The following is a 288358-nucleotide window of genomic DNA, read 5'->3' as shown; positions in this document are numbered from 1 at the left end:
CATGTAAAGCGCTTTGGGTACCTTGCAGGTATAGTAAAGCGCTATATAAATACAGACCATTTACCATTTGACCCTTTATTACTATTTGTCCACAGACATAACATGCTATTGAAAACCTGTTCTGCTTTGTCTTGCACTTAAGGACTTGAGACATTATTTGAAACTTGACTTTGACTTTCTTTGACACTAGATGAGGCTGGACTTTCCTTACACTTCCAGCTCTGGTGTTGACTCTCTGCGACTGCAGTGGACAGAGGAAACCATAGGTTTTACATCATCTTTAGCTACTTAGGACTTGACTCCCCATACACTTGAGACTTGACAGGAGAAACATTCAAATGTCAGTATTTAGCAATAAAACATCCAAACAAGAACAAATAGAACAATGTCAGGCTTCCAATGTACTTTTGCTTGCTATACCACAACTCAAGACTTTTCAAGACTTGCCCTTGAAGATGTTGAACTTTATTTTCTTGAGACTTCTTGGATACTAGATCATTACCATTTGTTACAATTTTCCCTGAAGACTTAATGCCTACTTGAGACTTGTTTCAGCTAGGACTTGCCCTTAAGGACTTGAGGATTTACTTGAGACTTGACTTTGACTTACTTTGGAATGAACTGAGACTTGACTTTCCCTAAAATCTTGCAGCTCTGGTGTTGTTTTCAATCATCTTTAGATGCTGAAGACTTGAAACTTGAAAAGAAACATTCATGTCAAAATTTGTCTTGAAAAATCCCAACAATAACAAATAAAACTGCAGCAGGCTTACAATTTACTTAAAACTAGCAACATCATAGATTTGATGCATAACTTCTCTTGGACTTGCCATTGAAGATGCTGAACTTCTTCAGACTTCTTCAAGACTCAAAGTTACTTCACCATTTCCATTTGTTACCCTTTCCCCAGAGGAATTAACACACTGCTCAAAACTTTTGTCAGCTTGGAGTTGCCCTTAAGGACTTGAGGATTTACTTGGGACTTGACTTTGACTTGCTTTGGCCAAACGTGACACTTCCATCCATCCATTCTCTATACACCGCTTTATCCTCACTAGGGTGCTGGAGTCTATCCCAGCTGACTCGGGCAAAGGCAGGGGACACCCTGGACAGGTCGCCAGTCTGTCGCAGGGCTACATACACAGACAGACAATCACACTCACATTCACACCTATGGGCAATTTACAGTAGCCAATTAACCTCAGCATATTTTTGGACTGTGGGAGGAAGCCGGAGTGCCTGGAGAAAACCCACGCATGCACAAGGAGAACATGCAAACTCCATGCAGAAAGATCCCGGGCTCAGGCATCGACTCGAACCAGGGATCTTCTTGCTGCAAGGCGAAAGTGCTAACCACTACGTCCACTGTGTAGCCCAAAAGCGACACTTGACTTTCCAAAAAACTTGCAGCCCAAGTGTTGACCTGCCTCTTAAAGATATTGAACTTGATTCTCTTGAGACTTCCTCAAGACTTAAGACTTGACCATTACCAGTTGTTACCATTTGCCCTGTGGACTTAACATGACATTCAGGACTTGTTTCAGCTTGGACTTGCCCTTAAGGACTTGAGGATTTACTTAAGACTTTAACTTTCTCTAAAAAAAACTCAGAAGTTCTGGTGTTGATCCTCTGTGACTGCTGTGAAAAGAGGACATTATAAAACATCTTGGATCCATTTCAGATCCAGGGAATTGTCGGTTTCCAGATCAACTGTTATTTTTCATTGGGATTTCTTTCACCTTGACCAAGTCATGGGCGGCCACTCTGGCCCGGTTAAGCCTGTTTTCATTTCAGCGTCAAAGCTCTGCTTCTCCAAAGACAGCAAGAGCAAAGGATTGGACGTCAAGTTGCATTACCTCTCCCAGGCTTCAGACGGTGGTCGTGACACGGCAGGTTGTGAAGTCTGAGACGTCAGGGTGGCAGCAGGAGGTATTAGGGCAGCTGTAAGAGGGGGGATTATGTCCCACTGACCCTGCATTCTCAGGTTAGACAGGAGGAGGTGAGGGAAAGGCTGAGAGGCAGAAAGGTGTTGGTGGTTAGGGAGGGAGGTTAAGGATGAAAAATGAAAAGGAGTAAGGAGAGGACACAAGGAGAAAAGGGGCTAAAGTTTTTGATGAGATGGCTTCCGACAGATCTTGGCAGCATGTCCGATAACTTTTACAACTACACTGAGAGACATAGCTCCCTCTGCTGCCATGTCTCCGAATACACTATGACCGAAATAGATGGCTTGAACCTTGATTTTACTGGAAACTGGTCTCAGTCAATAAGCTATTAGACATCATGACAGACTTATGGATCATCATTTGGCACCAGATCATTTACACACTTGGAGCAAATGGAAGAACTTAGAGGCTTATATCAAGTGTGGTGGATATAAGATTTTAGAAAAAGCTCATGGCGTGCTTGTGTTTAACATTCATGCAGGATTTCAATCAAGAGTGCATCTTCTGATAATATTGTTATGCATCTTCTGATTGTTCCTTTTAGCTTGTGTGAGATTTATGAAGTTGATAAAATGAATAAATTAATACCGCAGACTCTGACTTATTGATGGGGACATGAACATGAGATGCAGCAATGAAGTTCCTCCAGTTTAAACAATAACTGCCTGATGGTGCAGCACAGAAAATAATAGAAATGTAGAAAAGGCCACCTCCAGCTCCATGATTACTCATATAACCACCAGTAAGGTGTTGTTTTTCTGCATGTTTCAGATACAAGTCAGACAGATGCACTTTGAACTATAAGCATCTCTTCCTGTGAGTTGAAGTATCTGTGGTTTGGAAATTTTTTTATACATGATAAAATCCTAGAATGCAAGTGATGACAGTTTACGTTGTTTTGAAGGTTACTAAGGTTACTAAAAAAAAAATTCACTCACACAGTGCCTCCAATACAAGGGCAGTACACTGTAAAAAGAAAGACCAAAACCGTGAAAATCTTTCATCCTAGCAATCAGAAAAAATACTTAAAAAAATAAAATAAAATAAAGTTGGAATACTATAACTTTAAAAATCTTACAATTTGTGAATGTTATGGCTAATATCTGAAAATATCGACATTTTCAGAGGATATAACTACAGTTAAATGGTAAATTTAAGATCCCAGATTGGAAGAAGAAATTTCTATTTTTTTAAGTGTGACTTTTGATGTGGACATGAAGTACGTAGATTAATTTTTTTCTCTAATTTTGCTAGATATTATCTGTATTTGAACAAAACAAGAAACATCTGTGAAATAATATTTAAAGAGTATTTACCATTTTCAATCCTTTGTATACACAATTTTAGTCTTATTTTGAATACATTAAAAAAAAGTAGGGTAATTATATGCTAAAACTTCTAATTACAGATTTTTGGTGTGTACATTATTATAGTTTTTACCTGTACTTATGGTTAACATGTAAATCAATACATGCTTTTATTAGTTGTGATCTGAAAATGTAATAAAACAGGAAAAATCTTTTAAATAACAGTAAATTGTTTAAAAAAATACAATTAAATACTGTAAAAGAACCCTACATTCTTTGTAATAACAACCCACAGCTGTCAATGTGTATATCCACAAGGAGTGTATAATCAAGTGATAAGTGGCAAAATGACACATGAACTTTAAGAAATTTGAATTACTAATATAATGATGTCTGCTTTGATTAATGCCATGTATCAATGAGGTATCACTTTATTAACAATTTGATACATAAAACATGCAAATTTGCTTCCAGCTTTTGTGCAGCTGTTTGAGGTATTTTTGCAAAAACAAAGACATGCTCATGGAGGGGATATATGGATAATTGAACATGAACCAACCGTGACATGAATAACGCTCAAACTGAAAACCTGTCTGTTTAGAGTCTGCAGTATGTCTCACATCTTCCCCTCAGTCAACAGTTGTAAAAACCTCACAGATGCAAAGGAAGGAAAAATGACTGAGGAATGTGCATATGGGGCCGAACGTGTCACTCACCACGTTTCTATAGCAACACCATCAAACACAACCGTGTCCAATCAGCAGCCGATCTTCAGAGAGGGAGAGAGGGGGAGTCTGGGAGCTTCTCCAGAGGGTTTCCAGAGCATTAGAGATTGAAGACTAGATTGGGGCTTTTTTTTCCCCTTTTCCTTATTGCTGTAGCATTGGAGAGCACTAGGAAAAGTGGTGCATGCTCCTAAGCCATCCATGAAGTAATTTGGTCCTTAGTTTGGGGTTATTATTACAAGTTTCTGAGGGTGACCTTGTGTGAAAACATGCGTCAGAGCTATTTTAATCAGTCCACACACATACAGTATGAACAGACTTTGTGAAAATAACATTGCTGGACTTAGTTTATGGGTCATTCCGTGTGGTTTCATCAGATGGTGAACATTATTGTTGTATTTTTAAATTAATCAACCATAAACTACAACAGAGCTCCCTGAATTCAAGTTAGTACATGTAATTTGTATGTGTATGTTTTTGTGTCACAAGGTCCAGTTTAGAGCCATACCTGTAGATATCATGACATGTTGACACCCATTTGCAATGCATACATGTAATTATAACATACACATACAAATTACATGTACTAACTTGAATTCAGGGAGCTCTGTAGTAGTTTATGGTTGATTAATTTAAAAATAACAACAATAATGTTGAATTTTACAGTATCAGTGTAGTGGGATTAAACATGTTAAATTTAACTGTACAATGTCATGTTACAAGCAAAAGAACCTATACCTAAGTTATAACTTAGGTATACCTAAGTTATACCATTACACTTTTTGAAGGTAACTACAAATATAACCCTGCTGCTTTTTTGTACAGCGATAGAAGACAGATGGAACTGTCTTGTAGAAAAATTTGGGGTCTCTGGTACCTGTCCCACACTGAGATTTTTGCCACCAAAAATAGCCAATTAAAAATCTCGTCCAACTTTGGGAGCTCATATTTTCCAAACTGAGGTACCTAGAAAGCTCCAGTTTGCTAAGTTATCACACAAGTTTGTGTAGAATGGAACCCAGGGGTGTTAGAACACTTCTGTGCAGTATTTCTAGTACTTTTAAGGTCCCAAACCCCACTCGTGAGTAGGTATCTCTTAATTTGTAGCATTTTTAGCAAGCCCCCATGGCCTGCAGAGTGTAGGGAAACACCTGGGGGTGTTTGTGGGGCACTAGCTACATGCAGAGGCTTTGATTACCAACTCACAGCTCTCTGGTATGTCTAGAGGCTGAGAAATAACCACTTAAAGATGAAAAAAAAAAACACTGGCGAGGCTTTTTATAGCCCAAATTGTGAAAATTTCAGACCCCCACAACTCAGAAACTATTTGAGCTACAGGTCTACAATTTTGCATAGAAAGTACTTTTGTGACTATCTAATGGCATGCAAATTTAGGACTAATTTGAAAATGGTGCAGCAACACCCCCAAGGAATATCTGGTCTTTTCACCTGGAATGACCCTTACATGCAATTTTTTTCCATGGGATGCAGGAAAAGGTTTACTACAGACACAGAGATGGAAATGATGTATGGTATAGGAAACAGCCAGCAGGAAGGAGATGTGGCAAAAACAAACAGAAAAGAGAAAGATCTCTGACACACTGGAGAGAGTGATTCATCAGTAAGCCTTTACAGTGGCTTTAAGAGGGAAAATGTGAGGAAGAAAACACAAGAAAAATGAATTAAGATTTATTTAATTGAATGGAGTAAAATGTGCAGCAGAAAAAATGCAAATTTTTGTGAGTGAAGGAGGGCTTAGGTCAAATTTAGGTTGCGAGAATTTGATAACCTTGTTCAGCATTTGCCTGCTGCCTGGTTAAAGTGTACAGGCTGACTGCAAATTCGACAGATTTGTAATGTTTACAAGACAATCAGCTGCTTAAATCTGTGCTATAATCACATTATGCAAAGGTAAAGCATCTGCAGCTGATTCATAGTGTTCAGTTGTGGGGAAATTTGTTGTGTAAAGCTGGTTTAGATAGAATATCTGGACAGTAAACTTACATTTCTGGTTTTTGGGCTTCATCCTAACAAGTAAATAAAGATTTTTAGCTTTGAGAAAGGTGATATATTTAATCTCTAACCAGATGTTTTAGTTGGATTTGTAGTTCTTGGCACCGATGTCAGAGGGTTCACTATAGGATGAAACCCTCCGATTGCTCAACAGCGCCAAACTTCAGCGCATGACAGTGTGAAGATTGATGTTTTCTGATATCTTAGACAGCTTCCTGTGTCATGTTGGTTTGATAAAACCAAATAGCCTCCACCAATCATTATTGTGCCATTTCGTTCTCGCCTGGCAGACGCTTTCTATGTTTCCATCAGACAGATAACTGCAACATCGCCTCCATCAAAATGTCACTGTCTAAGAGAGCCGTGTCTGCAGATATGAGTTGTGGTAAATGGTTAGAGGCTGTTGCTGCAGATAAATCTAGTGGTTAATTGTTCTACTGACAGGAAGGAATTAGAGAACGCTGATAGCTTTTTGCAAAGAGATGCCCTGCAAGAATAACTGATGCTGCTGCAGAGAAGACAAAAGAGGATGAAGAGATGAATGCTTTCCACTAATGTTTGTGACGGAGGAAGACGTGTGGACCATGTTTGCATTTTTGTTACTCTCCTTTACATTTATCTGGCTGAGAATAGTTAGTAACAGGTTTCATCAACTGTTTTCCTCAAGAGCAGATTTTACACCAGATTGTAGAGGGCATCGAAACCAATCACAGTGAAATAGAAACTGACTTAAAAATCATGATAAATATAAATCTCCAGTCACTCTTTTGGAAAAGAGTGGGCGTTTTGTAGCCCAAATCTGGAGTGAGCTATTGCAGCTTTGTTGTAATTTCTGTAGAAGCTACCCTTTGTGAAAGCTAGCTGTTTTTCAGCTCAGTACATGTTTTCATAGAATTGTTTTTTGGGAAATATCATTGAATAATAACAATAATAACTACACATACTTTGGCTGACATGGATAAAAGCTGTACATTTTTTCGAAGAATATCCCTATATTTCATATTTCAATGCCTGGTTACCATAATTGCAATATTAAAACAACACAATCTGTTGTGCTGCATCACTCGTGTATGCATTGTCTCCTAAAAATGTGATCACATGTGTATTGCATGATGCTAATCATCACATATTCTTTTTATGTACTGGAGGACTTACAGAGTGTGGATAAATTTAACTTGCACAGCATTTTTCAGCAGATAAAGTTTTCAGGGTGAGAGCGTTAGAACACTGCGGCTCTCCACATGTTGATAATGAGATATGATGAACTGCTTGGTACGAAACAACAAGTGGGAGAAACAGAGAGGAAGACTGAGAAAGAGAGATGATGAAAACATAGAAACCGACAAGCCACTTGGTGCTAATTTTAGCCCAGCGACGCCACTGTTTCTCCTCCACGGTAGCTGGAGCTCTGCTATGGCAACAAAGGCTTTCATGACTTCTGTGAATGCTTACATTTGCCTCCATGTGTGTGTGTCACTGTGTGTAAGTGTGTGCCTCTTTTATGGCGCAGTGCCAAGAAATAAACAGGACTGTCCATTAGTCTCCTCTGGATGACCATCTTCAAACACATGAACTTTCTCCTCCTCAAACACACTAATCCAAAACTCTGACTTTCATCTTCTGCTGATCTGCTGAACATAAAACTATCTCATGTTTCCATCCATTCATTATCTATACATCGCTTAATCCTCTGTACAGTCACAGGGGGCTGGAGTCTATCCCAGCTGACTTATGGTGGACAGATCACCAGTCTATCACAGGGCTACACATAGAGACAAACAATGACAGTAACATTCACATATATGGATAATTTAGACTTACCAATTAAACTGAGCATGTTTTTTGGACTGAGGAAGGAAGCAGGAGAACCCAGAGAAATTCCATGTAGGCACAAGGAGAACATGTAAACTCCATGCAGAAAGATCCCAGGCCCAGGCCGGGATTTGAACCAGGGATCTTCTTGCTGCAAGGCGAAAGTGCTAACCACTACGTCACTGTGCAGCCCGCTGCCACAGATGTTCACTCTAAATTAAACATGGAATAAGAAGATCCCTGGTTCACGTCCAGCCTGGCATCATTCTCCCTGTGCATGTGTGGGTTTTCTCCGGGTACTCCGGCTTCCTCCCACAGTCCAAAATTATGCTGAGGTTAATTGATTACTCTAAATTGCCCGTAGGTGTGAATGTGAGTGTGATTGTTTGTCTGTATATGTAGCCCTGTGACAGACTGGCGACCTGTCCAGGGTGTCCCCTGCCTTCACCCGAGTCAGCTGAGATAAGCTCCAGCACCCCCCGCGACCCTAGTGAGGATAAAGCTGTGGATAGATAATGGATGGATGGATCTGTGGCAGCAATGACAATCAACTGTACTTGATTTGTAAGTGATGAAAAATGACCTCAAGTACCAGTAAGGTAAAACATTGAAACCACTCCTAGATACAGTGAAAACTTTGATTATCTTATGACAATACCACCTGTTGGAGTCAGAAAGTTAAGTGAACTTTTAGTATGTTTTGTTGGATTCAAGAAAATTTAGCATATGTCAAGATCTGAGCAACTTTGGAACTTGTTATGACTACCTGACTGAGTTGGAGTTTCTCCAAAACTGCAACAATTACCTGAATTATATGATCTGCTCCTAATTTCTTAGTGCTAGACACCTTGTGGACACCACACCTCAGCATGTTAAAGCTACTTTAGTCATAATGTTTTGACTCATCAAACAAACAAACAAAAAATCATAGTTATCTTATTTTATTTATCTCTCTGCTTTGGTGAAGGAAGTTTACTTTTGTGGATTCTAATAACGAGACGTTTATCTTATCTTATCTTATCTTATCTTATCTTACAATAATAAAGACAAGAAAAGAACAATAAGTCTACTGACAAAATCAAACATTCTATGTTTATACTTATATCTACTTAGGAAATTGGAAAAATTGTATATTTTTAAGTTGAATTTCCTTAAAATGAAGTTGTGATTTCAGTACATCTAATTTAAACCAGTAACACTGAGTTTACTTGTTAACTGGATAAACTTAACTCAATTGCTTGCTACCAACTGAAGCAATTCATTTAAACTGATCCAGCAGTCTTCTTTTTTTAGTGGAAATGTGAATTTCGCAGCAGTCAAAAAGGCTCTTAAAGTAAATAGTGATTAAACAAATAACGACTGAACCTGTTTCCATTTTCTGCTCTAAACTTTTACTGCCTGGAACGTCTGTTCTGGGAAAAATTCCTCAAAGTTTCAAGATGTGCATGCTGAAGGAAAACGGAAGAGCTGAGGGTGGCTAGCATGAGCAGTGATTGAAACCATGGTTGAATGAGAAACGAACACGGCAATGCCCACAAAAACTCAAGCTCATTGCCCCACATTCTGCATTCAGCTGTTCACTATGGACACGAAACTAAACCTAAACCTAAATCAATTCTAAATGAGAAGAACTGTCCTTTAAAAATCTGGAAATCCAAAATTAATCTTGTCAATTCTTATAACCACCATATATTAGTGACTTTACAGACTGTGACCCACGTGACCAGCTGCACACGTGTAAACATCAGTGTGATATAAGGTGAACCAGGCAGCTGTTCCAGTCTGCTTTAGATTCTGTCAGGCCCTTGGCAACCAGTAAATACCTTGTTGTGTCAGAGAGATGTGCAGTAAGTCATGAAACGTCCTCTCATCACTGCTTCGCTGTCACTCTGATGCATTTCCAGTGCTGCAGCTGTAGGTCTGACAGTTTCAAGAAGACGTGAGTCAGACTTTTTAAAGAGAAGTAACAAAAGCGTGTCCTCCCAGGCTAGTAATATAGAAACCAAGGCTTCAGCTTGTTAGAAATAAAACAACTCTGGCCTGAGCAGCACAACTTCAAACTTCAGCAGCCTCAACGTATCCCTTAACAGTGACATATCACTTTTTCTGGTATTTCTGACCCCTTTTACTTGATTGTATTGAAATTATATTCTCTATTCTATAGTCCTTACTATACATTCTATATTTCCTAACATGCTTAAAACACAGCAGTGTTTACTTTAGCAGAAAATGGTAAGATTCTCTTAGATAATAGGCTAATATTTTAGAATAAAGTGTAGAATTATTGAGCCATTTCACTTGTATTGTAACTAGAAAGCATACAAAGTTTGCCCAGAACATCCTCCAAGTTCTTTTCATGGGAATTTTATGTCTTTATTCGGCAACTGACAGTGGACAGATGACAGAAAATTGAGGGACTAAAGTGACCCGGAATTGTTTGTTGAGATAAGATACCTAAAACATTACACATAATAAACATTAATATACATGAAAATACATCTGATTTTAAAGAAAATGGACGGACGGACGGACGGACGGACGGACGGTTAGGGTTACCCTAACCCTAACCCTGACAGACAGATAGACAGATAGATAGATAGATAGATAGATAGAACCTCACACATGTTGCGTTTAATAAAAATGCGTAAAATAGTGATGTGCAAAGTAACGTGCAGAAGAAATAAGGTGCTAATTTTTATATGTGCAAAATGACAATTTTACTGGACTGTAAAGCTTTTTTGTGTGATGATTTGAACTAATGGAGAAGCTTTATTTCAGGACACTTTATAGAAACTTTAAGACTCTGCTTTATATTTAATGCTCCACCCGTTTAAATGCTTCAGCACTCATGGATGATTAACCTGCATGTTTTGCTTTGCTGACATTGAAGCTTCTAAATTTTGCCACATAGAGGAACAATAAGCTGTCATTCTGAAACATATTTAGAAGAAACTAATTTATTCCAGGTTTTAATATTGACAACTGCGTTTTGAAGTCATACTTTGGCATCGGTGAGAGTTCAAGCAGCATTTGTGGAAAATGCGGTTTTGTTTCAGTACATCTCGTCATCTTTGTTTCGACAACACACTGAAGAACACGTGCTGAGCATCCCAGTTTCCAAACATACTCTCTACTGTCTAATCATAGATGGTAACGTTTCCTGAGAGTGAGAGTGGTGATGGTGAGGATGGAGGTGTTTATCCAACATAAAACCAGCTACACATTCAAACATACGCACCGATGTTGACACAGCACGGTTGTGTTTCAGGGCGTCCAGCCAAAACTCCTATCTACAGTTGGCTGTCGGCCCCAGCTGCACGTTTCTTTACCACTGTGTTTTGACAGCACACATGATTGAATGTGCAGCAAAAAGTGATTACAGCACTCATGGCTCCATAAGCAGCTCTGCAGTGACTTTAAAAATAGCAACAGGCGTTCCCTGCAGAAAGCAGAGAAAGTCAGAGAGTTTCTACGTGCAACTTACGCATTTTTGTGACTGTGATCGTGCGTAAGTTAGTGATTACTGGGTCTGTGTGTGTGTTTGTTATGCCGCACAGACCCGGTTTGTGTATTTGATCTTAAATTAAGGCGGGTTAATTGTGGCGAGAAAATGGAAAAAGTTCAACATTGCAATTCTGGTCCAGATCCTGTTTTATTTTTGGCACCGTTGCAGCCGAGACGTGCCATCTCATTAAAACACACACACACACACACACACACACACACACACACACACACACACACACACACACACACACACACACACACACACACACACACACACACACACACACACACACACACACACACACACGAAACTTTGCCCTCTAATAAAATCCAGACCGTTCCCTGCCAGTTTTTCTAGGTTTAGTGAAGCAACAGTGGGCGAGATCACGTCAAACTACAACTTTACAAAGGAGCTGCCTCGGCCTCCTGTCAGCTTTTCTCTTCCTGAGCTGTCAGAAAAATCTCTTCTCCTCTACAACCTGAATGTTTTAGACTAATTGTTTAACCACTAATGTTTATTTTGTAATTAAAGGATCAAAATACCTGAATAAACTGATTATTCCAATCTACCTTGTCTTCCTGGAGTGGCAACTAACGTGAGAGTATTTCTGCTTTATGATACTTTATAGCCTTTGAGCGGGAAATATTACAACTATTTATTTCCTTTGTATGAGGTCATTCCATGCCAATTCATCCAGATTTCAGAATTTTTCCCAGTTCATGTCATAGATTTTTTAATTTTATTTTACAAAACTCACAAAAACTTCTACCTAAACCAGTGAACCTTCTAAAATCAAGCAGTGTTCCCTTCAAAAAGTTTCAAGAAAATCCAAACAATCCTTCCTGGAAAAAAAAAACACTTTTAAAATATCCTACAAATTGAATTCTCCAGTTCCAAAGCGAATTTTAGGAAGACCTGTCTCAGTCAGTTTTTGATGCAGTGCCAAATGACATTTTGATATGACAAAACTAGATTATTTCTACCCACAACAAAAATTTGATTGTGAAAATTAATGATTTTTTATTTTGGTGATATATTTTTACTATTTCAGTTTCTGTAAAAGCAAGAACAAAAAAAGAACATATATATATTTTTTAAAAATTTGCATAAGCTATCGACATTATTACAAGTTCCAACTTTTTCTTGAGGTTTCTGGGTTAAAAAAAATCTGCCAAATCCTGTGAAAAATAAGCACTTTAAAGAAACTTTTATACAGTGATCCTCGCTGTTGTTCTTTTTTCTTAGAAAAGCCACATTGTCAGAGCAAAGTCAAGGCGAGTGCCACTTTTATGACAATATATCATCTACACAGATGAGCATTTCTACATATATAAATCAGTCATCTCACAATAAAAGTAACAACACAGCCAGTATATATTAAGATAAGACCATATGCTTAATGCTGCAATGAGCGGAAGCAATGAGTGGAACAGGTCCTCTGTTTCTTCTTAACAGTGGTCATGGCTGAAAATATTGCCTCACAGGTGTATGTGCTCATAAAGAAAAACATCACTTCCTGTATAAGTGGCTTCAAAGTGAAAAAGTCCTCCTCAGAAACCTGAGCTTTGAGTTGAACTTAGAAAATGTCATTTGTTTGCAGTTCAATTATTTCACTTTCCAAAGCTGCATGATTATCAGAGCAGAAAAGTTTAAAGGAATCGCTGAAGTTTTAAAAAATAATATCAAAGGTCGATTTTTAAAAAAAAGTTTAAAAAAAATCATAACTGAGACGGTATTTGAAGTAGAGCTATGGGATTTTGCAGGATTCCATGTGTTAGGTAGAAATTCTTGCCTGATTTATTTCAAGAAAAGCCATGACCTCAACTGGAAGGTTGTAGGTGAGTTGGCATGGAATGATCTGTCGTTACTTCTCAGGCAAAGAATTTAGGTACAAATATTATATATAATAAAATACTGAATCCCTAACAATCTAGTTTTGGAATGGATTGTGTTAGTAGATTTTTTTATAAACCTAACACTCAAAAAGTTACATAAGTACTTTAGCCTTTGAAATGTTTGACTGATCTGTCTGACCAGCCACAATCCTGATCTTAGAAACAGGCTCAAACAAATCCCTCTTCCTTCAGGATTAATAAACGTCTATCATATCCTATCTTATATAGCACGGCAATACCAGTGTTAGAATGAACTTTCTTCCATCAGTGGCTGTCTGCATTCGTGTATCACTGTTTCACACTCATGTGCAGCCCACAGTCTTCTTCCGCTGCAGACCTCTGACCTCTGGATTATCGTCCGTTTGAGATGTTCGAAGCTCATTCTGCTGTTTTGCTTTTGACTGGAGAAAACTTCAACTACACCTCTCCTCTTGACTCTTCATTATGAGCTCAGGATGCTGACCTCCGGTGGAATGCAGGTTCTGACCTCCCGACCTCTGACCCCCGTCGGACTGATAAGACTCGGCTAGCAGCGATAGCAGCTCACACTCAGCGACCTGCCAACGCTGTGAATGACGGCGCCGAGTGATGCGACACACAAATGCACACAAACTCTGGCAGATGGACGTCACACACACACACACACACACACACACACACACACACACACACACACACACACACACACACACACACACACACACACACACACACACACATACACACAGCAACACCAGAAGTGATAAAAGGAAGAGTCTGCTGACTGAAGTGTACATAAACACACTTATCCCTCCTCTAAAAGTTCCTGATTGATTAGCTCCCACTCATCTGTCCTCCTGCAGGGAGCGAGGAAGGCAAGCTGTGTCATGAATCCCTCAGTGACTCTCTCCTTCTTGCTTTCTCCCTGCTGTGCTTCCAGACACTTTATTGACACAACAACCTGATGTATTCAAGAATAATCAATGACTTTAACAGGAGATTCACAGTAAAATTAACCTTTTATGCAAATGAATGTCCAGTTGCATCACTGTGACGTTGTTGTTAGAATACAGCCATGGCCATAAGTTTGGACACAGCATGACTTACTATGTCTATTTTGATGTCTATTACAGAACATAACTAATATTTTTTGACAGCACCAGTTTAATTAGTCAACAAATCAACAAGGGATATAATATTATCAATAAATTCCAACAATTGGAACAACTTCGTTCCCAAAACATAATATTAGAAGAAAATAACAAAAAAATGCAGGACTTTCACAACCGAATTTGGTAAGAATAACAAAATGACACCAAACTCTTTTGATGTTTTTTTAAAATATGAAACTTAATATAGTTCTCAGGAGTTGTGTACTGTATTGTAAGTGACAATTTTGTGGTATTTTCTAAGATTCACAAGCGTCATGGTACTTGTGTCCAAACTTATGGCCATGGCTGTAGACAAGTGGGCTTTTCCATTTGTTGTTTCCTTTGTAGAATATAGGGAAAATATGTTTCTTTTTTGGGTTTGAACACAGTGTCAATTGAAATCAGCTTACGTGAAGATAGGAAAATGGAAAAAAATTTTGGTGAATTTGAGATAGTAAGTTGTTTCAGTCTCTGCACAACTAAATACAACAGACTGTTCACTTAACATGAACAAACTGGACAATCTGGGAAGAAATTAAAGGATAATTATGTATTTTCTGTAACAGTAGAGGTGGAAAATTTAGGATTGCATTGCGAGAAATGCAGATGAAAGCAAAAACCCAAAGTTCTAATTTAAAAAAGTGATTTCAAGCTGTTCTGGGCATTCTGACGGGACTTTAGATGACCATGTTGACACTGAAGGAAGTGATATTTCCTATTGAGTCTTATTCTGTCAACCTGTCAGACACGTTGCTGATGGGGTCAGCAGCTCAAAGCCCCCTCAGAGGACCGGATATGAGCACATATTAAATAGCTTTGTCTGTTTGGCGACATTATTGCCTCTGTGAGCTGATAGCAGGGAGGGAAGATTGATTGTTTGGATGAATGTGCTGATGAAAGAGGAAAATTTGTTCCAAAACTAATTGCAATAGTAACAGTCCCCTCGAGTTGCCCTGAGTTATAGCTTCTTTAAAGTGATGATACAGAAAGCTTTGGCTGTTTTTCTCCCAAAACCTGAGGCAGAGGGAAGAGAAATAGTGATAATTATCATTATTAAGGTTTTTTGTGTAGTTTAAAATACAAAACAGTTATTTTTTATGAGAATAAATCAGCAAATCCATTCATTGAAGAGACTGTGACCAGCAAATGTTCCTGTTTTTGACCAATAAATGACAATAAGAACCAGTTAAGTAATGATCTTCATTCAAGCAAGTGGATTTAAAACCAGAGATACACCTACATGCCTGCTGCAGCCTTCAGCCCTGACAACCCATTCACCACTCAGACGTTTTACAGAAACCTGAATAAATGCATGAAAAAGCTCCAGCACACCATCTCTAACCATCTCTAAGGTCAAGCAGCTCGAGAGCAATCATCGCTTCAGGCTTTCACATTTCAGGGCTGCTGTGACTGATGTGGAAAACGTGACCGCTTTGAGATCAGCTCTTTTAAATTAGCCAGAGTCTTGTCTGCTCTCTCCCGTTGTAAATCTTGATAATTTTCCTTTTAGTCATTTTTGCTGCTTTGCATGTAGTTTCGGGGTCAAAAGCGATCGCATTTACATCGGGAAGAAATGTTTCTTGGCTGACTTAAGGACGACCATTAGCGTGAATGCTTTATAATCATTGTTCGGAGGCATTTTTTCCCCAAAAATTCTTCCTAAAAATGCAAATACTAGTCTCAAAATATCAGTCAGTTATACCAGAAACTGCACCAAAGACTGACGTAACTCCTGTCAGTTTTCTGTTACATTTAATCAAAAATATCTGCACGGTGTTGGATTCTTTGCATTGCTTATGGAAGTATAAAGCTGCATGGAGCTGGTAAAGAGTTGTGCAACCACTGTCTGATAATTAGAAGATGACCTCTGTTTGAAGCTGTCACTGTTTGGCTGACGGGGTCACGAGGGTCAACCTACAGGATTGCCAGCCTGTTGTTCCAGTACGTGCTTCAGAAACAGGCGACGGAATCAGCATGAGAAGGTGTAATTAGTCTTAAAGGCAGACAGACGATGGACTTTAGAGGGATTTGTGCTTCTATTATTATTTATTCCTGCAATATTCAGCAGTAATATGTTGAAGGCGCTGTTAAAGTTGGGGAAAGAGTGGAAGCATCAAATATGACCATAAGTTTGCAATGAGATTAGATCTGGTTATTTTACATTAAACGCTAGTTTCTGCATATTGTTCTGAGCAGGAAGTAACAGGTATTACACTGAACGTGTTTAAAGCTCTGGTGAAATCATGACAGTCTACCTTGTCTGTGTACAAGTGTTAAATGTGAGCAAGTTTTAATGTTGTTAACTTTATCTGTTGTTTACTGTTTTTAATGTGATTATGCTGATGCCCTCTTGGCCAGGTCTGTCTTATAAAGGAGATTTCTAATCTCAATGGGACTAACCCGGTTGAATAAATGCTAAATAAGGTATCTCACTCATCTACATATCCTGAGTATCTTACTATACAGAATGTAACAAACACACACACACTCAAAAACACGGCAAACATGATCAAATTAGCTTTTTGTGAGGAATGAGGTGGGGCGAGGACACACAGAAGACTCCAAAACTTTCTCCCTTACAGATAATCATCGTTATCTGCTTTATTCAGTCTACTGCATGCAGAAAAAAATCCCAGTGTCCTCTATCCACCAGTTGATTTGTTGATTCAAAGTGCCACAGGACCCCTGCCGCTCCGACATGGGAAACCCCGTCTGGTTGAACCTGCTGCCGACACCAAGGCGACCCTGTGGCTGAAACCCTAACAGTTATGTCAGGACATAACTGAACCTGTCTTGCTGCATCCTTAAAATGACTCCCGCCTTTGGTTGAACGTGCACAAACACATCAGTGCTAATTATGCGTGCATGCTTCCACATATGTACGTATGCTCACAAGGACACACAAACACTTTGTTCAAAAGCAAAATGAGAGTCAATTGCAACCTTAGGGAGCAAAATAAGACGAAATTATTATGATGTTGTTTATGCACCACCTATTAAAACAACATACATGAAGTTATAGTTCAAGCCAGTATAATGTAATAACATGTAAAGTATAAAACAAAAGCACCTAAAGACACGTAAACATTCAGAATATAATACTCAGTTCTTTGTTGTGGATCTGTGTGTCACTTTGTGTCTTTAACGTGTGTAATGTAATGCAAACAACAAATAAATTCTGCTGCATGTCACAACAACAACAACAATGAAGCACAAATGTCCAGTATGTCAATAGCATCCGTCACTCTGTAGGGACACTGTGCTAATCAGATTAGAAGTGTTAGAGGGTCTGCAGGGAGGAGGAGGAGGGTCTGTACATGTGTGTGTATTCATGTGTGTATTGGTAAATGTGTGTGTGTGTGTGTGTGTGTGTGTGTGTGTGTGTGTGTTCATGTGTATGTGTTTGGAATAACAGAGCAGATGTAACAGGCCATCAGCCGGGCTTAGACCGTCTGTTTCTCTGATTTCTGTCTCAACATCTCTGACTGACTGACTGATCGTCTGCCTGGCTGCCTCATTTGAAGTTTAGGTCAGAAAATGTTGTACGAGCACTTCCTCTAACTTAAACCTCTAGTCTGTGATCTAAACCAAAATTCAAAGCAGTCATTGGAAAATGCGCTTTTATTTTCCACTCACTTTTATTTATATCTAGTCATGGACAGAGGTTGTATTGTAAGGATTTGAATCATTTGTCTCTAAGTTTTCTGCAACTACCTCAGTAGCTGTTAAAAAAAATCAGTTGTGCATTTAAAATCTATGCATAATTTCCCAGTGAAAAGCTGTTGACACTGAGATTTGTGCAAAAGCAATGAAGCAACATCAATAATTTGTAGAAGTTTGTGGTAAATCTTATGTTTTACCTTGTTAAAACATCCATGTGGTGTTACTTGATGAGCTAGAAAACACAATATGAATGTAAAAAGCCACAGCTGCGTGTTTCTGCCTTGAAAGTGCAATGTACAGATGGCTTTAAAAAACACAGATTCAGACCTTCATGGTTGTTTAAGTAACAAACCTAAAGAATCAATCTGTCAACTTGCAGAGTGGAACTTTGCGTATAATTCTTCTTCTTCAGAATCAGCTTCTATGTGAAATTATTCCATTATTGTAACTTACCATTGGGTAGTAGTTTAACAGTGTTTGAGCAGAGTTTTAGGGTGAGATGATGCGCCCGAGCTACAGTGAATGCAGAGAAATGGTTGAAAATAGAGGTGGAGACTTCATAGATCGGCACATTCTAAAATAAGGCAATTATGTAGAGTTGTGTCAAAGCCATTTTAAGGCAGGAGGGGATTATTTTCATGTAAAAATATGTCTAAAAAGATGTAACTTTGATACACAGAGATGAGATTTTATGAGCTTAATCGTGGCCAGATGGTAGATTTAACTGAAAAAAGTTGAAGTGCATCCAGACAAGTCCTTTCAATTTAGGATTTATTCGCACAACTATTTCATTTTTTAGTTTTCTTTTCCCCATTTGTGTATCAAGGAAATATTCTTTGAATTCTGGTGACAATAATAAAATTGGTAGCTTGTTGACTTTACCACAATTTGTGTACAATATCAATATAAAATAATATGAATGTGGAATATCCAGAAGTGCAACATCAATTACAGTACTGTTATAATTCCTAATATGCTAATAAAGCTCTCCTCAAAAGAATAAGCTAGAGATACAGTTGTACATTCTATTTCTTTCTACAGTGTGTTATATTTTATATTTGCACATTTCTTATTGCACTTTTAAAACCTATGATTGTGTAACTGCACTGACAGAATTGCTGCTTCATGTCGTACCCTGTGAAACGACAGTAAAGGAATTCTATTCTATTCTGCAGCAGAATGTGAGGTTAACTGTTTAATGCTAGAATTGCACCAATATTATACTTTATTTACATAGTTTTGCCATAGAAATCAACATTAACTGGAACTATACTTACGTGTAAATGACAAAAATCTTCTTTTTTATTGTGAATGGCACACATTGCTTATTGGTTTGCACAAAATCTTTATTCTGCCTTTGCTGTTTTAACAGAGTAAATGTGACGCTTTTGCAGTCAGGTTTACTTTTATTCAGTTATCATAAATATAAGGAGAGTTGACCTTAACCTGAACTGCAGAAAACTTTTGATTTGGCAAAGTAAAAACTCTCTGAAAAACCCTTGAACAAGAAAAAAAAGATAACTACAATAACACAAAAATGAGTCAGTTCTCTAAAGAAACTGGGAATAACTTTATTTAGGCTCTTTAATTTGACAGGATGACAGGTTGCATAAACTGTCCAATGAAGCAGCTGCTTTTAACTCGCAGTGGACAATCACTGTAATTAACCAAACGTGGTTGTAATTCACTATAGTGAATCTGAAACAATCAGATGAAAAAAAACAAAGGAAACTTTTCCCAATTTGGCTCAAAATAAAGAAAACAAGCAGTAGGTCAGTTTACATATTACAGTTTGTAGGGGACATTATCTGGGTTCTAATGTGATGAAAAATGAGCCCTGAACCAGATCTGTGAGAGCCGGTCGCCGGCAAAGCCACAGTTTCCATCTGCAACACAATAATGTTTGGATGCGGTCCTTCGCTCTCCTCCACCTGAGTCACTCCCTCCACCACCGCAGGCTTTTGTCTCAGTCTGCTTCACGCGGCCGGCCTCCGTCTGTCTCCTCCACATGTCTCCACGGCCCTGAAGCGCCTCAGCCTCCCAATGCCACAATGTTTAGACAAACCCAAAGAGACAGAGACACAGTGACTGTGGCAGCAGCCGACGCTAGAATTCCTGCCTCCCTGTTCTCTGTAACTAACCCTGATGTTTGTTCTCACGGGCTTTAGAGGCTGCGTCCCAGAGGAGTAAACAGAAGATAGACTGAAACACTGGAAATGAGTCTTTACTCTCAATTTTTTTTTCAGGGTTCTCCTAATTAATGCAACATTATACTGTAAACAGTGACAGAGCATTGTGCAATCATTTGAGGAGGTTTAACTAAAAACCACATGAACTGAACTAGAATTTGGGCTTTTTACTGGTTCAAGTATGACCGAATTTGAAAAATGACAGATGTGGTCCACTTTTTAAACACTTACCGCACATATTAACATGATTCTAACAAACAAGCTTCTGTGGTTGGGTGTAAATGTTGGGAAAATGTTGGAGGTACAAACCTTCAGCTACAGTTTGAGTTTTCTTGCATCCTTCAGTGTTCTCAACCAGGATCATCATTTTTCTTTAAATAATGAAGCATTTAGTTGCTTAATCTTACCCAAACTTTAACTAATGAGTTCATTGGTTAGTCAGGAGTCATGCAAATATAGTGACAGTTATTTGAGGGGATTAGAAGCAGAGTTTTATATCATTTCTGCAATATCTTATGGACTAGATTTTAGTGGCAAAGTATTTTAACCCACAACCCAAATACAGCGTTACAGTGGTGCTTGGAATGTTAGACCATTCTTGAAAACATAAAACCTTGAACCCATTTTTCCTCAAAAACTACAGAAAGTGGGTTAGACCACTCTGCTTCTAAACCTTTACTTTTTTCCTGAACTGTCTTGAGCAATAGGGCACTACTTACAACAAGTATGCTACAGATTAGTTTACATTGTGTAAGTGATTACAGTTTGGTTCAATGCTTACATTACTAATCCCAGTTATGCATTGTTAACATTACTTTGAGGTTTTGCAGATTTCAACTTGTTTGCGGTCTTATTTTGACTAATCTAACACATAGATTCATTGGGTCCAACATTTATTTTGCACTCTTAATGCTACTTTCTCCTCCCCTTCCACTTTCTATGTCAAACCATTTTCAAAAATCCTCTTCGCTACAGCGAACAATAAGTAACAATAACAACCTTCGAGCAGCTAAATATGATGATAGTTGCAGTCAGACCATTCTGCAGCACTGATGGAAACACGTCTGGCGAAGTAAAATCCGATTTTAATGGAGCGTTGAAGTAAACCCTCTGATGCCCAACACAGGTCAAAAGTGACTCATATTTAATGGAATATGGGTATCTTTTGACCCATGTTGCGCATCAAAGGTTAACTGTTTAACGCGATGATTCCACCAATAACATGCTTTATTTACATAGATTTGCCACAGAAATCAACATTACCTGAAATTTTAGTTACCGTAAAATGGGGCTATATGTTGAGCAGGATGCGGTTTTGTGTTACAAAACCGCATCCTGCTCAACATAAAAACCGCAGAATTACATTTAAAACATTTTCCGGAAAAATGTCCCTTATTACCCCGCTGTCCCTTATAGCCCCGTTTTACAGTACTTGAAAATTACAACAAATAACAAATGACAGCATTTCTTCTTTTTACACACTACTGTGGATTGCTTGTAGATATGCACATAATATTTTTTTTTGCCTGCTTTTTGCCTGTTTGAGTGAAGTTTGATTATCAAGTCACTTTTATTCAGATATTTCAATATCACAAATATAAGGCAAATCAGCCTTAAGGGGATTTTACTATCTGAACTGCATGCGACACTTGATTTGTAAAGAATAAATGCCTTGAACAAGAAAAACAGAAAAACAAAAAAACAGAAATAAGACAAAAATAAGTCAGTATGAACACTATAGTGAATTGTACACATAACACATATACCTTAAATAGCAGGGTGTTATGATTTTTTTATGATCCTGAATTTACATCTACTAGTGACTATTGTAGCTGGAAACGGCTGATTTTTAGTGGAATGTCAGGGCTACAGAGTAACATTTCCAGCAACCATCACTCTTGTGTTCTAATGCTACATTGTGTTAGATAAACATGTTGAAAGGCTAACTGATGATTAGAAAACTCAGAACTGAAATCAGAACTGATTGGTACAAACTGTACACAGACTGCATGTTGACCTATAATAAGTTGTTTTTGATGTTAAACAGAAACGTGACATGTTTTTGACTTCATCTGATTGAGCTGCACTATAAAAAGAAATGAAATTACTTATTGTTGGTCATATGTAGCAAGAAATACACAACTTTTTTCTGGGTTATCTGCTAAAACGGGCCTGTTTAGAAGGAACTGCAAAACAGACTAATTTGTTTGGAGGTTTGTTAGGTTCTTTATTGAGTTAAATTTGATCAGATTAGGCATTCAGATTGTTTTGGAAATATGGACAGAGCTGAGACACAGGGCAAATAAAGTGCAGCAAACAGTTTATTGTGGTGGAGTGGTGGGGTTTTTAGGTGTTCTGAAGCTGTACAGTGTGTTTCGAAACCACGAGGTGTCAAGAAAGTAGAATCATACACAGCACTAGGTTAAAAAAAATGTCAAAAGAAAGTTATTTCCCACCCAGATGTCATTTTTTCCAGAATTTGTGCAGCCATACCTCAAACATTTGTCACCCAGAAACCTCTGGATTATGTTGTTCAGGGGAAAAAAAGAAAAGGGAAACAGTAGGTCTTTATTTTTGGCAGGCAACGTGGAAGTCTGGCTTCTTAAATTAGTAGCAGTGACAGTGTGGGCAGCGGTGGTGCAGGCGTCCAGGCTTTGGGTCACAGAAACTCCCTGTCTGTCATCCATCATACATCTTTCCTTCCATCTATCTGCTCATCACACCAGCCTCTCTGTATGTGTTTGTTTGCATGTGTGCTCTTTAAATAGATGCTCAGCTATGCACAGTGAAGGTAAATCTGTGCGTGTTTACAGTGCAAAGTGCATCAGAAACACCCAAACCCTCCTCAGGATGAGAAGAAATCCTCCATGTGCTGCTCCTGTCAGAACTTTGGACCGTCTCCAGCTCATTTTCTCTCTTCTGGAATCGACTGTTTGCCGTCCAAGTCGATACTCTCCTCGGCTTCGGGTTTTTCAATAGCCTGCCTCCCCGGGCGTGACGGAGACATTCCCTTTCAGACGCACTTCAAAGGAAATGTCAGATGATATTCACAAGGACACATATTGATTCTCTGTCTTTCGTTGGAGGGGGAGGAATCGCTAGCTGCAGATTAAGGCTTCCTATTTCTCCCCTGACCTGAAGTCGCTTGGCCGAGCTCGGTTCAGGCATGAGGAGAATCTTGGGAGTTTTTTGGCTGCGAGGTGTATGACCCACTTTGGGTTTTTGGGCTGAATAAAATGTGTGCTTTTTTAAAGTTATTATGTAGAAACGTGTTGTTTTTGCCATGGAGATTGAAAAAATAAACCACTCCAAGACACTTTTTATTATTTTTATTGTTGCAACCCCAGCGTCTACCAGAGTGGAACATTTAGGAGGCAGAAACACAACAGTGCAGCAGCACAGAAGCAGTCATGGTCAACCAGTGATGTTTCCAACCACAGTTCTGACACACCCTCACTTAAGGTTTTCTTTTTTTTTGGGTCCCTCCAAACAGCAGGAAACAAAAGATTTAACCCTTTAAACTGGGACACATGAGGTGCAGTTTAAGTTCAAGAAGAACAAATACGATTTGGCCTCGCTCGGCCTTTGATGAAAGGATGATTGAGTGACAGAGTGGAGGAATGTTGTTTTCTGTGCATCAGCAGTCGGAGTCATTCTGCAGACAGAAGCCAGTGTTTCCCTGCCGTTGGTTGATGCGGCTTGTGACTTGATCAAAGAGGATGGTCGGGTGCTATCAATGTCCTTATCATCCTATGCAGGCCACTTTTCAGAGGTCAGATAAGATGGAACAATTGGTGCATACCTTTGTGTTTGTGCAGAGGAGACGATGACCTGCTGTTGGGAAAACTCTTGTCAGGTGGACGCGGTTTAAACCTTGGGAACATTTATGCATCCACAGACAAGTGTAGCTTCATTTAAGATAATAAAAAATCTTTATTTTTTAGGTTATCCACATCCACATTGCTCTGTAATATCAGCGCGCCAACTGTGAAACCAATGCACACAAAGACTTGGTGCAAATTCCAAAAAACTCAACAAATCAGTTGAATTTGACGGAGGTGTGAGCTCTACAGTTACCTTCAGGGTTTTAAAAGTAAACACCCACCCACTCAGGAAGGTCTCCTACAGTGACTTGTACTGTAGCTGCACCTATAAGTCAAACGTGTCATGCCTATGCAGAAGAAGAAAAAAGTACTCCTGTGGACATTCCTCCTCATCAGTCATGTTATTCTTGGCCCTGGAGAACATTCTTACACCTGGACCAGACCCTCTGCAAACCGCATTCCTGTACTACAAGAACAGTCGGCTTCTATGTGGCACGAACTGCCAGACAAAGAAATCACGACGGGCCCTTCACGTAGAAACACACGTTCACACAGGAGTTAAAACCGAAGCGTGCTTTCAAGTGCAGGAGCTGCGTAAAGACGCGCAGGGTAGGCCGAGATTTGTGTGGAGGTTGCACCAGTTTTCAAAATAAAAGGACATAACGATGGGTAAAATGTGATTAAAAACTCTTCGTAACATCTACATATTCTGCGGTTTTTTTTTTTCATATATAGATGAAGAACTCTGCCAGATTTTCACAAGAGGTCTTTTTTTGTTGTGCAACAGTTCATATCAGGTATGATAATCATGCAGAGATAAAAAGGTTAAATTAAATTTGTGGCATCAGACTGACATAGCTGCTTGTAAATGTGAGATTTAACCTCTTTTTTGAGAAGCATAAATTGCAAACCAGATATTTCCCAACCGGAAGTGGAGAGAGGTCACACAGGTCAGAACATGACCACAAAATTACAAACATATTTGTAAGTTCAGAGTGAAGCCCAACCAAGGAATTTGAAGAAATACTTGCAAACCAGAAGAGCAAGATTTTCATGTTCATAGTATTTTTGTTTTACTTTATGGGTATTGTTTTTTTTTCTTTCCAGTATCCACCACATGTTACATTTAAGAAAATAAGGATAATATGGTGCAACTCGGTCTTTAGAAGACAGAACTTGGTCTTTAGAAGACCAAATTCAAGTGCAAGAAAAGACAGATGGTGCTGTTATAATATAAAAAGAGTATTAAAAAATATAGTAAAGAGAAAGTGTGTGATTTCGAACGCAGCCTCACATAACCCAGAAACACACCTGGGGGCAACTATGATCTTGATCACCCCAAACAGGAACTTGCAGACTAAAAGAGAAACACTCATTCATAGTAGAATGACCTCTAAGGGGACTCCAGGAATCATCTGTGGCAACATGTTATTTGAATGAAGCTGCAGTTTAAAGCCTTCAACTGGTCAAAGGAGTGTCTGTGTGCTGGTCACATCTGAGCTGTCCTTTAAAGCCACACCTTGACTAAATTTAACCCATTTCTAACCAGAATAACAGAAATGAGAGTTATATCTAATTCTGTAAATCTGAAAATAAAATCATTTGCATACCTTGTTAATACTTTATTCCAGTGCACATGAAGTAAGCTTGACTTTGAAGGTCACTTGCACACTGGTGTCCCTTTGGTCCTTTTTAGTGTAAGATAATGGCAAAATTCCACTTTTATTGCACAGAGTACAACAAAACGCAATCTTTTGGCATATCCCAGCTTGTTAGGAAGCAGACTGAAAGAGCAGATAGAGTTAAGATCCCAAGCCTTAACCTCTTAGCCAGTTCTACTACTGTTTTGCTTTTTGTAGATTAAACAAGCTTTACTGATGATTTTGAATAACATTGCCTTCAATTCCTACTTTAAATGCTTTGTTTTCATATTGGTTCTGCACATCACCTAGACGTTGACGTAAAACGCTCTTAGTTTGAAAAACAAGAGCGGAAGTCTTGTGTTTCTTCCACTCTAACTTGACGTCAGTGGATTCAGATGAGGCGGTCCACATTCTGAGCGCCCAGACCAAACAGAGCTCTGACCAGAGAATCACAGAGCAGAGTTTAGCGCGCACGTTTCACCGCCTCTTCCTCCGGATCGACTCCTCACCGTCATGGATTCTCCTCGGACACCTGCGCTCCTCTCCGCTGGATAAACTTTTCCGCTTTACGCTCGTATCATGGGAATATACCGTGGATCTGTACAGCCTTGATGGAAACCATGTCACCGCAGCAGGGGACCATGGGACAGAACAGGTCCGACTCTCTGACGGGAGACAGCAAGGCGCTTCCCGACAACAAAAAGGTACCAGTGACGCTTCTCTGTGGGACTGTTGGTGATGATGGAGAACTGACTGGTTGTGTTCTGGTCTGTGCGCTTTTACGCACAGCCTTTCCTGGTGCGCTCATTAAGGACCTGATAATAAATTCAAATTCCACTCTTGGAAGATGTAAAACCGCTAGTTCAGGGCACGATTATAATGTTCTTATGACATGCCTGCAAACACTTTAAGAGCATATGTCTATTATCGGGACTTTTCTTCCATTTTATTCTTGGTTTGCTGACTTACTTTGCATTATTTTCTCAAAATCATTGCTGTATTTCTCAAATCTGAGTTGTTTGTTGTGCGTAAAGTGGAGATCAGTTATTTGGATTGGACAGTGATTAGGTTGTTTGTGGTTTGAGCTTCGGGTCGTTCTTCGTGGGTTGTGTTTTAACAAGACAGTCCTTAAAATGTTGTATTTACGTTTGTTTTATTTGACTTTCATCCCAGATTTAGCACTTTTCATTGGTTTGGTGCCCCCCACCCCACCCCTCCTCTCTTTAAAGACTCCTTTGAATGCGTAGTGCACACTGGGGAATACTACAATTTGAAGTATGTGAAGAAGAAAACTAAATATTTTCTGCAGTACTACAAGTTTGACGAAACTAAACACGTTTTTATCCAAGAAAAACGCCTGATCCCCATATTTGTCAAGCAGGTCTTGAAGTTATGTTGAATAAGGCAACATTTAACTGAACCGAGGAGTCAAAAATCTGATTATTTCTTCATTTCAAAGGCTGAAGTCCCTTGAAGAAATTCACGGGAATCATTTCTGCAGCTCCACGACATCAGTTGTTTAGCTTCTCTAAATATGGGCTGCAATAAAAGTAAAATAAAAAAATAAATAAAACGCATAATTTCACATGTGACTGACTTTGCAGTGACTGTATTCCTCTACATTGCAATTACTCTCAGCATGCAGGGCGGACAGAAGAGGTGATTCCCAGCTGCTGCTTATTTAACTTGCAGTTAAACAGCGCCCCCTCCAGCAGTTGTTCAAAACCTGCCATGACCAGTTCATGACTTTACAGCCAACACAAACAAAACGAGTGATATCCTCAGGAAAACCTTTTCTGATTAGAATTAAATCAGCTTTTCTGCTCTTATACCCTGCAGTCTTACTGACAAACTCACCAAACCGATCGTCAGATTAAACATAAAAACTGGTGCAGCTGCTCATAGTAAGTGCACTAATAGAGTTCCAAGCTCTGAAACAGTGTTAACCTCCAATTCTTTGAACCCAGTACATCACTTTTTGGCAGCGGAATGCAGTTACTTGTGTTTTTCTACCAGAACATGTAATGTTTTTGTAAGTATTTCACCACTTTCCAGGCCTGGGGTTGTTGTTGGTGAAAAATGACCTCATGGATCTACAAATATTGTTCCTGCAGCCCTTTTTTTATGTCGAACTTTGGCCTGATTTGCAACATTTTGTGCTTTTTTTTCTGCTCAGCTTTGAGAAGTTATGAGACATGAGGTGTCAGCCGGAACAGAGAAATGTTTCTAATGTGTTGTTTGTTCTAAAATGCTTGTGTCAAAGTGTTCGTCTTGTGCCGTACGTGGTGGCATGTGTTTGTACTGCTGCGCTGGCTTCAGTGATAACACTGGTGTTTTTCCAAGGTGGCATCTGCAGTCCAGGCTTCCTCTTTGGTGTCTGCAGACACTCAGCAGAATTTGGATTTGTTTCTTCTTTGTGGTTTCATGTTGGGAGTTTTTCATCAAGCTTATGAATGTTACCTTCGAGTCTGATATCACGGAAAATGTCCTTGAATGTTTTAAAAAACAAAGAAATAGTATGGAAACTTGCTGACTGCATCAATTTCTTGCATGAGACTAATGAAAAGCTCACCCTCACTTGAGCCATATTCTTATATAACTTAACTAAACCAACCCAAAAATATAATAATATAGTTGTCAGGGAATTGGACAGCTGTTATGTGATGCACATCATGTTAGGTTTTATGCTGGATTATAGTAATTTTGGCTCTTATGTGTAATACGTGAGGAATGCTACCCATAAGTCAGTGCAAAATGAGTTCAGGAAGTGGAGTTTTATTTTATTTGTGTTGCTACATTGGGATTTTTTACATTTTTTTCCTGATTGAATTAGTGTTTTGTATGACGGTGGGGGTGGGATGTGCTCACGTGGCTTTTGGTATGTTGTAAATAAATTAGGTTTAATTCAAATAGCTAACAGCCACCAGGATGCCTGTCATACTTCTGCGGGGGAAGCGTACAGTCGATCAGGTTACAGTGAGGATATATGAGCAACCATAAACATTACACAACTCTTATATTTCACTCATTCAGTTCCCCTTCTGTGTTTCTTCCGTATTTTACCATTTAGCCCATTTCTTCTCTTCCTCCTTTGCTGCTTCTCCTTTTCTGTTTGTCCTCCTGCTTCTCCTAAATGCTGTATTTCCTGCAATGACCACAGCGGACAAGCAACCTCAAGCAGTGCTGACTGTGCAACCACCTGATCTCTCTCTCTGTTAAACCCCAAAAGAATGAAAGACAAGAGTGCAAACTTTGATTCACTGCTTGCATTGACCACCTTTCTGTCTCTGATTGTTTGTAGAAGATGAAGACTTTGGCCCAGAGACGACAGTCGGCTCCATCGCTGGTCATCAGCAAAGCACTTACCAGGTCGAGAAGCACGTCCAGGTATCAGCCAACAACCTGCTTTCATAAGAAAGAGCTGCTGTGGTTCTGACGCCATTGTTGACTTGTAGTTCCTCAGAGAAGCCGTGATTGCTCTTAATGATGCTGCAGAGAGGAAATAATTTTACTGCAACTTAAGGGTTTGCTCAAACCCAAATTTCTCACAGTTTCTTCCTGGTTCTATGGAGACATTTGGTGCTTATTTAGCATGAAAAAACACTTTCCCGAGTGTTTATCCTCCTCAGCTAGGGCACTTGCTTAGTCTGTGTAGTAGGACTTCTAGATAAAAATCCATTTGCTAATGCTGTTAAAAGATGCAAGTTTTTGAGAATCCTCCAGTTGAATCCAACTTAATGATACTTGCTCATACTTAACATGCTTACATTGACTTACAAAGCTCTATTTTTCTCGTTGAATTCTCCCAGAAAACAGTGATTCAGGGATTTAAGTGGCTGATAGCAAAGAGATTAGAGAAGTGAAAAAAACATGAAGCTGGGAGGCCTAAAGATAAAATCACCAGACTAACTGGAAAATCAGGATGAGTAGCGTGCATATGTGGAATCCCGTGGTTGTAAATCTCAGGTCTCTCAGACACGGCTCTCCAAATGACGAAGCTTAAATGTTTTTATGAGATTCAGACATGCCAGATATGCCTCCCACCTTGCCCGAGAACTAAGAGGTTTTCTTTCCTGACTGATTCGATGTGGAGCTTTAAAATTCACCCAGAGCTATCAGGCTTTTCATCACCCTCGTATCACTCCAATCCCTTCCGCTTCCTTTAGCAGGGTTCGGAAATAAGCCATTGCAAACCCTTTGGGGAGGGTATTTATTTACTAGAAACTTGGTTTAACTCTTTGTAGTGTGTTTAACTGAAGCTTTTTGGGGAGTTTGAGTGAAAAAAAAAATGGAAACAAGCTTGTCCTCAAAGAACTTGCAGACTTTGAAATCTAGGTTTTTATGCCATGAGAATTTCCCCACTGAGCAGGATGTGTTCCTGCTACCTGACGTGTTTCTGCTGTACACAGGCAGGGCTAGGGTTAAGGTTAGTTATCAGCCTAATTATGGTTCCCGATATTTGACATTTTCCAGATTATAGTTGCTATTTGATGAATTAAATGTGCCACTTCAAGTGTAATGCAGTCTCCTCTCTCTGTTGTCACTCTGTGGTATCAGAAATATCTCTGAAGCAGCAAAAACTGAACAAGAAACACAAACCAGGAAATTAGCAGCAGCTGAGGCTATGCTAACGGCTAACGGTTAAGTTAGACAGCAGCCACAGAGTAACTTACAGTCTGGAAAACAGTGATTGATAAAACTTTAAGATCTGTACCTTAATGGGCAATAAAAGTGACAGAAAAGTGAAATATTAAGAAACAGATGAGAAAAGCAAACTGATCGATCCCACTTAAACAAATAATTTAATCCCTCCTATTTCTATTTTACATATTCAGTTATAATCATTCTTATTAATGAAGGAGTCTAGTTACAAATGATTGGTTCTCTGCCATCACATGCTGCTAAAACATTGCATTCAATATATGTTGGTTCCAAATTTCATTTATCCTTCTTGAGCACAAATGATCTGCATTGCTATCGACCCTGGCAGTTTGCAGAGGAAAACTTCTCCGTTTAGACCAGTGCTGATGGGAAAACGCTCCACACTGTTAAATGGGTCAATGCTCTCGGGGCTAGAAAGTTGGAGCTCACATATATTCTGTTTGCAGTTAGAGGCTGAGACAAGCAGCGTATTGAGTGGAAGACAAATAGAAACCGAGTCACTTATTCCGTCCAACTCTGACCGGTCAGTGTGTTTGTTAAGTAAGAGGAGGTGTGGAGCCAGGATTTGACACTCTCAGCTGTCACCCTTAACCTCTGACCTCACATCAGGAGGTTTGGGGGTCGGTAGAGGTCACGTGGAGTCATGGCCTCCCATGTCAGAGTGTCTGTGAGGTGTTCATTAATGTCCGGATGCTACTAGAGTGAAGTTCTGGTGCTTGGATGACTCCCAGTAGGTGAGGGTCATGATGGTGGTTGACTTGTGTGCGTATTAAACCATATGCATGCTTTGGTAGCTGCTGGATTAAACCCTGAAGCCCCATAAATGCAGTTAAAATGGATTTCTGTGCAGTGCCAGCAGTTACTTGGCAGCAGTTTGCACATCATTGCATCACTTATGTGCTCTTTATCCAAGTAAATCACAACGACTCAGGTTGCTGCAGAGACGGGAAAGAAACAAATATGCTGCGTCTGCTATTCTTACCGAGCGGCTTTTTAAGTTTTGATACTTTCCACATTTACAAATCGACAATCTTGTTCTGAAATCTGGGAAAGACGGCGTCATGATAAAGATCTCTGCCGAGGAGAACTGGTGGATTCGTGCTGAAATGGTGACAACCACAAAACCACAGTGGTTCTTTTATCTTGACCATATGGAGCTGAGTAGCTGTTAGTTACAGTCTTGCTGGATTTTTGTTTGATTTTATGAAGTAGCAACAGGTCATAAAGGGATATATTTCTTATGGTTTGAACATTTTTTAAACATTTTTAGCTGGAAATTCTAGTCTTTCTTCCTCATTTTTACCAATTAAAGGTAGCAATCAATTTACTTTCTCGCAGAATTTAGGTAGTTCTGAATTTGAGATTAGCTGTGTAAGAATAGTTTTTTAAAGAACAAGTTTAAATAAATGCAAGCATCCAATGCCCACAATCAATTATTTATCAAATTGATTATCAAATTGATAATCAATTCGAGTAAGAAAAACATACTAATTCTCAGATCACAGCCTCATAAATATGAATACTTTCTGGTTTCTTCACTCCTCTGTGATAGTAAATTCAACATTTGACATCATTTTGGGCTTTTGGGAACACCAATTGACTTTTTTCACCTTTGTTTCTTGACTAAACAAACTGATTAGTCGAGAAACTAATGTACAGATTAAAAAATCAGTGCTTGCAGCCCTACAGAGCAGCTATTTACAAAGTGAAAACCTCCCCAGACTTTGATTTTTTTTTTTTTCCGTTTCACTTCTTGTTGCTCTTTCCCTTTTTCTTTCTTGCACTTTTAACTGGTTCAGCTCTCAGTGCTTGTTAAAATAATAATGTTGTGATGAAGCCAAGGCCTTGAGCATGGAACAAAACAATGGAGGATTTATTCAGATATTCCATGTATGATCACATCTTGCGGTTTATATGCATTTGGATTGTTCCGTTTTTTGCAGGAGGCGCTTATATTTCACAGCCTCCACTTTTTCCCTTCTATCTCTGAGATGACTCCCTCGTCATTCTGCGTTTCCCATCAGGCTGAGGGGCGCTGAAAGGGTCTCTGGACCTCAGCTCAGCCGTTTACATCACCTCCGCTCACAAACTGTTACACTTCATCCAGAAGCATAACCTCATCGCTCAGCCTGCAGGCTCACAGTGGAGGGTATTATGGGCCGCCCTCCTCCCTCCGACAGTGAAATCTATACATCATGGAGGAAGGTGGCTGCAGCATAAAACATAAAAACATATGACTGGCTGACACTCCTGACCTCACACTCTGACTTGCTACCAGCCACAGTGCCACCACAAAGTAACACACACACTCAAACACACACATACCGAATGTAAAAAAAAAACACCTGATGGAAAAAATCTGTAAGCCGACAGCAATTCAAAACGCAGCTTTCCATTTACATGCACACACACACTGAAACAGCCGCTCGGTTCATTCTTCAGACACGTTTTATTAATATACCTGTCAGGATATTACTGTCTTTGCTTAATCCTGATTCTAATCTCATCCTGAAACTTGACTCCTCACTTGCATTAAGCTCTCAGAAAAATGAATTTCTCTGGCTGTCTGGTGTTCAAACACGACAAACACGAGAACGCATCATGCAAAAGACATTTCCTGGTTTTAATAATGAGCACTGCTAAGGACATCATGGCTGACAGCCGCTGGTCACTTCTGCTTTACAGACTAGGAGGAAAAAAAGGGGAAGAGATTCAGTATTCTGACCTCATCCTCAGTGTGTGTGTGTTGTGTGTCCTCTGGCTGTATAGGGAGCATTGTGTGTCAGCCAGGGATGACATTGTAGTTTATCTATGGAAATGATCCGGTGTAGGCAGTTCAGGAAGCAGGAAAGTGACAGAGAACCAGTTTGATTCTAAAAGTTAGGTCACATTTTTTGGTGTTATTTGGTGTTATTTTTTGGAGTTATTTGTTTTTTAGCACCTAATTTCTAATTCTATAGGGTCTTTCTAACCGTATTTCATTAGTTAAATTACTCTTTATAATCTTATGAAGAGTATGTATTGCTATGTAGTAAAGTAAAACTGTAATATATATGATTATTGCAGGGTTTTATTCCTAAACATGTAAATTACTCATGTAAAATTCAACATAAATAAAACTACGGTGTGTTAACCCAAATATTTAAGCTTGTTCATTCAAAGCACTTGGAAAACATGGAAAAGCAGTGAAGTTTAAGTTTTTGGAAGTTGAACCTCTTTCCAGTTTGTTCTCAGTGTGTGTTAAAACCCCATACACTCAAAGTTAAGTGCGTAGAGCTTTTTAGCCTCTTTTAACTTGTTCTTTTGGCATGTTTATGAACTTAATTTCCAGCAGCAGCAAGGAAACATTTGGTTCTTGCTTCAGGTTTTAACTCATGAAGCTGTTCTGTAAAAAGCTCAATATACATTTAATCAGCTTTCAAGAACAGAGAAAAAAATCCTGAAAATATCTTAATGTAAGGCTGCGACTAGCAACTATCAATTCCTCTATCAGTTGTGTTAGAATTATTCCGTGATAATGAAGAAAAAAACATTTGCTATAATGAATTGAAGTTTTAAAAAAGCCTGCACTGGTTAAAAATACTGCCCTTTCAGGGTCGACAACTACGCAATCTCATGGTAGCAGTGCTATTTCCAGGTTTTTTTTAAAAGAAAATGATTAAGTTAGTTACATGTGTAGGTGGAGTGTAAGTGTCAGAAAAGTAATATTAGCGAGTAGCGTCCTTATTGTCGCTTACTGCAGTTTTGTTGCAGAAATGAACAAAAGTCGCCACTGTTCATGTAGGAGACGGTACAGACTGGTGTCGTCTTCTTGAATCTGCATGTTAACAGACACTGTTATCAATCGCTGCTTGTCTGGAGAAGCTTTATCTGGGACAAGGAGGTCAAGCTGATGCTGATGTAATGTTTCTTATGCAGAAACATACACAAAAGTTCAGTGGGGGACACACACAGACTGGCACACACCCTCTGACTTTCTTTTCCACAGATTTATTTCTGACTCCTTTTTTACAGGGTTTTTTATTATTATTATTATTATCCCGGTCAAAGTTCACATAAGAAACACAGCTGCAGATTTCTTCTATTGCTTCAATCCTTCTTGGTTTGCTTCCATAAAACCCTGAAATTGTGCTGGTGGCCTCGTAGTCACATTTGGCACCGGAGGCAACTCAGCTGCAGATGAACTAATGACGCTGATTATATAGGAAGACACATAAATATGCTTTTTTCGTTGTTATTAACAAAGCAGAACAGATGGATACGGTTACATAAGTGTGTCATTTCTGCCCCGAGGCCGTCCGTCTGTTCCGTCTGTTCTTTCAGGGTTTGACTGTTTGACAGCTGAGGTGACGCTTCGCTGTTATAGCAACACAGGAATACATTCAATTTATATTAGCCCTCCAAACCGGTTCAGTCACTGTGGGCTCATTTTTCACCACAATATAAAGTCCTGTACCTCTATGGAAACAACACAACCATGGATTGAAATATAAATAACATAAAAATATCTTCTGTGCAGTATAGAACAGTTAAAATGGCATAAATCAGAAAAAAAGGTCACATTTCTTTGATCATTTGTTTTCTAAAATTTAAAAACATGGAATCATCATTTTTCCAAGGGCCCACAGGTGTTACCAATACTGGGAAAAAGGTGAGTCTACAAACTTTAAATATTTTACTGTCTTTATTTTTAATGCTTCCATACATGTCTCCTATCTGCTTGGTGTGTACATAGCCTGCAGGTCAGCCTAGTTAAAAGAAAGACAAAAAAGTTTACTGTGCCCAGATGCTAATGGTCTCACTGTTGTTTTTTGCTTTTTACAGAATAAATAGAATAAATGATTTATTTTTTCAGCAAATGTTCCTGTCGCACATGTAGAATAAAGAGATTTGGATGAAATGTCATGATTTTAAGCTAAGACTTTGCACCGATGAGTAGTTCAAGGACTGTCGGAAAGTTGATAGTCCTTTTCTGGTTGGGATAAATGGTGTAATTATTAAGTAGAACAACCCTTTTAAAGCCACTGGCAGGTTTTGGGATTCTAGTGGTTAATGTCTACGGAGTTATACTTAGTGCATTTGATGAAACTGAATGAGCAAAAGAAAAAGAGTAAAAACTGAGTCAGAGGTAAAGAGAAAGTTCTTGCTGTTTGCCCAGCTGTTGTCCTTGGGGTTTGTAGACCTTACAGCTGTTACATCATAATTGCGTCTATGACTAAGACTTTACTTCTCTTCCCCATTTCACTCATGGTGAGTCAGATGTAAGTCTTTCTGTGAATTTTTGCTGCATGAACCAGGTTTTGATGCATCAGGCTGTTCGTTGCACCTGTTTCCCTCCAGTTATATCTGTTGCTGGTTTCACATTTTATAATTGTGTCAGCTGTTTGCAGTTGTTGGTGTTGAATTCTAACTTTCTTTCTTTTGTGTTCTGATTTCTTGTCTGCCAAGAGTGTAAGATCCTTCGTGGATAAATTTGTCATTTTGGTCTGAGGAGACAAAACTGACTTGTCAGAATTGTACTTTGTGATTTATGCTGTTAAGATGTTCGACCTTTATATCCGAATCTTGCCCAGTGCTGTTTAAATATTCATTCTCGGACATTAGTATGCGGTGTTGTGCAGTTCATTGTGCGCCGGCCTTGTATTGTGTACCAAAAAGTCAACAGTCTTCGCCGCGACAAAGGTGGCCATGTATTGGCGGGCGGGTAGGTCTCTCAATTTATCAACATCACATGATGCACAATGGAGCCATTAGCTGTTCATCCATCAGATTCAAAGGGCAGCCGGCTCAGCTGTCAATCTCACATTTAGGAGGGAGGGATGTGCAGTGAATACGGAAGATGTTGTCCTTTTTTGGGGGCAGCGAGATGTGAAAGAGGCTTCACAGGAAGGTTTGTCCGTGTGTGTCAGAGTGTGTGTGACCTCTTCTGACAGGTTTCCCGGACTTGCATTGACTTACAAGAACAAGAGGAGAATGTGTTGATGAAGTCAACGGAAAATTTTGAGGGTTTTGCTCAGTGATGGTGTTAATCCCAGTGCAACTTAATCAAGGAACCCCAGAAAAGTGGTCTTTTAAAACTGAGCCGTCCTCTTCCTGTGGCACGAGACATGGCCATACAGAAAGATTCAAAAAGGAGTCAAGCTTTGATGCTAATACTCTATAAATTTTGTAAATTTGCTTGCAGAAATTTGGCCAAAGCAAAGGAGAAAAAATAGAGATGCATCACATGAAGCTGAGAGAATTTGCATCAAAACAGAAATTGCACTAGTTGTTGCCTTTATCTCTTAAAAAGAAAGCAAAAAATAATCATCATAGTTACTATTCAGTCCTCTAAACCCAATTTTTCGGGTGTTTCCAGAATGTTTTAGAGTTTTCAAATCCTGATCTTCCAGGGCGACGTGTTCTGCAGAGCATCAGCGCTTTATTGGCAACATTTGTTGAATTTAATTGAATTTATTCAGCCCCCTTTGGATTTATTTTTGGATGGCACACAAAGACAGACACAGACAAAAAGGGAAGTGCTCCAGCTCAGTTGTCTGTTCTCTCTTAATTAATTACATAACCAATCACTTATGCAACGTGGCTGGAAAGATTTCAGTGTATCAGGGAATCTGGACGACTATTCTGAGCTTTGCTATTGAGATTATAAACAGAATAATGTGTGTTCGTGTTTGTGTCCTCGGCATCAAGGATGTGCAAGTAATAAAAAGTAGAAAGTATGCTAAGCGGAGGGTGTGTACATGCATTAGAGAGCAGTAAGCGCATGTTTGTGTACATGAAAGAGACACAGAAAGGCAGAGCAAAGACAGAAAATGTGCATGCAAGCGGAGATTTTGGGCTTTTATCTGGTTGTGAAGGATAAACAGGAAAGGATGGAGCGCTCAAATTATTTCCTCTTCCTCTAAAAAAAATCCCCTGTTTACATCTGTCCATCAGTGAGACATATTGACAGCAGATAATAAACAGTAAAAACTAAATTCTAAGCGATTTTTGTCACAGAGAAGCGAGTGTTTATGATCCAATTTTTTTAAATCAGGCATTAGAAAATGCCTCCTTAAAGCCACAAACAAATGACAACAAACAGACCGACTGGACGCTGAGCTGCAGAAAAACAAGACACAAGTCAAACCATTCACATTTACTTTACATGTGAGCAGAAGTTGCTCTGAAGCTGCTGGATCGTCTGTATTCCCACTGTTTAAGATACCAGAACTATCTCTGTGCACATCTAAAACATGCAAATAATTCCTAACAGATTCCTCCAAGTGGCTTATGCAACATTATTTATGATTTGTAGCGAAGCGATTGCGCTCAAGGTCTAAAAGCTTAATATTTATTGTTACCGATGGCGCCTGTTTACATGTGTGGATGCAACTGTGAAGAATCAGGAAATGAAATCCGGGAAATAATGACATGCATATTCAACTTTTGGGCTTCAATTAATTTGCGTTTGGAAGCTGAAGCCTTTTCACAGATGTGTGCAGGCCTCATGTTTTCAGTTACATAACTACCGCTTGACGATGTTATTTCTGAATGATGGAGAACATATGACCATCCAAATGTGTCTTTATGTTGGTATATTGCAGTATAAAGTTCTGATTTTGCGTTGAGCATAAAGCTTAGTACAGAATGTTCAAGGTTATTCAGGTTTAGCTGCTAACTATACCTTGTTGGACTCTAAGTTTTGCTTCTAAATCAGGAGGGATTCTTCAATGTTTACTGAGAGTTTACTACTTTCCTTTCATGTTTCCAGACTCACATTTTCTACCTTAACGCCTTCACGGTGGGAATCCAAGTTTAATAGCTAATGTTTAAATTACAACCCATTGAGTTAATGTGTTTTCTGGTTTAATTGCTCTCTCACAGTTTATTCTTGAGGCTTCTTGAGGTTCATCGCGGTGCTTAGAAGTTAGAGAAGCCTGGTCTCACCGTAAAGTTTGAATCCTCCAGGCTGGAAAAGTAAGAAAGCTCCACAGTGTCTCAATCCTTTGAATCCCCAAACCAATTGGCAAGTTTGAAAAACTTTTTTAAAAATGTCAAAGTTACACTGTTTATCAGGGCCAGAAACTGTAAAACAGAAAGAAAACATCAAAATCCCTTTATTCTACATCTCTCATTTTTTCAAATCACCAAAACTAATCCATTTTATCAACCAGATTCATTAAAAAACAAAAATATTTGCGCTCTTTGGTGCAGCTAAAAAGCCATGTTTAATTCATCTCTGACCAACAGTCACATGGCAGAATTCAGGAACTTTTCAAGACAAGAGACAAACTAGGAAACAAATTAAATATTTACTGACTAAAATATCTGTGCTATGTCGAGCTGTGGGAAAAATGTTGTTCATGTTGATTCCAGGTTTTTAAAAATGTTTTAAAAGACAGTAATCAAAGACTTTTAACAAAATGTTTTACTTTTTTATGATTTATTTTTTCTACACACTACAAAAGACAGTTTTGAGTTCTCTCTACTATAAGTTGTGGTTGTTCTGTTTCCATAGAGGTGCAGGATTTTATATGAAATATTAGCCCAATGTGAGTATAAATGTGACCAGACCAAAAAGCATCCAGTTTAATACAAGTAAATTTTTATATTTTACATTCTTCATCCATGTCAGCTGCTTTGAACCATCCAGGAGTGCAGTGGTTTGCTCTATTTTTCTGTAGTTGTTGACGGACGTAAAAAGAATTTGAATTAAACCACAGCCAACGCTGGTGTTCCAGACCTGTTGTTCCATTCCCTCCAAACACATCCAGACCACAAATGTCTCCTTTGGGTATTGATAGTGTATTTCATTCTGTGTTGTCTTGCTTTCATTCCCCAGGGAAAGCTGCCTGACGCCAGTCAGCCCGGAGTCGTGTCCCCTTGTCCAGGCCTTCCTGGCTGAGTGTCCGGGCCGCCTGTTCCTGGGTCACGCCCAGACACAGCTAAAGACAGGCCTGCAGACCCAGGAGAGACACCTCTTCCTCTTCACTGACACTCTGCTCGTTGCCAAGACCAAGTGAGTTTCCTTCTGCATGGAGAGAATGCAGCAATGTTTGTTTATGTGGTTGCATGTGTGAAAGGGACACAGAAAATGGACCTGAAGCAGGAGGAAATGTCGTCTCAGTCACACTGACAGCTAAAAAACTATTTGTAGAAGATGGAGTTGCATCCTAACTTTCCCTTCATTCTCTTTGACTTACTCTCCTGCTTCTTCCACTTCTCCGTCCCTCATTTTTTCCTACTATATAATTATTTCCCAGCCAATTAAATCCATATGAAGCCTGGCTTAGATCAAAGCCTCCATTGGCCCCATAGTACAGGGTTCCCCACCCGAAAACTGCAACACAGAGGCGTGTTCAAAAATAGAAACTTAAAGACCGCATCGACATATTTGAAGTCCGCACACAGACACACATAGATGCTCATAAACACAGAGTTATACACTTACTGTACACACAAACCCCTGAGTGCAGACACAGCAGGAAGTCTGTGGTCCATCCTGGGAGTCATGTGCCGGTGGGTGGAGCTGACCCCTTCAGCACAGAGACTATACGCTATAATTGGCTTTAATACATTGTGGGTGAGTTGGAGGAATGTGTGTTGGTATGTGTGTGTCTGAAGGAAAGCAAAAGCAAGAGGGAAAAGAAGCTAAATGATGTGTGCTCGTACGCCTTTATATCCATATGATAGCACAGAGAGTATGTTTGTGCGCCAAATGTGTGCGTTTGGATCTTAACCCACCATAATTACAGATGTTGGGGCAAATAAGTACACGTCTGCTGAGCGTGCCTGTGTTTAACCTCTGGAAATAGCTGGAGCTTTTAATATTTTGCTTCTATATTAAGTGTTTTTAAAAAGATTACCATATGTCAAAGGCTTATGGAAATATGTCATTTAAAGAAAAAGAGTCCAACTTTAAGGGGATCCCTATACATTCCTTGTGGGATGCCTTGGAGTTCTGAAGCCACTTAAAAAAGTGAATTCATCCATATTGTACAGAGCAAAAATGAGAACATAATCAACTGATTAGCCACTGGATAGAAAATGATTTTTTTCCTAACAAATATGAGTTTTTAGCAGAAGAAAACACATGATTTGGGGACATCATGTTTGGGAAACTGTAATATAGCACACTGTTTTGGATTTTCCTGCAGATCTCCTACTCATTTCAAAGTGAAGGCTCAAGTCCGAGTTTGTGAGATGTGGACGGCGAACTGTATGGATGAAGTGTGTGAAGGAAGCACAAACCTAGAGAGGAGCTTCGTTATGGGATGGCCCACCTGCAACCATGTGGCGACCTTCAGGTAAACGCTCACATTCTCACATGGTATAGCATAAGTTTTGCACTTTAAAGAAGAGGAAAGCCTGGATTTTCTTTTCCTTAGTTTGAAAGGTATGTTGCTTTTTAAAAACCGCCATCATTTTACCATCAGAGCCAGAAAAAGTGAAAACAGAAAACAAAATTATTGGATATTCAAATTTCCTATGATCCTTAAACTCAACGTGTGTCACTTTCAGTTTTGTTCTGAAAACGAATATAATGTAAGACTAAAACTGGGATATTTCATTCAAAATCACTATATTAGTACATGTCCCATGTAAAAAATTTTGCTTAAAATAATCAGTTTTCTTGAAATAAATTTGATAAAAAACAAAAAAATCAGCTCTCTTTGGTACAACTATGAAGCTATTAATGACTCGGCTGTAACCGTCATGTCACAAAAATTCAGTGAGTTTTCTGCTAAACTGGATCGAACTGCAGGCAGAGTTTACACAAAGCAGACAGGAGACAATAATGTGAACAAAAACATATGTAACTGTTAAATTCTCTGTAGTATATAACCTTTAAATTTATCATGTTTCCATGATCACTTTCAATTTTGTTGGAAAAACAAACCAAATCTAATCTTAAAATATTTGAAAATCACTTTAATGATACACATCTCATGTATCAATTCACCAAAAATAAATAGTTTGCTCTAGCCAGATTCTGTAAAAACTAAAAAAATCTGCACTTCTTGGTGCAACTGTGAAGCTATTATGGACATGCAACCCACCGTCATTTGACAAAAATTCAGGGACTTTTTTACTAAACTGGATAGAACTGCAGGCATTGTTACACAGAGCAAATAGGAAACAAGAATGCAAACAAAAAAAATATGTAAGTTGGTGGATTTTCTCTCTGTGTGTTTTGTGTTGTTTCTTTATAGATGTAGGGCTTTATTTTGCAGTGAAAAATGAGCCCACAGGGACAGGAAAAAAAAGAAAAAATGCCCATGAAGTGCTTTGGGCTGAGAAGGTTAATTTGAGTGATTTAATGCACATTAAACATCCTCTTATATACCTTCACTCAGTGCCTCTACATGCGTTGCCTGACAATTATTCATGGCCACCCCCACTAAACATATTTCTAAAATGCCTCACTGAGTTTCTCGAGTGTATTTCTGAAAGAGTACATTGTGTTCTGAGGTGCAGATGCACATTATAGACTAAAAACTGAGCACGCAGCCACAGAATCCATAAACCCTTAAGCGCGAAGGCAGTTCCCACTTGTAAAGCCGCTCAGCCGAACCTCAGTAAAACTTAGAGGAGATAACCACAGACACAGCAGGCACGAACATGCAACACACACACACACACACACACACACACACACAAATACGTCCATACCGTACAAGCTGTGCTGTATATTTGCACCTGCTTTAATGACCTGCGCACATTTATACCGATTGGCACACACCCATTATATTTTCCCAAAGGAATCCAGTCGTAGCTCTGGGTGAAGTCTGCGGTTTATCTGGCAGGAGTTGCATAACAGAGCGAAACAAACAAATGCTTTTCTTCTGATTATCACTTTCATTGCTTCATTTTTAGCTCCGAAGAGCACAAGGATAAGTGGTTGGCGCTCGTCAACAGGTAATGTGTTGGTTATACTTCCCGCTTCTTTGTGTGCAAAAGTTTATTTTTAGCTGGTAGTTCATCTTGCAAATCAAAATTTAGCTTTTGGGATGGAAATGATTGGATGCAGATTAGATTAAAATAAAATTTAGGTGTAAATAAGTAGAAAATAATGGCTCTGACCGTAATTATGGGATGAATTTATAAGTTCTTAACCACTATGTCAAGCATAGCAACATGCACTGCAGTGCTTTAAACTTTGACATTACCTCCAGCTCTAATGCTTTCTCTTTCACAATGCTTGGCCGGCTAAATGATTTTAACTTATTCTGAAATGTTTTCCATATTTCAACATTAACCTCTGTCTTTTGTTTCCCTACTTACACACTTAGCCGGATAAATGAGGGAAAAGAGAAGGATGACCCCAAGACCATCCCTCTGAAGATATTTGCGAAGGATATTGGAAATTGTGCTTATGTAAGATTCTCTTCTTTTTTCCCCCACAAAAAAATAGTCATTCGTGTAATTACTAGCATCACTAGCAGTACTTAAATTTATGTAACATGTGAAAAACTACCCATTTCCATAACATTTTCCCAAAATGTTTCCACCAGGCCAAGACACTTGCGGTCAGCAACACTGACAGCACCACTGATGTCATCCGCATGGCTCTGCTGCAGTTTGGCATATCAGTAAGTAACCAAAGGCTGCTGTTGATGCTCAATTTAATATCTAATGACCATACAGTGATGTGATCTGAAAGAAGGCCACTTGGAAATGGGAAATGTAGCATTTACGGTAATATTGTGAATAAAAATGGCTAAAGTGAAGCATAGCCTTTGGAATCCTGACTTTAAAAGTTTTTTGTTTTTTTTTTACACCAGAGACATGCATTTAGGAAGGTGTATGGACAGTTAAAATGCAAAAAAGTAGCTGAAAATGTAAAATAGACTTGTTAAACCTCCTTTTCTCTGTCTAGGGTTGCGTTAAAGACCACCGGTTATGGGTGAGCTCCAGTAAGGACGACCCTCCATACCCCCTCATTGGTGAGTCCTCACAGTCATGATCTGCAGAGTCTGGAATGGGACATACAAATATTAGAAATTTTAGAAAATATAATGGTCTCATGTGGTGGAATAGAGGAAAACAAAATGTGTTGAGATCTAGGAGTTTGTAGGCTTGTTGCTTGAGCTTCACTTGTAAGATTATAGTGCTTTTGTGTGGCTTTTGTGTGTTTTTACACTTTAATGGGTCAAATAGAGTCAATAGAGAGAAGCAGAACAGAGTATTTTTGATATTGCTGTGTGTTCAGCTTGAAAATGCTTTCACTTTAACAAAATGTGCTTATTCACTTTGTTGCTTAGAGCGACAAACCCCCAGAATGCAAGAATGTAAAGCCTTCTTGCTCAAACAGAATCATAAAAAGGTGTTTAAAATACATTTTCAATTTGCTCCTTTGAAACCTCAACCAGAGTGTGGGTAAAGATTTAGGTTCATTTCCAGACAGTGTGTTGCAGTTAAATCTGTCATGAATTCATTCAAATTAAGCAAAAAAAAACCCCTCTTGTTTCACGCTCCCATGATGAATATTTTGAATAACCAGGCAGTGCCAATGCAATGAATACCCACAGTAGGGTGGCACTTCTGTGCAAGCATCATCAAAAACTCTGCATCTGGGAGCGTTTTCGGAGCAGCTAGTTGTTTTTTGTTACGGTGGTATTTCTGTGCCACAATCTTTTGTTGTTTAGTTCACACCAGATTCCTGACATCCCAATTCAGTATGTATGATTCACTGTTGCAGCAGCTCCAGCTCATTTTTATCATGCTTTGGCTTCGCGTCACATGCGCAGACGGCACATACCAGCCGCTGCACCTCTGACCTCCGCACTACGACCTTTTTTCCCCTCAGGCCATGAGTTTCCCTTCAGCATTAAGATGAGCCACATTCGGGATGGCGGGACTAACGGTGGAGGACTGGGAGGAGGAGGAGTGATAGGAAGGGATCCACTCAGTCCTACAGACTGTCCAGAGGTCCGGCTGCTGGATCAGTGTCTCCCTCCGGACACCCAGTGCCAGTTTATCCTCAAACCCAACAAGGTCGTCCCTGGACACACTCAGCTTATAGGTAAGGCAGCTTCAAATAACATTGAAGTAACGGCACCAAAAAGGGTTAAAAACAAAGACATTCTCTAACTTGAGTGACAGGAAAAGACACAAGCATGGAATTTTGCCATTTTCATTCTTCTAACATTAGTATTTCCCCTTATAAAGACTTATTCTGTTGGTGTTTTGGCCTAGTTTGGACAAAATACGTTTATTTATGGGTAAATTGCAGCATCAGTGTGTATTCCATAAACCTGAGTAGCATAGTAACACACAATTCAGTGTAAAAATCGTAAAAAACAAGATAATGAAATACAAGTAGTAAACTATGGGTTGTGAAAAAGAGCTGTGAGCAATATCAGTGTCTTTTCATCAACATGACAGTTGGGGTTTGGTGTTTTTACTGACTCAGCTGCATTCAACAGTCGTGACAAAAATTCAGGAACTTTTTTTTATCTAAACTAGGCTGATCTGCTGGCAGTGTTCACACAAAGCAGATAGGAAACGTGAATGGAATCAATGAAAATCTAGGTAGTGAAATACTAATACTTGGTAGAGTCACCATTTTTTCCCAATATCTCTATCACCTGTGGGTTCTTGGAAAAATGTTGTTCAAGATGATTCCAGGTTTTTTCAATTTTTCAATTTACCTATTTTTCTAATTTATAGCATTTAAGTGTGCCATACTGCACAGAAGACATTTTTGAATTCTGTTCACTTCTAGCAAAAACAATCTGGTAAATATATTTCAGTGCTTTTATGCTGTTTCTGTAGAGTAGAGGTTCAGTGTGTATTCCATGAACCCAAGTAGTAAAATAACACACAATTAGGTCTCAAAGTGGTAAAAAAACAAGACATTTTTGCAGGTATATTTATGAAATACAAGCAGTAAACTATGTGCTGTGAAAATAAGCTGTGAGCAATACTTTTTTTTTTCCATCAACATGACAGTTGCGGTTTCTAAGTACATGGTTGGTCAGTGTCAGGAATCCAACCATGAATCTAATTCTCTTTGAAACCGCAAGAAGAAATATGATTATGCAGAAGTATTAATGCAGTACAGAGAGTGCTTCCTGGAATTTGTTTCACTTACATAAACCATTTAGACCCTCGCAGGCTTACAGTCAGATGCGAGGATGAATCAATAGGTGAAGGAGAAGAAAAGGAGTCAGTGAGAACGGTGGGAAAGGAGATCTGAACGGAGAAGGGGTTACAGCAAGGGTTAGGACAGATGATGTATCAAAATAAGAAAAACATCAGATAGACAAAGAGGAAGAAACCCCAGAAGGGACGGAAGAGTGTGAGAATAGGAAGATGGAAAGTGAAAAGAGATGACACAGCTATTGAGTAAGCCTGGAGGCCAGTGGAGGTGAAGGAAAAAGAAACAACCGACTGCGGCCGATGCAGAAAGAGGAATTTACCGAAGAAGAGACCGAAAAGGGGACCTCAGGAGCGAGAAATGAGGAGGAGGAGAAAGAAAAACAAGATGACGGTGGACAGGAGTGAGGACTAACTGCGGATACAGAGGCCGGGATGGAAAAAAAGGAGGAGATGAGGTTTAGAGGAAAACAAGCCGAGAAGAAAAAGTGTGTGTTTTCCAGTCAAGGAGGCTCCAGTTTGCCAACCACAAGCTTCGCCACAGATTCCTTTGCTTCAAGCATAACAGCTTCTTACAGAATCCCTCCTTACCAGCCCTGCCACCACAGAGGCCTAATTGCTCACACCAAACCCGAAAACTAATGAATGTATGTGTTTATTGGGTGGTAACCATGGCAGAAGCCCCTTTTCAGTCATTTATTCCCAAACAATCCTGCATGCAATTCAGCTTTGGATGTTAAAAACCAATTGGTGAATGTTAGAGAAAACTCCAATGACCTTTCCTTCACATTTTCCAAATTGCACTCGTCCATTGTAAAATTTCCTACATGTCCAATTTGTGTTAATTCATTGCTTTTTAGCAACGATTGTCAATTCATATGGGTTACTATGGCAGTTTCAAGGGAACAGAAACTGCCGATAAAATTCTCTAATATGACCTGCTGCACTCACAAACACACATTTACCTCCACTGTTTCAGCCCTTTCTAGTCTTTGGTACATGGCAGATGTTGGCAAACACTGAAACATTTTAGCTGGTACCAGAAAAATATAAATATCAACACTAGACCTGCTCACAATTGATAATCATGCCAGAAATTCAAAGTAAAGACAGTACTGTGCACTCAAATGTAGCAGGAAATCTTGTTCATACCTACAGAATTAGCCAAAATACTAACTTGTTAACTCCTGGCAGTAGCTAAAAGTCTGCTCGTCAAAGCTTTTCACGACCACCACTAGCCTCATCCTTAACAGGAATATATCGACCAGATCAGGTGCATCTTTCTTTGGAATGACAGCACTCATTAAAGCATTGATTAAAGGTCACATATAGGTTTGTCCAAATCAAGATACTTGCCATGATTCCATCTGGAACATTTCGTATCTAGCATCTGCCGATACCTGATATAGTTTTCCTTGATTATACACACTTCAAGTATTGTAGATTATACTGTATCAACAAGAGGAGGGAGGCATTTTGGCTTTTTTGACTGAAGACAGACATGCCGACATGTGGTCAGACAACACAGGTGCACATGGTGACTGTGCAGCACTAAGAAAACACTGCCACAACCTTCAGAGACACAAACAAGGCCTCATTGTGCATTGTGAGGGTTTAGCTAGTAAGGGGGCACCATGACAAAGTCTGTTGTGGCGTTTAATGACCTCCAACCAGCAAACATAGGTTTAATCAAGTCATGAACAATTAAGGTAGAGTTTCCCTTTTCTTCTTTTTGTGCCCTGTATCAAGTATTCATAAGTTAATGCAGCAATATTAGTACAGGAGAATATCCGGTGTACTCAAATTAGATTGTAAATTAGTCAGTTATCAATTGATGATGCTCCATTTATGAAGAAAATGTGTCAGACACCAAAAGGATCAGGCTTACATTTGTGTTGATACTGATCAGTTATAAATTGCCCTAATCGGCACATCCATAGTCCCATACTATACTATCTTTTAAAAAGTTAGTGCTTGGATGTTCAAAGAATGTATATTTGAAATTTCAACCAACAATTTTTTGCACGTCTACTACGCCTATAACACTACCTGCTCTTACCTCTGTTTCAAACGAACTGCAAACCATCTCACTCAGAGACTTTCTGATCTTTGGAGACAGGAAAGAAACAATAGATCTTAGGTCTTTTCTCATGCTTTGTGAGTCTGTGTAGACTGGGGACACGTAATCATGTGCATAAACAATGAAAAAATAAATTTGTCATGATTTGTCACCTTCAAGTTTTGTTGATCTGGACGAACTGAGTCTGTTTATTATGTTAAAATGATCTTGACTTAATGTAGAAGTAGGTTTCCAACTGTGATGTCAATCCAAAATTGGTTCTCTATCACTAAATAGGGTCTCTACTTCAAATATATTTTACAAAATGTTTCAATTACGTTGTCTGATGTGGTTTGGGTTAAAACGACTGCTTGATTATGATTAGAGAACGACTGTTGCAGTGGTTGAGTTAAAGCCTATGAAAGTTAATCACTGGTCCATCTAAACTTCTGCCTGGAGTCATATTTTAATACCCGTGAGGAGAATAACTCCATCTAGCACCTGTTTTATAACACCTAGCAGAAGATTACAGTAAGATGACAGATGTTGCCCACCCAGTCGACAAGTAGTCTGTCTCTGATACCTCATTCCCCCCCGGCAGCTGCTCTAAAACTATTCCCTGCCTACAAAGCTGTAATGATGTAACACCTGATTTAAAGTGAGGTTGTGTTTTTGTTTTTCGACGCTGGTGAGGCCTGCTGAGAAGTGCCAGAGAAAGATAGTATTTCTGTTAGCACTGAACTTTGTTCCAGGGTGTATTTGGGCATGACGCCACAGCAGATTGTTAAATAATGAATTCTATCTGAGGTATGCCATGTATTTTTTTGGGGCCTTTTGGGGCCACGGGGCCCTCCACCCTCCAAAAGAATCTTTCGTTTGTTAGGAGAGTCCCACCCTTGGATACAAATCACAACCGCACAATAACATAAATGTCATCATTTCAAGATTGTTGGCAGTTTGAAGTTGCTACGGCTACATTTCACTACAACGGCCCTTTAAAAGATTTATTGCCGTGTTTGCAGGTTTTACCGGTTCATAGACGTCACCGGCTGCAGGTGATGATTATTTTAATTATCAATTTATCCACTGAGTATTTTTCTGATATTAATCAAGATTATTTTTTAATCAGTTCATCGTTTATGCCTATCAGCAGCTCCAAGGTTAAAGTCAGAAGGTATTTTTATGACAGAAACTGAGAGAATAAGTGAATCATCACATTTCAGACTCTGAAATCCTTTAATGTTTAGCAGTAAATTACCTTAATTCTTCACCAATTATCAAAATAGGCATCAGCCAAGTTTAATTCTGTCCATCAATTTGTCAGTCAATTGACAATTTTTTTGCAGCACAGTTCCATAACAGGAAATCAGCCTGCAAGAGTGTTTCCAAAGTTAGTTGCTTGTTTTCAGTGTCTCAGAAAAACAAGGGCTTGATCTCATTTGTTTTCTATCATTTTGCATTGACATTAGATTACAGATGTTTGTTGCACATTCTTATGAAAACACACGTCAGTGCACACGCAGTATGCAGCTTCATAATTTCAGGAGCACACTGAGCTGTTCTGTCACGTCGACAGGGTGAAGACAGACATGCCGACATGCGGTGAAACAACACAGGTACACATAGTGACTGTGCAGCACTAAGAAAACACAGTCACGACCTTCAGAGACACAAACAAGGCCTCATACGTTCTTCTAGACACATGCATGGGCACACAGAGACGTCTACATATACACACAAACCACAAATGAAATGGTGTTCTCAAGCATGAACACACGTCGGCATACGTTCCCCTCAAACACTCACTCATTGGGCCTTTCTTGCTCTGTGTTTCTGTGAAAATATCCCTAATGAAACTTCAGTAAGGTGGGATTACTTGGATGAAACGTAGCAGACAGACTTTGATTTTAACTGCTATGTGCATGATTAAAAAAAACAAAAAAAACATCTGAAACTTTTGTGGCTGTTAAATAATTCACAACAAAAATAGATAATACATAAATATTGCAAAAGTGTGACTGAAGCTGCACTTTTGCAATCCGGTTTGTTTTGCTGGAGGTGCGTTATATAACGGAGCGTGATGTGGTCAATTTAACATGTATTTCTCAACCGGCAGTAGCCAGATTAAATCGGAAACCGCAGCTCACCTCTTCCTCTTCTTTGTCCCCCCACAGAGCCTGGTCAGCAGAAGTCCTTCAAGAGAAAGAGGTCTCTGATCAACTGGCCTTTCTGGAGAGGCTCCAGCACACAGCTGGACGGCCTGCCTCTGTCCCCGTCCATGCTGGCCCCCCCTCAGGGACGCCTGTTCGGTCGACCCCTGAGCTCCGTCTGCCCTCCGGAGGGTGGCCTACCCAAGCCTGTCATGGTGAGCCGGGTGGGGGTTGCGTAGACCAGCAGGAAAGGTCAGGACCCCAACCTGAGGGGTCACAGAATTGAGTTTGACTGTGGGGTGTGGTGGTATTTTTAGAAAGCAATTTTCTTGGAGCCTTTCTCTAATATAGAGCCATCAGTACTGCTGGGTTACTCTTCTGTGAATTAATGACATTCACTGAATGTTTCAGATAAATGCCTCAACTTGTGAACTAAAAAAATATAGGCATACTGGGCACCATGAGATTACTAGAGAAGAGAAAATCTGTCTGTTGAATAAGAAATCAAGATCCCGCTGCTAAAATAAACCAAAACATTAGATTTTTCTGTCTTGCCAGGTAAAATATTTGACAGCTTCATTTTCCAGTTTCATTAATTTGCTCCAGGAATCACAATATTTATCAAATCACATAGTTTTACAGGTTTATTCCACCTAATCCACTTAAAAGAAAACATTAAACTACTCTCCATTTTCAAGAGGGAGAAAGTACTTCAGGCAGGCACAAATGGAAATCTGGTTTTAAGAGATGGTGAATTAAAAAGAAACCGAACAAACGCACAAGAAAGATGAATTCACTCAATCCTCGGTTGTTGGATTGCTTTTGACTTGAAGCATCACTTTAATTCTGACTGGATTTCTGAGCAATTAAGAGCCATTTTGTAAGGAAAATGAACCAAATTTCAGCTTAAGTTAAGTTTTACCAACATCATTTGTGGTGTGAAACATTCATTGTTTTTGTTCTTTTCCATCAGTTGTTGCTGTCAAGCTCATTTCAAATCCTCAGTTCCACATTTTAAATGATTTTCTGGAAAATGAACCAAATTTCAGTCTATATTCATCATATTTTCTGACAATCATTGGTGGTGTGAAACATTGAATGTTTTCTGTCATCAGCAGCTGTTTCCAAGCTAATTTCTCTGAGCTTGATGTCCTTAGTTTCATTCCAAACATTGATTAAAAAAACACTTGAAGTGATTTTCTGTAGTTACACTTCTGTTTCCCTGCTCCCTCAAGGACATGCTGGTGTTTCTGTACCTGGAGGGACCGTACACTCGAGGCGTCTTCAGGCGGTCGGCTGGAGCGAAGGCCTGCCGGGAGCTTCGAGACAGACTGGACAGCGGAACGGAAGACCCGGAGATCTCGCACCAGTCTGTGTTCGTCGTCGCCGCTGTCCTCAAGGTAAAACACCGAACCGCCACATGCACGTCTCATGCGTTTGAACCCAGACAACAGAAAAGCAGGCACGACTGATGTGTGTCCAAAGTCATCTAAGTCCAGACGGGATAATCTGTCTGTGCACAGCCAGGCAGGCGGCCAGTCGCACACACAAGGTGCAGCATTGTTCAGGATCCAGGCCAAACAGCCGCTGCGGAGTCCAGGGAGAGCTGCTCAGGTGTTTTCCTTTCACAGAGACGATTCATCCCCATGTTTGTTGTGCTTCACCTGTTGGCTGCACAGGGGACAGGGGATCACCTGGGACATAAACTGGGCTGTTGTTGGTCACTTTAGACCATGAACACCTGAACCCCAAAACCACTGGGTTTTAAAGGTCAGAAATTGTACAGATATAAAGAATAAATGGATCTGTAACTGTGAAATGCCATTCTGTCAGGAAAATTAACCAAGTTTCAACCTAAAATCCTGAAAAATCCTGCAAAAAAAAAACAAATAAAATCCTGTGCTCCTTAATGCAACGTAATGAATCAGCTTTGACCAACAGTCAGCAGAACTGGGCTGAAGTGCAGGCAGTGTTTGCACAGACAGAGAGGTGTATGGAAAGAAATGTAATATCTATAGTATGTACAGCTACCTTTTTTTGTAAAACAAATGATCGATGAAATGTAACTTTAATGTTTTTCTTTTTTATGGTTTATAGCATGTAGTTTTGTTACGTTGCACAGAAGACATTTGTGAGTTCGCTCTGCTTCTAGTCATGGTTGTTCTGTTTCCATAGAGATGCAGGACTTTATATTGCAGTGAAAAATGATCCCACAGTGAATAGAAATGTAACAGGAGCAAAAACATGCCCAGAAAAACAGCGACTGAATAGTGCAGGTGCAAATACAGTGACATGAATGGATTCATTAATGATGAATCTTGGTCTTTATTCTCTCATTTACAATGAGAAGATAGTGTGGATGTCAACATTTATTGATTTATTATGTGAAAAGTGCTATTTAGGATGCACTCTAAATCTGTATCTTTGCGCTTATTTCCATTTTGTCTCTTTAAGTCCTTGTGTGACAGTGTGATATTTAACGTTTTTGACCTTGTTAAACAGGTCAAAAAGTTTCTGTTTATGTTAGCTCCTATGTATGTGGATGACATAATTTCTGTAGCACTGACTGAATGATTTATTTAATATCTTTAAAGCTAAAATGTTGAATGAAATAAGTGTGAAATGACCCAACAGTGAAACAATATGCAGACATAACTTAGGCTGTTGGGAAATGATCTTGTTTTTGCATTTTATAGACAGAAAGAGGAACTCAGATCTGAAATATTGAGGTCAGGATGTCCTTTTGAGAAAGAAACAGTCAGATCTGAATACAAAATAAACAAATAAAAGTCAAAAAATTTCAGTGATGAACTGAAAACTGAAAAACCATTACAGATACATCAAAAAATGATACAGCAAGTTTAAGCTTGCCTTTTTCTAAATGCTCAGCTCATAATAATGTTTATTCTAACAGGATTTCCTGAGAAATATTCCAGGCAGCATCCTGTGTGTCGATCTGTATGAGCAGTGGATGGATGTGATGGAGGGCGAAGCAGGGGAGGAGAGGATGCCGAGTGTCCAGAGGTAAGAACTTCAAAACCTAAAATCTGTGATATTTAAGACCAAAATCCACCTGCTAATTCTAGCTGTCACTGTCCTACAAGCGAACACATAGACACCACAAATCATCCAGATGTTTGTTACACATGTGGGTGACAAATTAAAGGAAAGGCTTGGATGAATGAACGTTCTGGTGGCTTGTGGTGCGCCAACACCTTACACTCTGTCGGCTTTTCCATTAATTACACTCTGTTTATGTCTAGAGAGAGAAAGAAAGACAGAGAGTGATCATTACTTCAGCTTCAGGAGCAACAAACAAACGGAATTCCTCTTGCTTAGGAAAATAAAAAACAAATGTCAGTTTGTGGAAGAATTCCTGCGGTGCCTGAAATCAGCAACCAACATGGCAACACAAACATTTAGTGAAAACAGGGAGCCGGTGTTTTACGACGTGTTTTATGCGTCGCTGTCGTCTCCTCTAATTACAGTTAGAGGAGACGACAGCTACCACCTGAGCGGCTGTGGATCAGGTGGAAGAGTGGGTCGTCCAATGATCGAAGGGTCGGCGGTTCGATTCCTGCTCTCGCCTAGTCATGTGCTGTTGTATCCTTGGGCAAGACACTTAACCCACCTTACCTCCAGTGCTCTTCACTGGTGTATGAATACGTGTGAATGTTGGTGTTGGTCGGAGGGGCAGTAGGCGCGGATTGGCAGCCACGCTTCCATCCGCTCCAGAGTGAGAATGCATGAGCGTATGGTTGAATGGAAGCAATTGTTGTATAAGCGCTTTGAGTACTCTGATGAGTAGTAAAGCGCTATATAAGAGCAAGTCCATTCATTCATTCATAATTGTTCTTACTTTCTGTCGCAGGTTGCTGCACCTTCTGCCGGCCGAGAATCTGCTTCTGCTGCGTCACGTCGTCGCCGTGCTGCACTGCATCCAAGGAAACGCAAACGACAACCAGATGAACGCCTTCAACCTGTCCGTTTGCATTGCTCCCAGCATGCTTTGGGCTCCGGCACCCAGCAGCCCAGAGATGGAGGGGGAGGCCACAAAAAAGGTGGGACAAGGCATTTTTTTCTAGTAAAGCTCTCTGATGTGGCAGAACAGATGAACTGAGAGGGTGGGGAATATGCTTTATCACTTTCTTGCAAAAAGCGGAAGCTAATTCTAAATGTTGTTATGGACTGATACAAAATGAATTTCTTTCTTGAACAACAACCACATTCCAAGTCACCTGCTCATCAGGTAGATCTCTCTTTTTGACTCTCATCTGAGTCGGGGAGGGTGGCTGAGGAGGCTCAGCACCATCAGCTGACTTTCTGTGGGAGTTTGAATGTGTCTGAATGTGAGAATCAAGTTATTCTTAGCTTTTCTTTTTTTTCAAACAACCCCTAACGAACCTCGGGTTTCCCTCATAAGTTGTGTTTTCAGTACAAGCTGCAGCCATGTGCTTGAGGTGTAGCCAGTAAAAAGATGCATTTCATTTTACATGTGCTCAATTTATTTGACGCACAAAATAATAATAATAAAAACAACATCTCTACATGAGCATTTCTAAAATTCACTTATTGAATTCTATGTGTCTTGTCGTTATCATGATTTTTATGTCAGAGAAATATTTTTGGGCACCACTTGTAAAACCATAAATCTCAAATTTTTTCACTTTGATTAAACAACGTGGAAATGAGTGAGCTTTAGAGCTGCTTCAGATTCATTTACCTTCAGACAGAAGCGGGCTCCCTTGTTTCCTGCCTTTATGCTTTAATCCATCCGTTTGCTGGCTGCGGCTTAGTGTATAGACACCAGAGTGATATTGATCTCATCCTCTAACTCTTGGCAACAGAGCAAGCGAGTGTATTTCTCAAAATGTCAAAGTGAACATGACAGATGTGTGTGTAGGTTCGTGTGAGACTTGCCGAGACAGCGCTGGACCTCTGAGGAATGTAACATTTCAAGTGGAGCAATAGAAGCAAACTGGAGTGTGTGTGTGGTGGTGTGCTGCACGTGTGAGCAGACAGACTAACCTGAGTTTGACTGGCAGGTGAGACATTGAGGTTTTGCCGACATACAGGAGGTGTTCACATGCACGTATAGTCTCAAAGGTTTGTCAGCAGACAGAAGGTTTCCCTGTGGCTGCGAGTGCTGACCTCCAAGCAGTAGCCGACACACTAACACACTCAGTCGCATTGACTTGTCCTCGCTGACAGTTACTCATAAGCTCAGATCACAACAGGCTCAGCGTGAATCCCTGCGCTTAGAGGAAGAGTTAATGGGAAAGAGGGAAGTTTCCTAGTTTAGAGCAGGCTTATGTAGAAAACATAAATGTGTAGTTTTGAAACTATTAAAGGATTAATGCTCCAAAATTACACTGGCTACATTTTAAATTTCTGCATACTTGTATCCTATCTGCTCTATGTAAACACAGCCTGCAGTTCAGCCAAAGAGTCTTTGAACTTCTTTGTGACTGTTGGTTGCCACCGAGGTTACTAATACTTTCACAGTTGTGCCAACAAGTGCAGAGTTTGTTGCTTTTTACAGAATCCAGTTAGAGTAAATTATTAGTTTTTTTGGCAAATTTCTAAATAGCACATGTAGAATAATATGATTTTGATGAAATATCATGATTTTAAGCTTTAATTTGGCACTGATGAATAGTTAAAGGACTGTCCGTAAGGGGAAAATCAGATTCTTCCTGGTTTTTAAAGTTTGTGGTTCTGATAAATGGTGGAATTTTTGAAGAGAATGATTCCTAAAAAAATTTGTTTGAATTTTTATTTTACAAAAACTTGCACAGAAACATTTTTGAAGTGCCCTTATGTACTACCAGTATTAGAACAAAGTTGACTTTATATACAATGGATATTTTACTATTCACATTTTAAGTTGTTTCCATACGTTCCTCCTGCTCCACTCGTAAACACTGCCTGCAGTTCAACTGAAAAACTCCTTGAGATTTTGTCAATTGACGCTCAGTTGAAGCTGAGTCACTATTGGCTTCTCAGTTGTATGTAGAATTTTTTTGTTTTTTGTAGAATCTGATGAATGAAAGCGGTTTCTTTCTGGCTATTTTTTTAATATGACATGTAGAGTAATTTTCACGAAATATCACAATTTAAAGCTTAGATTTGGTTAATTGTCCTGCTATAACTGCCTGTTACACAAGATTAGTTCAAAGTCTGTTTGAAAGTTGATAATCCAGAGATTTTCTTCTGTTTGTTACAATTTCTGGCTCTGATAAATAGTGTCATTTTGCTGACTTTTTTTTTAAAATCGTCCATTGTAAACCCACCTTTTCAGTTTTTTGGGGTTCGGAAGGTGAAGTGAGTTTGTGGACCATAAACTTCTAGGAATTTTTGCTTTTTGGTGAATCTAAAGTTAAGTGAGCAGTGAAGCAATGCTGCTCACTGTTTCTCTGTTGTATCTTTGCGAGCCAGCAGTAGCTGCAGCCAGAACCCACAGTGGAAGCCCCCATGGGCCACCAGAGCCCATCATGGAGTCACTGAGAAATCAAGCAGACAAAGCGTTATGATTTGTGGTGTGTTTGGAAAGTTCCAGTTATTGAGTTACACACCGTCTCAGTGGGTGGCTGGTTTGCTTATCTTTGTGTGTGTATGTGTGCGTATCTTAAAGCGGTTGAGGTTCATTGAGAAAACACGCAAAGAATTTCCAACAGAATCCTGAGGCCAAGCGCGTGTTTTCTGGAAAACTGTCGCTGAAACACCCCTTTCACACACTGTACATACATACATACATACACCCACACACACACTCACACATACACACACAACTCCCCAAATATCTGTTTCACAAATACTCCCCTGATGTCACACTCCCCCTTTACACACTGCATGTTTGTGTGTTCACTTCGAGCACAGTCTGCCTTTTTCTGGGGAAAAAATCTCAAAAATAACAAAGTGAGATTTCGACATTTCCCACCTTGCGGTCGGAGCCAGGGGCCAATTTAAACCAGTGTGGGCCCCTGACTGGGTAATGGCTAAATTCCAGCCTTGTCTGGAGGCACATAAACGCTCAGTTCTTATCCAGTCCCGTTTATTTTCTGTGTCCCTCTCTTCTTCATGCAGTATGTAATTTAGATGCTTCTGGGTGAAAATAGCTTTTTAGGAGGTAAATGCAGCTTTTGTGTAACTTTAAATGGAGACAGAGAGACAAATCATTCAAAGTTGTTTTTCTCTCAAGCTTGGAAATGTGGACGAAGCTCAGACTTTTCAGTGACTTTCATACACTACAATAAGGATGATGCAGAAAAGTGATGCTGACATTTGTAATACTCAGAAATAAGATTAAAACTTTATTAATCCCTAAATAAATTATTATGCCAGATATTGCAGATATAACAAAACAAAAATGACATAAAATGAGAAAGGCAGTGTTTATAAAGGTAGTAAAGCAATATGATATAAGTACAATACAACACTGACATAAAATAAGTAAACTAAGATAAGGCTAGAATAGAACAATACAAAGTTATTCTGGCAGTTTCTGATGTCATAAGTAATATCACACATGATGATGAAATATTGCTGCTGAAAAAATCAGTTGAAAATGAAATATTGTACTTTACACTGACAGTGTTGTGCATGAAGGTGAAATTTTGCGTATGTAATCAGCATATTGCACATGATAGTGAAATATTACTCCTGAAAAATGAGATGAGAATGAAGTAACGCACATTAAATTGACATTTTGTGCATGAAACTGAAAAAAATTGCACATGTAATCAACATATTGAAATGCTGCATGTGATACTGAAACTAATATTGCACAAACTACTGAGAAAAGTAATATTGCAAACAATATTGATATTATTGTTCACACCTAAATGACCTACAAACATTTTTTTAAGGTCTGTTATGCAAGATTTGGTATTTTTTACAAGTGGATGCTGCCCCAGTGTGGGAGCGGAATTCATTCTTACGCTGCGGTCATAAATATAAATCGGGCGCTGACGTCTGACCTTTTCATTCACAGCTGTACGCATGCATTTCTGACAAGTTATTATTACCTACTGCTCCAGCAGCGAGAAGGCCAGCTTGCCGTTTGTCTTGCAGTCTGATTTGTCTTTTTATTTTGCAACAGTCTGGCTAAAAACTAAAAGCCAGTCTGAGATTTAGTCTTGTCTGGCTTTTTCTGCTCTTAGTTTCCTCCATCATTGTCTTCTTCAGTGTTCATGTTTAGAGTATGGGCTGGCTTCTTCTTAAAGCTAACCAGAGTGATTTGTGAAGTATTGTCTGCCCAGCAAATCGAACCAGTTCACCCAAGTTACATGAGCAAAATTATGAGTTTGGGATGTGGGCAATAAATAAAAGAGAAGCCATTCACCACAATACAAGCCTGCGCACCATCAAAATGATGCTGAACCTGTTATTTTAAGGTGAAAGTGCTGCACAGTGTTGCTTTAAGGCACGTCCACACCCTCGCATACGTGCAGATCTGCTTCACATCCTGCAGTGCTGTATGCTCAGCTCGCATGCACGCAGCACACAGGTAGTTTATGAGTGATATATAGCATTCAGTTAATTCACTTCCTTTTGTTCTGAATGGGTGAAAGAATCTAAGATAACATCCTAAAGCTAGAAGAAGAGGCTTCTCTGAATGGGCTGCTGACGGATGGATGGATGGGTGAGATTGTCCTGGATGCCCACGGACTCCCGACAGTGGTGCTCTGTGTCACGTAGCAGCTTAAAGTGAGTGACAGCCAGGAAAGCTGAATAAGAGATGGATGGAAGATAAATGAAAGAGAGAGGCGGACATGACAGGTCAGAGGAGTAGACGGGGAAGTAGGAAGGAAAACACATGAGGAGAGGAAATAATTAAGGTGAAAACAATAGAAGAAAAAATAAAAAATACACCTGAGTGGGATACATGGTGAGTTGTGCCATAAACATGTAATCTGTCCTTTGGTTGTTTTAAATAGATGTTTCAATAAATAAAAAAACCTCACACTTTTATTCACATTCTGGAGAATATGGAATTGTAAAAGTCAAATGTCTACATATGGACTTAAGGACATTAGCTTAGTATATATTTATAGCTTATTAGCATAGATTAAAAAAAGGTCTAATATTGGACTTTTATGACTTTTATTGTTAAAAGTCTGGAATTTTTCATTTTTTTGACAGTATATTTCTGCTGAATGTGTCATAAGAGTTAACTTGATGTGGTTGTTCCCAACGAAAGATGGCATTTTACTTCAATTTTAATAATAAACTTGCCTTTATAGTCATTTAGTGAGACTGGAACAACTGTCCTCAGCAGGAGAACCGGTATTTCAACAACAATGTGACTCAGCTTCTAGTCCTAGGACCTGATTTACATAGAATCATATACATATACAGATGAAAATGCAAGCAGTGCATTTGAAAACAGCATCATCTACCCAAATTAGACTGAGTTTCATTTGAGAGGTTTGATTTAGAGACATGTGATTGTGGATTTTTGTCAGTATTATTATACACTGATATTTTCCAAGTCATTTTGGCCAAATTCAGATGCCGGTGCCAAATTATCCACATATTTTTCCTGCTAATTGAAGAAGACATTAGTAGTGTATAATAATAACATATTAATATGTGCACTCTTCCTGTGATGGCCCACTGGAAGGTGTTGACACGGAATACAAAGAGTTTCAGATTCGCACATCCATTGGACAAAAAAAGAAAACGACTTCAACTTACTTGGAAAATGTCCAGTATTTATTTTGAATCCTAGGAGCTTATATTTTTGGCTTGACAGGTGTCACTTGCTTATTAATGTTAATTTTGCCGATCATCGTACGTCCCTAGTTTCATCTCTACATCTCTAAATGTGCAAAGTCTGGATTTTGTGCACAGCTGACTGATACATTTTGCTATTTGCACCACTGATTATGTAGTGTTTTCTAATAATCAAGACATATTTACCAAGTTACACGTAGAACAGGTAACATGCTGTTGTGCAGGATAAGGAGAGACAGCACACAAATGAATGCTTCTGTGGTTTTTCCAGTGGTGAAGGTAAGCAAAAGCTGCAGTAAGGTGTGCATATACAACAACAACCTCAGCAGATTTTAATCTACCTGCTGACTTTATTGGCACCTGTCATGTTGGAGGCAATGAGGACAGACAGGTGTGCATTTGCATTTTCTTATTGAATAAGTATTAGCGATCTGTCGCTGCAGGATATAGAAAGCAGAGCCAAGAATTAGTCACAAACCAAGTCAAGTATGGCCTGTGTGCTTTCATGCAGCAGTCGTTAACACATGAGGAGAGTTAGTGTACATGCAGAGAAGCAAAAGGAGGGATTAACTGTTCCTGACTGCTTGAATGAAACTTCTGCAGAGCTCATCCTCGGAGAAATGTGTCCAAATGGATCATAAGTGGTAGCTTCGATTGCCATGAAGTCACGTATCAGGTTGACTTTACTGGGAACAGATTGAAATAGTCTGTCCACACTGTCAGATTTCTCAAAAACTGTGTTTAAGAGTGCCGCCTGATTGCGCTCTGTTTACACAGACAGACTCTTCTTCTGAGAACCGACTCGTTAAAAGCGTACGGGCAGCATTCAGACACGCGAGCAGACAACATCTGGCCCACAAACAAACATGGAGTGTGTTTATCTCCGCTGTGTTTCCATAGTGTCACAGAGGCTCATCGACGGCCGAGGAAAAACAGCACGTTCATAAACAGGACGGGCAGGATTTTTAGTGGAAATTAAAACAGTCGGAGAGGCTCCAACGTTTCCGAGGCGCTCTAGTGTTCGCTGACTATTTGAGTCATAAGACGTCATATGTGTTTTAGTACATTTCATCTGTTTAGTTTTAAGAGTTGGCGGTTTGAGCCAAGTGGTGTGATTTGTTTGAGGGTAGCTTCCAACTGGATTGATACTGTCGGTGTGTTTTAACCTTCATCTGGCTTTAAACAGCAGACATGTCAGGTTGGGCTCCTCAGATATATCGTAGCATAGGTAACTTTTGGTATTTCCTCCTAAATATGACAAATACGATGATATACATTTTTCTACAGGACATAAAAATCATTGTAAGAGCTCTCACGCTGGTGGTTCCCAGAGTTTTCATTCAATACGCACGTGAGCAGCTGATAATCGAAGCTAATACGTGACATCATCCATGATTATCAGGACGTTTTCCAGGACTGGGATGACAGAGTTGATGTTTTCTCAGTCACTGCGGAATGCAAATACTCTTGCAGGGGCTTTTTGGAAAGTTGATATCAGCACAAACAAACGAACACAAACATTTCTCGAGATGATAATATGAAACGCCAACAAATACAGCTCTTGTCAGCTGTTTGAAACCCTTGTCACAAAGCTATTTGGGTCATGATTTTGCGAAATGAAGCGGGCAGCTGCTACAGTTCAGGCACACACGGGTTTCAGCACATCAAAGGGTGAATAGAATGATTTCAGTTCATTGTTTTGTTTACTTAAGAAAAACGTGATTGTGTTTGCATTAGAATAAAAGAATGGACCTTAAATGAAGAACTGAAGGTGATTTGCTGTTGTTAGTGTTGCTTTCTGGATAAATACCAAAAGGGAATATTTGGCTGCTTGCAATAGTCTGTTCTGTGTCTCATCAGAAATACTGTTTACGATATTCTGAACCAAAAAATGAACTGATCTACGACTAATGATCCTGTCCAGTTTGAGAAACTCAAGAAAATCAGGATAAAATACTGACTTCACACTAGAATTTAATCAGTGGGACAAATTTCTGATATCGTGCAGGCTCATGTATAAGCTAAGATTGTTTCAGACATATGAAATCAGAAAGGTGATAAAAGAAAAAGCAGCATCTTGAGAAACTGGTCAATATCTCATTTTGATGTTAGTATGATATGGTCCTAATGGAATGAATAATGAATACAATCCATTATTTGTAGCTTTCGGATATTCATTGTTTTCTTCTGTGTTTTCCAAGAACATGAAAATCTCTTTTATGAGGTTGCGAATATCGAACATGTTTTTCTTTTTCAGTAAAATTTTTCAGACTTTAGTTGTCTGACTGTAAAATCTTGTAAACATTGGGATGCCTATAATGAATTTTGATACATTAAAGATAGATGGTTGATCTACTGAATGGATTCCACAATTTTTCACTGTTGTACTTTTTGTTTGTGCGTTTGTTTTGATATATTTTTGATCGGTTAAAGCTGTTTTATCTGAGGGCTGCACAGTTGTATAATGGTTAGCACTCTCGCCTTGCAGTAAGAAAACCACTGGTTCAAATCCCGGCTTGGGCCTGGGATCTTTCTGCATGGAGTTTGCATGTTCTCCCTGTGCATGCGTGGGTTTTCTCCAGGTACTCCGGCTTCCTCCCACAGTCCAAAAATATGCTGAGGTTAATTGGTTACTCTAAATTGCCCCTAGGTGTGAATGAGTGTGATTGTTTGTCTGTATATGTAGCCCTGTGACAGACTGGTGACCTGTCCAGGGTGTCCCCTGCCTTCGCCCGAGTCAGCTGGGATAGACTCCAGCACCCCCCGCGACCCTATTGAGGATAAAGTGGTGTATAGAGAATGGATGGATAGATGTTTTATCTGATTTTAAATATAAAAATGTGTCTGGATAGGTACATATACTTTTTCTTCCTAAATTTATGATTTAAACCTTTTTTAAGCTGGTTTATTTGTTTAGGCTCTTTTTGTTGGATTTCATGGCTTGTGCAGTTGTGGATCCACAAGTGGCATGTTTTCCATAATATTCCATAGTTTCTATCTTTCCTCTTGTTCCAGTGCCTGGTGATTATTGATTATTGGTGCAGCACTCATCACCTTAAAGAGGCTCACCTGTGTGCTTGCTATTAAAGGTCTCTTCTCTCGTGCATGAAAATTCCTTAGGGATTTCTTGGCATTAGCGTGAGCCACCTGTGTCATAATACACAAATATAATACACTAATACTTATGAGTGTGATTTAAATGCTACATAGAGTTTTTTTTGTGAGTTTATTCTGCAAGTTCAGATGACACTAAATTGCTGCTAAATCTTGGCTGCTTCCCTGAAAAACTATTTTAAGTGAAACGCTAATACACAACTTTATCCAACTGTATGACAATGAATACAAATTGTTAGCATCTGCAGCACAACAGAGCAGATATAATGGAAAGAATAATGGCTGCATGATGTAACCGGCTGGTTTTTTTGTGTCTGCAGGTGTGCGAGTTGGTTCGCTTCCTTATCGAGAACTGCAGCAGCGTCCTGGGAGACGTCGCTGCGCTGTTCAGGGCCTTCAGCCAGAAGAGCAGCAGTAGCGACCATGGATCAGGTAAGAACCCAGAGTCAGCAGAACAGAGCAGAGTAGATGGAAATGTTTTAAAGTTGAAGGCCAAGTCTGTGGACTGAATTCCTCGCCAGGATTCCCAAATTCTGTTCCATTCCCATTAAAACCGCTAAAATGGCAGGCACCGTCTCCATCACATCATTTGTACTGCCGTGTAATCCAGCTTGGTTACATAAACTTGTGGAGATGGATGAGGCCGAGTCAGTAACATAACAGCAATATTTTGTGTCCAAAATCATTTTTCCATAAAACAAAGACACAGTAAAGAAACATGTATGGTAAATTGATTTTAGCCCTATAATTCCATTTGTCCATATGAGACTTGGCAGGTTAGTTTAGTTTGTAATTACAGTAGAGGAACTTGGAGTTCTGTACTTTTTGGTGTTTTCAATTTTCTGTCATAGTACATGCTGTAAAAGTACCCAAATAAGTTCATAAATCAAAGATGTGCGTACAGAAAATGTTCTACTGGGTTTCTAATTTGTTATGAAGGTCAGGGTCGAGTTTGAAATCCTAATTTAAATGTGTGTGTGAACAGATCCTCTATCTGTTTAACTAATAAAGCGTCACTTTGTTAAAGGTGAGTGGTTTGAGGCTCTTAGTGTTTGTGCACAGCTGAACTGTAGAGGCTCTTTCAGGCTCGTTGATTGGGGTCAGCAGACTGACCTGCAGCAATTTCAATGATTGCAAAGGTCGCAGCTGCTGATTAGGACACCACTGAATCTCCTCATTCATATATTTATAGGACTAGGTTTGTTCTTCATGCTGTAAATAGCCAGTGCAGAGGTGAAAGAGGGCAGAGCAGAATGATGCTTTGTCCTGTGTTCTCCTCATCTCGAGCCATGAACTTTGACTTGGTTCGTTCAGATCAGTGGTTAAGCTTCTCTCACACTAATAACAAGCTATTTCTTGGTCCTCTTTAGGCTCACTTCAGATAATTTCACCCACTACCTAAATAGAGCTTCATGAGAAAGCAACTGGACTTTTCTTTAATGGTTTGAAAATGTTGACGAAGCCTATTGGATGGGAGGTGAAACATCTTCATGAATCTAACAGAGAAATCCAGTTGCTTTCTCCTGAAACTCCTATGGTTTCAGTTTGCCACTTGTTTAGTCTCATAATAATTTTCCTTCTCTTCTCTGTCTTTCCTCTCCTCTCAGATGTGTCGTCCTTCCAGATGAACGACTCGTCCTACGACAGTCTGGAGAACGAGTTGAACGACGACCCCGAGTCTCCCTATCAGGAGCAGCTGCCTCTTCGGGACAAAGACAAACCAGACAGTCGCAGCCGAGACTCTGTCATCACCCTCAGCGATGGTGACCCCGATCCCGATCTGGAGACCGACCTTCTGCTGCAGCTCCCCCCTCTGGCCAGGCCCAGGAGGTTCAGTCCGGCGGTCCGACAGCCTCGAACCCGCCAGGCTAACGGATCATCGCAGGGTCCGAGAAGGCTGAGGAGGAGTTCGGAGCCCGCCTTAGCCTTAGTGAGCACGCCGCCTTCGAACACAGTGACAGTTCATGCTGATAACCACCACCTGCCTGTGAGGAAGGCGAGCTACGACGCTGCTATGGAGGGGGAAGGCGAGGAGGACGAGGTGTTTCTGGAGCAGGGTCTCAGTGGGCTGCAGCTGAAGGAGGAGAGAGCTGATGGGTGCGAGAAGAGAGGAACCAAAACCCAGAACGGTGAGCGGAGGAAGATGAAGCACGCCCCTCCGCCACCTCTGCGACTGGACGCCAGCTGTTCCAGTCTGTCGTCACCGGCAACCTCCCCAACAGGCTCCTCCCTCAGCTCATTAGACTCCGCCTTCTCGCAGTACTCTACTGACTATGCCACCAATGGGGCAGCACCACTGACTGAACCTGCTCCTCTTTCCCCTCTGTTCCCTGGACGGCCCCAGCAGTCACCCAGAGACTCCCCCCCTCAGAGGGAAGCGCTGCCTCATTGGCCCACCCAGTCTGCTCGGACAAGCCAAACCCCTTCACATTCGCATGGGCTCCACCCAAACACGTGGCTCAAGAAGGACCGCTGTTTGTCGCTAAGGCAGGCTGATGGTGGGCACACAGAGACAGACTCGCCTGTGGTGAACGGGAAATCATACCAAACTAGTAATGGCTACTCTGTTGCTGGCCAGGAAGCCATGATGACGAATCAGAACTGCCAGCGGAGGTCCAGCAGCCCTCCATCCTACCAGCAGGCTCTACTGCAGCTGCAGCGCAACCGTTCACCTTTCTATAGGGGTACAGAGAAACCTCTGACAGTCAGAGAGCTGAGGCAGCTCCATGACCAGACCTGCACCTACAGATCCTCTCCAAACAACCCCAAACCACAAACTGATGCCACACAGAGACCGACTGGGGGTGAGTGCGTTCAGCCCCCACAGGGTGTTTTCTATGGACAAAGCACCACCACTCTTGTAATCCAGAGGCAAAAGTCCCACTCGCTAACTCCAGCAATGGAGGGCCACAAAGGCAGGAGGACTCTTCCCCGCCGAGCGTCTGAACCTGCCAAGGTCACTGCTAACCCCCCCACCAGTCTCACCTTGGGCAGACCTCGTGTTTCTAAAGCCCAAGATGGCGGCTTACGAGTATCCGACGTGGAGCCCAACCACGGCAAGCCACACTACTGCCTTTCCCCCTCCGCCACTCGTGCCGTAAGAGACTACTTTTCCTCGCAGGGTCAGGAGGATGCGGATGCCTGCCTGCGGAGGAGTCAAGAGGTGGCGTTGGCGATCGTGCAGGGAAAGAAGGAATGGCAGAACCGCCGGTGCAGCGATCCACGACTGGAGGACTTTGAACAGCTGTTTTTTGCAGAAGAGTCATACGTGTAAATAGGAACTTTGTACAGACCACCTGTAAATGGGAGATTTATCTGCTATGTTCACTTGTAACCACCTTGTCTTCAATATTGATGTGATCATATGCCTCCATATACAGTTTTATCCTGTTGCAGATTACTGTAATGGTACTTCCAAGGTTTAATTTTAAAAGGTACAGATGTGCTTCGTGATTCAGTGGTTCAGCTCTTTATAATCTACATATTGAGACAGATATTTGGCAGAATTAAAAGTTGAATAGTGCTATCATGTATCTGACATTGACGTTGCCTTGCAGTAAAGCAGCTGGGGTCCTCAAATTGTTTACAGAGCAGCGATGCCGTTCCAGTAAATTCAAGACAAAGACGTTAAGAAACAGTTTACTTGGACATCGGAATCCATAAACAGTCATTGAAGCTACTGTCAAAATGGGTCAGTGTTACAAGTTTTGTGCCAAAATCTGGTTTCCTCCACAAATCTGTTATCCTTTTGTCGTGTCCTTGTTTTGCCTCTGAGATATATTGTTGCTTTTTCAGCACGTGATGAAATCCTGAAGGAAGTTTGACATAAATGAACTTGAAAGGACAAAGAAGCATTTGTTTCTTGTCCTCATAAAGCTTGCAAAAAGTTTGAAAATACATTTTTGCTGTTCCCAAAGCTGAATAAAGACATGTCGGGAAGTCAAGGCCAAGGCATACTAGTCACGTACAGAAAAAATAGACCAACATCAGATTTTGAGTGCAGCTAAGGCAGAAAAAAAAGGTCCATATAATGTTTATTAATCTCCATCTCTGCAGCAGTAATAACAATAGGGCCACAATGACTGCTATGACTTTGTGCAGATACTATTAAATGCATTTATCTTTTCCTGGAGCACATGATGTTTGCTGAAGTGTCAGAGGAAGGACTTTTAAGGACAGATGCTAATGCTGTACATACGTATTCCTTAAACAACATCTTCGATCGTCTTAGCAGCATTTGTACCTTTTATGACCAGTTGCATCTATAATGAACTATTCCTTTTCTAGACAGTGCTTTTTTTCCTGTCTGAATCAGTGAATCAATGGTATTTATTCATATAAGCTGCGTTTCCAGACACACAGCACACAGTGTTGTCCTCGGCAGCTCTGGTTTATATCTCTGTGACCTGGGAGGGAAGGGAGGCTGGACAAAGAGGAAAATCTGTCTGTCTGTGTGTTTCTGTGTTTTATTTTGGTGAGGAAAAATTCGTTATTGAATTTGAGGTAGTCATTGACAGTGTGTTCCGAACCAAAACGTGAGAAAACCTGTGCCACTGAGGAAGAATTCTTTAATTGTTGCTTTTATAGCACTTCATTATTGTCATTAAGGAAGTCTCACAAGGACACAGCTTGTGTGTGTGTGTGTGTGTGTGTGTGTGTGTGTGTGTGTGTGTGTGTGTGTGTGTGTGTGTGTGTGTGTGTGTGTGTGTGTGTGTGTGTGTGTGTGTGTGTGTGTGTGTTGAGCTAAATGCACAATTTTAAAAACGGTCTTTCTAACTGTTGTATGTTTTGTCCATAATAATATGATCTCTTTATTCCAGTGCTGCTTGTTATTGCAGTTCTTAGGTGACACTTTGCAAGAAAATGGCCTTATTTCACTGTTTATTAATGTAATGAAAAGCATATAATTACAAAGAGTGCAGGAACAGTTTTAATAAGTATTAAACAGTGTTATTACTACCATAACTCTTTAACAGTGGAATAACGCCATTGTCTTGTCAAGTGTTGCTTTATTAATGGTCTCAAAAAGTACTTTATCCTGTATTATTAATATTCTAATTATCTTCATTAACGTGAATTGTGTTCAACCTGTATAGTTCTGCATATTTATGATACAGATAAAAATATATTATCTTGTTACTTTGGTATGTTGTGTTGTATGAAAAAAATCAAATGTGTATTTTTGTACATGCCAATTTTGCTGCTGCTGTCTCTATAGAAAATATATTTGCTACAAAACGCACCATTTGTATATTGTGTACATCTGATGTCCACCACTCACGAGAACAAAATATCATTGATTTTAATAAATGTTGCTCTTGTGAAACTACCTTGCAGTTTGAATGTGAGTTTGTTTGCCAGTGAGGCTACATGAAGCATGACGGTGTTGTTGCTTTTGAAAAATATCCGCAGGGTGGGATGCAGGAAGGGAGATTAAAATCATCATTAACATCGCAAATGAATGAAAATGAGACAGTTTGGAGTACTGCCCTATGAAAAAAATCCAGCTGGATTTATTCTTGGTTCTTGAAGACACTTTGCCTCTTCAGTTCTCAGTGACTGATGAAGAATCACAGACGTACAGTTACAAACAAACATTTACATACTCTTTTAAAGGCCATACATGTTGTGGCATTCTTGCGTTTCCAATGATTCCGATAACTCTTCATTTCATGCATTTTAGTTCATTCATAGATGCATGACTTTCTGGAAATATGACTAAATCTGCTTGGTCAAAAAATACATACAGCAACTTGAATTATCCATTTTGGTGATGTTGAAAGCTGTGCTGATTTAAATTTTCTTTCAGTAGCATGTCCTGTTTAATCATTGTGAGTGATTACAATTGACTACAGCTGGTGACTCCTGAAGCAATTTAAATAGGTCCCATTTTACACTCTCAGAACAAGCACTACAATGGGAATATCTAAGGACCTTAGCAAAAGTCTGAAAAAGCAAATCATTGATTTGAACAAGTGAGGAAAGTACTGCTGAGAAACAGTTGGCTAGGCTGTTCAAGAGTCACCCAAGAATCATGAAAAAGCAAGTCTGAATGAATTAGAAGCTGTTGGAACACAGATGTCAGTGTCCACACTTAAGTGTGTCTTACATCAACATGAGCTGAGAGGTTGTGCAAGAAGGAAACTCTAGAAACAGACCTTAAGGCTCAATGAAATGTGCTGCTGATCCAACACGGTCTCACGGGGATTCGTGAAACTGTTACGTAAATTTTTTGTTTCTTTTTCGTGCGCACCAACACGATTTCGTCATGTTTTTCGTGCCGCTCACCACGAAATGTTTTTCGTGTTGCTCACAACGAAACCCGCTGTGGTAATCACAGCTGAAAGTGGTTTATACCAGCGGATTCATGACGATCTAAGCTGTCCATCGGCGTATACTGCTTGTGTGATCGCGTTTGTGGCCGCCAGCCGCCGGACATTCTTTAAATTCCTATGCAAATTGGTAAGTGTACCACCGGGTTATGGTTAGGTTATGGTTAGGGTTATGGTTAGGGTTATGGTTAGGGACGATGTCATGCAAAATATACCGTTGGATTCGCCATGGTTTTACATTAAAAATATAATACACACATTCGTTTGAAATACGTTCTGGGTGGCACGAAAAGTCCGCCGTTTAAAATACATTGGTGCGCATTTCGTGGTGAGCGGCACGAAAAACATGACGAAATCGTGTTGGTGCGCACGAAACCGAAACTAAAACTTACGTAACAGTTTCACGAATCCCCGTGAGATCGGGCTGGCTGATCACAAGGGCAAAGAAAAGACCTTCTGGAGGAAAGTGCGTTGGTCAGATGAAACAAAAACTGAGCGATTTGATCACAATCACTACAATATTTGTTTGGAGGACAGACTGTGAAGCCTTTACGCCAAAGAACACCAAACCTTTAGGGCCAATAAAGATATACCACTTTCACACAAACTGAGTAATATTGTATATGTAGTTCAATGCAGTGAGGAGTGCACAGACCTATATGGGATGCAAAACAACAACTCTACAAGTGCAACAGAGGACAGCAGCTAATCAGGACAAGACTCAGTAATCCATCTGCATATTAAGAATCAGGGAGAGTCCTTTGAGAAACGAAATGCACACATTCTGGACAATGAAGACAGATTGCTTGAGAGAAAGCTATCTTTAAACAGAGCAGGGGAGCTGCAGCCACTTTTCAAGTATTAATAACACAGTCTTGAGATTCCTACATAGAAGGTTTCACCACCATAAACACCCCAAATCCTCCCAGTAATTTTACACCTTCCAAAACACAATAGAAAAGCCATCAGTTGAAGTATATCACATTTCATGAGAATTTTTTTGTCATCACTCGCGAATGAAAAAAACATAATAAGGAATTATTCTAGTTTCCACTTTTTTGGAATTAAGTTATGGAGCATTTTCGAATAATATTAAAGATAATGTTGGGTGCCAGCTTTCGAGTCTGCTTTTGTATATTTGGGCAAACTGGCATGACTCTCAACATTAATGCCAAGAAATTTTTCCAATTTATTTTCGAATATCTACAATATTCAGATAATAACAGGCTACAACAGTTCAAAGTGGATTCTAAACCTCACAAAAAGAACCTTTGTAAGGGGTTCCTTGACTAACAATTTTGAAATTCAAATGTTCTTCTATACTGGAAATTTGTGAGGAACCCTAAAAGGTTCTTCTGCTGCTAAGAGTGTACATCCCTTGGACAGCCATGGTGACACTGATAGAATAAATTGGTATTTCATCTTTATATATACTGTATGTATTTATATTCATATTAGATATTCTTCAAGGCAACAACAAATTTCTGAAGGCACTGATACTTTTAAAAACTGCTAAACATAAGAAAACTCACTATTTACTTAACTGACTATAAATTCTGCCATTCACGAAGAAAACTCCTAAAACGCAAAATCTTTGTAATATGCATATTTGTGCTAACCCTAAAATCTTGCTGAAACTACCAAAGATTACACTGGAAGTTTAGTTCATTCTGTTATACACATTTCCTTGTAACTCGGCCTGACTAATAGTGTTTGTTATGTCTGGACACCTTTAAAACTCTAAGAGACTTTGAAGATAAATGTATTTGATGAGCAATTCTTGGTCACTGGGTTGCATAATCAACATCAAAGTTCAAAAAATTATTTGTAGAGGAATCTGAGAAGGGATCCCTGTGCATTTCCCACACACCCACACCCCAAAAAACTCCACTGTGGCTTTGTAATAGTTTCTCCAACCTTTTGTTTATCATCTTTTGTGAAAGCCGTTACCGCACATTGTAACGAGAAACAGAACACAAGCAGCCAGGGTTGACTCGTATATTTACAAAAAAACTTTGTGAGATGTCAAAACCAACAGAGATATGGCTGTAATCATCAAAAAACCTTCAGACTTATGGTCCCCACATTTTCCACCAGAGCGTGACACTACGATATACAGGTACATATTGATGTGGCTCCACCGGCCTGAAGATCTTCAGGGAGGCAGGTTGCTTAGCAGTTTGGGTGATGCAATCCAAACACCACTTTGTTGCATAATGTTGTCCCATAAAACCCACTTCACAAGTTTCTTTACAGAAAAGTGTTGTAGACTGCATGAATTCAATGGAGAATGACAGGAAGGGCGTGTATTACAACAACTGCAGGCGGGAGTTTTTCTTTTCCCTTCAACTTCTCTCATAACTGTTTTAAAGTGTCGTTAAAGAGCTGGGAGTTTAGTCTTTTAGCCATATTTGTAAGATCACAGGCACTGTAACACCTGCTGCACAGTGGAGTTGTGCAGACCTTCAGCTGATGCAAACAATGCTCGATCGCGGGAAAGAGTGACGTAGTGCGCTGGAGCAGAAGAATGTAATCATGATGTAATGCATTACCTTGTTGCAGATAAGAATAATAAAACTTTCCCATGAGAAGATTCTGATGCTGAAATGCTTAGGGATCTTGGTTTCCTACTTGTTGCATCATGAGGAGAAGTTGAATGTTAAGATATTAAGGTTTGAAGTCTCAGATTGGCCCAGTCAGTCTTGCAGTACAATAAACTGTTGTATTATATAACCTGTACTGAGGTTAATTGACAGTAGCAGAGTAGATCTTAAAAGACACTCAGGAATGGTTTAGTTTTAGACTAGCAATAAGAATAACAGTGAATTAATAAACTAAAACAGAGACACATGTTATACATCAAACCAACAACAACAACAACAACAAATGAAAACATTGCAGTTGACATTTAAAGCAGATGGCAAAGGAATGATGAAAAAAACCCTCATATTCCTGTAGTGCCAACACTATGAATCATAAAATGTTTTTGACACGAAAACCTAGAACCTACTCTACTTGTAAAAAATGTAGGGAGCCTAGCAACATAGTCTCTTCTTTCTATGTAGATGTAACTTCATATAGTACAAGTAACAAACTCGTGATTCGGTGTGAGGATGCTCCAGTAGCTGCAGGTCAAATATATTTTCGGATTATTTTGACTCACAGTTTGGTTGTGAGATCAAAACCAGCACTTGTGTCTGCCTCCTTGGAGGATCAGAAGCCCAAATATCAGGATACGTGAGAAACTCCACCCAAGGTCACAACCTGAGAAAAAAAAAGGGAAAAAATGTCCTGTACTGATGTACGATCTGATGTTCTGTGGGTAGCTGAAGTCAAAGAAAAGCCAGTTCAGAGCATGTAGCAAGCAGCTGTTAAACAGGATTGGTGTCAGTCAGCGCTGTCAGATGACAAAAAGAATCCTTTGAAAAGATCCAAGAATGCTGAGAATGTCCAGACAACTTCCGAAATGTATTCACCTGACAGTAATGTTAGAGGTGAAACCCTTTTCTGTCCTCGACCTGCAACCTGAAAGATGGCGTCAGCAGAAATGGGAAGTTTTGTTTTCTTTGGTATTTATATAGAACATACTTAGAAGATATTTTAGCCACTAAAGTGAACATTTGTGTAGCTTGTTTTCTCTGGTTCACATTATGTGCTCGTTCAGCAGGAAATCACACGAGTGAGGAGTTCAGTTCTACTTTTGGCAAAGAAAGCAACATAACTGATAAACTCTGAGGTCCTGTGTGTCTTATGTGCTGAGTTTGTTGGCCAGCAGTTGAACCTTCCACCTCATAATCATCCACTAGTGCTTTTTACTCTTTCTACACCAGGACGTCTTGTACCAAACTGTGACTTGCTCCTGTGCATGGTAACAAAAAAATGTACACATTGCTGCTGTTTGTTGCTTGCACAAGAACATTGCAGGAATTTGCAGGTCTTCTGTATATGTAGTGGCAGCAAAAATCACCCCTTTCAGGTCATTTTTGGAGAGGAATCTGACAAACTGCAGTGTAATTATTAGTGTTGATGTTGCAGCGACTTGTTGCTTTTACTCTGCACCGAGTTTCCGCGATCGAAAGCCACCTGTAATTAGCTTTTTGCAATAGCTAACCCTGCTTTGCTGTGGTCTTTCTTTTAGGAGCATCCTGGCTACCACTCAATTCTCCACAAGATGACGTACAAGTTTAAACATTTGAAATTTTACTTTATTCTTCTAAGAATGTTTTAGGAACATCTATCCTTTTAAAAATGCTTTTAAAAGGTTAAAAGTTACTTCGAAGGAGGATTTTGTGAGATGGTGTCAGTGATGAAAGGAGGGAATGTGAAATTAAAACTGATCAAATCATCTTAGGTTTTCATTTAGTAGCTGTTTGTGCATTTAGTGTAAATGTATCTTTGTTGTGGGGAACAGTTTTCATGTTCGTAGAGTAATTTCCATGTAGCAAAATTATGGATGAATTACCACAGGAGTAAGAACGGTTAAGGTTTGAGGTCAGTGAAAGTAGATATATTTACACTTTTAAAGGGGATAAGATAACCCAGAGGAAAAGAAAATTCAAAAAGAGATCTCAAAAATGTCTCATTTACTTCTCCTAGACAACTTTGAGATCTGTGTGACACAAAACTGAGACTAAGGCTTATTTCTCCTGTGTCTCATTTTTTTCTCCTGAGCAATAAGATGCACTAAATCTCAGTTTAGTCTCCTTTAAAGTTTCAGAAGAGATCTCAACAAGCTCTCATATAATTCTCAGAGTTTCTCAACTTTTGTGTCTCTTTGTGATCTCAGGCAGAGAAATCAGAGAGCTCTCTCTAAGAACTCCATCTATTCTCATCCCAGCTTCAGTTCATGCATCTCATACTAAGCTCAGAGAGAACAAATGAAGAGATCTCCACAAGCGCTCATTGAATTCTCAGACTCAGATCAAGGTTTTGGTTGTTTTTAATCATCTATCATGTTGACTTTATTGTAATCCACATGATATTTTTTTTTAATTAATTAATAAAGATTCAGATTACTTTATTCATCCCGAAAGGGAAATTCATTTGTCTGTCAGCTCATCTACTATTTGCTATAGAATTATAAAGCCTGATCGCTGTGGGTACAAAGATCTTCTATATCTCTCCGTCCTGCAGTCCAGAGAGAGGCCCATCACGATATTATGAGTGGATGATCCGTGGTGTTTAGAATGATAAATCCAGTCAAGTGGGAGGAGAGGGTGACATGATTGAAGTCACCATATATTATTATAAGTGCCTCAAGATGTTTAGGCTGTATCCTGGCAACTTCTTATTTGTTGCAGCATTTGTAAGGTGTGTGTGTGTGCAGATTAATATATGCATAGGGTGGCATAGCTCAGTGGGTAGAGTGGCTGTCTCATACCCAGAAGGCTGGCGTTTGATTCCAAGTCTGTTGTGCTCATGTGGAGGTGTGAGTGAGTCTCACATATTGCTCCACTATTGTTCATTTTCTTTTCCAGAGGAGAAATAAAGGAGCCATTAAACACACTGTATTGAGATTAGCAAGGTATCTCCCACAAGTCTCAAGTATGACTCCCTCTAATTATCCTGTCTCACCTATTTCTCCTAGTGAATTTTAGGAGAAACGTATGAGAAACATTGAGACAAAATAGAAACTAAAATGAGGCTGACATGAGAATCTCAAATTTGTCTCCTGAGCTGTAGAAGAGCAAGCTTTGAGCAGTAAAATTTTCCTCTGGGAAGATAAGATAAGATAAGATAAGATAAGATAAGATAAGATAAGATAAGATAAGATAAGATAAGATAAGATAAGATAAGATAAGATAAGATAAGATAAACTTTTTTCATCCCACAGTGTTCACCGGCAGCTCATAAGTCAGGGGTAGAAGGGAAGTTTCAAATTATTTTTTACACTTTTTGGATTTAGAAAAGAAGGACTCATCGCTTCTTCGTGTGGATACTAATATTAGGGTTACATTTACACCTATGTATCTTGACCAATGAAAATGAATTCCTGACTGTTTGTTTACCATGAAAACTGTCGAATTTGTGCCTCTCCTTTGAGAATCTGGACAAACTCTGTTATTTTCCACTTTGCATACAATATTACATTTGCAAACAACACAGCAAAGTGCTTTGTGAGTTTAATGATATCGCATCAGACCACACATTATGTTATGTGAAAACAAAGAAACAACATTCTCACACCAGTGTTTAAAAATGGTTTCAAGATGTTATTGAGGCCTCTGATGACAGAACATTTGTTTTAAATGTTACTGTTTGCCTGCAATATTTTGATATTACGTTACATAACAGGTTTGGGGATATTCTTGATACTCTAAATACATCTGTAGTTAGACCACCCTTTGGAAGAGCATTCTGGGAACTCGAGGAGAACTTCCCATTGAAAACACTACTAGACCTTTGCAGAACATCCTTAGAACATTTTCAGAACATTCATCAAAAAATACATGCAGCTAGAATGTTTTGAGAATGTCAAGGGAACAGTCTTACAACAGTCTAGCTGCATGAACCTTTTGATCAATGTTGGGTTTAAGTTGACTACAGCTGCTGTTCTTGACAATAAAGCAAACTACCAAACCTTTGGGCGTCACATCTCAAGCTGAAACACGGTGTTTCATACCTAAAAACACATGGCTGAGTGTTTTTTTTAAGTGTGTTTTCTTCTAGGACTGTTCAAGGCTTGTTGTTGGTTTTACAAGTGCGGTTCACACTCTCAGACCCTCAGCTGCCCTCCTGGTAACGGAGCAGTTTGCTTTTATTTTCATAGGGACGATAAGGGAGTTTTAAGGCCGCTTGGCTTCTCTGCAAGATTCCTCAGCCAATGCGTAGCTCTCTGTGCAATGAGGTCACGGCTGATACAATCTATCCCGCTCGTGAATTTCAGTCAAAACAGCAATTAGTAGTGTTTTCCTCCCTTCTATCATCTATCCTGTTGACCCACTCTGAAAAGCATACAACTCCTTGGAAAAACCCTCGTGATATTCCCACGTGTTGTTTTTCTGACACACATTCTGCAGCTTTGGTGAAAAGCAGGCGTGAGTAAACTCCCCCTCTCAGCCTCACGGGATTCTGCATCTGATGTCGATTAAGTTTCTATATAGAAAACACCGTCACAAAAAAACAGAGGAATATATTGGTGCCAAGTTGAATTTTTACAATCCGGTCCCTTGTGATGGGAGTAGCTGCAGTAAAAGAACCACCAATCCGAATCCCACAGAATATGATCGGGTGGTAGTTTATGGGACCCCGCAGAGGTGCAGAACCACAGAAAAACATGTCAGGTTTTTTTGTTTGACACTTTTACATCTAAATACCACAAATTGCAGGCACAGTTCAGGAGAATTTAAGACCTCCAACAGAATTCAGTTGCATAACGGGAGAGAAGATTTATGTGTCAGGACACTGAGGACCGAAAGGAATCTGGTGCAGAGAGACTAGGACACCTGTTAGAGGAAGTGAAGAAGAAAATACTATAAGTATGTGAGCATATTAGTGTGGCTGTTCAAATACTGCACACTTTTCGGAGTAGCTACAGCTTCCAATTTCAGCTTTGTAGGCTGCATTTCCTATACTACAGTTGACCAGATAGGGAAATTGGCTTACTTTACTTTGCAGAAAATTTGTGATTTGGATGAAACCCAACTATGAAATCAAACATCTCCCATTCTAATTTGTTTCCTTAAAAGCTGCCCTGTGCTTAAACTGCAGCTACCCAAGTTTCTGTGACACACCCTGGATAAAAGCTTCCATCATTAAATTGCTAAAAAATGACCCTGCAGACTTTCCTCTCTCATCCATAGACTTGACTCTGGCCCCACAGCTTCCTTTACAGAATTTTACCCCTTATTCTCCAAGTTTGCACACCCAAACACACACCTTTTTTTTTCTGCCAAATAAATAACATCTTAGCACATGCATTTTATAAATCTCTCATTTATCTGCAGCAATCTCCGGACAGCTTCCACGCAGCTTTTCTACATGCTGGTGTGTTTGCATTTGTGTCCTCTTCATGTGTTTGCTTGTGACGGTGGGCGGAAAATGGCACGAGTCTGACCTTTGCTGGCATTTAAAGAAACGGATTAGAACCAGCTTTCATCTGCAGTCTTTTTTATTACCACCAACGCATGTTCCCCGTGAAATCAATAAATAATGCTTTGAATGTCCTTTATTTCCCACTGCTGCAGGGGAATCCCAGAATATTCGCTGTGAATCCAGTAGAATATGGGAATACCGAAGCACTAAGGTTTCCTTATAGTGCACAGTTCATAGTTTTCTGTATTTCAAAGGCAGGAAGAGTAAGAAGAGCACTACAAGTTCAGTTTCTAAAACATAAATATTGTGCATTTATATAGAATTGAATCAACCTAGCAAATTGCACTTGATAAAATCAAACTACCATTATCCCATGGCAATAGTGGTAGTTTGACATTTAAAGGTTGTTTCCAAATTCATCAGCTGCAAGAGGACAGTTTTTGTGACTTGTCAAAAATCTGAGTTTAAGGTCTTTTGTGCAGGATTTGTGACATCATCTTTTGTCAGATATTATCAAACGATTTAGTAAACAATATAATTGTGCATCATACCAACACATATGGCCATTAGGGACTCCCTCCACCTTCCAATAGGCTCAGGTGACCATTACCACCCCATTTAATGGTACTGTAGCTGTTATTTTGCACTTACAAAGACAAACCAAAGTCCACATTGAAGGCTGACAGTGTCGGGAATGATAAATGGCTTTTAGCCAGAAGACTGTAAATTAAAGCAGTATTTCTTGACTTAAGTCTCATTTTGACGTTCCTTTTCACTTGCTGTTTATCACTCGGTGTTTACTTGGGTTTTTAGTCAGTGTTTGGTTGTGTTTTAGGACCGAGACTACTTGGTTAGGTTTAGAAAATGATCATGATTAAGTGATAAACATACACTTTGTTGCTATGTTTACCACGTTATCAAACTCCACTTTGTGCATTTTACATGAGGTATTTAATGTTATCTTCATTTCTGTGTATTCATCACAGATCAGAAAGGATGATAATGTTCCTACTGAACCTACTAGAAGGTGAGCCAGAGCCCTACAGGTCCATATACACTACCAGTCAAAGGTTGGAACACACCTTTCATTCAGTGGTTTTTGTTTAATTATTTTGTACAGTTTTTGTGCAGTTTTCTATATCAGTAAAAACAGTTTTTGTACAGTACATTAATACTGAAGACATCGAAATGTAAAAGGATACATATGGAATTATGTTGTAAACAAAAAAGTGTTATTCCTCAATATTGATCTACAGTGTAGAAAATAATACAAATATATAAGTAAAAAGCACTGAATGAGAAGGCGTGTCTAAACTTTTGACTGGTAGAGTATACGGGAATGATTTGCAGTTTAATGGGTTGATAATATCCAGATTAGGTGTCACAACTAATTTGGAAGCCGGTCCTGGTCCACCTGGAAACCTGAAATCTGCATTGCACATAGACTGAGAACAGTGTTTCAATGATGCAGGAGCAACTTTTGAAATGTCAAGTATTGTTCATGTATGTTGCATGTGGATGTAGATTATTATTCATTGTCATTCATTTTTATATATCTTAAATCATGTCTGGAGGGGCACTTGCAATTGGAATTTGCATTTCTATGCTCATACAAAGCAAATGTCACAAATTCAAATGCAGAACATGAGTGAATGAGAAGTGAAATATTGTGTTAAGAAACAAAAATCATTAGTTGAATTGAAAACAACATCCTTTACTCTCTTTGGAGTGTATTAAACACATACTGGTTGTGCATGGTACATAAATTGTGCACATGGAAAGAGTTTGGGTGTCATGGTACAACTATTTCCTTCCTTTATCCTTGTGTTTCTACTGTTTTTTTCTCTCTTTTCTTTTCTGTTCTGTTTGTGAGTGTTTCTGGGCATAACTACCTGATTCTCTCCTGGTGTAAAATTATCTGCCACACCTGAGATTGATCCACCAATCAACTTGCTGCAGTATTTAAACACCGGCTGGCCACTCCACTTCTTGCCACATTGCTCTGCATGTCTATGTGGTAGTTTTGTTGTGGTCAAATTCTGCTCTTGGTTCAAGCTATTAAGTGTTTTGCTCGCAGACTAACTTTGCACTTCCTCATGCCTCAGTTTCCCAGTCTCCTTCTGTTGTGCGATTGCCAGCCAGCCACTCAGCTCCTTCAGTCTCCAAACAATCAGTCACTGAGCACAACACGCCCCCAGTTTGCAGGATTTCATCAGATTCAGCAGCCCAAATATGGGAGTACAAAACTTTACAAAGACCAGATGATAAAATCTCCTTAAACACCAAATTCCCCCACAATTCATTGCTTGCTCTCCCTGTTTTCGGTGCAGCTGAACCTTTAAACGATTCTTTAAATGCCCTCTTTAGTGTGGTTTGCTGCAGACAGTGAATCATGGGAGGTAACATGAGAGACGGGGGGAAATGGCAGGTGAGGTCGGGGGTGCTGCCGTGACCTATGAGTAAAACCGAAGACATCAAGAAGCACTGATGTCCCCTGAACGACATCAAGGCTTCAAAAGCTCACGGTCCCCTCCTCCCCTTCAACACCTACGCCCCATGTCGCTCTCTGATGACTGACATGCATGTGAGTTATGTCTGGGGCAGGTCAGTGCTATTCACGTTGGGGGGAATGAAGCTTTTGTTCCTATTTATGGATCAGACTGTGAGTATTTCTTCTTCCAAAGGTTTTGAATGTGGCAGTTTATCATCCATGGACTGTTCTGTGAACCTTTACTCTTAGAGTGTAAGCTGTGGAGGTGGATTTAGAGGCCAATTCTGATCGTCATAAACTTTATTTCTATAGCACTTTTCAAAGTAAAGTACTTCACAAGATAAAACAATACAAGAAATTAAACATCAGTGAAAACATTGCCACCTTAAAAAGACCTATAAGCAAGCATCAGAGCAGGAATGAAAACATGATAAAATTCTTTTTTGTACAGATGAGTTTTTGAAAGCTTTTAAAATTGAGGAACTAGCTGAGGTGTTCCGACCTTCAGGGGGAGTTTGTTCCATGATACTGGAGCTAAAACAGTAAAAGCACAGTCCTCCTTTGTTTAGAACATAGATCATGGGATGTTTAGAAGTAGATGGTTTTCAGATCTCAGAAACTGAGGTGCAGAACAAGATATTAAAGGTTCTGATATATACAGAATGTTCAGACTGTGTAGAGATTTCAAAGTATTAAGCGAAATCTTCTACTGAATTCTACACTATATAGGCAGCCAGTGTAAATGTGCCAGAACCAGTGTTGAGTGTTCCCTACGCTAAGTGTTCGTGACAATCCTTGGTGCCGAGTTTTGAACCAACTGTAGCCAGGTCATTGTTGAGTTGTTGAGGCCAGGAATAAAGATTTTCAATCGTCCAGTCAGGAGAAAATTACAGTGCGTAATAAGACTTCAGTTATGTTTCTGGTTTATTCTTTGCAATATTTCTAAACTGTATGAGGCATGATCAGACTGGAGTCTTGATGTGCTGGTTAAAGTTGATTTTCTTACTGAATGTGTTATGTTGTTTGAAAGTTGTCTTGTAGGATCTCTTGTGTAGGATTAGATGTTGATATTCCTTCTTGCATACATAACACACTTAACACTCTGTGGGATGGTCAAATGATTGAGGACATCCTCTGGGTTATTAAGTAGGAACCCTCCGTCATCTGTGATTAGCTGATAGGCCCATGACACCTTCAGAGGGTTCAGCAGTGAATCCCATTGTTCCAGGTTTACCCTCTAGATGCCATCTACTCACCTGAAGGCCCTGGTGGAGTCCCTTCTCTTCATCCACAGCCACTGACTTCCCTTTTCAGCAGCTCTGGAGAGGTCCTTGATCGCCTGCCAGTGGGCCTTCCTGTGTACTCCCGTCTCCTGGAGAGGCCTGGATGTCAAGGTGGCTACGAATTCTCTGGAGCCTACTTCGACTGGTCGGACCCTCACCTTCCAGCCTCTCTATTTTGCACTGGCGGAAAGCTTAGTATACCTCAGTTTCTTGCGCTTATAGGCCTCTTCTACCGAGCTCTCCCAGTTCACTGTGAGCTTGATGATGAAGACGTGTCTAAGCAAAGCTGACTACAGCACCAGGTCTGGTCTCAGGTTGGTGGATGCAATCTCAGGTGGGAAAGAGAGCTTTTGGTCCAGGTCTACCAGCATCCTCCAATCACAAGCCTCTCTCAACTGCCCACTATCTGGGCAACCGAGAGGGGAACACCCAAGAGGACCCTCATCCTCCCAGACAAATGCTGTTTCTTGCCATCGGGTCAACGCGAGTGAAAGTGTGCTAAATGTGATTGGGGTCAGTAGTCAGGACTTTAGCTGTATCTGCGTTTAGTTGAAGGATGTTAGTTGCCATCCAGTCTTTGATTGCAGAGAATGTAGATTGTCCTGATTATCTGGGGTAAATGGCATGTATACCTGGCACCCTCGTCATCAGCATAGCAGTGGTAGAGACAGGGGTGAAGATGTGAATGAAATGGTCAAGGGGCTATAGATATAGACTGATCAAAATGGGTCCAAACACCGACCTTAGAGGGACCCCACAGGACATAAAGGTAGATGAAGATGAAAAATTGTACACTCTGACTTTGAAAACTGTTTCCTGCAGTTAAAATCAGTTCCACAGATGCCAACCCAGTTCTTGAGTCTGTTTAAGAGTATTTTATGGTCTGCTGAAGATTACCAGTAGACCAGTTCCTGACACTCGGTGTGAAAATTTCACTGCTTCCAATGAATCTCTGAGCAACAATTTGTAACTCGCAAGACTGCTCTGGGTACATTTTGGTGAGATTGTGACTTCTTAATTCTCTTTTTTTTGTTACACTTCAAAGACAACCAAGTGGGATAACACTGAGACGGTCACTGCCCTGTTCACCGAGTGTTTAATTTACACCACAAAAGCGATCCGTCTTACATATTACGCCTTATTAACAATAAAACCCTCTGATGTACCACAGACATATTGCTGCACATAAAACATTATATAATGCATCATAAATTCAACAGTGAATCACTGAGGGTGAGAGAGTTTATAGTATCATTTTAAATTAATGAGATGCTTCACTGTTTTCTAATCCACGCCTGCTTTATTATGCTATTTGCTGTTACTATAATGCTCTGTTAAGCAGGAAAGAACCTGTTTTTACTGTAAGCATGTTCAGACATAAGGCTCTTCCTACAGCTGAGTTAAACAAAGGTCAGGATTTGAAAATAAAAGTTCAGTAGAAATTAATAGATTGCTGCAAAAGCTTTGTATTTGCAGTGATCTCTTGACCTGTCTATAATATAACAAACAAAGAAGACAACTACAATAACTTATGCCTAGAAATATGAAGCATATTTACTTCTGTGTGTGCACCTCTTTGTGTGCAGGGATGTGATTTAGCAGCACCAGCTCAGAAAACCTGGCAGGCGTGTGTTGAAGTGTGAATGAGTGTGTTTTCCGTCCCATTACTTGGTCACAGGTGGCCATTATATTCTCGACCTTCGACCTCCTTACATAAGCTTTCTTGTTTACTGTACTCAAAACTTGTTAAGGTTCCCAAGCAGGACTCTGCTCAGTCTTTGATATGGCCAAAATATGATTGTGTTTTTGGGCTTTTTGCCATGAAGTGACTCAGAGCTGATTTCAACGTGACATAACACACCTTCTGCAACCCCCTTGGAGGTCTGCAGCTCTTGTGCAACAGCTAATTGTGGGTTCTGAGTATTACTTGTGGTTATGAGCTCTAGGTTTTTGTCACTGAGTGCAGATGTGTCCTTACAGGACTCTGATCAGAATTCCTATTTAGGTACGGTAGACAGATCAAATGGAGACAGTCTTACTCACCAGATGTAGACTGCAGGTAGAATTCATCATTAGTTGGATTTCTGATGCAACATTCTCCTCCTCTTCCACTATCTGCGTTCTGTAGTTTCAATATCCCTCTTGTTGCATGAGAAATAATCTCTTAGACACAACCTACATGCTGAAAAACATAAATTTTGAAGAACATCTGGCAGGTCTCTAGGATCCTTCAGTGTATTTTACATTTGATGTTTACAAGATGTTCTTTCTTGCTTTCCCATCAGGTGTTGAAAATGTTTAATTTCACCCAAAAAATTCCCCTTTGATATTATTTAACACCAAGCACCATTGCTGCATCCTGGCTTCAGCACCATCCAAGACAATTGTGAGTGGTTTAAAAAAAAAGTAAGCACAAGCCAGTGTTTTTTCCCCTGTAGCAGAATGAGAACAGGTGCAGTCAGATCATTCTCCAACGGGGCTTGAACCTAACGTTAGATCAAGAGTTCTGACACAACTCAACCACATTAAACTTTACATAAACTTAGAAAAGTAGGCCTCTATTTGTGTTTTTGATATTTGATTTGACTTTAACAGTATCAAATTATATTTTCATTTTTCACCATTATGCTAAGTTTATTAGACAATGTAATCTACAGAAATCACACCTTTGAAGCTCTGAACTCATCCATTAATAGGCATAGCACTGCAAAAGCTGCTTATTCTGCGGCTGCTTTCTCCTTACTTAGCGATGTCCTCCAGCAATTTTGTTTTTACCTTGATAACATATCAAAATGGTGATTTTTATACTAATCAACACCATGAATCAGTATTTCCACCTTTAAACTACGGCACACCAACATCGCTCTTTAATGGATTCAACATCAAAAAACCTAAGCAATCATTTCTGTGAATTCAAAAAAATACAACTGAAGTACAATAAATGAAGACAGATATAAAAAATATTTAGAAACTACAATGTCAGGGCTCCCTCCTCACCCCCGTCCTTCCCACCTGACATCCCCAATACCCCCTTTCCCATCTGGTTCCTCTCTTCCTCTCATGCTCCTCTCTCCCACTCCTGCTCTACTCCCACTCATGCTCCCCTCTCCCTCTCTGTCCCTCGGTTTCTCTGTCTGTCTCTCCCCTCTGTCTTCCATCTGTTCCTCTGCCCCTGGCTCTCCCTCTGTCTCCTCTGGGTCTCCCATCCTCTCCACTGCCTCTGCTCCCTTCCCAGTGCAACACCTGAGTAGAGTGCAGGCGCATACCTGCCTCTACTCAGGTAATCTGCCTTCCCCGTGGGTCCCGGACTGCTGAAGGACATTCACCTGATTACTCCTCTGCAATAAGAACCTGCTCATCCTTCCACTCCCTGCCAGATTGTTGAACATGACTGACTTGTCAGTTCACTCTCTAGCCGCACAGTAAGCCAGTTGAAACTTTTGTAGTTTTTAACACAACTGTGTTTCTCTCTGCCTAGACTCTGCTGTCCGGAACCCTGCCTCCGAGTCCCTTGTCTGCGTCTCCCCCGGATCCATTCGGTACCCTGCAACTCCCCCATGGACCCTCCAGTCAGCCCGGAACCCCCCTCCTTTTCCTGAACTCCCTGCCAGTCCATTCACACCTACCCGGAACCCACAGCAGCACGCCGGCTGCTCTCCACCTCCCGACTCCTCGCCCCGAACACCAGCTGGACGCCAGCCGATCCCAAGCTGCCGAACACCTCGGCCGCCTGGTCCAAAACCACCCAGCCCCCCGAACCCACTCCTTCTGCCGCCTTCCCTGAATCTCCCCTCTCAGTTATCTCCCACCTGCCATTATCCACCAGCTGCAATAAATCATTCTAAATCTCCTCCGGTCTTGGTAGTGTGGCTCTCTGCTCGGGTCCAGTCCTCCCTAGTTCGTGACATACAATTCTTTGTGCCCAACTTCTATGTACATTTAAATGAGTCTCCTTTGTGTTGGTTCATTGATAATGTGCGACAGACCGTTTTATTTATCTTTAGACTTTATTATTAGTAAATCTGCAGCAGTGTCAGTGCTGCAGCACCCAGCAAGATTAGCAAACATCACTGACAAATTCTAATTGTGTTTTTAAGAAAACACGTTTAAGTTTTACAAAACATTTTAAGGATATTTATCATTTAAAGTAATGTTTCTAATGAGGTTAAAAGTGAACTAAGACAACGTAACAAAAACCAACACTCAAAAAATGGTTTCGAGAGGCCTCAGATGATAGAATGTGTGTATGTGTTTGTAGTTATAAAATATTCCTGTAATGTGATATTTTAACAAAAGTGGAACATTTTCTGTGCAATATCCTGAGGATGTTTTAGGGTTATTGCTCTTGTTCTTCTATAAAACATTCCCACAGAGTTGCACGAATAACAAAGTGTGACCCTGTTGTTGATGTTTTACGATCATTGCCTTTAATAGCAACATTCTGGAAACTAAACTAAAACTTCACATTGAAAAAATCACTTGAACTTTGCGGAAACTTTCTCAGAATGTTTTCAGATTTTATGTAAATTATTTGGACAATGTGAATCTTTCCTGTACAACAGGAAAGCAGAAAAGTCTGTGTAGCAACTGTCAATCAAAAGATTTCTTTTATTTAAACATGTAACTCCAGCTGGAGTCTAGAAGAATCCCTCTGTTCTTGTACTTCCAACTTTGTGGTAACAGTTTGAGGAGTTTCTTTCCTGTTTTAACATAATATTGCAGCCAGTTCCATAAAGAAATGTTTTTCTCAGTTTAATTCTGGACTGCACAAACTCTTTTAGAAAACTTGAAACCAGAGGAGCTGTAGTTGTTTTAGCAGCAGATTAAAGCGGTTTCGGGCACGTTCATGGCCGAGGGGCATGAAGTTTGGCTGTCTATAAACTTTGGCGGGTGTCACATTTTTACTGGTTGTAAAAATGTTGCACTAGAAACAGCATTAAATGTTCACAGGAAAATAATTTCTGTGTTGTCGCATCACCCTGAGGTTGGGATAGTGACATCAGAGTCTCTCCTCTCTCCCTGCTTCTAATTATCCGATTATTATCAATGAGGAAATGTGATCTTTGACCTTTTGTTCACATATAGAGCAATGAGCTCACTAAAGGCATATTACCACTGATTTTAAAAAGCAAAACCTTACTAAGGGCAATAGAGAAAACAATACATTACACATTCATTTGTAAAGAGTTTGGAGAATAGAGAATACCCTACTGGATTGGATTTTTTAATGACTTGTTTTCAGATCTAGACCCATTTTGGAATTCAGAAGCCGCCATCCAAGACACATCCAACTCTATCCTTTTCCCTTCATATTTTCTGTATTTCTTGATCTTTCAGGTTCACCCTGCACATAAGTGCATCCTCTGTGAACTTTGCTTCGTTCTTTACATCTTTCCTCCCATTTGAATGGCATGTAGGAAAGTTAGCCAGATTCTTTTCTGCTTTTAATTGCTTGCATTTGTCTTCATGATCTTCTGCCAGGATTCTGCTGACAACGCGGCCAATCAGACGGGCTATCATAGCCCACAGGGCGCTTCGCATACAGTATAAATGCCATATGTTATGTAACTAGTGATGTAACTCGTTGGACTGCTCCAGTTCAGTCGAACATTATTTTCATAAATGAAAAATAGAGCGCCATGCACACATCCACCAATGACGTAAGGTTCCCCAGAGAGGACTGCTGTAGGAACCGCTATAGATGATATCATGGTTGCATAACATCAGTCAGAATTCGATGGCAGCACAGAAAGGGGAAGTGACTGATTGGGTCACCGATGTAGCTGGTTAGGAGCTTTTTTAATGCACAGCAACAACTGATGAGCTCAAACATGTTGGTCAGCTTATTTCAGTGGAGGATGATCAACCAGTGCGTCTACTTCTTCTATTCTATGGATGCATCTGGAAAAATTAGAGTCTGACCTGCAGTTCAGGTTGTGTCCTCCACGCTGAAAATATTCCCCAATCAAGTGCTTTTCTTTTCTTGGTCGCTTGGTTAAAGGACAATTGATTAGTATCTATTAACATTTATTCATGGCTTTTCTAAAATCTGAAAATCAAGCAAAAGTTACAAGTTCTTCTCATATATATTTTCCAGAATTCCCATATCTATTTATGTTTGTGATGGACCAACAATCGCATTAGTTTAGAGAAAGTAGAGCATCTGCAAAAATGCAATAGAAACCATTTTGTATCTCTCTGACATCCTAATATGATGAAAAATGATTAAATAAATACATGCATGTTGCAATTTCCTTCTATATGTTTAAAAATTCCTTGTAAATTGACAGTGTAATATGTAAAATGTTGCATGTTGTTGTCTTTCAAATGAGTTAGACGTGAGAGAAAACACAAACCTGTGATATATTTTTATTGTTGTCAGACTTTGTGTATGTGTGTTTGCAGAATTTTGCTGATGAAACAAGCTGAGAGGTCCTATATTGTGCAAATGAATGAGTCTCACATGTTCCCAGAATGTGTCTTTTAAATATCAGCTCAGAATACTGCAAAGATGGTTAATTTCACAATGACCATATAACCCTCTTGTTAACCACGCCTGACGTGTACATCAGCGGGGTTACTGCATTCGCTTTGGTATCTGGCTGGCTGGGTAAGTATGTATGTGGGTGGGTGTATGTGTGTGTGTGTGTGTGTATGTCCGTTCAGATATCTCTGCAAGTGCTGAAGTCAGGATAATCAAACTTGGCACTGAAGATCGGTCTAAGGTCCCCTGCTCAGTTGTGGAGTTAGAGGTCAGCAGATGAAGGTCAAGGTCACAGGGGTCACTTAGCACATTTCTTGCATATTGCATCGTTTGTATAGGAAGGGATATATGTAGGATGATCAAAATTGATACAGAGTATCATGCATGGGCGTGGTTCTGCCATCTACTGAGGGCTCGTTTAGTTTTATTCCTGTTGTGAACAGGTTGTTTTATTTTCTGTAGCTTTAAATGCTGCTGAGCTGCTGCTGTCGATGCTCCTTTCAAGAAGAAGACTCTCTCTGCATCTGTGTTTGACAGCAGAAAGCAAAACAGTCATGAATCAGTGTGTCAAACTAAGACTTTCTATGGCTTCTAACGTTCTCTTTAAGCGAACATATGACATGGAAATGCGGCAGAATTCACAGCACAGGCATGGTTTTTAGCTTGTGTGTTTGGTGACTTTGTCAGACAACGTTGCGATTTAATAAAAAATCTGTATTTTGCAGAGGCACAGGTTGGGAAATGGCTTAATAGGCTGTTTTTTTTTTAGTAGCCATTTTATATTTGTTTCATCGCCTGACGACAGAAACATAAAAATGGAATTTGAATTAAATTTCTGATAAAATAAAGTATATGTGAGTACAAAGAGCAGGAGAGATGCACTCAGATGTAGAAACCCACTAAGTTTAGGTTGCACAAGGTGACAAAAAAAAAAGAAAAAAACAACAACTCGGTAATCTACCCAGTCCTTATTTATTGGTTTCACATCGCTTTTTAAGATTCTAACACCTTTACATCGGCAGCTTTACAGTGTCCATGCATTTCTGACCCACAGGCATACAATCAAAGCTAATGGTAAGTTTAGCTGTGTTAGCCACACAACACACTAATACGAAGGATTATCCCATTGCACGGCAATAATGCCATCAATAATTAAAAACTAATACTCTGGATCTTTAGTTCTTCAGATGCTGGGAGTGCATGAAGACTCTTGTGTTCACTGTTGCAGCCAGCAGCAGAACATTTAAGGTGCTTTGTTATGTCTGAAGACTGGCGACCTGTCCAGGGTGTCCCCTGCCTTCGCCCGAGTCAGCTGGGATAGGCTCCAGCACCCCCCGCGACCCTAATGAGGATAAAGCGGTGTATAGAGGATGGATGTTATGTCTGACACATTTAGAGTTAGCAGAAGTAGAAAGCTTTTTAGCTGTAGGTGGCACTTGAGGAATGTAAACTTAAATGTCTTATCTTAAGAGCTTTCACTTTACACCTCCAAGTTTCACAACCTTAAAACACAGCTAGAACTTTTTTTCCACACGAGACCTTTAATGTAACACCAGCAATAGATGTTTGAATATTAATAAAAAGGTTTCTCAGCCCTTCAGAAATGGTTGTACCTCTACATTTTACACCATAATGTGAAGGTAACAGGGTTAATTCTGAAAAAATAGGTGCATATGAGTTAGTTGATTTATCACCTACAGCTCTGAGCCATTTGTGGGCACTCATTTGTATTTCAACATCACTTGTGCGTCTACATTATCAGATGACTTCAGCAGCAGCTACTACAATAAGTGGAACAATTTCGAGTTTTCATCAGCTCAATAAATCCCTCAGAGGGATTTGGTTTACAAATACCCTCAAATCTGATTAATATAATCATTGTAAGTGGCTCTAAGAGGCTTTGGCCCCATTCGGTTCATATCTGACTAACTGAACAATAAGAGGAGGAAAACTAATATTGAGGCATGGCTTCATCACTGATGAGAACGTAATCTACCATGCTGACCCAATTTCTGATTTTCCATTGGCTCACAGCCCAGAAATGATTCGAGAGACAGAGTTCACCAGCTGTCATTCACCAGCCTGTTTGCTGGGATACAGCTCAGATTATCAGCACGCTTATTCTCCCTATTACTCCTGTTGTAGAGACACATCTGTCTTCATAATGTAAATCATACATTTTTAGGATGAAAGCTGGTTTAAGGTCGGGGTGAGGTCAGGGCAAAACTCCAGCAAATGTATGTGAGTCACTGTGACTGTGTGTGCAAAAGAGAAAGAGTCAAATAGTCTATAACAAATACAGTGTGTTCTTCTCAGCATGTCCACATTTTATTTCAGTATTGGGGAACAGTATTGAGTACGTCTAAAAACTGATGAGAAAGGCTCTTAAGGGCTTTCTAACTTTGGATTAGTAAGTCAAAAAATGTATTAAGTAAAATAAAAGTGACAAAAGAACTTTGTATTATGAAGGAAAACCTCACTTGGGGATTTTTAGACGCAAATGTTCTAAAATACACAACCTCACTAACTGATATTGCTTTTTTAAATTAAAAAGTAGGCAGTTTTTCTTAAATTAAACATAGATAATGCAAAAAAGGAAGATGATATTACTGAAACCAAATAAATTGAGATATATCTAAAAGAAGACTTCCAGAAGTTCCAAACACCTACCTCCTCTGCATTATTTTTTTTTAAAAGAGCTCAAAATCAATTTCTGCTTCATCTTGTCTACCCTCTCCAAAACAGAAAGAGCTAACGGGAGTCACAGCCCTTTCTAGCATTAACACACATTTGAAATCATGGAGGGGTCTTGACCCAGGACAAGGTCACCTAACTAGCCCCAGCCTCCTTCCAGGAAACTACAATATTCAGCACAAACTAAGAAATGTGAGTGAGCAGCACTTTGAAAACTGAAGCTCATTTTATTTCACTAATTTCAGCTCCCTTGACTCCCTTGATATTCCTAAAATGCATACTGAGGATCAAGGAGGCTGCTGGAAGGGAAAGATGCACAAATGTGTCACACAGCTGGACTATAGGAACCACGTTGGCAGCAGGACGGATCATGTCACACTTTATATAGTCCAGGGTGTCCCCTGCCTTCGCCCGAGTCAGCTGGGATAGGCTCCAGCACCTACGTGACCCTAATGAGGATAAAACGGTGTATAGAGAATGGATGGATGGATGGACACTTTATATTTATAATATGTGTGCCACCACTGTTTAGTACTTCACATTGCACGTGTGTTAAATAAAAAAATGTTTGGCATCCTTACATTCTACTGTATTGTGACTTAAAATATATGTAAAAATATATACTATATTTTACCATGAACACTGCTCAGATGGTAAACAGAGATAATAAAACAAAGTGGCAGGGACTTAGATACCAGATTAAGCATAAACCCAAAGAGATTTATCCCCACGAAAGGGAGAATTAGGCCTTATCACAACAAGTTATTAAAAACGCGTTGCAAGAAATCCACTTATCAGCAACTGTATCCAATGTTATGCTAGCATACTGGGAAACATGCAGTCTATTTAAGATATTGTTGACTAGCAGATATGCGATGTTAAATGTAGTTTATATATTAAAAAAATTATACCTGCTGCACAGTCAAGTCAGATTTAGTCATTTAGCCCAACTTCACAACTCACAGATTTTTCTCAAGATGCTTTACAGTGTGTACACATAACACTATCTTTTCTTAGATACTCAGAAACTCTCTCCAAATAGGTGGAAGAAATCTCAGAAAAAGCAACAAAGGCGAGATCCCTGTAGTGGGATTAAAATAGATACATAAAGTGGATTAATCATCTGTGGAGGTCATGGCAAAGTTTCACACGCCGTTTGTTTGTTTCCTGGAACACAAAATATGAGAGGAAAAAGTAGTTCTGGGTCATAATAAATAGCATTTCTAATTCTGTATCATATTACATCAGCACTGGGGGCCTGGCCAGAGTTAGACGAAACTATGAGTCAGTGATGAGAGAAGTCCATTAACGAGGGACAAGGCCAGAACAGAATTACTCCCACTGTGGTTCACAGCAGGTGTTAAAGGCGATTTAAAGGGTGATTTCACTGATTTTTAACCAGCTTTCTGTCATTATAAAATGGGAAGTGTATCATACCTGCTCATTTCTCTGCAAAAATCCTGATTCTACTCAAAACCACAAACTATATTTCCTTAATTTTCAGTCTTGAGGTTCACAACATCTTTAAAAAGTTACTATTGAGTAACTTTTTGTTTAATCGAAAGTCATCCAAAGCTTAACAAAAGTAACAAAATCAAAAGATGAAAGAGATCAGATTCAGAGGCATACGACCACATCAGAAATTCCACAGTTTGTGTTGATTTTATATTTCTTTGTCAAAAGGAAAGAATAAGTCAACAATAAGTATATTTTAGCCCCTATAAATGCTATTGTTCACATTTAGCTCAGCTGATAACAAATCCATCAACTTGCTTTAACATTTTTGGAGGTGTCCTCTGCTGACCAGTTAGTGTATTTAGAACAACATTAGGTCAGGATCTTTCCCTAATGTGAGATACTGTATCCACAGCACAAACAAATAATTAAAACTAGAAGGAAAAGCACAGAAGCCCTGCAAACTCATTTACCCACACTTCATCTCCTAATCAAGGTTCATGAAAATCAGCCTGGCAGTGTTCAACTAAAGTAGGGTTTTGACTAAATCTCACTTAACTTTCTGTTTTTAAGAAGTTCACTTTTGTGGATTCTATCAACTTGAAATTATGCTTGGTCCCTTTAACCTAGTACTTGAATTTTACAAAAGTGCAAAATTAGCTTTAGCGTTGTACTTCTAGTCTGTTTCAGATGTTTCTGCTACAACTCAAACACTGTATTCTTCCTCTAAGACTACAAAGTAAAGAAAAGAAAACAATGACAGAATATTGTTTAACATTTTTAATTTAGGCAAAGTGAATCCTGAGGTTTGAAAAAAATGAAAATTTTAAGTTGGCATTCCTCAAAATGAAGTTGTCGCAATGTTCATTGGAGAGGAATTAAATGATTAAAGGAGATCTAACTTAAACCATTATTTTGGTTGTTAACTTAATTTAGATATTCTTGAATCAGTTGCGGGCTTCACAGTGGCTTGGTGGTTGGCACTTCCGCCTTGCAGCAAGAAGATCCCTGGTTCGTGTCCCGGCCTTCCTAGGATCTTTGCATGTTCTACCTGTACATGGTTTTTCTCTGGGTACTCCCACAGTCCAAAAACATGCTGAGGTTAAACAGTGTTTCTAAATTGTCCGTAGGCATGAGTGTGAGTGTTTGTCTCTCTGTGTAGCCCTGTGATAGACCTGTCCAGGGCATCCCCTGCCTTCAGCCTAAGTCAGCTGGGATAGACTCCAGCCCCCACGCGACCCTAATGAGGATAAAGCTGTGTGTAGATAATGTAATGGATGGATGGATGAATCAGTTAAGTGTCACCAAATGAAGCAAGCTGATCAACAAATCTCTATGTCAGTGTAAAGACACTAAAAAAAATCTTTCTAAACATCGTGGTATTAGTCGTTGGAGCAAAAATTCAGGTAAAAGACACAGAAATAAGCCAAAAATCTTAACCTCCACAGCAGAGTAATGAACTTCAGTCTGCTTCCACTCCCACTGCACATTCCCAACACTGGGATCTCGTGCATGCAGGAATTCTATCTTCAGCCAGCCTTGGTATGCTTCAAAATGACTGTTACTCTCCCTTTTGGTTCTTGGACTCTACAGCCAGGAATCATGGAGGAGAGACATACGAGGTCATCCAGAAACCAAGCCACCCACTTTCCTGACCAGAGCGCTCCTTGTAGGATATGACAAACCCAACACGACTCCCACAACTTCCTCCCGTCGTCTGACAAAACCAGACAAACTGTCCATGAGCGTGGCGATGGTCAGCAGAGCAACACATCTGAAAACAAAGACAGAGATGGAGAGCAAGGGGATAAAAAGCTTAAAATTCCACCAACTATTTCTCTCTGTTTAACACAGTTTAAACAATCTGGCATTGAAAAACGTGCTGATCAGGTCTAACTTACTATAGATTGGATATAAAGCAACATGTATCAAATGTCTTCCAATCCTTTACAGCCATGTCATCCAAAAATGACATTACTCACCTGTGTTCTCAATTTTGTTGTGAGGAAAATGTATTTCCTGCCAGATTACATTTGCTTGTAACTAAACACAAACACTTTTAAAACATCTTTTAAAATTTCATTTTAAATTACACACAATATTAATTATAAGAATTAAGTTAACGCAACCCATCAAAACAACTTTACAGCTTACAGCTTACAACAAGGTTTAAAGTTTACAACTTCAAAGATTTATCCATGTCAATAAATTAGATTTTTACTTTTAATCTTGAGATGTCCTCTAATTTTGATATAAACAAAGAGTGTAGCTAAATGCAGCTTTAAGGTATAAAAGGGATGTTTCTGCCGCACACTTTCCATTTTGCCCGCAGTTGTCTACATCCACACAAACAATATCAGCAGATGTGTCCCTCCAGAGGACATCAAGGTAAACATCTTAATCAGCAGAAGGATGCAGGAATGTAAATGTGTGCACTGAAGAGGATGACTGCCCACCAGATTTGGTGTCTTGGGAAAATTTTGAAGTGTGACTGATGGTGGATATTTCCTCTATATACAGTTAATGAGAGGATTTGGCTGAGACATCACATGGCAGGTTGTTGCTCAGGCATGCAGGAGTCAAGCAGTATCAAAAGGTCATTTGCAAATACGTACGTCTCCGTTCCATTTATGCAAATAATTTTAGTCCGCGGTTAGAATGCAGCTCGTCACGGCTTGTTTGGCATCCAGCTCACGTGCTCCTGCAAAGAGCCAACTGAGGTCCGATCCCTGTTTAACATCTGCCATCTTGGATCTAACAGAAGCACAGGCTGTTTGTTTCACCTCCTGCTGCTCGCTTTTGACATAAAATTGGATGCTGTGTTACAAATTTTGTTTAAAATGAGACAAGACAGCTCTGGGCAAAATGACAAATTCAACATTCCACGAAACACGGGGGAGAATATACGTATTGGAAATGAATAGTGGCAAATAATTTGAAACAAGCAAAAACAAAACATGAAGAGCCGGAGGTTGAAAAAAATGAAGTGAGCGTGGAAGAAAAAGAAAAATGAGTCTACACAAAGTGAAGGAGGTGTCAGGTGTCTTTAGTTGAGAGCAGCAAAGCCTTGAGTCCTGGCAGAGGTGAGAAAAGGTGAGAAGAATCTTCCAGTGGCTAAAACTGCAGCGTTGGACTGACACTGAACCTAAACTTCAACTTCCACTTGAGGTGAAGTCACTGCAGACATTTAGCCTCACTCATTTGACTGACTTGCAATGAGAACTACTGTGCATTATGAACTTAAAATAGCTGTGTTTTGGACTTCTCATTTCAAAAGCTTTGAGTGATGAAGCGATGAAGGAAGAAAAAACAGAAGCAACAGTGTTTTATTTAGCCGGCCTGATTGTGGATCTGTTCAGACTCAGCGGTTACAACAAAGCCAGAGCAGGAATCAGTGGATCTGAAGACAAATGTAGCTTTTGGCTGACAGAACAATGCTAGGTCTCCAAGCTTCCAACTGTATTTTTTTTAAACTTCACTTTTCATTTTAATCATGTGCAAACAGGTGGACACACAAACCAGGAAGCACATATATGTATATGACACACTGGGACTGTCTACGTAGACATACTGCAGAGGGAAAAAAATGCATACACAGTATAGACAATGTGAATGCAAACATGTGCAGGTTCTACATGCTGGCCAAGTCAAATATGAAGCTGACATTTAAAAACAAACCCTCATGCTAAACTGCCTGGAGAGCAATAAAAGGTCACAGACAGAAAAGCATTAGCCTCAGCACTCTACATGGGGTCCGATTGTTTCTGAATATTTTGGAAAACCTCAGATTTTTGTTGTGTGTGAACTTGTTTGCATCAACTGTGCTGTTTTTTTCCAGCATTTTCCCTAAATGTGACACATATTATCTTTAGTATGTTAAAGTGTGTTGTTTTTTCAGTTCCATATTGTTGTGGAGCTCACAAAACGCGTATTAAAAGCAAATCAAAACTGGAAAACTGGAAGGATAGATATCCTGCCTCTGGTTTAAGACAGAAATAGCATTCACCAATCTTTTATTTAGAATCAGACAACACTTTCAGCCTTCCTGTTTGTTATCATATGCCCTTTTAAATCCTAACTTTGGGATTAGAATGAGATTCTTTTATACAAAATGAGTACAAGTGGTTAAGAAAATATAAACGAGGCCTGAAATCCCACCAGATATTTCCAATCTCAACTTTCCTTACAAATATTTACCTAATAAATGCTATTCTTAATACAACTCTAAATAAAAATGCTCCACTTATGTCTGCAGTCACGTTTCTGTTGAAGTTTACTGGCAGTCTGAGCTCATATCCACTGTTTCTTGTAAGTTTACAAAAGAGGAATATTATCTTTTAAGCTGTGTACATTCACACTGTTTACATGTGCACGCTGATTAATTTAGAAAACATTTACAACATCAACAAATGCAATGGTCCAGTCTAAACACAAGGAACAAGATGCTAAAAATGTAGCAAAAACAAACCCCTTGGATCGTTGTTATTGTTATTGTCTTTTGTATTCTTTTTACACGTGCTAGTGTAGTGTGTTTTTTTTTAAACTTTATCTTCATTTCACTTTAACTTTTTGGGGGTTTTTTGGAGTCCAGTTGTTATATTGCCTTCTGCATATCCTGCTTTTGCTCTGTTTGTCAGAGCTTTACACTATATAAATCTGTTGTATGGATGTTATATAAATCAGTTTCGTATTATTGGTCATAATATTTTCATCATTTCAAGTTTTATCTCTTTAGTGTTTGCAACACAGCCAAGCTGCAAATTTTGGGGCTGAAACATGAGGCGAACACCAAAATCTGCAGCTCCCCAAACGTCCACTAGAGGCTGACTCTAAAAGTGAGTCAGTCCCCATAGACCCCCATGTTAAAATGTAAAACTTTTCAGCAGACATAAAATGTATATCTGGATTTGTTTATTTATTTTTACATTTTGTGATTGCAAGTTTAGTGATTTTTTTTGTAACTTTATCTTCATGTCAGTTTAGTTTTGTTTTGTTTGGCTTTTTTCCAGTTGTTATATTGTCCTCTGCATATCCTGCTTTTGCTCTATTTGTCAATTCTTTATAAACTCCATTGATAAATTCGTTATATAAATCAACTTGGCATTATTGTTGTTGATAATTTCATGTTTTCAAGTTTCATCTATTTAGTGTTTGCAGGATAACCAAGCAGCAAACTCTGGGTCTAAAAATGAAGTCAGTACCAAAAACTGCAGTTCCTCAAATGTCCGCTTGAGGATGACTCCAACAGTGAGTCATTCCCCATAGACCCCCAATGTTAAAACACATAGCTCTCCAGCAGAAATAAACAAGTTTACAGCCTTGTACAAGAAACAGTTTTGGTCTCTATAGCTGATTTATCCATTTATGAAAGTGATATGGGGGATAAATTCCTGTGTAATGCACTTGGTTAAATTGTATTAAAGCTTGGAGTTATGCATAATGAAAGGTATAGGACAGTTCATGGTCCATCTCAACTTCACTCATGTCATACTTTTTTGCTCATTTTTGGATTAGATGATAGGTAGAGTTAAGCACTACTGAGATGAGGACAGCATGAAAATTGCTGTTCTGGAAACCTATGAGTTGGTCTGTTTTTATATTAAGTACATATAACCTTTTGATCATCTTGGCATTTTAAAAGTGAGGCACCTTGTCTCGTCTCAGAATGCAAATTTGACTTTTTTACAACAACTTTGTGTCCAGTTTTGCTTTTTGTGATTGTTCCTATCAGTAATAAAAGTTAATTAAAGAGAGGGAATATGGAAATGCGGCCACCAAGAAGTCTGCTGTTGCAAAGACAGGAAGAGACAGGCTTTCAAAAAAACCTCCAGTTTAACCAAATAAAACTGAGGAGAAAACGGTTGGTTTAAAGTGCACTTATTAACCAAAGTATCTGCCATAAACATCCATGACAGCTTAGGAGCTTCTTGGTTCGACTTTAACCTGCAATGCCTCGGAAAGTTGTACCACTTTAGAAAATAAAATCAGGCCGAAATGTTTTCCTACTCATTTTAAGCAGTGTTGGGAGTAACGCATTACTCAGTAACGCGTTACTGTAATGGATTACAATTTCAAATAACGAAGTAGTGTAACGCGTTCTACTGAAAATACTTATAATTAAATTACAGTTACTAACTAAATACTTGGCTAGTTACTTGTGGTTTTTCTTCAGGAATGCCTGAAAGCCGCACAGGACGTACACTTCCGCTGCCTGCACGCCTGCGTGCTTACGTCATGCCGAGCACTGTAACTGCGAAGCAAAGAGACAACAAACAAAATGGCAGAGGAGACTAATTCATTTATTCGGTGGAGATACACACACTATTTTAACTATGTCACCCAAAAAGACAAAAACTTGGTCGTGGAGTGCAACCTTTGCGTCAGCAGCAAACGTTTGTCAACGTCAGCCAATTCATTCTCCAATCATCCCCACATAATATGTTGCAAATGAAAGACAAACTTATCCTTCCAAATATGAAAAGCATTCCAAAGTGCAGCTGCAGCAATATATTGAAAAAATAAAATATAGATCTGCTGTTTAATATAAAATTCAATGTTGTCAAACCTTCTCCTTGCAAAAATATAATCCATACCTCCCAAATGCAGTTGTAGAAAACACACGTTTTATCTAAAAAAAAATCAAGAAAGATAAAAGTTAAAATGTATTTGTATATCTTTAGCCATTAATTTCTTCATGTCAAAAAAGTGAGTGAGTGCTGTAGCTCTAATGGCTGCTGTACTATAATTAATCGACTAATCTATGCTCCATGTAATGATCAACAGATGTCAATTGTTAATTTGCAAATGTTCTTGTTAGGTATATTAATCAGCAAAATCATCAGACTGAGAAGGAGTTGTTAAAGGCTTACTTTACAGAACTTAGGTTCCAAAACTTATACTGTCCCTTTTTTTGCACTGTTTGCACTTTTTTTATATGTTCAAATGCAATTCATGACTTGTTGTTTAGCCTGAGTTTTATTATATTATTTGGAAGGTTCCAAAACGTACTGTGCCTTTTTTGTTTGCACTTTTTTTATATGTTCAAATGCAATTCATGACTTGTTTAGCCTAAGTTTTATTATATTATTTGCAGTTTTGCACTACCAGCCAGTAGTTTTGAAGACTATACTAGTTATCCTGGCTTATTCATATTAATAGCGCATTGTTTGAGCTAGTTTAATAATTTAAATGACTTTAATAAAACAAACATATACCTTTGACTCTCCTCTTTTTATTTTTTGGGACACGAAGTAATCAAAAAGTAGTGTAACTTAGTTACTTTCTTGAGACAGTAACTAAGTAATATACTCAATTACTTTTCAGAAAAGTAACTAGTAATTTGCAACTAATTACTTTTTCAAAGTAACTTACCCAACACTGATTTTAAGTGATGTTAATACTTTTTGTTGCTACTAATAAAAAGGAAATTATGAAAATAAGACGCAACATGTCTTACTTTCATGGTTTTCCTATTACTAGCTACAACAACAACTATTAAAGTAAGACATATTATGTTGTATCAGAATATGAAGACACTATTTGGACTGTGGAACCTCTTTAATAGCCTAGAAACTCTGGGACACATGTCTCAAAAAGTCTAGTGAGTCATATTGTTGAGTTATTCCCCCTCTCCTCTCCTTTACTGGTTTTTCTTCTACTCATAGTGCTTCTTGTCACTCTGAATTTCCATTGGATCCTCATTTTTACGTTTCATCTTGATCCTCATAGCCCACCACCCTCCTGCTTTACCTCTTTGTTTCTGGCCTGGACTCTTTGAAGTTGTGATTCCACCATATAAAGCCATGGAAACACTGAGGGTCCCGGGTTGACGACGACACGTGCCACTTGTCACTGTGACTGATTGGGCGGCATGTGAAAGTGGCCCCCAGAGTAAAACTGTGAAATACAATCCTACAATACCTAATATGGAGAAACAATACGTGAATGGTGTTGGCTTCATGGTGCAACGAGCTTTACGGTTTGCCATTTATTATACTTCAGGTTTACTGCACTGTAAGTGTATCATGCTAGACCAGGAATAAGAGGATATTACAATGTAATATTCATTTAAATACAATAAATACAGTATTTTCTGGTGTCTTGAGCTATTTAAATATTGTTCCGCCTCATATGCTTTGTCATAGAGGCAGAATTTTGTCACCATCTCATAAACTGGGCACATGCTGTAAAATACTAAAAAATATCTTAAGATGCCACATAGGACTGACTGATGGAATATGTTTTATTTATTTCCTGTAATATGGCTTAATTATTCATTTTCCATCATCCTGACACAAGGGACATTTTCATCAGGCAGCTTTGATTTCTGTCCCTATTTTACATCAGAGATGTAGCTGTGGGACACAAAATTATGCCAAAAGGAGCCACCAGAATGACGACCAACTCAAAATGGCCTTCATGAAGCCACTGAAGATAAAGACTTAGCAAAGACTAAAGTGCTACTGACCAAGTTTGAATAACACAATCAAAGATTACTGTTCTGCAGCGATAGTGGGTGGTGCACTGTTTAAATATAAGTTATGAAACTGGAGGCAAATATACTTGATAATCAGCTGTGCTATATACACAACATGACGAAAAGCACTACAATGCTGTATAATAGTGTGACGTGGACGTTATTTACAGTTTTGATCAGTTTTTTAAATGTTTTTTATAATTAACATGCAAAATAATACTGTAATTTCTGTGACTATTAATTTTGTCTGTATTTTAACAAAACAGAGAATATCTGTAAAATAACTGTAAATTGTTGAAAAAATTACAGTTAAAAATGTTCAAGTTTACAGTGTATGTACACTTGTGACTCTGGTAAGCCAAATGTGTAGTGTTTTTCATCATGATGTTTTAATATAAGATAAAATAATCCTTTATTAATCTCAGAAAAGGGAAATTTTCAGTGCTACAACAGCAAATGTAGTGAAAACATTTAAGTAATGTGAAACAAAATATACCAAAATATATACTACCGCTCGGAATTTTGGGGTGACCCAGGCAATTTCATGATACTCACACTTTGATTTATGTGCAAACAAAATTGCACAAGGGCCTATCTTATCATCAATTAGCCTTTCAACACTGAAAATCCCAATTTTCATTCTCATTAGCCAATAGAGCCACAATTTGATTTATTCAGCATTTTCCCAGCCTCCAGTCTGTTCCTCCACCTGCATAAGATTTCATCTGGCATTGCTGCTGAAAACATCACGTCACTTTGTAGTCAGAGCCAAACTCTGTGCTGACTATCCAGGTCTTTGTTGGCCTGGTTGCCGGAGCTGCTCGATACCAAACAAAACTCGCTGAACTGACGTTTACAAGACGGACTGTGTCCAGCTGATAACTGCAGTGGTGAAATCTGATGAGAGCTCCGCTCATATCTCTAAGAAACAGCTAGTTACACGAAACTTGTTTTCTGGCAGGCGGTGGACATGTTAAAGTCTACGAGAATGTAAAGCAGAGAGGTCCTGCACTTTCACTCACTTTAGATGTTTTTGAGTACATTTTACAAGACATGTATGTCATAAAGATGCTATCAGTCACATTTTCCCAGCAGCAGTATTTAAACACACTGTAAGCACGTTCAAATTATTGGTTTTTATGTGTATTTTGAATCATTTTATATATATATTTTTTAACTTGCAAACACTTAAGCCACAGAACAAGTGGATTATTTGATATTTGCTGCCTTTTGAAACAAGAAAAAACAGAACAAATGCACATAGAAGCACAATATTTTTGCTCTTCCAGGTGATCTGCGGGGTGAGAGACACAAAGACGACAGAAAGAAAAGAAAATGTGGACCTTGTGGACTCCAAATGTGCTTAGGAAAAAGTCTGCAAAAGCAATAATTCTAAGTTCTACATGGACAACATAGTCAACATTTAGATCTAGAAAAGTTACTGAGCATTAGATTTTGCAAGTTTAAGAAAAACGGTGGAAAAGTTTCTAAAGTCTTCTGAGGTCAGAACAAATCAAAGCGGCACAATCAATCACCCAAAGCATCTTATTTTGCTGTAAACTTTACATGCCAGAGAGTTCAATCATGGTCAGGCAGCATTCAGTCCCACTATTAACAATAGAAAACCGCCTCCATGTGTAAACACACCGCCTATTGTACTGTACTCTGCTGCTAAGTTAGTCATAATCAGGGCAGAATAGGAATTCCACGCTCTGTTGACTCTCCTATTAAACAAGTTAAACCCATGTTTGCTTTAAACTTGAAGCAATCAATAGGCAAAGAATGCCGCGTGCAAACATCAAGATTAAACCCTTCAGTGCTGTTTGCTTAATATTTTAAATGACAGGAGGATTCTGTGTGCAGCAGCAGGCGGTGGTTTGCTGCTCTCATGTGGTCATGCAGGAAACTTCACTTCAGATTTTACACCAGTGCTGCTGTTTGAAATGTCTTCTGCTTAGACGTACATGGCTTTATTAATCCACAGAGGGAAATTAAGTTGATTCCACAGCATGGATATTCAATAAAGGGGTAAACAATAAGACAAAACAGAGTATTAGGGTATAAAGTCAAGATAAAATCAAATAAAGTGAAGTAAGATTTAAAAAATAGAACATAGAAAAAATCTACAGAATATACACTACTGGTCAAAAGATGCCCCCTCCATCCATCCGTTATCTATACAACACTTTATCCTCTTTAGGGTTGCAGGGGGGCTAGAGCTTATCCCAGCTGACTTGGGAGAAGGCAGGGGACACCCTGGACAGGCTGTCAGTATGTTGCAGGGCTACAAATGACCAACAAGCACACTGGCATTCACATCTACGGGCAATTTAGAGTGATCAATTAACCTCAGCATATTTTTGGACTGTGGGAGGAAGCCGGAGTGCCCGGAGAAATCGAACGCATGCACAGGGAGAACATGCAAACTCCATGTAGATCCCCGGGAAAGCCGGGATGCAAACCAGAGATCTTCTAGCTGTAAGGCAAAAGTGCTAACACCACCCCACTGTGCAGCCCTAGAATGTCCCAGGTTTTCCATTGTTTTTAAGATAAGATAAACTTTGTTGATCCCACAGTGGGGAAAGTTCACTGTTACAGCAGCTCCAAGAAGAAAAAATAGTATAAAGGCAGTACAGAATAAATTAGAAACACAGTGCAGAAATACAGAGAATAATATATCCACAGTTTTTTTTTATTTTTTTAAAGAAGACTATTTACAGGAGGATGAGGTTGAAACAGTTATTGCACTTAAGTGATATGCATGCATGAGGGAAAAAAGTGCAGCAGTGACAGAGATAGAGCAGCTTATATGGCGGCATTAAAAAGTCTGACTGATGTTGGAATAAAGGACCTGCAGAAATGTTCCTTCTTACATTTAGGGTGTACCAGATCTGTTGCTGAAGGCCCTTCTTAAAGAGTTCACAGTCTGATGCAGAGGGTGGGAGGTGTGTCCCATGATAGAAGACAGTTTGGCCAGAGCCCTCCTCTCTCCCACCACCTCAATGGAGTCCAGGGGGCAGCCACAGACTAAGCTGGCTCTTTTTATTATCAGTCTGTTGTGTCTGTTTTTATCACGCTCAGAGCACCCTCCTCCCCAGCACACCACTGCATAGAAAACCACCGATATTAATTGAAATTCAAGTAGTTCAAGTAAAATGAATAACTTTAAATTAGTACAAAGGTAAAAAAGTGAGTTGTCAGAGGCTAAAAAAAAGTTAAGGTTACTCAAAGTGAAAAATAATGCACATTTCAGATTTACACAAAAGGCCTTTTTCAGGGAACAAGAAATGGGTTAACAACTTAAAGCTGTTCTGCAGCAATGGAGGTTGATCAAGCCTTAAAAGTTGGTGCTACCCAACCTTTCTTGATAACTTATTACCCCTCTGTCTGCATAAAAGTAGCGCTGGAACACACTGTGGCACCGTGCCCTCCAGAGCAAACAAGTTTCTGAGAGTCAACAGCTTGCGTGATAGGCGGCTCACAGGACAACAGCTTCAAGCATCTTAATAGTGGTCAAAGCGAGCAAGTCTCAGTTTCAACTGTGAAGAGAGGACTCCGAGTTGCAGCAAGAAAGGCATTGCTAAGACATCAGAATAAGAAAAAAAGGCTTGCCTGAGCCTTTTTAGTGTACCAGAGTGAAAGAAAATTCAAATGAGAATGTGAGAAGAATTTTAGAACTTTACCTCACACACCTACGATAACTGCATGCATGTTGAAATAGTTGTAGCAAACAGCACATGCCAGGAAGCCACAGACTGTGGGCTGCAGTGGGCAAATGTAACTAAGTACATTTAGTCAAGTGCTCTACTCAACTACAGTTAATTGTATTTTTACTTACATACTTCCATTTGATGTTGCTTTATATTTCCACTCCGCTATATTTCAGACGGAAACTTTCCAATCTCTTACATTGACGTGAATGCTTGTACGATCAAGATTATACACAGCAGATAATAGAACAAACGTTTTAAATCAACATATTGTTAATTTTTTACTAAAGCATTGTCCCTACATACAACTTTGAGAGGTTTGATATTTGTATTTTACTTGAATATTTCCATTTAAAATTACTTAATATTTATGCTCCACTCATTTTAGAGAGAAATATTTCACTTTCTACTCTACTGTTTATGTGACAGTTTTAATTACTCTTAGAATAAAGATTATACACAACACATAAAATAACAAACTATTAATTTCAACACATTGATTAAGATAAAAAAAACAAATTTAGTACATTTCAAAATGATATAAAACTTGATCAAAATAATCCAATAAAAGAAGCAGAAAATATTTTGCATTTTTTTCTGATAAGGTCTTGAATTAACTCACAAGATTGCTCGTAAATGTTCTTTTGTCGGCTATTTGACATAATTTCTGCTCTTGTATCTACTATTCATAAAACAGCAACCTTGTTCTGAAATACAGGATATCTAACGTGTTAATCAGTAAAAAGTGAATCTGTTGTAGAATAAACTGAACTTTCACCTTTGAAACACATTTACCTTGTATCTGCAGGGCTGATTTGAGGGATTGTCCCATTGTTTGTGCGAATCAATTTAAATAAGTGAGGTAGTCTTTACCCTCCACAGCCCTGATTTCACCTTTTGTCATTTCTTGGGGGCAGTTTTTGTTGCTTTGTTAATCAAATGTGCTTTCAAAAAGTCATTTCTAATATCAGTGGGAGTTAAATAGAGTTTGAGCAGAATGTTAACTTTGCTCTTTTGTAATAACGCTGTGGGACTGGAGGGGAATGAGTCCCTGCGGATCTTTTCCTGATATTCTCTGCACGAAGACGCAGACCTGGCAGCATTAATCATCACATGAAAAGAGCCACTGTTTGGACATCGCTGTGCAGAAACCCTTTCTGTGGGTTTACTAATGAAACAGGACAGTTCAAAGACTTTATTTCATGCCTCATCATACACTCACTGCAATCACAAACAAGTGCACATCTCTGCAGATGTTTGCTCTGTCAACTCCTGATGTTAAGGGTCATTGTTGAACACTGTGAATAATTTAAGCAATGGATTAAATTATTCAAAGATGATTGACTATAGATGTGTCTCAGAAAAGGCAGAATTCTACTTAAAACTGATTCTGCACACACTTTGCAATTTTAGTTGCCTTCTATCAGTAACTTAAATGACATTACAAGCACTGCTTTAATGTAGACTGAAGCTTTAATTGTACAGAGACAGTGTTGCTATGGAGACAGAAATAAAATCACTGGATGCTTTAAAAAAGATGCACAAGGCCTAAGAATGTCTGAAGTGCAGTTCATTGGAAAAGAAGATGTCAAACTACGCCCTCTGGTGGTTCCATGTTTCAAATCTTTATTCGAAAAAGAAAAAAGAAAGGAAATAGAAACTCTTGATTGGATCAAATTTGCATTTATTCCTGTACTACCAAACTGGCAAGACTGACTGTAACACCATCAGGAGGAAAGTTAAAATGTGTTCCTACTTTATACTTCTACTATGTTGAGTGTGTTTCACGTCTTTCCTAATTTCACGCAAGGTCAGAGGTCAAGATTATCCAAAGAATACATCTTTATAAAGTCCGTCTCAACAGGACACGTCTTTCAAATAGGATTTAGAGAATATTCTGCAGCAACAGGTGCACTCTGCTACACAAAGCCGTAGTTTCATTTCACTTTTTTTTTTGCATTTCTTCACGCAGAATACAACAAATGAATTTGATATTTGCTCTTAATTGTTAAACTTAATCTACAAATAACAGCAGAGTAAAAAGAGACAACTCCTTTGCATGGACACTAATGTTTCCGTTTCTTTAGGCTGTGTCTGCAGGTGCAGAATTGAGGGTTAATACTTGCATAAGCTCCATCTGAAAATACAGATTCCTGTGCTATCACACACCCAATACACTCTGTGTGCTATTTACATACTTGGATCCTATGTTGTATGGTTTGTCTGATTTTTTTCTGTTTGTTTGCTGGCTTTTTGGTCAATAAATTAAGTTTACTCAGCTACCAACGTGTATTGCCACCCTAATGTGGGCTGTAACAGCAGGTTGAAGCACACAAATTAGGGACTCAAAATGAATGAGAGAATTCGCCACAAAACACTATATTGTACTCTACTCTGTTAAACTATTCTATATCTTCTCTCCTGTTAAGAAATAATACACCAAAAAGCAACAATAAACCGAGCAATACAGACAGAAAAGTCCCTATGTTTACAGTTATTGATTGTTATTGATAAACCTTAGTAATCTTTTTCTTCATATAAAAAGATGACTAATGGACTTAAGAATGTAAGACATGACAGTTGTTCTCTAATCTCTCTTTTTCTCCTCAAGAGAAAACGAAACATCTGACCCCAAATTATGACGCAAAGCAGCACCATCCTGCTTGTGAGGAAAGTTTTTACCGCAGTGTCTTTGTACCTCTTGTTGCCCGGGAAACCAATAAACTGCTGTAATAATGCAAGTGGACAGAGGGTGTCAGTGTTGCACAGCAGAAACCTGATGTCGTTATACACTCTAATGTCATTCAATCAAGCAACAACAAAAAAAAAGCGTCAGAATAATAATATTACAGAAATATATGCATACTTTGCATAAAATTGAAAAAATAGGCATAAAACTGATTAAAAAAAAGCAGGTGAAAAGCTGCAACTGAACAAAGGAGAACTTAAAAGCCTAACAATCTACTAACAAACTCTCACAGAAACCTTAAAAACAAGCATATAAAGTTGAGTCTTTAGCCGTTTCTAAACAAAATGTAGTTACTGATCTTTATGTGCGGCTGATCAAAGGTTTTATTTCCCAGAATCCACAATCATCAGTTCAGTTTGCTGGAGGTTTTACTTCACCTGTGAGTGGCAGAGAATCACAGAGCTGTGTCTCCAGAGAGCATCCCTCAGATTGTAATCCCATTTAACGTACTACATTACTTCCTAAAAGTGCTGACTGGAAACTTGCAGAGTGAAAGTGAGAGGTCGCGTCCTGGTAGAGGTGGGAACGAGAAGAAGAACCATGTGTGGGAGGAATGTGGACAGCGTTTAAAATGTGGAAGGCATCGAGTGTTTTTCCTGCAGAGCTGATGAGCTGAATATTCAGTTCCAGCTTTTAACTTGGAGAAATCAATCAATATCAGCTGCTCGGGCTCTCAAACCACCAGCAGGTGAAGGGAAGAAGAGGAGTAGGTATTTATTAGCAACTTTAAGTCCTCTTCTGGAGGCTGGTGTACAATGAATGCCAGTATAGTAACATATGCTTTTAATAATGCAAGATAAATGTGTGCTCTGTATCCAGATGCCATTATAGCTTCAAGCAATCTTACAGATAAACATATTAATCAAATATAATAAGCATTTATGCTGAAATTTTTATATATTTGCATTTTTGGCCTGCAGCGTTTTCAGTTTCTGCACAGTTTTTCACATTTAGCTATGTCAGAGACGTTAAAATAGGTCAGAGATGCAATCTGGTGAATCAGCCTCCCAGGAGGTCTGTCATTATAATCTGGCCTCCACATTCAACCAGCTTCTCTTCACTTTCTCCTCAATGCTGGTGTCCCACACGGCACCACACATTCCTTTCATTTATACTGCAGCCTGTATTCAGATCCGATATTTGACCCCACACAGACGGACAACTCCCAAATATTGTCTGATCAGAAGGATGAAATATGCACACAATAACGAGGATGAACACTGTATATTATATAATTCTTAGTTTTTCATGCACATTCATGTATCAAGCTGGTATTTGTGCCCAACAGAACCTTGATAAATAAGTATTAATCACCTTTAGTAACCAGCAGAAGGGAGATATTTGCAAATAAACTGCTATCAGAGCTTCATTTTTGTGACTTCTAAAGGCACCAGTCACACAACAAGTCACTGATCCTCGGGTGTTTTCCTCATCGGGTTTAACCGAGCTGCATGCCGCTGACTCAAACATGACACATCTCTCCTCCTCACAACGCAGCTATTTTAATAAGAGCGCTATTTACAGGCGCTGATGAATGGGGAGCTTTTTCAGGAGCTCTAGACTGGCAGTGAGGCCTGCTGAGGTGGAGAGAAAACTAGAGAGACCAGTGTGGGAAATATATTTGATTGCTACTTAATAAAAAAAGTAAAATACACAGATGAAATTATAGATGTTATGATTTTAACACCTGCTTTTTTTTTTTTTGCATCAGCTCATGGAAAACCATTTGTGTTGAGTCTTATTTTGAAAAACTTCACATTGAAAAAAAAGCCATTAACATTAAATGTAGCTTGTGCAGCATTTAAATTTCACGTTCTTTAAAACACAGTTTATTCTATAGTAGTGTCTTTTCTTATGTTTGAGTCTCATTAAAAGCTTTGTGTTGTCGTTACTGAAGCCTTTATACAATACAACAATATTAATATCTGACCTGGAAGTCGTTCAAGCAGCAAAATTATTTCAAGTTGGCATTGATACCTTAAAGTTACTGTTCTAAAACCATCTGCTAGAATGAGGATGTTTCAGAACAACGTACAAATACATGGAAGATCCCAACATGATGTTTTCCATCACAATCCCCCCCACACACACACACACACACTGTGGCCCTACTGTGGTTCATTTTCTAACATGAAATACTGTTCATTAGCCAATTATCATCTCCTACAGTAGGTTTTTGATCATTATAGGTGGCAGTTAGAGCCAACAATCACATTAAATTCATTGCAAAGCCACAAATGATGCTACACAACATCATATAGAACAACAAAGAAATCGTCTGTCTGTCAACAGAGACTCTGTGGGTTTGTGATGATACTTAATCCTCAGAGCTTCAGTCAAAAGCAATGTTAGACTACACTTGATTTCAGAATGCTGGAGCACAACGGTTAGCATCAAACATTTTTAGTTACCCTACCTGGAAGAAAAACATTCTGGGAATTTAAAGCAAACATCAGTAGAACTTTAGTGAACTTTCTCAGAAGATTTCTGGACCTAAAACAAATTCTAGCTGGCCCTCCAGTTCAGACAAGAACCAGAAACACTGAGGATTCTTGTTTTTACAGATATACTCAGGATTTTTCATTTGGACACTGCAACTTCTACATGTTTAACTTTGTCAGTGTGACTGACTTTATTACTCTTGCTTCATGACTTTGCTTTTTTGCTTCATACTGCTTTTCCACAGCAGCATAATACACTTTCATGTAACTTTCACTCTGCCTGCACAGCTCACCACTGGTGCAGATGAGGAGGTTTTACTGCAAATATCACCATATTTGAGCCAAAACTGGCTTGCAATTGCATCCTTGCAAACCCAATCAAAGGGACTTATGCAGAAATATTGAGGAGTCTTGTTTTCACAGTAATATTTTGGGCTTTTTCATTTGTAACTTCTCCATGTTTAACTTTGTCAGTGCATGACTTCATTACAAAATACTCTCATGCTGAGGCTGATTCAGAGGGAGTTTGAGCATCACACCTACTTTTCTCCCGAAAAATAATATATCTTAATGGAACTTTTACTATTCTTGCTTGTGAGAGGTTTTACAGTAAATGTCACCATATATGAAGCAAAGCTGTGGCTTTCAACTGCATCCTTACAAACCCAACCAAAGAGACTTGTGCATTTTACTCTAAACATGTCTATAAAATTTGCAGTGACACGTTATATGCTCTCTATATAACATGCTCTGAGGTACGAACAGTCTAACGATGCTATGAAACAGAACATCTTAGGTAGCCTTCCTTTAGAAAAAATATTCTGGGAACTAAAATAAAACTTCTTGCTGTAGAACTTTCTCAGATTTGAGCTGTGTCTTCAATTCTATTAAGAATCAGGAATATTGAAGACTGTTGTTTTTGCAGTCATATTTTGGGGGTTTTATTTGGACACTGCAACTTCTACATGTTTACCTTTGTCGGTGCATGATTTTATTACAAAATACTCTCATGCTGAAGCTCATGTTGAAGGAGTTCCAGCTTCATACCTGTTCTCTTGACGCTGCTTTTCCACAGCACTAAAAGAAAAATTCCTCCAGCAAAACTTTGGCAAACTTTCTCAGAACATTTATGGAACTAAAAATAATCTGGCCACAGGTCTTTAGTTCAGTCAAGAACTAGAGATAAAAGTCAAATGAGAATCCACACAAAGGCTGAGGATGCTTGTCTTATTGACTTATTTGGGGTTTTTCATTTGGATACTGTAACACCTGCATGTTTAACTCTTAGTGAATGACATTTCAAAATACTCTCATGTTGAAGCTAACTTTGAGGGAGTTAGAGCTTCATCAGTGTTCTTTTAATGCTCTTTCCTCACAGAAACATGTGGAACTTTTACAGTGCTTGCACAGGTCACCACTGGTGCAGATGTCGGCTCTTAAAAGTGGGAGGTTTCCCTGCATATATATATCACCAAATTTGAACAAAAATGTGTCTTGCAGTTGCATCTTTGCAAGTCCAACCAAACAGACTTGTACATTTTACTCTAAACTTGTTAACTTTGCAGTGTCTGTCTATAATACTCACTGAGGGATGTAAGGTGTTGTCTTTGGGTATGACAAAGTTTGCCTCACCCCGCGCAGCAGGCCGCTCTGCAGAGTTTCAGTCACGGGGTGAGGGAGGGGGAGAGCATGCAGGACTCGGCTCACCACGCCTCGGTACGGTGAGTCCGTCAGCCATATTGACTACCTCCTCTCCGGTCTGTGGGAGACTGGCGGAGGAGCCTCCTCTGCTGCCAGTGTCACCGAACACTCTGAGTGCGCACCGCGTCCGGTAAACCGCGCAGAGGACGGGCTCTATTTTTACCCCGCTGTGGATATATAAAGCACCGCGGCCGGCTGCAGGGAGGACAGTTGGAGACATCCTCAGCGCGTTAGAGGTGAGTTTGATCGCCTTCATCTCTCTCCCTGCCTCCCCTTTTAAGCCGTTCAAATGAGGTGGGATTTATTTTCCTCTCCTGGCTGGAGGACGGTAACCGGGCTGTTTTTACGCAGTGCACGTTAACGAACGCCGTCAAACTTATTCCACAGCGTTTTTCTGACAGGCAGGTTGGAGGCGGCGGCGTGGTGACAGTTTGGTCGCTTCACCTCCGCTGCAAAAACCGGCTTCTTCTCGCACGTTTCAGGAGGGGAGGACGGGTGAGTAAAGCGGTGTCACTTTGCGCTGAGGAGCCGTGTGTCAGGTACAGTGTTATGCAACAGAACCGGGTAATTAGATGCTAGTGTCTTTTCACAGAATGACCTGGAGGCGCCTCATGATTTTTACGCTTCCAGATTCAAACCAGACACACTGGGACGTTTGCTGACTAAATGTTTCAACCTGGACGAGCTCAACACGTTTGCTGTTGGAATTTGGTGACGTCCTGTTTGTGTTTTTGCGTCTCTGGTGTTCAGACAATGTTTCTTGCGCCGTTTGCAACTTTGCTGCTGCTGACGATGCGCGTTTGTCTCTGCAACAATGTGCCAGACACACGATTCATTGCACAGAAACAGCGTTGGCGTCTGTTGCTGAAATTTGGCACCGTATGTCTTTTGCGCATGCCTCCAAATCATTTACATACTGCAAGGTAAAGCCAAGACAGCTCCCTCTCTTTAATAATGCGAATAATTTAGTTAAAAGGCGCGTTTTTACACCCGTAAACTCGCGGTTGCTCAGTAAATACACTGCAAACTCTCTTCTCTAAGTTCGCTCTTGGGCTGCTTTTGCGCGTAAACTTCGCCGCTGCTTAAAGTCTCATCACCGCGCCCACACTTGATGGTTTGAGGTCCATCTGGCACCAACAGATGCTCCGCCGGCGTCAGGGGAAGTCCAGAGCTGCCGATTGGTGTCATTACAGCAGAGGAAGTGAATTTATTGGCTGATTTCCCCGTCGCTCAAACCCTCCTGTTGCGCTCGGACCCGCCCCCCTCTGGGACCAAATTACAACTCATTTGAGAAAGAGGCGCTGCGCATCATGACATGAGATATCGCTGACTGCTGGTTTTAGATTTCTCTCTGCTGCGCTATTTTTTGTAACCTGTTGAATAATCTCATGACTTAAGACCAGAATTTTAACCTCTCCTGACCTTACCTTCATGTCTGTGTTGATTTAAGGCCTAATTTACTCTTACAGCTTTCTAAAAACACTTAAAACAATTTATTTTTTATCTGTTACAGGAAAAAAACAACAACAATAACTTTTTAATACTTGGGAAGCGTTTGTCTGCCATTTAGCTCAGGCTCAAGAGATAGTGTCCCGGTGTAATCGGTGGGCTTATATGTTGTATTGGTTAAAGAGAGATGCTGAGACATAAGGCTGGGCATGAACACTGTAAAAAGAATTGGTGAAAATCTGTCAGCAAAGGTTGAAGTTGGTTCATGCAACTGAACTTTGCATTTTCTGTTATTGCCAGTACATATTACTGCTGTTTCATCACCCAGGACGAAATCCATGTCTATCTTAACATCATTGTTTTGTGCGTCTTTGAGAAACTTAATGCGTGTTCAGTTAAAGTCACTCTTGCATTCTTATAGAAAAGGCCTTAGAACTCACTTTTCAAGTCATTTTTTAGCCAGGGCTGCACAGTGTCGTGGTGGTTACCACTTTCGCCTTGCAGCTAGAAGATTCCTGGTTCACGTCCCGGCCTTCCCAGAATCTCTCTGCATGGAGTTTGCGTGTTCTCCTTGTGCATGCGTGGGTTATCTCTGGGCACTCCGGCTTCCTCCCACAGTCCAAAAACATGCTGAGGTTAATTTATTATTCTAAATTGCCTGTATGTGTGAATGCATGTGTGATTGTTGGTCTCTATATGTAGCCCTACGACAGACTGGCGACCTGTCCAGGGTGTTCCCTGGCTTTGCCCCAAGTCAGCTGGGATAGACTCCAACCCCCTGCGACCGTAGTGAGGATTAAGCGGTGTATAGATAATGGATGGATGGATTTTTTTAGCCACTTTGAATGTAAAGGTCAATTTTTGTAGTATTTGGATAAAGTTTGGCTATCATTTTTGCAGTTTAAAGTGTTCAGTGTTCAGTGTTGTGTTGTTTTTTGCAGAACATGCTGTGACTTACAGTGATCTCCTGCTGGCGTCCTTCATATATTTTGACAATGTTAATTATCACTTTATTTGTACAGCACAGTTTGTACAGAAAATGCAACTGAAAGTGCTTTACAATAACAAGAGTTTAAAATAAAACCAGAATGTTCAAGTAAAAACGGAAAAAAATCAATTCTGATAAAACTCAAGACAATAAAATGCAAGAGGCCATAATAAAAGTAATAGATCTTTCTGATACTAGTATATTGCATGAAATTGCATCAATTCTGCATAAATGCAAACTGAAAAAGATGTGTTTTAAGGTTTTGTTTGAAGCTGTCAGGAGCTTGTCCCTTTACAGATTTAAAAACTTAAACTAACAGCAAGTGATTGACAAAAATAAAATGTGATCAGCAACTCCTTGCCCACAGTAGAACTGTACAAAAGAGTGAATATTTACATGTTTTATACCAAATACAAACTCATATACATTTAGACATACCTGAAAATACCGAGTGGTATAGAAAAAAACACTACATGATAAGCTGCTTACTCCAACTTCTGTGCAAATAGAAAAAATGGAGAGAAACTTCGCAGAAGTTTGCTTGATTTAGCTTAAATTTTAAGACAGTTAGGCTCATCTGTTAAAAATCATTCTGTAGGCAAAAATGTTCCACAGTTTCTATTTTCACAGGCAGAAACAGATACAGTGGTGATGATGATGGTGGAAACAAAAACACTTAAATACTTAAAACTTGAACTCTATAATGGTTTTGATATCATGATTTTGATTATAAGATTTAAATAAAATGATTATTTTCTGGATTAATCAGTTAGTTGTCTGAAAGTGTTGAATGTGTTTGCCAAAATGTGTTGTTTTGTCTCGCAGCTAAAGATATTCAGTTTACTGCCACAGAGTGGTAAAGAAACCAGGAGAATCTAGACTTTTTTCTTCTTTAAAACATTATTAAAGGGTGCCTATATAGCTCAGTTGGCTGAACAGGTGACCCATAAACAAGGGCTGTAGTACCTGACATAGACCTAAATGTAAAAGAAACACTTTGGTAATAAAACCGGTTTTCTTTCAGTAGAACTCCTAAGGTTATGATTTGGTTATACTAGAAGCTATACCATTGGTTTGGATTTCTACACGCATCACTGTGAAGGATTTTATATTCGTTTAAAAAAAATCCTAGTTATTGCCTCCTCTATGAAAGTTAACTGAATCTATTTAGACTGTGGACAAAATAAGACATTTGGAGGTTGGGAAATAAACCCCTTTTGCAGTAAAAGTGTAACTGATAGGAATGGAAGGGTTTTCACCTCTAAACTAACCTCTATCAAGCCACATTGACAGCAGCATCCCTCTGTCATGGAAAGAAACAAATAGGCCAAAGCTTGCTTTATTTAGCTGCAATTCAAACTAACTTGCAGCAGCCAATAGACGTGTTAATGGTGAAAGCAAATTGCCAAATGTGCCTCAGATTCAGCATGTGAAACTGGCTGAATTCAGACAAATGCTTCACACACCAGTTGCCACTGTGAGACTGAAACAGCTCTCCAGTTTCAGTTTTATTTGTGTAGCACCACTTCAAATAGTACAGTCAAGAGCTTGCAGAATTATATTATGTATAGAGAGAGCCCTGTTCGATGGTTCCCTTTGGTAAGTGGGGAAAACTCACATCAACAGGAAGAAACCTCCAGAATGTTATGATGTTGGTTGTCTTCATACTGAGTGCAGATTTGTCTTTTAGACTTTGTTAGAGGTGATTTTTGCCGCTCTTTCTGGTATTTTGTCATTTAGTGTTTCCAGATTCCCTTAGTTGACATTCGCACTTCTAATTTTGAATGAAAATCTTTGAAATGAGTGCTTATTTTGCTCTATCAAATATGCAAACATGCTCTGTCCAGTTGAACCAAAACCAGAAAAAAGATTAGTGAGTGTACCAGAAATATCATTCCCTGTTTTGCAGAAGTGCATGCATGCATTAGTAATAACAATAGTAGGTCAAAGTTGAAGCGGGAAGTTTCTCTGCACTGCGGTTCGCATTAAAGTGTTCAGTTTGGTTTTAACACCCAGTGTAGTTATCCTTTTCAAATTAGTAGTTTGGAGAATTGAATGAAAAGGATGTTGAAAAAGTGATAGCTCATGAACTTGAGAAGTTTAGTATGAGAATCTTCACCCTGACCAGTAAAAATAATGGTAAATCTCTAACTGTACAACACAGACTGTAAAATGAGACTCATTTTTAATTAATATACAACACAAATCCACTGTGAAATAAATCTCTCAAACTCTGTTTCATGGGCACTTATGTTCCTTTTTCTGTTCCTAAAAATACCAGATATTTTCAAAGTAAACTGTTCCACTTTTGACTACTTAAAACCATATTTGACATTTTTGGGCATTTTATATATATAAAAAAAGAATAATTGGTAAATTAATACAACAGTCTTTAATTTAATGGGTAATGATAATGACTAGTTGTAACTCTTAAGCATGTGTTGTTTTAAACAATTTCCTTCACCGGTAGTTGGTCACACTATCAATCAGTATTTAATAATCAGTTCATCTTTAAGCGAATGAAATAGTGACTGTTTATTCCATTTGAAGCCATTTGTAACCACGGATACTTGATGTTTTGCGCAAAACTGTCTTGCCCTCATTAGTCACATGTTTACGAGAGTGATATCTTGGTAAACCTTGTGGGTAAAAGTTGTTTTCTGCAGAAAAACACTGACTGGAAACCATTAACCGCTACAGAAGTCTTTGTCATGGTGGCCTGGCACATCAGATGTATCAGACATTTTGCGGTTTCTCCTCCCCTTTTGCTATCTACATGAAACCATGTTCACAGTTTCCCCCTCACGACAACCTCTAGCAGCAACCTACCATAGTGAAAATGTAATGTTCCGAGGAAGGTTTGGATTGTGCAATGAAATATCAACATTAATGGCAATGCTTGCCTCTCTTGCGTACAGATGTTCCCACAAAACAATTCCTCCGATCAGTGTATTGAAAGAACACTGCTATCATCTGCACGAGATGACAGTGATTGGTTTAAAGTAGGAATAGATAGACTGATTACTGGCCTGGTTGATTATCATGACCAATGTTTGCCATATTTGCAAGAATCATTTTTATTTGACTGATTATCGTTAAATGAAACGCTCTGCTTCAGGTCAGATGTAGCCTCCTCTCTCTGCCTGTCGTCACTCTGTCGTCTCAGAAATGTCTCTCAATCAGAAAAACTGAACAAGAAACACAAGCTGTTGCCATAAAAGAGGAAATTAAATTCTCTTGCACTGGCAAAGGCTATGCTAACCGCTCGTGGCTAAATGAGAAGGCAGCCACAGATGAACCTGAGACAGAGTCTGGACAATAACAGAAGTGATAGAACAGTGAAAAATTAAGAAAACAGAGATGAACAGTAGATGTAACTTCAAGAGACAAACTGATGAATCAATACATCCCACATAAACGGAGGAGAATGTTCTAATTTAATCAAGCTTATTTCTATTTTACATATTCAATTACCGTATAGTCACCCATATTAATGATGAAGCCTAGTTATGAATGCCACATTCTCTGCTCTCATATGCTGTTAAACAATTAGATTTAATGCATTTTGGTTCCAAATATTTGTTATAGATCGATAGATAGATTGTTTATTGGATCCCCATTAGTTGTCACCATGGTGACGACTATTCTTCCTGGGGTACCTAAAAAAATAAGACAATTCCCAAAATAGAAATCACGAAAATACAACATAAAATATCAAACAAGCAATTAAATTATTCTCATAAACTAACTCAAATCTTAAAATAAAAATAGATATAAGCATACGTCATAGCGTGTGCGTGCACACACCCTCTCACACACATCAAATTCTTAAAGGGTCATATAGTATGCATACACAGTACAAGTATAAATACATAGTACAAGCACCTACATGCACATACACATACGTATGCACACATGTGCCTAAGCATACACAGACACATTCAGAGATCAGCTCATTAAGAGCTGTCTATACAGTTTAAACTAAAAATATTAAAATAAGGCACTCTGCAGCTTTACAGACATCAATCAACTAAATTTAACCTAATTTCTTTACTCAAACCCACTTTTTTCAATTCCCTTCTAAATCCTGATCTTTTACACTTAAGAATGAGGCAGTAAGGAAGTCCATTCCAATATGCAATAGCTCTGTACAATACAGTTCTTTTCAGTGCATTTGTCCTAGGTCTAGGTAGTCTGAAACGACAGCTTAAGGCCTGTCTGGTTTCATAATCATGTGTGATCTTGATAGGTACTAATCTAGAAAATAAGCTACTGGGTTTACATGAAGTAGAGATATTATTCAAATACAAAATAAGGCTGCGCGCCAATCTCTCCTCTACTTTCATCCAGGAGAGTTTATCATGCATAGCAGTTACATTATTCCTAATAGAACAATGAAGTGCCAGTCGTGCAGCTCTATCCTGAGCGAGCTGGAGTTTACCAAGTTCTTTTTTTGAGGTGCCAGACCATATTACAGGGCAGTGGTCAAGGTGGGATAAGACTAATGATTGAATAACAAACTTGATTGTTGTGTCAGTTAAAAAAAAAGCACATTTTCTTATGTTTGAAATACTTTTACTCATTTTACTGACTATATTGTTTATGTGAGTAGACCAAGATAATGTTTCATCTATAGTAATGCCCAGCAGTTTGGCTTCTCTTACTTGCTCAATAGCTGCACCATGTAATGAGAGGACCAACTCTTGATTAGATCGAAGTGAGTAGTTAGACCCAAGTACCATACATTTTGTTTTAAAAATATTCAACTTTAACTTGTTTGCTGTAACCCAGTCAGCTATCAGTGTTAGCTCATCTTGAAGTGTCTTATTAACTTGTTCAGTACTGTTTGCAGATGTAAAGATGGTTGTATCATCCGCATACATTACTATACCCGCATTTCTTAACACATATGGCATATCATTTACAAAAATAGAATAAAGGAGAGGTCCAAGGCAGCTCCCCTGGGGAATACCACATTGAAGTGTCTCTATATCTGAAAAAGCACCATTAAACTTAACACATTGTCTCCTGTCAGTCATATAACTTCTCATAAAATCAATCACAGAGTTATTAAAACCATAGGCTGAAAGCTTCAAAAGTAACAATTCATGGTCAATCAGATCAAAGGCTGCACTAAAGTCCAGAAATACAACACCTACCACTGACTTCCTGTCTATCTGTGTAAGCAGGGCATCAGTGAGACATGTAAGAGCAGTGCTAGTGGCGTAGCCTCCCTTATATGCATGTTGGACATCAGAGTTCATATTATTTGTTTCAAAATAATGCTGAATTTGCTTAAACATGATTCTCTCCAACAGTTTGCTTAGTACAGGTAACACGCTTATTGGCCTGCTGTTATGCCCTGTGAGTGAAGACAGAGGAATGACTTTTGCAATCTTCCACAGATTTGGATAAATAGATTCTTTAAAACATAAATTGAAAATATGACATAGTGGTTTTGCTATTACTTTTGCTGCAAGCTTTAAAAGTTTGCCATCTAAATTATCCAAACCGCAAGGTTTGTCACACTTAATTGTGAGAAGAAGTTTTTCCACATCTACCTCCCTAAGAATTTTAAATTCAAAACAACAATCTTTATTGACCATAATGTGATTTCTTATATTATCTATAGATGACCTGTAACATCCCGGCAACAGTTGATCCCTAATTGAATTAACTTTTTGTATGAAATATTTGTTGAAATAATTAGCTATATCATAGGGTCTAGTAATTAATATCCAATTGTTTTCTATAAAAGAAGGCATTTTACCATTTTTACTTCTGCCCATAACTTCATTAATTGTTCTCCATAGTCTTTTACTGTCACCATTGCACTCATTGAATTTAGATTTATAATATTGTTTTTTCTTCTGTCTATTTAATTGAGTTACCTTATTTCTTAGCCAGCGATAAGCTTTCCAATCTACTAAACAACCAGAGTTAATTGCATGCTTTTTCAGTTGATCCCTTCTTTTCATGCAATTTCTTAATTCGTCATCCAGCCATGATGCTTTTTTTCAATCTTACAGAGAGCCTCTTAATTGGAGCATGTTGGTCACATACTGTAGAAAACAACGTCATAAAGGACTCCAATGCAGTTTCTGCATGCACCCTCTCAGATTAAACCTTTATTGATCCCACAGCGGGGAAATTTACAGTGTAACAGCAGCAAATAGAACAGTTATTGTCCTTCCTGTATTACTAATAGTCAACATTTATATCGACCCTGAAAAACAGATATTGGCTGATCCCTAGTCAGAGAAATACAAATGAGCGTGTTTGCAGAATGGTACTGAAGTGCAACCAGACCATTCTACACAGCACTAGAGAATGGTATGGCTATGCTAATATATTGTCATTGCTAGCTAATCCACACAAATACCAAAAACCACCTCAACCATCCCCAGTAATTAAAATTCAAACACGACTGAAATAATGATTACAAAACAACTGAACAGTTTTGAAAATCAACATTCCCATGGTCCTTCCCAGCAAATTGGCTACAATAAGAGGAACCACCTGGTGGTACAACCAGGTCCTACATCTAATATATAATGCGTTTTCTCGCTTTTAATCTCCATCCATCCATTCTCTATACACCGCTTTATCCTCACGAGGGTTGCGGGGAGCTTTTAATCTAATAATTAAAATTTTAACAACAATTAATCAATTAACAATCAATCATTAACATCCCTCGTCATGTTTCACCTTGTCCGTATCAGTTGGTGTCTGGGAACAAACACTTCAGCTTCAGAAGCCTCATCACAGCCAAGTTCACCAGCAGATGAGTTCTAGTGTCTCTACGGTCTTATCTTTCACTTTCTGTTACCAAATCTGTCTTTCTTGTGCTGTTTAAAATTAGATTCAGTCATTTGGGATGTGAAGTGTTCGTGGTTTTGAGAGGAACAGACGAAGGAAAACACATTTAATTATTAGGATCAAGATCTCCTTTGAGCTTCTGAGATTCTTTCATTCATCTCAATATTAAACAGGTTGTTTCAGGTTCAGTCATCAGTGCTGCGTCTTCTTGAGCTTGGGGTTGTTTTTCACTGGTTTATTTCATCTTTTGGAGTTGACGGTCAAGATTCAGAATTCAGACTGATGTGCTGTATGTTCCCTATATCCTGCCCATTCTGTCCTCTTTTTCTTCCCATCTATGAGCTTCAAATGTTTGGAGGTGACAGAGAAACAGAGTTACAGATATAAATATGACAAATTCGCAAATTTCACATTTTGTTTGTAGCGTCACAGCAGTGTTTAAGTTTGAACTGCTGCATCAGTTTGCAGTATGTTAATGTTTGTGGTTTCACACTCGTTTCACACTCTGGACAGGACATTTGTGCTGTTTGACAAACACTTCCTTCCTCACACTCCTCTCTTAAGTGGTATAAGTTGTCAAGTGGAACAGTTGGTACAGTTTCCTGCTGTTGTAACAGATGTTGAAAGTTGAGTTTTTGTGTACAGATGTGTGTCTTCTTTTCACTTACAACAGGACACTTTGTAACATCTGCAAACACGTGCAATTGTAGACACAACACAGAAAGTGACAGTTTTCTCCATTTAAAGTATTTTTTTTTAAGCACTGATAGCCTTTGAAATGTATCTATTTAGTCAACAAAAAGAAGAACAACCACACCCCAGAACAACCACAAGCCAGAGCAGCTAAACCTCAACCAGTCAACCCAGACAATGTTCAGTAGCCACAAGGCTTTCACTTTCTCACTGAAAGTTCATTTAGTTCACACACTTACCAAAACAGAAAGTAATAAGATATAATAGTTAAATTACAAGAAAAGAGACCAAATACTAGTGTGTGCATGGATTAAAAAGCCACAAAGTAAAGCCAACAGTCAGAGAAGTACAAAACTAGAGATAACATTCGGACAAAGACATAACCGCAGCTGCTGATGGAATTGAATGAACTGGGGGAAACATCGAAAATCTGATGGGTATTACAATTTTACTTGACTGAAATATTCTCTCTGTTCGAGATTTAAGAGAGTTTATTTGTCACATGTTCACAGTGTGTGCAGTGTAATCCGAAGCTCACGAAACTTTGCGATTAAAAAAACAGAAGAAGTCCTAAAAGTCATAAATAAAGAAGCGGTAGAAAATACGAGACTACAGTGCAGTAGTAAATGTAAAAAGTGATGGAGCGCATGAGATGACTCTGTAAGTGTGACTGCCATACAAGGAGGACAGCATGAATTTATAAAACCATCAACATGACCGCTTAAACTGCGGGTCAGACGTGCTGCAAAATGTACGAGGTATAGCTATTAAATAACAGGACTGAGCTCATGTCAGTTGAACCGAAGCATTCGTGGCTGAAGCACATAGTAGACATTGATCAATGAGCAGCGTAAACAACCACTGAAACTTTCAATCTGCCAGAAAATACAATTGAACTGAATCACAGCATTAGTGTAAATAATAAATTCTCCCACTTCATGTATGTTTCTGTCTATCTATTTCTGTCTATCCCAGCGTCATATGTGCACTTGAAATGTTTGTTTTTAATCTTGAACATTCGTAGTTGCAAACATCAGAAGTTAGCATATCCAGTTACAGAAAAACAATGGATTAGCACTTGCCAAGCAGATAGTGATTAAAGAAATACAAATGGGCCAGAGCGTTTTGCCTCCTCCTATAGCAGAATATTAGCCTAGCCGCGCTAGACAACCCACGGCAATGAATTTAATTCTCTGCCAGGGTGGGTCTAGTTACCCTCGGTAAGCCTCGAGGTTGGATGCTCCTAAAACTTGCCGACGAATCACCCTGAAGTGTAGAGTCAGAAGGCGGACGTAACTAAGTGATGACAGAGGCGCGACGATTCTGACAGAAACAACCGGAAACAACCATAGAAACAAGGCTAGACAAGAAGATGGCTGCGCACAATAAACAGTTATCTTTCCACTCGGCTTTGGCCACAGCCCCTAAAGATTTCTGTTAACATGTCTGTAATATACTTGAGCTTCACCCATAAATAAGGCTTCACCGAACTCCTGCATCCTCTGATTTCCGGCGCTCTCGGAACTACGTTAGCCTATTTGTTGCGCTGATTGGTTGTATACCTACCTAATTGCTGCAGAGTGATTTGAAAGACAACCTTTTAGCCCACCTCCCTCCCTGTCAAGAGTTCCTAGATCCTTGCGTCTTCAGACCTGGGTCTAGCGCGGCTAGGCTAGCAGAATATATATAATGAGGTGAAACCAGACCATTCTACACAGTACAGCATCAGTGCTAGAGAATGGTCTGGCTATGCTGATGTGCTCTCATGGTGGCCTGTTGCTAGCTAAACCCCACAATGATTCCAATTATAAACAGTATCCATCCATTCATCCATTGTCTGTTCACCGCTTAATCCTCATTAGGGTCGCAGAGGGGCTGGAGTTTATCCCAGCTGACTTAGAGTGAAGTCAGGGGACACCCTGGATAAGTCACCAGCCTGTTGCAGGGTTACCCACAGAGACAAACAGTCACACTCACATTCACACCTACTGACAATTTAGAGTTACCAATAAACCTCAGGATGTTTTTGGGCTGTGGGAAGAAGCTGGAGAAAAGCCATGCATGCCCAGGGAGATCATGCAAATTCCATGGGACCAGGAATCTTCTAGCTGCAAGGTGAAAGTGCTAACCACCAAGCCACTGTGCAGCCCCAACTAACAGTATTTTAAATGTAAAATAGAGATAATCCTTGCGTTTGCATTTTAACCAGATTTATTTCTGTATGCATGGACAGGTTTTATCAGCCTCAAACGATTGTGCGATTGGCATAGTTTAGGTGATTTCATGGCTCAGATAAAATGTCATAAATCAAAACAAGACAAAAGTGAATAGGACAATCAGAACAGCATCTTGCTGACTGAAACCAGACCTGACCAGCTATACAGAGCTGAAATCTGTAAAGCAGGACTATGCAGGTGCTTCTCTGAAAGTGTGCGCAACATGCAGCAGTGCAGATATTGACTTGGAGAAAATAAGGGACATGAAAGAGCCGTTATGTGCACCGAGCAGAGTTTCTCTCTGCATGAATGGTGACCTGGAAGCTGTATCCGCCTGGGAGTGACCCTCCGGTTGTACACACACACACACACACACACACACACACATCCTGAAGGCTTTATACATCCAGGTTTATGAGATAGCGGACCTCTACACAGAGCAGACCTGTGTTCTCTTGAAAAGCCTCCTTTGTACTGTTGCTTTACAGCAGCCAGTAAAGGTCACCCTTAGGTGTTGGTGTATATGTATACGTAGGCAGTGGGAGGGTCATCTGTTTCCCTAAAGCCTGGAGCATTTAAATCTATTACATTTTGCACATTGTGGTCGTGTTCACCTTGCCGAATGCAGAACAAAGCTGATGTTATCGGCTTTCCCTTGGGCCACTATTATTCCAAAGCAACACCGTTTAAAACGCAACAGAAAGGGAGCTTGAAAAGGCATTTTCATCCAAAATATGTTTCATTATATGACCAAATAATAGTCAGGATGAGTTAAAGACTCATTATCTCCCTCTGTCAGCATTGCAGTTTTTAAATAAAAGTCTGTTAGTTGCTTCAGCATTCAGTGTCTTCACCTATCTCCTCACTGCAGGTATATGGGTCAAGTCAGGCTTTGAATTCTTATGTGCCTCCCTTTTTTCTCCCGTCAGTGCACTATTCAACTCCTCACCTACTTACTGCCATTGATAAGGTGAAACAGAAAGAGCAAGCAGATGGAGATGCCGAGGTGGAGGGAAACTGCATAGTCTGACCTGGCTGATAAACTCAATACAGGCTGCATATTGTGCAGTTTTATTTAATCTGCCCGCTTTAAATAAAACAGTTTAGTCGAGGGACTGATAACACTTCAGTGTATTGTACGTGAGGAAGATATTAAATTAGGCGCCAAGTACACATTTTGGACAAATGAAGATTTATCAGTGAAAATCCTGCACGGTTGAACTTTTAACTTAATTTAATTTCTTGCACTGATTAAAAATGATTAAATCGATAGACTTACTAAAAGAGAATCTAATTCAGCTGTAATCCTATAAAAAGAAAAAAATTGCAACAATCTATTCGAGCAGAACTGACTCCTTTGCTGGAGCTACAAAGTTTAAGCAGGATTTAAGATGTTTTGTTGCATTCACATGTGAATATTTCTGCTCTAGCTGCTGCCACATTGCTGCTGTTTTTCACTTTTTACTATTTCTAGTGTAAATGCTGGTGTAGAGGTCATTGAAAGAACAAACCAGGCTTAGTCAAACTACTTTTACGCCCTGGGAAAGAAGCCAGTCTGACTGCTGGAGCACACTAGGGCCTGGTTTACCTTCAGGATTTGGCACCAGAAGGACACTGATAGATGACGGAGGGTCCGGCTGAATGGTGCTTTGATTTTGCAGGACATGCCCCACAGTTATGTGACACATCAAGGAGAATTTCTCAGGGAACTAATGTGAAAAGAAGAATTAGAGCTGAGTTTCTCCATAGCATATGCTCTCTGATGTGATTATAAAATTTGCAGTTTGCCCTGAGAATATTCATTTAAAATATGTAAAAATCCCTTTTCAAAGCCTGCCGTCGGATTCTGATGGAAATGTGGAACATTTAGAAGCATTAAGAAATCTGCCAGCTACACTGAATTCTATGAGGTACAAAACTAAAGTTAACAGCTAGTAGTTTAGAATCTAAGTTTCATGGAGGTATTGGAAGAGTTTTCCCCACACTGCATGACTGTGATATACCAGCCAAGAGCTGTGCATGAATGATTCAGAGGGGTCGACTGATAGTGGTTTTCTTAGGGCCGATAGTGATTATTCGTCACCGACAAAGATCATCAAACAATGTTTGGAAATTATCTACACTCCTGTTCAAAAGTTTGGGGTCACCCAGACAATTTCATGTTTTTCATGAAAGCTCACACTTTTATTCATGTGCTAACATAATTGCACAAAGGTTTTCTAATCATCAGTTACAACACCATTAGCTAACACAATGTAGCATTAGAACACAGGAGTGATGGTTGCTGAAAATGTTTGTTTGTACCCCTATGTAGATGGCCATTTCCAGTTAGAACAGTCATTTACCACATTAACAGCATTTAGACTGTATTTCTGATTAATTTAAAGGTGTCTTCATTGAAAAAAACCTGCATTTTTTTTTTTAAAAAAAAAAGGACATTTCAGAAAGGGGCGGCATGGCTCAGTGGGTAGAGTGGCCGTCTTGTAACTGGAAGGTTGCCGGTTCGATCCTCGGCCCGTCAAGCTCATGCCGAGGTGTCCCTGAGCAAGACACCGAATCCCTAATTGCTCCTGGTGGGTCGTGGTTAGCGCCTTGCATGGCAGCTTCCGCCATCAGTGTGTGAATGGGTGAATGTGACGTATCATGTAAAGCGCTTTGGATAAAAGCGCTATATAAATACAACCATTTACCATTTCTAAGTGACCCTAGACTGTTGAATGGTAGTATATATTAAATGTTATACTTTAACACCATTCGATAGCATGGAACCTGTCATTTATAACTAGGCTTCTTCATTATTAAAGCAGCTCCTAGCAATAGGTGTGATACCTTCAGAACACCACAAGATGCAATGACCCTCTATACTGATTGATCGATTGATTTGGAATTGATCAATTTGCGTCCTCTATCTGCTGTTCTTCAGTTTTTAAATCTTTCCGTCTTCTGTTACTTTTATTGCTTATTAAGGTCCAATTAATTATTGTTTTCCAGATTCTATTTCAGCTTAATCTGTGGCAGTCTTCTAACTTAGCTGCTAGCTGTTAGCATAGCCTTGGCCACTGTCAGAGAAGCTAATTTCCTGGTTTGTGTTTCTTGTTCAGTTTTTGCTGCTTGAGAGATATTTCTGAGACCATATACATGACGACAGATGGAGAGAGGAGGCTGCATCAGACCAGAAGTTGTGTATTTAATTTATTGATAATTGACCAATAAAAATACACATACTGATAATCGGGAAAATGCCAAATATCTGCGGATAATTGGTCTTTCCCTAATTCAAAGCATTTCAATTATATTTCTGTATTATATTTTGATTTCCAAAATGTTCAAGCAAACTTTGTGTGACTTTACAGTGACTTCTAGGGCATTAATAGTTAGATCTAAAATATTATAGTCTGTGCTATGTGATACTTTGAATTGCTTTATATTAATAAGAAAAGTCACAGTTTGTGGTGGACTCATTTAAAACAGCCTTTTAGAATTGAAAATATGTAATTGTGAGGCTGTCAGTAGAGGCATGACATGGGCTGAAAATGTACATGTTAGATAAATATCCCTCTTTTATTTAAGTAAATGTTCAAAATCAATACGATCTTGCATATAACCACTAACAATATCAGAAATTGATATCACTATCATTATTACTATTATTATTTAGTATTTATTTAAGTGAATGCATACAGAATATGATAATTATGAATGATTAAACATATGATTGAAATGTGAAAAAAACAAGAAAGAACAAAACAAAAGCAGCTCATAATCATTTATTCATTCATTCCCTGTAATCTACAGTTCTTTGCTGATATATTCTGATCACATTATTCGAGACAATCCTTCTGAACAACTCTGAATAATTTAGATTCTAAAACCCTTAGTTTCTGACCTCAGAAAATGCTTGTTATTGCATCTGGTGTAATTCTTTATGCCAACAATTGAGAAAAATCTATTTCTGGCACCTGTGGGGCACTTCTAAACTCTATATTTTACATTCTGATCATGTAAGGTAACAAGGCATTACTAATAACACCACGCTCTTATCATGAATAGAAAAATCCAGTTAAAGGGCCTGTCTCTAAAAAAGAATAAAAAGGACAAATTAGAGCAGCGGAGGAGAGAAGTGGAAGCTACTTTTGTCGTCCTACATTTCTGTTTCCATTTCTCTCTCTGCGATATCTGTGTCTGGTTTTCTCTTGCCCAGTTCTCCCTGTAGCAAACCACTTTTTGCTCTCTCATCTGATGTTAACGTTGTGTTTCATGGCGCTGGACTCTGGAGAATCTTCTGCTGCAGCCAAAGTAGTAGAAGCTCGGTGGCAGCTGCTGCTTGATAACATGAGATGAGTGCTAGCTGACTCTTAATATCACCTGTGGGAGTCTCCTGGTTCAAGTTTAGGTCACTTGTTCTGCTCTATGTTCTGTAACGTATCGGGATATTGATGGTAAAGATCAGACGATTATATGATTTAGCCTGAAAATCAAGCTGAATTGGCTTTTTGTCCTTGTTTACCAGATATTAGATTAATGTTGGGGGGTGTTTTCCTCTTTTTAAACAGCAGAAACTGATAAATCTGTCTTGTCTGCATCATTTCCAGTCATGTGGTTTTACTCTGAGACATATAGCTAAAGGTTGAACACATACATGAACATGAGCAGCAGCAGCAGCTTCAGTTGTCTGACTACACAGGATGAGCTCAAAGTATTGAGAGTAGGTCAGCTACAGCTCTGCAGCTCTCACAGCCCGACACACTCTCACTGTAGCTCTGTAAAAATAGACTTAAAGCACAAAAATATGTTTCAGGTTAGTTTACACACACATACATATGGTGCGACTCAAAATTGAGCCAGTGTTGACAGCTACATTGTAGAGCCTGGCAGATGCATCCAAATTCTGTTCTTCTTGGGTGAATTTCTCTGGAAGTTTTCATTAGAGCGAGATGTAAAACTGCTAAACTTGATCTTCCAACAGTTCTAGTTGCTTGTCTGTGTGACAGTGTCTGCAAAAGAAAACAATTTAATAATATTTCTAACCTGCATACAGTTGTGCGTCCATCTCTACAGCGATAACTCCATGGATAATTATTTTGATTATTGTGTCAATTATTTTTTGATTGATTAATTAGCTATTTGGTCTATAAATTGTCAGAAAATGAGAAAAAATGTCAATCACTGTTTCCCAAAGCCAAAGATGATGCCTTCAAATGGCTTTTTTTGTCTACAACTCAACGGTATTGAGCTTACTGCCACTGAACAGTAAAGAAATGAGAAATTCTAAAAATTTTAGAAGCTGAAATCAAGGAGTTTTAACTTTTTTTCTTTAAAAATGCTCAGATTAATCTGTTATCAAAACAGTTGTTGGTTAATGTATCTTTAAGCAGCAAATCGATTCACTGTTGCAGCTCGATGACAAGTAAACTTGTTATTTCATACATATGCTGTTAAATACATTGCAGTTATTGCAGAGACGTTAGCATGTCTTTGCACAGATAGGTTAGCATCCGATCATAAGAAGAAGCAGAAGTGGAGCTTTGCAATTCTGCAGTTTGAACATATCGAAGTAATAACATTATAAACGTCTGTTAAGTCATATTTTTATTAGTTTCTTCACCCATTTTGATCCATTTGTTTGGTTTGCCTTTTCTGGAAACAAGGCCACTGTAATGGAACACTTCAATTAACAAAATAAGGACATTTATTTCCATGTAAATATTCTTAAATTTGTGTTCTTATTATGATAGAGGTCTCTGTTCTTCTCATTATCCTTGTGTTATTCTGTTTTTCTTATTTATATGGTGTATTGTTTTGCGTATACCTCACCTCTTTAGTTTTTTATTGTGTTTTGTCTTGCTTTTTTCTTTCACTTTGCTGCTGTGACATTGCAAATTTCTCCTTGTGGAATTAATAAAGGATATTCTATTCTATTCTACTCTGTACTATTCTATTCTAAACATATATTTATTTCCACTTTCTAACTCATACAGTGTAATGATCATAACTGTATTCATATAGCAGTCCAGCAAAGGGCAAACAGAGACATAGAGCTCAAGATTTGCAAAATGAATCTATACAAAAACACCAGATAAAATCATAAAAGAACCAAAAATGCTATATTCAAACATTATAGTTCTGATTTTGCTAGATTCCAGACAAAGTCCCCTTTACAATTCTATAAGTCCATCTCTACTGGCAGCATTTTATGATGACATGCATGTAACCCTTTATTTACAAGCTAATATAAAAAATCTGCTACTAATATCATATCAAATGATGTAAGATCTGGATAACTTTGACTTTCCTAAAAAAAAAAGGGAGATATAACACATATGGTGAGACATAATGACCAAGATACAGTCAGATCCATTAATATTTGGACACTGACACACTTTTCAGCATTGGTCTAGCATTAGTCTACCAGCTATAGATTTGAAATGAAGCAATGAAGATGTGCTTCAAGTGCAGACTTTCTGTTTTAATTTAGGTTGTTGCTAGAGGTACGGACCCGTATCCGTAGCCTGTGGCCTACGGATACGGCACTTTCCATTTGCCAATCAGATACGCGAGATCTGGTCACGTGACTCCCGGTAGACTCCAGAGGTACGGACCCGTAGCATCGGTACTACAGGTACGGATCCTAAGCCTAACCCTAACCTTAACCTTTGCTTACCTTTCAACAGTTTGCAGTGGTTAGCAGCTTCTTGACTCGCGAGACTCGCATACGGGTCCGTATCTGTCGGCAAATGGAAAGTGCCGTATCCGTACGGGTCCGTATCTGTAGACATTACCTTTAATTTAAGGGTATTTACATCCAAATCAGGTGAACGGCAAAGGAATTACAGCACAGTTGAAACACACGTGGACAAAATTGTTGGTACCCCTCAGTTAAAGAAGGAAAAACCCACAATTCTCACTGAAATCACTTGAAACTCACAAAAGTAACAATAAATAAAAATTTATTGAAAATTAAATAATCAAAAACAGCCATTACTTTTGAATTGTTGATTAACATAATTATTTAAAAAAACAAACTAATGAAACAGGCCTGGACAAAAATGATGGTACCTCTACAAAAGATTGAAAACTATTTGACCAGAGTGACATGATTAACTCAGGTGTGTCATTTAATTGACATCACAGGTGTTTCCAAACTCATAATCAGTCAGTCTGCCTATTTAAAGGGAGACAAGTAGTCACCCTGCTGTTTGGTGAAAAGGTGTGTACCACACTGAACATGGACAACAGAAAGCGAAGGAGAGAATTGTCCCAGGACATCCGAAAAAAAATGATAGACAAACATCTTAAAGGTAAAGGCTATAAGACCATCTCTAAACAGCTTGAAGTTCCTGTGACAACAGTGGCTCATATTATTCAGAAGTTCAAGACCCACGGGACAGTAGCCAACCTCCCTGGACGTGGCCGCAAGAGGAAAATTGATGACAAATTGAAGAGACGGATCGTTGGAATTGTATCCAAAGAGCCCAGAGCAACCTCCAAAGAAATTAAAGGTGAACTCCAAGGCCAAGGTACATCAGTGTCAGATCGCACCATTCGTCGTTGTTTGAGCCAAAGTGGACTTCATGGGAGACGACCAAGGAGGACACCACTGCTGAAAAAAACTCATAAAAAAGCCAGACTGGAATTTGCAAAAATGCATGTTGACAAGCCACAAAGCTTCTGGGAGAATGTCCTTTGGACAGATGAGACCAAACTGGAGCTTTTTGGTAAGGCACATCAACTCTATGTTCATAGACTCAAAAACCAAGCATACGAAGAAAAGAACACTGTCCCTACGGTGAAACATGGAGGAGGCTCAGTAATGTTTTGGGGCTGCTTTGCTGCATCTGGCACAGGGTGTCTTGAAAGTGTGCAAGGTACGATGAAATCTGAAGACTATCAAGGCATTCTGGAGAGAAATGTGCTGCCTAGTGTCAGAAAGCTTGGTCTCAGTCGCAGGTCATGGGTCTTCCAACAGGACAACGATCCAAAACACACAGCCAAAAACACCCAAGAATGGCTGAGAGAAAAGCGTTGGACTATTCTAAAGTGGCCTTCTATGAGCCCAGATCTGAATCCCATTGAACATATGTGGAAGGAGCTGAAACATGCCATTTGGAGAAGACACCCATCAAACCTGAGACAACTGGAGCTGTTTGCTCATGAGGAGTGGGCCAAAATACCTGTTGACAGCTGCAGAACGCTCATTGACAAATACAGAAATCGTTTAATTGCAGTGATTGCCTCAAAAGGTTGTGCAACAAAATATTAAGTTATGGGTACCATCATTTTTGTCCAGCCCTATTCCATTAGTTTGTTTTTTTAAATAATTATGTTAATCAACAATTCAAAAGTGATGGCTGATTTTGATTATTTAATTTTCAATAAATTTTTATTTATTGTTACTTTTGTGAGTTTCAAGTGATTTCAGTGAGAATTGTGGGTTTTTCCTTCTTTAACTGAGGGGTACCAACAATTTTGTCCACGTGTGTATGTGCCCTCCACTTTTTTAAGGGACTACTCCATTACATGCCATGAGATGGTAAATCTTAGTTAAATCAACAAAAAGACAACAAAAAGGAGGTTGGAGTTGTGGAAAAGAGATGTGGTACAAAATTCTTGTCTTTTTCTCTTTTAATAGTGAGACTTTTTTTTTATCTTTTACTGAATGTACAAACAGAAAAATGGGAGAACTGAGTATAGAAAAGCTTGCTGCATGATAGATGTTGTTTGTTGGTTGACATTTATTTGTGTTGTGTTTCAGGCGCTGGTGCCCCGGAGAGAGGCAGGAAGACGGAGGACGACTTCTTTCTGTTTTATCAGCAGCAGGGGACGGGCGGAGAAAGGCGAAAGATGCCCAAACCGGTTAGTACCGAACATGCTGAGATTAATGTACAGATTAATACTTGCAGCCCTGTCATGTAAAGTGTTCCTGCTGCTCTTTAATCCCACATGGTTTTTCAGAATCAGACTGCAGGATGTATCGCCATAAATTTACAGTTACCACAGCCTGTCAATTCCTGGTTGTAGAGGATTGTTGCTGGGGAGATCTCTTGTTTCTGGAGCACATGTGGCTCCTGGGATGGTTTTTTGGCGCTTTTTGCAAGTACAATGAGAGAAGAAATGACTTTCCGATCTTAGAGCTGAAATCTCCGACTGATCTTTGCTCTGGGTAACAGTTTGCTGCTGCTGCTGCTGCTGCCTGCTGAGCTGCCAAGAAATTCTGTTCAGAGAGGAAGCTTTGGAACTTTAAATGCTTTTTTTTTTTTTTTAGATTTATACCATTGTGTTTGATAAAGAGAACTGGATACGAGTGCCACAGTCAGTCAGGCCTAATCTGCTCAGAACTAATGTTGTTTTTTCATCGGTCGTCTACCTGCTGATTACTATTTAGATTAACTGTACAGTTGTTTGATCCATAAAAGGTTGGTAAAGAGTCAGAAAAGGGCTAAAAATATGAATCCGTGTTCTCCAAAGCCCAGGATGACATCTTGTTGTTCTGTCCACAACCCAAAGATATTCATTTTGCTGTTAAGAAGCAGTGAAGATGAGTCTGAGGCTTCATCTGCAAAACTGAATTCCTGCCGCATCTCATACACATGAATGGAACAAAATATTTTAATAGTATGCCTGCTTGAAGACTATCCAGATTTTAATGGATGGAATGGATCAAATTTTGCTATAATACAAGACAGTCTTTTCTGATGGCTTATATTTCTTCCCCCAAGATGGAGATATGAGATTTTGGCAGTGTTGACTTTGTGCAAATTTAAATGATTTCAGTTTGCGCCTAGCCGCGCTAGACAACCCACGGCAACGAATTTAATTCTCTGCCAGGGTGGGTCTAGTTACCCTCCATAAGCCTCGAGGCTGGATTCTCCTAAAACTGGCCGGACCAATCACCATGAAGTGTAGAGTCAGAAGGCGGGCGTAACAAAGTGACGACAGAGGCGTGATGATTCTGACAGAAACAACCGGCGCACAATAAACAGTTATCTTTCCACTCGGCTTTGGCCACAGCCCTTAAAGATTTGAAGGTAAAATTCAACTTGAAAGATAAACAAAGGACGGCACTGAAGTGTTTCATTGAGAAGAAAGACGTATTTGGACTTATGCCGACGGGATATGGCAAATCCTTAATATACCAGTTGGCTCCGCTGGTTGGGAAGCTAATGGGACTTAGCCACAATCCGCTGGTGCTCTCGGAACTACGTCGGCCTATTCGTTGCGTTGATTGGTTGTATACCTACCCAATTGCTGCAGAGGGATTTGATAGAGAATTTTTTAGCCCGCCTCCCTCCCTGTCGAGCTTCCCTAGACCCTTGTGCCGTCAGAAACATGGGTATAGCGTGGCTAGGCTAGTTTGCACCTACATTTGTTCCTGAACTGTAGAGAAAAGTGCTCATCTATACTCTTTCCGTTCGCAAGATCATTTGTTGCTTTCTGTTCCATATGTCCGTACTACATTGGGTAAAAAGGCTTTTGTTTGCTCTGCACCTTTGCATGGAATATGTTGCAGAAAGATTGGAATTAAACTGAGTTGATCTCACTGAGCTTTTAAATCCAAACTGCGCGTTTCGCTCAATCTTGATTCCACAACATGCATTGAATAATTTGCTTATAAATGTAATCTTTTACTAGTTTCTTTTTGCTGGTGTTTTAATTGTGCTTTAAACGTGTCATTTTGTAACTGTGTTTTGTATTTGCTGCTGCCTGTCTTGAAGAAGAGGTTCTTATAATCTCAATAGGATTTCTCCTGGTTAGATATCAGTTAATAAAATAAAATAATAAAGAATATTAAAGTATTGTCAAACTGGAGTTTTCTCTAAAATATTGAGGGACATCAGCAAAGCTCTTGTCTCTTTTCTTCATTAAACCAAAGGAATTATTGCTTAAAGCTAAGATAAGATAAAACTCTCTTAATCCCTAAGGTAATTATGGTGCCAGATATTGCTCAGAAAACAAACAAATGGCATAACCTAAGAAATGCAGTGCCTAAAAGTAAAAAGCGATTAGACATATGTGCAGTACATTACTGAAAATACTTAAATTCATGAGCTCAAACAAAATTTAGGAGCCGATATTGCGTCTACCATCAGGTTGTTGTCAGGGTTGTTCACACATTAATGCTAGTTTTATGTTCCAGCTAATTAATTTAGTTCAGCATACTGTACAAGCAGGCAAAACAGCTGATTTAAAATATATTAAAATCACCAGATGAAGTCACAGCAGCAGCGATTTTTTTCCATAAAGGTAGAATTTAAAAAATATAATTTAATTAAGCATTATGGTGCAACAGAGACTAATAGGACATGTTTATTTAGCACAAATCATTTTATTCAGAAGGAAAATGACCATTCACACTGAAATCAGGACTTATTGCAGTCGCAGTATCTGTCAAAATAGTTTATTTATTGCATTGTAAGAATCTGGGGTTGGACTCTGATGGAAATAGAAACACTTAGAGGCATTAAGAAATTAGAATTAGTAGTTTTGAATTTAAATTTCGTAGAGGTATTAGGGTTTCCCCACATTAGATGACCGTAATATACCAGCTAAGAGTTGTGCATCAATGAGTAAAGTAATGTACGAAACATTTCTTAATGGTGTTTTGATTTCCAAACTGTTTGAGTAAACTTTAAGTGACTTCCTGTTGAGTTGTAGGTCATGAAGAATAAGAGTTAGATCTAAAAATCACAGCTTGCCTGTCAAAATAGTAGTTTTTTAGTTGTAAAAATTCCTGCAGCAAAGTCAAGATCATTGAGTTCAGTTCAGATAGGTGCAGCTGGGCTGTGCTTAAACAGTGCTTTCTGTTCCAATCATCTAATAGTGCTCCAGAGGTTATAGTTTCTGGTTAAGAAAAGAAGTTTATTGGAAGTAGTGGATGGTTTTTAGGCTCTGACAAAAAAACAAATCAGAAAAAATAGAAAAAAGTGAGTGTGTTTTTTTATGAAGCAGTTGTTTTGGTGCCGTTCATACCTGCTGCTTCTCTGGAGTTTGTCTAGGAGTCCAGAGTCAGTGATCAGCTCCAGCAGTCAGCAGTAAAGTGCTGCAGAAGTGCACAGAGTTTTGGACAAACATGCACAGAAGCACACAGTTTGTGAAACCGTCCTGTCTGTTGAAAGGAACCGACACAAAGAGGGCTTTCTGTGCTCTATTTTTAGGCTGAAGGACACAGGCAGCTTTCATGTTGCTCTGACACAAACACATACAGCCTGAGATTGAACTGCAGCTTAAATAACAGGATTATACTCGGCTGGTTTGGACCTTTTTTAGCATGTTAGCTCTATTATATTTTGACCTCGGCAGCTTAAACTGCAGGTATTTTCTCGCCACATTATCTCTGCAAACTGAAGCAGGTTTAAGCCTCAGTGTGGAAACTAAATATTGACTTTTATTGGTTGCTTTGGCAGCCACTGATGCAAGGACTATTTTGATTGATATCTGCTTCAATAGATCAAAAAAAGTCAATTGAATTAAGGAACTAAATGCACCACTGGAGCAAATTCAAGCAGGCACATCGAGATAGATTCAAAAAGGTCAGTGTAAACTTCAGCAAGGACATTAAGCTTATAGTCGAGGGTGTTTACAATCCTGCTGCACGTACTCGCTGGCTGCTTACAGCGTTATCTACAGCCAGCCAGCGTTTGTACCGTCAGAGCCTTTAGTCCATCAATCTCGGTAATGGGGAATTAGGCCAGGACCAATTCCTGGAAAGAGACGAGGCAAATGTGATGAAAAGAGAAGTGAGAGGACGTGAGGCGAGACAGAAGGTAAAGCACTGTAGAATGTTTTTAAACAGTCTTTAATAGCAATTTATGGATATTTTACAGATTTTCCCTGTATAAAATTTAGAGAATTACTTGGAAATCATAGGAAAAAGTATTCATTTATATGTTAACTGTAAATGGTAAAATATTTAAAGCAGCAAAAAAAGAACAACATTATTATATTATATTTACATTTATTTCAAAGCAAATGTATGTATATTAAGGACTGGAAAATGGGGAATTATTTTTACACATAGCATCTTGTAATATCGCTGAAAAAAGTAGTAATTTACATGTTGATTGTAAAATAAATAAATAAACAGGTCAAAACTGCATGTAATGCCCACGAAAAAATCTATATTTTTACAAACAGTTATTTGTTATTTCACAGTGTGTCACTGTAAAATTACAGTGTTTAAATCAGAAAAAAAATCATTATTATACAGATACTTGCTCTTGTTTGAAAGAAAATGTCTCAGGACTGAAAAGTGGTAAATCGTTTTTAGCTGTTATTTTACATATTTATCCCGTTTTGTTGGGACACAGATAATATCTGTTAAATTAATCAAAAAACGGAAATGCATTTACATATTGACTGTAAACCTTTTTTGTTTTTAAAAAAAGGCCAAAACTGTACATAGAAAGTGTGCGTTTTTACGAATACGTTTTTTTCCATTTTTCTATTAAAAAATGTACAACTAAATTTTCATTATTTTACTGGATTTAGATCTGCTTTAAACATCACTATTTTACAGATATTTGGCATTATTTTCCCATTCTATTTTGCAGTTTTTGAATGTTAAGTATTCCACCATTTTGTTTAGCTTATTTTTTCTGGCAGCATTTTCAGGTTTTGTATAAATTCTTTATTTACAGTGTAGAACTAGTCAAAGGAAAATGAAAAGGAGAGGAAAGTTGAAATTGCTGATAAGAGACAAAAAATATACAATCGAGGAAGCAGTGTTTTTCCAACATCATCATGCTGAAGCCTTTCACTGAATCATTGCTGGCTAGAAAAATCATTTGAGGTAGTGTAACAGTCTTTAAGTTATGTAGTGTAAAATGAGTTATTTTCTCTGAGAAAGAATCGGAAAAAGAACAGAATCAGAGAAGAACAGTGGGAGAAATGATGTGTTGGGAGATAAGAGATGAAGCCAAGAAGATGGAGACATGAGAGAAGCAGAAGTGAAAGTTGAAATGAGGAACTAAAGCTCAGATTATCGAACCATATCATCGGGAAGAACAAAACAAACGACTCACAAAGGGACAAAGGAGGATTTGGGAGACGACTGAGTGACGGGCACTTTGTTCACATCCCGTCCAGAAAAACGACACCAGGGCGGCCTGCAGGGGAAACTCCCACTCTGGTTACATCAGACTGCACTCTGACATTAGCACCAACAGTCGGATAGTAAACACATCGGCCCTTTCACTGCTTCATCGGAGCATTTTTAGGTTTGCAAATGCTTAAATGTCAAGTTGGATTAAAAGCTGAAGTTGAGTTTTGCCTGCAGGCGCGTTTGATAACCGCTGAACACATGAAGCAGCTGGGCTCCATTAGCTCACAGCTAATGAACAACAACAAAAGGAGAAGACATGGACATGGAAAACACATTAGATTGTTGTAATCGATGACCTAGACGTTAAAAATATTAATATAATAAGAACATTCATTATTATTTATAGAGGACATGCTAAAATTCAAGTTACAGAGCAGCAAAATCAAACATACAGACGTGAAAATATCAGGATTTAAGAGACAAATGAAAGCAAATAACAACAGTGTTTAAAAAATAAAAATAAAATTGAAATCGATAAAATAAAATTAAAATCAAATAAAGCAGGAAAGGCTCTCAGATTACAGGAAACAACTTAAAAGACGTCACTGACTCAGCTGATCTGATTTCCTCATACATAAGGTTATAAACATAACTAGCAGAGAGGATAAATTAACCAGTAATATCTTAAAATCTAGGAACCACGTGCTAAAACAAAGGTGATCATGTTTCTTTGTTTTGGTGAAACTGACATCTATATTTTAAACTATTTTTGTTCTTAAACACGTTAATATACCAAATGTTTTTCTTCAGCAGCACTTTACTGGTGCATTACCTCAGTTGGTTTCGGCTCCAGTTATCAGTCGACTACATGCACCACTACAGTTAAATTATAATCATCACAGAGCAAGAAGAAGCACAACTAACTTGAATTGGCTTTGAAGTTGCAGCCAAATAACAAACTCTCTTTTTAAATTAATCTTCATAGTGTCAAAGTTTCCAGTGTAACTTAACATTTTTGTGGTTATGTAAATTTCAGTTCACATTTATGCTGCATTATACAATCCTAGAGGAAGCTCAAAACTTGCTCTTCAGTAGATCGGGAGACAAAATTGTGATTCTTATTTTAGTCTCAGAGAAAGCAGCATGCTCTCTCTGTTGTCACTCTGTGGTCTGAGATATGTCTCTCAAACAGCAGAAACTGAACAAGAAGCACAAGATGTTGCCACAAATCGGGAAATTAGCTTCTCTCACGGTGGCTAATGCTATGCTAACATCTACCTGCTAAGTCAGGAGGCAGCCACAGATTAGAGAGTCTGGAAAACCGTAATTAAGAATGATTTGAGACCTCGACCTTAGTGGACAATAAAAATGACAGAACAGTGAAAAATGAAGAAAATAGAGAAAAACAGCAGACAAAACTGCAGGAGACAAACTGATCAATCTCAGTCAATCCCACATAAACAGATAATTTAATTACTTCTATTCAGTTATAATCACCCTTATTATTGAAGAAGCCTAGGTATAAATGATAGGTCCTCTGCTATCACATGCTGTTAAGATATTACATTTTATGTATATTTGCTCCAGATATCGGTTACCTGCCTTTCTTGATGACCAATACTTTGCATTGGTATCGGCCGTGGAAAACCCATATCAGTCGACCCCTTATGTATAGTTCACGTGTAGCTCTATCGTGGAAAACAATGAGGACATTAGTTGAGGTTAGGAAGGGTTCTTCTTGATCCTTGATGGCTGAAGTGGTCATTTTGCTTTTTTGCAAGGAATTTAATCGTTTAGATCAACAAATTAACCTGTAAAATTGTCAGTAGATTTATTATTGTGATGGAAAACGCTTTCTCAAATAACACACCCGTTTTGCAGGGGAGTTTTGTTTTGTTCGATGCAGCCTGTCGACCTCCTAAAAGACAACACAGATCCTGAGCTGGTTGACCTGAGGCTGGCCATTAAAACGTGAATCTGCTCTGAACCGTGATCCTCCCCACAGCTGTGTTTTAATGGGTTTTTGTGTGTACATACACGAACCCCTGAATGTACCACGGTGACCCCCGGTGCTCTTTCATGCTGTTGAAGTGGGGGGTGGTACAGCAGCAGCTTTGTGTCGGCAGGTGAACCAAAGAATTGCTGCACAGACGGGATGTGATTAAATGAAATTCTTAGAATTTCCTCACATTTCACCTCCTGTCTGAGAATTTGATGTTTGCTCTTGAATCAGCTGAGTTTGCTGAAATTGGTTGGATCTTGAATATAAGGGTACAGGCTTGCTTCCGAGAGTCTTGGTTCTTAATAATAAATGAAGCTTCATCCATTTAATGCCTCATAATGTTCCTTTTTTAAGCCTCCATGTGGTTTAGCACCAGCTTGTTGAGTCATGACAGACAGTATGTACAGTATGTGCCGTCATCTACGTTGTGATCTTTGTTAATGAGGTTTGCATCTGTCAAGTACATAGTTCCTTCCTGAGGTACAGGTCTTTAATTAGACTTGTGACATTTTCAGAGAATTAGAAACACATGGCTCTTCACCATCTGCATTTAGAGGTTCAGGTTGTAAGTTTTAGGTATAGAGTCACAGAAGCACATTTACTGCCCTGAACTGAACCCAACAAAGGAGATTTTCCTCTTTAATTCTGAATTTCCTGCTATTTTACACAAGTTTTTGTCCCCAGAGAAGTCAGAAGTCATGGGGAGGTACAGCACAACAATGTGGTTGGATTTGCTTCATGCTTATTTGCTGTTTTGGCTCCTTTGTAGTCAAGGGCTGAAGTGAAAAAGAATTAGAAAAAGCTTTCCATCAATAAGAATACGACGAAGAAGAAGAGATACATACTGGTGGAAGACACCTCATCTATAGCAATAAGAAAACTGGTTGATAGAATGTTCAGTCCTTTTACTTAAATGCATCGATCCAAAATGCCATACATACCTCTAAAGAAAATGCGATTTTGCTGCATGAATAAACTCCAAGAGTTTGCAACAGCTCAGTATGTCCCTTCATAATGGAGCTTCTCCCTCACTTGCTCTTCCCATAACTACCATGCAGGTCTAAGTCGCCCTAGCCTTTTGCCCTTCTTGTTCCAGTCCGTGCCCTCAGACCTCCCCTGGTTGAAGTAGCTGAAAGTTCGTTTTAAATTACAGTGTGCAACGCTGAGTCACATAACCCAAAAAAGATATTGACAAAACATTTAGCCTCCTGTGCTCTGTCCTCATTATGATTCCTCTGTGTCTGGAGTGCAACCAGAGGAAAATCTGTTCTGAAAACTCATCAGGACTCGTTTCTTCTTCTTAAAAAAGTTGACTGTTGTTCAAAAAATACCCGACTTGATGTCTTCGTATAGCGCTACATGGTCCAGATCTGATACTAGGACCCTTCACCTCACCCTTGCAGTTTTTGGATTTAGAAAGCAGAAGATGTTTCAGATACTATTAAATCGATCCAACAAGCACTTAATTAAAAGCAGGCTAAACCTCAAACCCTTTCAGCTACAAATGATGCTTTTGAGTGGGGGAAGGACAAAGAAAGGAGACATGGGAAATGTAAAGACGAGCAAACATGAAGAGAAAAAAGAACACCCTGGAGGGTTAAAGGTTGTTAGAGAATCCTTTCAATGGTGTATTGATTTCCTATAATGTGTGTTTGTGTGCGGATCTGTGTTTGTATGTTTTCATAGTAGCATTCTGTGTGAACATCTCAGTGGTATACACTTGTAAAAATGCATAGTTACAGTATTTTAACTGTCTGCCTGAGTCCAGACTTTGTTGTTTGCACAGTTTGTTCAACGTGTGTGTGAATGAGCGTGCATGAGGCTTGTTGAGGGTGTGAGATGGGACGTCGTGCATTATTGATTTATGGCTGCGTTTTGCACATGTTGCCCCTCCTGGTGATGGAGTCCCAAAGGGCCGGGGGCTTGTGGAGGGAGGGTGGCGGTCCTTCACTGGAGGCTTTAAATATTTATGGGCCCATTTTCATTTATATAATGGGAATTATCCAAGTCACTAAATCTAATTAGAGGGAGGGTGTGAAGTTGGCCGCTCCTCCCACCTCCTCTCCACAACATTCACTCAGTTCAGCCGCTGTTTTCACTGCAGCGCGTTAAAGAAAAGACGGATTGTTCAACTATCAGGATGAAATGCCAGCGTTCAGTGTGATTTACAGAATAGTTCTGAACACAAACGGTCAGAAATACCTGGACAACACTGTACGTTGGTCTGAGTTGGTTTTCTCACTGAGTTTGACTTGAAGATAAATAGGACCTCAAGTTCTTATCGGCCAGCATCAGCATTGGACTTCAACAGTAATTCTATAGCTGAATGTGAGGAAATCTGTGAAGAAAGGCTGCAAAATCTGATAGAAACCCTAGAACTGGAGAAGTGAGGGCTGTGATAGCAACATATTGCTGGTCGTAGTTGTGACATGAGACGTTTAAGCATTACATACATGCCCAGGGTTGGGTTATCTTCTATCTACTGTTGTATATACATTCACTAAACATTTAACTAAATAGTTCTTAAACAGCTAATGTTAATAAATCTCTGTTTTAATCAAGTAAGTTTAATCTTTTAATTATTTAAACTGATTTATCTAACAAAAACAAGAAAGAACTCTGAAGCTTTCCTATATTAAATGTGAGAATGTGATGTTTTTCTCATTTTAAATGATATCAAATTGAATATTTTTAGGTTTTGTTGGAGAAAACAAGCAATTTTTGTTACCTCAGACTATAGGAACTCATGAATCTCATTTCATCTTTTTTTTTATTCCAAATGCCCTAATTTTAGTTAATTTGTAGTTCTTTTAACTGAAATGCTCAGAATAATGTTTTATTAGTTGACTAATTTCTCTTTTTCATATTTTCGCTGTATTTTTTTCCAGAATTTCTTATTTATACATCTACTTCTTTCATTTTCTTGCTCAGCTACACTGCAAATGAAGCCCATTTGCCATAATGTACTCTAAAGTAAATTTAAGGATGAATAAATGAATATGTGAATGAACGAGTGACTGAAAAGTCAGATTAAAGCAAATATATCTAAAAATAAGTGTATATAGGTGTAAATAATGATTGTGGGGAATATTTGTAGCATATGGATTCTGCTACTAAAAAGCAATATTTTATCTATCACTTGTGCTGCTTATCAGCCTTAATTCTCTGCTTGGAGATGTTTTTTTTTTTTTTTTTTTTTTGCAAAGCTGCCATGTCAACTCCTCCTCGAGTCCAAATCAGCCTGCAGATCTCTGTATAATTATAAAAAGCATCAGTTCCAGGATTTACTGCACTAAACATGGTGCTGACGGATGGATTTCTCAGCTGTCAACGAGTTTAAAGCATTAGTGGTAAATATACAGATTATTACATCAGACTGGAAAAAGAGGGGTGGAAAGTGGGTTTTGAACAGCAACTCTCTGAGCGGAAAAGAGTCGTAGAGGTCAAGAAACAAAGAGTGGAAATGTTAGTAGATGAGTGGAAAGAGTGGATGATGATGACAAACAGAGCTGAGGTGAAGAAGGCGGCGCGGCCTTGGTTGCCTTTAAAGCCGCTGATAACCAGCTTAGCAACAGCTTTTAATTATGGCTGTCTGACTGTCTCTCTCACACACAAACACAGTCAACAGGTGGGCTGTGCTGTGTGGGCGGCCTCTGCTTCTACACACTGGTCTACTATTTAGCTGTCAGTGCGTGTTATGAATAACATGGAGGCTCTGGAGGATGCTGGTAAACACAGCAGGATGCATTCTCCCCAGAGCCTCCTTAGCTGCAGTCTCATGACAAACATGACAAGTTAAAGAGCCAGGAATTCAACACAACACTGTAATTAGAACTACTAAAACCCTAATACATCTCATGTTTACTGATAAAAGTGTAAAAATAAATGTTTCTCCTCTTTGTTGACCAGGAAGCCGCACCAGAGATTAAAGCTTTACTTCTCTTTATGTGACACAGTCATGCTGTCACTCAGGACGCTATAAACCACCGGTGTCGAACTCTTTCTAGTTCAGGGGCCAAATGCTGCCCAGTTAGATCTCAAGTGGGCCAGACCAGGAAAATCAGAGCATAAATATCAACAACTCCAAATCTTTCCCTTTGCTTTAGTGCAAACAAGTACATTCGGAAAATGTTCACGTGATGAACTATCTTTGTAAAAAACATTATGAACATCCTGAAATTTCTTTTCTTCATTTGACTGTTTCTATTGAATTTTCCATTAACTGCATTGTGATGCATTTTGTTTGGGCACACACTGCAGGTAGGAGAATATAAAACATAGAACTGATGCCGCAGTATTTCGGTTACAATATTTAAAGTTGTCCCGCCTACCCATGCCTGCCCACCCAATGCCATCCCTCCCCACCCCAGCCTTCCCTTCAGCCCCAAGGCCCAGATCCCTCACATATGACTGCACTAAATGTGAGCAATCCAAGACTGCAAAAGTGCCAGGCATATACACGTCATGGTGAGACAGTCATTCCCTTTCCGTCCTGAAATTTCTTCTGAAAAATCGGTTAAATTTCAACAACATTATGCCTCAAATTGTCATTTACACACATCAGAGTGTCTGCAAAGGCACAAAACTTTTAGTCGCAGGTGTCTGGAACTGAACAATGTAGTGTTTTACTTCATTATCAAAACAACTTGTCATGGTCGAGGAGAAACTATTTAAAATGTATACTTTGACAAATTTACAATTTACAGTTAATGTCATTGTGTAATTTTTACACTTTGCAGTCATCTCATAAGCTGTCTACGGGCCATATGTTAAATATATGAACTACTGTGAACTAGTACTGTGTTGCCTGTACCACCAGTGGTATCACTCTACAGTATGCAGGAAGCAGACTATTCTGCAACATCTTTCATTTTGCATTTGCATTTACTTTGACTTGCAATATAGCATCCAATCCAATGCACGGTGCACTTTAACGGGTTCCTGTCCAAACTCCTACAGTATTTATGTACAGTGGGTGTTTTATTTTATGTTTAGTGATTTATTTTATTTATGCATATTGGTTTGGATTATATTCAAATTTGGCTTTGCACTTACTATAAAGAGCTTTGTAGCGCTAAGAAAGCACAGTGTGGTGACCCTGCAGACAGAGCACCTGTTTTAGTCAACATCATCTTTTCTGCAGCTGAAATCTTTTCTTGCAACTGATGTTGCATGACTTTTAGCAACCAAATCTTCCTCCTTTGCTCATTTTGCTGTGCATATGTAGAGCCTGCACATCAATAAACTATGTGTCTTGTAGAAAAAGTTTCAGAAGAACAACTTTAAATCAGACTTCTCTTGTAAATTAATCATGGGAAATGGGACTTTTCTGCGTAAAACACCAAAAAAGCAATATAGCATCATGCACTTTATTAAATTTTGCCTTATTTTTACCTTATACTCCATGCAACTTTTTGACATCACAATGCTGATGCTGAAACCATATTTCATACTGTAATACATCATAAATACAGCAATTAAAATAACTAATTATTGCATTTTCAATGGTTAACAACACTAACAAAACTAAAAGGCTATTTAATAAACAGACGGCCAACTATTTAATTATTAGACTGGAATTGAGGGGTATTTATTACTAAAAAACTTGTGGAATTTAGTAGTAAAATCTTCTTTTCTGCTGTGTTGATTTAATGTATAGAATGATAACGGTCTATTTGTCATTACACCAGTGATTTAAAGCTAATTTGAAGTCTGTCCACCACTCTTCAGCTCAGAGGCCTGAATGAAGCTCTGCAAAATGTTGCAGTTGGTGGAGACTGAATGAGTCAGAGGCGCTGATGGTTTGCATAATGATGAACGCTGCTCATTGACTCTGTCCCTGCAGTAGGTGCTAATAAATTTGTAGCATTAGTGTAACAGGCCATGTGCTGGTAGTAGTCACCGTTGGAGGAATAGATACTTGCAAGCTTCTAAACTTGTTCTCCAACAATATTTTGAACTGTAGCTGTAACAGTCATGAGCTGAAGCGCAAAACTAGCTGCATTCATTATATGTTCATTGAAGTAAGTTATATAAGCAACGGCATTCATTATTTTTGCTAATCCCGTTGTTAAATAGGATATTCAAGATGTCAGAAAACCATTTGGCCTGACTCCATCACCAGCTACTGTCATTGTACAATAAATATTTCAGATTTCAGTCTGTGGAGGCTTTCTGCAGCAGTTTGAAGGCAAATTATTACTCGGTGTAGATCTTCCCCTTAATTAGAAACACAGTCAGCCCTGGATGTGCCAGGCTCCATATAGCAGCACAGTGTATCTGATGTGTTTCTGCTGTCTGTGGTGGGGATGAAAGTAGTAGAAAAAGTATAAATATAGGCTGCAAAGATCATTACACATTATCTAAATTAATGCATGTTTGCACTACAACTTTTTCTTGAATAAGATTTTGAATATGTCCCTGACACATGACCAAAAAGGATCATAGCCGAGCCATCAGCCAGCAGTAACTGAATGCTTGGTGGTCTGTGAACAGGCTGAAGCCGCCTCCTTTATCTGATAACGTTTTGTGGCTATCAGCAAGAAGACATGTTTCTCTTTTTCTGTAACTGCCTTTCCTCTCCAGCAGCCACACTCACCCTGTTACTTTAATGTGAAACCTCTGAACCCCAAGCTGGTGTTTTTCTTTGCTTCTGTCACATTTTTCTTCACTGTGGCCTTATTTGTCACTGCAAGATAAAGTCCTACACCTTTATGGAAACAGCACAGCCATGAATAGAAGTAGGAAGAACTTAGAAATGTCTTTTGTGCAGTGTGACACAGTTAGAATGCCATGAATATCAAAAATGCAATAAAAAAGTGAAAATGGAACTTTTTTCTTTTTTTTTTCTTTTTTTTTTTTTTTTTACAAAAAAATAGTATAGTTTTTCAAACTATAAATATTTTACTGCTTACATTTATATTTAAAATCAATCACGGCTTTTTGCGATGCACCAAGGATTGTTTTTCCACTGGTTCTAGTTAAAGCAAATGCTTTATATTTGGCAAATTTTTTGTCCTGCAGCATGAAAAAAATTTGATGAAATATTCTAATTTTAAGCTTAGATTTGCTTGATTTTCCAGACAGAACTGTAGATAATTTGTTCCAGGATTGTCTAAGCATCAAAAATAAGATATTATATTTGTTTTTTTACAGTTTGTGACTCTAATAGATGCTGTAATTTTGGAGATTTTGTCAAGATAACTTTGAAACCTGCCAGCAAGATTTGGAGTTCAGTGTGTTGAAAGAGCTCAAAGAAACAAAGACACAATCCTCCTCACAGACAAAAGCAGACTATCTTCGAGGTACAGACGACTTTTCTTACTGCCTTGCACAAAGAGAATGTCTGTTCTTTATCTTGTGCACTTGAATTCACTATATACGGCATGTGCGACTTATGTCTTTAACAATTGTATGATGGTGTGCTTCTGGAATATTAAAATAAAAGATGTCATTTTGGTACATAACTTGAAATGAAAAGAATTAAAATTGTCATAGCATTTTATATTCATTCAGGATTTGGTACTTTTCTCTGAATACCCTGGAGAGCTGTTTGCTGGACGAATCAAGCAATTTGAAGACATCAAATTCTTCTCTGCTACGCTGTGATTTGTAATTTTCCAGCATATTTTTTACTTAAATAACTTGACTTTTAGTTTTCTCTGTAGAACTGTTCAGCTTGTGTCTCACCTGAAGAGGGTTCAATCCTCCTGGTCGCCCTGTCAAGTGTTAAAATCCCTCTTTAGGACGCCCACAAGGCTTTTTAGAAAATTACATTAAAATCATCCACAAGGGCGTTGCCATGGAGACCTCATCAGTGAGAGTACAGAAACATGCAGTGATGTGTGGATAGACAAATGGAAACGTGAATGTGCATATTACAGATGACTGTATTATAAAGACCCCATATGGCTGAACTCCCATACATAAACACAGATGTCAGACACACGCATGCATGCACGCGCACACATGCACACACACACACACACACACATAACCATATGGCTTTGTTCCCACACTTTCCTAACATCTACTGTACAAACACTGTTCCTATTTCATCTGGAACAAATACAGACTTATGTCTTATATCTTGATGCTAAACAAACCATTTCGCTTTCAAATTGGACATTTGATTTTCATTAGTAAAATTACACACACACTTACCAACGGTGTGAAAAATTATGTTAAAGTGACATTTAGTCTCTCACCACTGTACAAAAATATATATTTTTAACTGTTTTGAACTAATTTTTTAAAAATATGTTACATTTATTCTAAAAGTTGTCCCCAGAGATAACTAGTATAAAAGGAATGCTTTTCACTGTATTTTTTAATATAATTTACAGTTATTCTACCGATTGTCTCCACTTTGTTAAATTACACATCATCAATTATAAAGTCATTATTCAAAATTGGTCTAAACTGTAAGTAACATGAACACTTTTTTAAAACTATATTTAAATCAGCAAAACTATCAGTATTTTACAGATATTTGCCATAATTTGAAAGAGAAATTATGCATATTGAGTATTTTTTTAAAGCACATAGGAATTCATTCTTTTACAATATGTGGCCATAAGATCACAATTTTATTGTAATTAAATCAGCTGAAAAAAAAACATTATTTTACTGATATTTGCTGTTACTTTCACTGTTTATACAGTTTTTAAACATCAACAGTATCTCATCATTTGTTCACGTATTTTTTTCTGGACCATTGCTGCCAAATTACCAATTTTTTTGCAAATTTTCTTTTAACGATATATGTTTGGAGGATGCCTCTACTACTGCAGTTGTGTGGCTTTATTAAACAATCTAAAGAATAGGATTTCTTTAGATTGTTGCAAAAAAAAAAGTGTGGCTGTTTGTTTGCCTGCAAGATATTGTAAAAGTCAGTCTGTATGTGGGGCATTGTGGGGCTTTGTTGGGGCAGACGGCATTTGCTTTTGTCTGCAGAGTGTTTGTGTGTACGTCAAGTCTTTGTGTATTTTCAGGTCAGCTGAGCTGTCTGACTCCTGTGTTTTCTGTCTGCTGCTTTCTTATGATTGATGCAGTCAGGTCCCTGTAGGCTTTATTTGTCTTTCTTTGTCTTGCACACATGTACACACTTACACAGGGGAAAATGTGTTTTTTCAGGTCATACAGATAATCAGTGCGGCCGATAACTGATATTCAGCACCGATACATTCATTTATTTGCAGTAAAAATCTTTCATACATTTGCAACACAGATCTTCATTGCGGATACTCACCATTTACACACATGCCTGGTGTAGCTTCTTTTATTGATTATACTGGAAGAGTAGTGTTGCTGCAGCCACATTATGTGTTTAGTGAGGCCGCTAACAATTGAAACCAAGGGCCTAATCTTACATAGGCTGCACCTCATTATCATTCCACTATAGGGTAAAATACTCTTGTTTATCTTTCTTTAAATCAATCACTATCGTATTGTGCAGTGCTAAGGATGCAGCAATGGTGTCCTCCTAAATAGCAACAGGAGGAATGGTTTTGGTGACACGTTTGCATGCAGGAAAGTGAACATTTTCATAAAAATGGTTAATTTAGAGCAAAATCTAGCAGAGCTGTCTTACCGCATGATCCAAATCCTCTGCAAAACTTAAAATTTTCTGTGTTGTAGGTTGCTGCCTTTGAGATCGTTGTTTATTGTCATTAAAGGCTTTCTGAAAATGCTGTCAATCAGGTAGCAGAATTTGAGGATAGCCTGCATTAATTGTCAGGCGTCTACCTACAATCTTTGTTCAGCCTATTGAGTGTGTAAACCCAAATCCTCAGAGCCAGTTCATGCTTTTCATGTCCGTGTGGGCAGACTGATAAGTCGACATGCTCCTTAACTCATACAACGTACAATAGGGCCTCGTCAGTCCGTGCAGATGGTTGCATAGCTCCTCATATCAAACACAGAAAGGCACAATGTGCAGTTTTTGGAGGATACAGCAGCTACCTATAGATAGACCTGTTTTACTGATGTAACACAGGATATCTGGAGAGTTTAAAATCAAAGTCTGGCAGCTGCTACTTCAATTACAACTCCTTTAACGATGAATTACAAAGGTATGGAGTAGGGATGGACTGATTACCGGCCCGGTTGATTATAATGGCCGAGATGTGACATTTCTCCAGTTTCTGATGTGTATTTTTATTGATTGATTATTGATGAATTAAATGGGCTACTTCAGGCCCGATGCAGCCTCTTCCCTCTGTCTGTAGTGTCTTTCGAAGCAGATGCTGCAAAAACGCAACAAGAAACACAAGCTGTTGCCACAAACTAGGAAATTGGCTTCTGTCATAGTGGCTAGTGCTATGATACCGGCTAGCATCTAAGTTAGAAGGCAGCCACAGATTAGCCTGAAACAGAGTCTGGTGAACAATAATTAATAAAGCTTTAAAATCTGGACCTTAGTGGACAGTAAAAGTGATGGAACGGTGAAGATTAACAAAATAGAGAATAACAGCAGGAGACAAACTGATGATTCTCGGTCACATAAACAGAGGAAACTGTATGTATTTCACATGTTCAGTTATAGTCAACCTTATTAGTGAAGAAGCCTAGTTATGAATGACAGGTTCTCTGGTATCACATGCTGTTAAAATACTAGATTTAATGTATACTGGTTCCAAATATCAGTTATCGACCCTCTTGATCACCAGTAATCGGCATTGGTATCGTCCCTGGTAAACCCATATTGGTTGATTCCTAACATGCAGGCAGTTTATGGAAGGATATTATGATGGACTTTAGGATGCGGAATGGTGAAAGTCCTCCATTTAGACCAGTGCTGATGGGAAAACTGTTATAACAGTTCCAAATATCTGCCCAAGAAAGCCCCATACTGGTTGATCCCTAGTGTGGATGGCTGAGGATCTCCTAGAGCAGTCTCCTCTTACATCAAACATTTGGTTTTGGCATCAGATGTTTTCCTTGCACATGTGCAGCCGATACACTTGTGCGAGGAAAAGGAGCCTTCATGGTGAAAAACCAAGTCTAAACACTCAGACAGCCATTGAAAGGGCGGTGAATGAATGAGAACCAACTAAAAGATCCTCACTTTACCAAAATGCTCTCTGTCAAATGCTCTAAAATTGAAACTAGTCCTTGCAAAGAGACTCCACACACACAAACACACTGACTACTGATGCAGCAGTTTTCTCCCTAAGGCTGGAAACAAGTTTTTACTGTACCGTTGTTACCTCTATTTCATCTCCTCTGTTTTTTCTCTCGCGCGCTGCATCTCTCGCTCTCGGTCGGGGTTACTCGAGGACATTACCAGCTGGTTCTGCTGCAGAGAAGAGTTTGCTTACTGCAGCACAGAACACCGCAGAACATTCTAATGTATTACAGCTTCAATGGGAGCTGATCGGACACACACAGAGGGAAGTGTGTGAGTGTGTTTTTATGGACAGTGTGTGATTATGAGAGTTCAACGCTGGACCCGGAGAGGATTACTGTTGGACAATTGTTTGGTTTCACTCGCTCTGCAGGCTGATGGTCTCATGACTTCATGTTGTAACATTAAACGCATGCTTACACACATATTTCATTAGTCAGTGAAAACCTGTTGCTGTGTGACATTGTTTAAATTGCAGAAGTGTTAATGTGGCAACAGCACTGAAAAAAAATTCTCATTTTTGCCTCTAGAAGTTCAACCTGATGCCATCTATTCTGCCTTTTCTTTTGCAACTGATTTCTTGTTCTTGTCGCTGCTGCCTTCCCAGTGGCATTAAAACTCGGATTTATTTCTTCATCATGAATAATGCAAAATTCTGCGGCTGTATTTGAGTTTAGGTTGTTTTTGCACAAGTTAAAATCAAAGGGCACAAAAATATCCTGCACCGCCTAAGGAGGGCTTGTTTAGAGAGCATTAATGTCACCAAAAACACAGTTATGTAATGAAGAAACACAGTAGCAACACTTTACTTACAGTGTTGGAAAACTATAGGGATCCTAGCCAAGAAAAGTTTGGAGAGAAGATGCAAAAAGGTGTGAATGAAAATCACGCGTATAGTCACTTGTTTTTGGGGTCATCCTTATTTTGTTTGACAAACCTCCACTTTACTTGTTTTAAAACATCCTTCATCATTCAGTTCGCCAAAGAGGAAATAACACATTCTTCAGATTTTTGTGGTTTTTTGGCACAAACTTCCACTGCTGCACCCTGAAGTACAGATGCCTGTGAACCAGCAGAAATGCTTCTTGTAGCAGAAGTCCTTTTCTTCATGATCCTTCCAGGTCATGACCTTCTTTCTGTCTCATTTCTTCAATAGAGTTTGTATTTAATAGACATATACAGGAACCAAAGCACAACCACAGTGTGCTTAATAGTACATATGACTATTAATAATCTAACTCTGAAAGCCACTGAGACTCACCAGTTACTGAGAAAACAGCGACAGGTATTACTGAGTGGAAACCACCTGATGATCTTCCCTCATTACAGTAAAGTGAAAGCAGCTTCTTCTCTGCAGTTTACTGGCAGACTGAATGACTGTAACACAGAATGAGTGTTCACTATGTGTGAAAATTATTTATAGAAGTCTGATTGGAGGACAAACACACTCGACTAGCACACACTGTCCCAGCAGCAGACAGCAGAGGGTCACTGCAGCGTTTCATTTCTTAGTTTTGAACTTCTTTAAGCACTGTTACATCATCTTAGGTCCTATTATCACACTGGAACTTGTTCGATGGCGCTTATCCAGGTTGTTTTCTCCTGACTGAATCTTTGCTTGTGTTGTATCTACCCTCAGATGAAGGTCGCTTTGGATAAAAGTGTCTAAATGAAATCTTAGAATTGTCCTCCCTGGCCACTCCATTGACTCTGCACATGCTGTGTTTTGTTGCACTTAAGATGCAGTTATAGCATTTTATAGCATTTCGTTTACGCATGTTTCAGATTTTTTTCTTGTCTATTATAAGGGCTGCACAGTTGATTGAATTTTAATCTCAGTCCCGATTCTAGCTTCCCGCACTAGAATGAAATATGATAGAGTGAGATATTAATGTTTCAAATGAGTGCTCCGCTCATAAAAACTATCAGACTAAGTGCTTCTTAAACTAACAGCAACCCACCAGGGAGAGATTTAGAGATTCTGGCTTCACTTTTGAGGAGCTGTCATCCTGCTGTGCATTAATCTCTGCAGTGGCAGCTTGTGGGGGAAAAAAATCCTGAATGTTGCAGCTGCAGTAGAAGTAGAAGATTGAAAGGCAACAGAGAACAAATGGACGGATTAAAATCAGAAGTCTGGAGCATAAGGTGAAGAGCTAATCGCTAAAAGAGTCCTTCTGACTTGTGTCTTGATTTAATTTTGCGTGGTAAGGTTTATTCCTGTTTTGCTTCTCAGAGGAGAGACAGATTTTATTGCAAAATTTTGTACATCAGCAGGTTTGTGGCACAAAGTGGAAGTGAAAGCAGTGTGCTCTGTTTAAATGTGAAAATGCAATAACAGTAACTGGTTTCTCAAATCGGTGAATAATTGTGATATTAATATTCATCAAAATAGTCCTGATTTTTGTTTTGGTCATAATCATGCATCCCTAACTGTAAGTGGTTGTTTAAAATACTGTATGCTGTGCAGAGATCTCTCCAAAACTTTTGACAACTCACTTCTGGTAGAGATCTCACCCACTCGCTCCCATTCAAACTCTGTGATCTTGGATTAGACTTTGTGTTTTTCCCCCAAATTTCATTCTTTGTTCTCCAACAGTCAGCATTACTGTCTCTTATTGAATCACCAGGCTACCAAGCTGTGGAGCATCATTTAAGTCTGCATTTGAAGCAGCAAACCTCAGAACCACACAGATCTGCTTTTACATTTTCTTCAAGTATTCATCTTACACTCTAACAGCGCTGTCATGAAACAAGTTTCAAGACTTTGATCCCATATTGTAATCCATAAAGCTCAGAATTATTCTGAACTTGGTTGGAATGTATGAACCCTTTCAGGATAAAACTGGAATCTGTAATGCACCAAAGAAGAATGACAATAAAGAAACAAATAAGAAACAGACAGAGCAGACATCCAGCATAGTTTGCTGTAGATATTGAAGGTATCCAGAGGTTGAACCCTGAAGACTTTGGTCATGCATCATAATAATTAAAATTTATATTTTTACAGTAGTTAATGAAAGCTATTGGCATTTTATTAAAATGCTAATAAGAAAAATTTAAAAAAATCTAACTGCTAAAGTAACTTTGTTTAGCTGCTAATACAGCCTCAGAGTTGCTAGCGTGTTGCTGTAGAACAGCGTCTTTTGTTGTCACAGCTTTTTGCCTGGTCTTTACATTTCTGTCATTCTTTAGAATTTTCTTTCCCCATCATGGGAAGTCAAGGAGTGTGTGAAATACTCAGTATTCAGGGTGTTCAGTGTTCTGGATGTATTTTGCAGGGAAATCTGGGAGATGAGTCCTGTTATTGGCTGTAGTTGGGACCATGAACTCAAGCATAATTGGTGTCATGTTTCTGATTTTATAACTTGATTATTTCATTGTGTGTTCTAATAATGCTTGTTTTTTTGTGTTTTCCAGCTCAATGTGCGCGTCACCACCATGCACGCCGAGCTGGAGTTTTCCATCCTGCCCAGCACGATGGGAAAACAGCTCTTTGACCAGGTAAGAAACACATAAACACACATTTATCGTGGTAATTATAAGAACCATAAGCCCTCATTGTGAAGACCAATGTCGCTGCAGCAGCTGGAAGAGGTCAAAAATCTTTGCCAAATCTTTTGTTAGTCAGGATTCAGAATCCTAATTCAGCTTCTGTGAATGGTGGGAGCTACAGGAAGACTCGTGTTGTTTGTTACCTTAATGAGATGAATGAAAACCAGAAATTAAACTGAGTGTGTGCTGGGGCTGCTTGGCTGGGTTTGGGCTGGTACCGGTTCTGTTCCGAGTTCAAAGCTGTCTTTGTCTGAACGGGGAGCTTTTAGCAGACAGTGGATGGGTGAATGGTGTGTGTGTGATTGTCTGGGAAGTAAAAGGGCAGCTTTCAGGGTTGTTTCATGTCCGAGCATAAAGGGTTGTTGGGGTTATGGATATGTAGAAGAAGGAAGGCAGAATGCAAGAGAGGTTCCTTTGTTTTCTGCTTTTGTGGTTTGCAGTGTGAGGTAAAATAAAAGGATAGTATTTTGTGGACGCAAATCAGACCAAATCATAGGATCAGGCCCTTGATTGGCTTAAAAATTGTTTTAGGAAAAGTAAAACAGGTTGTTGCTCAACTACCCAGCTGCTCAATGTGCTGTCAGTGTGGCCTTATTGTTGTTTTTATTCAGTCAAACCTTAAGAAAAACTCATGTTCATGCCCTGAAGCCAGTGATATAGTTTTGTTATCTATGAGTTTCCAAGGTTCTATTAGGGTCAATGTGGCACAACTAATGCACAAGTTCAGTTGTTTGCATGTGCAGAATGTGTAGCTATGACCTACTGTGCATGTATGAAGCAAAGTCCTCCCTGCAGATTTCAAACACACTAGATCAGGGGTCGGCAACCTTTAACACTCAGAGAGCCATTTCGATCCGTTTCCCACAGAAAAGAAAACACCGGGAGCCGCAAAATCCTTTTGGCATTTAAAATGAAGACAACTCTGCATATATCACTTTTTTACCTCTATGCCCTTGTTAATCAGTCGTGATTAATTAATTACAAAGCCTCTAATTAGATAGATTCATTTTTTAAATTGTGTCCTACCACTAATATTTATCGTACTTGGTTAATGTCATTTTTGCTCCTGGACCTCATATATTACGTAATGTTAGCGGGAAATCAATAATTTGCGAATGACTGTCTATTTAACGTGTAAAATCTATTTATCTTAAGCTAATAACTTTTCTCCTGTAAGTCGCTGCCCTATTTTCCAAGATGACACTCCTCTGACTCTCTGACCTGCTGCCTGGATGCTGGACGTGACATCGATCCGTTCTCCGGTCTTTTAACTTTTATTATGACCACAACAATACTTAATATATACTCGCGTGTCTCTTACATCCAGCCGATCTACACGTGACTCGATGTCCGGCCACTTCCTGGTTCTGCTCCCGTGGCATGCTGGGCTATGGAGTTCTTCTACACAAAACACTCATTACATCACAGGCTGGAACGCATATTTTGACAGACAAAAATTAAGACCTTTTATTTTGATGCTACAAGATCACCATAATCTTCAAATTTACAATTCAATTTTAAAAAATTAACAATCTAAAATAAAAGAAATTTTCATTAAATAGCCTGCTGATTATTTATTTTCCAAAGCTACAGGGAGCCGGAACAGAGGGATGCCGCGGGTTGCCGACCCCTGCACTAGAGCATAGTAGTAATGTAACAGTAGTAGACACTAGAAAGCAGTATAACAATAACTATGCGTCCATGGTCCACAGCGAGTGTCTGTGTGCACATTTTGGGAGTATAATCATTGCTCAAAGGCCAAGTCATAGTTTCCACATGACCAAAACAGACTTTGAAAGTGGTCTCATTTATAGTACAATAGGGGCATGTTGTTATGCTACCAGGACGGTTGCATTGCTTTTCATATGGAACATAGAATAACCGTCAGGACTCTCATAGATGTTTCTACAAAGGCTGCCTGTGACTTTACTTTCTCATCAGACAAAGTAGTTAGTTACAGATTTAACTGTAGCACTGTCTCAGTGTGATTATCACTAAGGTGTGGTGAGCACAAGATATCTGGAGAAATTAGAACTTCTGCTGTGTGTTTGGGCACCGTTGATAGAAAGTATGTGTCATTTAAAGCTCCTCCAAAGTCCTGTAGCAGCGACGACAATTTTCATCACAGCTCCTTTAATGGTTTATTTCAAAGTCGTAGCTGATGTGAAATCTCCTCATACAGCCTGACCTCATAACAAGCATTCATTTTAGATACAGCTTGGTTTCTTGTTTTGTTGGTGCGTGTTGTGTTGGTTGTTGTTGGTTGCAAATTTTGAGCTGCACATCCACTTCAACACTCATGAACTTGGGTGGATGATGAAATTTAAGATCCCTTGCAGACACAAAAAAGCATGAAATTAACCTTAAAGAACGACTGTGCCAGCAATGCCCACAGTCTTTACTTAATAATTATTTGGTGAGAAAAAGATATTTTTGCATTCTCCTGACAGGCTTAAATTTAGCTAATAGAATATATATATATATAGAAATCGGTATAAACAGAGAGACAGTAACTTTCCACATTCCTAATAAGCAGCTGTGTGAGTTTCCTGGAATAAGACCCAAGTTGAACCCTCTCATACTCGACTGCCGCTTTCCCATCAGCTTCACACACAACAGTGTAAAGACTCGGTTATTTTCTCTTTCTCACACCCTCTCACACACAAACACACCCATGTTATTCTACACCAGGGACATGTGCTGACCTCTTCTTCACCTCAGGTCTAGATTTTCTTTCTCAGCTCCATCTTGAGGTGTTCTATTTGCAGGGCAACAATAAAAATTTTCTTGCCAAAGAGCCAAATAGAGATTGAGCGATGGAAAAGCAAAGATGATATGCAGAACAGCAGCATGTGTGCAGGTACATTTAGACAGTCAGAGCTGTCACAGAAATGAGGCCAGTGAGGATAATGATGCAGGTAATTCTTTATTATCTAAATTTCTAGTCACCTCTATTGCACGAGTCTGGAGGCAAAAAATTTAAACTATGCCAAGATATTTTTATTAATTTAGGTGAATTGGCATGCTTTGTGAACATCTTTTCTCACCTATAAAGCAAATCTGGTTCTGCTGCAGATTGATTAGAGTTAAAATTCTGTATCTTGGCTGTATCACTAGTCCTGGCACACACACATTCAGTCAGTCACACATATATTCACTCAATAGCACACACATTCTCTCTGTAACACACACATTCAGTCAGTAACACACCCATTCGCTCAGCGTCTCACTTCCATCTTTCTCTGGCACTCACACATTTTCACTGGTCTTCCGTTACTTGCTTCCCTATCTATGAAACACACACACACACACACACACACACACACACACACACACACACACACACACACACACACACACACACACACACACACACACTGCAGCTGACTCACCAAATCTGAGAGCTTCAGCTTGCTGTGCCGATGCATTGTCATAGCAACCAACTGTCAGATGCCCGGTGATGTGTGCCTGTGCTTTTTACATACTTGTGAATTCTTGTTTTGAGACTTGCATTGAATTGGTAGAACAGGGGAAAAAAAAACATGCAAAAAAAAAACTGGAAATAATACCCGGATTTAAATGCAGAAAATAGAAAATCAAACACTGTAGAAGACTGAACTGCCATTTCTTAAAACATAAGGGTTAGATGTTAAGGCTGTTTTTTAAAAAGATTTATCTTTTTTTTAGTCCTTCATGTACATATTTTTTTTTCAATTAATGGCAAATGATTATAAAATAATTATATTTTTGCTAATTAAATACAGTTTAAAAAAAGTTGTTAGAAGAGAATGAATTGCTATTTATAAAAATGCTGTTTTTATTTAATTTAGTATTTTAGTTTTTTCTTTCATTTTAGTAGTTATGTTTTTTTAACAAAACAGGAAAAATCTGTAAAATAACTGTAAATTGTTAAAAAAAATGAAGTTACTGTAAACTGTAAAAACATAAATAAACAAAAACATTTCTTTCCAGTGTATTTTGTCGCCCCTAAATGGAGATTTTATGTTAGTGTTATTTATTAAGCAAATATGGCAAAAAATATTGTAGGATCCAGTTTTTTTTGAATGTGCAACACATTGTTGAACACAAAACAAACATCATGTTGATGTCACCTAAGACTCTGGGAATTACTATCAGCCCAATGATTGCTTAGTAAAACAAAAACAGAAAAGAGGATGAAGAAATAATCATGATAATTTAATTAACAAATCAGAAAGGCTGTGATTAAGGATATTCCACATGCAGCCCATCAGGCCCAGGGATAAATTTCCATTGTTATACATATACTTTATTTAATTTGATTGCTGCATGTGCAATAGTTCAATGCTGTTGATGTTTATCACTGTCAGAGGTCGTTTGCAGAAAGGTTCTGTTATTTTCTTATTGGAAAGATTTTATTTGTTTAATATATTTGACTTGGCGCATTCACAGCTTTTGTTCTAACTGTGCTTTCTCTCATACTATTAAAAAATGCAATAAATGTTTGTTTGATGTTACTTTTATCTGTAAGTTCATTAGAATATAGTAATATTTCGACGCGAGCCCATGCGATAATGGTCGATCATGTGCTTAAAAATCTATAAAAAAGAGGTTGAAGGGAAGCTATAATAAACATTAGAGTCATTTAAGAATTGGAGGACATTTAGACTTCAAAATACAGTTTTCTGCCACATATTCATCCATAATAGGTAATAAACGATCAGGCTTGATTGGTTTCAGCTTACACATCAGTGGTGTGGTCTCTGGACAAATACATTTACACATCAACCACAAGTTTTAGTGCTTTGCACGTGGATTATTTGAAATTTGACATGTGGGACGTAAATTCTGGAATGACCCATTACACTGTAAATCACAATTAGATAATTATTCACCTTATTATGGAAGTTATGATGTGCCTAGTGATGGACAATGCTGTGAAATTCTATATTGCCTATCAACTCCAATTAGATGTAGATAAAATGGATAGACCATTCTTGTTTCAACAAAGATGGATTCAGTGGAGTTTTATCGCTGCTGAACATGACCGTAGTCGTCAACAGGTTGTCATAGTCTGTTGTTGATTTATTGCAGCTCTGTTTCCTGTTTTATTCTGCAAAGATCCTCATACTTTTGTGTATTACTTCCTCCCTTTGTTTCTGTTTCCCTCCTCTTTAGTTTCCAACCTTAGTTTCACCTGTCATGTCTACCCAGTTAGTTCTCTCTATATAAAATCTAGCGTTTTAGTTTGCTCTGTTTGTATTCTGTGCATTTAGTTTCTTGAACCTGTTGTGTTTCTTTATTTCTTGCTTAGTATGATATCATACCTTTTTTGCTGTTTTTCTTTTTCACTGGATCAGTTTTTATGTTTTAAACTCTGTATGTTCCCTGGCTTCTTTAGCCATTTTGTTTTTTGCTTCACAAGTAGTTTTTGTTTGAATAAAATTTCTTATCCACAGCCTATTTCCTATTTGTTAGTGTCTGTATTTGACTCCTTACCTGGACGCCTCCCTGACGCAGACCAATAATTAGATCTAATATTAAACATTTTTTAGATCGTCGGTATTATTTCTTGTAATTAGTTCCCAATAAATTAAATTGTTTTAAACTGTGTCTCTACTCTGTCGTCTCCAGCAATATCCTGCCTAAAGGGATGTCTGATTGGTTGCATATAACGAGGAATAACCAATCAACACTGGAGGATAAATGTGTCTTATAATTAAACATATTTAAAACATAATTAGGCAAATCAAATTTTTCTGCTGATTTTTGTGTTACTCTCCGTTTTAACACCAAGATTTAAATTTTTACTGCAAACACAAATCACTTCTAAACATTGGTGATTATCTCATTAATCACTAATAATTGGTATTTTTGTTGAGCCCTTCCTTATACGTTTCAAAAAGTGACAAACTTCAACATTTCATTGACCTGTACATCGTCTGTAGTCTGCCTGAGCTCACGTATCTGCAGTGTGATGAGGATATATACACTCCAGAACATGTGACATGTCCAGAAGTGAATGTGGAGCTTTGTTATAATGTGTATAAAAAAACAGCTGGTCCTGCAAGCTGGTTGATGTAAAACAGTTCAGATTTACATGAATGAATAGACGCCCATTGATAAAGAGGCTGCAGAGCTAAATATAAACATCCATAAGTAGCCTCAAACACACAGAATGATGAAAGGCCACAGCGAGATATGAAAGTGTTTTAATTAAACTTACAGCAACACGTGAGTCTGCCTCTGGACACTTTGATGCCAATAATCACGCACTTTTACAAATATGAAAGTACAGAGCCATCCAATCAGCGTGATTTTTATCTCCTCTTTTATGTCTTTGCTCTGTTCCTCCCAGCATTCCTTCTCTTTCATCCTCAAATTATTTATCCACATTCTGAGGCTTTCCTGCTTAAAAGAAAAAAAACCTCTGCATGCTGAGCTCTCGGCATTTAAATAGCTGTCTGCTTGATGCTCCGTCCCACAGGAGGCCCGCTGTGTGTGGGAGTGTGTGTTTGCAAATGTAATCGATTGCACAGTTTCCATTGCTGCAGTGCATTTGGATTCGTGTTTCTGAGCGGTTTTATATTTTATTAATGCTTGTGACTATTTGACACACGTGAGTATTTAATTTGTCTATTGAGCGTGTCTTCCTGAGTTAATTACATGGTAGGAGTGGTGTCCTATTGACTGTGTAAATCAGATTAGCATCCGACTGAGTGTCCACATCCCCTCTGGGACTCTCTCTCCTCCTGGAAATGGGACGGCAGTTTGTTAATGTGAATTACAACCATGTAAGTGTGTTCATGAGAGCAGCGAGGGAAGTGGAAGCTTCAAATCAAGGGAGAAAATGCATGGCAGAAGAGAGGAAAACTCACTTTAATGATCAATATTTGCTGTCAGGGAGATGATGCACAGCTTTTATCTCAGTTTGTAGTTTGAAAAGTACTGGATTGTGGTTTTCCTGAACAGGATTTTCAATTTATGCGATTTTTTTTTTCAGTATAAGGGATGTTAGAAATTAGCCAAGAGCAAATGCTGCCATGCAAGCTCAAATAACAATCTTGAATCACTACTGGGGGATGGACTGATTTTCAACCTGGCTGATTATCGTGGCCATTTTTTTGGCATTTTTTCTGGATTGTTATTGGCCGGTTATCGATAAATTAAATTCTCTACTTCAGGTCAGATGCAACCTCCTCTCTCTTGGTCTGCTGTCACTATACGGTCTCAGAAATATCTCTCAAAACAAAACTGCAAAAACTGAACATGAAGCACAAACCAGGAAATTAGCTGCTCTCACAGTGGCTTAAGCTATGCTAATGACTTGCGGCTAAGCTAGAAGGCAGCCACAGATGAACCTGAAACAGAATCTGGAAAGCAATAATTAATAATGCTGTAACATCTGAACCTCAGTGGGAAATGAAAATGACAGAACAGTGGAAGATTAAGAAAATAGAGAACAGCAAACTGATCAATCTCAGTCGATCCCACATCAACAGAGGAAAGTGTCCTAATTTAACCACTCCCAGTTCTACTTTACGTATAGAGTTATAGTCACCCTTATTAATGGAGAAGTCTAGCTATGAATGACAGGTACTCTGCTATCACATGCTGTTAAAACATCACCTTTAATGTATCGTTTATCGGCTTTTCTTGATCATCAATAATCAGCAACAGTGTCGGCTCTGAAAAAAACATATCAGTCTATCCCGAATCACTCCCCAGTGCTGGTTTTGAGGAATTTTGAAGCATTCAAACATGAAAATAAAAACATTTTGTGGTTTTAGGTGGTGAAGACAGTCGGTCTGAGAGAGATCTGGTTCTTCGGCCTGCAGTACACAGACAGTAAAGGCTACGTGACGTGGCTCAAACTCAATAAAAAGGTAAGAAACCTCAAATGCAAACATTTTATTTACTTTAAATCTACCTCTTGCCATGTCTTTAATTTGTTCCTTTTAATCGTTTGTGCATATAAACTAACTCCCGCTTCTAAAAGACATCATTTTCATGTTTTGGTGGCTTGTAAACAGTAAACACTAATCCTCCTGTGGTTTATCTGCTATAAAGCCCCAGAAGACAAATTTCCATGTATCGTCTTACTTTAGTATTCTGTTTACTGAACGTTTAATTCCAAAGTTCCTGGATGCAACTTCAGCAAATGTTTGCAGAATTAACTCTTTAATCTTATTTTCAATGAACACAGTTTTATTTCCGCAAGAGATATTGGATGTTGACTGTGAGGGTGGAAAGTGAAGCATGAATTGTTTGCTGTTTTCTTCAGGTGACGCAGCAGGATGTGAAGAAGGACAGTCTTCTGCAGTTCAAGTTCAGAGCAAAGTTCTTTCCAGAAGATGTTTCTGAGGAGCTCATCCAGGAGATAACACAGAAACTCTTCTTCCTGCAGGTACTGAAGGGGGCAAAGAGTTATTGAGATCATAGGGTTGACCAAAATGGTGCAACATGAAGTGGTCATGTATGGAAATGAGTGAGGAAAGAGCATTTCTAGTCTTAGAGGATAATTCCAGCCTTTTAAAAATTGGCATGATTCCCATTAGTCAATATTGTGTGTCTCTATGATTCATGCTAACTTGTAGAGATTGAAGAAATGAGCAGACAAACAGCTTGTATTGGGTCAAAAAGCACCAAAGCTTTAGAAATAAAACACAATTTTTTCATTCATAATTTTGCTAACTGCATCCATCTAGAGATATTTCCTGCCTGAGCTAATCATCCTGCACGTGTCAGTGTGACTCAGCAGCTAAATGCAATGGTTGATTAGCTCATGGATCATTATTAGGATACTCACAAATCTTTTCAGCTTCATGGTTGACTGTTGACTCCACCTGGAGCACACAGATGTAGCACAAATGATGCAAGTTTGACATCCAGGCTTTTTTGTGTAAGCTGACTTGATAAAACCTAAAAGATAATGAGTATTGAAATGGTAGTTATCAATTTTCTATGTTAAACATGTTTTTCTTCTCCAGAAGGTGATGTTTAACACAACAGTTGGCTTTTGCTGTGCACAAAATGGACCAGTTGTCTACTTTAGTCAAGACAAACAGCTGTAAAGCAGCACAGTTGCAGCAAACCATGAGAGAGAGGCTATACTGCTAGAAAACAGAAAAAAGAGAATCATCAGGAAGAAGCTTTTTACAGCCAGCAGGTTGTCTGTGCAGCATCTGTTACCATGGTGAACCAGCAAAATAAAATAGAGCTTCCTTCATTGATTTAGGCTCAACATACCTCAATAAACTTTTAATATTTCTTCATGATGCACCCCTGGAGGTGTTCCTGTGCTCACTGCTCACTAGTCCAGCTAAGGTTGTCAAAAAAGTGGGAACTTGTTGATGCCTGACTTGGAAAATCATCCGTAAAAGAAAGGAATCCCAGCTGTATGATAAGCACAAAAGTATCTGCAGATTAGCTGTCGTAAAGATGGTGCTTCACAGACACCGGCTGGACTGAAAGGTCAGCTTTCATTGGCTGCTCCACCAGCTGCCCTAATACGAGGTGATTAGGTCAACCAGTTAGTTGTCCCAGGAGGAGGTTCGCTAATACGGTTAGCAAAAAGGCCAGAACGGTACCAACAACTGTACAGTAATAGTAGCAGTCATTTGGTAGTTAAAACAGGAGAAATAAAATTCTATTTAAAAACTACAAGTGGAATATTCTGATACAATAGTAAAGCAAGTTATCCTATTGACAATAAATAATGTACATGAGGTGCTAAAACTGTTCAAAGTGACTGTACCTGAATTTAGCAGAATACGTAAAAACTGTTTAAATAAATAACAGAATGCAGTATTTACATTTAGTGATTTAGAAATTACAATTAGAAAAAATTCTAAATTATCTTTTAGGATGAGAATTTGGTAGCTGTTAAGAAAGCTGGTATCTTAATTCTTCATACTTTTAATCAAACTTTTTGTGAGGTATAGACAGAAATGGTCACAAGTCTTCTTCAAACTGACTTCAAAGGTCAACTGAAAACTACTTGCAGCTCCAGTATTGATTTGACCACAAGCTACTGCTAGAATAATGTGTGGAGCAAGCACAGGAAATACAGATGTTAGCTTGATTTCTGAATGATGTCATTTGTCCTGGATGCTGCTCAATAAAGACTCTTCTTACGGTTTGCACCAGATTTCACGGCAATAATCTTTATTCGCCCAGGAAATGATGAGGGTTTTCCACTGTGAAACCCTGAGTTTCTTCTCAAAATCTCTTTCTGACTGATTGTGTTCACTCTGCAAGGTGAAGGAGGACATTCTGAATGATGAGAACTACTGTCCTCCAGAGACGGCCGTGCTGCTCGCCTCCTACGCCGTCCAGGCTAATTATGGCGATTACAACAAAGACACTCACAAACCTGGATACCTGGCGTCCGATCGGCTGCTGCCACAGAGGTAACGTAGACACATATATACTCTATTATATACTGTGGTCATGCAGGCACACAGTATCAGGTGATTATTGAGCTTCTTTGTTGTGTTCAGAAACTGACCTGGTCATCAAGTTGAGGTTAGCTCTCTGAACTCTTAGCGGTTTCTGGGCATTTTTTGCTCCTGTCACATCTTTCGTCATTGTCGTCGCATTTTTCACTGCAGTAGAAAATCCTGCACCTCTCTGGAAACAGCACAACCATGACTAGAAGTTTAGAGAACTCTGAAATGCTTCATGCGTTGGACGATATGGTTATGACGGCATCAATCTTTAAAAAGGAGGAAAAAAAACACAGGCATGCAGTTCAACCGAGTTGAGTCCGTCGTGGCTTCTCTGGTGCACCAATGATGGCAGAATCTTTTGTTTATCACAGGTTCTAGTGAAAGCAAATGCTTTTTGGGCACATTTTTCAGTGAGACCTGTAGAATAAAACAATTTTGATGAAATATTTCGATTTTAATCTGAGATTTGATTTATTTTCCAGACAGAACTATGCCTGATAAATTAATTGAAAAATCCTGCACCTCTATGGAAACGGCACAACCATGACTAGAATGAGAGAGAACTCAAAAATTATTTTTTTGTGCATGACAGCCATAAATCATAGGATAAAATGTGACTTTTGTTAATTATTTGTTTTAAACAAATTCAAAAAAACATGTTCAAAGTTTTACCAATGCAAGGAAAAAATGACTCTATATATTCTAGATATTTAAATTGAATAGCACACATCTAAATTTATGTTTATTTGGTTGATGTTACTATAATTCCACATTTTTCATACAGATATTACATGAGCCTAAAAGCCTGTCAGCTGCTCAAGTGGGCTTTAAATCTCAAAAATCTATGAAAGCACGAAATAGTTACAATTTATTTCTTTTGTTTACACAGAAAAGAAACAATGGGCGGTCTAAAAAGAAGTACTATGTTTGGCTTTCACCACCACAGTGCAGCTCATCAGTCAGATATAGTCAAAAATGTGATAATAGATCAATAATGTCAATGAAAAGCTGCACTTATCATCTGCCTGCTCAAAGACGAATACAAAGAGGAAAAACAGTGCCTTTATATATTACATTTATGTTTTTATTTTGTTTACATGCATGTTTCAGGGTTCTCGCCAGAATTTTTTGTCAGCATAACGGCAGGTCCTCCTGCACGCGTGCGCGCAATAGACGGGAACGGGTCAATCGACAGGAAAGTACGGCTGAGGTGGGGAGACATAAATGAACCTAGATAGGCACCCAGTTGATAAAAACAAACGCACATGGCGTTATCTGTCAAAATAACAGCGCAGCGGCCCTAATCACAGTGTTAACCCTTCCTGTTCGGCCCCCGACCGTGGTCAGGAAGCCCGGGGTTAACCCCCTTCACTTCCTCAGCAGCCGTAGAGGCAAAGACACAGGAGCCCAGCCGTATCGAAGAACACTGCAGCCTTTACTGTCTATAAACAGTGGCTGAACTGCACAGTACCACCAACCCAGCAAATACACACCTTCTCTCCTCCTCCGACTGCCCGTCTCTCTCACTCGCTCTCCCCCTCCCTCCCACACACACACACACACACACACACACGCTGCTCTCTCTCCCACTCTCATGACGGAGCCACACACTCTCATAACAACAGCGTAATCTTTGAAATGCGCTGGTGTAGCCGCCCTAATCACAGTGTAATCTTTTAAACTGAGCGTAACGGGCCGTTAAGACTGCGTAACGGGCCGTTACGCTGAAATGCGCTGGCGGGAACCCTGTGTTTCCTACCTGTTCTGTGTAAGCAATGCCTGCAGTTCAGCCAAAAACGACTGTTTTTTGTAGAGTCTGTTACAAATGGTATATTATGGCTGTTTTATAGATGTATTATCTATATGTATTATAGAATAAGGTGATTTAGATTAAATATCACAAATGTAAGCTTAGATGTGGATTATTTTTGCATTGGAACAACACAACACATCATAAATGAGTAATTTGAGAACCTTTAGAAAGTTGAAAACAGTTTTTACAATTTCTGGCTCTTTTTGTGAAGATGACATGCTTTTAAAACGTGACAGTGGGTTTTTGGGGTTCAGATTGGACAGCCTGCACAATGTCCTGGGCTGTAGCCAGCATCTAAGATTGCAAGTATAGTCAGCTTTTTTAAATATTTCCTCATCACAGAACCGCATGATGATGCTATTGGCTGAATGTTGCTTGCTTGGTATTAAGAGTTAAATCTGTAAGAGCCTGGTTCACCAGACTGCTGTGACTTCTGTGAAACAAAAACATTGGTATGATATTGTTTATTTTAAGAATTCTTATCCTGTATTCATCTACATTTTCTTCTGCATGTCCTGTAGAGTTCTGGAGCAACACAAGCTGACGAAGGAGCAGTGGGAGGACAGAATACAGACCTGGCATGAGGAGCACAGAGGGATGCTCAGGTGAGACTCTCTGCTTGACATTTACAATATGATGCAACTTTATTGCTGGCTTACATGGAGATTAATTTTGTGCAGAGGTAAAGAGGTAAATTAACATAATTTATAGATGACTCTTGACTCAGCTGTGCAAATAAAACAGTAGTAAAGACAGTGAAACTTTAAAAATAGACAGAATATCAAAAATGGATCAAATGTCCTATACATGTGTTCAGGTGTGTTTTTACAATCTTGTTTAATTGAGGCACAGATTGTTCTGTAAATTAACCAAGGTACATGTGTTGGATCTGTCCAGGTGTCTGGAAAATAAGATGCAAAAGTGTAAGACACCTAAATTCTTCTGTCTGTATGCTCACTGTTGTCGGTAATTCCATGTGTGTTTGCAGGGAGGACGCGATGATGGAGTATCTGAAGATCGCTCAGGACCTGGAAATGTACGGCGTCAACTACTTTGAAATCAAAAACAAGAAGGGCACAGAGCTGTGGCTGGGGGTCGACGCCTTGGGCCTCAACATCTACGAGCACGAAGACAAGTAACGGCAAACGCACACGTGGTTACACACTTTACCTGTGCAGATGGATGCACCTCTGGAGACCTCATAATTTATGATCAGTGGTTCTATGCTTTAATGTAATCTGGAATCTGTCACAACTCAGCGACATTTGCAGCTTCTGTTAGGTCGATTTTGCTTCTTTTTTTTGGCCCCCTGAGGCCAGAAGGGAAGCACTAATGTAGCTGAAGTAATGAGTCGAAACTGAAAACGGACATCAAAGAGGAAGAAAATGAAACCGCAAGAGAAGTTTCTGTCGATGAGAACAACACCCACTGAGTTTATTTCAGGAAGATCCTCAGCTGCAGTGCAGAGAGAACTTCATCCAGTTATTTACCATATTTAAGGCACTAAACCTAAATTTTGCATTTAAAACTCATGTTGTTGGAAGTGAATTTCCCAGCTGCTGGATTGCATTTATGTGACAGTAGCGCCCTCTGTTGGTGGTGAACAGAACCGCAGTCAAACAATTTAGGGTAAGAGTCAAAATAGTAAGAAGCATTTTCCCATAATTTCTATAATAATAATAATAATAATAATACAATTTAAAATAATAATGAAAATAATAAAATATCTTTATTCATATAGCAGCTTTTGCTGCAGAGGCAAAAGTGGAGAAACGGAGTTAAACATGGACAAAGATTGATATAATAAATACACACCAGATAAAACGATAAAAAAGAAAAAGTAACAAAGAGCCAAATATGCCAGATCCCAGTAAGGAAAAACTACACGTGTAAAAAAACAAAACAAAACAGACAAGACTAGATGTGACAACAATAATAACAATAAATAAATAAAGTGTAAAAGAGAATTAATTATGAACTTATTCTGAATAAAACAGACTATTTTTAGTTTATTAGCTACAGGTAACAAGTAACAGCAAGACTGAAGGGTAAGTGCTGACATTTTTCAAAAGTCAAACCCATGTAGAACAGAAACAAGTAAAGACGGTTCAACAAATTCTTTGTTTTATTGTAAATTTTCGCACCAAAATTTTAATTTCTACAGTTTGGATCCAATATTCCTGTGTTTTTTTTGTGTTTGTGCTGAAATGGTACACTGATTAGTTGAAAATTTGATAATAGATCAATAATTTAGGTCACTGTCTTCCTGCCAAAAGAGGGAAAATGTGGCTGTATATATTCTAGAAATTTGGATTCTTACATTTTTATTTTGTCTCCACACGTGTTTGATACTCATCACTCTCCTTTATTGCAGTTTAATGGTCATTGTTTGTTTATTTACTATATTGTGATGCCTGATATTTAAAAAAAAAAATGACCAAAATGTTTGTAGAGGAAGATTTTAAAAGTAAATCATCCATTCTTCTTCCTCCCTGCTGCCTTCAGGTTGTCGCCAAAGATCGGCTTCCCCTGGAGCGAGATCAAGAACATTTCCTTCAGTGACAAGAAGTTTGTCATCAAGCCCATCGACAAGAAAGCTCCAGTAAGTGTTGATGAATTCATGTTTTATTGAAAGGGGAACTGCAGTTTTAAGCACTAATCTTCTACGTCGTCCATGCTTCCTCCAGGACTTTGTGTTTCTGGCCCCACGGCTGCTGATCAACAAGCGCATCCTGGCCTTGTGCATGGGAAACCACGAACTGTACATGAGGAGGAGGAAACCCGACAGCATCGAGGTGCAGCAGATGAAGGCTCAGGCCCGAGAGGAGAAGCAGCACAAGCAGATGGAGAGGTACAGTAAACGCTGCTTTTACCATCTCAGAGTCTTTAAACTGACTGGGGGGCATCTCATTCCATGGATCCCTTTGTTTAAAAGGACATTTTTTGTTGTTGGTTAACAGAAAGTTTTATGTATCTGTAAATGGAACTAATCAATTAGTCAAACTTCAACCATGTCTTGAGGATGACTCGTAGTTTTCTTCTCCTAAATTCAGACAAAATTAAAATTATAGAATTTGACCCTAAACACCTCGGAAACACACTGTCCAACTAGACATTGAATCTAGATGGCATTGCTTTGTCCTCCAGTTATTTTCAACCCATATATGCTCTTTAACTCACACATAAAAGTCTGCAGGTTCTTTTACCTCTTTTAAAAATCAGGAACATCTAGTTTCCAAGTGATGCTGATAAAGTAGTCCAAACTAGTGCATTTAGAGCTTCTAAACTGGACTTTTCTAACTCCTTATTATCAGGATGCCCCAATAATTCTCTTAAAAACCTCCCACTGGTCCAAAATGCTGCAGTCAGGATGACAGGAACCAGTAGCAGAGATCGTCTTTCTCCCATATTAGCTTCTCTTCATTGGTTCGCTGTAAAATTCAGGATATAATTTTAAATCCTTCTTCTCACATATAAAACTCTTAACGACCAAACTCCATCTTACCTTAAAGACTTTATTGTACCATCTCATCCTAACAGATCCTTTCGCTCTCAGATTGCAGGTTTACTTGTGAGTTTCCACCTTACTTTGTAAAGTGCTACTAGGTCTTGTGAGCTGATGCTATATGCATGAAATTGAATTGAATGGAACACTTACGGTGCCAGACTGCAGAATGCTTCTCGTGATTTTTGCCCATAGTTCAGTTATAAATGTTTTGGTTTTATTTAAGAAAAAGGTACATGTCTTTCATGCCAGATACCCACATTTGAGTCTGTTTATCATTTGCATAGTCCTAAAAATTAGCAAATGTGAATCTGTCGAATATGTAGTTTCCATTTAAAGGGGAACTTCGTTTTTTTTCAACCTGGGGTCTGTTTCCATATGTAATTTCATACATGTGAGTGATGGAGAAATGAATTTTCGACATAGCTCCAGTATTTAGCCAGGCAGGCAGCTTAGCAGCTCAGCTAGCAGCTCAGCTAGTGAAAAGTATGGGGCAATTACCCCCCCGTGTCAAAGTCCACCCCAACGTGCTTTTTCCCCGACACTGACCAGCTCAGATAGTCTCAACGAGTGTCCCACAACATACTAGAGATGAGAAGTGAACGAAAACCTCCACATTACCTGGCGATCGCTCTTTGTTGTGGTCTGTATCCAAAGCTCAGGATGCTAGAAAGCAAATCTCATTCCGAAATTGCGCGATAGCTCGCGAAATCCCGCGAGAGCTTGCACCAAAACACCAGTTTTGCCGGTGTCTCGGAATTAAATCAGTTCATGTCGTGAGTTTTCAGTCAGTGTGCAGACAGGTGGCGAATTAAAGTAAAAACCTGGACCGTTGACCTCTACAGTGAAGAGATCTGGTGGCTTCGTTAGGTTGTCATTTTGCTTCCATGGTTTGCCCTCTTAGAGGTGGTCAATGAATGGTTTAATGAAAATGGTTTGTCTTTGCCATCACCACATTTCAGCCTAATTGATCACCAATGGAAGGTTTAAGACCAGTGGTTTTGACAGCCATCATCAGAACACCAAACAAGGGAATGTCTTTTGGAAGAATGGTGTTTTTCCCACCAGTAGAGTTATAGAATCAGTACATTTTAAGCTATTTTGGCAACACATAGTGGCACAACACTTTACTAAGACACTATGTTGGTTTCTATTAATCTTTTTCCGTCTTTGTCGCCTTTCTGTATAAATATGTCGGTAAAGGTAAGTCCTAAGTAATGTTTTAGGTCTTGTCCCACCTGCTTGCATTGCTGATAACACTTTTTGAACAACAGGGGGCAGTGCTGCATTGAAAACCAAATCATATTCACCATCTGCAGGTCTAAATCTGCTGTTGCAGCAGGAAACAAAACAGCTCATTTTTCTGCTGATAACAAGATAAATAAAAAAGACTACACTGTGTTTGAGTACATTGACTATTTCTGTTTGTTAGCGTGTAATCAGATTACTTGGCTCATTGTTTATGTTTTATTCAGTGTCTATATGCATTTAGGTAGTGTGTCTGTTCATCAAATGCATCTAATGTATAATGTCACACTGCATTACAGATGTTTTGAAAGTAGTTTGTTTTAGATTTGTAGATAGATGAATCAATTCAAGGTATTCAGTAGCCCACACATATTACATGTGAGAAATATAAGGAGCAAATTGCACTGGAAGAAGAACCAAGTTAAGGTGCAAGAAAAACAGATGTTGCTCGTAGAATAAAATGGTATAAATACAGTATAAAAATGAAAACAATATTCAAGATATTGTTTTGTACTGTTAAGTAGTATCTGTTTGAAAGATTATCTGTGTTTGCTGTGAAAAAAATGGTAAATATGGTGCGGCACTTTATTGTAACATAGTAAAACCTAATGTACAAACATGTGATCTTGCCTCCGTCCAGATGTTGAATGAAGACATTGAGCAAAACAGAAAGTAAAGCTAATGCAAGCTGAGGGCTCGGAGACAGAAAATAATTCATGTTATGTCACAAAATCAAAGTGTGTTCCTGTAGATCAGTGGGTAGGTGCACACTTTGTTAATGTTGGAAGTGTAGTAACACTGAATATCAGGCAATGAGTCTACTTTAACGTAGAGCAGCATCAAGAAAAAGTTTTGGCAACACCAGACTCATGACAAACCTGTGGATGTCCTTGTTGATTTTAGTGATTTCTGATGATTGTTTTCTCTGCTGTTTTTGTAGAGCGCAGCTAGAGAACGAGAAGAAGAAGCGAGAACATGCGGAGAAGGAGAAAGAACGAATAGAACGAGAGAAAGACGAGCTGATCGAGAGGCTGAGACAGATCGAAGAGCAGACACAGAGAGCTCAGAAAGGTACAAATGCAGTGTTCCAATAGTTTCATTAGAGTTTTTGATCTTAAGAGTGAGGATTGCTTTCCGTCATTTCCTCACATCTGTGATCTGTTAGAGGATTACAGCTAAAGGTAAAAAAAGACAAGAAAAAAAAGGCAAATTCTGGTTTTCTAATACTTAAAACAGCCTTGACCTTATCAAAAGAATTGTTCGGATAAGATAAAATAAGAAGAAAAACGGAAAAAAAATGAAATTTAACTTCCATCCTGAATAAAAACTATGTTGCACATTTATAAAACTCACTTCATTTAAAAAAAAAAAAAAATCTACATTTCATCTGGGAATACAAGTATTAAAAATTTTCAAACAAAAGGTAGATCAAGTTTTTATTTGACTATTTTTTTTTATTTTCTGCTAGTCACAGAGCTTTGACATATTTTATCAAACAGAAAAATGAATTTTGCAGAAAGAAAGCAGGCCAATATTCAGTCAAAGTTTTGGCATCAGAAACTGAAACTCTGGTGTCACATTTGCACTCATATCCAAAAGTGAAATGTTTCTGTTCTTATAGCTCTGACTTTCATGGTTTAGTTATTCACCTCTATTTGATGCTGGGTTATTTTTACTATTGAACGTAAAGCACTAAAAAGTCCAGAAATCTTAAAGGTCACTAGGAGAAGCAATCCAACCCAAACTGAAGTGAAAACGGAAAACCACGCAAGCATAAAAAAAAAACTCTTCAGAAGTCACTCACTGCTTGAGCTCTCCCTACTTTGCATTTTTCAACATTTCCTGAAGATGAAAGCTCGCCTTTGTACCTTGTCTGAGCAGCATTTGATGCTCTCAGTCAGCAGCTGTGTTAAAGGTCAGCCAGAAAAAGCCAAAACAAACGTCTTCTCTGTGTGAATTTGCATAAAGTCGAGGCTGTGAGCAGCAAGCTCAGGCCCAGCTAGCAGCCGACTACATATTTCTACTCATTCCAGTAAATCCTGCTTGTTGTAAAACAGCTTTAAAGCCCTGAAAAGTCTGTACAGCCCAGATGCAGAAGGAAGCTGGATTTAATACAACTTACATACACATACATACCAATTATCTGTTAATATATGAACAGTATTATGTAGAGAAATACTCCTACAATATTGACCTAATAGTGAAGACACAGGACACATAACTGCAAATTCTCCTATTTTATTTTCTCTCTACATGTTTCATGTCTACTTTTTATTGTCCCGTTTAAGTAGAGGTGAAAATGTAAAATAATAAATAATGGAAAAAACATCCTCTAAAAAGAAGTTTGGATTACTCGCAGGTCTACAGTTTCTGTTTAGTGATGTTTCACTGTTGCACATCCTCCAGAAAAACAGATTCCGCTGAAATTTCAGCTGAATCCCACGTGAAAATTTAATAACTGTGTTCACCTCCCTGCATTCAATGTTTCACAAGATGACTGTGGTTGGTTCGAAGAATACAAAAACCTCTAGAGCGTTTTTAGTTGAAATGAGATAAGAAAACTTTATTCATCCTGAAAGAAATTCTTTTGTGAGATGTTGCTCAGTAAAGAGTAATGCTGGCTATTCTACTGAGGTAGCAAGTGATATTGTACGTGATAATGAAATACTGCACCAGAAAATGAGATGAAGCTGAAATATCACACATGACTTTGACAATGGTGTACATAAAAGTGAAATATTGCACAAAAGATCAACTGTTTTGGTACCTAACTCATGAAAATTACACATTACAGCAGCTGGATACAGATGAGGCACTAAAAAAGCAGGACAAGAATTTCATAAATAAATAAATAAATAAGGCTACAAATAAAGATATGATAAGGGTCTCATAAAGACAATGTACAAGGCATGACGGATTTACATGTGAATATGCAGGTATGACATGTAATGAAAATGTTGCATATAAAAATTAGACATGATATGAAATGCTACACATGATATTGAATGGAAACTAACATTGCCCAAACTGTTAAGAAAAATAATATTCTGAGAACAAGCAGCGTCTTATCTGTCATTTTGCACTTTGCTGTGTCTCCTCTGTGACATATTTCCATGTCTATATCTGCAGAGCTGGAGGAACAGACTCGTAAGGCTCTGGAGTTGGAGCAGGAAAGGAAGCGAGCGAAGGAGGAAGCCGAGCGGCTGGAGAAGGAGAGGCAGGCGGCCGAGGAGGCCAAAGCAGCGCTGGCTCAGCAGGCCGCCGACCAGATGAAGAACCAGGAGCAACTGGTACCTGAACACAGCCAATGCTATTCTCATTCCTAATGTGGACTCTAGCTGCTCTTGTTAGACACTGCACATCACTTCCACCATTTACCCTGCAGTGAGGAAATACGTTAAGATGTGATCACAATTTTTTTTCTTAATCAACTCAGCGAGTCCCCATGTGCTGCGTGGAAGCATCGGTAATAACAAATTTAAGCCTAGATCACCATTTGTTAGTAATTTATGCTCCAACAACACGACATTACTTTAAATTTAACACATATATTCAGTTTTGTACTTATTTAACACAGGTTATATTTAACCCTGTTTTGTTACACTCTGCATCAGTAAAAACAGCAGTGTTACATCAGTTTAATTCAGGATTTAGTGATATTAATTCATTGCTTTGTTCAAATCCTAAGAAAAGACATCATTTATGACACCAGTTTTTGCTTCCTGCATCCCACATCACTGACAAAGACACACAATCACAGACATATTTTGTCAAGCGGAAAGATCGACTACTGGAATAGGAAAAGTTGGTAATTCTGTCAGTTTCATATTATTTAGGTTACGTATACATTTGGGTTTTCAGACTGCTAGTTAGACATCATTGTTGGTTTCATTGTGGTAACCATTGTCCAACGTGTGTTGTTATTTGTTAACAGGCTGCTGAGTTAGCGGAGTTCACTGCCAAAATCGCTCTTCTTGAGGAGGCAAAGAGGAAAAAAGAAGAGGAAGCAACAGAGTGGCAACACAAAGTAAAGTAACCCACAATTAACGCTCTGAAACCCAACAGTTACTGGTTGTGCTTTTTTGGTCATTCCTTTTTACTCGCTCTGGGCTCATCTCTATGGAAACAGCACAATTATGGCAGCTAGAAGTAGAGAGGACTCAATAATGTCTTCAGTGCACAAAGTTATAATCCCATAAATCATTAAAAAAAGAAGAAAAAGATGTTGAATTGAGTTTCTGAGATTATTTATTTTGCAAAATGTACCAAAAAAACCTGTAATCAATACGTGCAACATTTTTCCAACTGCTGATAGGTGTAACCAACACTTGGTTCCACATACTACAGATATTTTAATACTGTTCTGCTCTACACAACCTGTAGTTCAACCTTATCCAAATAAAAAGTCGCTGAATTTTTGTTGCGTCTTTGCTGATCTCAGCTGAGTCACTAGTGTCTCAGGGTTGCACTGTGGACAACAGAATTTTTAGTTTTTAGACGGAGTCTGGATACTGCAGACAGTTTATATTTTGAGCAGATGTTTAAATGAAATGTGTAAAATTAGCTTGTTTTCTCGATGGAGCGGCACACAAAAGCAGTTAAGTGAGCGTGAGAAAGTTAAGCATCTATCAATTATTTTTGTTGTCGCAGTTTCTGGTTCAGATAAATGGTCTCACGGAGGCATTAAATCTTGCGTCAATATCCAAAAACAAAAGCAGTAATAACAGGAGTGAGCAATTTTGACGTTGAACCTTCTGAAGAATTTAATTTTATTCATACACTTTATTAGCTAATCAGCAGGATTCGTTAAGATGCTGCTTTTTTGTAGCCTAGCCTTGCTAGACAACCCACGGCAACGAATTTAATTCTCTGCCAGGGTGGGTCTAGTTACCCTCCATAAGCCTCGAGGTTGGATGCTCCTAAAACTGGCCGGACGAATCACCATGAAGTGTAGAGTCAGAAGGCGGGCGTAACTAAGTGTCCACAGAGGCGCAACGATTCTGACAGAAACAACCGGCGCACAATAAACAGTTATCTTTCGACTCGGCTTTGGCCACAGCCCTTAAAGATTTGAAGCTAAAATTCAACTTGAAAGATAAACAAAGGACGGCACTGAAGTGTTTCATTGAGAAGAAAGACGTATTTGGACTTATGCCGACGGGATATGGCAAATCCTTAATATACCAGTTGGCTCCGCTGGTTGGGAAGCTAATGGGACTTAGCCACAATCCGCTGGCGCTCTAGGAACTACGTCAGCCTATTCGTTGCACTGATTGGTTGTATACCTACCCAATTGCTGCAGAGTGATTTGAAAGACAACCTTTTAGCCCGCCTCCCTCCCTGTCGAGCATTCCTACTGTCTTAAGAGCTGGGTCTAGCGCGGCTAGGCTAGCTTTTTTGTAGAATGCCATTACAATTCTTGGTAATGGTTCCTGAACATACTGTACACAGTATGGAGATGCTATCACTTTTATTGTCCAATATATTACATAAAAGTATTGTTATTTATTATTCTCCAGACTCTGTTTTAGGTTAAGCTGTGGCTGCCTCATTACTTGGCCACTAACCATTAGCATAGCCTTCACCACTGTGACACAAGCAAATTTCTTGGTTTGTGTTTCTTGTTCAGTTTTTGCCATTTCTCCTTGAGAGACATTTCTGAGACCACAGTGTGACAACACACAGAGAAAGGAGGCTGCAAATATTCCAAACAATAATCAGCTGGACCGATACTCAGTCTCTGCCAAATATGTACAGGAAAGACTGAATTAGTGATAAAAATGTAGATTTATTTGGTTTGTCTTTTGTTTCTTTACAAATAACCAAACCGTAAAGAGTAAAAGATAAAAAGTTTTTGTTGCATTTATCAGTGTCTTTTCACCTCTCTAAGTGAACATGTTGCCTTTTTCCAGGCTCTGTCAGCACAAGACGACCTGGAGAAAACTCGAGAGGAGTTGAAGACGGCCATCATGTCTCCGCCGGCCCCGGAACATGACGAACAGGACGAAACTAACGCCGAGGCGAGCGCGGAGCTTCTCAGCGATGGCGTCACCAGCCACCGCAGCGAAGAGGAACGCATCACCGAGGCCCAGAAGAACGAACGTGTCAAGAAACAGCTGCAGGTAGAACTGAGTGGAAAGAAAAACGACAGAGCAATGCAACGATTAGGACACATGCTAAATATATAGAGGCAATTAAAATATATCTGTGAGCGTATTAGTGATTTGTCGATAAAGAGGCTATAGTGTACAATAGAAACACTGCCTCTGAGAAAACACGTTTATACAAGACCCATAAGGTTTTGGTGCCAAGTCAAAAATCATTCAAGCTTGGAGTCTGTCGGTGTAAATGTGAATTCAAGTCCGCTCCTGTACAAAGGATTAACTTGAACCTTTTCTCAGAATATAAAGGCTTCATCATCATATCTAGTGTTTGAGGCTTTGGATTAGTGCCAAAGTAATAATACAACAGAACTAATCATCTTACATGAAGACACTAAAGATAGAAGATTAATTTATGCTGGGATCCTGAACCCGTCTTCAGTAAACAGACGTTATTTGCTCATTAATAAATTCAGGATGATCATGAAGCTGCAGGGACTAAATGAAAATGTGCCACAACTTAATTACACAGAATCATTTTTTAAATTTTGGTACAAATATGAGTAAAACTGCATCTTGAGTAACTTGATATGTTGAAAAATAGAAATAGCTGCATCACTTTTAGTTCATAAAAAGACATTACTTGCTCAGGCATAAATTCAGGACAGTCTCCAAGTTGCAAGGACTTAATGAAAACTTGCTACAACATCAACCCATGAATCATTTATCCATTTTTTGTCACAAATATCGAGGGAAATGCATCTTGAATAACTTGATATGTTGAAAAAATCAAAACAATTGCATCATTACTGTACCAAATACTGTCTGGCTCCAGTGAAACAACTTTAAACATCCCCCAGAATTTGCAATGATTTAAAAAAAAAAAATAGCTATTGTTATTGAGCAACACCCTTAGTACTAATGCATCTGTGTGATTTGGCTTCTTAAGTTGTCTTTCACCAATTGTACGTCTTCTTTAATGTGGACAGTTGGAGGACTAGTGCTTCCTGTTTGAAGCTACTGCTACTTCCATACATATATTTTGCTGAAATGATTTTTCACTAAAGCTACTGAGCAACTGTATGTTTGAACTAGCAGTTTCTTGGATTTTTCTTTGTAACAAGGTCACCAGAAACTCATTTAAACTAGTTCAACGCAGCTTAGTATTGCAACAAAGGTTTATAAATGTTTAAACTTTTCTCAATATGAAGATTCTACCATAGACCGTATATAAAAATTGACAAATCCTCCATGATATCACCCACAGGTTTCAAAATATTGTGTCCTATGAAGGCATAATGAACTAGAAAAGCACTTCCAGAGCGCAGCACTCTGCCAATGCTGTTCATTCCCCCATATAGTATTGTCAGAAATACAGCATTTTTTTTGCAGAAATACAGCATTTGTTTATTAGTTAATGATGATCAGAAATCACGGCAATGTAGAATGTGGCCATTTAATATAGATGTACCCACAAAGAAAATGTCCTTGTGCTGAGCACATCATGTGTTGTGCATGTGTACGTTATGTAGGGATACCGAATCGCGCAACCTAAATATGTAGCGGGGGGCGGGAATTGATAGGACTCACTCCCACATTTCAATCAATTGTTCCTTCTATCATTTGTGATTGTTAAGTCCTGATAAGTCAGCAGCGGAGGATTTTTACTAGAATCACAATCATGTGCCGCTATCGCACAATGATACAGAAATCTTGAACAAATCCGTGGATCCAGACTATAAGCCAAAATCTAATCAGTTAGTCCTTGTGTCATTTCTGACATTCGGTGAAACTTTCATCGAAATCCGTTCTTGAGTAATGTTGTGAATAAACAGACAAATCAACGCCGATGGTTATGTAACTTCACTGTGTTCCTTGGTGAAGTTATAAATTTAAACATTAACGCAATTTAAATAGCTGAGTTAAATAAAAAAATTGCCCAACACAGTTGTCATAAATATGGACATTAGTCATAGAGATCAAAACTATTTTTGTACAGGCTTTAAACATGTTTATTTCTGCTGTGAAGTTGAACATTTTAACATTGAGGTCGATGTGGATTGACTTATTTTTGGAGCCTTTAGTGGTCATTCGAGGAACTGCAACTTTTGGCACTTAAACCTTGGCTTCATTTTTCAGTCCCTCAAGCTGTTGTTCATCTGCTATAGAGCGTTAGATTGATTAGATTCAGTTCAGTTAGGGAAGATCCCAAAATATAACAAAGGTGGTCTGAAATTACAGCATTGTAGATTTATGAATGACGTGAGAAACAATATCAGTGTTTCCCCTAGGATTGGTGCCGGGGGGGGGGTTTCGCGTCGGTCGTTGTCGCTGTCGTACAAAAAGTCGAAATAAGGAATTTGAGTCATAATATGTTTTATCAAGTATAGCCACGCCCCCTGGCTCCGCCAACTTTAACGATTTATTTAAAATTCAGTATTGATTTATTTTAAGATCAACCACCTGATCTCTCATTTTGACCATGAAAACTAACGGGAAAAAATCCTGAGCTGTAGAAAATCAGTCTATTAAATTTTATTTTTTCCAAAAATGAATTGGGGTCTATGGAGAAAAACCTTTTTGGAGCCAACCCTAGTGGAGGGCGTGATATTGCAAGTTTTTGACACTTCCGGGTTGGCTTCAATTCTGGAGCCAGATGCTACGTCCACTATATATATACAGTCTATGGGTCAAAGCCCGACATGCAGTGGTGAGATGATGACTTTTGCTGCGGGGCAGGTGGGGGGGCTTGCCGGGCAGAACTTTGGCTGCTGTCACTTGGCCCGGGAGAGGCAGAGCTGCTCTGGGTGCTACTGCTTGAAGAGCCAGAGGGGCGGCTGGTGTTGCCATTATCACCCTGTGACTGTGAGCGTTTAAAAAACGCTGAGATTTTGCTTTGTTTTTCATGTGCCATTTTCCGACAGTCGCTGGCGAGAGTCTGCTCACATGTGCGCTCACGCTTGTGTGTGTGTACACGTGTGCGCGCACGCCGATATTAAAATATATAATTTTCACCATTTTGTACCACTTATTGAGCGCGTGAATCATTTTTAGCCCATTTTTACATTACGGTGTTGAAAGGCTTCATCTAATTATTTTATAATAATAATAATAATAATAATACTTTATTATTTTAGGCCCAATATTACGACAGACGTCGTCTCAAAGGACCAATTTTGCATCATAAGAAGTCATGCTGTTAAAAGAGCGTCGTCAATCTTTTTTTTTATCTCTATGAAGTTTCATCACGGGTCCCACTTCCCTTCGTTCTTTTTTCATTTTTAACACTCCTACACGACTGAGAACAACAACAACACATGGCCCCGGTATATGGTCGTAATTACCTCATGGCGCGCGTCACTGTCATCAGAGGTGGTTTTTCTTCTGCTTCTTTATTTTATGGCTGAAATAACTCTATATTTTGGCCGTAGTTTGTTGTAGAAAGTAAAACACGAGACGCGCCACTGCAAACTAGTTTTTGTGTGTGTGGTGACTGTGGGGTGGGGGGCAGTGTGACTCAGAGCCATAGAGATAGTAAGAGTTGCGACACTCATGCTCTCGCAGCGGGGCCGTCACGTGGTTCATGTAAGCCTGAATAGTTCCAAACAGGCAGCGCTGTCATTTCCTTCTATGGGACTGAGAGCGGCGATTTCACGGTAGAAAAGGAATAAAATCACACCTCCAAGTACTTGTTTGATTATTAATTCATTGGAGTATGTATGTAAATGTCAGTTTTACATTTTGAGCCGTAAGGTGACTTATTAAAGACACTTTTGGGGTTTTGAAGGGAATGTTTCACATTCATGTTAGCATGGAAAATCGACTTTTACACAGAAATGTAAGATGATTGAAGATGTTAATTTTTGCCCAGCTGGATTATTGTATTTCCAGACAATGTCTATATTTCTCTGATTCACTTACCCGTAGTCTGGGAGTTATTGAAAAGCAGAGTAACAACAGTCCATTCAGCAGATAGTGTCCAGTCACTTCTGATGAGGCAGGAGTTGACTCACTATAACCATTTTAAGACATACACAATATATATATATTTAAGAATAACAACTCATTATGCTTTGATGAATGAAATAGTATGTTTTATTGACAATGGGAGAAACAACGAGGGTCTTCGTGTCTTCAGTGACTGCTCTCGGGATACTGGCGGATAGATAGATACGATAGATATTAATAAATATATTTGTTAAATACTTACAAGTATAAGTTTATGCATTATAAAGGGTCTCATATAAAGGACGTAGTCTTGACAATTAAAAAGAGGTAGCGATGTAGCTGGGTAGCTTTCAAAGAAGAGCTAACAAGCACAAGGCAATGCCTGAAAGTCGGTCATCTGCCAATATTCACAAATACAGATAAATGTATGCACCACAAAGGGCTTCTGATATAATATAAAGACGTTAAAATTAAAAAGAGGTAGCGACTCATCAACAATTAATCCGTCAATATATCCCTGGAGATAACTTCACAGCTAACAGCAGAGTCGAGCTAAAAAAAGTAGCAGAAATTCGTTCGTCTACCAAGATAAAAAAATATATATATAATTACGCTGCGCAAATACAAATAAAGCTCAGCATATGCATCATAAAGAGCCTCTGATAAAATATAGGCAGTTGACAATTCAAAAGAGGTAGGCATTTCATCAACTTACCTCCACATATACTCAACAACCTGCAGTGCAAATGAACGGTGGCTATCACTGTCGAAGCGGTGCTTGGAACTAAACAAGCCTCCACAACCCGGAAGTAGACCGAAAGAAAGCATACAACGGCACCCTATGGGAGTGTCGCAACTCTTACTATCTCTAGGGCTCTGGTGTGACTGTTTACAAGACGGAGGGAGGGGGGAGTAGACACAGTGGAGTGCTCCAGCGAGTGCTGTAAGGACAGCATGTGGAGTGGCCTTTATGCAGGAAAACTAAAGTTTGCGTGTAAAAAAATAACAATTATTTTAATTTAACTTGATCTTCTGGGGGGGCGGGGTGCCCCCCTAATATAATGGTAGGGGAAACACTGAATACGATGATTTGCATATTTCTATCACAAACATGACCTAGTTATTGCTTTCGAAGTATGACTTTGTGTAGACAATGACAATAAAAAAAACTATTTCAGCCACTTGCTAAACAAACACATTTTCAGAAACTACAAGATGTAACTTCATTCTCATACATGCATTTTGGCCTTACAGTTCTTCTGCTTTAAGCTTGTCTAAAAATAGTTTTGATAAAAGAGGTGGATGTTGAGAAATTAATCTGTAAAAACTGCCTGTTTTGAAATACAGCTCATGGCAGGCGGACAACTGACACACTTGTGGATTTCTTTCTTGGCATTGCTTCAGGTATCAGATAATAAACAACATTATTATGTGTGTCACATCATAAAGTTTAATCCAAAGTGTTAACCACATTCACCTCAGTATGCAGTCAGTCTTTTGCCAAGAAGGAGGTGGAGATGTGTGATCAGTGCAGCCAGTCTGTCTTTTTGCTAGCAACACTACATAGAAACTTCCAAGCTGAATTTAGTGGAACTTATTGGAGAGGTTGAACTCTAGCACAGGTAGAATCCATTTAACTTTAATGCTGATCTGGTTCAGTTTATTTGAAATTGCAAGACAGGATTGTTGGCATTGGCGGAGGGTGGCCTCTCCAAATGCACTTCGAGTTCTCATGTCCATGTCAAGTCCAGCAAATCATCATCTTCATGTTCCTTAGTATGGACAAAACCTAAACTTGCATTTAAAAAAAATGCTGGAAAATGTAAACAAATATGAAACAATATGAACAACACTTGCCCTAGCTCAGGGGTCGGCAACCCGCGGCTCTTTCGGCCCTCTGTTGTGGCTCCCTGTAACTTTGGAAAATAAATTGTTCTGCCTTTCAGGCGCGTTTCAATGCATTTTAATATAGAGTTTTATTGTGAAATTACCGCTCTTATTTTGACGTGTCACTCCACCGGATGTGCTGCTGGGGTTTTCCCCTGGCTGGGACATGAGAGCGCAAGGTTGATGCAGAGGAGATGGAGAAGCAACGCCTGTAGTTTCACATCGTTTTGTACTCAAGAATGGCAAGCCTGTATATTAAAGCTCCACTCCAAGAAAGACACGTCTTGTCTTTGAGTCAAAAGTACTCGTGATAGGGTAATACACATTACTCGCAAGAACACGGCAGCAGGTCAGAGAGTCAGAGGAGTGTCGTCTTGGAAAATAGGGCAGCGACTTACCGGAGAAAAGTTAGTAGCTCAAGATAAATAGATAAATAGATTTTACAAGTTAAATAGACATTCGCAAAATATTGATTTCCAGCTACCATTACGTAACATATGAGGTCCAAGAGCAAAAATGACATTAACCAGGTAAGATAAATATTAGTGGTAGGACACAATTTAAAAAATGAATCTAATTAGAGGCTTTGTAATTAATTAATCACAACTGATTAACAAGGGCATAGAAGTAAAAAAAAAAAAAAACGATATATGCAGTGTTGTCTTCATTTTAAATGCCAAAAGGATTTTGCGGCTCCCGGTGTTTTCTTTTCTGTGGGAAACGGATCGAAATGGCTCTTTGAGTGTTAAAGGTTGCCGACCCCTGCCCTAGCTAAAGCACAATAGTTTGAAACGTGACATCTACAACAGCCTGTCTTCCAACACGGACCAAACCTCGAGGATGTAATTCTTCGCTGATGATAAACGGTCTCCTCTGTGTATACACAACCTGCAGTTCAGCCTAGCTCAGATAAATAGCCCCTGAGTTTTCATCACATCTTTGTTGGTCTCAGCTGAGTCACGAATGAAAACAGAATTTTCAGTTCTTTTATAGAGTATGCTGGATACTGCAGACAGTATATTTTGTGATTTTATTTTTTTTTGTCAATGAAACATGTAAAATAATGTGATTTATTCAGTGTTAAACTTAGATTTGGTTTGTTTTCCCAATGGAACGACATCACAGAGGAGTAGTTCAGTGCGATTTTTTTTTTTGTGTGTGTGTGTTTTTTATCTGACTCTGATAAATGGTGTAAATTTGGTGTTTTTTTGTTTTATGGTTTTTTTTAATAAGACAACATTCCTTTCACACCTGCCAGTGTGTTTCTGGGTTCATAGATTTTTTTTTTTTTAATTTAAAATTTGATTAAAGATGAATGATTTTAGTCACAATTTAGATGCAATCACATTAAATCATTAATGGGCACACTAAAATAACAGCAGTAATAGTAGCAATGGGTAATTTTTCCATTGCCCCACCTTCTGGAGAATTTTATTTTATTCACGCACTGATTATTAGCTGATCAGCAGGATTCTGTAAGATGCCATTTTTGTGTAGTATGGCATTAAAATTCTTGGAAATGGTTCAGTGCACAGTATGCAAACTCTGATGTTGGATCTGCACAGAAAAAGCAAATTTAGAGACAAAAGGGAGATTTTTTTGTTTGTAAAAGTGGAAAAAAATGTTGTGTATGTTGCGTCTGTCAGTGATTTTGTCTCAGAAAAGGCAGATTTATAGCCTAGCCATGCTACACCCATGTTTCTGACGGCACAAGGGTCTAGGGAAGCTCGACAGGGAGGGAGGCGGGCTAAAAGGTTGTCTATCAAATCCCTCTGCAGCAATTGGGTAGGTATACAACCAATCAACGCAACGAATAGGCTCACGTAGTTCCTAGAGCACCGGCAGATTGTGGCTAAGTCCCATTAGCTTCCCAACCAGCGGAGCCAACTGGTATATTAAGGATTTGCCATATCCCGTCGGCATAAGTCCAAATACGTCTTTCTTCTCAATGAAACACTTCAGTGCCGTCCTTTGTTTATCTTTCAAGTTGAATTTTACCTTCAAATCTTTAAGGGCTGTGGCCAAAGCCGAGTCGAAAGATAACTGTTTATTGTGCGCTGGTTGTTTCTGTCAGAATCGTCACGCCTCTGTCGTCACTTCGTTACGCCCGCCTTCTGACTCTACACTTCATGGTGATTGGTCCGGCCAGTGTTAGGAGAATCCAACCTCGAGCCTTATGGAGGGTAACTAGACCCACCCTGGCAGAGAATTAAATTCGTTGCCGTGGGTTGTCTAGCGCAGCTAGGCTAGCAGATTTAGAGATAAAAATTGAATTTATAACATCTCTAGTATAAAAATAAAAAGCTAGATTTTTGTTTCTTGACAAATAGTCAAACCGTGAGAAGTGAAAGTCCAAAAAGGAAATGATGTACTCCTGGTATCATTTTGACTTACTAATGTCTGAACTGTAAACTGTGTCATCTCATCACTAAACTCTCTTTCTTCTCCATCCAGGCTCTGAGTTCAGAGTTGGCCGACGCTCGGGATGACACCAAGAAAACCCAGAACGACATGCTTCATGCCGAGAACGTCAGGGCAGGCAGAGACAAGTACAAAACCCTGCGCCAGATCCGCCAGGGAAACACCAAGCAGCGGGTTGACGAGTTTGAGTCCATGTGAGCCAGAACGAAGGCTGCACGGAGAACAGTCTCATCTCCACATCAACGCCTCACTTCCTGTGTGAAGCCCAGAACCCGCCGCCGCTCCAGGACCTCCTGCTTCCGTTTTCTATCCAGGAGAAAGACCAGCTATCGGGCTTCGTAGCTGCAGCCTCGCCAAAGCTCTGCCTGGCGGCGGTCGGCCAGTCGCACTTGCTTTTTAGAGCTCCAATCTCTTCCCAATGAAGCACATGTCTTTTAAACAGAAAAACAAAGCAAGCTCCTCCCTTGTACATTACTGGCAGTTCTAACGCTTGCATGTATTATAATTAAACAACACCAGGACCTTTAGACTGGACAGAATTGGTTGATTTTGTGCTTTTAAACTGAATTAAAAGGCCATTTGTAGCTGTAGCTTGTTGATGTTGCCGACACGCTTCAATATCTGTACCTTATGTTTTTTTGTCATTAATTAATTAGTTTTTTTTAAATAACGCCTTATTCGTCTTGTTTCTTTCTCATCTAGTTTTGTCATTCTGTTTTGGGACAGTTAATGTTGCGCCAGCTAACTTTCCTCCTGGAACGGCTGTTTGGAAACGCTCACATTGAGAGCAGTGAGCAGATATGCAAACTAGATTTGCTTCTTTGGCATTCTTACTGTGTTGGCATCTACTGTCCATCAAGACATTTGTTTAAATATGTATTTTGGCCCACAATAAAGAATGAATTTATATTTCCAAATATGCAGCTATATGATGATCTTAAAAGTCCCAACTGAGGTTAAAACTGGTAGATCTGAATCTTAATTACTACAACATGCAAGTCAGTATTTCATAAATTACTTCTTTTTGCACGTTGGTCAGACACAACAATATAACAGCATATTGAGGTGTTTTGTTTAAATACAAAAAGACATTTACAAATGATTGCAGGTGTCGTTTTGCAGCAGAGGAATCCTGAAAATAACAGCGAGATCAAACTCATGTACCGACCATCAATGCCGGTAAACATTTTGGATTTCTTCTTACTGTACCAAACTTTAAAAAAACAAGCAGCAAACATTTTAACAGGTAGTAAAATACCATTCCATCTTTTTCATGCATGCTACAACAAAAAGCATTCAAAGCACTCAGACGGAGCAGCATGTGAAAGCTTGAGAAGGGCTTTTATTGGTGACTTTAACATCAAACACAAGAACAGTCAGCACGTCTCATTTGGCCACAGTTTTCCAGATTCTGTCAAGTTTTGTTTTGGGTTTCATTTGCTAAAGCTTCGTCGCATTGCACAAATGTCTGAAGAAACCCATTTTCAAAAGCATTCCAGTCTGTTTCTTTGTTTTTATTTAAGCGAATTACACAGTGGTGCTCGAAAGTTTGTGAGCCCTTTATAATTTTCCATATTTTGGCATACATGTGACCTAAAGCAACACCAGATTTTCACACAAGTCCTAAAAGTAGATTTAAAAAGAACTGAATTAAAGTACTGAAACAAAAACGTTGAGGAAAATGATCCAATGTTATATATCTGTTCGTGGGAAAAGTATGTGAATCTGAAGGATTAGCAGTTCATTTGAAGGTGGAATTAGAATCAGGAGTTTCCAACCAATGGGATGACAGTCAGGTGTGAGTGGGCAGCTGGTTTTATTTAAAGGAGGGATCTAACGGAATCTCACGTTCACATGTGTGGGGAAGTGTGTTGTAGTATGAACAGAGCACTATTCTGTGTTTTTGATACTGATCAGGCTGGAATTGCTTGTAAAAAAAAAAAGAGTCTAGAATTCTACCAATCCACAGTCAGACAGACCGTGTGCACATGGGGTGATTGAACAATAAAAATCACACCAAGACGAAGGCCATTTTCTGTGAAGTCACCAAAGCGAACCAAAGTGACTTCGAAGCAACTTAAGACCCTTTCCATGGTCATTAGAAGAACACTGAACAGCAATGGTGTGCATGGACGGGCTGCATGGAGAAAGATCTCCAAAAAAAGACCATTGCTGCTAATCTGCAGTTTGCTAATGATGATGTGCCGAAGCCAGACAGCTGCGGGAAAACTGTCAATGAGAGCAAAACTAGAGCTTTTTGCTTAATGAATCTGGTAGTGTGGGCCTGTTTTCTAAGCTAATTATTGCCATTCTGGATTAATTATAGCAGCAAAATCTAAAGGAAATTTGAACTGTCTATGACCTGAATCTCAAGAGGCAGTAGGTGATGCAGCAAGACGACAACCAGAAGAACAGAGGTCTCAGGACCAAAAAACAGTTAAAGAAGAATAAAATTTATATTTTGAAAGGACCAAGTCAAAATGCTGACCTTCATCTACTAAAAAAAAATGTCGTAGGAGGAGCTTAAGCAAGCAGCTGATGAGGGTAAATACCAAAATCTTGAAGGAAGAATAAAATAACAGCGGTTGTGCAGGACTCATCCAAAGTCACCAGTAATGTTTAGCTGCTGCACAAGATCGCACCAGATCCTGAAAGCAAAAGCAAACTTCTTTGTGTCTTGTGTTTAACTGCGTTCTCTGCATCCACTGTTAGGAATTGTATGAAATTCTTATTATGTTTTAGGTCGTATTTGTGCAGAAATGTAGAAGAAACGAGCTTCACAATCTTTAAAGCACCACCGTATTTGGACTGGGCGCACACTATATACAGCAATACTTGATACTAAAATGGGTATTTCTGGAACACTTAATCAGCGCAGTTGTACCAGGCAGCTTTGGGGTTTTAGCACCCAGCACCGGAGCATCTTTTGGAACGAAACTGTTCATTTGCCAGCAGGACACACAGTGACTCAGCAGCAGCGGTCAAACACTTTAATCTCCTTTTTTGTTTTGGTTCCATATAACCAGCCTCGGCCTGAGCAAAAGGGAAACACTGGAGAGCAATAAACAGCCGTTCTACTCGGCTTTGGTTCCCGAAGAGGCAACGCGAACTTATTTCTGCAGCAGAAATGACGCTGTATTAAAGCACGCTAGAAATAAAGGTGTGAACGAACAACAGGGACTTGGTGTTTTTACGATTCCTGTTCGATAAAATACATGATAAAATGCGGACGCCGTACATGGAGCAGGAATTGAGGCCACAGTAGTCAGATAAGCATTTCACCAGTGCAGATAAAACCCGAAGAAACTGTTAAAGGTGCGTTCAGACTGAAATGGAAGCAAATTTTGCATTGAGCGTTTACGTGAATGAATGCAGGCGGATGTGAACAAATGGAAAATCCCATTTAGCTGACAGCATCTGACTAAACCTGTGTCTTTCCACGGTACTAAAATCACTGTAGAAGCTGGCGAACCAAAAGCTCTGTAATAGTTCGCCAAAAAAGAGTGAATGAACAAAGAAGAAAACATGCTGAAGGCAAAAAAGTCTTAGACTGCTGAAGAGAAAATCAGCTTTATAGTTTTGGCGGACTGTTGAAATGGGGGAACTGAGGAACATGTCTGAGGAGGAACAGCACAGGTACAAGCAAATAACTGAAAGACTGGTATTGTTAAGGTCGAGGCTTGAGGCGGTGCTGTGAAATACACATTTTTAATTGCTTTGAATGAATCTTTCACCAGAATGCAAAGTAAAGGCATCTTGGCTCCATTTAAGACAATGAAGTAATTTAAGGAAGCTAAATTGATCTTTTTCTAAACCATAAAAATAGCAATAATATAAATACGTATATTTACTGATCATGAAAATACCTGAGAAAAACACTGAAAACTAGCAGCACCAACCTGTCGCTATTGTAATTAATTCAGACAGGAATGAATATTAAAGGTTGATATTACATTGTAAATTTGTGCTCACACAAGCTCCTTACATTATTCTCCAACTCTATCAGTCAGAAGGCTGAGGATTGTAAGGGACAGGACGAACTTATTTTTGTATTGCTTTTAAAAAAAAAAAAAAGGGTTATGTCTGTAATGCAACCACGCTTGTTTGCCTTGCAGTCAAAGATGAATCACAGAAGCTCTCATTTATAATTTTCACAGCATGTCTAATCTTGGGACTTGTAGTATGCAAACTGGAAACCATAAATACTGGCTTTAAAATGAGATGATGATAACAACAATCTACTGAACTTTGATTCATAACAGGTTGGGGATGGTATGTAAACTGCCAGATTGTGGTTTGAGCATGATATCAAATCTGTTCTATGCATTTGCTTTTATGTTTTACAAAAAAAAGTGACAGGTTTTTTTTTTACTACACACCTTTTTGTTCAACAGTAAAGACTTACTTATCGTTAGCCTAATAGCATAGTTGCCTAAGTCATATTTGGCCAAAACATGACTAAGGCAATTATGCTATTAGGCTAACGTTATGTTAGTAGAAGTGCTAAACAGTTGTATCATGGTTGAAAATGTTGATTTTCTGCAGGTAAATAACTCCACTAACTTGGCATATAAAGAAGACAAAGAAAGCAAGACACTTTTAGAAAACAACAGAAAGAGCTTGTACTCGTGGAAGTTTGGAAGTCAGAGTTTCTAACCAATGACAAATTTGTTTCATATTCAGTCTGAACTCACTGTTGTGGAGAAATCTATACACAGGACGACACTGGTGATGAGTTCACCTCCAATATTCAGCCCTGACTACAATCGCTTCTTGTGGATAAAAAAAAAAAATCACATACAATTAGAAAAATAGCTTTTTAAAAAGTTCATGGTCATAGAAAAAATTTTTCAGTGTTCACAGGAAAACGCCCAGTGCCTGAACCCTGTGGCAAACAGCAGCACACAGTGCCAGACCAGCAGGATGAGAACACCTAAATTGTGGCAGATTTACTCAGCTGCTGGCATCGTAACACAGCGCAGGGCTGTAAAAGTTTCAAGAAAAAATAAATCAACTGACAGACTCAGCCTGGGACAAATGTGGAGGCCGAGGTCATTAAAATAATTCTGCTCTTCTGGCACTTTCGATAAATTTTGGCTCCCGTGAAGTGGAACGTATTCCCAGCAAGCTTTAATGTGTCTCCTGAGAAGTGAGAATTCAACTTTACCCACAGCTTCACATGCAACACCCTGATCATTCTTACTGTCACATGTTTTCGAGCTACACGGTACCACGCTCAGTTTACTGACAATAACCGCTTCCAAAAAGTGCATTTTCGGCATTCTGTTTCCTGCACTTGGAAAAAAAAAAGGGAATAAAATCTCCCTCATATATAAGCCTAAGCACCAACGCTGGCAAACGTTTGCCACATAATAAGCTAAAATATTCAACTCAAAATATTTTTTGTTTAAATATGTTTTTTCATATAAAACAATGATCTTGTTTAAAGGTTTATATGATACAATTTGTATCAACAAAGAGAGGTGTCATCACTGGAAATTCTGCTACTGAAGCAGGAGCTTTAGCTTTACAAACAGTTCCTCAGGCATTAAAATAACCCCACTGGTGGAAAAAAGTATGAAAATAGCATTTAAAAATTTCAACCAAGGCAGCTCAAAGTGAGTTAAATTAGGAATAAACAGCTTAAAAAATAGGTTCAAAGGACAATACGTTGCTTTTTGAGTAATTCTTGCTAGTTGGAGGGTCAAACTGAGTTCTGCAAAATCATGAAATGCATTTTTTAGCATTAAAAAACAATAATCATAAAAATTAATGAAAATATACTGGAAAAACTACAGAACGTAGCCTGTTGTTATTGTTGTAGTTATTTCAAATATGACGGTCAGAAATGAATTAACCAAAATTACTATTACACGTATTTTTGTACCTTTTCCCTTACCAATCCACTGTGTTTTAATTTAACCAGTGAGATTATCAATGCCCCTGAGAATATATAGGTTATTCCACTGTTTTGTACGATTAAATTTCCAGAAACACACTTTTGTTTTAATTCAAGAAGGTGTTTTCCAAACTCTTGCCAGTCTGTTTGCCATCTTTTACTGCTAAGTTGTGGATGTCCGCAGGTACCACACCCTGTCTGAGGAACAGAAACCCTCTCTAGTGGTGACATCACCAACAAAGGAGACCCTGTGTCTCATTCACACACAATAAAGGTAATAAATTAACATATTTTAAATTAAAATAATACCAACAATCTTTCGCTCCACCTAACATTTCGGGCTACTGTGCTCTCAGCCGCCCCCTTGATACAAATTCATTGATACGGTTTATAGATGGATAAGAATAGTGTTTGTTTAAAAAAAATAAAATAAAAAATCAGTACTGAAAGCTGATGCAGTCAGCTGACAGGGCGATCCTAGCAGAGGAAATAGCTCTAATTCAAAAGTGAACAACAGCTTGGGGTTTTCAAGTGGAGTTTTTGCTATCGTCTTTTGTGGGTGCCATTCGAGTTTCACTTCCTTATGGGGGGAAATCCACAAAAACTCACAACAACCGATCTGCCACCTGTCCTCTCAGAAAGGAACCATTGATCTGTTTGTTGAGCAAAAAATACAGTAGGAATGTATTACCAGAGTGGCAGAAAAAAATTAGGATTCACTATCTCCTTTTCCGTCCTCCATGTTGTCGTCTCTGTAACTGAAAAACTAATATTTCAGTCCACAAATTTAAACTATACCCTGATATGATTGCCAAAAAAAGAAAAACAATGCAACAATAACAAAAAGTGCCGAAGAACTTAATAAAACTATGCAAATAACTTAAAATTTAACAAATAAATTAATTTCAAATGAAGAACACTGTCACCCTTGAAACACATTAAAAGCCTCCCAAAGTACAGCAGCATCTCGACTCGCAACCAAAAATAGAGAAAACATGCAAAGTAAACCCCCAAACCTTTCCTTGTTTTAAGTGCTGAACTTGCAGGCATATTTAGAGAAAAATATGGCAAATTTGGGATTTCCCTTTACAAAAATTACCATTATTGTTAAACAAGATGACATCCCTGCAAAGGCAATAAGCAGTCTTGAATGGTGTGCTTTTAGTTTTGTGTATGTCCAACCTGACTTTTTCTGCAAAAGTGAGTCAAGTGAAGATTTAACTTCACTTTTTTGTCTGTAGTCAAGAACTGTGCTGCGATTTCTCCATCAAAATTGCAGCTGCAAGCTCCTGAGCATCCGTCACATGAGGGTTCCTGGTCATCACCATCCTCACCAAATCCGGTGGGAAGATGCCGCACAAGTTAGCAAACACTCTCTCCCTCAGGTCCTGGTATCGACCCAAGGCTGGAGGCTCCTGGTGCTGAGGAGCTGGAGGCAGGTGATTCTTGTGGGTAGCAATGGATGGAAGAGGCTGCTGTGGTGGAAGACTTGCTGCTGAAAGGCTATGAGGTGGGGAAAGAGCTTGCTGGCTCCAAGGAGAACACCAAGACTTTCCGTGAACTTGTGGGAGATTCTTGTGGGAAAACAGATCATAGCAAGTGTTTGGGGTTGTCTGATAGTTGGTGGCCCAGTTTATCTGATGCTGCGGTTTTTGGTTTAGTCCAGAGTAGTTTCTTCTAGCCTGAAGTGGTGACCCCTCATACACTCTGGAGTCCTGAAGCCCACCTTCCTGCCAAAGGGAGCCTATCAGATTGCGACCGAAGGGGGAGCTCTGAGGCTGGGAGTAAGTGGTGGAAGGTAGGGTTGGGTGTGGTGGACGAGGTGGTAAATCCCCAACAAAATTGCTCAGCAGCGGGTGCTGACGCTGGGGTGGGATGTAGGAAGAAGTGGTCTTGAAGGGACGTGGAGATGCATGAGAAGGAACAGATAATGGAGGGTCCTCCATGCCAAAGCCATGGTGTCTGCGCAGTCCTGGAGGAACGGAGTAACCACAGGGAGAGTGCTGGGTTAATCCATGGGAAGCGAGGCTTGGAAGCTGGGCATACTGTCCAGAGTAGTGGTGATTGTGGTGAGGATGGTGGTGGTGGCACTTGGGGCTATCGTCCAGCATGGGGTCTGGGGAGAAAGAGTCGGAGCTGACGCTTCCCTCACTGCTACAGTCTGAAAGCAGCGAACCTGCTCGCAGATCAGCCGGTAAAAAGTATTCAGGAGTCTGAGGAACCAGGAGGCTAAGGCTTGAATAGGTCTTCACCAAAGACCGGTAGCCTACCTCTGGAGACTCACATCTGTGGTAGGACTCAGCCTGGATCAGTCCTGAACCTCCAGCAGTCCTGAAGCTGCTTCCACTGCCTCCCCCAGGAAGTTTGCAGTGATCCAGATGTCCAGATGATGACGGGGGTCCACCGGGAGCAGGATGACCCACAATGCTGCTGCTACAGCTGCTACTGCCACTGCTGCCGCTTCCCCTCCGGCCTTCAGCTTTGGAATGGATCCGAAGTCTGTCCTCCATGAGATCATTGAAGGCTCTCCGAGGACTCTGATAAAGCTGTTTGTTTCCAATGCTCCGGCTTGGCTCAGTCTCAACCATTTCTTCTGATTTATCATTTTGGCTCTTTATCATCAGGGCGTTTTCCAACAAGCCTCTGGAGGAAACTGATGAAGTTTTGACACTGGCACGGAGTTCATCGGCCACAGATCGCTGGGGTTTGCTGCCTCTTTCAGGGTGGTAGAACTTACACTTGTGACCGTATGTGCACTTTTTCCCTAATGGAGGATGAAAAAACATTTCTAATAATTAATGTGATTGAATTAAACTTGTTGCTAACATCTTGGCTAGTGAAAAGTATATGTATATTTTCTGTCAACTTTATTAGCTCCAGATCAGCAACACTCTCTAACAAAGAGCTGCATAACATACTTTGGCATCATTGTCTACTAACCATAAGGGCATGGTTGCTTCCGGTGCTCAGGAACAACAGGCCTCTTCCTTAGAAAGTTCTCCAGACTCGGTCCGTGGCGTCCCAGTGGGTCATCTGGTGGCATGAATCTAAATACAGAGTTTCAAGATGAAAATTTGATCCAGTCTGTCATTGCTTGTCTTTGTTTTGTCCAGTTTTGCTGACGACTCAACAACTCTGACAACTTCAACAGAGACTACATCAAGGATGGTCTGTAGTGGCTTTGTATTTTCCATATTTTGCAGGGACAACAGCTTTATTACACGTAACAAGCTGATCTTTTTAGAGGAAAACTAATGTTAGGTGCATATTTGGCATTCAAGAACAATCCTGTGCCAACAGATCAGTTGAGCAATACTAGAAGCAGCTCATACACTGGAGAAGATAGTATCTATTATGATGTTTTCAGAGGTGATTTGATCAGTGCTGCAAAAGTGAAGACAGACCTCAAAATATTCCCCTGCAAAATGATATTATGCAAACTTTAAAGGGACGTAGGATTGGTTTTAGAATCTTTTACATAAGCTCTTTTGTGATTGTGGCACCCAGTGGACATTGCAGACATTTTTTTTCTTGAACACAAATGTTTTATTGTAATAGCTGATGCACACCAACAAAGCCTTCATCTTTGATCTGTGAACATTTTTCTGTGCACACATTGATTTTGTAAAACATGACAGCAAAAACGCATTAAATCAGTTTTCAATTTGAATTTTCTTCCTTTACTTGTTTGGAATGAGCTTCTTACTTGTCATTCACAAATGAGTACATCAGCAGGCGTTCGTCTATGAACTTCTTCCACTCTGGCTTTTCATTGGCCAGATCCCGGTAGTTGTCATTGGATACGATTATGCCATCCGACTCGTAGGCCAGTTTCACAATGAATCTGTCATCGTAACAAACCACACGGCGTCCCTGAACACGACGAGATGGAGTGAAAACCAGGATCTTCTCTTTCTCAAGTCGCCGGAGGATCTCTTGGTCTGAACGAAGAGAGGAGATACAGTTAAAAGTTTAGAAATCATGAAATTTTCAATTGAAGAATGAAAAAAATCCCTCCCAAACCAGGGAATTTAAGTGCATCCTTTTGGTTGTTGACAGTGTCTCTTCACTGTGTCTTCAGCAGTTAAAGCTGCTGTAGCTGTTACCTGTGATAAGAGCATCAGGTCGTGACTGCTCCTTCCTCCAGGCGGGAACAAAAACTGTGATGTCCTGGTGACCTCGCTCCAAGAACCAATCAACTGCCAGCTGGATGCCTTGGCAGGAGAACACTTCCTTGTTTCCATGACTGCATGAGCAGAAGGAAACGCAGAGGGCACGCTCAGTGATGCAATAATCAGTAATACTGAGCATGTATTTTGAACCATGATCAGCCAACAAACATAGAAACACTTATTATCTAGGAGTAAAGGTGTTCCATGTGAATATATCTCCAATTTATATTTCCAATAAATGTGTCTATTAGATTTCAGTAGCTATTTTCTACATATAAAATGTATATTTTTGCCATATTCTGTCAATTCCTCAAAAGACATGTTCTATTAAGTGCAACTGTTGCTGAAACTGACAGTTGTGCAATGATGAGATGATAATAAAGCAACAAATACCTCAGCAGGCCTGCAAACGCTACACCTAAAGATCCTCTGTAGCAGTTCACACAAAGTCGAATACATATACTTTTAGTATTTGAACCTTTTAGCTTTATATTGTTGACTTTTGTGGACTTTTTTCCACATGGATGAGTGGCTTAAAATGATAAACTCTGCATTTTTATTGTAATTATGCTCATAGCTAACCAGCAAATACGAGAAATAGTTTAGGATCACTATTATTGCACTTTTTGTGTGTATTTTAGTAGATTTTGGGGTTTTTTTAACCTTTTTTTTTTACCTTATTTATCTGATTTTGTGGTAGTGGTCACTTTACTCTTTTCACTTTCGACTGTGACAAAAGAATTCCCCTTAGGGATCAATAAAATATTTCAAATTCTCTTTTGTTCTGTTCTATTCTAACCCAAAGACAGTCTCAGTAAGCTGAAGAAAATTTTAGGATATCTGCACAAAACATCCAACATCACAGTGGATTACTTCTTTGCTCAGTTTAATTTGTTTTCCATTTGTTATATTTATAAGGCTATTTGTCATTTTCCTAGTTTTTTTTTTTTTTACACCACCATATCTGTCAAAATCAGCAAAATTTATTCAACACAAATGTTTTTTTGGAGAAAAACTGGGTTCTTATAAACACACATATGGTTAAACTACATCACAATAAAGCAGTTTTACTTTTAACCTTTCAAATATTTCTGTATAATAGTGAGTCCGCTGAAAACATTGAATGCTTGCAGCACACAGCCAGTGATTCTGCATAATGTCATATAAACATATGTTTGCTAACCAAGGTGATTTTGTCACAAGATAATTAGTATTTTCTTTTCTCTACAACAATGGATTTTATTTATTAACAGGCTGTGTACCGCAGGCTTTTAAGGTTGTTGGAATGAAAGCCTACTCTGGGTCCTGGTGTTCTAGTAGACTCATATCCAACCTCACTTTCATTTGTAAAATTCTTGAAAGGTTGAAAGCCAATAAGCCAGTTATGTGACCATCTGCACAGAAATGGTTTGTCTGAAGTGTTTCAGTCAGGATTTAGAAGCATTGTACAGAAACAGACCTGGGGAAAATCTCCAGTAATTTTATATCCTCAGAGAGTGGACTAGTTTTTGCACTTGTTCTACTAGATCTTGCTCAAAGTGAAGCAACTCTGGACTGTTGGGTTCTCAGTTTAAAATTCGTACATCTTCATCTGACTATATAAAGTGTTATGGGATGATGTATGTTGTGAACTGGTGTAAATAATAATGAACTGAATCATGTAAAATGTAGCTACATAAGTTTCTGGCTTCTGTTCCTCACCTCATGGCTACGTTGCTTCCATCCACAACAACAGGACGAAGGTTTTCTTTGTCTTCCAGCAGCTTGGACGGACACGGCAGCCGGCAGGAGTCTAGAGGGGAGTCGGAGGAGGAAGAGCAGGCCAAAGAGGATGACAAAGATGAGGAGGGAGACTGGGAGACAGTTGGACCTCCAGGCTGCTCCATCTCTGTCTTGGTTCCCAGTTTGACTAGCTCTCCCAGTACGTCATTGATGAGTGCGTCGGGGCCCAGTTTCCTAAGAACCAGCATCACAAGGTCCTCAGAGTAGCCGAGCTTGAGAGCAAACTCCACTTTGGTACGGTAGTCAGTGGCGGGGTCAGTGGGGGCTAATGGTTGTGACTGTAGAGGGTCTCCAGAGGGCTGGTTTGGTGCTAGGTCCAGCCTGGAGGACTCCCTGTGGTGGAGGTCTTTAGATTCAGACTGGAGCCGTTCATCTTCACTGTCAGAGATGGCACTCTCCTCAGAAAGGTTGCTGCAACTGCTGCTGCTGCTGTAGCTTGAATGGGTGCTAAAACTTGTGCTGGTGCTGCCAATACTGTTGCTGCTGCTGCTCGGTGCACCAGCTGTGGCCTGGAGGACTCCTATATTCCCAGCACCCGTCGCAAAGCTTGGGCCGGCCTGCCGCTCAGCACCTTCCACATGGAGGTAGTCCAGATCCAGCCCCAGACTGAGGATGTGGCCTGTCCCATCCTCCAGATGGTCCTTCAGGCCCATGAAGCCGTCTCATACATCCAGCTCCACCCCCTCCGTCACCTCCCTGGCACCGGACCGACCCCACCGTTACTGCCGATTCGTAACTGCTCACCAACTGGTCCTGGGAGTGAAGCTTGAAGGAAACACAAGAAGCAACCTGTTATATTCCTGAGGACTCTGTGGAAATTGACAGATTCATTTGAACTGTAAATATGCAGGAAGGGGTTGGGCACAGACAGATTCCACAACCTGTGAGACTTAATCAGTTACATATAGTATTGAAAGGTGATGTAAATCTGGAGTATATAAACATGCTAGTTAAACATTTTTGAACGCTATCTGAAGCTGGTCTGCCTCGCACTGTCATCGGAGCTCAGCTACGTCCAAAAGTATTCAGTTTAAGCTGAAAAAATCTGCCCAATCAACATGAAAAATCCTCTTTCTCTGCTTCTCCCTGCCATAATAAAGCGAATCCTGAAAACTTTGCAGATGACCTCCTCTTCAGCAAAGCAAAAAGTAGCATCATCACTTTCCTTTACTTGGAAGGTTTCATGACAAAGTGTTTCTGCTCCACCTGATCAGCCTATTGAGATGCCACTGTAGAACTCAGACACAAAGAAAGCTTCCTTACATCATGTCTCAAATATAAAATCTCGTGACGGTACATGTTTCATGAGGAACACATTAAAGCTTTTAAGAGGCAAATAGGCAAGTTGAAAGCTGCAACCTCCTTTACCTGCTCATCTATCTGCACTGCTTTGCATTTTAGCAGTGATGGGCGCTGCTGTCAAAAAAACATAAATTAGACGAAGAAAAAGATAAACGTGAGCTAGTCCTGCCAAAAGCTATTACCCTGCAAATGAACTTGACAGAATTCTGGCATCTGAAATCAAAATTCATTGCTTTGTATTTTTTGAAAAGGCCTACAACTAATAATAATGACACAAGGATAAAACAAAACACCACTGCATGCAAATATCTTATTGCTCACATGCTTTAAAACCATAAAATTAATCAATGATGGCTTGTTTGACTGATGTAAGTTCAACGGACTGACTCTTTGATTACTTTGCATGTACTGACTTCTCAATACATGTACAGATGGATCTGACAACGCTTGTTGCGCATGTTCTGATGCCCTGCCTCCAAGCTAAAACACAAACCAGGTCACATTCTCCTTACATTGGCAAAGATCCATGAGTAAGTACAAAGACCGACAAAGCCCGATGAGGCATTGATTGCCTACATATTGTATCATAATGCAATATCTCTATTGTCAGCTGTGGCATAAACGCTAAGCGTGTGTTATTGATTGATAGAGGAGGGTTTTACATGACTAAAAATAAAAGTTGTGTGACTGAAAGTATAGCCTTAGGCCCTCTGATTTTAAAACTAAAGGACTGAGCAGATCTTATCTTTCATGGGTATTTCTCTACTTACATAAAATCTGTGCAACATAGATAATAATTAGTGCAATTTAAATACTATTTCCATTCATGAAAGAATCTGTAAAATACCAGTGACGTGCAATAACTTTATTTTCTATAATCAGCACTTGTGCATATCTTGTTTTATTTAGTATTTTTTTATGTTTATGCTACATTTTGAAGATGTTTTCTGCTGTAACATGGCAAATTTTCCCGCTGTGGGATTAATAAAGACTTAGCGTAGCTTCGTTTAGCTTTTCTTAGCTTATCTTCAGCAGAACGATAGCATCCAAAGAAAGTTATTTGTAACTTGTCACACATAAATCTAACCAATAGTTCCACACACTGTGCCTCCTCATGAAAATCTAACTTAGTGCAAATGAAACTAACAGATCAAAGTAATTTGGAGATATACAAATGTGCAAGGATGACCATATCAAAATAGAGCTGTCTAGTTGCACCTCATTATTCTTCTACATAAGGAAAAATACACTCTAGCCTGTTTGTATTTCTTTAAACCAATCCCAACTGTTAACCTGGCAATAGCCAGATTAATAATTGTGTAGTACTTGATAGTACTCCACAATATCAATCTGGGACCGCTCGATGTAAATCTGTTCGGAGGAAAAAGGCACGGATTGGACAATGCAACAGTATGTCCCGCCTCTGACAGGTCTGTTTTTAGCCAGTCGCAGGATCTTCACAACGAGCGGAGCCAATTGGTAGATTAAACTCTTACCAAAACCCGTAGGTAAAAAAGCACAAACATCTTTACCATCCAGAAATGCGCAAAGCGCCTCTCGTTGTTCTTCCTTCAAAGAAGCAATAGGAGATTCAGCTAAAACTGACTTAATAGCAGCATCTATACGATCGTTGTCCTCGGTTGCCGTGTTTGTTTTGATCTACTGGTGCTTGGTGTCGTCTTCACACCCGGATATCCCGCCCCACACACGAATACTGCTGCGTGATTGGCCCGTGCCAACTTGGCTCTGTACGAACAGTGAATGTGGGAGCGGAGCAAGATGGTTTCTTGAGAGATTTGTGAACTCACAAATATCGCGAGAAATCAACTTGCTGGCAAGGTTACCCAACTGTATTTGGCGAAGCTAAGTGAATGGTGCCCCTATCAAAATAGCAACAGAAAAAGTTGCTTTGGTCGAATATTTGCATGCAGTGAGTTGAGAACTGTCATTAAAACAGCCGTTTAGCTAAAAAAAAAAACTAAAAAAAAAACTAGTAGGGCCTCCTTACTGCATGACCAAAAATCCTCTGCAAAACAGGAATTGAGCGGTAAGTTGGCAACCATTAGGTTGTTCTTGTAATGTAGAGTCAGTAAAGGGGATTCTAAGAACAATAGCACTTAGATAGCAGAACAGGATGTGAAAGACACATGAAATGTGATCCCAGTTGCAAGCTTATACCTGTAATTTACTTCAGGTGAGTCAGAGATACTGTGTGAAACCTTGAGTATGCTCCATTTTGCTCCTTTGAAATCTGCTAAAACATATGAAGGGTGGATCTGACTGAGAACTCAAGGGTGAATACGCACTGTGACCTAGAAGTGGCGTGTCAATCACCCTTAAACATTCTCTGGTTTATTGTCTATTTTCCTGAAAATGGGAGCATCATTTACAGATTGAACAGTGTGCTGAATTCAAAGAGTTGTGAAACTAGTGATTAAGAGCATAAACTCATTGGAATTTTTTTTTTTTTACTGAGGTAGCAAATCAAGAAAAAAAAGCAGCTTTATTTTCTAATAGATGTCTATACAATCTGGCTTCTTTTAGAGCCGCCCCCTGCTGGCCACTAGAAACATGCAGGTTTCAACTCGCTTTCATTCCTGCAGGTCACTTTTCAAACCCTACATTCAGTTTTTTTACACACAGTTTATGGTATAAAAACAGATTTCTGGGCAGTGTTAGTTACCTCCGCCAAGGAGGTTATGCGATCGGGTCCGTTTATTTATTTGTCTGTCTGTGTGCGTGTCTGTGGACAGGATTTCTCAGAAACTACTTGTCGGATCTTCATGAAATTTTCACCAGAGGTGGATCTTGGCCCAGGGAAGACTCCATTCAAATTTTGTGTTGATCCGGTTAAGGATCTGGATTCTGGATCCAGATTTAGATTTTCCAACTTCGTATCATCTTCCCTTGGCGGAGGTCAGAAATCTCAGATTGCTCTTGTTTTAAATGTGCTGAAAGGGAAGCTATCAACCAAATATGAGGATTAATTGTTGATATTTCAGATTCTAAAGTGGCCATTTTTTAAGATTAAACTAGACGTCTTTCCCTAGAAATCACTTCTTATGACTATTCACTTATAACTTTAACGAAAACACAAGAACAAATCATAGCCCTGATGCCAAACAGCCAATATTATGCATTCACAAAGCCTCAGCACCTGCACCACCTACAGTGAAAGTAACAGGCAACAAAAGGGGGAGCTTTGACCTGTAAATAAACACACAGGAATGTGTTCTATATAGGAAAGATAATGTTCAGTTTAGCTAAATTTAGACGCTTTTTTTTTCTCCAGGAAAATAATGTAATATACGCCATAATGTATTTGAAGATCATTTACAAAAGCATCCAACAGTGAGTCTCTAACTTCATGATATTGTACTAAATGTACAGTTTGTCAGCCAGCATGCAGAGTCCACAGCAGCTTAATGCTAGAGAACCATTCTTGTGCTCCTTTTAAAGGTCAGTACAATTTGCTATTTTTTACTGTCAGATGTGCGAATACAACACTGTCATCAGCATAAGGTTTTATGAGGCCTCCATGAAGGATTCTCGGTTCCCCCTCCCACCGATGGTCTTTAAAGGCTCAGTTTCTCCTCTACATGCGGCCGGCTGGCTCTGCGGGTGTCCACGGATTGGTTGAAACAAATAGAGGTCTGTTGTGATGGTAAATTGCTTAGTGACCCCCTTAAAAAAACAATATGTATTCTTTTGCTCCCATTTCTTCTGCATGTAAAGGACACACGTGCATAAAATGCACACACTGAAATAACCAAAGTTTAGATTCCTTTGAAGATTCTTCTTCTTGGATCCTGTTAGTTTGATGCATAAATTTCCCCCTCAATGCAACATCAGACCAGATTATCAAAAACAAAGACAATATGCAGGTCTTTCTCTGCTCGTGCTTTTGGTAAACAGGAACACCTCACCTTCAGAGAGGGATTTACACAAAGGAACTGACAGTTACAGATCAGTCATATGAAACTGGTAGAAACACAGCACCGGTGATGACTGGTATGATGTGGACAGAGGAGCTGCTATGGTTGATTCTGACGCCCACCACAAACAAATATCAGTGTCAGAGTGTTTGTTTATCTGTGGAAATACCCACGCAGGGTACTTCCAGATCTTCAAACTGTTCCGAGGCCTGTGAGAAAGACAGTCGAATGCCTCAGTTATATTTAAATAACTGGATCACTTTCTTGAACTTTGGCTTCTAAAAAGGCTTCAGTCAAACAAAAGTGCTTCTAAGCAACTGCAGCAATGTAAACAAAGCCTCAGAAAGGACAAAAATTCACTGTCCCTTCAAATTTTGCAACTTAGCCTCACTTTAAATTAGGATTAGCCTAGTTTCTGAGCATAAAATAGCTTCAAACGCATTTGAAAGCTCCAAAGTAGATTTATTTTAATTCACCTGTCTCTGCAAACTGATTCAAAAGAATCCATTCTGGACGCCATATACATGCATAAGTGTGGTTATATTTCAGCTGTAATGAGGAATCTCTGGGATCGCAGGGTAAAGCACCGGAAAGTGGGGGCCTCCTAATGTCCCGACCCCCGACGTCTAAGCTGCCGCGCCACTGTTTGTCATCCTGAATGCCACAAGAGAGCCAGAATAATTTAGTCCGCCGGCAACAAAAGGGGGCACAAAGGGAAGGAGCGAGAGTGAGTTTGTGTGTATCGGGGGCTTGTGGGGGAAGAAGTGTGTCTGGCTTGCCGTCCTTCAACAATGCAGCTGCCACCCAATCTGTCCTCCTGTGACGGAGGCATTGTTCTCAGGGCCTGAGCAGCGTGCACAGACGGAGGCTGGGGGATTTTTAAACCGGCTCACCCCCACACATGCACATAAACATGCCTGGTAATGCAGCGGCTTCAGGCTGCCAGACGGAAGCTTTAGGACTCAGCAGAAATATGACGGTGACACAGCAAGTGGGGATGAACCCACTCATACTCTGATCTCTGCTGTTTGACTGGGTAGTCTGACTCTCACTTTGACTCTTAGTTTTAGAAAAATATATGCACATTCAGAAAAAATACAGATATTTCTGGGTGAATCAACACACTTTAAAAAAGAATTCCGATAAATAACAAAAAATCTTGTTTTGAAGAAACATAAAAAGTTGAAAAGTTCATCATTCTTAAACATATTTTAATTGTCCTTTAATTCTGAACTGTCATAACTGCAAAAAGCCCTTTACTCTAGTGAAATAATGCTGTTTTTCAGTATTTTGGCAGCAAATAATATCAAATTGTATAGTTGTTATTGATGTTGGAGTTGCAAAACATCACACAATTTTCACAGAACAAAGTATCTGGGAGAATGTAGAAGTACAATTATCTATAGATAATCTCTCTATCCATCTTTATCTTTAAGACCATGAAATGTTTTGTGAAAGATTAAATATTACTGTCAGCGTAATGAGCACTGCAGACACTAATGTTGAGATAATGTTCTATGAAACTGGCCAAAAAGACTACAGAAGTAGAAAAATCTATCCTGTTTAGACCTTCAAAATGAATTGTCCAGCATGAACCAGTCATTTTTTTGTTTTTCGTTTGCATTTGCATTAATCTACAGCTGCACACGAGGAATTTACAGACTTTTAGGTATTTTTGGAACACGACTTTGCTTAAATTCTGCCATGCTTGATTATCAGAACGACGAGACAGGCTTTAGGTTTCACATTCTGATATAAAATGCCACAGAAAGGCTTCCAGTTTGTGGTTTCTGCTGTTTTCTGCGCATGTAGACTGCAAAATCAGCTGCAGCAGAATGGAATTATAGTGTGGATTAAGTGTCTCAATTAACCTTTCCTGTATCAGTGATTTTTAATTAAGTACAGTGCAGGAGTTCAAGGTATGCTGTCAGATTGAGTGATGTGCAGTGAGCAACTCTTTGGTTTGGAATCTGTTCATTTCAAATTAATTCAGACTTGTAGGTTGAATCACATTTTGATAATATATAAAGATTTTTGGATTTTAATAATGTAGAAGGATAAAAAACAGTCTTTTAATATAAAGGAAAATGTACACCAACTGAATTCTGTGAGACTGTAATCGATAGAAAGAGCCTGAGGGGGAAATGAGACTTTGCCAGTATTGTAAAGAAATTCCTTTACTTTTCTCTGCAGGGACGACAAACTGAGATCTTTTTTAAATAAGCAAATGATCTCTAGTAGTTTCTGAGTACGGGTTTGAACCACCACATATGTGTTTGGTGGTTGTCAGTCTGTCACAGTGAGCAGATGCTGCTGCCTCCACCTCGGTGACCCTCTGGCCGCCGCTGCCTCTGCACCGGGTGTCTCTGATGATCCAGGGTGAGTCCCCCTGGGGGTGTATGGAGGGATGAGCTCCCCTGAGGTCAGACCCTGACCAGTCCCTCAGGACCGCCCCACGGCTGCCATTTGCTGGCTGAAGAAGCCGGCAGTGAACCAGTCTGCCACACCAGCGACCGGCTGGAGGGGGGGGGACAAAGAGCGAGCAGGGAGCTAGGGGGTGGGGGCAAATATAAATATATATATATATACATACATATATATATGGGGTAGGGTGGGGGGCAACAGATGCCTGCTGAAGCCACAGGGGACCTCGCTGAAAGCATCCTCCTCCTCCAACCTCGACCCATCCTCTCTGCTGCAACTGGTGGTGCCCAGATTCACCCTCAGCGATACATATCAGCACTTTCCGTCTGTCTGTCCGTCTGTCTGTCTGTCTGTCTGCTGGGGATTCATCTGGAACTCACTTTCACCTCTGAAGGTTATATCTGGCTCTGCCTCCATGTTGCAAAAAGAAGAATTTCCTATGGGATTTATAAAGTTTTATCTTAACTTACACTGTAAAAAAAAATCAAAGTCATGTATTTTATGGATATTTTTTAGTATTTTTCAAAATACCAGTATAAATAAAACTACACCACTAAATTACAAATTGAAATGCCTGAATTACAAACCTGCAACTCATAACAGCCTTAAAGTTTAGACTTTTCCTGAAAGAAAATTACAACTTTTTTGATGCACATATATTTGTAAATGTACTTAAAGTACAGTAAATTTATCTCCATACAGGGATTATTTAAGGTTATTATGCATTTGCCACCAGAATTGATTCGCTGTGGTGACCCCTGAAGGGAAAAGCCGAAAGGAAAAGAAGAAGATGCATTTGGCACCAGACAGCCTCTTCTGGGGTCTGACAATTAAAGGAAACATGACCTCCAGAGTTTCTGAGATGTTTAAACAAATTCCTGAATCCTTTGGTGAAAATCATCAATGATCAGACTGACCTCAGATCACTTTGTTTAGCTAAATGCCATGAAGAGTGAGTTGTCATTTGTAAATGACAATGTTCATGATATTTTCTATAGTATATACTTTAATAGATGAAACTGTTCAATTTAACTTTAATGCTGTAAATATATTTCTAAAATTGGCAACAGTAACAGAAGTATTGTATTGCATCACAATTTGACAAAGATTTGTTGAAATGAGAGATACCTAGCATCAGTATCAAATAGCAAGAAAATTACAAAACTAAATTGGACACTTACATGCTTGATGTAAAACACTAAAAACACTAAAAACTTGCCATAAAACTTGGATTAAAAAATGAAAGCGAAACATTTTGAAAGTAAACAGACTGTTTAAGTAGATATGCAAATTTATATGTTCACAAATAATTTTTATCTTTATAGTTGATATCCTTTTAGTAGATGAAATTGTTGTTTTCAACTTTAGGAAACTTAATGTATTTCAAAAATTAAATACAATTTGTGACAATAACAGAAGAAGTATTGCTTCTATAATTTTAGGGAGATATATACAGTTCCAATATCAAATAGCAATAAAACTACAGACATTGAACAATAAAAACTTGCAACATAGAATAGTCATACAAATTTTTCAAAGGAAATTAATATTTTAAAATTTAAAAAAGACTTAAAATATAATTAATTTCATTTTTTCCATGCATTTAAATATCTTTTCATTAATCAAAGTCAAAAAATGCACACATTTCAAGTCTAGAAAATTTATTTTAATTTCTTGGAAATCGTTGTATTTTTACGTGATGATTGTTTATGTTTTTTGCTGATTTAATTTTTTAGAATTGTTTTAATTAATTTTTTAAACTATTTTATAATTTTGTTTTTGTTTTTTTGGGTGTATTTTTTATAGTGCTATTAAACCCACAGTCACGGGCCGTCATGTGAAGATTTAGTGGTAAAACTGGATTCACTAATCATCATTCACTTATTATTATTTACAATATTTTAACGGTTGGTTGGAGGAATTGAACCAGAGTGAAATGAAACCATTCAGCATGTTGGGAGGGAATCCCGAGGAATTCCCCAAGAATTTGTTGTTAAAAAAAGCACACAAATCATTTCACTTAATCTTGATTTCACTTGTAAACACCTTCTGTTCTGTATGCCTAAACCGAGGCCTTCCAACGTGAACATCACTCACACTTTTGTAGAAATTCACCTGTTTCAGTATTAATTTGATGAAGAATTTGTAACTTCCAGCATATAAAAGAATTTAAAACTTCAGCATCACACCACAAATACACACTGGTCCCATAACATTACCTTGTTTTCAGTTTTCTTTAGCATGCTAACTTTATGCTAACACAATCCAAAGAAAACACTTACCACACAGTTCCAAGAGAAACAGGAAGGCAGCAAAAACAGAGAAAAGGCAACACCTCCTACAATTTCTCTCCTGAAACGCTACCTTTGGTCATTTCAGCCACAAAGCTCAAATAAACTAAAAAGGGGAATTTCCCAATTATGGTGCTGGTAAAGTAAAACCCAGAAGTGTGCGAAAAGTCCTCTTTAAAGGGAAGAAAAAGCCAAATCTCAGTATCCACTAGAGAGATGGAGAAAGTAAAGCTGTCAATCCGAGTGGTGCTGAACAAAATGAGTTTCCTGGGTGAGTTAAGCAGCAGATCAACCCTTCAAGTCGTCCTTTTTGGTTGGAGTGCAGTGTCCTGGTTCAGAAGAGTGAGACTGACAACAGATGGAGTGTGAAGCATCAACCATCCCCTTTCTCGGTGGCCAATCACACGCAGGAGTCTGACCACAAACACGCACTTTTCCTGTCCTCACCACAGCTTGTTCTGTATACCAATCGCCCACCTCACCGCTAAGACATGGCAGGATAACTCCACCCCACAGACACACACAACTACACAAACACACACACGACACCAGCCCATCCGCCGGCTCGAGCCTTGAATGGACGAGAAGGCGTGAGTCGACAATAGTGGGGAGGGGGAACACAAAGGAGGGTCCTCGGCAGGCAGCTGCACACAGACACACCAGTGCTTAGGGCCATTACACACTAACACACACACACAAATACAGATACATGAAGAGAAAGAGCAAGTGGAAAAAGAACACACAGGACCCAGAATTGAGCTCTGTGGAACACCTGGCCCACTGGAGACGGCTGCCGCTTTGTTTCTTGGGGTGGGGGGAATGGCTTGACTCAAACAATGAGACAAATTATGTTAAAAGTAGTCCTGAAAATGGGTGTCAGGAGTGTGTGTGTGTGTGTGTGTGTGTGTGTGTGTGTGTGTGTGTGCGCGCGCGTATATGTGTCCAATGGAAAGTTAGCAGGTGGGGAAGAAAGAGGAGTTCATACTAACGAGGCAAAAAAAAGGAAAACTAGAGAGAGAAGGCGGAAAAAAGCAAGAGTAGGGTTTTATTGTGTAGCGCCTTTTTAAAGGGGTATTACTTTAAGGTTGGAAGAATGGCCGCCTGTCAGGACGGACTTAAACAGCTCCAGTTAGACAATCATTTCACCTTCATAAAGGAGGCGGTTTATTATTTTTACCAAATGCTGCCACAAAATGTGATTTTCCCTTTAGCAAAAAAAAAAGGAACAAGTGTGAATACATTCCAAAAGAAGCTGTCAAGGAATTGAATCCTTGTCAAACTAAGCACAGAACTAGGACAGAATTAAGTGAATGGAGCTCTGCTTTACTGAAGGGGATATTGTGATCTACTAGTTGAGACGACGACATTTCTTTGAGTTAATTGCTAATTGCTTTTGGTTTGGTCTGTCAACATGCTAACGGGCTAATTAGAGCTAAACACAAAGCACAGCTGAGGCTGATGAGGATACTGTAAGATTCACAACTATCAGGTCATAACCTAAGGTTAAGATAATTAAACAATTAAAATTGTTAATGTTGGTAACATAAAAAAATTGTGAGATCAATCAAAACTAGAACTGGATGACACAGCTGAAAATGTATCATATTCAAGGATTCAAGGTTGTTTTTGTCATGCCAGCACATGTATTAACATGAGGTGACACAAAATTAGTACTCGTTCCCAGTTGTAAGTCAAGTAAATAAATAAATAAAAATATGGGAAATTATAAGCAATAAATTCAATATAAAGAATTATTGTTCAGCAAAGAAAAGTTTAATTTAGAATTAACTACCTTAATTTCAATTAGCTACTTTATTTATCAAGGTACACAAGTAATAATTCAATGGAAAACACACACAATTAAATAAATGTACACACATAATTTTTTTAAAATGAGGATACAGGAAAAGATTCAACTTTAAAATCAATTTTAAGCTTCATGAATTGCAAAAAGAACATGCAAAGAATAAAAGAAATGGGAAAAAAATGAAAAGAAACTACTGAACTTAATAAATAAAATGTGGAAAATGTTAAGTGAGAACAGTATGGTGCATGCCTGGGATATGTTCATGCAACTGAACTTTTAAATTATGTGTTTACATGGCAGTTTGCATCAAGCATTCAATTTAGCAATTTTCCTTTTAGTGCTACTGATAAAGTGTTAATCACTGGTACATGATCATTTAGTTTCATCTGCCGGGAATGCTGAACTCTGTCAACATCATGCTGCTGCTGGAGGTAAAACTGGAAAATCACCAAAGTCAGTCGGATTAATTCCACAGAAAAGGAAGAAATCGAGTACAAAATTCCACTGGAATCCATCCAATAGTTCTTGAGAACTGATTCTGGATGAAAGTGATGAATCTGATAATGCCGTTCATGTAACTGCTTGTGTGAATGATGACTTGTTTGCTTTCACTGGGGGGTATTCCACGAAGCTGGCTTAGGTCTAAGCCTGGCTTATTTCGGTCAGCTTCGCTAACTTTAGTGAGAGTTTAGTTCCACCAACAAGGCTTAGGGCTAGCCTGGCTTGGTAACCATGGTAACTCAGCCAGAGCGACAAACCTGGTCCGGGGGAGGCTAACAATCAAGCTTACTTTAGCTCCATGTCAGAGAAGGTTCTGACGAGCTTCAGAAAGACGCCTGTGAACCGCATGTTACACATTAAATTCATCTTGATCTGTAATCAGTGATGTTCTTGTTCGGTGACATACATTGAGACCTTTTTTAAATTTTCTTATTTAAATAACGCCGGAATAACCGTGAATCAGACTATATCATATTACACTACACATTTTGTCACAGTGTGCAACTGTGGCTCAGAGGTTAAAGTGTAGTTAAGTAGATTAAATGTGGTTTCACTTTTCATTGCGCCGTGGGTTCGAATCCACCAGCAGTAAATACTTGGAAATATCTGATTTTCTTTCTTCTTTCACCCTCAAAGTGCAGTCAACACGTAACAGGAATAGGCACAGATTGTCTTAAAATAAGCAGGACACAACAGCCACAGTTTTCCTTAAAGAATACCTTCCTTTTACCAGTGGTCCAATCTGATCATGATGATAATCCAAAGGTGATGCCAAATGATGAGATAACTATTTTGTGTACAAGCTCATTTGTGTCTTCTCCCTTATTTAAATGTAGGGCACAGTAGCACTATCATCTCTAATAAAAATGACATCTCCTCTATAGGCCTACATGTTTTTTTCTGCTTTTTCATTCAAAGTTTGAGTGTTTGATGAAACATCTCCACATGAAGTTGCCCCTTTTTTCCAAAGTATTCCTACTTTGGTTTTCGGTGTTACCTATGTTGCTGCTTTATTCATCTATGGTGGATATATATTTGTCAAATCAAGAACATGAATTAGGCCTACCAGAGTAAAAAGTGAAAACCACCATCACATTATACAAAACCAGGCTATGTTGTAGCCTCTTTCTCTCATATATATATATATATATATATATATATGTATGTTTATACACACATAAAAAATGTCTTCAATGGGTTTTGAAAAGCTTTATTTCATCAAGATTGATCTCCTCTGGGCCACAGTAGTGTGACAAACTTCAGGTTGAGGAAAAAAAAGTCATCAACCACTGCAGTTGTGGGTTATCCCTAATCGGTGTCAAAAACTTGCCCTCTGAAAATTAAATTTTCAGACGTGTGCGTGTGTACGCTCAGACTAAGTGCTTCATTAAAAAGAAAATAAACCCGCATTTAAACGGTCGGCAATGCTTTGCCAGGCAGCGTCTCGAGCTTTATTTATCGCAACCATGTTGCCTTTTCTTGTGATAATCTCCCTGTAGTCCTCGTACAACTCCGTGAGAAGTTTCTGCTCCGCCGACGAGAAAGTCTCCGCTCTGTTTTTAGACATAATATCATCGTTTCAACGATCGACACGTCTGGGCTTTTTACACACGTGGACAAAATTGTTGGTACCCCTCAGTTAAAGAAGGAAAAACCCACAATTCTCACTGAAATCACTTGAAACTCACAAAAGTAACAATAAATAAAAATTTATTGAAAATTAAATAATCAAAATCAGCCATCACTTTTGAATTGTTGATTAACATAACTATTTAAAAAAAAAAAACTAATGAAATAGGGCTGGACAAAAATGATGGTACCCATAACTTAATATTTTGTTGCACAACCTTTTGAGGCAATCACTGCCATTAAACGATTTCTGTATTTGTCAATGAGCGTTCTGCAGCTGTCAACAGGTATTTTGGCCCACTCCTCATGAGCAAACAGCTCCAGTTGTCTCAGGTTTGATGGGTGTCTTCTCCAAATGGCATGTTTCAGCTCCTTCCACATATGTTCAATGGGATTCAGATCTGGGCTCATAGAAGGCCACTTTAGAATAGTCCAACGCTTTTCTCTCAGCCATTCTTGGGTGTTTTTGGCTGTGTGTTCTGGATCGTTGTCCTGTTGGAAGACCCATGACCTGCGACTGAGACCAAGCTTTCTGACACTAGGCAGCACATTTCTCTCCAGAATGCCTTGATAGTCTTCAGATTTCATCGTACCTTGCACACTTTCAAGACACCCTGTGCCAGATGCAGCAAAGCAGCCCCAAAACATTACTGAGCCTCCTCCATGTTTCACCGTAGGGACAGTGTTCTTTTCTTCGTATGCTTGGTTTTTGAGTCTATGAACATAGAGTTGATGTGCCTTACCAAAAAGCTCCAGTTTGGTCTCATCTGTCCAAAGGACATTCTCCCAGAAGCTTTGTGGCTTGTCAACATGCATTTTTGCAAATTCCAGTCTGGCTTTTTTATGAGTTTTTTTCAGCAGTGGTGTCCTCCTTGGTCGTCTCCCATGAAGTCCACTTTGGCTCAAACAACGACGAATGGTGCGATCTGACACTGATGTACCTTGGCCTTGGAGTTCACCTTTAATTTCTTTGGAGGTTGCTCTGGGCTCTTTGGATACAATTCCAACGATCCGTCTCTTCAATTTGTCATCAATTTTCCTCTTGCGGCCACGTCCAGGGAGGTTGGCTACTGTCCCGTGGGTCTTGAACTTCTGAATAATATGAGCCACTGTTGTCACAGGAACTTCAAGCTGTTTAGAGATGGTCTTATAGCCTTTACCTTTAAGATGTTTGTCTATCATTTTTTTCGGATGTCCTGGGACAATTCTCTCCTTCGCTTTCTGTTGTCCATGTTCAGTGTGGTACACACCTTTTCACCAAACAGCAGGGTGACTACTTGTCTCCCTTTAAATAGGCAGACTGACTGATTATGAGTTTGGAAACACCTGTGATGTCAATTAAATGACACACCTGAGTTAATCATGTCACTCTGGTCAAATAGTTTTCAATCTTTTATAGAGGTACCATCATTTTTGTCCAGGCCTGTTTCATTAGTTTGTTTTTTTAAATAATTATGTTAATCAACAATTCAAAAGTAATGGCTGTTTTTGATGATTTAATTTTCAATAAATTTTTATTTATTGTTACTTTTGTGAGTTTCAAGTGATTTCAGTGAGAATTGTGGGTTTTTCCTTCTTTAACTGAGGGGTACCAACAATTTTGTCCACGTGTGTATCTCCCCCGGGCGCGCGCTCAGCCGCAGCTTGGATCAGCCTGGCTTGAAGAAGCGTCTCTGAAAAACAGCTGAGCCTCGTTTGTGGAACTACTTGCAGCTGAGATTAAAGTTGCCGCTTGTTCAAGCCACGCTTACCGGCGTAAGCCCAGCCTGTTTTAGCCAGCTTCGTGGAATACCCCCCTGGTCTTGCGCTCATGGTTCAATGGCCAAGGTTACATGAAGTTTTCTAAATTGGAATTAACTCATTCAGAATAAAAGTTTTGTGCTTCATGTTTACATGGAAATATTAATTCTGAATTAAGGTTTACATGGACCGCACGTTTGGGTGATGGAAAAGATTCTGATTGGACAGGGAGTGGACGTGACGTATCCTTGCTTACCGGAAGAAAACAAACTCCATTTGCCGCAGCATTTCTTTTCCCCAACAACATGGAGGAACAACTGATAAGCACGCTTTTCGCTTTGCTTTTTATTGTCGTTTTGAAACAGCGACTTGACAATGGTGTACTACTTCTGTTGAAGTTGCAAGAATGTGCTCGCACCAGTAAGCTCGCAGAATGTGTACGTCGCTACGTCATCGTTACATGAGGAGCCAAGCATGCGCAGAATGACCAAATGAACTAAAGCGGAATTAACTGTATACATGAATAGAATGTACACAGGAATTAGTTTATTTGGAATTAACATTGGAATAAACCGGGTAGTTTATTCGGAATGAAGTTTATTCAGAATTAACTTTTTAATTTGGAATTAAGTGTTTACAAGGAGATTTTAAAGCGGAATTAACTTTAATTCCAAATTAAAGAGGAATTAAAGGCCTCATGTAAATGTACTGAGTATCACTCAGATCAAAATACACCAGACTCCAGATCACTTGCACCAACAACTTGGCAGATTACTCTGGCTCTGCTAACTTCTTCCACATTACTTGAAAGCGAAGTTTGTCGTGTTTCCGGCTTCAAACAAATATTTGCTAGCCAACAATGTAGACCAGAAGATGCTACAACTGAGCCCAGATCATCTCTAGTCTTCGGACTGGACTTTTTAAAACTAACTTTGGTGGCCTGAAAAGTCATGTTGGGGAGAATAGTAGAACCTTGGAGGAGTGTATTTGTAGCCGACCACCTGCACCTGCCTTTCTACACACCTGCTTCCTGTTAGTCATCTCACCTGGTAGAAAACTTTGGCAGCTTTCACATTTGTTTAATTTGGTTTTATCTGACTGAGGAACACTGTTTTTGTCTTTCAGTCTCGAACTTTGATGCATGATTATTCCCACATGTGCCACTTTCTTCAGTTTCCGCCCTGTTATTTGGAAAAACCACCACATCAGTTGAAATACAGCAATATTTCAGTGATTCTAACTTTGGCAAAAAAGTACTCAGCCTGTTGCACTTGCACAAATTATACCAAACATGTCTGGAGAGTCAGGTTTTACTTTACAAAATTTTTTATCATAATTAAACATTCCTACAGTTTGAAAACTCCTGCATCTTTAAGAGGAGCTCAATGCTCATTTTTTGGGGGCAGAAATGACAAATAGATGAAGAAATGAACATGTCAGATTTTATTAACTACAAAATTAAATAAAGTTAATCAAAAAAATTAGTATTGGTTCTGAAATTGTGTAGAAATGTTTTATTTATCACTAGTAATATATTCTTACTATGCTTTTTCAGGCAGTTTCATTCTTGTTACACAAGTATATCCTTCATTAGACAGTAAAAAAGTTTAAAAAAAATCATAGGATTTCATCTAAAATTAGGACTAGAAAGTGCATTAATTATGCAACACTACTGCATTTTTATGAAATACTTACTTTCTGTCATTTTGTAGATTGACTATCACACTTTTATTACAGTTTTATTACAGTAAATCACTTGATTTACCTTATATTTATAATTTTTCTTAATGTTCTTAAGATAGTGAATGTTTAGTTTATGATATGTTGATGACGCGGTTTGATGCAGATGGCAAGAGCAGTGTGCACATCGGACTCTTTCCACACCTGATTTATGATGGTGAAGATTCAGAAACGTAGAAATGCATGGCAAAAAAATTTAGATTTATAGATGCCAGCAGTCACATTTTGAGAGATCATATCTTAAGACAAACCAAGCTAACTTCCCCTGCTATTTGCAGGCTGCATTCACAAAAAAACGTAGTAATATTAACTACATCCATGTAGAAATACACATGCAAATGCTGCTATTGCACATAAGAAGTACCTCTGTCATTACTGAATCCGTTTTTGTTCATTTTCCTTGAGTCTCTGTTGTGTTTCAGTGTTAGTATCAATACTGACAAAAGCCATAGAACATAACAAACATGACAGTCAAGGTGTAGACAACTACCTGAATCAGGAACAGCAGTCTTTACACTGCAGGTCTGAACTTGTTTTGACTGTGTCTTGAGATCCCATTTTACTGTTAGGAGCCTGGAGCAGATCTGCTGTCAGCACTCGCTCAGGACTTTACTATTATTTTTACTATTATTAAATGTCGTCACAGTTATTGTTATTATTATGTTGAGTGACAAAGGCAATATTCGCACTACTTTATGTTGTGTTTTTCATAACTTTTGGCTTTTTCCCTTCACTCTCTTCCCACTCTGAAAGCATCAAACACCAACAACATGCACAACATCTGTCTTCATTGTTTGCCAAAACTGTTATCAATGTGTTTCCTCCCGTTAATGTTCCGTCATCCATGATGCAGACCTTTGCACACTCAGTAAATGTTCACTCAACCAGAATCATGGCCCAATCCACCAAAATACACAAATGTCTCCGTTTTTGATTTGAAAAAGCAACCAAGCCTATCCCAGCTGGGAAGCCCAGGCCATGCAAATCTGCTGGCCATGCGTAGTTCCCATTTCAGCGTTTATCTCTCGGGGATGGGCACCACTTGAAGTTTTTACCGTAAATGTCATCCGTATTAACATGCAAATTTAACTTCTCCAAAGTAAACTGTTTACTTTTCCAAACACACTAGGTGGCAGCATGTTTGAAACAGATTTATTGCTGCTATTGTGGTCTGTTCACAGAGACGCAATAAAGTTCATGCAAATGCGCTAGAGCTTGTGAAACACAAACACTGAAGACTGTCAACTGAGGACTGTTTTTGTGCTGGTTGCTTAAACCACAGTGTAAAATGTTTTTTTTTTCTACACAATGAGCTCATGAGGCTAAAAATGACTGAAATACGCACCAAATAATGTAGCACACATGAAGTATTTAACACATGCAATGAGAATGACTTCAAATTTGTCGCAACATACACTGAGGAATTTTAACCACACCAGAAGTAGAATTTTGTTCTAAATTATAGGTTTTTATAAATCACTGTTGTTTTATGTTTCAGAATCAAAAATTGGTAGTTTTATAGGATTTTTTCTTATTATTTTACACAATTTGCTTTTGTGTATTTTTGTAATTCCTGAAAGTATCTATGACATTACAAGAAATAAAAAAAAAACCTCAATTTAAATATAGAATGTAAAATAACATTTAGAAAATAAAAAATACTATCATAAATATGTATGGATTCATAAATAATATATTTTTGTTTTGCTTTATTTCGTCAAAGTTCAGTATTTTAACTATATGTCTAAAACTAGAAACTTAAAGTCAATGAACCAAACCAAGTATTGGTATTTGTTTGTTAAATGAGAGATATATAAAACTATTTAGTATTTTAAATATATTATTCTTATTATAGTTCAAAAATAATTTCATTGTTTTAACACAAGTAAATAACCTTCATTAAACATGATAAAACCACAAATTTGGAATTTCATGTAAAATTAAGGTTACAAAATGTATTAGTATGCAACATTACTGCCTTTTATGGTTGGATGGTTATTGTCTGTTATTTTACAGATGGCCTTTCCCATAGCAGCTGTTGGAATATTCCTATTTTATCCACCTTTTTTTTTATTATTATTTTGCAGTGTATAATGGTGTGTTTTCTCTCATTTTATTTCATTTTACTGTCAGATTTGTCTGTAATTTGTCTTGCATTGTGAAGCATGCAGTGTTTCACCAACATAGTAACACTCAACATTTAGCAAAGGTACCAAAACATACCACATCTGACATTATGTTCTATTATCTCTTTGTTAATTTTCTTGGATTTATTGCATTTTAGATTTACTATGTACCGTGTATATACCCTTTCCAACAACTGCAAGCTAATATATAATCACTTAATGACACATTATTTGTTTTCAGGTTTTATATTTGTAAGCTTTCAGAGTTCAGAAAATGTTGACAGATAAATTTACAGGTTGAAATACTCCACTACGAAATTAATGATTACTCATTTTGGGCATGTGGGAGCACTGTACAAGAATTTGTGCCATAAATTATGAATGCTGTCAGAAATAAGTTGTAGCTTTTATTACTTGTGGTTTGGATTTACCATCTATGGAGGAGGGGAAGCACTTAAGTCATTAAAAAAGAGATACTCACTAAAAAAACAGCTGATGTACAACACTGCCACGGCCCATTTTGTCCATTTATCACATTACAGTTATTTTATTAGTGTTAGACTTCCCTCTGGAGCCTCCGTCGTCATCCAGCCCCACCCCCAGCTCCTCTCTGACTCGCAGTGACTCCTTAATTGGGGCTCAGCTGACAGGGTTTCCCCCTGGGGAGCAGCCGCCTTGTGGACCATCTGCTTCTAGTCGCAGGGTGAACAGGTGTCCTACTCCCGGCCAGCCGCCTGCCTTCCTGCACCTTACCAGGCCTGTACGACGCAGCGCTGCTCAGTGTAGCTGCTGCTGTTTGCACAAGATAAATCTGAGGAGTTTTGTTTGACCTGAGCTGCATTCCTGCATCAAACAAAGGAGGAAGCATATGGAAGCACCACCTAATCTGACAAATCGATCACTGCAGGGAAAGTGGAGCCACTAATTGCACATCTGAGTCAGTTTAAGTCTTTGTGTTCGTCTGGTACAGCTGTTCTTACAACTGTTTCAAAAATGGATGTGTGTTTTAATGAGCTCTTCTTTAATTGATTCTGCAACTGAGATAATCCAACATTATCTCACTGTAGTGTGTACATGAATTTCTTCAGCCCAGCCCATTTTTATTGGACAGAAAAAGGACATACATGGCAAGTTTATCAGGCTTTTGGTCAAAATATATATCCTTCATGCAGCAATCTTACTTAGAAACTAGCTGATGAACACGTTAAGTCTGAAATTTACTAAACAATATCAGGAATCACAAGGAAAACACTCCTCACAACATGATTTACAGCCTGAATTAACACAACCACATACAAACAGTAGAATAGGGCACGTTGAAACCTGAATTTGCATCCATACCAATAAAAGATTGAGTGAATAAAATACAGAACTCCTTGTGCTCTATATTTCATTACATTCATCATTTATTAGTATTCTTCACTGCATACAACACAACAGCACATTATTATTTTTGTTTATGAATATCTCTGTATCAGTATAGAATGTACTTTAACAAACCTGGAACTGCTTTTGATCAGACCGGATGTTAGGACTGGCTAATAATGCCCCTTTAACTTGAGACGATTGCCTTTTTTAATATTCTGCAGCATATAGTGAATTTTAAAAGATGTTCAAACTGAATTTAAACTTTCAAGTGTGCATTTTTAGTGATGTTTTTCACATTGAATATCCTTGCGTGTGTTGCGTCTTTTCTATTTCTTGCCTTTCCTGCTAAAAGAAGATTTAATTTCAATGATTTAAATGCAGAGTTTGTCATTCTTGCAGCGAGGGTCCCTCAATCATAAACAATACCAAAAGGCATAGTTGTTGATGTTGTGGAGTAGCAATGAATCATGGGTGTTGTTGTTTCCACCACCACTGCTGATTAGCATCTATGTGATGCAACTCAGGCGGAAATCAGGGTCACGGACAAAGTATTGTGCAGCCATCCATCAGGTTTCTTCCTCTTATCTGGATGTTAACAGGCTAATCAGGGAATTCCAGACATCACTCTCCCTAGCAAACTTTTCCAGTTTCTTCTTGGGGATCTCGAGGTGTTCACCAGCCAGATGAAATGTCTAATCCCACCAGTGATTTATGGAAAACCTCCAATAAAAGAGCCTGTTAGGTATGCTACTCAGATGCTTGAACCCCTTCAGCTGGATGTTTTTGATGTTCAGGAGCAGAAAATTTCCTCCGATCTCCCTCTAGATGTCCCTAGATAGATCCTCACCATATCTCCAAAGTTAAGCTCAACCACCACACGGCATTTTGCCGACTTAAATCCTCAATCTATCAGGTACCAACCAGAAATTACCACAGGTGAGGGTTGAAATGTGCAGTAAAGGACATTCACAAGGCCAAAATTAACACTGAATCTCCATTTTTCAAGATCCTGGGACACTTTAAATCCTTTGCTTTTGGCTACAGCTCAACCCAGAGGGAGAAAACCACCAGTTTCTGGTAGATAACTTTTGCATACTAAAGGTCTGATAAAGCCAGCAGAACCACCTAATTTGCAAGAAAAGAGACACTGAAGTTTATAAACTGGACGTCCTCCAGATGCCATTAGCAGATATAACAAAGAGGATCAGACACAAGAGGCAATCTTGGAGGAGTCCAACACCCGCCACTAACAAGTCTGACATTGTCCCAAGATTACAAATTTTGGTTGTACAAAGACCAGATGGCTCGTGGCAACAGATCTGGTATTCTCACACGCATCCGTAGTCTTTCCCAAAGCCCACAAAATGAGGTATTTTACATTCAGTTACATACACTCCTGTTACGGCATTTTATTCTAATGAAATACCCAGTGTCATGTAAATTGCTAACTAATCATTTGATCTACTGTCTTCTGTTCCATACAACCAATATCATTGGGTGGAGTTGAACCGTTATCCAAGGTCGAAAGAATTGCACTAACTAGCTGACATTCATCACAAGCAGTACAAGCAAGAAAATGAAAGTACAAAAACATATCATCCAGGTCTTACTGTTTTCCGGTTACAGCAGGTAACATAACTTTATTCAAATGTGAAGTACCTGTAAATGCAAATGGCATATGGCACCATCAACTGACAACTAGAAAGTTCCAGATTTTCTTGGAAACATTTGGAATAATGTGAGCTCACAAATCCAAAACCTGCTTAATACCCGGTCTAATCTTTTCTAAATATCTTAATGCACAGATGTTGAATATTATAGGTTTAAATTGACACTTTCTTTGTAGACAATGGATTACCAGACCTGATGTTTTACTTTAATTCAGTTCTGTTGTATTTAAATGGAACCACTTCAGAACATATGTCATCTGTAGCATTTTGCATAGCAAGGTGAATTTTAAGCAGAGAATCCAACAATCCAAAGTTAAATGTGGTTAAACTCATGATTTCATATTTATGTGTTAATCACAGCTCTTTCAATATCTGCATGTTTGTGTGTCTGGCTTTCATTAAGATCAATTAGCACCACTTACAATAACTGTCCTTCTCAAGACAAATGTTTCACAGCAACCCTCTCCAGAAAATCCTTTCAAAATGCATGAATCCAGCGAAGCCTCCCTCCCTCCTCCCCCACCCCGCTGTTGTTTTTTTTTTTACAGTGTCTAAAATGAATCGACTGAGAAAGACAAGGGGAAAGGAGTGGGTTTGGGGATAATCCAGGCAGAAGAACGGATTAATAGATGTCTGTTGGTAAAGAAACAGGCGGAGCAGAGGCTGCAGCACATCTTCAGTCTGGATAAACACTGATGCAGGCGAGAAAAGGATTACTCCAGCCCCTTAACAAGGTCTGAGGGTGGATACAGGCAGAGGAAGAGCTTGACCAGCTGGTACCAACCACACACACACACACACACACACACACACACACACACACACACACACACACACACACACACACACTTTACAGGCATAATACTATACTAACAGCTCCGACACATGCTGCTACCTACAGAGAGAAGCCAAACAGACCAGAGCAGGCCGTGTGATGTGTGGAGGGGGATGGGACGAGGTCACCGAGGACGCTGATGGCACAAAAGGTTGGCCTTAGGGCCGGTGGCCTCTTGGTCACTTAAGGAGGCAGCATCAAAACATGTTAGAGCGCGCACCCACACCCACACACACACACACACACACACACACACACACACACACACACACATATATGCACATACCACCTGCTGTTTCCTGTAGGCTTGTGTTTGGTGTAATGGAGATGGAGTGATTCAGCAGTCAACAAAAGCAGCACACATCGCTGGGATTTACCGCATAACTCGGAGCAATAAAACCTCCACAGGGACTTGGAAGAAATCTGTGGAATTGCAGTTTTCAAAGAAAAAAACTGCGCTACAACTGTCTGATTTGACAGAAAATGGTGAAACATGCCAATCACTAACGCACATAACATCTGCAGATTGTTGATATTTTTGCCAACCAACTCTCCAAAACCCAAAGATGTTTAGTTTAGAATCAGATAAAACTAAGAAAAGCTACAAATCTTCACATTTTAGTTTCTGGAACCTGCAAAATGTGGTTTTTTTTGATTGATAACTGACAAATACACACTAAATCCACTAAATATTTCAAAAGATTCAGTTTGATTGAACTGTTTGCCGGAAAATCAACACATCAAATATAGAAATTGCCACATACTTGCTAACACAGTGATACACAATACAATGTCTGGTTAATGCTAAAGCACAGACATGTGCTTCTACCACTTACATCCTCCCGTCTGATTTCAATTTCCAAGATATGTTTGTGTTTTAAAAATGTTCTGAGGAAGTTGTGCAAAATTCTAGTCATGTGGTCAGTGTTTTTAGTTCCCGTACTGGTCTTCTAATAGGTAGCAGAAGGTTTTATACAAGAATTGCAAGGAAAATGGCACAATACAGGACAGTTTTCTGAAAAGAAAAATTATCTGAGGCCTCAATTACATCTGGAAAATATTTCTTTAATGTTGTTTTGAGAATGTTTTTTCTTTGTTTCCATGCAATATAACCTGACAGCATCCCCAAACATGTATGAATGTTAAAAAGTTATGTCTTAATTTACTGTTACCTTTACAGGAACATTTTGGAAATGTTTTTAGACATTCTTTGAACATTACGTGAAAAATCTTACACATCTGGAGCACAGGGTAAATATGGGAAAAAAGAATCTGGGAATTTTTTGGGAAATAATGAGCTAATCGTTTAGTCATGGGATAGAAACATGATCATGAAATTTCACCTTCACAGCTCTACTGTCTCCATATTTTACAAATAGTGAGTTCGACACACACACACATGTCTGGTTCTGCTATTCCCGTGGGGACTTACCATTGACTCCCATTCATATCTAACCCCTAACCCTTACCCTAACCCCAACCTTAACCCAGACCAAAACAATGCCTAACCCTAAAGAAACGTTTTTGCACTTTTACTTTTTTCAGTAACAACAACATGGCCAAGAAAACACTGTTTCCCCCGTGGGGACCTCATTTTTGGTCCCCACCGTGACACGAGTCCCCACCGAGATAGCAGAAACAGGTACACACACACACACACACACACACAGTCACACACACACACACACACACACACACACACACACACACACACACACACACACACACACACACACACACACACACACTCACACACACACACAGTCACACACACTCAGCCCTCTGATTAAGTCATAATAGATCGTCCCCACAGGGCCTGGCCTTTTCAACACAGTTCGTGTGTATGTGTATGTGTGTGTGTGTGTGTGTGTGTGTGTGTGTTTTCAGCAAATATCCACATTTACATATATGTGTGTGTGTGTGTGTGTGTGTGTGTGTGTGTGTGTGTGTGTGTGTGTGTGTGTGTGTGTGTGTGTGTGTGTGTGTCATGTGACTGACTATGTGCAGGTGTGTGAGAGTGTGTGTGTGACATCAGGGCGAGTGCCGGGTCAGCACGGGTCAAGGAGGAATAAAAGCTGGGAGCAGCTCCCAGCTGCTGGGCCAAACGTCATCTACCGAAACCCTTTCCCTCCCACCACTATTCCTTTTTAATGGGAGTGTGCCGCTTCTGCTGACACATGCACGTTTACACCCACACACACACACACACACACACTGAAGATGCACGGTCACGTCTGGAGCTGCAGCAGGCGAAAAGGAGGTAAAAGGGCACATGGGGACATATGCAGAGCACGTATGGATGCAAATGCACATCACGGACTGAACTCGCATTTCACTGCTTCCTCTCAGATTAATAAGAGTTATCAGAAATCAGCAACAACCACAAGAGCAGAGCTACAAGAATCATACCAAACAGTACGTGGTTACAGTCTAACATGGTAAGAAATACAAACAATATTTAGTTTAAAAGGAGGAGAAAAACAGAAAAAAATGGAATCTGAAAGCAAATTTATCTTCAAACATTCTTCAAAATTTCTACTTCCAATCATCGAGCTGTCAACCTGAAGTGTTGCGTTTCAAGGTTAAGTGAGTGACTGAACCTTTCAGTAAAGATAAGACTAGCTGTCAGAAACCAAATACCTTGTTTGGCAGTCAAGACATCCACTTTGCATATACACACGTGGACAAAATTGTTGGTACCCCTCAGTTAAAGAAGGAAAAACCCACAATTCTCACTGAAATCACTTGAAACTCACAAAAGTAACAATAAATAAAAATTTATTGAAAATTAAATAATCAAAATCAGCCATCACTTTTGAATTGTTGATTAACATAATTATTTAAAAAAACAAACTAATGAAATAGGGCTGGACAAAAATGATGGTACCCATAACTTAATATTTTGTTGCACAACCTTTTGAGGCAATCACTGCAATTAAACGATTTCTGTATTTGTCAATGAGCGTTCTGCAGCTGTCAACAGGTATTTTGGCCCACTCCTCATGAGCAAACAGCTCCAGTTGTCTCAGGTTTGATGGGTGTCTTCTCCAAATGGCATGTTTCAGCTCCTTCCACATATGTTCAATGGGATTCAGATCTGGGCTCATAGAAGGCCACTTTAGAATAGTCCAACGCTTTTCTCTCAGCCATTCTTGGGTGTTTTTGGCTGTGTGTTCTGGATCGTTGTCCTGTTGGAAGACCCATGACCTGCGACTGAGACCAAGCTTTCTGACACTAGGCAGCACATTTCTCTCCAGAATGCCTTGATAGTCTTCAGATTTCATCGTACCTTGCACACTTTCAAGACACCCTGTGCCAGATGCAGCAAAGCAGCCCCAAAACATTACTGAGCCTCCTCCATGTTTCACCGTAGGGACAGTGTTCTTTTCTTCGTATGCTTGGTTTTTGAGTCTATGAACATAGAGTTGATGTGCCTTACCAAAAAGCTCCAGTTTGGTCTCATCTGTCCAAAGGACATTCTCCCAGAAGCTTTGTGGCTTGTCAACATGCATTTTTGCAAATTCCAGTCTGGCTTTTTTATGAGTTTTTTTCAGCAGTGGTGTCCTCCTTGGTCGTCTCCCATGAAGTCCACTTTGGCTCAAACAACGACGAATGGTGCGATCTGACACTGATGTACCTTGGCCTTGGAGTTCACCTTTAATTTCTTTGGAGGTTGCTCTGGGCTCTTTGGATACAATTCCAACGATCCGTCTCTTCAATTTGTCATCAATTTTCCTCTTGCGGCCACGTCCAGGGAGGTTGGCTACTGTCCCGTGGGTCTTGAACTTCTGAATAATATGAGCCACTGTTGTCACAGGAACTTCAAGCTGTTTAGAGATGGTCTTATAGCCTTTACCTTTAAGATGTTTGTCTATCATTTTTTTTTCGGATGTCCTGGGACAATTCTCTCCTTCGCTTTCTGTTGTCCATGTTCAGTGTGGTACACACCTTTTCACCAAACAGCAGGGTGACTACTTGTCTCCCTTTAAATAGGCAGACTGACTGATTATGAGTTTGGAAACACCTGTGATGTCAATTAAATGACACACCTGAGTTAATCATGTCACTCTGGTCAAATAGTTTTCAATCTTTTATAGAGGTACCATCATTTTTGTCCAGGCCTGTTTCATTAGTTTGTTTTTTTAAATAATTATGTTAATCAACAATTCAAAAGTAATGGCTGTTTTTGATGATTTAATTTTCAATAAATTTTTATTTATTGTTACTTTTGTGAGTTTCAAGTGATTTCAGTGAGAATTGTGGGTTTTTCCTTCTTTAACTGAGGGGTACCAACAATTTTGTCCACGTGTGTAAGCACAGGGAGCTTAGAGGAGAGGCGGTATGAGAGGATTCAAGGGGATGAAGGCTGGACAGAGAGGGATTGTTTCATCAAAAGTTGAAAAAGTTATATATGCAGACAGACAGGAAGGTATTAAAAGGTTGGAGATAGAGCTTTGCTGCACACACAGTAACTTTAACACTTTCTTGTGTTTTTAAAAGACATTTTTACAGCTTTTTGTATATCACAATATTACACTGACTTTGCTGATATTAACATATTTGTGAACTTCTAGCTCCAACTACTGAGACCAAAGAAGTATGTTTGTAATGAACTTCCTGAATTCATTGTCTTTATGGTTTCTATAAATTGAAATTGTCTACAGCACTTAGCAATGATTTTGTATTAAGCTGAATCCAATGTTGCACTGATATTCATCTAAGAATTCAACTTGTCAGACAATAGTTTCTATATAAATCCTCTATAAGGAATAATTTAACCACATTCATTTTGGCATTACACATTTAAAGTATCTATTATGTCATGTATCTGAATTAAGAAACAGGAAAGACAGGTCACCACTTACTTTTAACTGGGATCCATGACGTTACATAACAAAAACCCACCGCTGAAGCTAAACCAGGACTCAGTAACAGAAGCTGCTGCTTCACTAATTAGCTGCTTTCTGCAAGACTGTGGAAGACATAAAGCACGGCAGAGTAGAGAGATTTACCTACAGCAGTCTGACTGTCTCCACCCAGAGGCCACAGTTTGTCACTTTATGCATGCATGCGGGTTTTTATTTGTTCTTTTTTTTTTTACACCTGTTGCAGCAAACTAAAAGTTCAAATTGAAGTTCAGGTAACATCACAGGTACAACACAGTGCTTTACAGAAATCAGAAATAAAAACACAACAAAAAAGTGCAAACACAAGAAGTGAGGAACTGAGGAAACATCATCCTATGTAACACATGCAACACCTGATGAGGAAAAATGAGATAGAATCAGAAAAATAAATACCGTAAGCTAAAATAAATGTCTGTAATTGAAATAGAGACGTAGAGAGACATAGAAGTCAAAAATTATGTAGAAAACAAAAAACAAAAGGAAACTATTAAAATTAAGTACCGGTACATTAAACAGACCTTAAAGGCATTAGAGGAGATTTAATTTCCTACGACTTTGAATGTAGCATGCGCATGCGCACATACAACCTCCCCCCTCTTAACATTTACGAAGAAACGCCCCCCTCCAGAAACTTGCGTAGCACTCGTGAAGTTGTCTTTTACGACTGGGTCCCCCTGGATCTTTATCTGCCATTATGTAAAAAAAGATGAGCAAAACAAATTGCCAGCTAACTACGAAGCTATACCAAAGCAACACATACACAAAACATGTAAGTCCAAGGCGTACGTAATCGACGTAACTAGGCCTGAGCCGGAAGATTTTTGATTGACAGGAAAGGGAGCAAACCAAACGCCTCGGTCCGAGCGCGTTGATTGGCTGATGTTTTTCAGGTCCTGCCATGTCCACAGTTATTTTTTTAATTTTTTATTCTTTTAGAGACCATACATACAAGTCCACTAAAGGTCAGTATATTCATTTTATGTGAATCAGACAAATTTAAAAAAAAAAAAAAAACATCCTCCATAATGCCTTTAAAGTCTGACTTAAAGGGTCTTCAATTTGCCTTTAAAAATATCGACGTCAGTGCTATGACAGCTTAATTTTTTATCATTTCACATTTGTGTCCATATTTATGGTAATTAATTACACAGGACTTAAAGGGTGCTTTTAAAATAACATGAAAATACCAGTTGGAATTTCATTTTATGAGTAATCTGCCTAAAAACTTATGGTTATGCTGCAAATCATTAAATAACTGGCAACTAAGAATACTTTTGATTAGGAAGGAAAACATTTTCCCCCTAACTTAATATCTAAATCTAGTTTGTAATTTAAATGTAATTTCATTGGACATAACTCAGAAAGACTGAAGCAAACTGTTAATATTTTTTATTGACCCCAAATGCTATTCAGCAGTAAAATGCAATGTACAACATTAAAACAGCAGTAATAACAATCTAGAAATCTCATATCTAATAGTTAAACAATGACAGGGAACATTTATGACCAAAATACTTTCATTTTTGGATACTTTGGGCACATTATAAAAACTTACTTCAAATTACTTAATTGAAGTGTGAAACTAAGACTTTTACTTGTAATGGGGTATTTTCAGACTGTATTACTGCTAATTTTGAGCCCAAATGTTACATTTTAGAGTAAACTTACAGCAGCAAAATGCAACAAATACATTAATGAAGCAATAATATTAATATATTAATCCAAAAAGATCATTTGTAATAATTAAACATTGACGGGGAACATGTGTGCTCAAAAGATTTTCATTTTTTAATAGTTTTTAAAAATATATATATAATATTTACATACTATTACTTACCTAAGGTGTAAAACCAGGACTTTTACTTGCGGGGCAGTATTTTTTACAGTGTGGTACTGCTGTTTTTCCTTAAATTAAGGATCTGAGTTCTTTTTCCACCACTGAAGCTGCCAGAACAGGAATGCTGCTCAAATAAAACCATCTTTCTAAAGGACCTTTGTCTCCCTCTACTGGACAAACACTGTATAATACATTTCTACTTATTTAATAATGACAATAAACTAACAGTAAAGACAGGAATTACCAGCATTTGTAGTATGTAGTACTTAATTCATACAAACAGTGATAAAGTGACATAAAAGTAAACGCTAGGAAATCTTTTGAGTAGAAAAATATCAAAACAGCATCTGGAAAAACAAAGTAAACACCCCCCAAAATTGTCTTTCTGAAATTGCAAAAACAGTTAACTGAGCAGGCAAACACATCTTCTATTTGCTTGTCATATATTTCTTCTAAGATACCCCTGAGGCTGCTCAGGCAGCAGCATAAATATCTGGAAGCAGTTTTTAATGCTGTGGATCGTGTCACAGATGCTTTACACTTTTACATGTCGACAAATCTCTTCTCTTTTTAACATTACAGTAACTTCTGCTGAACACATTCTTATCCTGTTCATATTTATATGCATGTTGTGTTTGAATTTGTATGTTGTCTTTTTTTTTTTGAAAAGCAACATAAGAAAAAAATTCACAGTAAACTCCAGTAAACTGTTTCTCTGTCTGTGCGTCATTCTAACACATAAACTGCCAGTGAAAAGTTTGGACACACCTTCTCCTTTAACAGCTTTTATTTATTTGTATTATTCTCTACATTGTAGATTAATGCTTAAATAGAGATTAACACTTTTTTATTTACAGCATAATTCCATATGTGTTCTTATATAGTGTTGATGTCTTCAGTATTATTTTACAATGTACAAAATAATTAAAAAGCATTGAATGAGAAGGTGTGTCCAGACTTTTGACTGATGGTGTACAAATAAACCTCATTTTCTCAGTTTTTATTTCTTTTCCTACTCATTTACTATAAGATTTCACACAGTTTCAGACAATTGCAGACTGCATGTGTTTTTTGGCTGGCGTGACAGGCATCAGGTATCGAACCCTCTTCCAGAAGTGGGAGTTCCAGGCTGCAGCGCGCCGCGAGCTCTCCGGCCACCTCAAGGGGGCGCTCTTAAGGATCAGGTGCTGCAGGCCGAGGGGGAAGTTAGTGTATCCTTGTGGGCCAGTGTCCCCCAGCTGGATCAGAATCACACTCATCTCCCTCTGGATCAGTGCGTGATGGAGCCCAACCTGAAAAAACATGAGGAGCAGCAATTTGTTCACTCCTTTACCAAATAAATTATTTTAAGTTGTCCATCCATCCATCAAGTATACACCGCTTAATCCTCATTAGGGTGCGGGGGTGCTGGAGTCTATCCCAGCTGACTCGGGCGAAGGCAGGGGACACCCAGGACAGGTCGCCAGTCTGTCGCAGGGCTACATATACAGACAAACAATCACACTCACATTCACACCTACAGGCAATTTAGAATAATCAATTAACCTCAGCATATTTTTGGACTGTGGGAGGAAGCCGGAGTACCTAGAGACAACCCATGCATGCACAGGGAGAACATGCAAACTCCATGCAGAAAGATCCCAGGAAAGCCAGGACATGAACTCTATTTTAAGTTGTGTTGTTGCAAATTGTTATTTGTACTTGGATGAATTGTATTTGTAATGTGATGATCACAAACAAGTCTGGGCATAATTGTTAATCAGAGCACATAATACACCTGACTGTTGGTATGTTTTCTACTATTTTGTTGCGGTACGTGATTCTGTCGTGACCAGCGTCAGGCACCGAGGTCTAATAAAACCAAGGCCATGACTGTGCTGTTTTCATGAGAAAGACAAGGCTGTGCTGTGTGAAGGACAGATACTATTATAAGTTTGCCTTTATTGTGTAAATTTTGCTCAGAGAGCTACACAGTGGATTGGTGGTTAGCACTGTTGCCTTGCAGCTAGAAGATCCCTGGTTTGCATTCCGGCCTTCCCGGGATCTTTCTTTCTTTGGATGTTCTCCCTGTGCATGCGTGCATTTTCTCTAGGTCCCACAGTCCAAAAACATGATGAGATGAATTGATGATTCTAAATTGTCCGTCGGTGTGAATGTGAATGTGCTTGTTTGTCTCTATATGTCGCCCTGTGATAGACTGGTGACCAGTCCAGAGTATCCCCTGCTTATTCACTCTGCATTTCTCTTCTTTATTATTCATTGTTACTCCTTTTGTTCTTTAATAATAACAACAACGACAAAATCTGGTGCACCTTGACTGTTCTTGCTACGGAAAATCCAGACTTTCAGAACAAGTTGCACCAAACTCACTTCAAGTGGCTCTGCAGAAAATAACGATATCTCATGTTGTGTGGCTTCAACTTCTCTAAGTTTTTCCAACTAGACTTCTGCACTTTTCAATGGCTCCATCTTCAGACTTTTAACCCGTTGCGGTTTGGCGGCCCGTGGGCGGGCCGTTTTGATATCTGCATAAGCATTTTTCGAAACATAACGACACTGCCAACTCGATGATAGAAACATTATACACCGATGGAAAGCTTAGATTCTCCTGAATCCGCCGGTATAAAGCACTTTCAGATGTGATTACCACAGCGGGTAATATAAACACATTTGTCCGACAAACAACGAATATCCATCCATCCGTTCTCTATACACCGCTTCAACGCACACAGCGCGACTCACATTTCCGGGTTCATTATTCCACACAGATGAAAAGATTCCACAAAAAACGGCCATAATCCAACCTTGGACATCCAGACGAAACAAGCCAGTAACATATTTTGTCCAAAACATGTCTTGAAGTTGGTATATAATCCACGAATAGGTCGTTTTCGAGGCAATGCACCTTGCGATGCGCGTCCAATATTCCCTGTATTTCTTGTCATATTTTTATTTACAAATAAAATATTAGCGATTTTTTGTACTGAAAATGGCTGGAATTGACTGTACCTTATAGGGCTACAAAATCTAGCTCATGGTCTGAGATTTCTTAGCCAGACAAATGGTCAGTATACCTAGCACCAATGGCCTGACCCCAATGTGTACCCTAAGTCCTCAACCTTCACCAACTTCACAGACATCACAGCTGTAGTGCTCAAGTGTACGAGTTCATGAGGGCTCCAAATGGTGTAGAAAGACAAATGACACACTTGCCTGGAAACAGCCCAACTATAAAAGTGAATTTCCTGCCCCTTTTGACTCAGTTTGACTCAGAAATCTTCTGTCAACATGTTTCCCTGCTCGGTCCAGTTTCCAACCTCAACCTCAAACCAAGTCCCAATCATAGTTCCCATCTACCAGGCCAAACCTCAGCCTCCATTCCATGCGCCATTCCTGTTTTTTTCTTTTAGAGCTAATTTTCCACCGTTCTAACTAAATGACCCACAATGGAGCAGTGTCAAATTCTGTTGTCCGGGACATCCAAATAGATCTTGTAGTTGAGCAGATGACTCATAAATGCGGGCTAGTTTTCCTGACACAGCGGTCTGGGTTTGGTTCCCGCTCACAGCCCTTTGCTGAAGGTCTTCCCCCTACTTTTCCGTCTGCCTCTCAACCTGCCAAATAAAGCCAGAAAAATAATCCTGTTGATCTATCCTCACTTAAAATTGAGTAACAACACACCCTAATGTGATGCCAAAGACTGTATGAATCCCACACCTACACATTTTCCTTCATGTCTGAACAAGTTCAGTCACACTCCTTCTACTGCTCACACCTGTTTATCATGTAATTATTTACAATAAAGCTTTAAATAATCAGCATATAAGTAAAAGGAAAGACTTACCTCACTATATTTCAGCAAACTGTGAAAATTATAATCTACAATCAACACAAAAAAATTGGCTCTAAAACTGCCTTTTGTGTCACACTGAGGTCCGCTAGTCTACTGCTGAAACTTTTCAGGTTTTTGTTTGTCATTTTTAAGGCATTAAAGCAGAAGCAGGTGGTACTTTGTTGGTATTGTGGAGCAAAAATTCCTCGCAAACCTTTCAGTATTTTGTAATTCAAGTGTTCTGAGAGTAAATTAGACTTTTGTAGCTCCTTCTGGCTCTGTTTAAAGGCTTTTGGAAGATTTCAAGTGGATGCAAATACGGTTGAACAGGTTGCGAACAGATGAGAGACTGAACAGCAGCTTCTCCAGATTACTGCCTTCTGCAACTTTATATGACGTGTAAAATGGGTTCAGGCCATACTGTGTCTGGTGATATCAGGCTGTCTGCAGACAACAAATTACAGATTTTCTAGTTTTCTAGTGCACCAAACATCTGAACACAAGCAATATTCTGTATACAAATGCAAAATCCACGCATAACCAAAAACACAGATGTGGGTGTGGACTGTTACCTGCCAGTCGAACCCTCCTAATACCGCAGTTTGGGGTGAGGCTGGAGATTGGTCTGTGATTTCAGGCCCTGATTCTGAACCAGGGGTGAGGATGACCATCAGCCTCCTGCTCTGCTTCATGCGGTCCTCCACCAGCTCCAGGCGATCTGTCGGGTCAGAAAAACTACATTCATATTGGCTCTTTATTTCTTTATCTGAAGCTATCTGATGACTGTTAGAGCCTCATAAATAGAAAGCAAAATTAACAGAAGAGGAACCTAATTTTATGCCATAAATTGATCTAGAAAACAATTTGCAGACGATTAAAATTGAGAAACAAGGTGTGACAAAGTAAAACAAAAAAGTTGGACTTTCCAAATACAAATATAACATTCTACATGTCCAGAATCACAAAAACAAACATAAAATGTCGACCTTCTCCTGGTATATCATCTCTCCCGTGGATGAAGAGTCGATATCCACACTTATTCTCAAGGACGGATGGCAAAATTGTTGTGACAAACCGAGACAGCGTTTCTTCGGTGGCCTTGTCCTTTTTCTGCATCTGATAGACCACATAGGCGTCGTAGATCCTCTTATCTGGGAAACACAAATTCACGCATGTTGAACTTTCTGTTCCGAGATTGTCCTGATTTCACTCTGTTTTGGGTTTTTTTGTTCTGTTTCCTGAGATCATCATGATGTAAGCCACCCTGTCACCACACCCAGTCATTTGCAGTGAATGAATGTAAATTATGAGACTGCAGCTGAAAACAAATGAATAGTTGCTGCAAATCAAATTAGTGCAAAGAACTCCAGCTTGTGAGGCGGGAGTTCTTTCTGAGACCTAGAAAACTGAACTTCTACTAAGCTGCAAATGTCTCATATTTTGGATCTATAGAGAAATCTTTCCTTCATACAAAGAAGAATCCACCATACCTGCTCAGAAAGTACTTGAAACTGATATGAAAGTGTCACATTTGAAATCATATATAAAAAATAAGCTTCTTATGACCTCATGAGGTCGGAGAATCCCACAACGAGGGTTAGGAAACACATGCAAGACGAAAATTACACCTACAAAATTGTTTGTAGGAAAATTCCTTCCAGCTTACAGAATCTTTCTGACTCACTGTCCCCCATGTTACATAAGTAAACAATTTGCTTCAGATTGCTCTGAAAAGTGACGACTGCCAAGTTGTTTGAAAGACTGGACCATGTAAACTGAAACTACCAGGGTGGGAAAAGACTAAATCAATGCAATCTATGGATGGGGAGTCAGTGAACTAATTGACCTGTAAAGAAGAGAGTATGTTAAGTAACTCTATGAGAACCATTCTCAAATATTTTGTCAGTGCAGCTGGAATTATGCTTTTGCATATTTAAACAGGTGCTTTTTCCAGGCACATTACAGATGTAGAGGCTAACTTTGCTGCAGCACAGTTGCTTTGTGTTCTTTCACTACTTCATTTGACTTCTTAACACATTTTGTCACTTTAAATGCAAAATGAGCTTGAAACAAATAACATAGCTTCATTCATGCAAATGCATGCCTGTAAATGAAACTTGGTTTTTTAAATCATGAGCTATGGATATTTAGAATGGTATTTATGGCATTTTAGATGCTTTCTGAGATTTTTTGAAAATTGTTTATATAGAATGACAATATCTCAGGAACTAATAAAGACAAAAACTGAAATAGTCACTGTTGTTTCAACTGATTCTCAATCTCCAATACTGGACAAGCAGATCAAATAACATAAGAGTAAGAGTCACAATTACAAAAAAAAAAACAATGTTGAAGTCAGGTCGTGATATTTTGTGAACCATATGTAGTTACATGTCATGATAATACTAAATAAAACATATATAATGCTATTTAATATTAAATGCTTTGTTAAAAACAATGAAAAAAGTATTCTTCAAAGGACTTGCTAGCAGTTTTGTGAAATTAGCACAATTAGCATTTTAAGTATGTTCTTGGAGTCTCGAGGTAATTAGCTTTACACCGCTTTATCCTCACTAGGGTCGCGGGGGGTGCTGCAGTCTATCCCAGCTGACTCGGGCGAAGGCAGGGGACACCCTGGACAGGTCGCCAGTCTGTCACAGGGCTACATATACAGACAAACAATCACACTCACATTCACACCTACGGGCAATTTAGAGTCATCAATTAACCTCAGCATGTTTTTGGACTGTAGGAGGAAGCCGGAGTATCCGGAGAAAACCCACGCATGCACAGGGAGAACATGCAAACTCCATGCAGAAAGATCCCAGGCCCACCCCGAGATTTGAACCGGGATCTTCTTGCTGCAAGGAAAAAGTGCTAACCACTGCTACACTGTGCAGTCCCTGGCTCTGTCTGGCTCTAAAATAAAAAGAAATCATGTTTGTTGTTTGGTACAACCTTTGACAGAAACATTATTCCTTCTTTACCGTCATTGTGTTTGCTCAGTGGGAGGTAAGGTCTGAAGAAGAGAGCCAGATCGATGGCAAAGAACTTGACCAGCATGGCGGCAAAGACACAGAAGAACAACACACACACTCCTCCAATGACCAGTGGAATTATAGATGCTGAAAGTGGAACAAAATATTAAGTTTGAAAGAGAACGTGTGTGTATGCATTACAACACAAGATGTTCTACCTATTTCATTTTATCAATCATATTTCCTCTACATCGCTGCATTCTACATTACCTTTTCCACCTAAAGTGGAAATTTTCTCCTTTTATGGCCTTTCAACAATAAATCATGGTCAATTAATTGTGGCTTTTTGTGATGAGAAACAAGTAAATGAGGCCACCAAGACCCAAATATGATGCCTCAGAAGGAGTCAAAAGCTTCAGCAGCTGAGATGGAAGAGACTGCACATAGAACAACTGTTGGCTGTCCTACACCAGTCCAGACTCTTCAGGAGAGTGCTGTAGAGTTAGGACACTGAAAATGTACTGTGGAGTGAGAGCATATGCTGTAGAAAAGCAGCACTGGAATGTGCAGAGTAAATAAACACTGGGATGTAACCATTACTAAAAGGAAGTATTGGAGGTGGGGCTTTAGAGGCTCCATGGTCGTATGTACGAGGTATATACTTAGAGCACCATAGCCACGGAACTGGAGCAATGGTTAGAATACGTATATAGGATTACTTCCCCTGATAACACCTGTTTATAGTTAATAACAGGATGTAGTCTAAATATATGTCTAGATATCTCCCAGCCGTTCTGCTAAAGTTGGGGCTCTGGAAGGACAAAGCTTTTTGTTTTCCGAAGGGGAGAAAGGAAGGAGATGATTCCCCTGTAGTCGCTCCTCTTTACTAACAGATGAGCTCGAGTTTGTTTGTGTTTCTGACTCATTAGAGTCCAATAAAGTCTTTTGCAACTGACTCTGCTTGTCTGAACCTGCTGATTTCTTCATGCCTATTTCAACTTCTCAGACATTTTAGATGAAAACAGTCTTGTTGATGCCAGACACAACATTGGCAAAGAGAAAGCCACTCTTTAAAAAAGCACATATTAAATCTCAACTAGAGTTAAACAGAAGGCATGTGGGAGACTCTAAAGTGAGCTGGAAGAAGGTTCTTTGACATGTTGAGACCTAAAGTAGGCTGTTTGGCCATCAGACTACACATTATGTTCAGCAGACACTAAACACTGCGCATCATCACAAACACACCAACCACACAGTGAAGCACGGTGGTGGCAGTATCAAGCCATAGAAGCCTTTTAAAAGTAGAAGGAAAAATTAATGCAGCAACATATAGAGAAATCCCAGAGGACAACCTGATGCAGTGTGCAAGAGAAATGCGATTTGGGCGAAGATTTGTTTTCCAGCAAGACAATAAACCAAAACATACAACCAGCGCTACACAGAAACAGTTGAAACACAAAAAGGTGAATGTTCTGGAAGAGCCAAATCACAGCCCACACCTCAATCAAACTGAGAATTTGTGGCTGGACTTAAACAAAATGGCTGCTCACTCACAATTTTTTCGCAACTTGACAGTTTTCCACAGAAGATGACTGTAAAACTGCAATGTGCAGGTGTGTGAGGCAAAGCTGCAGATGCTGCAATTTCAGCTTTCTTTTTTTGTAGGTTCTTGTCCCAAAAGCCAATTTAAATTGACGACAATTCAATGTTGGAAAGCAATAAACGGAAAACTTCCATGGAGGTTTAAAAAACTTTTTCTAGGCACTGTATACGTTCATCATATGTCTGTCGTGTCACTGTGTTGTGAAAACCACATATCTCCAAATATCTTTAAAAGGTCAGCTAGCAGCCCTGCTTTCAGCTTTGTCATCAAGCATTTTACTGCTTATTGAAAAGGGTAATTCAGTATTTTATTTATCCTAAAAAGTAGTAGTTTCTAAAACTTTAAAAGTTGCTTCATTTGGAGGTATGTGGTTTCACTGGACAAGCAGGGTATGAAGAATTGTAATCGCAAAAGTAGCTGGTGAATAAATTGTCAGACACATGGTGGAGCAAAAAGTACAATATTTGTCTCTGCGGTATTGTGGACTAGAACTGTAAAGTTGGATATAATTTAAATAATTCAGTAAAGTACCTACAGTGCAATATTTGAGTAAATAGATATAATCCACCATTGAAATTGCCTAAACACAACAATGAACTACGTAAGCTAACAGTAATACTATTATAATGGCATACATGGACAACAACTGATCATAATGTCACTGACCTCTCCGCTGAAGGGTTAAAGTCGCTTTGTTTCCCCGGTAAAAGTTAGTGACGAAGCACTCAAACTTGTCCTCGAAATCTTTGGCAGACACTTTTTTAATAGTCAGGATTGAAGTGGCGATGGTATTCTTTGAAGGGTTCTCCATAACTCTAACAGAGGACACACAGTTTGGTTCATTAAAGAAAAGGACACAAAAGTTATTGCTAAATACAAAAAAATCAAGGGGTTCACTTCACATTAGCAAAGTAAATTGTATACTTTCATAGTTTGTTGATTGTGAGTCTAAATGAACCAAACAAGTCAAAGAAGCTGGAAAATTTTTCACTCAATTTTGCTGATAATTGTGAGTGAAATGTGCCGTCAGATGACCACCTAATCAAAGTATGCATGTACAGTATGTGTGTTTTATCAGTGTTATGCATTAGTGTACACATAGTACACACAGTATAAAACAGAAGTGATCATTGAAGCAAAATTCAGAGCACTTGTGATCTCCAGTCATCCTAATTACATAAACACAGTTATAAAAGGAGCTGTGAACACCAGAAACTTCTCGTTTTTTTAACCGATGGGCTGAGGTTATATGCATATCTGCATCATGGCTCCACATGGAAAGAATTGCCTGAATAGTTTAAAAGTCTGACTGTGAGACCTGATAAAGATGTGAAAGGCAGCAGGACGAGCAGTGACCAATTAAAAATTTGCAAAGCGCAGTTTCAGCAGTAATTAGAAAGTATAGAATAAGTCATAGTACCACTAATCAGAGCTGCAGTGGCCATCTTCTAAAAATGACACCATGGACAGTGTGTTACAATTATAATCTGCCTACATAGAAAGATGTTTTAGATTTAATACAGGGGCTATTTTTGGATATCACAGTTTCTGTAGCAGCTCAGACAGTTAAAGTTTAGCATAGTGAATGTATATTCCTGACAGTGAAGCACGAAGGTGAGAATGTATGGAGCTGCATGAGTGCAAAAGCTTTTGGTGATATGCCTGTGATATAACAAAATACTGAAATACTGGCTAACAAGATGACTCTCAGTATCCAGAAGCCTGACAGAAGAGGAATATTCCAGCATCCAGAGTAAATCTAAACTGTCTGTTCTGTCACATAAGAGCAAATACACTACGTTTGACCTTCGTAATGCAGTTATTGAGAGGTGAATTTTTTGACTATTTTGAATTATTTGACATTTTGTGGACATTGCACTTCTGTTGTATATGTGTGTGAGTGTATAGTATGTTACTAATGTGTAATAACACTAAACAAATGAGGGCATTTGCATTTTCTTTATTGCGTCTGCTTGTGTTCAGACTTACAAGTTGGTGGTCTGATTGTATCTATTCGAGTCAATGTTGATGACAGGGATTCCATTAATACTCCAGCTGGCATGACACTCACGTCTTGCGTTTTTCCCACAATAAACTGAGCAATTTAACTTGATTTCATGGCCTGTAAGAAAAGAAGAGGACATGCTACATAAGAAGCATCTAACTTACAATGGTTGAATAGTGGTTTCCTACACATTACATTGATTTCTCATTTATTTTACAGTGTCCTGCTATGGAGAAGATAAACAAACAACTTTAAAGCTAATTGATGAGATGTATGAATATTTTAAGTCTCAGTCTTTTACAACACATAAAAAGTTGATTTGAAAGTTCATTTTGTGGTTTTAAAACAAATTATATTAAATCAGAACTCAAGTATAGATAGGTTAGGTGTTATGATTGACCTCCTACATAAATAATCGCAAACTCTTAAGGTTTGCCAGTTAACACAGACATTCATGGTTCCAAGATGATGAATCCAGCCGATTCCATAGACAATGTCTTAACAGTTTGTTGATAAATTGCCATGAAACATGGTCCAGACATGTAGGTTCCCCAGAGGATTGATTATAACCTCTCCTGAACTGTCATTTCAGTTAACTCTGCTTGTTTTAGCTTCTGTGGGGATGTCATTCCAAAAAGTCCAGCTGATTTTCAAAAGACTGAATGTCCTAATTCTCAAAGGCTCCATTTTGAAAATTGTCTACAACGAATCTTGTCAGTGACAGAAAATAATCAGTTACAAACAGGTAGGGATGGTTAATGCAGGAATAGTATTTGCAGTGCAATGACAGTTTGTGGTGTTAACAGGTGAGGTTTTCTACCTTCATCAGCAAACTGTACTTTGTTGGTCGGAGAGAGGATATCTGCATTACTGAAGATGTTTTTTTCTGTAAGAAAGCAACAGTAAAAATCACCATAGTGTTTGTTTTTACATATTCTTCTTTATGGCAGCAGCCACATTACCAGTGTTAGAAACTAGACATTTGTAACAGATACACAACAACATATTCAACAATTTCGTCAAAGGACGCTGAAACAACAGGAGTAATTTAATAACTGTGACTGCTGACATAGTAGCCTTGTAAACAGCATTTTAACTATGTATGAATTGAGCTTTGGTTCGTGGGTGGATTGGTTGATTGGTTGGTTGGTTGGTTGGTCGGTCGGTCGGTCAGTCGGTCGGTCGGTCGGTCGGTCGGTCGGTCGGTCAGTGAGGAGTGGATTGGTTGGTTGACTGGTCAGTTGGTCAATTGATAGGTTGATCAACTGGTCAGTTGGTTGGTGGTTGGTTGATCACTTGGTTGGTCGGTTGTAAATGACTGCACTGCAATTTGTGTTTGTAACACTGGTATGATATATACTATATATATATCTATATATGAAAATATAGGCTATATATCTCCATGTAAATGGCATGAAATAAAAACTAAAACCATCTCAGAATGCTTGCACTGCAACAGTACATTTGCAACAGTGGATTGAGTTTGAATAAATTATCTTTATTTGTTTTAATTTTTGAAATATTTTTAAATTTCACATTGTCACCATTAAGAATGGAAGCCACTCTAGGTGGCTTGCAGTTTGAAAAGAAAACGTTTTGTAAAAGAAAAGATGACTATCACATAAAAATTCACCTCTAAACAACAATTAGCTGGTTTCTAGATAACAGTACAGTCAAAAAAATTTCAGTCTAATACATTTGGACACATACACATATAAATAATTATGAAATGAAAGCATAAGGAGAGTGCATACAGTTGTAAATTAACAAGTTGGTGTTACGCACATAAAATACATATTTGGTTCCTCTTTTATTTTATGAAAGGTGCATTTAACCTCCAGACCATTACAACATAACATACAGCTAAAAAGTAAACACATTCAGTCCTGATTGGCAGGGGTTTGAGGCTGTGGGCTTCCTTTCAGACAAAGCTTAGGAGACTGAACCCTCTATCTGCATTTAGTTGACTTATTTGGTCAATTCCTAGCCGACTATGGGAGTCAGTTATGATAACTGATCCCATAAACGCTTAACATTGGAGCCAAGAAAGCTTATTATTGCTGTCTGGAATGACCTCAGAGTGCACAAAATGCACTGCAAAAGTCTGTCTTAAGGCATTTGCGTTTTATCACCACGACGAGTGTTTCTCTGGACTACTCTTTTAACCAAATAATATATTTTAGCTATTCCATGTCTTTGTGATTGCTAAAACGATACTATATTTTCATTTCTATTTATGAATCTCCCCTGAAACTGGAGGCTCTCTGGGAAGACTCACCTATGAACACCTCTACTGTATTGTAGCAAAATGTTGATAAATCGACCATGAAACTTGCCGATTTCCTGTATTTTTTTGATTCCCCCAAATTAAAGGCTAAACATGCTCTCTCACCCTTAATTATTAACCTCCGGGAGCCTGATGAGTTGTACAACTTGTGATTGTGTCTCCAGGTGCAGACGCAGGTGTAGATGCCCTCATCCTCTTTGATGGCATTCTCCACCCACATGAAAGCTTCATGCTCATCTGGTAGAAGAATGAAGTCCTGCAGTGAGAAGGTTAAAAAAAATAAAGAAGGATAAAGTTATTTTGACATTTGTATTCTCTAATCACCTAATTACACAAGAAAAACTGTAAAAAAGTGAAGTTAAAATCATATTGAGGCCTTGACAAGAACAAGTTTCATGACTTTCATGTCAGTTAGCGTTAGCATAAAATGAATCAAAACATGCTGCAGCTGTAAATACTTAAACATATGTTAGCAACATTTGCATTTGATGTAAAAATCCAACATGGATGAAATGATAAAACTGTAAATGTTACTGATTCCGACAAATTTGACTGAAAAATCTAGCAGAAACAGGAACAACTGCACATCTTCCAGCAAAATACAGCTTATCAGGTGGAGACGAAATTTCCAGAGAAGATAGACGTGGGAAGGACCACACCTTAAGTAAAGTTTGGTTTGAAGTGCATCACAGTTGCTAAGAAACACCCAGATAATCTGATGTGTTTTCCTCAGAAGTTCTTACTAAGCACAACTTAAGTTAGTGATAGCATTAGCACGGAACATAGATAAGGCTTTGTATTTGGGAAGTGACCTGCTACTTTTTCTGAGTTTGTTAGAAAGAACAAGGAAACAATGCCACTGAAGGCTGCAGTGGAGCAACTATGATGCAACAAAATGTGTTCCTGCAAATAACCGCACAATTCTGTTGAAGTGGAAACCTGACAAATATCCACAGTAGGCAAAGTAAACTATTATTTATTACTGCAAAGTTTATTCACTATATCAGTAGGATGGTATGTTTACCTGAAATTTACAACAACCGTGCATGAAGGCAGACTAGTTTTGCATGGTGACCAAAGAATAAAAGAATAATAAAACACTTTGAATCAAACATGAAGCTCTAACCGCAGGGTAGTTTGTTTACTTTGTAACATATTGATTTAATATCATGTGCTGTACTTGCACAGTAGAAATTAACTTCATTACTGGAGAATTTGATAGGAAATGTCAGTTTAATATAATTTCCTGTGTCGAAAGTTACAGAGAAACTGAAAAAAAAATCAACATGGGGTGCTAAAAATAAGATGTCCGTGTCTTTCTCCACATCGTACGCAATGACTATATATATCTGTCAGTTTTTGCTCATGTCACATTTTTTACTCAATGTGGGCTTATTTTTCACTGCAATATAAAGTCCTGCACCTCTATAGGAACAGAACAACAGGAGAGAGAACACAAAACCCAAAAAATGGAAATAAAAAATACAAGAATCAACCTTTTCAAGTCCGCATGAGTGTTAAATGACTAACAATGACACAAAAATCTTTATCAAATCCGTGGATCCAGACTATAAGCCGCATCACTGACAAAATCTAATCACTTGGTCCTTGTGTCATTTCTGATCTTCCCTGAAAATTTCATCCAAATACGTTTTTGAGTAATGCTAACAGAGAGACAGAGACAAACAGACAAAAGTATGTCGATCGTCACATAACTCTACACCGTTCTTTGACGAAGTAATTAACAACTGTTTTATATTACATTAATAGGTTCACATTTCACAAACCCTAAAATATTATTCTCCTCTCATTACCATTCACACCAGGTGTCAGTATAATCACAGGAGTCATCATACCTTGTACCAGGTGAAGTTTCCTGTCAGTGCTTTACATGTGTCAGCAATTGGACAATGGATCTTTTTGTTATCATCAGAGTTTTTGATTTCTCCATAGGTGAGTTTTTTATCTGCTCGAAAGCTCGTATTGAAGACACGGATTTCAACGTGACGGTTATAACATTCACCTGCTGGACTGATTTTCCTAAAAGAATCAACAGATCGGGGTCAGGAGCAAATGAACAGACCATGTCAAAAATCGCAGCATGACAAGAAATGAATAGCACTTTGGATGATTAATGACAATAAGAACAACAAATGTGATGAGTTTTCTTACTGGCAAGTGTAATTTCCAGCATCAGTGGGGAGGATGTCAAAGAAAAAGAGCGCTCCACCATGATAATGCACCCTCTCAGTCTCTTTAGAGGAAATATTCCTGGACTGGGGGCTACTTTTGAACCACGTGAACTCTCCATCGTTCGGCTCGGTCACATGAAAAGGCACAATATAAAATGCTTCACCTTCAAGGAGGTTATATTTCTTCTTGGCCAAGTCCACACAGCCGCTTGCCTCTGAAAATGGGACAAAAGTTATGCACAAAAAGCCAAATGTTCATATTTCCTTGATATTTAGATGTGCATGCTGCAGATGGTGCAAAAATGAGGAAGCTTATAAAATAGCAATTGCAAATAATTCTAAACTTTGTGTCTGTGTTACTTGGGAGAAGGTGGTGAAATGCTTCCTCATGGTAAGCTCTTGAATTTATTCTTGCATCTAGTGGTCAGCCGGTGCTTGTATTGTGTGCATAATGTGGAATTAACTCAAACAGATACCTTAGCAGTGGAAATTATTGTTATACACTGTAAATAAAATGATAACGTTTCAGAAGCTTAAGGGCCAGAAAATACAATAAATTATTTTTAAAAAATAACTATCGGAAAAAAAAAAACACAATTTGCAATATACAATAAAATTTGATTTTTAATGTAAAATTAATGATATCTATATGTGAAAAAGCAAGAAAATTACCAATGTTGTAGGTATTACCTATAATATGTCATATATTTGATGCTTATAGATAATTATCTGGTAATAAAAACACATTTCTTTCACATTTCTGTTGTGAAATCCTCTGAAAAATATACAAGATATCTCATTTAACAAACAAATGTATGAAAAGTGTCCAAACTAATATGCCTTTTTGGTTAATTCGCACTATTTGTATCTAATTTTTCACATACATTTACAGCATTTAACATTAGTTCATAAGTTTGACTGTATTATATAGGACGGAAATTAAAGATGAAAGAAATTATCATAAATTCTTAAATCTAAGAAATTTAATTTCCATCAAATTAATCAGAAGTTACAGATTTTTAATGTTATTTAACATTCGATATGGACCGTCCAGTTCAAATACAATACAAGTGCAACTCACTTTAGAAAACAGTCTGTCTACTCTAAATATGGTGTAGACATATCTGTGCATTATGTTCATTCCTTAACCTCCATTTAAATATCTTCCAGTCATGGCTCACTGTTTTAGTTTGGCCTTGAACTAAATGTGTAGCTTCTGTTTTTTGAGCATGTGCGAGTCAATGGAGAATTTGTACACATTTACAGCTGCAGAAACAGATCAATTAATGTCCTGTTCTTTTGTAGTTCTTTGCTATGACGTTTACCTGACTTCCATTCAGATGTGGATATCACCACGACAACAAGGAGGAGCAGCCGGGAAGCATCCATTAGCTGAGAGAGACATTAGAGATTCAGAATCAAAATAGACTACTTAGCGTCCTGTTAAATCATTCGTCAGTGCATATACATCCATCCATTCTCTATACACCGCTTTATCCCCACTAGGGTCATGGGGGGTGCTGGAGCCTATCCCAGCTGACTCGGGCGAAGGCAGGGGACACCCTGGACAGGTCACCAGTCCGTCTCAGGGCCACATATACAGACAAACAATCATTCTCACATTCACATCTACAGGCAGTAACCAATTAACCTCAGCATGTTTTTGGACTGTGGGAGGAAGCCGGCGTGCCCGGAGAAAACCCTCGCATGCACAGGGAGAATATGCAAACTCCATGCAGAAAGATCCCAGGCCCACCCCGGGATCTTCTTGCTGCAGGCGAGATTGCTAACCACCTGCTCCACTGTGCAGCCGCTCAGTGCATATACAAAAACTTTAAATGGTCTTATTCATGCAGGACAGACTGCCTCAGAGTCTCTTCTCTGTCTTCTCCACAGACTGATATAATCATGACAGCTATGCAACCAGTTAAGTAGAATATTCTTATCACACAGTGGATGTCTGAAGACATGTTGTGCTGCCAAGTGAGAGGACAGTCGGCAGGATGTGCAACTGTCTAATCAGATTCCTTACCAGTTTTTTTTTCCTTTATGCTGCCTTTAATGCATAGCTGCACATAGTTGCATCGTCTTTTTGTTTTGGTGCTGTCAAAATTGGCTTCATGGTGTTGCGCCAACGGCAACAGATGAACCAAATTCAGTTTCATTCTCTCATATTTAAAAGAGCAGACACAATTGAAAACAAACAAGCCATAAAACCAACAGCGGAACTGACAGACAAAACACATACAACAGGTCAAAACAGCAAGAGTGTCACCATATTCCATATTTCATTTTGTGAGTCACAAATAACAAACTCTGAAAAGTAATTCAAGGGTCCGACTCCAGCCACTTAATTAATTAAAGAATTCACAGGTAAAAAATGTAATTTTTGCCTGTGATTTACAGAAAGTCTTTTAGGTTGCAAACATTATTTGGATACACTGGGTAGACATTCTGATTAATAATCAATATCGTCATCAGTTCATTTTACTTAGAGGATCAGTTAATCACCTGATTGTCTGTTATGAATGATGCACTACAACCACACATTTGTAAAAAACTAACAAATAAATAAAAAATGGTGGAAGTCAAAGTTGTCAGACAGATATGCTTAAAAAATGGCAGAATACTGTAACACTAAATAGTAAGAAAAATGGTTTAAAAATTGGCTTAGATTGTAGATTTTTCAAGTTATTATTGACAATTTAGCAAAACAGAGAAAATCTTTTTTACAAATATGTAAAAAAAATCTGTATTTATCTATAAAATAACTGTATCTGTGATTAAAATGGAGTAAATTGTGCAGTTTTGCGTTTCAACATTATAAAGCAGCCACTTACTATCTGTAAAAATACAGATTGCTGTCTTTCTAGTGTTGGACATGTTTTTTTAATGTGGTTAACATTTAAAGTAACACCATTTTTTCTATGATTTTTCAAGCTATTATCTGTAATTTAACAATTTTTTTACAGTGTACATGTGACACCAAAAAATAATAGATGGTAAAAGTTCCTAATTAAAAAAGCTGCATATGCAGGATAGGCTACATGTATTTTGTTAGTGCATTGCTTTAATGAATTCCCTTCTGAAGCAACATTCTTATAACTAAAAATGAGTTACTGTAATTATCAGCAACAAATGAGCAGCATCACTTGGACAAACAGTCAGTTGAAAATATGCAGCTCTAAAACAGCATCTACAGAAACATCTTATCTTCCAGTATCTTCTCCACAGCAGGTTCCTTTTCTGATATGACTGAAAAAGGGCAAGTTCGTCCGACACTGATAAGAAACACAGCTTAACGCAGCTCTAGAAACTAATTATCCGTAAAGATAATGTCTGCAGCATTCACTGTCAAATTAGTACAACACCATTTTAAAACAGAAAAGAAGCAACAGATCGATTTGGAGAAACATTCCCGGACTTTTTTTGACCCAAAACCAGAACAATGAGACCTACATGGCTCTTTAGGGCTGTAGAGTTGAATGAAAGCTTTTACAGTATTAATACTCATTTGATTCACTATTAATATTAAACAGCTTTTACCACACTGTTACTAGACAGTGGGGAAATACCTTATCAATAAACCAAACTTCTCCCACAGACTCGGCCTTGATCTGTGGATTCCCCTCTGTCTGGGCTGCTGTATAATTTTGCATAACTTTCCACCTATGAGAACACTGAGATATTTAACAAGTTTGGGTTAGATTTAGATGAAGCAAAATTGTGAAATCATTCTGCAAAAATTCCAACGTGCGTCTATTTTTGTCCATTTAAACGACCTGGATTTACAGGTTTTATTCTGTTTAACTTCAGAGCAGATGTGTTCTTTGTTTTACATTCTGCCACTTAGATTTTAAGGTGGCACTACTGGCTCGTGTACTTTTACCAAACAACTTGAAATAAAGTGCAATATTCAGTAAAGTGCAGTCATCATGCTTTATCTTGTTTGTCACTACAGTGTAATACAGTTTAAAGTAAACATTGCAGGAGTGCTAATGAAAATATTTGCCTACCTTATGGAAGTGTGTGTCGACTGGAGTGGATGCAGTCAAACTCTGACTCTGACTCTGCCTGCTCGTGCTCTCGACTTTTTTTTTTTATCTGCTCTGCCATCGAGTGACTCAAAGACATCAGCTTCATGAAAAGGAAATCCCATAGCATAACACACACACACACACACACACACACACACACACACACACACACGCACACGCACACGCACACACCCTCCCACACACACACACACACCCTCCCTCTTTCAGAAACCCAGTAAAACCTACATAAACCGGTTATTCCTGAGTGAAACTTCCTTTAAATACATTTGTGGTTGTGTGACAGACCGTTTCTGCCAAAAGTGTTGTAAACACCCCCTAGTACAGTAGATTCTAAAACAAGGAAATGAGCTTCACTGTGCACTAACAAGGCAGCCCGGGGCATTAGCAATGGACCTACAGTACTGTGAAAAAGTATTTGCCCCTCTACAGAAATCTTCTATTTTTGCATTTTTGTCACAATTAAATATTTCAGATCATCAGACTAACTTTTAATATACAACAAAGAAAACCCAAGAAAACACAAAATGCGATTTTTAAATGTTGAAGGAAAAATACTGTCTAGCCTGCCTTGCCCGATGTGAAAAAGTAATTGCCTCTGCACTCTCACAGCTTTCGATGAACCTCCTGCCACAGAAAGCTGAGAGACCCTTAAACAACCACTGCAGGGGACCAAGTGCTAAAAGATGGCGTGCTACACCTCCCCTGGCTTAATATAAAAGACTCTCACAATGCCATTCACTACAATGCGCTTTATATAAACTAAACCAACGGATGTTAAGGGCGGCACAAAGTCTTCAAGGCAAGAAACTATAAGCATGACTAAATTTCTTCCCAATTTCCCCCTGCAGGATTCATTAAAGTTTCATCTCATACTACCCCAGACCTAAATTCCGGTTAGAAGTAAATGTAATCATTCAATATACATACGGTATGAAAGATCAACCAAAACAAAGAGCTCATGTGGTAGAATAAATAAAGCAGCCATGAGCAGGAGTTTGGGGTCTGGGACGGGCAGAGTGTTGTATAATAGGAAAAGTACATTTCAGAAATGAAAGAAGTTTGCACAGCGCCACAAACTATCAAAGAAACTATCAAGAAGCTTTCTTTGTTGCTGTGATGGATAGTGGACCAAACGGTGCTATCAAGTTTGATATCATCGAAATATAAAAATGTCCAACACATCAATGGTGACGTGGCAGATAGTGGAAGAATTGGCCGGGTACGTGTTGGAGCCCGACAATTCCTCACTAAATACAAACTGTCTGGTATTGTGAAGTAGCTAAAGGGTCTCAAAAAGCAGCACACGATGCCACATTCCAAAGAGATTCAAGAACAGATGTGAAACAAAGTCATTGACATTTATGAGTTGTCATGATCCTCCTGCTCCGGTGCTCTGGCTCAATCAGCCAAATGAGGAACAGCTGTGCAGAGAGCACAGCTGGCAATACTCAACAATCACTGCAGTATATAAGCCAGCCTTTCGACAGAGTTCACTGCCGGCTCATTGCTCCATGTTCCATGCTCCATGCTTCACCTGCCTCAGCTTGACTCATCCATGCTCCTCCGTTCATGCCATATCGCACTCCGTTGGAATCCTGCACTCCGTTCATCGTCCCCCACATGTCGTTTCCTGGACTCTGCCCCTCCCTTGGACAACTCTGCCTGTTTCCCTGCCTGCCTCTCACCCCCTCCTGCGTCTCAGTCTGCTCTGCTCTTTTTCCCACCCGACTCTGGACTTAATGCCTACCTGCCTACACCTGCTGCTTGGGTTCAAACTCCCATTTTATGACATCAGTCATTTAACGAAGGGTTACAAAGCCATTGTTTAGGCTCTGGGACTCCAGAGAGCCACAGTGAGAGACATTATCCACAAGTGGAGAAACATGGAACAGTGGAGAACCTTCCTAGGAGTGGGCCAACGACCAACATTTCTCTAAAATGCATGACCAGGAGGTCACAAAAGAACCCAGACGAACATTAAAAGAACTGCAGACATCACTGGCTTGAGTTTTAAGATGTGTCTGCATGATTTAACAATAAGGAAGGCACTGAGAGACAATGTCATCCTTGGGAGAGTTAGAAGGATCAAGTCACCCCTGGCCAAAAACAATATAAACATACATCTGGCAAAACAGAGGAAATCTGTTTTCAAAAGAAAATATCTGGATGAGCTCCACAACTTTTGGGATAACATCCTGTGGTCTGATGAGTCAAATGTGGAATCTTTTGGAAGACATGGGCCCCATTGTATCTGGCGTTAAACTAACACTGCATTCCACAAGAAGAACACGGTACTAACAGTGAAAACAGTGGTGGTAGTGTGATGGTTTGGGGCTGCTTTGCTTCTCCAGAACCTGGACGACTTGTCATAATTCCATGAATTCTGCTCTGTATCAGGAAATCCTCCTGGAAAATATTCACTCATCAGTTCATGACCTAAAGCTCACCACAAATGGTTTATGTAGCAAGAAAATGGCCCACAGAACACAAGCAGGTTCACCTCTGAGTGGCTCAGAAAGAGCAAATAAAAGTTTTTGGAGTGGCCGAGTCTGGACTTGAATCCAAATGAGATGCTGTGGCAAGACATTAACAGGGCAGTTCATGATTGAAAACAATCTAATGTGGTCAAATTACAACTATTCTGCAGGGAGAAGTGGGTCAAAGTCTTCAAAATGTCAAAATGAAAGATCAGGATAACCCAAGAAACCACAAAACTCAGTTTTTAAATGTTGAAGGAAAAATGCTGTCAAGCCCACCTTACCCTATGTGGAAATGTAGTTGCCCCCTTAGCTACCAATCCAACAAATGACCAAATTAAGTTGGCAATTGTGTTCAGTTTCACCTGTAATACTCACATATCGCAAGCTATCAGAAACGTTTAACAGCAGTTGGTGCTGCCAAGGCACCAACCATTTATTAGGTTTAGAGGGGCAATTACTTTCAATAGACCTTTAATAAATCATCATTTAAATATAAATACTAATTTGATCAACTGGAACATTTAACAAAAATAGAAGATGTCCGTGTTGTCGCAAAATTTCATTTGTACTTGGATGAATTGCATTTGTAATGTGACCATTGCAAACAAGTCTGGGCATGACTGTGAATCAGAGCACATAATCGACCTGGCCATGAATACACTTTCTACTATTTTGTTATGGTATGTGATTCTTTTGTGATCAGCATCAAGCACCAAGGTCCAATAACACCAAGACTGTGAGACTCCTCGGGCCTCTGTGTTGTCTTCATGAGAAAGACAAAGCTGTGCAGTTTGGAGGACAGATACTATTATAAGTTGGCATTTGTTGTTTAAATCTTGGTCAGACTTCTGAACATGAACCAGGTGTCGAAGCTCTGCCCTTCAGCTGAAATATTCACTCTGCATTTCTCTCCCTTATTATTCCTTGTTACTCCTATTCTTTCATAAATTACAAAGACAAATACTGTTGCACCTTGACTGTTTTTGCTACTAGATTTCCACAACAGTCAGGAAGGGGGCAAATACTTTTTCACAGCACTGTAATTGCTGCATTATCATCATTAATCAATGGTGTGGCATTAGTGCACAGAATTGAGACACAGGTACAGCCAAGTTAGATTCCTTTATACTGAGTAAATTTTGTAAATAACAAGTGTATTTAAAGTCACTTTTCTGGCAGTGATCAAACCTCAAAATACCCATTAAAATAATCCCTTTATGGCTTAAAATAGATGTAACTTTACAGTGTTGCTTGCTTGAACACACCAGCTTACGTGCAACTCTGCTCAAACACTGTAACCTCCCCTGAACACTCCACTTTGGCATGTTGTCATATTGGAGTTAGAAAAATGTTCTACCCTGCATGGTTTGGCAGGACTGGTTTGCTTCTTATGAAACCCAGAATTTGTGTTTTTGTGACTTTAGGCAGTAAACTGCAGCTTCAGTGAAAATGCTCAGCACTGGCCTCTTTGTTTACATAGTTATTTTTGTTGTTTTTTTACACACTATATTCGCTAGATTAAAAACACCATACAGACATGTTAACAAAATAAATAAAACAAGATTTTTACTGGTAGGTAACTTGAAGATCAGTATCAGAGGCAGCAGTTTATTTGTTGTAATGGGGGCAAAGTCCAGGCTTCTTACCCCGATATGAATAGGAAATAACTGTATTTGCATACCATGATGTGAATTACAAATGAAAATGGCAAGGTCTCTGTGTGAAAGTACTGACATAATAACTCATGCAGATAGGTATGATATGTTCAAGGTTCAGGTTCACTTTATTGTCTCCTGTGGGAGAAATTTGTCTTAGACAAAGGCAAAAGGCAAGCTGCACTGCAACACATAAAACAGAACACATGCTACCAAAAACGCACAAAATATATGATATGTACGCTCATTGTCCCCATTAGACTGCAACTGTGTCATTGTGCAACAACTGGGTCAAAGCACCACAACTGTGTAACTAAATTCATCCAAAGGGTGCATTATGGCTGCGGCTGTTACTCACTAACTGATCTAACGTGACAAGTATCCTCTTCCTACAGCTGCAATCAACCAGCAAGAAAATAAAAAATGCTAAATGTGATGATTATGAATTACAGAATTTGGGAATAATTAAATATGATCAATTTTTAATATTGTTTTTGATCATTTCACAGATCCAAACTTTTGACTGGTAGTGAATGTTGCAACTTCGCACAAGACCATAAACAAGATCGAGCTACTGATAAAGCAGAAACAGATGACAGCTCACTTTCCCAACTCACTGGTCAAAGTTTCAGGCGTATCATCATGATGAAGTAGTATGTCCCAGCGGCATGCATTCTGCAAGAAACTGTACACTTTCTGATGGCAACTGTACTCTGTACTTGAATTAAAAAGGAAAAAGTCCACAATTTCAAACACAGCTGAAGTCTCTGAGGATGGTTTAACTTTGCATCTATGGAAGTCTGGCAATATGTTTTTCATTCAACTCACCATTTTACGTCAAAATTTTAAGCCTCGGTTCAGTTTAATTCAATTCATTTTTATTTATGTAGAACCCTTTCTCAGCATAAGATATCTCATCACACTTCCCATAGTATGGTGAAGACCTTGCAAACTTTAAACAGAGATCAGAGAACCCAACAATGCAAAGTTTCCCTTGGATTCCCTATGAGCAAGCAGTTGGCGACAGTGGAAAGGACTAAGAAAGAAAAATTTTAACAGGGAGGAAAAAAAAACATCAGACAGAACCACGATCGGTGAAGACAACCACCTGCCTCGAACTTGTGGGTTTTAAGTGAATAAAAAATACAGCTTCATCACAGTATTTGCTAAATAAAGAGCTCTAGTCAGTGAATGTACAGTCAAAACAATGCTGTCTCATGGTGGACTCAGAGGAAGCAGCACAGTCTCTGAACCACTTTTTCCTGGAGGCCAAACCAAGTGGGCAAAGACAACACAAGTTAGGCGATGGTGGCAGTGACATAAGGATGTGTAAAAGGAAACAAACATGAGATAGAATGACACCACAGTGCATCATATCGGCATCGAAACAAGATGACAGGAATATAATATCCTAGAATTGCACACCTGCAGTGAATTGACATGCCTGCCCTGTACTTTGATGTTGGTGGAGAATGATTCCAAACACACTACAAAGCTTTTACCATTGAAAACCAAGCAGTGCTGACTGTCAGTGCTGTTAGAACAGTCCAAATAGATGCTCACATCACATTAAATTCTAGTCATTAACTTAATTTTTAGCAGAATATGAAGGTGGTGGCTAATTTTACTCAGAATCAGACTGTGATTATTCTATGATGCATACATTTGTGCCAAGACAAACCTCTTGTCATACTACTCAGTGGCCAAACAGAAGGATCATTCCAGGTGAAATGACCAGATATTCCTCGGAGTTGCACCATTTTCAAATTAGTCCTAAATTTGCATTCCATTAGATAGTCACAAAAGTACTTTCTATGCAAAATTGTAGGCCTGTAGCTCAAATAGTTCAAATACACCCTTTGCATGATAGCATGTGCTAGTTCCGGTTGAAAAACTCCGGGTGCTACAGTTACTTCCGGTCCCGCTTACAGCGCTGTCAAAATGGAAGAAGCCAGCAATACACTTTACTTTTCCAGATGCCTAGACAACTTGCCTAAAATTTCTGTTGACGATGTTTATCGTCTCGTTGATGATTTTTCGTCAGCTCCTCAAAGCAAACGGGAAAAGGGATTCAAATTTTATATATCCCAGTACATATTTAACTTTGAAGGTAAGTGGCACCGCATCCTACATAACTAGCGCTAGCTTAACTGTAGGGCTTGCCAAACATGTACTTTATCATTTTATTTTCTAGTATTTATACATTACTATTTTTTGCTTAGTTAGCTACTAGAATCCACTTTACACTTTAGTCTTTGGTACTTAGTCGAGTTCAGCAAGACATTTTATATTTGTAATTTTGTTTGAAGAAAATGACAAATAAATGCTTGGATTTCCTCTATATTTGATTAGGTGTCAAAACGGAATAACAAATGATTGAAGAGTGCACGGATTGTTGTTATAGTTTATCAGATATTTGCTGTTTGATCAGTGACTATGCACTAATATTCCCGATCGTCAGCTCAGTGTGAAACATTTTTTTTCGTCTAATTTTGGCAATCCACTGAGCCCGCAAATGCCGGTCTTTTGGAAAACAGTGAAGGCTTATAGAACCGTTATAAACACCAGAAGCCGAACATAATGGTACACTACAGTACCTCCCATATCGACCTTGAACACGATGAAATCAGATTTTTTGTTTTGCCGAGAAAACAATGTTTTTCTTTTTTGATTCCATGTTATCCATGCTGTGAAATAGCCTCCGGAAGGACCTGTAAGCCCTCCCGGTCAGAACCCGGAAGTTAGCATTTTGACGTGCACAGGGTCTATTTTGCGTAGAAAGTACTTTTGTAACTATCTAGTGACATGCAAATTCAGGACTAATTTGAAAATGGTGTGGCAACCACCATCTGGTGAAACCACACGGAATGACCCAGCAGTTTAATTTGGACAGTGGTACAAATTACATGGATTTTGTTTTAAAGAAGAATCATACACAGACAACAATTCCTGGAATATATTTCTGGCACATGCCCTGAAAAAACAGTCACAGTGAAAGCAGACCGGAAATGTTGGTGGAGGAGGGCAGGAAATGATGTGCGTGGGAAGATTTGGTCACTTCTAGGTGACATGTCTCTGGAAGTTCTAACAAAGACAATCCAGTTGACTGGAATTTACCCTCAATGAACTAATGAAAAATAAATCCACACTAATGCTTTCAGATAACAATGAGTGCCTGTCAGAGAGACCTCCTTACGCAGATAAACTGTCAGGAAACTGTGTTTGACTGTAAGCGTTAAACAGTAATGCATAACACATGAGGGCACTACAGAAGCCAAATTTCATTCTGTGGTGTTTTGCTTGTTGAACTTTGTTCATCTGGAGAATGTCAGCTCACAATTCACATGTTCCTTTAGCGTTTCTACAGTTCAACACATTTCACGTTAGTACAACTAAAAGGTATTTTATTGAAATACTAATTAGTGGCAAGTTCTAGGTCTGTGATTGGTGCTCAGTTTTAGCTGATGGGGTATTTGTGATGCGTGTGATCTTTCTAGCAACTTTCCTTGAAAGAAAATAAGTCAGAAAATGGATGGAATATCCCTTGGAGTACAGTTAAATCTATCATTAACAAGTGGAAGGAATATAACTCTGCTGAGAGCAAATTGAGTGACAGTGCAAGAAAGAGACAAGTCATGGAGGCCACCAAGACACCTGTGACTCAGCGGCTGTGAACACAACAACTGCTGCCTGTCCCTCATAGGTCAAAGCTTTATGGGAAAATCCCAAAGAGCAAGTCACTATTGAAAAAAGCTCATACTAAAACTTGACTTGAGTTCACCAGAAGGCATGTGGGAAACTCTACAGCGTGTTGGTAGTGGTGGCATCATGATGTGGAGCATGGTAGTGGTGGCATCATGATGTGGAGCATGGTGGTGGCAGCATCATGATGTGAAGCATGGTGGTGGTGGCATCATGATGTGAAGCATGGTGGTGGCGGCATCATGATGTATACTCCATAGCATCAGGCCTTGAAAGGCTTGTAAGGAATGGTGGGTTAAATGAATTTAGCAAAGTACACACGTGGACAAAATTGTTGGTACCCCTCAGTTAAAGAAGTAAAAACCCACAATTCTCACTGAAATCACTTGAAACTCACAAAAGTAACAATAAATAAAAATTTATTGAAAATTAAATAATCAAAAACAGCCATTACTTTTGAATTGTTGATTAACATAATTATTTAAAAAAACAAACTAATGAAACAGGCCTGGACAAAAATGATGGTACCTCTATAAAAGATTGAAAACTATTTGACCAGAGTGACATGATTAACTCAGGTGTGTCATTTAATTGACATCACAGGTGTTTCCAAACTCATAATCAGTCAGTCTGCCTATTTAAAGGGAGACAAGTAGTCACCCTGCTGTTTGGTGAAAAGGTGTGTACCACACTGAACATGGACAACAGAAAGCGAAGGAGAGAATTGTCCCAGGACATCCGAAAAAAAATTATAGACAAACATCTTAAAGGTAAAGGCTATAAGACCATCTCTAAACAGCTTGAAGTTCCTGTGACAACAGTGGCTCATATTATTCAGAAGTTCAAGACCCACGGGACAGTAGCCAACCTCCCTGGACGTGGCCGCAAGAGGAAAATTGATGACAAATTGAAGAGACGGATCGTTGGAATTGTATCCAAAGAGCCCAGAGCAACCTCCAAAGAAATTAAAGGTGAACTCCAAGGCCAAGGTACATCAGTGTCAGATGGCACCATTCGTCGTTGTTTGAGCCAAAGTGGACTTCATGGGAGACGACCAAGGAGGACACCACTGCTGAAAAAAACTCATAAAAAAGCCAGACTGGAATTTGCAAAAATGCATGTTGACAAGCCACAAAGCTTCTGGGAGAATGTCCTTTGGACAGATGAGACCAAACTGGAGCTTTTTGGTAAGGCACATCAACTCTATGTTCATAGACTCAAAAACCAAGCATACGAAGAAAAGAACACTGTCCCTACGGTGAAACATGGAGGAGGCTCAGTAATGTTTTGGGGCTGCTTTGCTGCATCTGGCACAGGGTGTCTTGAAAGTGTGCAAGGTACGATGAAATCTGAAGACTATCAAGGCATTCTGGAGAGAAATGTGCTGCCTAGTGTCAGAAAGCTTGGTCTCAGTCGCAGGTCATGGGTCTTCCAACAGGACAACGATCCAAAACACACAGCCAAAAACACCCAAGAATGGCTGAGAGAAAAGCGTTGGACTATTCTAAAGTGGCCTTCTATGAGCCCAGATCTGAATCCCATTGAACATATGTGGAAGGAGCTGAAACATGCCATTTGGAGAAGACACCCATCAAACCTGAGACAACTGGAGCTGTTTGCTCATGAGGAGTGGGCCAAAATACCTGTTGACAGCTGCAGAACGCTCATTGACAAATACAGAAATCGTTTAATTGCAGTGATTGCCTCAAAAGGTTGTGCAACAAAATATTAAGTTATGGGTACCATCATTTTTGTCCAGCCCTATTTCATTAGTTTGTTTTTTTAAATAATTATGTTAATGAACAATTCAAAAGTGATGGCTGATTTTGATTATTTAATTTTCAATAAATTTTTATTTATTGTTACTTTTGTGAGTTTCAAGTGATTTCAGTGAGAATTGTGGGTTTTTCCTTCTTTAACTGAGGGGTACCAACAATTTTGTCCACGTGTGTATACAGAAATCTTGGAGCAAAACCTTTTTCATTTTTTATATGTTCTTTATTTTACCAGGTAAGTTCAGGTGAGAACAATTTCTCATTTACAATGATGACCTGGCAAACCTGATGTAGTCTGCAAGAAAACTGTGACTTAGGGGAGAATTTGTTTACCAGAAGACATTGAGGCAAAACATACAGTCACAGCACCACAGAAATGAGTCAAAGACTTAAGATCTTCATGCAACTTGACAGTTTTGCAAGGAAGGATGGAGTGAAACTTCAGTGTCCAGATGTGCACAAGCTCAGTGCTGTAATTGCAGTCAGAGGTGCATCTACTCTATACTGACTTGAAGAGGGTGAGGCCCACATTTAGTCATGAAGGATTCTCTTAATCACTGACATACTTTAAAGAGTATTCCCGACTTGCCTTGCTGTCATGACGACATTTCTTTTTTATTGGCCACCAGACTTGTACCCTGTAGACTTTTATGACGCTACATTTTAATCCTAGACTTTTTCCAGGAAGTCCCATGGATATTTTGCAAGCCACAGCTTGCTTTGTTTGTCTGTTGCTGCAACAGATGAGTTGAAAGGCGGGTTTGTTTGATGTGAAAGCACATGTTGTGGTGTTTGTCACAGATGACATTTGGTTTTGCAATTGGAATTTCCATAAATGTTCCAATCCAAATATTGGTGTGTGGAAACAGGGCTGGATGTTGACAGTTCCCCTACTATATAACACATGAGAAATACTCAGACTGAAGAGACTGAGAAGGGAAGCACTGGACGAGTGAAAGTTTGTTTATGTCTTTTGTTTTAATGTTGAATTTAGGATTTTAAATATCTGAACAACAGTAAATCATGCTTTATTTGATTGGGCATATTTTGGTAAACCTCCCCGACGAAAACTTTGGTTTTGGTGCCCTTTTGACGTTGGGGTTCCAGAAAAGGGCAAAGAAACAAAAAAAATCAGTCAATAATTCAGTCAAGTTGGGGCAAAGTATGATTTCATGCATGACAGTGAATGGTGGCAGTGTATTAATGGGTTCTATATGCGTCAGTGATTGTGCTCTTGGCAGCAACACATTGTTCAGATTGAATGTGTTATTTTTTATTGTCTGTAATTCACAGTTAGATTAATGAAAACCAAATACAGCCTTGTGGTTGTAAATTTTTTAGTCATCTGCCATTGAGTATGAATTACTCATTTTAATGACAATGCTTCATTTATTACTCAGTTTCTTGTTCATTAAGATGGTGACACATCATCTGTTGATGACTGTCCTCTATGCTGGAAACACTTAGTGAGCCACAACAGAAAACGGTCACACGACAGAAACTTCATGCAAATTCTGATCAGAGTGTCATTGTTGCAATTCAGAAAAACACATCATCAAAGGAAAATTTTGTCCTCAAATTGCACAAGTATAGCCCTCAAAATAATCAATTCAATTCAATTCAATTCAATTTTATTTATATAGCGTCAATTACAGTCAACTCGTCTCAAGACGCTTTACAGAACCCAAATGCCTGACCCCCAGAGCAAGCCCAAAGGCGACAGTGGCAAGGAAAAACACCCTTTTAACAGGGAAGAAACCTCGAGCAGAACCCGGCTCTATATAGGGGGGACCCATCTGCCTGCTGGCCGGGCGGGTTGAGAAGGACAGAAGAGGGCAAAGGGGAGGGATGGGAGAAGAGGGAGGGGTGGGAAAGCAAGGAAAACACAACACACATTTGGATACATGCATGACAGGATATGTGACACAGACAAAGTATAAGCTAACATTGAAAACTGACTCATAATTTACTCTTATGATGTACGGCTCTGACATTAAACATACTCCATATATAGCTAGCAGTAAAATTCAAACAGTATGTAAGTTAGCATAACAGTATAGTGAAGGCAATGCAGAGTTGACTGGTGGAAAAAGGGAGTTGGAAGCAGAGGGCTGGAGGAAGGTCAGCAACAGCATCCCACAGTGGACATGGTGGAGACTGGACCAGCTGGTGGAACATCAACCGCAGATCTGAAGCATCCAGCTCTGGGACCAGGGACACTCGGAGAAATAGCACAGGGGGAAACAGAGTGAATGTACTGCAATAACGGTATACATATTAAATGTAAAGGTAGATAGAGAAGGGCTCAGTGCATCAAGAAAAGTCCCCCAGCAGCCTATAGGCCTATAGCAGCATGACTAGAGGCAGAACGAAGGGACGTCCAAGAAGGAGTCAGCTGTGCAAATGAAGACACAAGCCGAACCCCTGTGGGTCACCCAGTCAGCCCCAACTCTAAGATTTGTCAAAAAGGAACGTTTTAAGCCTGGTCTTAAAAATAGAGAGGGTGTCTGCCTCCCGAACCCAAACTGGGAGCAGGTTCCACAGGAGAGGCGCCTGATAACTGAAGGCTCTGCCTCCCATTCTACTTTTAGAAATTCTAGGAACAACAAGTAAGCCTGCAGCTTGAGAGCGAAGAGTTCTACTAGGATAATAAGGTACTATCAGATCTTTAAGATATGATGGAGATTGGTTATTAAGAGCTTTATATGTCAGAAGAAGGATTTTAAATTCTATTCTGGATTTAACAGGAAGCCAGTGAAGAGAGGCAAGTATAGGGGAAATATGATCTCTTTTGCTAACTCCTGTCAGTACTCTCGCAGCAGCGTTTTGGATCAACTGTAGATGTTTGAGAGAGCTATTTGGACAACCCGATAATAAGGAATTGCAATAGTCAAGCCTGGAAGTAACAAAAGCATGAACTAATTTTTCTGCATCACTCTGAGACAGAATGTTCCTGATTTTTACAATATTACGCAGGTGAAAAAAGGAAGTCCTACAGACTTGCTTTATGTGTGAGTTAAAGGACATGTCCTGGTCAAAAATAACTCCAAGATTCCTCACAGTAGTACTGGAGGCCAATGTGATGCCATCCAGAGTAACTATTTGCTTTGAAAGCGAGTTTCTAAGATGTTTGGGGCCAAATACAATGACTTCAGTTTTGTCTGAATTTAGCAGTAGGAAGTTAAAAGTCATCCAGGTTTTAATGTCCTTAAGACAATCTTGCAGTCTAGCTAACTGATCAGTTTCATCTGGCTTCATAGATAAATACAATTGTGTGTCATTTGCATAACAATGGAAGTTAATACAATGCTTCCTAATAATATTGCCTAAAGGAAGCATGTATAATGTGAAAAGTATCGGTCCTAAGACAGAACCCTGAGGAACTCCATGATTAACTTTAGTATGCTCAGAAGAGTTATTGTTGACATGCACAAACTGGAACCTATCTGATAAGTAGGATTTAAACCAGTCCAGTGCTGTCCCTTTAATGCCAATTGAATGTTCTAGACGCTGTAATAAAATGTTGTGGTCGATTGTGTCAAACGCTGCACTAAGATCTAACAAAACAAGTATAGAGACTAGTCCATTATCTGATGCTATGAGAAGGTCATTAGTAACTTTCACTAGAGCTGTTTCTGTGCTATGATGCACTCTGAAGCCTGACTGAAACATTTCAAACAAATTATTCCTTTGTAAGTGTTCACATAATTGATTTGCAACTATTCTTTCCAGAATTTTAGAGAGAAATGGTAGGTTGGATATCGGTCTATAGTTAGCTAACACATCTGGATCTAAAGTGGGCTTTTTAAGCAAAGGTTTGATGACAGCAACCTTAAAAGCCTGTGGTACATAGCCTGTTACTAGAGAGAGATTAATCAGATCTAACATTGAAGAATTAATTAAAGGTAAAATCTCCTTGAAGAGTCTAGTTGGGATAGGATCTAAAAGACATGTTGATGGTTTGGATGTAGAAACTGTTGAATTTAGTTCAGAGAGACATATAGGAGTGAAGAATTCTAAAGATTCATCAGGTCTAACAGCCAATTCAAAAGCATCTGTGACATTTGTAGGAAGGGCCAGATTAATTTTATCTCTAATCATAACTATTTTATGTGTAAAGAAGCTCATGAAGTCGTTACTGGTTAAAGCTAAAGGAATACAAGGTTCAACAGAGCTCTGACTCTTTGTCAGCCTGGCTACAGTGCTAAAGAGAAACCTAGGGTTGTTCTTGTTCTCATCTATTAAAGATGAATAATAAGTTGTCCTGGCATTACGAAGAGCTTTTTTATAGATTACTAGACTATTTTTCCAAGCCACATACACTTCCTCTGAATTAGTGGAATACCACTTTCTTTCCAGCTTTCGGGATGCCTGCTTTAAAGTCCGCAGCTGGGAATTATACCAAGGAGCAAGTCTTCTCTGAGATATAACTTTCTTTTTTACAGGTGCAACACTATCAAGAGTTGTACGCAGTGAGGCTGAAGCATTATTAACAAAATAATCCACTTCTGTGGGGGTAAAATAATAATAATTGCCTTCTGATTTATCAGTAAATGTTGCTGAAGTAAACAGTGAGGGTATTATTTCCTTAAATTTAGATACTGAATTGTCAGACAAACACCTACTGTAATGATATTTGTTCTCAGCTGCTATACAATCCTTTACTTTAAATTGAAATGTTATCATAAAATGGTCAGAAAGAAGAGGGTTCTGGGGAAATACTGTTAACTCTTCAATTTCTATGCCATAAGTCAGGACAAGGTCAAGAGTGTGATTAAAACTATGAGTTGGTTTATTTACATGTTGAGAAAACCCAATTGAGTCTAATAATGAATTAAAAGCTGTTGTAAGCCTGTCGCTGTCTATGTCAACATGAATGTTAAAGTCACCCACAATAATAACTTTGTCTGAACTGAGCACTAATTCAGATAAAAAGTCTGAGAATTGAGATAAAAACTCAGAATAAGGAGCAGGAGGACGATATATAACAACAAATAAAACTGGTTTCTGAGCTTTCAAATTTGGATGAGAGAGACTAAGAGTGAGATTTTCAAATGAGCTGTAATCAGGTTTAGGCCTCTGGTTCAATTTTAAACTAGAATGGTAGATTGCTGCTACTCCTCCTCCTCCTCGGCCTGTGATTCGAGGAATATGACAGTTAATATGACTAGGGGGAGTTGATTCGTTTAGGCTAACAAATTCTTCCTGCTGCAACCAGGTTTCAGTCAAACAGAACAAATCAATCTGGTGATCAGTTATCAACTCATTTACTAGCAGAGATTTAGACGAGAGAGATCTAATATTTAACAGACCACATTTAATTTTCCTGTCTCTGTGTTCTGTTGAAATAGTGGTATTAATTTTTATTAAATTTTTGTGGTTACTATTTCTTTTGTATATTTTTGATTTGTGTAATTTATTGAATTTTGGTGGTCGGGGGACAGACACAGTCTCAATAAAGTTAACTGAATTACTGGAGGGTGACAGCTGTGAGGAAACTGCAGAGAGGTGTGTAAGACTACAGCTCTGCATCCTGGTCTTAACTCTGGGTTGTCATGCTTTAGGAGTACTAATAAAATCAGCCATATTCCTAGAAATGAGAGCTGCACCAGCCAAAGTGGGATGGATGCCGTCTCTCCTAATCAGACCAGGTTTTCCCCAAAAGAGCTCCAATTATCAATAAAGCCCACGTCGTTTGATGGACACCACATAGACAACCAGCGGCGAAACGACGACATGCGGCTAAACATGTCATCGCTGGTCAGATCAGGCAAGGGTCCAGAGAAAACTACAGAGTCCAACATGGTTTTGGCGAAAGTACACACCGATGCCACGCTAATTTTGGTGACCTCCGATTGGCGTAACCGGGTGTCGTTACCGCCGACGTGAATAACAATCTTACTATATTTACGATTATCTTTAGCCAGCAGTTTCAAATTTGCTTCTATGTCGCCCGCTCTGGCCCCTGGGAGGCATTTAACTATGGTCGCTGGTGTCGCTAGCTTCACGTTTCTGACTATGGAGCTGCCAATGATCAGAGTTGGTTTCTCAGCGGGTGTGTCGCTGAGCGGGGAAAAACGATTAGAAACATGAAGCGGTTTGTAGTGAGCCGGGACAGCAGGCTTGAGTTTAGGACTGTTTTTCCTACGAACTGTCACCCATCCACCCGGCTGTTCGGGCGCTGCTAAGGGACGGCTAACAGATGCTACACTAGCTAAGCTATTGCGGTCCGCACCGGCTAAGGGGGCCTGGCTAGCTGCTAGCGGGTTATTTTCCATGGTGCGGAGCCGCGATTCCAATTCGGAGAGCCTCGCCTCCAGAACTACAAAAAGGCTGCACTTATTACACATATCGTTATCACTAAAGGAGGCAGAGGAATAACTAAACATGTGGCACACTGAGCAGGAGAGGGAGAGGGAGAGAGAGGGAGAGGAAGAGGCAGAAGCAGAAGCCATGCTAACAACACGACACAGTGCTGAAACAGGAAATGACGCAATACGCTCACCGTAACGTCAGACGTCGCCGGGATGAAAGCAATGTTTCAGAACTGAACTTACAAAACTAATCCAGTTTTGTAAGTTTTTATTTTCCTCATAATCACCAATACCACACACACACTACAGAAGTTAAATTCATTGAACACTGTTAAAAACAAATGTTTATTTAAATAATTTCTTAAGATTATTGTTGTACTGGTTTTGCCTGATTTGTTAAATTACAGATAATGAGTAAAATCTAATTTATTATCATGTATTATTTACCAACATTGACATGTTTTTGAAAGACCAATTACATATTTCTAAAGATTGAAAAAATGCCAAATATTCTTATATTTTTCATATTTCCATTGTTTGTTAGATTGCTGATAATAACCAGGAAAATCACAAAATAAAGTATCAATTTACTCGTTAGTCCTTAAAAAATCCAGGCCAAAACTGTAAATAATATCAAAAGTCTATCAAAAATGGTTTATTGTTACTTTTTTACTATTTTTACTGCATTTAAATTGACACAAAATGTATTATTATTATTATTATTATTATAATTACCAGGAATTGGCTTTTTTGGATAAAAATAAAGTATTAAATTAAGCATCAAATTTTACCAATCTTCACAATTTCTCAAAAGGACTGGAGAATGGCAAACCTTTTTTTTTAAACTTTTTTTTTCTGATATTCATTATTTTATTACATTACAGATAATATCTAGCAAAATCTGAGCCCCTCCCCCCCCCCCCCCCCCCCCAAAAAAAAAAAAAGTAATTAATATGTTGAATAAAAAAGAAAAACTAAACAAATAGAACTGGCCAAATTATAAATAATGTCCACATCAAGAAACGATGGTTTACCACCAAAGCTGTGGAGGTCTAACCCAAACCCTAACCCTAACTGTTTGTTGGATGCTTGTTAGTGTAAAAAAGTAGTATCTTTCTCTGAGGCTATAGATGGCTGACATGTTTTTACAGGTTCACACCTTCAGTAGAACTTCAGAAATTACTAAGTGAACAACAAAGAGATGGGTGGTTTGAAGGTTGCTGGCTGTGCAGTTGGTGTTTAATGAAAGGTTTAGCTAAAAAGACAGATTGAACAGACATCAAGAGACTTGAACCAGGAACTCTGTGACTATATGACCAGCATTGTAGATCAATACACCACAGGGGCAGTCTGTCTTTTACCTTCTCATGGGTTTTAGGTTCAATTCAGATCAGCACCACAGATGCAATGAAAATGAGATTTCACTGACGCTAAGGCATCTCAATTTGAACATGATGGAGTCTGAATCTGTTCAGATTGAAGGTGAGAAACCTTCAGGTGGTTCCAATCAGTATGATGTCTCTCTCTCACACCTTGTTGCTGGTGATAAGCTCTGAAGAGAAAGTAGAGAAAGACTTTGACCTTGTGTGAAACCAGTTTGGGCACTGTGTGTGTTTAATGTATGAATGTGTATGTTCAAAGCTGAAAACCCTCAAAGCAAAACAAACTCTAAAAACCAAACTAAAAATTAAACTGCATTGATGCCTAATATCACTATTCTGGTTTCACTTTTGATCTTCAAGAGGACAAACAGTCAAGGTAAGAAAGCCAGCTTTCCAGCTTAGCTCATTATTTTGCGCAAACTCACCTTGGCTCCACAACAATTAAAGGCTACACAGCAGGTGTACAGAAGAGTGGATTTTAAAGATGTGAGTAGTCCTAGAAAGACTTGTTGATTCATTATGAAATTAGAAAAACAACTCATATGAACACATACATTTTTCTAAAATGCTCACGTGGTACCAATATTGTGAAAAAAATGGTGGCTCTACCTATTATTAATATTCTGCCACTTACATTTTTTATTTGTTTCTGTACATACACACTGCCTGCAGTTCAGCCCAGCTCGGCTGAAAAGTCCTTTTCTTTTTGTCACACGAATGTTGATCACACCTTAATCATTAATACATTATATTGCCAAAAGTATTCGCTCACCCATCCAAATAATCAGAATCAGGTGTTCCAATCATTTCCATGCCCACAGGTGTATAAAATCAAGCACCTAGGCATACAGACTGCTTTTACAAACATTTTTGAAAGAATGGGTCGCTCTCAGGAGCTCAGTGAACTGTGATAGGATGCCACCTCTGCAACAAATCCAGTCATGACATTTCCTCGCTCCTAAATAATCCACAGTCAACTGTCAGCTGTATTATAAGAAAGTGGAAGTGTGTGGGAAAGACAGCAACTCAGCCACGAAGTGGTCGACCATGTAAACTGACGGAGTGGGGTCAGCGGATGCTGAGGTGCATAGTGCCAAGAGGTGGCCAACTTTCTGCACAGTCAATCGCTACAGACCTTCAAACTTTATGTGGCCTTCAGATTAGCTCAAGAACAGTGCTTCAGCAGAGAGCTTCATGGGTTTCCATGGCTAAGCAGCTGCATCCAAGCCATACATCACCAAGTGCAATGCAAAGCGTGGGATGCAGTGGTGTAAAGCACGCTGTCACTGGAGCAGTGGAGACGCCTTCTCTGGAGTGACAAATGGTGCTTCTCCATCTGGCAATCTGATGAACGAGTCTGGGTTTGGCGGTTGCCAGGAGAACAATACTTTTTGGACTGCATTGTGCCAAGTGTAAAGTTTGGTAGAGGTGGGATTATGGTGTGGACTTGTTTTTCAGGATGTGGGCTTGGCCCTTTAGTTCCAGTGAAAAGAACTCTGAATGCACTTCGTAGTGCAATTTTATTGTATGAAAAGTGCTATACAAATAAAGTTTGTTTGATTGATTGATTGATTGATTGATTGATGGATTAATTGATTGCTTCAGCAAACCAAGACATTTTAGACAATTCCATGCTCCCAACTTTGTGGGAACAGTTTGGAGCTGGCCCCTTCCTCTTCCAACATGACTGTGCATCAGTGCACAAAGCAAAGTCCATAAAGACATGGATGACGGAGTCTGGTGTGGATCAATTTGACTGGCCTGCACAGAGTCCTGACCTCAACCTGATAGAACGCCTTTGGGACGAATTAGAGCAGAGACTGAGAGCCAGGCCTTCTTGTCCAACATCAGTGTGTGACCTCACAAATGCACTTCTGCAAGACTGGTCAAAAATTCCCATAAACTACCTCCTAAACCTTGTGGACAGCCTTCCCAGAAAAGATTTGAAGCTGTTACAGTTGCAAAGGGTGGACCAACGTCATATTGAACCCTATGGATTAGGAATGGGATGTCACTTACGTTCATATGCGAGTCAAGGCAGGTGAGCAAATACTTTTTGCAATATAGTGTATCTTCTTAACTGCACAAAATTTTGGGTAGCACTTTATAACACGGCCCGTGTTTTACAGAGTAGTTTCCCGTCTCTTACAGTGTAGTTTCCTCAACTTTGAAGGTAACTGTCGGACATGTACATGTCATTTCGCGCAACCTGAGGAATACTTACACTTGTGTCTGACAGTGTAAGTGCTGTTGTCTTACAGTGTAGTTTGACATGTCTTAATGTGTAGTTTCCTCAACTGCGGAGGTAACTCTCATAAATGTAGCATGACATTTTACGGACTCTTATGGGGCAGTTACGTTCGTGTCTTATAAGGTAGTTTGACGTGTTTTAATGTGTAGTTTCTTCAACTGTGGGGGTAACTCTCATAAATGTAGCATGACATTTTGCGGACTCTTATGGGGCAGTTACGCAGGGGTGAAGCCAAAGTGCAGGCACCCACAGGAGGCAGACTGATTTTCTAAACATAGATTTATTTTATTCAAAGAAAAGCCAAAGTACTGGGGAAACTAACCCAGGCAACCAAAATCCATTCAAAAACTGACTGATTTAAACCAAACCAAACAGAACTCAAAACTAACTAAATAACACCCAAACTGGCCACTACTTGGCTAAACCTAACCTAAAATAAAACAGCGGGCTTGACAAACCAAAAGTCCAACGGGGGGAGGGCCAGCAGGCCGGTGTGGAAGCCGGCAGACTGTGGCGACCCACTCCGGGGCTGCCGACGTGCAGCAGAGAACACAGGGCTGCAGACATGCAGACATGCAGAGGAGTCGGGGCAGAGGCAGGAACACAGCGGGGACAGGCGGCTGCAGGAGCCGAGGCAGGGGCAGAGCTCCAGAACTAGGCCGGGCAGGGCAGGACAGAACAGGCGGGGGAATCCAGAGCTGTGGCAGACCGGGACAGAGTGGCTGGTGGTGTGCCAGCAGAAGCAACAGCGACAATGTCCCAGCGGCAAGTGACAGGGTGAGCCAGGCTATAAGTGCCGCTGATTGTTGATTGGGCGCGGCTGTGCTCCACGGCAGCTGCGCCCAATCAACCAGAGCTGACAGCTGGCCAGGAGCGCAGCACAGAGAAGGGAGGAACCATGACAGTCATACTGAAGTTAAAAACAATTGATTGCACAGATCATTTTACAGCTGCTTTGAAGTGTTTCCGTGTTTCTTTCTTGATTTGTTCAAGTCAAATATTTGTGTTTTCAGATCCTTGCCTCCCACTGTAGTGTTTGTGGCGGAGTCTAATTAGTGTGCAGAATGGGCCCTATTTAAATTGACTCAAAGGAGTCCCCAGCTATAGTCAATTGTAATCACGAATGACAAGTTAGGAGGTCATACCACAAAGAAACTTTAAATTATGCAACTTTCTACATCACCAAAATTGTTCCTTCAAGTTGCTGTATGTATGTTTTTGAACCCACAGATTTACCATATTTCCATATGTTTGAAAGAAAATCTGCTTTTTCAAAGAAGATAACATTAAATTAGTCAGAAATACAGTCTATACATTGTTAATGTGGTAAATGACTATTCTAGCAAGAAACAGTTGATTTTTAATGGAATATCTCCATAGGGGTACAGAGGAACATTTCCAGCAAGCATCACTCCTGTGTTCTAATTGTGTTAGCTAAACGTGTTGAAAGGCTAATTGATTATTAAAAACCTTTGTGCAGTTATGTTAGCACATGGATAAAAGTGAATTTTCATATAAAATATGAAATTGTCTGGGTGACCCCAAACTTTTGAACAAATGTATGAAAAAAAAAGCTTTTTTTCTTTGTGGCAAAGATACATGTATCTTTGCCACAAAGAAAAAAAGCTTAATAAATGACATTATTTAAACACATGTATGTGTTTAAATAATGTCATGTTAGAATGCTCAGACTTGGAAATTCATGACTGCAGTAGTATATGTAAACTGTGAACTAGCGTGTAAACTTTTCTTCACAACTAAGAAACCAGATCAAAAAGATAAAAGTTAAGGTGCAGGATGTCTGAGGTGCAAAGAGATGAAATCATGAAGATAACAAAATTAGTTTTCTGCTTTGAAAGATGGAACAGGAAATGTTGTGTGTTCAGAGAAAGTATCAGTCAGACTGTGTTTTCTGTGCTACAAGCCTCCAAGTCATGAAGCTTGTAGGAACAGAATCAGATGTAAATGACTTCTATACTAAGTTTTATTTTAAAGTTTTAAAGTTTTATTTTTATTTTTATATAAAATACATTAAATCTGATATGTATGTAGAAAAAAACTCTCTCCTAGGTGGCATTGGTTGACAACATAGAAACAAAACAATTTCTAAGACACGGCTTTCACTGATTCTGATGTCAGAGAAGTGCCCAGACAGGTAATTCTAAAACTTTTTTGAAAGTACTTCAGTAGACCGGCACATACTGTTTCATGGATCATGAAGCCCTACAAGTTCTCAGTGATTCAGCATGAAGTGTTGCGCTGTTGATGATGCAGATACAAGTTGTTTTCCTGCCAAGCTGCAGTAACATTCTGTACTGTTTGCACTCAAGCTCATCCACCTTTTCTTCTAGTTGCTCATTAACAGTTTTTGATGTCATCAGACTCCCTTTTCAGTAAAAATCAAGTCTATTTGACCTTGTTAACATTTTCATATCGTGTCTTTAACATACTGGAAGACAGATAATGAGAGAAATAACCAGTTAACACCATGATAGTGTTTCCACCTTAAAACTACGGTGAACTGCTGCAGCCATGAAAGTGTAACCTGCTGTAAGCAATGCAGCAGAATAAATCCAGCTTTAACATCACAGTTTGTCAGTCATTAATGTTGTGTAAATAAAGAATTTTAGGATAAGGATAAAGCACAGGATTCAGTTAAGCTAAACCAAACTTTCAACTCCAAACAAACACATACAAGCTAAGTTTGAGCAAAAACATATGTTTTTGCATTTAAAAGATGACATTGTAAGTATCGTCTGTATCAGCATTGAGTGTCAACAGAAATCTGTCTGTATACAGTACAAAAAAAGACAAGTCAGATACACATGTTTGTTTACATTTTTAAAACTTGACGGAATGACATTGAAATTATCAACAGAAATTTGCAAGAATTCTTCTGCATCAAAGTGAAATAAAGATCATAAATTGTATACACCGCCTCCTTCCCCTCATCCAACAGATCAAGGACAACAAGGGACTCAGAGAGAGGCCTCAACTACATCATCGCCTCCTGCCACTCATCCAACAGACCACTGTCCATCTTCACCCCCACAGCAAGAGGAAACCTCCCCTAACTCCTTACCCTCCCCAGTCAGTCTCTCTCCTTCCCCTACTCATCTGGATTTCACAGATGACATGAAAAGGCGTGTTAATGCTGGAACAAAACTGACACCACGCCGAAATCCCATATGCTTGCCAACTAGTCTTGTCTTTGAAAATTCAGTTGTTTCTGATGTCTGATATGTGCCAGGTCCAGGCTTCAAAGCTGATATTAATGTCATCAACCAGGAAAAGCTGGGGCCTTATGGAAATCAGGTAACCAGTATTTCTGTCCTAGTAGGCAACAGAAAAAGAAAGGTGGCTATGTCAAGACACAGAAAGAAAAAGCTTTTAAATATATTACATATTATTTGTGAACCACAAACATTTTCTGCTCACATGGCAGGCAAAACTCCTCAAACATTAAAGATGGCTCTATTAAACATTAGATCTTTGGCTGGGAAGACATTTTTAATTAATGATTTTATTATTGAGCACAATCTTGATTTTATGTTTTTAACTGAAACTTGGTTAGACCAAAATAACAGTACAGCTGTTCTCATCGAGTCGACCCCTCCCAACTTCAGTTTTATCAGTGAGGCCAGGGTGCACAAGAGAGGGGGCGGTGTTGCAATTTTATTCAAAGAATCTTTTCAATATCAGCAGTTATCCTTTGAACATTTCTCCTCGTTTGAGTACATAGCCCTTCAACTGAAGTCCTCATCTCGAGTTGTGCTACTTAATGTTTACAGGTCTCCTAAATACTGTGCAAACTTTTTTGATGATTTTAGTGAACTGCTGTCTATGATCTGCATTGATTTTGACTGTGTAATTATTGCTGGCGACTTTAACATCCATATTGACAATCCTCAGGGCAGAGGGACTATAGATCTATGTAACACTCTTGACAACTTTGGGCTGGTTCAGCATGTAACAGAGGCCACACATGACAAAGGGCATACGTTAGACCTACTTATCTCCAAGGGTCTGAGTATTTCCAATGTTACAGTGTCTGACGTTGGTCTTTCTGATCATTCCTGTGTTTTCTTTGAGAGCACTGTCTCGGCGCAGTCAGCAACTTTCACGGAGGTAACCAAAAAACGGTGTATTACTGAAAACACCTCTGAAATATTTAACCAGGCTTTTTCTTCTACACCAGCTCTATCTGGGGCTTCAGTCGATGAGCTGATAGGTAGTTTTAATGCTAAAATTGTAAACATTATGGATGCCATTGCTCCAACTAAGGTGAAAGTTATCTCTGGTAAGAAAAAATCTCCATGGAGAAATGCCACACTGGTCAGAAATGGCAAAAGAGAGTGTAGGAAAGCTGAACGCAGATGGCGAAAATCAAAACTCCAGGTTCATTATGACCGATGATTTACAAAGAGAAACTGTGGACTTACAATTTACAACTTAGAAATGCAAGACAATCTTATTTCGCAGATATAATCACCAAAAACAGTCACAGTACATGAGCCTTATTTGCTACTGTGGACAGACTAACAAACCCTCGTGTGTCAGTAGTCCCTGAGCTGCATTCTACCAGGGCCTGCAACGACTTTGCATCATTCTTTATAGAGAAAATCCAAAACATTAGACAAGCAGTTAGTGCCCCCACAGCAGGTTCAGGATATGCCCTGTGTCAGCATAAAACCATTTTAAACACCATGATGCAATTTAATCCTATTAATCACAAAAACCTGGAGGACATTATACATCAACTAAACTCCTCCTCCTGCTGTCTGGATATTCTGCCAACAATGTTCTTCAAAAAAGTCTCCCAAGTACTGCTGGCGGATCTTTTATGGATTGTGAACTTGTCTCTTATGTCAGGTGTTTTTCCTCAGGCTTTAAAAACTGCTGTGATTACGCCACTTTTAAAAAAGAGCAGCCTCGACAAGTTACAAATGAATAGCTACAGACCAATCTCTAATCTCCCATTTTTAAGGAAGATCATTGAAAAAGCAGTTTTTCAACAGCTAAACAATTGCCTAATAAAAAATAACAGCTTCAATGTTTTTCAGTCAGGTTTTCGACAGCACCACAGCACTGAGACGGCTCACATTAAGGTAATTAATGACATCCGCTTAAACACAGACAGCGGCAGGATGTCGGTCCTAGTCCTGCTGGATCTGAGTGCTGCGTTTGACACAGTCGACCACAATATACTACTTAACCGACTGGAGTACTGGGTGGGACTATCCAGCACAGTACTCAACTGGTTCAAATCTTACCTAAAGAATAGGAATTACTTTGTGTCTATAGGTAACTTCACGTCTGAGCAGACAGTAATTACATGTGGAGTTCCCCAAGGTTCCATTCTGGGGCCTCTTCTGTTTAACATCTATATGCTCCCACTGGCTCAGATTATTGAAAAGAATAATGTAAGTTACCATAGCTATGCAGATGACACGCAGATCTACATTACAATGTCCCCAGGAGACCATGGCCCTATACAGGTGCTGGGAAAGTGTATTGAACAGATAAATGAGTGGCTGTGTCAAAACTTTCTTCAGTTAAATAAAGACGAAACTGAGGTAATGGTTTTTGGAGCCAAGGAAGGGCGATTAAAGGTGAGCCTAGAGCTTCAGTCTTTACAGTTAAAAACTGCAGACCAGGCCAGAAATCTGGGTGTGGTGATGGACTCAGAACTCAGTTTTGGAAAACACATTAAAGCTGCTGTCCGGAGTTTCCGTTTGTTTTCAATTTATGTATCATTGTTTAACAAAGCTTAAATGTGTTAGTCTAGTTCGATACTATAATATAAAGTTAGTATAACACGATATGAAAATTTATTCTTGAACTCCGCCTTCCTCTCATAGACCCCCATGTTATTCCAAAAAGCGCCGGTCGCTGCCGACCAATCAAGTCCGAGCTTCAGCTTTGTCATGCTGTCAATCAACGGTTACGCGCACAGCAAGCAAGCCCATGCAGAGGTGGGCGAGCTACGTACTATGCAACCGCGCGCACATTTGTTTTGCTTGTGGAGGAGAGAGCATCAGGGATCAGCAACTTCCAGAAAAGTTACCACTTCCATGGCTTGTCAGGCCAGGAGACTGCAGGACGTTTTTTGGCTCGGGGTGCTCGCGTCGCTCCCTGACCACGGCCTCCATAGCCCGCCTGACGGCTGCGTTTAGATGCCCGACCTCTGGAGGAAGATGTTGGGGCGTCTGGGACATACTCTTCGTCAGAGGAGTCATGCAATTCTGAACTCTAGATAGAAATAAATAAACAATGTAACACATATACACGCGTAAATGCACTAAGTTTGATAAACAACGTCATCGAGAGGGATACACGAGTGTAATCACATATTGAAACTTTACTCGTTTGTCCTAGCAGATTCATGTTATTTTGGTATTCAGACAAGTTAGACTCAATAAAGAATTCTAACGTAATTCCTTTATTATTTACTAAATGTACTAAATGTAGAAGAGGGGAAAACAGCAAAACAGGCAAGATGCTGCAGCACTCCGGGCACTCCTCTCATGTACTGCGCGCGTGCACAAATAAAGGGGCGAAATCAGAGGGAGGGTGGGACCAACAGTGTTTTGGGAGACGCTGCGATTCAAACTCCGGACAGCAGCTTTAAAGCAGTTACAAAGTCGGCTTACTATCACTTAAAAATATCTCAAGAATTAAAGGGCTGATGTCTCAGCAGGACCTGGAAAAGCTAGTCCATGCATTTATTTTCAGTCAGCTTGATTACTGTAACAGTATCTTTACAGGTCTACCTAAAAAAAACACTCAAACAACTGCAGCAGATTCAAAACTCTGCTGCCCGAGTCCTCACTAAAACCAAGAAAAGAGATCATATCACTCCAGTTTTAAAGTCCTTACACTGGCTTCCTGTCACTCAGAGGGTAGATTTTAAAGTCCTGCTGCTGGTCTACAAAGCTTTAAATGGTCTAGGACCAAAATACATCAGGGACCTCCTGACTCAGTATGAACCACCCAAACCACTCAGGTCATCTGGATCAGATCTTCTAGTAGTTCCTAGAGTAAAAACCAAACACGGAGAAGCTGCATTCAGCTTCTATGCCCCATATATATGGAACAAACTCCCAGAAAACTGATCAGCTGAAACTCTCAGCACATTTAAATCCATTCTTAAGATGTACCTGTTCTCAGCTGCTTTTGATTAAAGTATTTTAAATTATTTTAAACCTTATTTTATGACAGTTGCTTTTAACAGTTATTTTAACTCTTATTTTATGACAGTTGCTTTTAACAGTTATTTTAACTCTTATTTTATGACAGTTGCTTTTAACAGTTATTTTAACTCTTATTTTATGACAGTTATTTTAAACAGCCCTTGTATTCTGACTCTTGTTTTTGATCTTTTTACTGTTCTGTTTTTCTTTTAATAATTGCCCTTGTTTTCTGACTTCTGTTTTTGATCTCTTTACTGTTCTGACTTTTTTTATAAATGATTTCATAAATGTTTTCTTTTGTTTTCTTTTAATAATCGTCATCCTCTGTTCTTAATGTCTTTGTAAAGCACTTTGAATCGCCTCGTTGTTGAAATGTGCTATATAAATAAATTTGCCTATATAATTCTGTCTTTTTCAGTTGTTGTTAACCACGCCTGACGTGTACGTCAGCGGGGTTACTGCATTCACTTCGGTATCTGGCTGGCTGGGTAAGTATGTATGTGTGTGTGTGTGTATGTCCGTCCATGCATGGGTGTGGTTCTGCCATCTACTGAGAGCTCGTCTTACTTGCAAAGATTTGAGGTCTCTGTGTGGTCGCTGTGGTGGTTTTGTGTGACTTGGGAGAACATAAAGATGCTGAAGAACTGGAGTTGAACCTGGGATTATAAACCACTAGACCAACATGACAACTCCACTGAACATAGCTTAACCAGAGAAATGCTGTTTCTGTATTTCAGAAACCCGAGGAACCAATCCTGTCAGCTTGCAGGGGGGAACTTTACTCTTCTGAGAATAGGTTTCTGGATCATATATGCATGGCTAAATCCCTTCAATATTACAACATGACCTTGAGTATAGCAGTTTTACAGTGTTTGAACAGAGTCATTGGTGAGCCGGTGTGCTCGAGCTGCACCCGGCAGGGAGGAGTGAGCAAAAAGAGAGGCTTGGACTTTTTAGATCTGCACATTCTAGAGGACACAATGAGTGTAGTGTTATATCTAAACCATTTTATGTGGTCAACTTGTGAATATGTCGCTCTGACATACAGAGGTGAGTTTTCAGCAGTTAAACTCACAGCTAAACTTGTCCTGTGACATTTTCTTAAAACACTTTTAGACTTGTCAAGCTTTTCCTTCAAGACTGAGCAGGACCAGGATAGTTTGACAAAGCAGCACTGTTATTTTACACTTGAAGACACACTGTTGGCAGGACATGCTAGTGCCTTCCAACAGGCTGTCAGCATCTTTCATCAACAGGGTGGAGGCTAGAAATGTGTGGACTGTGGATGGAAAAGGCAGAAAATAGATGATATATAAAAGTTCACAAAGAGGTAAAAAATTTGCTACTAATACATTTGAGCACATACAACTCAACAAAAACTAACTTTATAGGGCATCATGGGTTATTTTTTTAGGTGAGTACTTAGAACTTAGTGCAGTCTGTCTAAGGGCATTATCCCTTGCTGGATAATTCAATTCAATATTATTTATATAGCGCCAATTACAGTCAAATTGTCTCAAGTCGCTTTACAGAACCCATATGCCTGACCCCCAGACCAAGCCCAGAGGCAACAGTGGCAAGAAAAACACCCTTTTAACAGGGAAAAAAACCTTGAGCAGAACCTGGCTCTTTATGTGGGGGGACCCATCTGCCTGCTGGCTGGGCCGATTGGGAGGGACAGAAGAGGTAGAGAGGTAGAGGAAGAGAGGGAGAGAAGTAGAAGTATAGAGGTAGAGGAAGAGAGGTAGAGATGTAGAGGTAGAGAGGGGGAGGGAAACAGGGAACATAAAACGCAAAATTTGATACATACATGATAAGACAGATGATACATACAAAGTAGAAGCTAACATTGAAACCGATTCATAGTTTACTGTTATGATGTACAGTTCTGGCAAAAAATATATTACATATACAGCTGGTAGAAAACTCAAAAATATGTAGAAGAGCATATCAAGTAAAGTGAGAGTGATGGAGAGTCGGCTGATGGAAATGGGCAGCTGGAAGCAGTGGACTGGAGGAACATCAGCAGCAGCATCCCACAGTGGACATGATGGAGACTTGACTAGTTGGTGGGACAGCAACCACAGATCTGAAGCATCCAGCTCTGGGACCAGGGACACTGGGAGAAAGAACACACGGAGAAACAGAGTTAGTGCAATGCAATAGCAGTATATATATTCAATATAAAGGTAGATAGAGAAGGGCTCAGTGCATCCAGAAAGGTCCCCCAGCAGCCTAGGCCTATAGCAGCATAACTAGGGGCAAAACTCAGGGACGTCCAAGGTGAACCCTCCAGCTGACCCCCTCAGGATCACCCGAGTCAGCCCTAAATATAAGCCTTGTCAAAAAGGAAGGTTTTAAGCCTGGGCTTAAAAATAGAGGGGGTGTCTGCCTCTCGAACCCAAACTGGGAGCTGGTTCCACAGGAGAGGCGCCTGATGACTGAAGGCTCTGCCTCCCATTTTACTTTTAGAAATTCTAGGAACAACAAGTAAGCCTGCAGTCTGAGAGCGAAGAGTTCTGCTAGGATAATATGGTACTATCAGGTCTTCAAGATATGATGGAGATCGGTTGTTCAGAACTTTATGTGATAGAAGGATTTTGAATTCTATTCTAGCTTTTTTAGGAAGCCAATCAAGAGAAACCAGTATAGGAGAAATATGATCTCTCTTGCCGACTCCCGTCAGTACCCTAGCTGCAGCATTTTGGATCAACTGAAGATGTTTGAGAGAGCTATTTGGACAACCTGATAATAAGGAATTACAGTAGTCAAGCCTGGAAGTAACAAAAGTATGAACTAGTTTTTCTGCATCACTTTGAGACAGGATGTTCCTGATTTTTACAATATTACGCAGGTGGAAAAATGAAGTCCTACAGACTTGTTTTATGTGTGAGATAAAGGACATGTCCTGGTCAAAAATAACTCCAAGGTTCCTCACAGTAGTTTCTAAGATGTTTGGGTCCAAATACAATGACTTCAGTCTTGTCTGAATTTAGTAGTAGGAAATTACGGGCCATCCAGGTTTTACGTATATCCTGAAAGCTCGTGTCCGGAGTTTGAATCGCAGCGTCTCCCAAAACACTGTTGGTCCCACCCTCCCTCTGATTTCGCCCCTTTATTTGTGCACGCGCGCAGTACCGGAGAGCAGTGCCCGGAGTGCTGCAGCATCTTGCTGTTTTCCACTCTTCTACATTTAGTACATTTAGTAAATAATAAAGGAATTACGTTAGAATTCTTTATTGAGTCTAACTTGTCTGAATACCAAAATAACATGAATCTGCTAGGACAAACGAGTAAAGTTTCAATATGTGATTACACTCGTGTATCCCTCTCGATGACGTTGTTTATCAAACTTAGTGCATTTACGCGTGTATATGTGTTACATTGTTTATTTATTTCTATCTAGAGTTCAGAATTGCATGACTCCTCTGACGAAGAGTATGTCCCAGACGCCCCAACATCTTCCTCCAGAGGTCGGGCATCTAAACGCAGCCGTCAGGCGGGCTATGGAGGCCGTGGTCAGGGAGCGACGCGAGCACCCCGAGCCAAAAAACGTCCTGCAGTCTCTTGGCCTGACAAGCCATGGAAGTGGTAACTTTTCTGGAAGTTGCTGATCCCTGATGCTCTCTCCTCCACAAGCAAAACAAATGTGCGCGCGGTTGCGTAGTACGTAGCTCGCCCACCTCTGCATGGGCTTGCTTGCTGTGCGCGTAACCGTTGATTGACAGCATGACAAAGCTGAAGCTCGAACTTGATTGGTCGGCAGCGACCGGCGCTTTTTGGAATAACATGGGGGTCTATGAGAGGAAGGCAGAGCTCAAGAATAAATTTTCATATCGCGTCATACTAACATTATATTATAGTATCGAACTAGACTAACACATTTAAGCTTTGTTAAACAATGATACATAAATTGAAAACAAACGGAAACTCCGGACACGAGCTTTAAGACAGTCTTGCAGTCTAGCTAGCTGATTAGTTTCATCTGGCTTCATAGATAAATAAAATTGAGTGTCGTCATCGTATCATTGAAAATTAATACAGTGTTTTCAAATAATATTGCCTAAAGGAAGCATAATGTGAACAGTATTGGTCCTAAGGCAGAACCCTGAGGGACTCCATGATTAACCCTAGTGTGCTCAGATGACTCATTGTTGACGTGCAGGAACTGGAACCTGTCTGATAAGTAGGATTTAAACCAGTCCAGTGCTGTACCTTTAATGCCAATACAATATTCTAGTCGCTGTAATAGAAGTTTGTGGTCGATTGTATCAAATGCTGCACTAAGGTCCAACAAAACAAGTATAGACTCCAGACCATTGTCTGATGCTGTGTGGTCATTAGCAACTTTTACCAGAGCTGTTTCTGTGCTATGATGCATCGTGAAGCCTGACTGAAACTCTTCAAACAAGCTATTCCTTTGTAAATGTTCACATAATTGGTTTGCAACTGTTCTTTCCAGAATTTGAGAGAGAAATGGGAGGTTGGATATTGGTCTATAGTGAGCTAACACATTTGGATCGAGAGTGGGCTTTTTAAGTAAAGGTTTGATTAAAGTAAAGATTAGAGTAAAGCCCACTTTAGATCCAGATGTGTTAGCTAACTATAGACCAATATCCAACCTACCATTTCTCTCTAAAATTCTGGAAAGAATAGTTGCAAATCAATTATGTGAACACTTACAAAGGAAGAATTTGTTTGAAGTGTTTCAGTCAGGCTTCAGAGTGCATCATAGCACAGAAACAGCTCTGGTGAAAGTTACTAATGACCTTCTCATAGCATCAGATAATGGACTAATCTCTATACTTGTTTTGTTAGATCTTAGTGCAGCATTTGACACAATCGACCACAAAATTTTATTACAGCGTCTAGAACATTCAGTTGGCATTAAAGGGACAGCACTGGACTGGTTTAAATCTTACTTATCAGATAGGTTCCAGTTTGTGCATATCAGCAATGACTCTTCTGAGCATACTAAAGTTAATCATGGAGTTCCTCAGGGTTCTGTCTTAGGACCGATACTTTTCACATTATACATGCTTCCTTTAGGCAATATTATTAGGAAGTATTGTATTAACTTCCATTGTTATGCAGATGACACACAATTGTATTTATCTATGAAGCCAGATGAAACTGATCAGTGAGCTAGACTGCAAGATTGCCTTAAGGACATTAAAACCTGGATGACTTTTAACTTCCTACTGCTAAATTCAGACAAAACTGAAGTCATTGTATTTGGCCCCAAACATCTTAGAAACTCGCTTTCAAAGCATATAGTTACTCTGGATGGCATCACGTTGGCCTCCAGTACGACTGTGAGGAATCTTGGAGTTATTTTTGACCAGGACATGTCCTTTAACTCACCCATAAAGCAAGTCTGTAGGACTTCCTTTTTTCACCTGCGTAATATCAGGAACATCCTGTCTCAGAGTGATGCAGAAAAACTAGTTCATGCTTTTGTTACTTCCAGGCTTGACTATTGCAATTCCTTATTATCGGGTTGTCCAAATAGCTCTCTCAAACATCTACAGTTGATCCAAAACGCTGCTGCGAGAGTACTGACAGGAGTTAGCAAAAGAGATCATATTTCCCCTATATTTGCTTCTCTTCACTGGCTTCCTGTTAAATCCAGAATAGAATTTAAAATCCTTCTTCTGACATATAAAGCTCTTAATAACCAATCTCCATCATATCTTAAAGATCTGTTAGTACCATATTATCCTAGTAGAACTCTTCGCTCTCAAACTGCAGGCTTACTTGTTGTTCCTAGAATTTCTAAAAGTAGAATGGGAGGCAGAGCCTTCAGTTATCAGGCGCCTCTCCTGTGGAACCTGCTCCCAGTTTGGGCTCGGGAGGCAGATGCCCTCTCTATTTTTAAGACCAGGCTTAAAACGTTCCTTTTTGACTAATCTTATAGTTAGGGCTGACTGGGTGACCCACAGGGGTTCGGCTTGTGTCTTCATTTGCACAGCTGACTCCCTCTTGGACGTCCCTTCGTTCTGCCCCTAGTCATGCTGCTATAGGCCTAGGCTGCTGGGGGACATCTCTTGACGCACTGAGCCCTTCTCTATCTACCTTTACATTTAATATGTATACCGTTATTGCAGTACATTCACTCTGTTTCCCCCCTGTGCTATTTCTCCGAGTGTCCCTGGTCCCAGAGCTGGATGCTTCAGATCTGCGGTTGATGTTCCACCAGCTGGTCCAGTCTCCACCATGTCCACTGTGGGATGCTGCCGCTGACCTTCCTCCAGCCCTCCGCTTCCAACTCCCCTTTTCCACCAGTCAACTCTGCATCGCCTTCACTATACTTGTTATGCTAACTTACATACTGTTTGAATTTTACTGCTAGCTATATATGGAGTATGTTTAATGTCAGTTGTTGCTAGAGGTACGGACCCGTACCCGTAGCCTGTGGACTACGGATACGGCACTTGCCATTTGCCAATCAGATACGCGAGATCTGGTCACGTGACTCCCGGTAGACGCTAGCGGTATGGACCCGTAGCAACGGTACTACAGGTACGGACCCTAAACCTAACCCTAACCTTAACCTTTGCTTACCTACCTTTCAATAGTTTGCAGTGGTTAGCAGCTTCTTGACTCGCGAGACTCGCGTACGGGTCCGTATCTGTCTGGCAAATGGAAAGTGCTGTATCCGTAGCCCACAGGCTACGGGTATGGGTCCGTATCTGTAGACACTACCTTTAATGTCAGAGCCGTACATCATAAGAGTAAACTATGAGTCAGTTTTCAATGTTAGCTTATACTTTCTTTGTGTCACATATCCTGTCATGCATGTATCCAAATGTGTGTTGTGTTTTCCTTGCTTTCCCACCCCTCCCTCTTCTCCCATCCCTCCCCCTTGCCCTCCTCTGTCCCTCTCAATCCGCCCGGCCAGCAGGCAGATGGGTATAGGGGGGCTATATAGAGCCGGGTTCTGCTCGAGGTTTCTTCCCTGTTAAAAGGGTGTTTTTCCTTGCCACTGTCACCTTTGGGCTTGCTCTGGGGGTCAGGCATATGGGTTCTGTAAAGCGTCTTGAGACGATTTGACTGTATTTGACGCTATATAAATAAAATTGAATTGAATTGAATTGAATTACAGCAACCTTAAAATCCTGTGGTACATAGCCTGTTACTAGAGAGAGATTAATCAGATCTAACATTGAGGAATTAAAGGTAAAGCCTCCTTGAACAGTCTAGTTGGGATAGGATCTAAAAGACATGTTGATGCTTTGGATGTAGAAACTGTCGAAATTAGTTCAGAGAGATGTATAGGAGTGAAAGATTCTAAATATTCATCAGGTCTTATAGCCAATTCTAAAGCATCTATGACATTTGTAGGAAGGGCCAGATTAATTTTTCTCTAATCATAACTATTTTATCTGTAAAGAAGCTCATGAAGTCACTACTACTCAATGCTAAAGGAATACAGGGTTCAACAGAGCTCTGACTCTTTGTCAGCCTGGCTACAGTGCTGAAGAGAAATCTGGGTTTGTTCTTGTTTTCCTCTATAGAAGAAGATGAGTAATATGCTGTCCTGGCATTACGAAGACCATTTTTTAAAATAAATTACTAGGCTACCTTTCCAAGCTACGTAAACTTCTTCTAAATTAGTGGAATACCACTTCCTTTCCAGCTTTCGGGGTGCCTGCTTTAAAGTCCACAGCTGGGAATTATACCACGGAGCAGGTCCTCCCTGAGATAGAACTTTCCTTTTAACAGGTGCAACACAATCAAGTGTTGTACATAATGAGGCTGAAGCCTTATTAACAAAATAATCCACTTCTGTGAGGGTAAAGTTATAATATTTGCCTTCTATTGTATCAGTAAATGTTGCTGAATTAAATAGAGAAAGTATTAATTCCTTAAATTTAGTTACTGAATTGTCAGACAGGCATCCACTGTAATGATATTTATTCGTAACTCCTATACAATCTATTGTAAATTGAAATGTTATCATAAACTGGTCAGAAGATGAGAAGAAGAGGGTTATGGGGGAATGCAGTTACCTGTATTGTTGAGTCTCTATGCCAAAAGTGAGAACAAGGTCAAGGGTGTGATGAAAACTATGAGTAGGTCTATTTACATGTTAAGAAAAACCAATTGAATCCAATATTGAATTAAAAACTATCGTAAGGCTGTCACTGTCAACATGAATGTGAAAGTCACCCACAATACACTTAAGAGTTTTTCTTTGGAGAAAAGAAAACAATTTTGGAAAGTTATACTGTTTTACAGTGGCAGAACACTGCAAATGGGGTCACTCACATAGAGAAGCAAATTATAGCATGATCTTTGATAAACTAACGCCTTTTAAATGAACTATGGAAATCCCCTTGCATGTATTTGAAAACTGTTTCCACTGTGATAAATACAGGCTGTGCAACCATTAGAATATCAGAGCAATCTGTGGCCAACCTGTTAGGAAACATGTCTGCCACACTTCCAGCAGTACGAACCGGGAGGGCACAAATTATGACAGTGATCAAATATAGCAACTTTAAACCTCAGATTTTACACCAGATTCTTCAAAGTGTGAATGACGGCTTGTTTCTTGCACCGTTTTTATTTTCTTTTGGATTTGTGAAAATCAAATTTCAAATGTGCATGAGACTAAATTACATGTTAAAGAGAGTAAGATGACATTTACCTTATGTCTTCGAATTTAGCCATTTTTTTTAAAGTTCTTTTTTGGCCATATTTGATTTGACAAGTCAGTCAAGAGATAGACAAGAAAGTAAGACGAAGAATGGGGGAAGACCTGTAGTAAAGGGCTGTGAGCTGAAATCAAACCCAGGCTACTGTGTCGGGGACTAAAGCCCCTGCTCATGGGTTGGCCCCTCAATCTGATGAGCTGGGCGCCCAATATTTAACCATTTTTGAATCTGCACAACCTACGTGTGGTCGGAATAATTGGTCTTCTTTCAGAGAGCTCGTTTAGGACGCAAATTAGAAACAGCTAACATGGGCCTCCAAGTTTAAGGTGTCAAACAGCAGACCAAATCATGTCTATGCACATTTTTTTAACAAGCCCTCAAACTCATACGACCACACAGGTCGTATGTAACGTGCCCCTGAATACGACCCTTGAGAGCGTATTTATGTTAGCGCCCCTATGAGGGACAGGAAGGCATTATGGGATTTAATTCGCAAAACGGCTTTTCCCTCGCGAAACGACTTTGCCCTCACTTTCGCAGCACGAGTTTAGGGTTATGGCTATGGTTAGGGTTAGGTTTAGGGTTAGTGTTTGGTCAAAGTTTGTTCATGGTGACACTTCAGCTGAGACACCGGAGTGTCGATATTTACGCAACCACTAGAGGTCGCTTAACTTCAAAACGTAACACTCGGTCGTAATACGGGCGTGTACAGACAATCTATGTGGTCGTTTTTTCAAGGAGGATAGTCTCTTTTTTTTTTTCCTTTTTTTGAGTTTGAAAGAAAACAAAAGGGCGCCAGTGATGCGGCAACCTGTTATGACAAGTTTTTAGTCCTGTGTTTTTCATTGTAGTATGTGTTTTTTCTTGATGCCAAATGTTTTTGCAATTGTAGGTGATTTAAGTGTTTTTTATTGTGCTTTTATTTTTAAGGAGTTTGAAGCAAGAATGGAGTGGGAAAAAGTGTCATCAGCAGACTTGCAGCAAGACATAGAACTAGTGGCAGTGTCGGTGACAGACCCAGGAGTGGAGCCCCACGAGTGATGTACCACAATGATGACGGTACCTAAGGACCTATGCACCCAGACACCGTTATGCAACTGGCACACGGCTGCAGGCCTGTTTACAAGAAGTGAGGGGTACTAGGGTAGTGAGAGCAGGAGAAGCTAGAGGTGTGGAGGTTTGCCCTGGAAAGGAGAGGAATGAAGGTTAGCCGCAGCAAGACGGAGTATCTGTGTGTGAATGAGAGGGACCCGAGTGGAAGAGTGAGGTTACAAGGAGAAGAGATCAAGAAGGTGGAGGATTTTAAGTACTTAGGGTCAACAGTCCAGAGCAATGGAGAGTGTGGAAAAGAGGTGAAGAAGCATGTACAGGCAGGCTGGAACGGCTGGAGAAAAGTGTCAGGTGTGATGTGTGATAGAAGAGTCATCTGGTGAAAGCTTCAAATGTTTAAAACAATCAAAGAAAAAAGAAAAGGAAAGCTTTGAGCTGGCTGTTGTTGCTGAGCAGAGCAAGATTGACTGTTACTACTTGTCTTCAGTCTGTGGGCTAAGCAAAGCTAACAAGAGTAGCATCTATTTTGCACTGACTTCTCTGTCATAATATTCTAAAAAGACAAACTATTCCTTAAAATTTTACTAGTTTTCAACCCATTTTGTCTAAAATATGGGGATTCCTCGGGTGTATCATGAGCTGCAAACAGCATTAACATCTAAGCATGTTGTCCTTTTAGGAAAGACCCAAAACCTCGTACATGTACTGGCCAAAAAAATACTCCATTAAATCCTTTATCGGCTGCATGAAATGTCCCTGTAGGCTGGGTATGTGTTGGATAAACTAAAAAGGTGTTCAGTATTTGGATGTCTGATGAAAACACAGCAATGTGTGCAGAAAATAGGAATTATGCTGTTGATCAACATGATGTACAGGCTAAACAAAGCTCTGCTGCAACACTGGAGGTGATCCATCCATCCATTCTCTATACACCACTTTATCCTCACTAGGGTTGCGGGGGGTGCTGGAGTCTATCCCAGCTGACTCGGGCGAAGGCAGGGGACACCCTGGACAGGTCACCAGTCTGTCACAGGGCTACATATACAGACAAACACTCACACTCACATTCACACCTACGGGCAATTTAGAGCTATCAGTTAACCTCAGCATATTTCTGGACTGTGGGAGGAAGCCGGAGTACCCGAAGAAAACCCACGCATGCACAGGGAGAACATGCAAACTCCATGCAGAAAGATCCCAGGCCCACTCCAATTCAAACCGGGGATCTTCTTGCTGCAAGGCAAAAGTGCTAACCACTATGCCAATGTGCAGCCCCACTGGAGGTGATGACACTGTAAAGTCACTGCTCCACACTGGATCCACACTTTAAACACAATGGAGCCTTTTGGCATTAATTAAAAACTGAATTTGTCCTAATTTCTCTAAGCTGTCAAAACATTTACAGCTGTACTTGTGGTTATAACTTCTAGAGGTTTGTTTGACCTCTGACATGATGTTTCCCCTTTTACTTGGAGAAACTGATTGATTTGTCAGATTTCCTTTTGACAGATGTTTGTCTAAGAGAAGTCTGTTTTTCTTTGTGTCTGACCTGGTGTTGAAGATGTGGTGCTTTGGCTCAGAGTTTGGCAACATCCACCTTTGGTTTTCTATCATCCAATAGATTTGAATTGTGTGTTCAAAACATAGACTGTATATATAATGGACGTAGCATATGGCTCCAGAATTGAAGCCAACCCGGAAGTGTCAAAAACTTGCAATATCCCGCCGTCCGCTAGGGTTGGCTCCAAAAGCTTTTTCTCCATAGACCCCAATTCATTTTTGGAAAAAATAAAATTTGATAGACTGATTTTCTACAGCTCAGGATTTTTTTCCTGTTAGTTTTCATGGTCAAAATGAGAGATCAGGTGGCCGATCTTAAAATAAATCAATACTGAATTTTAAATAAATCGTTAAAGTTGGCGGAGCCAGGGGGCGTGGCTATACTTGATAGACAGCAACACAAGCCTCTGCGGTAAAATGTGGGCGGGATAAGAGAGTTCTCAGCCAATCCTGCCCCTAGTTGCTCTCCGGTCCAGTCTGTTTGATGGCGCTTTTTACGTCACTGGCTCCAAAAAATCCAAAACGACGACCAGGAAGTAGCAAAATCCGGGCTTCATTTTCTCGCCGTTGAAACCAACGGGTGACGTCACGGTTAGTTTACGCCTGGTTCAAAACCAATTATCCAATAACAATTATACACCTGGTTGAGGCTGAATATACCTGGTTGACTCATGTCTTTCTCCATTTTGACTCTGAGGTTGAAAGTTTGGTCTATTTAAGCAATAAAAGGCTTTTTTCTCTCTTGAAATTAGCTGTGTTGATGCTGAAAAGCATCTGTTTCCTTTGCTTTTTGCTGGAAGATGCACAGAGAACCCCATTTATACTGAAAATGAATGTTGACTCTCGGAAACCGATATATCCACTTGACAGAACTTATTTTATGGAGATTTGATGGATGTTTCATGAAGGTTTGTATTTTTTAAAATTATATATGTATAGTAGAGCTGTATCCAATTAGATTGGCCAATACTGACGTTAAATTAACAACAAGGGAAGTGGGAATACCACGCAGTCAGTGCATTAATTGCATTCTTGGGAATTTGCTGCTGCCATATATAAAGCTATAAAAGGTTACTTGATCTACTGTAGAAGAAATGTCTTTGTCTCAACAAAACTTTCCTGGAAGCCACCAGTAGACTGTTGCTCATTTATAGGAAAATCAAGGAACTTCTGAAAGTCTTCAGATGAAAAGGTTCTCACAGTCCAGAACCTGAGTGGAGCCAGATTCTACATTGAATCTAAGTCAGTCTGGTTGAGTTTTTGTTTCATTGCTGTTTGTTTCAGATCTTTGTTGTGTTTCAAAGTGGACTCAAGTAGACTCAAGTGAATACTGTAAAATGTAAAGTGCATTACACTGAGATTTACTGTAGCTCTCAAGTTCCCACTGTTTCAGATTGCAGCTGAGCAACTGTCAGTCTGTGGTGTGCTATGCAGTGCAGTCAGTGCAGTCAGTCTGCTCAGATCAACCACTTTATGATTTGAGTAAAATTCAATCCAAAAATCACATCTGTGAAGATCTGTTTGTGATGCATGCCGATCACCATTCATGACTTGGAAAGTTGCACAACTTCTGAGACTTCCTGGGGCCAGAATGTTTGTTTGTGCTGCCACAGATGTGACATCACTTTGCAAACAGTGACTTAATGACCAGTTTTCACTAGAGTCACTCAAGGATCATTCTGAGTCAAGGCATCATGAAGGCCAATTTTCTACTCATAGCACATCTGGTTTTGGGGTGATGTTTCTCATATGTATCAGAAGACAAGATTGTTAACTGTCACAGCTCCCTTCTCCTCTGCCCTGTCTGTCCTGCCTGTCTCCCATCCGCAGCTGACAATCATCTACCTGATTACACCCCTCTGCAATAAGTACCAGCTCATCCTTCCACTCCCTGCCAGATTGTTAAACAAGAACTATGCAGTTCAGTTTTGCTCTCTAGCCTCTCACTAGATCCGTTTTGAGTTCCTGCCTTGTTTTTACTTTGTTTTTTTCCTTCTGCCTCTGCCAGATTCAGCTGTCCGGAATCCCTGCTGTCCTCCTTCCCCTCCGGCTCTCCCCAACCCAAGTCATCACCGGTTTTTCTCCTGCCTGGACCCCCCGTTCCTGCCTGGACCCCCATTCCTGCCTAGACCCCTGCTCCTGCCTGGACCCTTTCTGCTCCTGCCTGGACCCCCCATTCCTGGACAAAACCCCCCACTTCACCAGCCACTCCACACTCTTGCAATAAATCACTCTAAATCTCCTCTGGTCTTGGTAGTGTGGCTCTCTGCTCGGGCCCAGCCCTCCCTAGTTCGTGACAGTTATCAGTCTGCAGCAGTGGTGCACTGTACCATCAATGTCATCATGCATTGCTGTGAGAGATGAAAAGCAAAACAAGTTATCATTGTAGGGAAAAACCTTATCTCTGCAAATGGAAAAAGAAACTGTTTGCAAAGCACCACGTATACTTTTTGACAACTTCTCATTTTAATCTCACAAATGTGTAAAAAAACTTTTTTTTTTTTTTTACAAAAAACAAGTCATCTTTGTTTGTTTAGTCACTGTTAAAGGTTAGTTCACCCAAATTACAGTAAACTATTTCAATATTCTGAGTAACAATAAGAGTGTTTCCAGAAAGACAAACCTAAGATCCTGTATGTCTCTAACAGGAAGAGACTCAAAGCTTTTCTTGTTAGTGATTTTTGTTATTGTGTGTCTTTATTACAGGTTTAAATGTGACCCAGATGAGTCTGTTCCTGACCTTCTCCAGGACAATCGTCCCGTCCTCTGATGTACAGCAAGCAGCCATATTGGTCCTTCAACTCAGGCAGGATGTTCAGGGCGAAGCATCTGCACTCAGGATGGAAGAAGCTCACGTAAGCGTCGTAGAGCTTTCCATGTAGAACTGCAGACACGACAGAAGGCTTAGGTTTATTCTATGCTGCTGATGTCTTTTGAGTTGCTTACTTTAGCTAATGGGTATGGTTATGCAATAAAGTTACCAACATGATTCTCAGAATCATGTTAACTGATTTCACAGAAAAGCACATCTACTGCTGAGAACTTACCTTTCTGTTTATGAAAATGTCTCAGAAGTTTACTGTAGTACAAAAGGGAGGTGGAGACACTCATGTAGAAAACAATGAGGTCAGCTGAAGACAAAGCTATTATTTGAGAACACACACACAAACAAAACTAGAATAAACAAAGAAGGCCTTCCAGGATGATTCATGCTGTAGAAATCTCCCTGTAAAAGAACATTTTTTTGTGTGTGCACGTCAAACAAAATAAGGATTTTACCTTCTTGAAGCTAGGCCACACTGATGTCTTCTCCAGTCATTATACTGCATTTTGATGGGGACATTCAGGAACTGACAAAGGACTAGAAAGAAACAGAAATAGAAATCAATCAGTTCCATAGTCCAGCTTTGTTTAGCAGTTGGAAGACTGAAAGATTTACTTTTAAGGTTCATGTTCTTTAATCATACTACAATCTTTACACAAATCATGTGCTGTGGAGTTCTGTTATTAGCTTCCTGGGCCTTTCTTTTCTTTTTTCTTTATCTCAGATAGAAATGCTGATTGTGAGACTTCCAACACCTGGCAAATTCAGTCCAGTGCAGTGTTTCCTGTTTTAGTATTAGGCAACTTTGAAGTTCAGTCTTAGAAACAGCATAACGGGAAACAAAAACTAGTAATTTCCAGGACTCGCTGGGCTCCTCGTGGTCTTCATTGCAAAAAAACATCGACATCACAATCTAATCACCCCCAGTGAAGCCTGTGTAGGCCGAACACTTTAGCTCTGCTCTCTTATCTGCAGTTGCTACTTTACACATCCTGATGTTTTGCAGCTGAAATATGCTTATTGTTGTAGCAAAATTCATCATTACATTGGTTGTACTGGTCTCATAGCCTGGCTTTAAGTGCACTCTGTATTATCTACATTAATTGGCTGTTCAGATGTGTACTGTAGCTGCAACAGAACTACAGAAACCAGCGTCATCAGCATATCTGGTACGTTTTAAAATACAAGCTTTACTTAGATGTCAGCACACATACATGTCCCAGATATGTACATCAGGAGGGAGCAGTGTCGTTCTGATCAGGCCAGAAAGTACAAGTCACAGCTCAAAAATCACACAATTGAAAATCAGTTTTTATACACAAACAAGGCATAAATTGTCTGTACTAAAAAATGACTTTTAAAAACAAGCTTGGATTTATGCCACTTATATTCTGTCACCAAATATCTATTTTATTCTTCTTGATATGTTATTTTCCATTAGCTGAGTGTACGCAGATTTCACAGCTGATTACAGAGCCAGCACATTGCTCAACGCATGTTTGCGTGATGACAACAATACTCGAGTAACAATCAGCTTTTAAAAATGCAAACTCGTGTCACCGGTGAACAACATGCTTTTATGCTTAAATCAAACCAAATAAGGCATGAAAACAAGTATCAAGGCAAGTAAATACAGTGAAAGCTACATATGAGTCTTACCCAACTGGTCGAGGCAGATGGCCACCTTCTCTGAGCCTGGTTCTGTCGGAGGTTCACACCGAGAAAACTGCAGAAAAACTTGAGGTGCAGTAACATATGTGACCTTATTCTGTATGGATCTTGTTGATTTTAATGACTGAAACATAACATGAGGACAGTGCACAAGGAAGTCATTGAGAGAAAAGTTGTCCAAAAGAGAGATTATTGAAGCTCAAAGTCGAAAATTACAATGAAGCACAACAGTTTTCTCTGTAATACAGTATTTTGAAAGTTTTTCATCATGTTTCATAAATCTTTGCTCAAGATTCACTGGTAAAAACATGATTTTTGAAAAGTTTATGACGGAATTACTTGACATCTGTGGCATTTCAAATGAATTCTAC

The 288358-nt window shown here is 39.2% G+C and overlaps 4 protein-coding genes across 7 annotated transcripts; 2 read left to right on the top strand and 2 right to left on the bottom strand.

Moving 5' to 3' along the window:
• Positions 1-26049: 26049 nt before the first annotated feature.
• LOC110962973 (rho GTPase-activating protein 20-like) lies at positions 26050-67791 on the top strand. Its single transcript, XM_022211122.2, has 15 exons — positions 26050-26359; positions 28957-29042; positions 39142-39318; positions 40457-40606; positions 42177-42218; positions 42593-42677; positions 42815-42892; positions 43180-43246; positions 44110-44325; positions 49635-49825; positions 50846-51010; positions 52525-52634; positions 53482-53671; positions 62783-62894; positions 64070-67791. The coding sequence occupies exons 1-15, from the start codon at positions 26267-26269 to the stop codon at positions 65734-65736; spliced, it is 3429 nt and encodes a 1142-aa protein (XP_022066814.2). The 5' UTR covers positions 26050-26266; the 3' UTR covers positions 65737-67791.
• A 42516-nt stretch (positions 67792-110307) lies between these two features.
• LOC110962975 (radixin-like) lies at positions 110308-185467 on the top strand. 2 transcript variants are annotated; one of them, XM_022211125.2, is made up of 15 exons: positions 110308-110548; positions 131230-131330; positions 153063-153146; positions 160967-161062; positions 161461-161583; positions 163437-163588; positions 165962-166045; positions 166429-166575; positions 167946-168042; positions 168128-168291; positions 171134-171264; positions 173323-173483; positions 174128-174220; positions 176106-176315; positions 184584-185467. In XM_022211125.2, the coding sequence occupies exons 2-15, from the start codon at positions 131319-131321 to the stop codon at positions 184746-184748; spliced, it is 1719 nt and encodes a 572-aa protein (XP_022066817.1). In that variant the 5' UTR covers positions 110308-110548; positions 131230-131318; the 3' UTR covers positions 184749-185467. The 2 variants fall into 2 exon arrangements, with proteins under 2 accessions (XP_022066817.1, XP_022066818.1); XM_022211126.2 differs by lacking the exon at positions 110308-110548 and adding an exon at positions 110672-110807.
• A 6063-nt stretch (positions 185468-191530) lies between these two features.
• LOC110962972 (probable ribonuclease ZC3H12C) lies at positions 191531-206822 on the bottom strand. 2 transcript variants are annotated; one of them, XM_051959010.1, is made up of 6 exons: positions 206347-206822; positions 196323-197168; positions 194556-194695; positions 194156-194390; positions 193390-193496; positions 191531-193213 (listed from the first exon to the last, which is right to left on the bottom strand). In XM_051959010.1, exons 2-6 carry the CDS (start codon positions 197054-197056, stop codon positions 191691-191693), a joined length of 2739 nt encoding a protein of 912 aa, XP_051814970.1. In that variant the 5' UTR covers positions 197057-197168; positions 206347-206822; the 3' UTR covers positions 191531-191690. The 2 variants fall into 2 exon arrangements, with proteins under 2 accessions (XP_051814970.1, XP_022066812.2); XM_022211120.2 differs by lacking the exon at positions 206347-206822 and having other exon boundaries at positions 196323-198332.
• Positions 206823-226052: 19230 nt separating this feature from the next.
• On the bottom strand, positions 226053-245523 carry il1rl1 (interleukin 1 receptor-like 1). 2 transcript variants are annotated; one of them, XM_022211123.2, is made up of 12 exons: positions 245429-245523; positions 242738-242804; positions 241393-241627; positions 241077-241260; positions 239326-239476; positions 237754-237819; positions 236918-237050; positions 235595-235743; positions 233335-233472; positions 231334-231498; positions 230920-231065; positions 226053-227807 (listed from the first exon to the last, which is right to left on the bottom strand). In XM_022211123.2, the coding sequence occupies exons 2-12, from the start codon at positions 242799-242801 to the stop codon at positions 227559-227561; spliced, it is 1680 nt and encodes a 559-aa protein (XP_022066815.2). In that variant the 5' UTR covers positions 242802-242804; positions 245429-245523; the 3' UTR covers positions 226053-227558. The 2 variants fall into 2 exon arrangements, with proteins under 2 accessions (XP_022066815.2, XP_022066816.2); XM_022211124.2 differs by lacking the exon at positions 233335-233472.
• Positions 245524-288358: the final 42835 nt, after the last annotated feature.

The sequence above is a fragment of the Acanthochromis polyacanthus genome, chromosome 14 (assembly GCF_021347895.1).
Source record: "Acanthochromis polyacanthus isolate Apoly-LR-REF ecotype Palm Island chromosome 14, KAUST_Apoly_ChrSc, whole genome shotgun sequence".
Classification (NCBI taxonomy): domain Eukaryota; kingdom Metazoa; phylum Chordata; class Actinopteri; family Pomacentridae; genus Acanthochromis; species Acanthochromis polyacanthus.
The sequence above is the reverse complement of the archived record's forward strand: the minus strand, read 5'-3'. Positions and strand labels throughout refer to the sequence as shown.

Coding starts and splice junctions, on each gene's coding strand:
- LOC110962973 (XM_022211122.2), top strand. CDS start 26,267: ATGGAAACCATGTCACCGCAGCAGGGGACCATGGGACAGAACAGGTCC. Junction 43,247..44,109: donor CCCTCCATACCCCCTCATTG/GTGAGTCCTCAC, acceptor TTTTCCCCTCAG/GCCATGAGTTTCCCTTCAGC. Junction 53,672..62,782: donor AGGGGGAGGCCACAAAAAAG/GTGGGACAAGGC, acceptor TTGTGTCTGCAG/GTGTGCGAGTTGGTTCGCTT.
- LOC110962975 (XM_022211125.2), top strand. Junction 168,292..171,133: donor CAGCACAAGCAGATGGAGAG/GTACAGTAAACG, acceptor CTGTTTTTGTAG/AGCGCAGCTAGAGAACGAGA. Junction 171,265..173,322: donor GACACAGAGAGCTCAGAAAG/GTACAAATGCAG, acceptor CTATATCTGCAG/AGCTGGAGGAACAGACTCGT.
- LOC110962972 (XM_051959010.1), bottom strand. CDS start 197,056: ATGGGCCTGAAGGACCATCTGGAGGATGGGACAGGCCACATCCTCAGT. Junction 194,696..196,322: donor GGAAGCAACGTAGCCATGAG/GTGAGGAACAGA, acceptor CTGCTCATGCAG/TCATGGAAACAAGGAAGTGT. Junction 193,497..194,155: donor TACTCATTTGTGAATGACAA/GTAAGAAGCTCA, acceptor CTCTGTATTTAG/ATTCATGCCACCAGATGACC.
- il1rl1 (XM_022211123.2), bottom strand. CDS start 242,801: ATGGATGCTTCCCGGCTGCTCCTCCTTGTTGTCGTGGTGATATCCACA. Junction 241,261..241,392: donor GCTGGAAATTACACTTGCCA/GTAAGAAAACTC, acceptor TGATTCTTTTAG/GAAAATCAGTCCAGCAGGTG. Junction 237,051..237,753: donor AGTACAGTTTGCTGATGAAG/GTAGAAAACCTC, acceptor CTTTTCTTACAG/GCCATGAAATCAAGTTAAAT.